General features: G+C 35.2%; 1 protein-coding gene, 1 long non-coding RNA gene and 1 pseudogene across 18 annotated transcripts; 1 reads left to right on the forward strand and 2 right to left on the reverse strand.

Moving 5' to 3' along the window:
• Nucleotides 1–1,669: 1,669 nt before the first annotated feature.
• BLTP1 (bridge-like lipid transfer protein family member 1) lies at nt 1,670–214,905 on the reverse strand. Of its 16 annotated transcripts, none has more exons than XM_072755305.1 (88): nt 214,619–214,905; nt 211,808–211,888; nt 196,738–196,882; nt 191,691–191,807; nt 190,575–190,653; nt 189,378–189,442; nt 178,390–178,576; nt 175,479–175,560; nt 174,675–174,868; nt 172,979–173,058; nt 170,723–170,873; nt 167,320–167,476; nt 166,831–166,909; nt 164,440–164,531; nt 162,961–163,078; nt 156,150–156,305; nt 155,766–155,863; nt 154,295–154,473; nt 154,029–154,135; nt 152,789–152,997; nt 142,078–142,305; nt 141,148–141,285; nt 134,497–134,673; nt 131,848–131,976; nt 128,802–128,921; nt 127,640–127,920; nt 121,893–122,143; nt 119,006–119,264; nt 116,825–117,662; nt 113,469–113,539; nt 111,859–112,032; nt 111,248–111,368; nt 110,101–110,247; nt 109,552–109,679; nt 108,777–108,976; nt 105,738–105,935; nt 104,851–105,062; nt 101,545–101,696; nt 100,943–101,093; nt 100,626–100,778; nt 98,747–98,987; nt 97,303–97,445; nt 87,242–87,461; nt 86,619–86,777; nt 85,001–85,176; nt 81,838–82,013; nt 77,410–78,116; nt 76,751–76,996; nt 76,118–76,211; nt 74,157–74,207; nt 70,882–71,088; nt 69,185–69,423; nt 63,796–64,040; nt 61,504–61,609; nt 52,271–52,368; nt 51,369–51,554; nt 49,912–50,080; nt 47,990–48,201; nt 46,275–46,473; nt 42,576–42,635; nt 40,503–40,729; nt 39,556–39,756; nt 39,231–39,361; nt 37,842–37,965; nt 35,909–36,018; nt 35,159–35,249; nt 34,558–34,620; nt 32,244–32,497; nt 31,462–31,677; nt 29,743–29,923; nt 29,026–29,227; nt 27,167–27,328; nt 25,878–26,017; nt 24,510–24,711; nt 21,032–21,232; nt 20,071–20,250; nt 17,254–17,391; nt 16,157–16,414; nt 15,089–15,239; nt 14,554–14,711; nt 14,260–14,452; nt 13,833–14,050; nt 10,927–11,178; nt 10,060–10,263; nt 8,457–8,651; nt 7,890–8,024; nt 4,768–4,933; nt 1,670–2,392 (listed from the first exon to the last, which is right to left on the reverse strand). In XM_072755305.1, exons 3-88 carry the CDS (start codon nt 196,832–196,834, stop codon nt 2,176–2,178), a joined length of 15,279 nt encoding a protein of 5,092 aa, XP_072611406.1. In that variant the 5' UTR covers nt 196,835–196,882; nt 211,808–211,888; nt 214,619–214,905; the 3' UTR covers nt 1,670–2,175. The 16 variants fall into 16 exon arrangements, with proteins under 16 accessions (XP_072611406.1, XP_072611409.1, XP_072611405.1 ...); XM_072755308.1 differs by having other exon boundaries at nt 29,131–29,227; nt 134,497–134,676; XM_072755304.1 differs by having other exon boundaries at nt 134,497–134,676.
• LOC140598812 (U2 spliceosomal RNA) lies at nt 64,585–64,730 on the forward strand (annotated as a pseudogene).
• Nucleotides 214,906–241,610: 26,705 nt separating the features above from the next.
• Nucleotides 241,611–267,067, reverse strand: LOC140598501 (uncharacterized). 2 transcript variants are annotated; one of them, XR_012000940.1, is made up of 3 exons: nt 255,536–256,710; nt 243,688–243,914; nt 241,611–241,721 (listed from the first exon to the last, which is right to left on the reverse strand). It is a non-coding gene; the product is annotated as an uncharacterized lncRNA (long non-coding RNA). The 2 variants fall into 2 exon arrangements; XR_012000941.1 differs by lacking the exon at nt 241,611–241,721 and adding an exon at nt 266,952–267,067 and having other exon boundaries at nt 255,536–256,589.
• Nucleotides 267,068–288,358: the final 21,291 nt, after the last annotated feature.

The following is a 288,358-nucleotide window of genomic DNA, read 5'->3' on the forward strand; positions in this document are numbered from 1 at the left end:
AAAGAGAGACAGAATGAAAAGGAACAACAAAAAAGTGATAACACATACACAGACTATAAACTTAATCCGAAAAAAGGAAAAATAAAGTGAAAAAACAAGCCTGATTCCCCAAAAAAGAGAAATGGAAATGAAAAAACAAAAACTATAAGCCCAATTCCAAAGGAAAAAAAAGAGTAAGAGAAAAAAACACAGCTTGGTCCTATTCCCACCAGAACTGAAGAGGATGCTGTGAGGCACCGTTTGATTAGTAGACTTGGTGCTTGCGCTGTGCTGCCTCTGTGGCTCTTCTGGGGGGAGAGGTCCGCTGCAGTGGCTCACAGTCAATCCTGCCTTGGTTAAAAAAAACAAAAACAAAAAAACAAAAAACAAAAAACAAAAACAAAACACTTGCCGATCACAAGGGGGCAGGGTTTGAGGTAAGCAGCTCTCACCTCTACTGGGAGCTGCTGTGTTACTGAAGTCCAACTGTGTTGGTAGAAAGGGAATATGTGCCACCCCACTCTCTCATGCAAGGACAAGGGGCTCTCATATCCCCTGCTGTTCAGGAGCCCTCACAGAAAAGCAAGGGCTTCCAGCATGCCTGGCATCACAGCTCTCCTGCATTTTATATTTGGCATGGCTGGGATTCAAAATTCCAAATCTAAGAGCCAGCACCACTCAGATCTGCTTCCTCCTCCAGGTGGTTTTGTGCTCTCTGACTAGTGCCCTTGTCTCACAAAAACAGTCCACAGCTGCATGGTATGTGGAGTCTATGCTGTGGCACCACGAAAAGCAGTGACTGGGTTATCCATCCTGTGCACACATCTTTGTCCCCTGCCAATGAAGAGCCATTTGTTGGTACCTGCAAGGTCTTTTGTCCTTTGAGAGGCAATATACCCTCTTCCAAATGTACTCCAGGAAAGGGAATGATTTTTCTCCCAGTGCAACTCAAAAGATCCTTTTACCACTTTGTGTGTGCTCTGAACCAGAGCCCTCCTCCCTTGGGCACAGGCTACAGCTCCACTCTGTGAAAACTTGAGTTTGAGCTCCACTTGCTGTTTGCAAAAAACTTGCAACACTCAGTTCCCCTGTCTCCCCAGTCTGTGGTGAGAGAGGTTTTTTTCTTGTGCAAAACTGGTGCTGCACTCTCTCAGCATTCCCTGCTCTCTCCAGGAAAGGGTTCCCTCCCTCCACAGCTGGACAGTTTTTCTCTCCCACAGTTTCCATGCATCTTGTACCTGCCATGCTGTCTCCCTCCCAACCATGGAGATTCTACTTCCAATCCTCAGATGGATCTCCTGAATATTCCAAGTGACCTGACTTCAATACAGCTATGTTTCAGGGTAGAAGAAAGCCCAGAGTCCCCCCTTCTCCATCTTAACTCCTCCCCCAAGGATATTATTTATTTATTTCAGGGATAGCTGGGGGTAGGGCGGGGCAGAGGGAGAGGGATGAGTAGATGCTGTGCTGAGCATAAAGCCAGAGGCAGGGCTTGATCTCATGACCCTGAGATTGTGACCTGAGCTGAAATCAGGTCGAGTCCAATGCTTAACTGACTAAGCCACCGAGGCACCATATGATTTAATTTTTTAATATTAATCATCATCTATGAAAACATGCAGTAACAGGATAGGTATTTATTATAAAAATAAGCTACCCAAAGAATAATGACTCAGAGATAACCACAGAGTGAAATCAATCATTGTGACTTTATTACAATAGTTACAAACAATATTTTAGTGGTAATCATATCACATTTACTCAAACTATATACAAATAGGTATTTTACAAGACTATATTTTAAAAAAAGAAAAAGCAATTAATGACCAAAAAAATCACATTATGAACAAGATTTTTCTAAAAGTTATGGCCAATAACAAAAATTCACAGTTACTCTGAAAATATTTTAAAGATGCAGGAATCATATTGCACATAATATAATCATAAACCTTACGGAGTAGATTTATATATTTTAATCTAGGTTTTCACAAAATTTACATTATCATGCAATACTTCACTGTATACAGAATGCTGGAACTAGAATAAACAACTTACAAGTTTTCAATATAATGGCCACAAAATTAGTTATTTTAAGTTATACTGAAAATAATTTTACTATACAAAAAGAAAAAAAAACACTCCAGTGTAATAAAACTAAACGGACACAATCATAATTTGTTCACAGATCAAGTGATTTTAGTGTTCTTCTTTGTCTTTTCCTTTCTTTTCCTTTTCATCCTGTAGTGCAGTACCCAATTTTTTTATAAGAACTGATAGAACCTTGTCAAGTGGATCCATGACTCCTCTTTGAAGCCATTTAGGAATAGTAGTCCTGGCATGATGGAAGCCCAGTTTTTGAAGAATATAATCAACACCTACTGGATCAATCTTTCTTCCAGTCCAAGAGATTAATCTAAAATTACAGATAAAATTACAGATAATAATAATATTAAGCAGTAGGTTCAGGAACATCATAAGCCTCTTTCAGATGTCCGAGGCAGACTCCTCTCAGTAGGTGTGACTGAATGATCTAAGCTGCAATTCCTGGGTTTACAGCATTCAAAAAATGTGATTATAAGTATCCCTGAGAGCCTACACAGCAGTGGAATTAAGTGAATTTCATTCTGATTATTTTAGGCCTCTTAAGTTACAGAGTCATCTTGACATTTAAAGAACATTTGGTTCATTCTAAAAGACATTAATGTAATGGGAGGAATCCTTTTACAACGTGTACATGTATCAAATTATGACACTGTCCACTTAAAATATCTTACATGTTTTGTAAATTATACCTCAATAAAGCTGAGAAAAAAATGAGTTCGGCATATATGTGGCCTAATGGTGGGAGGAAAAAAGGCCAAAATTTCCTAAGTGTTTGCTATGTGTTAAACATGTTTAAAGAAAGAAACATTTTCTCCCAATTCCTAGTATTTCCTTCTATTTAGAGGAACAGCCATTAGTGAAACACTCCTGGCTCCCTGCTCCTGTATTAAGGATTTATCTGACTGGCAAGTTAACAGAGGAACTGGGTCGTGTAGTTCAGTACGGTCTTCCCTGCCTTCTCTTAAGAGCCGCTCATTTTGCTCCATTGCTTGGTCCAAAAGGTTTCTCAAGGACAGGCCTCTAAATAGGTTAGCGGAAGACTGTTAGAGGCTGCTTGTGGCTAGGTGAGTCCATGAGTTCACAGGGCTGCCGACTGCAGAACTCAAGGTGGGGGCGGGCACACAACTCTGGTGTTCTGCATCGTGAAAAGCCTGTAGTTAAGTCCAAACCTGGACTCTGTAGTAGAGGCCACTGTTGCCGGACATCAAACCACATTCACGGTTAAGAGCTTTGTCACTACTAAAACTGTTACTTTCATTCTCAGCTGCCTCTCTCTCACTGTTTTAATTGCTTCTGAACTTGGGTAAGGAAAAGGGAGTATTAAGCGCTGGTCTATTAAGACTCTATAGTTATAAGCATTTTGTGTTAACTCATTTAACCATTGTAACAACCCTACAAGGTAGTAATACTGTTCACCAAATTTTTCTTAGGAGACAAGTGAAGCAGAAATAGGTCCTTTGGCCAAGATCATTTAGTTTACTATGCTATCTATACAACTGGACTTAGAGCCAGAACTCTTCAACATGCTCTCCACCACACCGTATTAACTAGTCTCTTGGTGGTATGCTTAAAAAAAAAAAAAAAAAGGAAGAATGGCAAATTAAACTACTTACACTCATTTTAAATTAAGATACTTAATTTCATCATAGATTTATAAAATCAAAACAAATTTTCTAAGTAGTTTTCTGCATCAGGATCTTTGCAGTATTTTAATTTTCTTCTGAGTATTGACAGTTAATACTTCTATATACTGTTAATACCAAATTTTATTGTATACAAATTAACACAAAGTCACTACTTTCTGCTTATACAAGACTCCTCTGTAAAATGGATATTTTCTTGCTTTAGAATTATTTTGTGGCATAAATGAATAACAGCCTTATCTAAATGAAATCCGTATTGTTCTGTAGAAATGTTGTGCTGGAGTTTGATGGATTTTTTTTGATACTGTTATTCCGTGATTTAGATGATTAAAAGTTGATTAACAAAGCAGAGGAGAGGAAAGGGGAAAATGATAGGAAGGTTATGAGTGGTAACCGTAAACAAGGACATACAAGTACTACTAGTTAGAGCAGCCATTATAAATGTAATTAAAACTAGAAAATATGTTTGAAATGTTAATATGAAAATAAGTTGATGTAACTGGGATCATGATTTTAGTAGAACATGTCTCTAAACAAACCTGAATCTTACAGCATTAAATTCAACATTTCAGGGATAGTTCTATATTGCTTAGCATGCAGACAGTAAGTCATTGTGACACTGTAAGTTCTATTACACTGTCATGACATATGTGAGAAGTTTGTTAGGATATCTTTCCAAACTAAGAAACAAAAAAGTTTACTGCAGGTACCTCAAATACTTGAAAATAACATCCTGGTAAAAAAGATGGTAAAGAAAATAACATCAATAGTGGAGATGGAGTTATTATATTTTAGTGATTAACAGAATGCCACAGAGTGGAGAGTGCTGAGCTAGGTGTGATGTTTGAGCTTCTTTTGTCTTGCAGTAGAAGCACTTAAAAAAGCAGAATGGAGCAGAAACATAGCCAGAAGTTAGAGATGTCGTAAGTAGCTAACGTCTAAAACAGGTTTTTGGTAAGCTGTATTTAACTTCCTACATTTATAACCTTTTACTCATGATAATCTTGTAGGATACAGGTAAATATATACACCCACTACTTACCTAAGAGTGGGTTCTAGATGCCATGTGTTACACATAAAGTCTCTCCAGTCCACAGTAGTATAAGTGATGCTGTCCTCTCTGTCTTTGTCAGAGGAATTGTCATCATGTATAATAATTGGACTTTTCTGTCCTGGTCGAGTAGATAAAATCCGAGGTGGAAAAATGGCTATAATGAAAATGAAAATGGTAGATTAATATTGCAAATATGTATCTTATAAATGTATCTTAAATCACCATATGAACAGTATAATTGGCTCCATTTTACTTATGAACTGGCCAAAGCCTCATTTAATTACATTTCTGAAAAACTAGTATTTTAAAATAAGCCATAAATAACTGCCAATTATTGGTATTTCTTAAAGACAATATAAAAGTTAACATCTCATTATTTTTGAGGAATAGCATATAATTTACACATATTTGTGTGCTTAAAACTAATAGTAAAGAATGCCAAGACTTATTTGACAGCAAGCATAGGGCACTGAAACTGAGGCTTCTTAAAGAATGGCTACAGGTGGACACTTTTTTAACAGCTTTATTGAGATATCATACAGTTCACTCATTTAAAGTGTACCACTTAATAGTTTTAGGATGTTAATGTCTCTCTATATATTTGAACACTGGTAGTAACTTAGGAGCTTTTTATGCAAGCAGCCTTTCACTCTTTATAGTGAAGACTCCAGTGCTTTATGAAAGACAAGTTCTTTTTACACTGGTGATCAAAATATATACAAAATTAAAATCAAATCTGAGACAAAGGTAGCTTTCATATGGCAAACTCTAATATATGTAGTATTAGAATAAAAGTTCAAGACACAAATTGGGCATAAAATAACAGATAAACTGTGTAATATCCAGGGATTATATAACTCTGGTTTTAACTTTGTTGTGAATTAGTAGTAAGGATGACATATTGATTGGGACTGAGCCTAGGATAAAGCTGTATTTACGTTCACACTACAGAAGAGTATAGATGTCTTCAGTTATTGCCTGCTCACAATTGCTCTGCTTTTATTACTGGTAGTGGTTACAGTGCTACAATCTATCTTGATTTTCTAGAAATATGTTGATTCTGGTCTAGCCTTACATGCTGTTAAAAATTAGGCATGCTTATGCCAATTTTGAACAGAACTGCTTTTAGTTTTTAATAACAAAATATAGCTTTTAAAATATTTTTACTTATAATTGAAATTCCCATAGATAATATAACACTTGGTCATTGAAGTCTGATAATCAAGTTCCCATTTCCTTTTTTCCTACTGAAAGAATGTTATACAGGTTTGCTTTTCTACTTCTAATTTAAATATAATTTATACATAATATTAAATTAGTTTCAGGTGTACAACATAGTGATATAGCAATTAATATACATTTTGAAATGCTTGCCAGAAGTGTATTACAGTATTATTGACGATACCCCTTGTGCTGTACTTTTTATTCCCGTGACTTATTTTATAACTAGAGGTTTGTATCTCTTAATCCCCCTTGTCCATTTTGCCCATCTTGCCACTCCTCTCCCCTTTAGCAACCGCTAGTTTGTTCTCAGTCTTTTCTCCCTTTTTTGTTGTACAGCAGTTTGTATTTAATAAGTGGGTTTTTATTTTAATGTGCACAGTTCATGACAGATCAAGACCAACACAGTATTTCATAAAATTACAAAGATTTCACAAATAACTGCGAGAAAGAAATCTGGCAGGTTTTTATATAGACATAGACTAGAAAAGAATTCTGAACTTCGCAGGTTTTCTTAGAGTCTGTTTTTTTCCACGTGAAGTTTAACTATTAAAACAGAGAGAAAAACAAGGGGATTACTAGGGACTGGTGTATGTTGGTGCTATAAGTGAAGACAGGATTTACTTGTATATAATATTTCCTATTATATAGTTTCAGTCATTTAAGTTTCAACTAGTATCTCATAGATTCCTCCAGCCATCATTACTGCTTTTACTCTCAGGATTTTTGGCACATCTAGATGAATACTAATGGAACAGCAATTCAGTCTATGCTATGCTACTTTTGCATTGATTTTTGATAATCTGTTTCTTCACTCAAACATTTATCATGAGGCTATTTTGAAATACCTGCTAGAAAAATTTTATAGTTTTGTTCATTAGGAAAATGAATTATAGGGTGACCTAAACAAATAGCATGTATTCCAAGCAATTAAAAAAAATCACATCTGTCATTTTACTACTATATATTCATATATTTGTGTAATATATATTTACTGGGTGCATAAAGACCATATATTTGGATATCATTCTATATCATTATATTTCAGACTACCCCATTCTTTTAAACAGCCACAGAGTATTCCATTCCATTATACGGACACCATAATATAGTCAACCAGTTCCATACAGATATTAGGGTTACCATTTGTTTCTTAACAGACAAACATGTCAATTTCTAGTGAGTAAGCCAATGTTAGCTAGCTCATAAAAACAAAACACTACCACTGAAGTCTAATTTATTTATTTAAAAAATGTTCTCTGCATTCCAAACAGATTTATCTAACTTAATTCAGTTTTCCTGACAATGTATACAATTCATGCTATTCATTATGTAGTTGTTTCTTTAGCCATTTCACTTTGACTATCAGTATTTCCTTAAAGAGATTTTCTTTCTCATCCTTCTTTGTGAGATTCTCCTACAGGGCCTGATAATGTACATAACATATATGGAAACATTTTGTAAAGTATAAAACACCATCCAGGGACGCCTGGGTGGCTCAGCAGTGAGCACCTGCCTTTGGCTCAGGGTGTGATCCCAGGTCTGGGGATCGAGTCCCGCATCAGGCTCCCTGCGAGGAGCCTGCTTCTCCCTCTATGTCTCTGCCTCTCTCTGTCTCTCATGAATAAATAAATAAAATCTTAAAACACACACACACACCATTTAGTGTGAGTTATGTATAAAAGTGTCATGGACATAGCAGACACTCAGAATGTCTGTCACATAGTTTTACTAACGTATTATTGATATTTATTTCATTGATTGATATTTACAATTTAAAGGAAGGAGACAGAGTACGCATTTTACCATTAGACCATAAAAATCCATATAAATGGTACTGACAACTGCCTTTCCTGAAATGGGAAAGAAAAAAAGAATATGCTACCCACCTTTTTCTTTTTCCTTAAGATAAGCAGACACTAAATCATGAAGGAACATGATGAGCTCAGCATCCATAGTCACACAAATGTGGTCAGTGAACTCTGTCACCACACTACATTCTACCTTTGGCTTCAGGCTGGCATCTGCAATGGCAAAGTTCTATAGTAAAAGATTTCTTAAGTCCCTTTCACTTCCTGTTAATAACAAGCGACATGGGTTCATGTAAATGCATCCATTAAATGCAACTACAAATGCAACTAGAACTGAGTAGTTTCTATATGTTTATTTACAAATGATAATAGTTTACTAAGCACTTTCCAAGTACATGCCATTTATTAAAATGCATAAAAACCCTATGCATGAAATCCTGTTATTTTCCTCCCATGTCACTGAAGAGAAAGAGGCACAAATGGATCAAATTATATGCCAGCAGTCATATAGCTGGTAAGAAAATTTGACTAAACAAATCAATTTCATTAGACTATATTACTCTTACACAGACAACCTACGCAAAACCCGTAATTCAAAGTTCCTTTAGAATTTTCTTAGTAACTTTAGAAACTTTTTCCACATACCCTGTAATGAAGGTTCCTGTGGTTCTTGAACATGAATGGATTTAAATTCAAGCTGCATCCTTGGTAATGCAAAGATAGTTTCTGTTTCATGATTGTAGCTAGAACCTCCTCTGAATCCACTCAACAAACTAGAATTCTTCACTGTAGTGCTATTCTCAGTGTTATTAGCATCAACGTTACGAAGTAGGTTTAGCTCTACATGGACAATAATAAAGACGAGAAGAATCAAATTAAACCAACAGGCAATGATAAACCTATAGCATTCATGACACTATTATACATAGAATTTTTATCATTTTAGAAGTTGGAAAATTTATATAAACATATTTATATAAATATAAATATGCAGTGTTTTACCTATATATATATATGATAGTGATGTATATCACTATTCTCAAGACAAAAGCTTTATAACATAATTTTGGATAAATCTAATACATTTTGGTTTTGTTTCTCAAATTTAAAACTTTAAAATTATTTTTAACTAAATTAATGTCTAAATTTAAGGATTTCATTAAGCTTAGAGTTCTCTAGTTTGTTTTACCCTTACAGAATTTGCAATTAAATATGTTCTTGACCTTGAATTAAGGTAGAAGTCTTGATTTTTCCCAACATAAGTGCTATGGTTTCCTTAGAAAACCTAGCAGTTTTCAGGTATATAGGTAGCAGTGCAGTTTGCTAATACTCCATGGTATCCCAGCCAAAAAGAACTCCCTCCTCCAAAATCTTTCTTTGGAAGGTATAATATTCAATATAGAATAGTTAATACATGCATAATCTTTAATTCACTTCCTTATCATTCTTTGTTCCTAGAACATTTTTAATAGGCCTAATCCCTGGTGCAGCCTATTCCATAATAATTATTTTCAATGGGGCACAAGTCATCTTTCCCATTTTGAAAGATGGTTATTTTTACGTAAAACATTCCAGTCTTAGCAAGTCTCAATCAGTCACCCTTCCAATACAGATGACATAGTTGGTAAAATCAGTACTTGAACCCACAATATAAGAGTTTTCTGGCTACATTATTACAAGATTGCTGATTCTAATCAAATGGGAAAACTCATCATACTCCTTTTAAACTTGTTTCATAGGAATATTATTAAGTTTTATTTTATTCCAACAACCCCAAACCTTAAAGTTTGTGGCTACATTATTACAAGACTGGTGATTCTAATCAAATGGGAAAACTCATCATACTCCTTTTAAACTGGTTTTATAGGAATATTATTAAGTTTCATTTTATTCCAACCAACCCAAACCTTAAAGTTTGTGGAATTCAGTGACTTAATTGTGTAGTAACTTTACCAAACTTGTGATGTTAAGCATCAAAGAAAAAATATTTTTCTAACTATAATAAACTTCATTTATTTAAAACAATTATTTGGAATGTTTTTAGTTACATCTAAAATAATTTTTAGTCTGAGATTTTGCACTATCAGAGTGGTGAATTATGTACTAATATTGTCATTTATGTCATCATGAGTAAAATGCAACTAGTTTAATTAAAAAATGAAAATTTTCCCTCTACTTAAATTCTAAATGGAGGCAACAGAGTCCCAGACACAGAAAACAAATCTCTCCAAAGAAATAGACTTTTAACCTTCATTCCTTGTGGCTGTAACATAATTGAACCATTCTTTTACACTTGCTACTCCATGGGGTGGATTTTCATGGCGACGTCTTGTTATCTTGGTTATTGTTGCCATAGGACTTTCCAAAGCACCACATGGTTTGGTAACCATGGTATTATGGCCCAGATGAAAATCCAATGTTTGTACTATGTATGTAGAATGATCACTAGAGCCTAGAAGGAAAAAAAAGTTTTTAATGTTAACAAACTATGTTTAGATGCAAGAAAATAGTTGTGGGTCTAGAGTAATAGATTTAGTTAACTCATACATAGATAGGGAAGGGTGTAAAATTGAGAAGAAAAAAATCACATATAATTTTTCTTTCTTTTAGTTATAACTGAATTTATCCCTGGTAAGATGATGAGCATCAACCATTCTTTCCTTCATCATTATGGAACCACAGAATAGGAAATGATAGCTAAAAGGTGAGGTTTATCAGTGTAAACAGAGGTAAAAGCACAGCTTTATCCATAAAAGTTTTATAATTTAGTCTTGACTATTTCCTTAAGCTACCACCATGTGTCTTTTATGTTTTTATAATATTTATAATAACTATTATGACTGTGGCCAGCCATAGCAGCAGAAACTTTAATTGCCTAGAGTAAGAAACAGAATAGGATGGCAAGTTCAGAATAAGTCCTTCCTCGTGCTCCAGACTTTATAGATACTGACTCACTGGCAGGGAACTCCTTGACATGTCAAGTACATAAAAACAAATAGACATGGACTTCAGAAATATAACAAAAACATATAAAAGATACGAGAAAGGAAAACTTCTCTGTCATCTATAATCATATCAGAAGATAAGAAAAGGTAAAAGTTATATGTCAGTTTACCATCTTCCCAGATTTTCTGAGCTTCAGTCCAAAAAGCAATATTTGGTTCTTCTAAGTGAAAGAGGGCCCAGGATTTTGAACGGAAATTTGGGCCATGAAAACAAGCTAGTGTCATATGATTTCCATGTAAGCTCATTGATCCTCCGAACTGCATTCCATTTTCTGGTAATGGAATCTGAAATAAGGATATGTGACATCCTGATACCACCTTCAATACTCCAGGCCAATGTCGATGATGAGCTGCATCAAGCACTGCAAGAAAACCAAAAACCACTTATCCTCAAGTGTCTCACAAACACCTTGAAAAGCAGGAAGGAAGGCAGAATTTTCTGTATTTTCTACAGCTGAAGTGATACAGGTAAAGGACGAAAATAATCCAATATGTGGTTAACATCAAGCAGAAGCTAATAAAAGTACAGTCTGGGAAAAGATGCTGCATAAGGATGACTAGAATTAAAGAAAGAAGTAACTTGCTAATAATTACAACTAACACCTCTGTAATGATTCATGATTTATAAAGCACTTGCATGAAATTTGACACAATTCTCACAATAACTGTAAATTAGGTATTTCATTTAGATTCTTTTCAAGTGAAGCAGAAAAGGGGTTAAGTGAACCAGTGACTAGAAAGGCTAGAAATCAAATGGCGATCTCCTAGTTTTTTTTACTTGCTTATACCCCTGTTACTCAAAAGTGAGACCCGAGGACCAGCAGCAGCAGCAGCAGCAGCATCACCCAGGGGCTTGTTAGAAGGAAAAAGAGACTCTTAAGTCCACCCTATACCTACTGTATCAGAATCTGCATTTTAATGAGATCTCCAGGTGTTTTAGATACACATTACAGTTCAAAAAGCACTAGTTGGATGTAAAATTCGTATTTATATTCTTCATTTATGCCAATAATGTTCGTAGGCTGTTTTCCACAACTCTCATTCCAGATCCAATCAAGGATCATTCATTGTATTTAGTTGGCATGTCTCTTTAGTTTCCTTTAATCTAAAATGGTTTCCTAAGCCTGGTTTGTTTTCCAAGACAAGGACTTTTAAGAATCCAGGCCAGTAGTTTTGAGGAATATCTCTCTAACTTGTTTATAACTGACACCAATTCTAGTTTAAAAGAAATACAGGGATTAGAGGAACAAGATAAATGAGAACACAAGAAAACAACTGAAAAAAATGTAAAAGATAGGACATTCTGCAAGACAATTGGCCAAGTAGCTTCAACAAGTGAGGTCAAGGAACATAACCAGACTTCATCTGTGATCTTGAATCTGATATATTGGTTTGGACAAATCAGTTGTAAGAATAATTTTAAGTCAAATGTAGAAGGTGGTCAGAAGGCTAGAGAAGATATATACTTTGCAAAGTGGAAAACAATACTGTTCACCAGAAAAAATTACAAAACAGTATGAACAATATTTTGGTAAAAAGTACACAGGTTTTATAGGTTTATAGAAAATTATCTGAAAAAAAAAAAAAAAAAAGAAAATTATCTGAAAGTATATAGTCTAAATTGTTCAGTGATGATTTCCGGGAGGAATGTGATGTTTCTATTTTTTGCTTGTATGTGTTTTCCAGGCTTTTCCAATGCACATGTACTGCTTCTGTGATTATAAAGAGTTACTTAAAATTATCCTGATTCTGACTACTCTTCACCACTTTTTTTTTTAATTTTTTTTTTTATTTATTTATGATAGTCACAGAGAGAGAGAGAGAGAGAGAGAGAGGCAGAGACACAGGCAGAGGGAGAAGCAGGCTCCATGCACCAGGAGCCTGATGTGGGATTCGATCCCGGGTCTCCAGGATCGCGCCCCGGGCCAAAGGCAGGCGCCAAACCGCTGCGCCACCCAGGGATCCCCTCTTCACCGCTTTTACCTCTCTCTAGTTAAAGCTGTCATCATTTGCTGTCAGGACTCTTCTGAAGGCCTCCTTACTATAACTATGTGTGTAACAACAGTAATGATAATTACTGCAATGATTTCTATTTCCACTCTTAACCACCTGTAGTCTATTCTGCACAGAGCAACCAGAGTGACTCTTTAAAAAGGAATATCTTGAGAAAGAGTAAATCAAGGATCAAATCTGTTCAGAACTCTCCAGTACTACATATCGTATTAAAAACCTTTCTGTGGCCATTCATGTCTGACATTTTCCTGCTTGCTCACTCTTTTCCACCAAAGTAGTCGCCTTAATGATCCTCAAATAAGCCAGGTTTCTTCTACTGTAGGAGCTTTGCCCTTTCCAACAAATCCCTATGCCTAGAACTCTCTTCCCCAGCAGAGATCTTTCTAGCCTAAAACTTTAAAAGGCTTCTCTGACCACCTTTCTAAACTAGCTAGCCTAACACAGTATTATTCTTTATCTCCTTCTCCTGGTTTTTCAGCACATCTTTTTATCTGAAATTATCTTACATATTTAGTAGCAAATTAATTATGGTCTATCTCTCCATTAGAACAAAGCTTTATGTAGGTAATTTTGTCTACTAGTAGACATCCTATGCCTAAAACCGTACTTAAGAACATAATTGATTTGCTGATAGAATTGAGTGAAAATAATAATCTGTCTCATATAACACAGCTAATAAATCCAAAATCAGACATCCTGATTCCATAGCCCATGCTCTAAACCAGAACATGGTATTGTCATTATCAGTATTCAAGAGCATGGAGTTGGTATGGTTATAGGTGAGTTGTGGCAGGGGGAGGAGGTAATAAATAATGACTTCCCAAATGATGGCCTTTAATTCCATTGGTGGGTAGGAAATCAGGTACTTTGCCGAGAGAACAGAATAAGGAGCATATACGGACCACTTTGTAAATATGGTACATAGATATTATTTTAAATTAAGATTGAATACAACATTTAGTGAAAGATAAAGCATATATAAAGGCTTAGTTCTAATTCTTACATTGTTCCTGTGAACTTTTCTCTAAGTTATTTGTCATTGTCTTAGGTGGAAGATATGGAACGGGTCCCCAGGTAGACAAAGCTCGTTTGCTGGTGTCAAACTGTTGTGTAAAAAATTCCTGGAGCTTCATTCCTATTTTTATCAGGTCTGGTGTAGTTGATCGTGATATCATTACTTGGAAAATATCCCACTTCAAATCTCCATGGACAAATATTTCACTAAAGCATAAAACAGAGTTATCATATATCTTATAGAAGATAGCTAAAGAACAACAAGAAAAATTCCCTTCTCCACCCAGATTTTTCATTCATATTAGTTGAATATAAAATCATTTTGTAAGAAAAATGAATTGTTTCTCACTGGATAAGAAAAAACCATATTAAGAGCAGTCATAGGAAATATCTAAAAGTAACATTTTACTAAATACCTTTTATCAGTCATGCTCGAATCCAGTGTATTATACAGGTTTACTTTCCATTCATCCTGAAGCTTGAGATCTGCATTACTGAAGATACCCATGAGGATACTTGAGCCCATGTAATCAACTCGAGCTTCAGTAGAACCCATAGTAATCTGAATTTTGTGACTAGGTTGCTGATTTGGATGTTCAGAAATATGAGCTAAAAGAGAAACAAAATGATTACTTTTCATAAAAACGCATCATGGGGAAAACTTATCAAAATTAATTTTCAAAAACCTGTTTTCAGTTGCTTCAACATACCAACCATCTCCAAAGCATTGACGTCTATGGTCCCTCCAACTACTCCTCCTTTAGAATCCAACTGTGATCTTCCCAGACCAACAGACATGCTTATCTCTCGATCTCGATTACTTCCTACTGACAGACGGCCCTGGCTCTTCAAACCACTTGTTGTCCAACTGGAAAAAAGAAAAAGGTTATTAAGAAGACATATAGTTTTCAATGTCATAAGTTAAAACAGGAATGAGAGGATTTTTTAAAAGTTTAACAAAATATTTCTTACAAAAACTGTGGTAAATGTTTGAATATTGATAATAAAGCTTTCTTCATAGCAAATTACACTGTTTTCCTTATAATTTTCTTTTTAGAATACTATATTCCATGCCACTTTATATTACAGTACCTTTAGAATAAAGCCATTTTCAAAATAAAGAAACTTACAGCTTTTTTCTACTGTCTCAAACATTTCAGTATTAAAAAGGTTTTAAATTGCTTTACTACAACATAAGAAAAATTACAACTAATGACTAATTTTCCTTGTATCTGAATAGCTTACGTTGTATTTCCCATTACATTACTCATATTCATTTGAACATTTAATTGCTTCAAGTTGATGGCAAATACGACCAGTGTTTCCCATGGGGTCCCTTGTTGGCTTGCTGCTTTGTTTGATTTGTTAAAAGGAGTTGAAGTTTTTGAAAGTGAATCTAAAAAAAGAAAAATCAAATGCACATTCATTCACATAGATGCTCAGGCAATTAAAAATTACCATTCTTATCACTATAATCCCCAAAATAAAAATATGGTATTCTTAATTAAAACCTAACAGTTAATGGCTGTCATGTAGCCTCTAAAATACCAGCTACAATTTGACTGAATGTTTAGTAAGGGCAGGCAGTCTTCCTGAAAAGGCTCATAAAGGTCTGTATGATCTTCATTTTATATGAGGAAATTCTGGTATGCATGGGATAATACAGCACAGATCATCACCCTAGGATTTTCTTTACAAAGGAGAAAATCATAAGCTGTTGCTACCAAATAAAAGACTTGAAGGCAGGGACTATTTTGAAATGCAGACACCTACTGAGGCACCAGTCTCCTGGGGTTCCTGTGGGTCAGTGTGTATCCTGAATCCTACATTTACTCATTACACTCTAAGCTTGTGACATGAACTATATCATTTTTATATGTTCAGACACAAGTAGAGTTCTGAGCACATAAAAGAGTTCAAAAAACACTAACTGAATAAAAGAATGGATGAATATCAAAGACTAACTTTTTCATAAATGGGTCTGACATTCAGAAAAAAAATCAACTTTTTCTAAATCAAACATCTTTTACAACATTGTAGGTTTGTTTTTACTTCTAACTGTACCATGTGGAACAAACTAACAATATGCTCATTCCTCTTTTCCTTTCCTTTTTCAAAGCTACTAGCCATCCAGCTCTCTCTTCTGGCAAATACTTTGAAGTGTTTCGTTTTGGGTATTCCCACCCCCCATCTTCCATAAAAATCTGCAAGGATATATTTTCCTACAGTTAAGGCAGGAATCTGGGAGTAACAAATAAGATTTTTATCTTGGGGGCACTGGAAGGATACTGATAACAAAGGGAGCAGTGTTACCTCTTCGGGGAACTGAAGAATCAGACACACTCCTTGATCTTATGGAAGCTGGGGATTTTAGGCTCTGTGCTGCTGTCCCTGGTGACATGGTGCTGTTTGTCATGTGCTCATTGAACACATTAGGTGATTGAGGCATATGCGTGAAGGAGGCTGACTGACTAGGCTGCTCCCAGGTCCTGCAGTAAGCTTTTCTTGATGATTCAGGGGAAAGATGTTGGCTTACTCCTTCAATGGAGTCAGGGGTCCCTGGGCCAGATGCTATTAGAAAAGCAGAAACAAAGTTAGCCAGGGTAAAATCTCCATGTTATAAGAAATTTCATCACTCTACCATTTCTAATTTGAGAACTGGACAGCAATCTATGGTTTGCAAAGTACATTCCAGCATGCTATTTCATTTAATTCTCATGGAAATTCATGAGAAGAGCAATGCAGTTATTCCCTTTTCATTTTACTAATAAGGGAATAGAGGGGTGCCTGGGTGGCTTAGTTGGTTAAGCATCTGACTCTTGATCTCAGTCAGGTCATGATCTCAAGGTCCTGAGATTCAGCCCTGCATTAGGCTTCATGCTGGGCAGGGGGCTTGCTTGGGATCCTCTCTCTTCTCCTTCTACCCCTACTGTGCCCCCAGGTCATGCAAGCCTGCGTGCCTTCTCTTTCAAAAAAACAAATAAGGGATAGACTCAAACTTGGATTTCTAGTATTTTCTGCCGTATCATGCTAACTCTACCTTTCACTTACACAGTATGGTACTACAACAATATCTAAGAGAAAAATGCAGGCAGTGTAGTAGCATATCCCCAACATTTTCCGTTTTCCATGCTTAATTAACCATGATTAACTTGGATGATTAGATGGTATTTCTGCATTTCCAGATTTTACAGATTACAGAATAATCATTATAGAATATAAATCAGCTGAATAATCTCTAAGAGAGTAAGCTTTTTGTGATCCCCAATACTACTGTATTCCCAGTGGTTACCACATTAGAGGCACTCAGCAGACATATGCTGAATGAATGAACTGTGTGGGTTTTTGTTACTACCATAACCAAAACTAAAGGTAACCTAAGTATAATTATAATTACATAACAAGCTTACTTGGCAAGTTTATAGTTTGGTCCCCAAGGAATAGTCGTCTTGCGATACTTCTCCTATACCAGGCTCTTGGAAATGCCAGAATTTCACTGAGTCGACGCATATCATATTTAAAGGAGGCAGACCCTATATCACATACAGCTGATACATATATAAATAAAATCTGTTAGAACAGATTTCAAAACCTTTAATATTGTCACATGGCAGGTATAATATGACACACAACTGAATTATGTTATAATTAGTGAAATATCAAAATAAGTTACATGGTATGATTAGTAAGTGAAAATATTTGTTCCTTCCACAAATGATACAAATAGCACATTTTTACACTACTCTCATTTCATTTTTTATTTTATTTTTTTCTCATTTCATTTTTTGAGGTGAGGGCAACTTGGAATTCTGTTACTATATTATCTTGAAATGCTGAGCGGTTCTAAAGATCAGACTTATTGACAGCTTTCAACTTTAACTGCTTTTCTCAAATATGGAGACTGAATAATCAGGATGGGCAGGAACACAAACTTCCTTAAAAGTAGTTGCAAAAAAAAGTAGTCTGTGGCAAGAACTACTATTTTCCTTTTAGACAAAGCAGTGACTTGTCAGTCTGAAGAATTCTGATGGCCACTTCTTGGGGCTCTACTCTGAGCACTCTTCTGCTTCTGCATTTCCTTCATGCTCTCCTATTCCTCCACCATAGCTTCTAAGGATTTACCCACCAATGTTGCCCACATCAACATTTCTGTTTCAGCCTGAGTCCATATCCAGATAGCCCATCAGCCAATTATCTACTAGATTCTCCCACCTAAATGTCCTATTAAGAACTTTCTTATTTTCTAAGTTAATTATGTTCCATTGTCCCTCCAGTCATCTAAGCTAGAAACTTGTCGCATCCTTGTCTCCTCCACACCTTATACAACTTGTCCTCGAGGTTGTGGATTCTATTTCTCTTAAAACCATTCCTTCTTCTTTTTTATTGTTATAGTTCAGGGCTTCACTCCCTATTGCTTGGTCTAAACAGCCTTTGCAAGCATCTCTCCCATTTTTCATGCTGCCATCGACTCTTTCTAAAACACCAATCTGAAGCATCATCTCATTTCTTTTTTTAAAATGTAAACGTTATTTTATAATCCATATACAATTTCTATGTGTATGGTAAGAACACTTAAAATGAGATCTATCTCCACAGATTTTTCTTTGTCTTCACAGATTTTTAAGTGTACAATACAGTGCTGTTATCTTTAACAGTGCTGTTATCTTTATCTTTTTTTTCTTATTGTGTAACTTATTTTTTTAATGTGGACAGGGGACCCTGAAAAATCACAAAGCTGTTGAAAATGTGTATGTGCTACTATTTGGTATGCTTAAGGAACATGGGAAGAGCTCACAATTGAGATCCCATGGGTTTTTGTTTTGCCTCTTCCCCAAATCTAAAGCTGACTGCTGGGAGAGCATCATTTTCTCATTTCCACTGGAGAACTACCCCTTAGGCCCTGTGAGATGCAGTCACCTCTTTTTATAAAGGGAAACCAGACCAGGCCTAAAAGTGCCCCTAGCTCTCTCATACTTGTAAATTGTGGGAAAGGGAACTAAACTGTATGAATTACCCTTCCTGTTATCCCAGTGAATAGCCATACAGGCTATGGTGAACAACAACAAAAAAGTCAGAAGGACCAATACAGCCCTTTTGTAAGAATTTTGAATGTTTTGTAAATATATTGGTCCAATTGTTGTCATCACATTTCTTGAAAACCTCCTATGGCTTTTCATCACCCAAAGAATCAAAATCCTTATTCTTTAGCCTGGCATACAAGTCTCCCAACAATTTAGTCCTTGTCTGTTTTACCAGCATTACCTCTAGTCAATTCCTCTCTCCCTTGGGACACTGAACTGTACAACCAGTTAAATGTTCAGTTATACCTATGCTTTGTTTGAGTGAACCAAGTTATGATCCTACAGCATACTTTTTGATGCTTCTGTATCATTAAATACCATGTTGCTATAGCCAAGAATTTTTTTTACAGAATTTTGAAGATCTAGCCAAATATTTCTTTTATGAAGCCTTCTCTGATCTCTTGAATAAAACAATTTGTTTCTTTATGTAAACCTCCATTACAGCATTAATCACACTGCACTGTCATTTGTCTACTTGTAAGACCTTTCCTTATTCAGGCCAGTTTCCTGAATCATCTAGCAGAGTTCCATCTAGCAGGGTTCAGTGTATATTTGTTGAATGAATATTAGCTATAAGTGTATTTACTATATTTGTACAATTAATAACTTTAAAAGTTTTCACTCCCATAGTACTCTGAATTCAAAATGTTCCACATGCATTTAATTTTAAATAATCAGATTGCAATATAAAGAAAATAAGCAAATGATTTGCCCATGGGTATTTATAAAGCTAGCAATACACATGTACACAATTTAAGATCTTACAACACCAAGTACAAATTTTTTAACCCTTATCCTTATTAGTGTCTTAAGAATTTATAATCAGAAAACTTAGCTAATGAAAAATCAGAAATTTTACCAATTCATGGTAGAGAAGTAAAGAAAAGAAGCATTTTTCAGTGATTTAACTAGGCATATTTTGGCCTTTGGGTGATATTTCTATGCATTTATCTAGAAATCATATTCTTAACACTGATTACTTGGAATGAGATAGCACATTGGCCTAGACTATTATTCCTCTACTTAAATCATCACTAAAAGCTTAACATTATTAAATGTATTTAATATTTAAACAATTAAAAAAGAGGCTCTTAATTCTGAAAAACAGTATCTTAATTAAGAAACTATAACTATACAATTAAGTACCAGATATATTGATTAGTGTAGTGTCCATTTTGCTTGCAGACTTGCTTACAGACTGATTTTCAAAAAATGAGGCTCCTCCTGAACGCCTTATCCGAGACAAACTCACTTTTACAAATTCAAGATTTATACTGAGTGAGTCTTTTCGACCAGTGACTGAAGTGGGTTCTTCATCCACATTCCCTTTAAAACAAAGACAAAACATGACATACACACACACATATATGTATATATGTATATGCAACTATCTAGTTTCATGAATTATCTAATACACTGGAATATTTCATCAATTAAAATCACTTTAAGTGAGGTAAAAATTTAAGAAGAATGATCTAATGAGCACTAGTATTCTTAACCATAGTTTAATAGTATCAGCCCATAAATAATAGTAATGATTTTCACACTTCTCCAACAAAAACTAGCATTGACATGGAGTATGTTTTTGTTATTTCTCTAAGTAAATCAAGAGACATTCACTAGTATCAACATCTCATAAATTTTTAGTGGTAAATCTGCCTTTAAAATGGCAGTGAAATTTAAGTTGGTTAAATAATGGCAAGAAGGAGAAGAAGCAACAGCAGAAGGTGGTTTCATTTAAAATTGACAGATGTGATGTACATACTTTAAAAACTTATTATTTGTAGAATATAATTTCTTCTACAAATAATGATTTGGTGAAACATTTAAACATTTAAGTAACATAAATTTCCACTTAAATCTAAAGAGTATTGTGCTGCATATGTCACTTACAAAATATTGTTTTAAAATTCTTGTTTAATTAATTCATCTGAATTCTTTATTTCATAGTTCTACTTCTGTAGAGACAGGATCGATACTACTAAGAGGAAAAATAAAGTTTCTGATCTTGTTTTATATCCATTATTAAAGTTATTATGATTTCTGAAAAGATCAAAGCTTGAAAAAGTGCTATAAATTCAAAAAGATGAAAACACTCTAAGTATACCTAGTCCTCCGGATCCAGGCGTGAGCCCAGAAACAGCAGTTTTTTGTTTCCCTGCTCCATATGGATGAAACACGTAAAGGGAAAAGTCAGACATGCATGCAGTGAAGCTCAAACCAGATGAACTGCTGCTAGAACTGGTCAGATCCGATTGACTACTACTATGTCGACTTCTGCCAAGAGGGCTGCCTAGGCCTGATGAACCTATAGTGAACACAAGAAATCCAAAATATTTATAAGCCACAGGAAATTTTAAAAGCCTGTCACTTAATATATTCTTAAGAGACAAACAAGACCTGAAATTAAAATGGCAATATTCAAACATTAATTGATCAATAGATCTAAAACCTTGAAATCAAAATATTTAGATTTACTTTTCAATTAATTTATTCTATTAACCAGGGTTGAATACTTTGCTCATCTTTGAAACAATTATTTAGATATATGATTGGCTAACTCCATGGTTTCCTGTTTCTTTTCTTCTTTGCTCCACTGGAAGTAAGCAGTGGAAGAGGCACAGAATAGTTGGGGCTTAAGTGAAGGGGGAAGAAAACAAACTATAAAACATCCAAATAGTATAACCAGAGTCCACATTTAAGTACCAAGCAGTAGAAACAGAGCAAGGTAGACAAATGCAGAAAGGTAAAGATCTTTCTCTGGGAAGAAGCAAGTGTCCTCATGTTTAAGCCACATGATCTGGCTCTTTCCCATCTCTCTAAATCTTTTTCATACCAATCTACCTTTGTTTGCCACATTCCACTTACACTACTTCTTTGTCTTTGTTTTTTAAACTTGTCAAATTCTTTCTTGCTTCATGGATTTTGTATTCTCTAATTAAAGTGTTCATCATCCTAACTCTCTGCTTGGCTAACTCATACTCACCTACTTCACATTTAAAATATGCTAGTTTGGGGATCCCCGGGTGGTGCAGGGGTTTAGCGCCTGCCTTTGGCCCAGGGCGTGATCCTGGAGACCCAGGATTGAGTCCCACGTCGGGCTCCCGGTGCATGGAGCCTACTTCTCCCTCTGCCTATGTCTCTGCCTCTCTCTCTCTCTGTGTGACTATCATAAATAAATAAACACTAAAAAAAAAAAAAAATGCTAGTTTGCTTATTGTCTGTTTCACCAGATTTCACTTCGGTTCCACATCAGCAGAATTATATCTGCTAGCTAGGTTCACTACCATCTATTCAACCCCCAGCACTGACCTGGAAACCAGTAAAGTTCAATAAAGATCCTTTTAAAGAATGGATATTGTCATAACCTATACTTCTTATACATTTATTCTCATCATAATTCTTCTTGCATGTTTTACAATAATAAAATGAGGGATGCTACTTCATTTTTTTATTTTATAAAGAATCAAAATGTGGACATAAAAATAGTTGCTCATTCCTTTCTCTTTTTTTTAAGATTTATTAATTCATGAGAGACACAGAGAGAGAGGTGGAGACATAGGCAGAGGGAGAAGCAGGCTCCCCACAAGGAGCCCAATGTGGGACTTGATCCCAGGATCTCAGGATCATGACCTGAGCCAAAGGCAGACGCTCAACTACTGAGCCACCCATGCACCCCTAGTTGTTCATTTCATATTCCTTTCACTACATATACTTAGCACGGTACATGTATATACTACTCTAATAAGTGTCAGTAATTTGTGACATTTTGTCATTAAGAAAACAAGTGATTCTCCCAACAGAGAAATGGACAGGGGCATATTTATCTCCCTCTCTCCTTAGCCAATATGGAAATAACACACAAAATAAAACCTCATTTCAGTCCATCACATTAACAATGATTAAAAATAAATTTAAAGCATAATGTTGGGAAGAATACAGTGAGCTTGCAATCTACGCACACTGTGGTGAGAATGCAGACATCTCATATTCACTGGAACAGTAAAACTATCAAACACTTTAAAAATGTTCATTCTTTCTGATTTAGGAATTCCACTTTTAAGAATTTATCCTAAGGATGCTGATTTATATACAAAGATATTCATCTCAATATTATTTACAAAATAGAAAACAAAAAGCCTGGGGAGTCTTAAATGATCAAAATGATGGAGTATCACCCCTATCATTAATTTTTTTAAATTTTTGTAAAGTTATTTTAGAGATGAGTATTTAATAGTTTGGGAAAACCTATACTTTAACTTTTCAAAAGACACATAAAAGAGATCATATTTAAATTTTGCCTGGGAAGAGGACTGTATCTATAAAAATGCTGGAGAGTAGGTAGGAAGTGATACTACTGGTTATCTACAATAAAAGAATATTATTTTCATTTTTAGCACTCTTGTTTTCTTTAACCTCTATAGTGAACAGTGAGTTAATTTTATAATCAAAAAATATTTTCAAAAAAATGACACTACCACTCCAATATTTTATAAACTACAACACAATTCCAACAGCAATATATCTTTTTAAAGATTTTATTTATTTATTCATGAGAGACACAGAGAAAGAGAGAGGGGCAGAGATACTGGCAGAGGGAGAAGCAGGCTCCATGCGGGGAGCCGGGTGTGGTACTCGATCCCAGGACAGGCCCTGAGCCAAAGGCAGAGACTCATCCGCTGAGCCACCCAGGTGTCCCAAACAGCAATATTTTGGAGGTAAGTGTGACAGTAGGCAATCACATTAGCAAAAATTTATTTCTAAAATGTCAACGTTTTGTTTTCATATTTTATGAGGAAGACTTTCAAAGATTCATACAGCAAAGCAAATGTTTTGCTTTAGCCATTTTTCAGTGTCTTCTGACATTGAAATCAAATATCACTTGGGGGCTTTTTACCGCAGTTATGAACCACTGTTTTAAGAGTTCTCTTCTTATCAATTTTCATACATTCCAGTCTCTTTAAGAGTCTTCAGTAAATCTTTATCATTTGCATATGTGATCTCTCTCTGATTTTTAGGGCAGAAATGACACTGAGCTTTAATACAGTGAACAGTGACTATCTTACCAGGAAATCACTGGTTGTATTTTAAAAACAAAACCTTCCATGATATAAACATTTGAGTTAGGCAACAAAATTTATCAATAAACAAACACATATATATATAAAATTATAATTAAATACACAAACACATAAACTACACCTCATACAACTTCAATTTACTGTGATAAATTCTTGCATGATAATATATTTCTTATTTTCCATTTGTAAGACTGATTGCTCTTAAATGTAAAAATAGAGCATAAAATAAAGCATTCAAAGATACTTAAATGTATGATAGTTATTTCATAGTGCTTGTTGTGTGTACATTCAAGCCAATCAAAAAATGCTATCCAACTGCCATTCACTCATACCAAAATATACTAAACTTTGATCTCTATATATTTTTCTATAAATACTCTAATTCTCAAATATTCTCCTTTCCCAAATTTAATTTTTTAGAAATATATACTAATTACTATTAAAATATTTATTTAAAAACAATATTTGGCTTTATAACAGTGGAATAAAAGAGCATTTCTATACCTGGTATTCCAGATTTGCTTGCAGAGGTCTTTGTTCCACTCTGAGTAGCATTACCTCCAGGGGATAAAGTCTCTGTGGGATATGTAGTCCCTAAAGTCTCCAGCTCTCCACGGTTTGAGGAAAACACCAAGTCCAAGGATGGCAGCTTTAGCATGCATTCTACTCTTGATACTGGTAAACAGCTAAACTTGATCTGTGAAGGCTAACAAGTGCAGAAAACCAAAAGAAAAATGTTTTTTACTAGGTATTAGTTAAAAAAATTCACACTGGATTCTAAAAAATACAATTAATTTCCATTTCAGTCCCCATATTGCAAATTATTTGATACTTAAAAAGAATTTTGTGTTTAATGTCCTAGCTTTTTCAGATACATGATATATTAACCAAAATATATTTAAAAATGGTATTTTAAAAAATCTAAAAATTTGAGAAGTCACCTCTGAGTGATACATATTTAGACATTTAGATAATTCAGAACATTAAAGATATCTATATTCACATTATACTTGTTCATAATCAACCTTTTCTTAAAGGAAATAATACCTCCTAAAGTTTTTAAAAAGCTGTTGCATATACAAATGCTATTGTAATAATACAAGTTTTATAAACTCTCAAGACCTCACCCATTACATGATTTCATCATATATTCAAAAGGCTAATGCAAAACTCCAGACTGAAGCCCTTTTGGCCAAACTGCTATTGTAGAAAACAATTTGGACAGATGACCATTAGTGTTGCTTTATTCTTGAGATTATCTAATTTTAGTTGAAAGTAAGCTGAAACCTGAAGTTTGGTTACAAGTAGTTTTCAAATCCTCTTTAATAAATGGACTCAATCAGATGCTAATATACACTACCAAAGGGCTGCTGATAAGACTGCATTTTACAATAAAGTATTAAATAAAAATTCTGTAACTTTTTGTTAGCAAAAATTTAACAAAGGTACTTATGTGTGACTTACATCTCAATTACACTTTATGTTAGCCCAAAAAGGACCATAATGGCAAGAAATACAGGTGCCATAATAAAAAAGGGTATAAAATTCTAAAAAAAAAAAAAAAGAAAGAAAAAAAAAAAGAAAAAAAAAGGTTTTAACTTTAATTTACACATTTTTATTTTTGCCAAAAAGTAAGAGATTTTGAAGGCCCAGATATCTATGAAGCTCCTCAGCAGAAAAGTAAATACATACATAAAATTGTACATATATTTCCCAGAGGTTCTGGCTGTCTCTAAGTCATAATAAGTAATACTAAAGATCCACGAACCCAAGGTTAAAGAAACTTCAAGGGAAATAATGGTGGAAATATTCAAATAAACTTAAGAAAAACATTTTTCTTTAAAATAAAAAGGAATAAATGAAATATATCACCTGAACTCGTACATAAACCACAACATCTACAGGGAAGGAAGAGTAAGCAGATGTTGAAGATGATACTAATGATGTTGTCGATTCTTCCATAGGATCTGGTATTTCAAAATGTCCCATATCTTCATCTTGTGAACTTACAGCTGTTAAAATATTTAGTTCTGTTATTAGGCCATAGACAAAACATTTACTTTTTTAAAGATTTATTTATTTCTTTGAGAGAGTGTGTTAGAGCATGCAAGTGAGCACATTGGGAGGAGCAGAAGGAGAGGGAGAGAGAGAGAATCTTAAGCAGATTCAATGCTCAGTGTGGAGCACAGATGGAAGATTCCATCTCATGACCCTCAGATCATGACCTGAGCCAAAATCAATAGTTGGATGCTTAACTGACTGTGCCACTCAGGCACTCTGGGCAAACTGTTTATTAAAAGATCCTTTCTCTCATGCTAGTACTGATATCAGGGGTATGAACACACCGAAACATACTTCTATAGCCAATCATTCTATATATCTTTCCCTATTCAAACCTCTTGCTCATTTCTCCAAATTCTGACTTCCCTGCTATTATAACAAACACTGTACAAAGAAAATTAAGCCTCAAGAAGTTTCCAGTCAAGAGGGAAGCTAATATAGGAATTAAGGATGTTAATTTTGTCATTAACTAGCTGTGGCCATGGGAAAATCATTTAATCTCACCAGGACTTAATTTCTTTTTTTGTAAACAAGGACTAGATGATTTCTCAAGTTCTTTTTCAGTTCTATAATTCTTTTTTTTTTTAAAGATTTTATTTATTTATTCATGAGAGATACAGAGAGAGAGGCAGAAACACAGGCAGAGAAAGAGGCAGAGAGAGAGAAGCAGGCTCCATGCAGGGAGCCCGATGCGGGACTCGATCCCAGGTCTCCAGGATCACACCCTGGGCCGAAGGCAGGCGCCAAATCATTGAGCCGCCAGGTGTCCCAGTTTTATAATTCTTGATCACTGAATATATTATATAATAATATATAATAGCATTACAAATCCTTCTAAGAAATAGAATTTTGAAAGTATTATGTGATAGAATGGTGCCTGGACGGCTCAGTCGGTTGAGTATCCGACTTAATTTCAGCTCAGGTCATGATCTCAGCATCCTGAGATCAAGGCCCACACTGGGCTCTGTTTGGGGCATGGAGCCTGCTTAAGATTCTCTTTCTCCTCCTCCCTAAGCACCCCCACAAAGCACTCTGTGCTTGTCCTTTCTATAGAAAAAAAAATTGTGATGGGGAAGTAAATATCTAAGGAGGATACTTACTTGTATAATTCCTTTCAATTGGTGTAATTGGGATAGTTTCCAGAGCTTTTTCCAGGAAGTCTAATAGGCAGGGACTAATAACCATTTCTTCTGGCAATGACTGAAGTGCCACCCAAGCATATAATTTGGCTGTTTTTACTCCTCCACTTCCTTTTCCTTTGGCTAGAACATTTACAAATGTGAGGTGAATTTAATAGTTCCCACACAACATATAATAATTTTGTGAGAAATTTTGTGAGAAAACTACATATGACAGTTTAATCAGGTGAAGCACCTTATACCTAAACCATACAAGAATGCAATAAAAATAGCAGATTGATAGAAATATGATATATTAATATAAGAATATAAAGATAATTTATGATGCATATAATACAATAGTTATTCCTACTTGCTCTAGGTCACAAATGTTGCTTCAGTTTTTCAAGTTTATAATTTGTTTAGTATCTCATTTAGCATTATTTTGTCTACTTAAGACATAGAGAAGTATAACAACATCTTGTGGTAAGTGAGGAAAAATTTTTTCAGGCTTTCCTATGTTCCTGCTCTTCTTAGCTTGTAGATCTTTATAGTGCTTCCCTACATGGACTGCCATCCATTTTTCCTTCTATGTAACAAATATTTCTGTGTGAATAGAATGGATATAATAGTTAACCAAGACTTAGCTAACTTTGGCTTAAGTTTCTACCCTCAACATATACTAGTTTTGTAAACCTAGTAAAGTAGTTCAACTTCTATGAACCTATACTTCCCTCCTTTATAAAATGGGGATAATAATATCTGTCCTGCACTTATTGGACATAGATGTGACTTAGAAATTGGAAAGTGATATAAAAATATGCATTATGTTTATTAGCTATTTTAAAGATTTATACATCAAATTCCATCTCTCAAATGAAATATTTTGAACTAATTCTTGCCCAGTCTGATATTCCTCCCCACCCCCCTTTTTTTAAATTCTACTATATATATAAGGTCTTATTCATGTGGTGTGGTAGTCAGATTCCAAAATAGCTTCTAGTGGTCCTTGCCTCCTGATATCCATGCCCTTGTGTAGTTCTCTCCTGCACTGAATAAGGCTGACCTGTATGCTCAGTATGATATTGTGGAAGTGATGGTTTATGACTTCTGAGGCTAAGCCACAAAAGATACTGCAACTTTAAGCCATGTTCTCTTTTGGATCATCCCTTTTGAGGAAAGTTAGCTCCTTTGTTATGAAAACACTCAAGCAGCCCAGTAGAGGAGGAACTAAAGCACCAGTTTGCCCACCATATGAATGGGATGTGCTAGAAGTAGATTTTCCAGACCCTGTTGAGCACTCTGATGACTGCAGCCTTAGCCAACATCTTGACTGCAATGTTATGAAAAACTGTGAAGTTAGATTCACCAGCCAAACTGCTCCTGAATTTCTGATCCACACAAACTGTGTTTGAGGTTATAAGCCACCAGATTTGGGATCATTTATTATGCAATAATAGATGATTAACAAATGTGGTTAAGACCAATGTACTTTGTCTTAAATGTATAAGTCTAATGTTTTCATCTAGCTCCCAAATATGAACTAGATAAAAATTTTTCTACATAAATAGATCTAAAAAGTTAAATAAATAAACTATTTAGTATATTAAGTTTCTTTTAACATTGATATTCTAAGGTAGTATCAGTTTGAAAAATAGCCAAAAGTCGTTGGGCCACTCTTCCATATGTGAACTTTATGGAGTCATTATTGACAAGTTTATGTTATTTTTTTTCTTTAACATGTGAATTTGCAAGAAATTCTCAATAGAGCAAGTAGGAAGTAGGTGATGACTAAAAAGTTGCCAAAAAAATTAAAAATAAAGTATATTTTCCTGAAATACCTGAGGGAATAGGTGGGGGTTGGGGAGGAAGTAAGGTGTTAGTCTTGCTCTGGACAGTGCAAGGTAAAGGAGGAGAAGGAGGAGATGGTGCACTATCTTTCATACCATACAGCTTGGACTCTTTAGAGAGGGTTCTTGGCAAGGAAGATCCTCTGGAGGCATTGGGTGATTCGGTCTTTAGTGTCTTGGAATTGTAATGCAACTGTATTAAGACAAATAAACTTTTAAAATTAAAATAATGAAGGTGAGAAAAACCAACAAATGTACAAAATGTGGAAGAAAGAACATCCAGGAGTCAGAAGACCCAGTTCCAGTTTTTACAAGTCAACACTGTGATACTAGCAAGATTCTTAGTTGTTTTTCATTTAAAATTGAAAAAGTCATCCCAGATAATAAGTTCTTTCTAGCTTAATGTTATAGGATTCTATAATTCTAAAATCTAAAAAAATAGGTGTTTAAAGTTGGACTAGGAAAGGTTTATCAAATGTTAGGAATATCAATGCATAAAAAAGTTAACTTCTTACTGCTAAATTTTAATGGAAAAGCTCTGTAAAAGGGGCAACCTGAAATTGGATCTTCTTATGTTTAGAATATAGCTACATCACAGAAAAATGTTGGAAAGTCTCACTTTAATATAATCAGTAAAGGAAGAACCTGTACAATAGAAAATAAACAGTGCTTAGAATAATTTAATCCTAGACTTTTAGGTTTTTTTACCTTTACATCAACTCCAGGAATGTAAAATACTGTTGTTTCTAAATCACTAGGCTTTGTCTGCAGAGATGATGGCACTTTCTTGCCAGTCATTAAATGGGTGGTAGAAGCATAATTAGTCTGAAACTTCTTCTTTTTTGAAGGAGAATCTTGATCTAAACTCCTGGAACTTCTATCATAACTCCTATAAATAGAAAAATGATTTTTATCTTTTTTAAAAAAGGACATTTATCTCCTTTTGTTTAGAATCCAACTTTTATTTATACAGTAAGTAGGATGTAATCCTTCATTAATAAAGTTGAAGAAGTAAAGCTCATCAGTGTCTGTAGCTAAACTGGTTAACAGCATGCATAGATGATGTTCGTGTTGTATGCTCCATAACCACATAGGGCAGTCGTCACCTTTAGTCTTTCCTGAGGTCCTAGCTGTTTCATATGAACATATTATGTTGAGCCAAAAGAAATTGCCCTTTACATAAGCAAAACCAGCTGAATATCAGCAATTTATTGTACTGAATTAACATGCTTTTTATCATTACTTCTACACATTTGTAGGAATTTAACTGTTCAAGTGCCTTTTTATCTTCGCATTTTATAACACCTTCCTTAGACAAATAGACCATTAAAAAAATTAAATATATATATATATAATCTTTATACCTAACATGGAGCTCAAACTCATGACCCTGAGGATCAAGTTACATGCTCTATGGACCAAGCCAGCCAGGTGTCCCTAAAATCTTTCATTATGAAAAATTTCAAACATGCAAAAAGTAAACAGAATGGTATACTGTGAACTCCTGTGGCTCCATCTCCCCAGCTTCCACAATTGTCAGCATTCTGCCCTTTTTAAAAATCAGCATATCCACTCACTCCCCACCTACCCCCTCAATTATTATTTTCTTTAGCTCTTTTTAACATTAGGAAAGAAAAGCAAAAATTCAAAGAAAAAAATAATCTAATCTTAAGCCTGTTTGTACCACCACTTTTTCAATGATGGAGACAAATGGTAAAGCTGCAGCTATATCCTATATCTCAGTATACTGAGACCTCTTTGTCCTAGTTTCCCAATCTCTATTTCTTTTTGAATTCATCAAAACTCTAAATAATCAGGGTGGCCTCTCCACTGTCCCCAGCTCCTGTGAGGCCTGGGCACCACTGGCACGGCTCTGATTCTGATGACTCCTCACCCTGCTCCTGACTCCTCGCCCTGCTCCTAGAGGCAGCACAGCCTCAAGGGGCCCCCATGACCACCAGGGGACCTGCCCCGGGAGGACACACCTGCCTGGGAAGGCCCCGAGACACTTCTATTTTTCAACTCACTTTATACTTAAATAAACTTATTTTAAGGGGGAAAAAAAACCTCAAGATCTCTTTGAGTACTGCACTGTTCTTTAAAATAGAAATGTCCATAATACAAGAACAGAGACTGAGAAATCCATGCTTGTTTAAAGGATAATTCCAAAGATACAACTCTTTTAATTAAATTGCTAGAATCTAAAGCAGACATGCATTTCTAGTTGCCAGAAAATTTTATATACTTATTTAAAGAAATAATATGTTATACAAAATAACCACTCAAATTTACAACTATGATTAAATCCACTCTTTAAATCTGCATTTTGGGTCATGGATGAAAAAGCTGTTTGTAATTCAGTGATATATATCAATAGTAGTTCTAACAAATGAAGTTACATGTACCCTTTCCTGACTAATTTCTTACCTTCTCAAGCTTATATCATCATGCTCTTGTAGAAGGGTAGTTGGGTGGAGAACACATTTTCCACTATCAATTTCAACCCGTATATCAAGTTCAAAGTCAATATTTCTCTCTGTGGCTGTGCCACTAAGACTTCGGTTGACTGGAGCTGTGGGCCAGCGTTCTGTAAATAGCTGATGAACAGCAGCAAAGCCTGTTGCTTTTTTACGAGATGTATGTCTAGGGAAAGAACAACCAATCATTACATTGTATTAAATTGCAAGAATTTTCAACAAACTATTTCCTAATGTTATGTGACCAAGAGTCTATAAACAAATATACTGTTTTATAAATCCACACTTATTACTCAACTAGCTCATATTATTTGAAGTTTTTTCTGAGTTTGATGGAGTCACATTTTATTCAACAATCATGCACTCAGTAACTATTATGTCCCAGGCAACGTGCTAGGTGCTGAGGACAGAGGCTCAATCACTGCTAGTAAGGGGTCTGAATATCAGTGTATGAACTATGTTCTACATTTTTGAGGAGATTTCATTTTTGCAAATTGTAAAGTGCTATTTTCCTGATTTTATTAAAAGACTGAAGAATAGGGAAAGAAAAAAATAATGCCATATAGAGCTAAACTACATTAGTAAACTATGGCTATGTCTCAGTCTTCCTGTGGCTAGGCACATTAAGATTTTTTTTTTCTATAAAAGTTAACAGTTACACATAAAACCTTAAAGCTCAGTTCTAGACTTTGAAATACTACCCACAGGTCTCAAAACAAAAAGGCCACTTACGAGGGTTTCCTGTAAATATAAAACCTTTCCCTCTCATGGTCTTCGTCCTTTTCATCCTTCTCAGAATCTTCACTAGAAGAAGACAAACTGTCATCCCGTCGGCCCTCTTCAGGTTGGAAAGGAATGCCTGATGAATAGCCTCCTGGAGTTTTGGCAGAACTGAACACGGAATATGATCCTTCACTGTTTGAGGAGTAATGGGATGGACCTTCAATGGTTACTGACAAAAGGTCTAGTTCTGTCTCCTCTGGAAACTGATTGATTATAAAAAGAGAAGACGTGAATCAGGTTTATGTTATACATCTCTTCTTAATTAAAAAAAAGAAAAGAAAAAATATATGTTTAAGCATTTAAAATTCTCTCAGAATTGAATTTCTTCACTCTAAACTGAAAGAAAGCCAGATTTACGAACATTTGAAATGGCACACCAAGGAAGGAAGCAGATCATTCCACAGAAAGTCACACTACTGACATACTAAAATTAGTGTGAAATTGAGTGAAATTTTACTGTATATAAGCCTATATCAACCTGTTAATTAGCACATATTGTATAATTCTTTAAGCAAAGTTAAACATGCTGTGGAGACAAAGCAAATAATGCAATCAACTGTAAATCAGAGGGGCAAGAGAGCAATTAGTGATGACAGAGCATGCAGTGTCTGTACAGAAAGTACTTCATGTTTCTGGCTTTTTATAGGTAGCTTCTAAAAATGAGTTGCTAATTGGTTGAAGAGTGATGCCCCAATCGTTATGTAGTTAAAGATAATCAAACTTAAGAATACTATTTTTAAGGTGAATGGTTTATTATACACACTATGTCGCTGAGAATCATACCAGGAGGCCATTGTATTTAAGTAGATAAAAAAAAACACCAAAACAATAAAATTTTCTATGATCTAATTTATATTCCCAATTTTGAGAGTTGCTTAAATATCCTTTGAAAATGTGATAAGCCTTTGTAAAGTATAATGTGCAAGGTAATGCAATTTATTGATGCTATTAGATACAAGAAAATTAGATACATGAAGACAGAATACTGTAATAAAAATTTCAAACATGCAGAATCCAGCTTTTCCTCACTTTTTATGATATGTTATTTGATAAATAAGTAAAACAGATTTTATCAGAATACCTTCAATTTTTAAAATTGAAGAATTTGTGTGAATATCTGTTTTATATTGATTTTATATTTACCCACGCCCTAATGATCTATTTTATAACTTTTTATTTTTATATGCTTTTTTTTTTTTTACAAATAGCCTATACTATTTAAAAAAAATAGGACTTGAACCAATTCAAATACTGATGCCTTTAAGAATTACTTAATCATTTCAAAATATACTCATAAATCAAATCATTAGTTTTACATCTGAAACTGATATAATGTTATATGTCTCCATAAAAAAAGTTGGATGGGGAAAAGTCAATTAGGAGAGGCCCTTGATTCAGTTCTGTAAATGATTTATTTCCATTTATTTGCATTTTTAGAGAAAAAGGGCATGTTTATCAAGCTCCCTATAATCTCATCGTCTTAAAATTTATTTTGACTAAATTCAGTGTAACTACAGGATATGTACTAAGACTATAGTGTAAGAGGGCAGAGAAACAAGATGTACGTGGAATAAGTACCAGTTTTTAATGAAACTTGACAGAAAATTCCTAGACAAAGATTTATATGCCTAGTATACAGATATATTTTTAAAATTCAACTATCTTGGCATGACTTATATTTAGGGAAAATATATGGTTCATAAAAATGTTTATTCAACTTATAAATGCCTGCGTAGCACATTTTCCACACTGTTTTGAACAGAATAATTTTTAAATGGATTGTTTTTATACATATATGGTTTTTTATATGTATACAGTGACTCCAAAGAAATAACATTCAATGGTTAATTTGTTGTCCTGAGAGAAGTTTGATTCTAGTTTCAATTAGTTAAAAAATTTTTTTAAAGAAAAGATTTATTTTGTGGTTGAATGTAGAGGAAAGAGATTTGCTTAGGGATTAGCAAATAAATAATAAACAGCAGGTTTTGATTTATGATTTGGCTAATTTGGTAAGCTGATTTAGTCTATAATTTTGGAGATTCAATAATTAGTATTATACAAAGAAGTACAGAACTAAAATCTATCCATGCAAGAGCTTATAAAACATATATGATGAAAAAGAATTGAAACAATCTTAAAGCTTTATGTAAAATATTTTTGAGGTCTGAGTTTAGTATAAAATGAGAGAAAGATGTTTTGAAAGCAGATTTTTAGGGCGGTTAATCAGTTTTAAAGCAAAATTTATGTTGTTCTTAATAAGTACCTGAAAATACCCTTCCCCAGGACAGCTGGATTGTGGCGTACTTCCCCATATTGTTTTTTTCAACTTAATTAAAATAATAAGAAAATATATAAAAACTTATGAAAAACAAAAAAACAATGGTTTAAAAGCAAACATTCAAAAAACAAAATAAATGTGTTAACATAAATTTTAACATATATAAAATTAAATATAACTTTTAAGCTGACCTTTTGACTTCTGGTTTCTGCTATTACTTCTATATGAACTAAATACATAAGATAAATACCTAAGTACAAACATTCTACAACTATGCTTGTCTATAAGACCTAATTTAATGTGGATTCATACATGAAAGGAATATTATTCGACAAAGACTTTCTACCTAAGAGCAAGCAGAATGGGATCTTTATTCTAGGTGAAACACTAACATGAGCAGCATGACTCTCAAATGATAACACACAGGGATGCCCTGTTTGGTAATTTATAGACACTTCACCTATCACAATACTCACTTTCATTGTAGGTAGGAATTCATATTTTGAAACTTCATAACTACTATAATTTCATAATTACTAAAATTATTTGGCACCGGTGTCTCTTTAACAAATAATAACTCTCTTACTGTATCTTGAATATTGAAAGTTACTCTGGGTCCAGGAGATGCTGCATCCACACGGATTTCAGGGAGCTCCTCAGTCTCTCCTATTCGAGAACTGGAAGTAAAATATAAAGTCATAAAACAATTTAAGTATTTTTTAAAAAGCCCCTAGACTTTATAAAAAAGCCTAACAAATGACAATAATATTCTAAATATTTACCTTATCTAAGGATTAAATTTTTGGTATCCCATTTCTTAATCTTTAACATCCCATAGGAAAAAAAAAATAAAACACTGAATGTTTTGATTAACATAAGATTTTCTGAAACTAAACCATATAAAAAAATTTATGCTTCTTACTTTAAGTCCTCATTTATTAGTAAGATGGTATTTTTCTTTAATATGTAGAATTTCCATTTTTTATATGCTAAATATGTATGTAGTCATACCTTTTATAAAATGACAAACTTATACCAGCAGCTACTAATCTGCACATATTCATTTCTTTGAATAGTCTGTAAGTTTATACATAAACTTGTCTAAATAGCAAAGCACTATTTTACTAAAAATGATTGCGGTATAAATACAATGCAGGAATTCCTTAAATTGTTTAGTTTGATACTATCCATTATTACCGGTATTTGATTAATAAGGTTCATTTTTGCTCCCTTAATTATGTAATTTCCCCAAATAGAACACAATAAATAAGTAGTGGATTTTCATAAAGGAGTTAGCAATTTTATTACTTGTTTCAGTGGTTGAAATATATATTACCTTGTCCTTTCCATTCGTTTAAGAGGAGGTCTTCCAGAAGCAGAAATGCTTTTTGAACGACTGTAACTTGGTTTGTAACCCAAACCCCACTTATCCTTCAGAGAAGCAGCCTAATAAAATAGGAGAGGGAGAGAGACTTTAGACAGTTGCTTATTGTAATATCTGACTACAGATAAAATATTCTATTCAACAAAACAGTATGTTTCCCCCAGGTCAATAACATGTTACTTTAAATTTTACTTTAAATGTCACTTAGCAGTATAGGTGGATCAAAGCAGAGCAGGACTTAGCTATCTTTAGTCCTAATGTCAATTAGAAGAGCTGTATAATGGAAATATGATTCACCATCTAGCCTGAGAGAGAAAAGAAAAAGATTGGGTACAGAAATAAGGTAGAAAGAAAGGAAACAATTAAAAAGGAAAGAAAGGCAAAATAAAATGAGAATTAAAAGGAAAGATTCTGGGAGAAAGCTAGGTAGTGGGAGGAGGTGAAAGGGAGATCAGAGGAGAGCAGGAAGGAGAGAGGGAGAGGCTCGAGGGAGGGGGGGCATGATCATCTTAAGTACCACTAATGGGCACCCCTGCCATGGCACTCTATATTATAGGAGAGGAAAGGAAGGGGCAAGGTCAACACTCTACTTGTCTCCAAATCCCTCTTTTCCAAATGTGTAGTTAGGGGCTAGATACTGAAAAGATTCTAAGACAATGGAGGTGTGGAATGCAAGAGGACTGAGGGGGAAAAGGGGAAAAAGACAGATGAAATACATGCTAAGAACACAGATAAAACTTAGAGAATTTCCCTAATTCTCTACCTAGTTTTATTGTTAACAATTACCAAGCATAAACTACCTTATAAATAGTACGTAAGCAATATTTTAATTCTATTCTATGATTGTTAGGTACATAGTAGCAAAAATTTTAAAAACAGACTTATGCAATACAGATCATCATTATCCATTTATTATCACCAGAAGCCAGTGACAAATAATTCAAATTGGATTTTATCTTCAATTTAAATAATTTAGAACAGTATTCAAACTAGGGTGTCTGGGAGTTTGTGGTGATCAAGAAAGTTGAAAGTTCAAGCCAATGAACCCTGGATTCCTGCAACCTTTCCCTACTTCCTCTGGTCCCAGCAGCTCTGATTTAATGTTTTTAATGTATCAAGGTGCCATCAAAAAATTGAGGGTTCTGTTGATTTAAAAAAAAAAAGGTTAAGAATCTATCTTTTTTTTTTAAAAAAAGTCTTTCCACTAACAAGACCACTTTGCCCTAAAGCAATCTACTTCTACTTGAATATGTTTTAGAACTATTTTCTAATATATGTTTATAGTACATGTATTTACATTTTTGTTTCACTTGTTCAGCAATTGGACTAAATCCCAAAAAATGCGGTAGGAAATGGGGTCAATGATAAGTAACTTTTTATTTAAGAGACTACAATTCTAGATGGGACAACTAAACGTGCAAAGAAAAGAGAATGAATGAAGTGCTGAGAGTACATAGTGGTAAGGTCAGCTATGGAAAATGGGACAGGAGCACAATGGACATGTCAAAAGACTCATATTTGAGTTAGAGACTAAAAAGAAAACACAGTTTCATGAAAGGAAGACAAAACCCAGTGGCTAAGGACAGACTGTAGAGTCCCACTGCTATATAACCTTGGTCAAATTACTTGACTTCTCTCTGTCTCAGTTTCCTCATTTTTATAATGGGGAACATAATACAAGCTACTTCATTTGGCTACTGTAAAGATTTAATGGGTTGTTAAATGTAAAGGGCTTTAAACAGTGTAGATGTGAGATATACAAATCAAGTGCTATTATCACTAGCAATGGAGAAAGAAAGAGAACTTAAGTACTGTCACAAAGTTTCATAAAGTAAAAAATAAAAGAATGGTCTACTCTAACAAAATTCTTCTTAAATTTACTCACTCGCATACTGGACCTCCGTAATTTCTTACGAACATCTCTTCTAATATCATTCACAGCAACAGATTCTAACTGCTGATAACGCTGAATTTCCTGGTTTATGGTTCCTTCACTTGCACCCAATTTTCTGGATGCAAAACAAATATGGTAATTAGTATAAAGAGGTAACAAAGCAAGATTGATTTTTATTTGCTCCTTTTTAATTCTTTCACTCACCAGAATATCAAAGATTATATTACATTATATATGGATAGGCCAAAATCCTCCATAGAGTTAACAATCATACCTCGTAATTATAAAAAAGCTTTCTAAAGTTTTAGAAAATGGCTTTTTACTTCTGCATTAAGAGGCTCTGACAATCTCATAAAGGATACAGACCAACTGCAGAAGAATGTATGCAAAATTCTACATAAATTTAAGCCTCAGGTAGAATTTTAGGGGAGGAAGTATATTTTGCTTCAAGCCATTGTTAATGCCGAGAGCAAAACTCAAACTGTGATGTAAATCAACAGGAAAATGTGAATCACTGTATTGTAATGAATTTACAGACTAGTTTTTAGGTAATACCTTTCATTATACAAAATGCACATATCTGTCTAAAGTTCTTGAATGCAAAAATCACAGACATAAGTGGTGTATGAAGATTAAAAAGATGAGGAAAACTATCACCTTTTAGGAAAGAAAAAATTTTTCAAAGTTTGACAAGAAGGATATTTAGTCTTCTAGGGCAAGTATTATTTAATCAGTACTATGCAGCAGGCAACAGATAAAGAAAAAAATTACCACTTACTGCCCCCTCTCTACTTACCCTATATCCACCTCAGTTCTAGAGAATTGCTACCACAAGCCAGCAAAAAAAAAAAAAAAAGTGGGAACTTTGAATTTAGACACACCCAAGTTCAAATTCCACTTCTTTAAGGGCTCTGAGCCAGTTTGGATAATGCCATATAACCTCACAGAAATCTTCTGAGGATTATATTGAAATAACATGCCAGATTCACAATAGGTACTTAATAAATGCTAAATTTGTATCCTTTCTTAAAGATTAACATTCCAGAAATACCAATGTCAACAAAAGACTAATACATATATCAACATATACATGGGAAGATATGTGTAAGTGTATATACACATGTAGAGACATGTATATGTAATACCAAGTCATAAGCTACCTAGAAATGGAGAACTGTGATGAGTGCTGGACTACGAATTCATGCGTAACTTTATCACTAATGAATGTATGATCTCAGGCAAGTTATCAAACTCTTCTGGACCTTGGTGATCTCATTTATAAATTAAGTCATACTGCCCCAAATCCAGTTTTCTCCACATTTAAAATTCGATGATTCTATTATTAAAATATTATATCATATTAAAAATCATTACACATACTTAAGATCATCTATTACTTTGGCTTGTTCATTCAGTTCTCTGATATCCACTATACGCTTCATAATTTTTCTTCCTCTAAGTTCTCCTGGCTGGCTACAAGATGTTCCTTGTCTTCGATAATCTACAGCTTCCTGAAAAATCAAAAGCATGTCTGTCAATACCACCCTCAGGTCAACCAGAAAATCTATACTATCACAAAAATAACACCTTAAATCAAAGGAAGCATGCAAGAATCAAAGCCATCTATATCAAGTAGTATGATTGGAATTCTCCAGTGATTCAAATCCCTTCATTTTCACAAGGAATCTATGTAGTTGCTACCTACGTTTCCCCATGAGTGAGCTCTGCATGCTTTCAAATGGGACTGGCTAGACTGAGGGGAGCCCCACATCTCTGAGTCACACAGATACTCTGCAGGAACAGAATAGCGCTGATTTGGGGGCGTCAGGCCTAGCAGGTGATTTACAAGTCGCTGCCCAAAGGTGAGCTTGTGGCCATCTCCACCTACTGAACTTCCATCTGAACTCTAAATGATAAACAGTAACATTAATTTTTAAAAAATTTCTTTCCAAGAACAAGACTATTTGACGAAACAATAGTTAAAGATAATTTAAAAAGTTTTTAAACCCATACCAGAACAAAAACAGAGAGGAGCTTGCTTTTCAACCACCAAATCATTTATACTATAAAATATACAGTATAGATGGAAATACGTCTTTTTAAATGTATACTTTATTTTGTATGCATGCACTTTCCTTTTGAGATTCATTTTTTAGCATCTTTATTGATATAATCCACATGCCACAAAATTCACCCATTTAAAATGTATATAATTTAGTGGTTTTGAGTATATTCACAAAGTTGTACAACTATCACCACAACCTGAATAGAACATTTTTGCCACCCTCCCCCCAAATGAAACCTCATAACCAACAGCAGTCTCTTCTCATTCCCCATCCCTGACTCTGAGGTAGCTCTTGGCAATTACTAATGTACTTTCTGTCTCTACAGGTTTGCTTTCACTTTGCTTTTAACATTAGTACGCTACCTTTAGGTTAAGGCTACTAAGTTTATTGACAGTTCTGAAAACTATTAATTAAAAGACAGTATCATGAAATTAAAAAACATTACAAAGCGAAGACACAGGGAACCACCACTCTCTTCCTCCCTGTACAATGATCAACTACAATAGAATAAATAACATTAAATCAATCTTTTCCCTGTCTCAGGGTAAAGGCCAGTCCAGTAAAGTCTAACAGTGAGTTTACTTACAGTATGGATAGTGGGAGACATAGTGTCAACTTCATCCTCATCTGACAGGTCAGCTATGTTCACTGAATTTAGATCAGCAATGTCATCTATGTCCTCCTCTCCTGTCAGTGTCGTAAGGGTATTGCCTAGTGCATTTAGTCTTTTGCCAATGTTAGGATCCATGTGGACGTCGATCCCACACATTTTCCACAAAACGTTGAGTGTCCATGTTCCAGCACTACTACTTTCTGTTTAAAAAAAGAAGTGGCATTTTTGGTAAGTCTTGAGCACAGAAATTTAAATAATCCCGTATTTAAGGAATAAAATGGATGATAGCCTTTGTAACAACTAATCTCTCTCACAGCTAGGTCTGGGATCGATTGCCCTTTGTGGAGTGTACATCTCTTGCTTCCTCTGTGCAGCACCCTTCTTTCTCCTGTGAACTACAGATTCCCTCTTCTCCCCACTCCTGAGCTGACCTACCCTTCCACAGCTATAGTTGGAACTGCCATGACCCTTACTCATTTGCCAGAATTAGATAAGTAGGCCAGGTGAAAGTCAAAGTTGGAAAACTAAAAACCCTTCCCTGGACTTGAGAAAACCACAGTCCCTCTCTAGCGACTGAGGGTGCGGGAATGAGTCTCCTTGAGCTTTTGGCAGCGATGTCTCCTGACTTGTGGTCAGCAGTATGAAGAAAATGAAGCAGCTAGAGAGGAGGAAAGAGAAGAGCCGGTGGCAGTTGAAATCTTGGATCCGGTAGTTCCTGAGGGCCCCTGAGTTGACCTAGTTCCTTATCCTCATTGAAAGAGCCATTCCTAAGTTTAACTGTGATAGGCATATATCCTTTTAATAAACTCCCCATTTTGGTTAAGCTAGTTTGAGAGAGTTGTCACTTAGTAACTAGAGCCCTGACAAAGACTTTTATGTGACTTTTCTCCAAATATGTATGTTTACCTCAGCCATCACCCTTTCTTCTAACATTATTACTCTTGGATATTTCCTAACCTTTTCAGTTCTCAGTCAATGAGACATTTGGCCTTGCTACTTTCTGAGACAATTTACTTAGGATGAGCACCAAGGCTAGGCTTGGGGAAGATAACAGGAAACAGTAAGAAGAGAAAGGAAATCTACTAACTTTCATCAGCTTCTACTCCCACTGACATTTTAAGAGCCCTTAAATAAATATCTTCCTTTAGCTTACCCTTACTTTATAAGAAGTGAAATCAATAAAAATTTACATTGAGCTATCATCTTAGTCAAGATAGGTTATAACTTCTAGAGTTACCTCCTAAGCAGTTTCCTAAGATTTTTTTTTTTTCTTCTCCAATCCTTGAAAGTGTCTGCTTTCTTGCTCACAAAAACTCAGTGGCTTTCCCACTGTCCACCAAATTAAGTCCAGACTCCTTAATTTGAGATTTAACATTTTTCCCAAATTATTTTTCAGATAACTCTTTTCTGCCCAGTCTGGACAATTCTAACTAGACACTGTTTTCATAACATAACTAATATTCTGTCTGCCTGAATTTTCTGATGCATACTCTCTCAGTTTTTGCTTCAGAAACAATTTTATCTATCAAGTCCCTATTCAAATACTTGTTAAATATTAAGCTTTCTCTGATCCCACTATCCTTCTAGATTTGAAATTTTTCTCTCCCCTCGAGTTTAGCAGCAATTAGAATTTTATATTTTATTGAACTTACCACTTATTACAACTTAGTTATGCTACAGCGCCTTAACAACATTAGCATTTAAATTTATTCAGAGTAGAAAGTATATCTTATTCATCTCTGTCTTTCCCAAAACGTTTTACAGTATATTAGCAAGTGTCTAATTAATAGTTGTTAAATAAAAATATGCTAATATTATTACAAAAATTGTTTTTAAAATCAAGGAACACCAGAATTAATTCAGTTAAAAGACTCCTCTCTTAATGTTAATAAAAATGACACATATATGTGTGAATATATGTATATATATATATATATGTATATATATGTATATATATGTGTGTATATATATATATATATATATATATATAAAAGGCAAAATTCTAACTCATATATGTAAAACAGGTAATACCAATCATGAACTTACCAGCAGCTGCTTGTCCCGTAGTCCTAGAACATACTTCATAGGTGCCATCTGGAACTACACCTGCACAGAAATCATCCCCAAAAGTAGTTTTCAATAAAATTATGCTAGTGATTAAATACTGTACTGTTAATTTTTCGCCCAGAGATTATTATCTAAATATAAATAGAATCACTAGACTTTTTAGGCTTCAGTTTCTAATCTGCAGAATGAAACAGCAACCTTAGATGACTTGTAATATTCCATATCCAACATTTTTATTTTATGCTTTTAAGAATTTAACTGCAGCTTTATCTTACATTCTGCATGTGACAATACCTGGCTGACTCTAAAACTCTAGTTTCAAGATGCTATGACAACATGTGCCACCATATGAATGCCACTTAAAGAATGCAAATAATTTAAAAATAATTTTCTGTTAATAATAACTTCCACATTTAGGTCACAGACATGATTTATCAGCCTTGTCTTTTCCTTTGACATTTTATGAGAAATAAAAATGACTGCCATGATGTCAGTCACATATGATTAATCTCCTAAGGTTATGGACCTATCTCCAGAACGTATCTAACTTTAAATCTGAAATATTTACTACCACTTAGCTTTAACCTGGTAACTTCAACTTCAAAAAAAAAAAAAAAAGAGGTTAACTAAATCAACAGTATAGGAACATACCATCTTTAAAACAATTTTTCAAAAAAGTTGTGCCCAATGACAGAATTAAAACTCTTTCTTAGTAATCCTTCATAAAAATCAAATTTCAATCTAAATCTGGCAGAACAGGGATCCCTGGGTGGCGCAGCAGTTTGGCGCCTGCCTTTGGCCCAGGGCGCGATCCTGGAGACCCCGGATCGAATCCCACATCGGGCTCCTGGTGCATGGAGCCTGCTTCTCCCTCTGCCTGTGTCTCTGCCTCTCTCTCTCTCTCTCTGTGACTATCATAAATAAAAATTTAAAAAAATAATAAATCTGGCAGAACATAAATCTTAAATAAAATGTCCTTTTGCAATTCATTCTGTATCCTCAGTTGGTATTCAAATGTTACTTGAATCTGAGCTGCAGAAATACAACGTATTTTGGGAGAAAGAGTCTATTAAGTGACAATGTCTATTATGTGGGGTTTTTTTTTTAAAGAGAATGCTAATAATTTTAAAATCTGAATTATATTTTTGAAGTATATGGTACCAGTGCTTCATATACAATTTACAGAATATGAGAGAACTAGATCTTGTCTTAGAGTAAAAGATTGCTCAGTTCACCTTTATAGTCATGGTTATAAAGCAGAGCAAAAGAAACTTAGATAACTCTTTCAAATCTAAGAATGCTAGAAAACCCTCTGAAATTATAAGTATCATAATGGAGGCCAAATGAAAGCTAGTAAATAAAAACAAGATAGAAAACTTTTAAGACTTTGAATTCCAAGAAATGTCAGAGAACTTTTAAATATTGTTTAAAGAAATTATATAAATTCATATATTACAGAGCCATTATAAATTAAAAAGAAATATTAAGATTTTTTAGGAGTAGATCCAAATCCTCAACGTGAGAAGAGAATCAACTACACTTTCCCCCATTGTGCCTGTGGTCGCTGAGTCAGAGACATAATGCTGAGTAGGATCAACCATTAGTCTGAATCTCCGATGGCAATTTTCCTGCTCTTTTGACCTAATGTTACCCAGGTACTAACACAGAGCGTGGAGTCTTTCAAACCTCTTCTCTTTTCCCTGATGCTAGCTACATTTTTCGAACTTTTAATGGTTTATATAATTTTTATAAATAAATGTCAGTGGAAAGAGTCTGGTCTTTTCTATCTAGTTATATGGACCTTTGAATTCTTCCTAAAGATTGTCCTTTCTAATTCTAACTGCATTTCCTAGAAAATATTATCACCCTAGAGAGGCAATTCCACTGGGCCACCATTTTTTTGTAGGGCTTGACTTTAAAATGATCTGTAAAAAATAAAATCCTACAGCATAACTCTATGATTCCTTGTTTCTCTACTCTAATCCAATCCTTTTTGTCAAAAAAGATTTAATGTCACTTATATTCTATTTATTATTACTAATAAAAATTAATTTGCCCCTGCTATAATTTGGAATTCTTTTTTTTTTTTTAAGATTTTATTTATTTATTCATGATAGAGAGGGAGAGAGAGAGGCAGAGACACAGGCTGAGGGAGAAGCAGGCTCCATGCAAGGAGCCTGATGTGGGACTTAATCCCAGGACTCCAGGATCCCACCGTGAACCGAAGGCAGACGCTCAACTGCAGACCCACCCAGGCATCCCATAATTTGGAATTCTTATTTCAATAGAAGAACCACTCAACTCCTCTGCTTCCTTGCCAAGACACCAAACAAAAAGCATTTTATAAAAATAAGTCATTTAGTTTCCTACATAACCTAAAATAAACCATGATTATCACAATTATCAGTATGTTAATATTCTACTTAGTTGGTGTAATATACATTGAGGTTTAAATATTTTTACTATGAGCCTTTGATTTTGATTCAGAGGCATATTTATCATGCATTTTCCCATTATAATAAACTGTTAAGGAAATGGTATTCTTCTTTTGCTTCCGAATATATTTATCCATTTTAATGATTATAATAAAGACAAAGATGTCATCTTACTACAAATCAGTAGATTTAAATTTAAGAAAAATAGACAAAAGATTATAATGACTTTATATATGTAACAACTGTATAAAAGATTTGTAATTTCTCATGAAGGCTATTTTTGGTCTTTTGGAAATGAAGCTTAAGTATTTTGATATCAAGTCTTCTTAATAACCTGAAGTATTTCACAGAAATCGCAGCATTTTACCTATGAATTACCTAAATGAGAAGCAGTCAAAACCAGAATTTCACCTATAATTTTATCTAAGTTTTAATCAAAATGGATGCCAAAAACTTCAAGTTTTGATATAAAAATAATGAAAAATTCTCTTTAAAGAAGACCCAGAACTGGACAGAAGATTTCCTTGCAATGGAGTGGAGAAAAAAACTGCATAAACAACGGCATTCCACTCTTTGTAAAGTAAGTATAAATTTTGGTTAACAATCTTTAATTCCTCAAACATAGCTTTTCTTTATTAGAAGATTAATGATGATTTATTAACTCTGCTATAATATTTAGTATATTAAGATAAAAATAAATCCATATTCCTTAAAAACTGTATATAAACACAGCTGTAGTTACTCCCAACCTTGAATATTAATGGAATCGGAGGAATTCACACAAGTTACAAACTGTAACTTACAAATTTAGACACGTGAATTTATTTATATTAATATTATTTTATGGCTGGAGTTCCTGTTTCTAGTTATCTACAACCTGTTCTATGATATACGATAAACTGGATCTTGCACATTTATCACTTTCTTTCAAGATCCCCACAGAGAAAAGATGCTTTTATCTGGTCATGCATAAATCAGTTACAGGAAAAAAATCAGGCAGTAAATGAATCTTCAAATGTTATACTATCAAGAAGACTGCCTAGTTGATTTACTTACCAAAACTACTGAAAGCTACAGTTTTTCACAAATTTGACCTACCTTTAACCAGAAATAGCCCTTATTTCACAAAGTCCAACATTCCGATAGCTAAGCATCCTTTGGTTTTACAAATGAAGACACTGCTTTTTTTTTTTTTTTAATTAAAACAATTCTAAACCTCATACAGAAAATAAAAGACACTCACAGGCATTCATCACTAGATCGCCACGAATTTCTGGTTTCCAGTCATCCCACGACGTCTCAAAGCCATCAGCAAAACGAATACAAAAGTTTTTGAAATGCCCTTTACTAACCAGAGATTCTGAAGAACATGCAGTGATAAGAGTACTTTCAATGGTCAATACTAAGGCAGAACCAATGTCAAGGTCTCCAGTGTGATTAGACTGCAAAATACATTAAAAAAAAAAGACAAAAGATGACAATGTTTTAAATTTGGAAATTCTCACGGGATTCATAGGAACAAAAGTCTAGGAAAAGTCAAGCCTAGAAATTTTCATTAAAAAGCAGCTTAGAAAGATGTCTACTTTTAAAAAATCACATTGTTGAAGTGAATACATTTGCAATGTGGAACTTTTCTTTTTTAACTCACAAAAGGTAGGGGTGCCTGGGTGGCTGAGTCGGTTAAGTGTCTGACTCTTGATTCTGGGGCAGTTCATGATCTCAGGGTTGTGGGATTGAGTCCCTAATGGGACTCTGAGCTCAGTGGGGAGTCTGCTTGAGAGTCCCTTCCTCTGCTTTTGCTTCTCCACCCCACTCACATGTATGTGCTCTCTTGCTCAAATAAATAAATCTTTAAAAAACTCACAAAAAGTTAATTATCTAGATTTTGGGGGTTTTTTTGTTTTGTTTTGTTTTTTCTTTTTCTTTTTTTAGAGAGAGAAAGAGCATGAGCAGCTGAGAGGGAGCATGAGACACCCTTAAGCAGGCTTCATGCCCAGCGTACAGCCTCAGCAGGGCTCCACACAAGGCTCTGTGTGGGGTTTGATCTCAATACTGACATTATGACCTGAGCTGAAATTAACAGACACTTAACCGACTGAGCCACTCAGGTGTCCCTAATTATCTACTTTTCTATCTTAAGCTTCTGTTTTAGTGGTGGGGAACATTCTCATTATGACAACCACTTCTGGTGTATATGGCTTTCCTGAGCTCTGACCATAATGCCATTAAAAAAATTATTTTTCAACTCCTGAGGCATAAATATACTAGATGTTGCCAATCCTCAATCCAGAGTTTTTCTTCACAAGGTCTTGCGAAACAAAATACTAAAAGATAAATTCATTCAACAACTGGTTACAGGTTAAGGTAAATTTTAACAGTAAAAGAGACGTCTATATTTGATGTAATTGTAACTTCCTAGGCCTGATAAGGGTTTATAGCACTTTTTTGTTTCATACACATGTCCATAAATTATGAAAATTCTTGCTTTATCTGGTACATATAAATTGGAAGTTTCATTACCACTAAATATTGCAGCTTAAAGGCATTTTGAAATTCTCTACCCTATTTTAGATGAGGTTACTAAAAATTATTAAACAATATTCTCAAATGTTCTCTTTTATTTATTAAGTATATGCCAAAGACTTATTTGTTAAAAACCAAAACAATAAAAAGACAATGAAAACTCAGCTGTCTATTTTTCAAGGTAAAAATTAAGATTTATCAGATGGGTATCAATCTCATCACAATTTTGCAGCAGAGTGCTTCAGAGCAAAGTCTCATGAGATTCATATTTAATACACTGTGGATGAATAATGGCTGAAGGAATTCAATCTTACTTGCTATTTACTAAACTCGTTACAAACTGTTAATTAGAAAAAATTATTATACTGTATATACATAGAAATGGTTAGTAGAATGTTGTCCTCTTAATCTTGGACTATCGTTTGATTTTTTTACCTGTGCAGTATTTGTGATGGGCAGGCATATTCCCAGATCATTCACAGTGAGTTGGAGGAAGAGAGTCCCAAAGGCCTGAGCTGATGTTTGCTGGATACCTGGTAGCATATCTACTACTTCCTTTGTAGCCATATGAATATCTTTATGTAAAGCCATTCGTTGTTCATTCCAGTTGTCATAGGCAGCCTTATAATTCAGCCAAAACAGCACAGCTTTTTATAATTAAGGCAAGGTGGAAAGAAAATTAAAATCAAAGCTGTAAAGCTATAAGGCAAGTAAAACTCAGGAGCTGCAAAGTCTGGTCAATTAATAAAAATCACTCCCAGCAGAAAATTATAGCATTAGAATTAGAAAGGATCTAAGGGAATATAGTCAATTTGACAAATGAAAGCAGGCGACTGCATAATGGCAGAAAGAAGAAAATAATCCAGGTCCATTTGTTCATTTAATAAATTATTTGTGAAATGACTATTATATGCTATGCACTAGGATGCAATAGAAATGAAATGAAATGAAAACAGAACATGGTTCCTGACCTTGTAGAGCTTACTATTACTACTGTTAAAAAATTCTTGAAGGCGGGCAGCCGGGGTGGCTCAGTGGTTTAGCACCGCCTTCAGCCAGGGCCTGATCCTGGGGACCTGGGGTCAAGTCCCATGTCGGGCTCCCTGCATGGAGCCTGCTTCTACCTCTGCCTCTCTCTCTCTCTCTCTCTCTCTCTCTCTCTCTCTCTCTCTCTCTGTGTGTGTCTCTCATGAATAAATAAATAAAATCTTAAAAAAAAATTCTTGAAGGAGAGGTACATAATAGTAGGAGTATATAGTAAAAAGGTGTGATCCTCAAAGAGAAGTCAAGACATCTGAGTCTGTAACAGGAATGGAACCTTAAGGAAAACCTTCATTTAATACAGAAGGAGAGTCTAAAGATGAGGTAGGGGAAAGATTAAGGGGTAGGGAAGCAGATGGAAAAGCAAACGGTCAGACACAAAGAGTAGAAAGTACTTTAAGGAGCCGTTGAAGGTGATGAGAGGTTTGTAAGATGTGAAATGAAAAAAAGTGCACAGAAGTTAGCATAATAAAATGTTACCCATAACACTGCCAAAAGGATAGTTTTCTAACAGACTTATCACCAGGCAATGCCAATTTCAATCTTAAGTGGCTTTATAAATCAGTTCTTCATTACTTCCACAATACAATTGCTACATATTTGCCCAATATACATTAATTAGACCCCACCTATCTGTTCAGCCTTATTTCCTATTATTTTCTTTTATGAAAGCTGCTGTATGTTTTAGACCTCTGTGTTAATACATATTCATTCATATTCTCTCTCATCTGGTAAATATTTACTTAGTTCTTAACTTTAACCCAGGAACTGTTCTGCTTCAGATACAAAGGTAAGTGAGACTAGCTTCATTTCCTTGTCTCCCAGGTGAACTTTTAACTCCAAGTCAAATCTGAAGAATTAGTTTTCCTTTAAGAAGCACAGGCAAAGTTAGAAGGCTCCCTCAGATACAAGAAAAGGTAACTCTAACTCCTCCCTGTAGTATATTTTGTTCTCTCCCACTGGACTGACAAGTCCTTGAGGACAGGGATCTGTATTCCACTCCTAGACTCCCAGACTGTAAATGAATAAAGATAGTGCAAAAGCAAATGGGTGCATTAGTTTTTGAAACCAAACAGTTAGCATTACAATTAAAATTCTGACACCCTCTATATCCATGTTGAAAGCAAATGACTTTAAAAAGTAAAATAAATTTAAAAACTGAAAAGAATAAGCAAAACACTTTGGATGTTCACATTTCAGGTTAGGAAACATTTAGCTGTCAAGCATCTACAGTGGTAAACAACAAATGATTTTTATCCAACATTACCAAAACATTTCTAAATCTAACAAGATAGTGTTGATGGACTTTATCTTACCTCTATCAAAGGCCACAGGCTGTGCATAAACAATTGGTCTATTCAAGGTAATAAGCACGGCTTCCCTATCTGAAGAACCACTGATTTCTTCTCGGAGGGCATTTCTTAATCCAATCCTGGTTTTAAAATAAGCAACTTGATGAAAATCAGAACCAGCTTCCTCATAAACCTAAATTAAAATGAAAAACTCAATAAAATCAAGTAGTGGAAAATGTTTTGGTAAAAAACTTACAAGTTGGTATTATTCACCAAAAGAACTATCATATATTTTTCTCAACTTTATTTGTCAATGATATATTCCTTATACTCTGTACCAGAAACACCTGAAATTAATATATAACATGTATGGGTAAACAAGAAGTAAATATGAAGTCATACAGAAAGTTTGTAGAAAAGCTAGAATGAGGTCCATATTCTTAATTTCAATACATTAACTGTTTCAAGATAATTACATCCTTTCTCTTCTCAACATGTGTTTCCATTTGGAAAAAAATACTGTTTTTCTAAAGATGGCAAGAAATTTTTCTCCATTTCCCTACATAATCTTTAATACAGCCATTTAATATAGAAAGTATGACTGGTATTAGTTTAATCAGTTCTTTTAAATAAAAGAAGGAAAAAGGTTAAAATCTACATAATATCTATCAAAATAAAAACAATAACAAAACATCCCCCAATAAGGTGTGAAAGTTATATTTTTATAAAATAGAATCTGATTTATTGCTGTGTGTATATATACATAAAACTTTCTATACATATTACATACACAGATATATACACATATATGTAGACATATATACACATACACATATATGTGTAGCATACATACACACATATGTATAAAACCTAGCATATGTAAAACTTGCTATTAACATTATGGTATGCATAAATTCCAATATTAAACAGGGTAGCTAAGAAACTTAGTAACATTTTAAGAACTGACCAGTGTCAGTACAGTGCTGAAATAAAAAATAATTCTAAACAAAACCAAGAGTAATTATAAACAAGTATTTATGAAGATGTTGAATTAAGCTTCCTGTGATTACATTTGCACTAAACTATAGCAATATACCACCCAAAAGACTCAATGAAATGCCAAACTAAAATTGTAAAGGCCTTCTTAAATGAAGTTTCACTCCAATTTACAATTAGAAATTTTAGGAATATTAAATAACTTTTTAAAAGTATAGTAAAAGGGACACCCGGATGGCTCAGTCAGTTAAATGTCTGCCTTTGGCTCAAGTCATGATCCTGGGTCCTGGAATGGAGCCCCACATCGGCTCCCTGCTCAGCATATGGAGTCTGCTGCTTCCTCTCCTTCAGCCCCTACCCCCACTCGTGCCCTCTCTCTCTTTCTCTCAAATAAAATCTTAAAAAAATAATAATATTTACAGTAGTTCAAATTGATATACAAAATTTAAAAGCTAAAATTCTAATATCAGCATATTTGTACTCACTTGATGTTTGACAATTTGTCCTAATGCCAGATTTAAATCCACCTGGCATTTACCAAACAGTTTCAGATAGCTGCTACTCCCTGGTGAAGCTTTGGTTTGAAGTCGGTTCGAAAGTTCCAGCTCTATCAATCCAGTTTCAAATCTCACAGCTCTCATTGATGGAGTAGTGGCTGTTACTTGAATACCCTAGTTAGTAGATTATATGTTAGGAGGAAAAAAGAATCTTAAATCAACAATATACACTCATTCAAATGAAATCTTTCAATATATGATAAAATGCCATGTTTTAAAATACATTTGGGCTGTCTAATGAGCTGATAAACATTCTTTAATTTCTCATATTAGTAGGGAATTTTTTACTTACTGAATTTTATTTTAAATTTTGTACTTAGCATATGAACTATTCATGAGTTAAATACATTAATTATAATTAGTTGGTAATACTTTTAACACTAATATCTTAATAATTGGAAATATTAAGGTTTCTATTAAGGTATTATTGTTAATTGGACAAGTGTACAAAATATTTCTTACAGAGTAACTTATAACTGTAATAATTAGAAAAAAATAAAATATTTACCAGCAGGGGGCAGTTATATGAACTGTTACAACTATATAATAAATAGTACAGCTATTCAGGAAGATAAAGTTAATCTATAATGTTCTGACATTGAAAAGTATTCAAGGTTTTTAAAATGCATAAATATATGCACATGTAAAAATACAAACAGAAAAAAGTCCTAAATGATATTCAATTACTAAAAATTTTCTTGAGTGAATGGGGTTACACTTCATTTTTATTTTCTACTTATCATATTTATGTATCATATGAATTTCCTATAATTAGTATACATTAAATACTTAGAAAAGTACTTTGAAAAGTATAATTCCTTATATGTTACCTTAAACTGCAAGTTCAGAGAATAAAGTAGAATTTTAGGCTTATCTCCATCTGCTGTTCCATCATGTTCATTCCAAAGAGGAATAGGCTGCTCCCCACCTATAGAAGTTAAATAACAGAGGGTCTGGGGCAATCACTTTAAAAGGAAAATAATAATTATTTTATGCATTTAAAAAAACATAAACAGTTATTTTTTCTGATCATGTTCTCAATCTTTAACAGGAAACTTTAGCCATGTCACATTTCACTCACACACACACACACACACACACACACACACACACACATGAATGCTAGGGATAATACTTCATATATAGGCATTTATTAAGACTATTTTATAAGAACTAAAAACATTATACAATTAAATGTAATCATAAAGGGAAACAGGCATTCAGATCCAGGAAATAGAGAGATCCCCCCCTAAAATCAACAAAAACCGTTCAACACCTCGACATTTAATAGTGAAGCTTGCAAATTCCAAAGATAAGGAGAAGATCCTTAAAGCAGCAAGAGAAAAAAAGTCCCTGACTTTTATGGGGAGGAATATTAGGGTAACAGCAGACCTCTCCACAGAGACCTGGCAGGCCAGAAAGGGCTGGCAGGATATATTCAGGGTTCTAAATGAGAAGAACATGCAACCAAGAATACTTTACCCAGCAAGGCTTTCATTCAAAATGGAAGGAGAGATAAAGAGCTTCCAAGACAGGCAGGAACTGAAAGAGTATGTAACCTCCAAACCAGCTCTGCAAGAAATTTTAAGGGGGACTCTTAAAATTCCCCTTTAAGAAGAAGTTCAGTGGAACAATCCACAAAAACAAGGACTGAATAGATATGATGACACTAAACTCATATCTATCAATAGTAACTCTGAACGTGAACGGGCTTAATGACCCCATCAAAAGGCGCAGGGTTTCAGACTGGATAAAAAAGCAGGACCCATCTATTTGCTGTCTACAAGAGACTCATTTTAGACAGAAGGACACCTACAACCTGAAAATAAAAGGTTGGAGAACCATTTACCATTCAAATGGTCCTCAAAAGAAAGCAGGGGTTGCCATCCTTATATCAGATAAGTTAAAATTTACCCCAAAGACTATAGTGAGAGATGAAGAGGGACACTATCTCATACTCAAAGGATCTATCCAACAAGAGGACTTAACAATCCTCAATATATATGCCCCGAATGTGGGAGCTGCCAAATATTTAAACCAATTAATAACCAAACTGAAGAAATACTTTGATAATAATACACTTATACTTGGTGACTTCAATCTAGCTCTCTTCATGCTAGATAGGTCTTCTAAGCACAACATATCCAAAGAAACGAGAGCTTTAAATGATACACTGGACCAGATGGATCTGTGAAAGATACCTACAGAACTTTACATCCAAACTCAACTGAATACACATTCTTCTCAAGTGCACATGGAACTTTCTCCAGAATAGACCACATAGTGGGTCACAAATCGGGTCTGAACCGATACCAAAAGATCGGGATAGTCCCCTGTATATTCTCAGACCATAATGCCTTGAAATTAGAACTTAATCACAACAAGAAGTTTGGAAGGACCACAAACACGTGGAGGTTAAGGACCATCCTGCTAAAAGATGAAAAAGTCAACCAGGAAATTAAGGAAGAATTAAAAAGATTCATGGAAACTAATGAGAATGAAGATACAACCGTTCAAAATCTTTGGGATGCAGCAAAAGCAGTCCTGAGGGGGAAATACATTGCAATACAAGCATCCATTCAAAAACTGGAAAGATCTCAAATTCAAAAGCTCACCTTACACATAAAGGAACTAGAGAAAAAGCAACAAATAGACCCCACCCCCAGCAGAAGAAGACAGTTAATTAAAATTCGAGCAGAACTCAATGATATCGAGACCAAAAGAACTGTGGAACAGATCAACAGAACCAGGAGTTGGTTCTTTGAAAGAATTAATAAGATAGATAAACCATTAGCCAACCTTATTAAAAAGAAGAGAGAGAAGACTCAAATTAATAAAATCATGAATGAGAAAGGAGAGATCACTACCAACACCAAGGAAATACAAACGATTTTAAAAACATATTATGAACAGCTGTACGCCAATAAATTAGGAGATCTAGAAGAAATGGACGCATTCCTGGAAAGCCACAAACTACCAAAACTGGAGCAGGAAGAAATAGAAAACCTGAACAGGCCAATAACCAGGGAGGAAATTGAAGCAGTCATCAAAAACCTCCCAAGACACAAGAGTCCAGGGCCAGATGGCTTCCCAGGGGAATTCTATCAAACGTTCAAAGAAGAAATCATACCTATTCTACTAAAGCTGTTTGGAAAGATAGAAAGAGATGGAGTACTTCCAAATTCGTTCTATGAGGCCAGCATCACCTTAATTCCGAAACCAGACAAAGACCCCACCAAAAAGGAGAATTACAGACCAATATCCCTGATGAACATGGATGCAAAAATTCTCAACAAGATACTAGCCAATAGGATCCAACAACACATTAAGAAAATTATTCACCATGACCAAGTAGGATTTATCCCCAGGACACAAGGCTGGTTCAACACTCGTAAAACCATCAATGTGATTCACCATATCAGCAAGAGAAAAACCAAGAACCATATGATACTCTCATTAGATGCAGAGAAAACATTTGACAAAATACAGCATCCATTCCTAATCAAAACCCTTCAGAGTGTTGGGATAGAGGGAACTTTCCTCGACATCTTAAAAGCCATTTACGAAAAGCCCACGGCAAATATCATTCTCAATGGGGAAGCACTGGGAGCCTTTCCCCTAAGATCAGGAACAAGACAGGGATGTCCACTCTCACCACTGCTGTTCAACATAGTTCTGGAAGTCCTCGCCTCAGCAATCAGACAACAAAAAGACATTAAAGGCATTCAAATTGGCAAAGAAGAAGTCAAACTCTCCCTCTTCGCCGATGACATGATACTGTACATAGAAAACCCAAAAGCCTCCACCCCAAGATTGCTAGAACTCATACAGCAATTTGGTAGCGTGGCAGGATACAAAATCAATGCCCAGAAATCAATGGCATTTCTATACACTAACAATGAGACTGAAGAAAGAAAAATTAAGGAGTCAATCCCATTTACAATTGCACCCAAAAGCATAAGATACCTAGGAATAAACCTAACCAAAGAGGTAAAAGATCTATACCCTAAAAACTATAGAACACTTCTGAAAGAAATTGAGGAAGACACAAAGAGATGGAAAAATATTCCATGCTCATGGATTGGCAGAATTAATATTGTAAAAATGTCAATGTTACCCAGGGCAATTTATACGTTTAATGCAATCCCTATCAAAATACCATGGACTTTCTTCAGAGAGTTAGAACAAATTATTTTAAGATTTGTGTGGAATCAGAAAAGACCCCGAATAGCCAGGGAAATTTTAAAAAAGAAAACCATATCTGGGGGCATCACAATGCCAGATTTCAGGTTGTACTACAAAGCTGTGGTCATCACGACAGTGTGGTACTGGCACAAAAACAGACACATGGATCAATGGAACAGAATAGAGAACCCAGAAGTGGACCCTGAAATGTACGGTCATCTAATATTCGATAAAGGAGGAAAGACTATCCATTGGAAGAAAGACAGTCTCTTCAATAAATGGTGCTGGGAAAATTGGACATCCACATGCAGAAGAATGAAACTGGACCACTCTCTTTCACCATACACAAAGATAAACTCAAAATGGATGAGAGATCTAAATGTGAGACAAGAGTCCATCAAAATCCTAGAGGAGAACACAGGCAACACCCTTTTTGAACTCGGCCACAGTAACTTCTTGCAAGATACATCCACAAAGGCAAAAGAAACAAAAGCAAAAATGAACTATTGGGACTTCATCAAGATAAGAAGCTTTTGCACAGCAAAGGATACAGTCAACAAAACTAAAAGACAACCTACAGAATGGGAGGAGATATTTGCAAATGACATATCAGATAAAGGGCTAGTTTCCAAAATCTATAAAGAACTTATTAAACTCAACACCAAAGAAACAAACAATCCAATCATGAAATGGGCAAAAGACATGAAGAGAAATCTCACAGAGGAAGACATGGACATGGCCAACAAGCACATGAGAAAATGCTCTGCATCACTTGCCATCAGGGAAATACAAATCAAAACCACAATGAGATACCACCTCACACCAGTGAGAATGGGGAAAATTAACAAGGCAGGAAACAACAAATGTTGGAGAGGATGCGGAGAAAAGGGAACCCTCTTACACTGTTGGTGGGAATGTGACCTGGTGCAGCCACTCTGGAAAACTGTGTGGAGGTTCCTCAAAGAGTTAAAAATAGACCTGCCCTACGACCCAGCAATTGCACTGTTGGGGATTTACCCCAAAGATTCAGATGCAATGAAACGTCGGGACACCTGCACCCCGATGTTTCTATCAGCAATGGCCACAATAGCCAAACTGTGGAAGGAGCCTCGGTGTCCATCGAAAGATGAATGGATAAAGAAGATGTGGTCTATGTATACAATGGAATATTACTCAGCCATTAGAAACGACAAATACCCACCATTTGCTTCAACGTGGATGGAACTGGAGGGTATTATGCTGAGTGAAATAAGTCAATCGGAGAAGGACAAACAGTGTATGTTCTCATTCATTTGGGGAATATGAATAATAGTGAAAGGGAATATAAAGGAAGGGAAAAGAAATGTTGGGAAATATCAGGAAGGGAGACAGAACATAAAGACTCCTAACTCGGGGAAACGAACTAGGGGTGGTGGAGGGGGAGGAGGGCTGGTGTTGGAGGGGAATGGGTGACGGGCACTGAGGTGGACACTTGATGGGATGAGCACTGGGTGTTTTTCTGTATGTTGGTAAATTGAACACCAATAAAAATTAATTAAAAAAAAAATTGAGGACTTCCAACTGAAAGAAAAAATAAATGTAATCATATATCTCAAAAATGTATTTGAGGGGAAAAAAGTAAATTGTACTAATGTCTTCAATAAAAAATGTGAACTTTATTGTTTACATTTAAATGTGCTGCAAACAAAAAAGAAATAAAGAAAAAATAAAGGTGCAGAAATTTTAAAAATAAGGTAATGTGTGCTAAGAATATGTGGCAGCAAAAGTTTGTCCTACAAATTAAAGAAAAAATGAGACAGGAGACTCTGGGGTAGAGTTCCTATTAACAGATCATTTGTTGCCCAGGCAATGTGGCATCCACAAAATAATGTTCTAATATTTTAATGTGTAACTTCCCTTTCCACTTTTCATCCCCTTGATGAAAAAATTTTCTGCATATTTATCTTTAAGTTTTCCATCTTAAAATTTTAATCTTTCTATATGTATATTCAGTTTAGTAGCATCATCCCAGAGAGCATATATATCTACATGTGATGGGAAGTTTTCTCCTATTAGCGAATCAAATTAATGTAATCCATCACAATCCTTCTGAAAAATTACATGGTCATATCAACAGAGGCAGAAAAAGGGGTGCCTGGCCAGCTCAGTTGGAAAATCACACAACGCTTGATCTTGGGGTTGTGAGTTCAAGACCCACACTGGGTAGAGATTACTTAAATAAAATATAAACTTAAAAAATAGAGATGCAGAAAAAGCATTTCACAAAATTCAACACTCATTCATGATAAAAACTCTCAGTAGAAAGAAAGAGAGGAAAATTTCTTCAATTTGATAATATCTACAAAACTTTATAGTTAACATCATATGCTCAATAGTGAAAAACCTGAAACTTTCCTATTTAGATAAGATACAAGGCAAGGATGACTCCTCTTACCACTTCTGTTCAACATCACATGGGAAGTCCTAACTAATACAATAATACAAGAAAAGTAAATAAAAGGTATAGAAATTGGGAAGGAGAAAATAAAATTGTCTTTGTTCACAAATGGCAAGAACATTTATGTGGAAAATCTGAAAGAACTGACAAAAAAAACTCCTGGAGCCAATAAGCAATTATTGCAAGGTTGCAGGATACAAAGTTAATACTGACAAAGGTCAATCACTTTCCTATACACCAGCAATGAAGAGAGGAACTTAAAAAACACAATCCCATTTACATTAGCACCACAAAAAAAATTAAATACATAGGTAAAAATTAACAATATATGTGCAAGATCTACATGAAGAAAAATACTAAGTTCTGAGGAAATGTATCAAAAAAGAACTAAATAAATGGAGAGATATTTCACATTCATAAATAGGAAAAATCAATTATTGTCAAGATGTCAGTTCTTAACTACATCTTTCTAAAACCAGGGAGTCCATGGACAATAAAATTATAAGAACTGATTCTTTTATTATTCTTAGAGTATATATTAATCTTATAATTAAGTTATAATAACTGATTCCTCAAAAAAATATTTTCCTAATAAACATGATTGCTGTAAATGAGTATGTCTATACAACAGAAAATGTCCTAGAGCTAAATGTAATATTAAGAAAAAAGTGTAAGGGATCCCTGGGTGGCGCAGCGGTTTGGCGCCTGCCTTTGGCCCAGGGCGCGATCCTGGAGACCCGGGATCGAATCTCACATCGGGCTCCCGGTGCATGGAGCCTGCTTCTTCCTCCGCCTGTGTCTCTGCCTCTCTCTCTCTCTCTGTGACTATCATAAATAAATAAAAAAAGAAAAAAATTAAAAAAAAAAAAAAGAAAAAAGTGTAAGAAGTAGAGAAATAAGGGCAGTAACTATGAAGATCATGGGACAGTAGGGAAGCAATAGAGAGATTAGAATACTAAGAAACTTGGCTACAAGGGTTCAAAGTATTCCCTCTCAGTAAAATGTTGCACTCTCCAGTTTTGTAAAATCTCGCTTCATGAGGTCCTGGGACCAGCTAGATGATAAATGACTTATTTTCAGCCATTTTCCTAGAGTTCCACCATATAGTCAGGAAGGAATGGTTCAGGGATAAGACCTAGACACTAAATGACTTAGTATCAGAATCTTATCTCTGAATTCTTCACAGTGATTAGTAAATCTTCACAGTTAGAATATTAATTTCTAATCTTTTTTATATAAATTTATTTTTTTATTGGTGTTCAATCTGCCAACATATAGAATGACACCCAGTGCTCATCCCATCAAGTGCTCCCCTCAGTGCCCGTCACCCAGTCACCCCCACCCCCTGCCCACCTCCCTTTCTACCACCCCTAGTTCGTTTCCTAGAGTTAGGAGTCTCTTATGTTCTGTGTCCCTTTCTTATATTTCCCACTCATTTTTTCTCCCACTCATTTTTTCTCCCTTCCCCTTTATTCCCCTTCACTATTTTTTATATTCCCCAAAGGAATGAGACCATATAATTTTTGTCCTTCTCCAATTGACTTATTTCACTCATCATAATACCCTCCAGTTCCATCCACGTCAAAGCAAATGGTGGGTATTTGTCATTTCTAATGGCTGAGTAATATTCCATTGTATACATAGACCACATCTTCTTTATCCATTCATCTTTTGATGGACACCGAGGCTCCTTCCACAGTTTGGCTATTGTGGACATTGCTGCTAGAAACATCGGGGTGCAGGTGTCCCGGCATTTCACTGCATCTGTATCTTTGGGGTAAATCCCCAGCAATGCAATTGCTGGGTCATAGGGCAGATCTATTTGTAACTCTTTGAGGAATTTCTAATCTTTTTTTCCAGTTCATTCTTCATAGACCTAGGGATATACTTTTAACTCCTCACCAACTGTAATTCAAACGTTAAGAAAAGCCTTTTTCTTCATCAAAACTACCTGAAGGGCAACTTATAGTGCCAGTCTGATTAGAATTCTACAATGCTAGCTTTTTAAACCATGAAAGATACAAAATTTTGCTAATTGAAATTAAATTAAAAAAAGAAAGATACAAAATTAGTTTAAGTGTCAAATATTTTTTCTTATATTCAGCAATAATAGACTTGAAAATATTCTTTAGAACTCATAAAAATTCACTAGCTTAAAATATTCTTAACTTCCATATCACAATGTTCTAATGTGATTTTAACCATGTAAATGGGCCACATCAAAACTTCGGTATATTCCCCAAATAGAGGCACCTTCAGTGGCAGAAAGGGCTTCACTATTTATTTTTTTTCTTCCTTAACAGTTTGTATTCAACAACTTTCAGAATTCCCAGGCTACCAACTGATCTGATTTTTTACAACTCAACTTGTGAAATTCTATAGTTCTACTGCGCTTCTTCAATATAATCATTTATTAGTTTCCTGACTTCAGATAAAATCAGAACCAGCCCATGAGAATCAGGTAAATCTGTTGCTCACATGGGTACAACATAACTTAATTCCCTACTGCATTGAGTTTTGTCCCCCTTTGGGGCCTTATCAAATACTTGTCCATAAGCCCTGCCTGCATCTTTTGTACCTCTCCTTTCTTGCCAAATAGATTTCATTTATGAGGCTTTGGATAGGACTTCCTCTGTATAGCCTTTTCTGATTTCTTAAACTAGATTAGTTTCTCCTCTGACATAGAGATAGCACCCTGTTCTTGTCATTCACAGAACTCATTAGAATTATAATTGAATACTCAGATACTTAATAAATCTGTTAAATCAATGGACTTATTCACCAACATGGAGGAATCGCCTCTTGTGGCTTCACTATCATTTTAACATGATTATATCTGTACTGGAAATATTTAGCCTCAAGAATTCTTGCGTAGAGTCAACTTATTTTCCATCCTGATACCTCTTAATACTTTAACTGAATTAAAAGTCAGTTAAAATTTTTTAAATCAAACATATATTTCCTGTTAAAATGTAAAACTGTAATTAAGATGCTCATTTGTAATCTACTCTTGAGGCATAGCAAAAATATAATAAGTGTTGCTACAGATGATTTACCATGTAGCAAGTAGAGTCACCATGTGGTTTATAAAGTCAACATCTTATATTGATCTAAATCTTGTTCCCAAATGGATAAGATTAGTTTGGTTAGTAGACATATTAGCTTTTTGGGGGGCTGGGGAAAGGAAGCATAAAGGAGCTTTGTAAAGTTTATGAATCATAAATGTATATACTACATATGATAAAAGTAATAAGCAAAAGAATCTGTAGGTGGAAAAGCCAGAAAAGGAATGCAAAGTTTTTAGGGAATTACTCAATAACTATATCTAAATGATAGGATCAATACTCACTCATACCATACATAGATACATGGAACATCACCTAGCTGATGAAATAAAAATCTGCTATATAATCTATATTACAAGGTACCAGATTATCTTACCAGAAACTTTCTGTATTACTTCATTAACTTCCTTCATGAACACTTTCTGTACAAATACCAAGTGATTTAGAAGATCAGTTGTGAGATTATGTTCAAAGGAACCAACCTGCCAAACAAAATCAGAATAGTAGATTAACATTACTGACTGTATTTGTTGTAAATACATCTTTTGCTCACATAGGTCAACTCAAATTCTGAAGAAAAACAATAAATTATCTACATATTATTTGAAAAAAGGTTAAAAAATATTCAGATTACCCAACACTTACTGGTCTGACATTATTACGAGCCATTCCTTAATTTTTTTTTAATAACAGTAGCCAATAAGGTTTCTTTTTTTGGCAACTTGATAATTTCGAAATTGAAATTTTGTCTAGAGTAGTTATTTACTTTCAATGACTACTGTTGTAGTGTTAGAACCATGGACAAGTATCATTACACATGAAAGTAAATTTATTTATACATTCAAATATTTATTGACCATCTGCATTGTGTACCTCTTTAGATGCTAAGGATATAGCTGTGAATAAAAACAACAAAATCATGGCTCTCATGAGGTTTGCTTTCACATGAAAGAGCAAATCAGATATACTCCATAAGTTTTAATATACGCCCTACAATTAGTAGAAAGCATAAGATTTATATGAAGAATTAATAGATGAAATAGAAAGCAAGCCCTAATTGACGTTCAGTATTATAATAAAGACTGACTGAAACACCCTTATGAGTAAGGTAAATGCCTCAAATTTGCCACTTAGTATTCATATTTTGATCAAAAATTAACAAAGCAAAGTGGATTTAGTAGTCTTTACTTAAAAGTAGTCTTTACTATTTTACTTTAGTAGTCTTTACATAGAGTCTAAGTAGCACTGGACACTTTTTATTTTGTATAGAGTAGTACCCAATGGGCTAAGATGATTTTCATATGTATTTATTTCAAGCCATAGTAAAACAGGCAACTGTCTAAGGAATGCAACTTTAGATTCTTTCAAGTGTTTGTAATTAACTGCATATTTAGCAAATGTGGGATTGTGTTCTTCCCCAACTACATACTTTATACCTTTTCTAATAGCAAATATTAGTAATAAATTATGCAACATGCCGCATCAGATTTATTTTCTATCAAATGAAGCATTAAGAATAGTATTGTTATACCAGAGTTTGAGTACTCATTTTTCAGAACAGAAAGGAAAAATGAAATATGCTTTATAATCTACCTTTTATTTTTATTTTTATTTTATTTTTTTTTATAATCTACCTTTTAAATAAATATCTGACTTCTAGAATCTTGTACACTAATTTTTCACATAAAGAAATCCCATCTTTAGAGAGGTGTTAGGATAAGCAGGGTCTAAAGAAGAAAAATCAGACTTCAATTAAGTATCTCCCATAGCTGTGAAATTTCTAGCAAAGAACTCAAAAAGCATTCTCAGAGATGCTTTACATTTTAGAAAATGAAACTCACAAAAGAAATAGACAACTGTTTTTTTTATAAGATTGCAACCGTTTCTGACAAACTGACAAAGCAAGCTGAGAGCACTGTGTATGAATCCTACATCTCTCATGTGATAGTGGAAAGATATAGGGAAAGTTACTTAATTTCTCTCAGCTTCAATTTCCTACTGTATCGAATTAGTATAATAAAAGATGACTTGTTTACCGCAAATCAAGCAAAAAATATGTATTGTAATGTTTTTTTAAACTTAGGACAGTTGTACCAATATAAAGTGAAAAAACAATGATGAAATCAGGTATACTGATTTTCAGCATCCCTTAGAAAAGAAATTAGTCTGTGAATTTGATTGTATTTTATCTGTATGACCTTTAAATTGCTAACAATTATGAAAAAGAAGACTGTTAGTTAATAATTATGGATACCTGATGAATCATGTAGGCTGTTTTTTCACTTAAAAATTAAAAAAATTTCTGTTTTTTAGGATTAAGTATTATACAAGTCAAAAAAAAAATATTATACAAGTCAATGCATATAAATGCTATTAGCTTTTTTTATAATCAAATGAACCATAAAATATTAAAGAGATGGATATGACACCTAATGTAAGAATATAAATTCAAAGATGACTAACAAAAAAAATCATGTTTAAACGAAACTATAGAGAAAAAGATATATACACATGAGTACATACACATACAAGACTTGGAACAGAATTCTGTAAGAATAAATGATTTAATGATTTGTCTTAAAAGTTTAGATCACTACATATTTTGGTACATCTAAACCTTAAAGACTTCTAAATGACAAAACATAAGAAAATTGAAAAGTAAACTTACTTCTGCCACACAACGTAGATAATTTCCTTGTAAATAGTACCCTTGTTTAGAAGGCAGTTCATCAATACTCCACACCTGATCTGAATAACTATCATGTTCTTCCATTATATATTTTCCTGACATAGTAACAGGAGGAAGGTTGAGACTAGCAGAAGGAGGAATGGTTGACATGTCTGTGGCAGACACTTTGGAAGTAAAACGTAATCTGTGATTTGGCAGCTCAAATGTAAACCTGGTCTGTGCACCTATAAGAAATAAGAAAAGTTATTGTTTGTTCAGGTACTCATTCACTCCCTTGTTTTTTTTTTTGTTGTTGTTGTTTTTTGTTGTTGTTGTTTTTCTATGATAGCCACACACACAGAGAGAGAGAGAGAGAGAGAGAGAGAGAGAGAGAGAGGCAGAGACACAGGCAGAGGGAGAAGCAGGCTCCATGCACTGGGAACCCGACGTGGGATTCGATCCCGGGTCTCCAGGATCGCGCCCTGGGCCAAAGGCAGGCGCTAAACCGCTGCACCACCCAGGGATCCCCCACTCCCTTGTTTTAAAAAAAATGGTTTCTAAAAAAATGCATACACATCACAAGTAAAAGAAATCCTTATATACATGTATGGGTACTACTATGACCCAGTCAGTATTATTAAGCCAGAAAGTACTATTTAATTAAGCCTAGTAGGTGCCAGAGAAACACCTCAAATGTTCTTTATTTCACTGAAAGTAGAACAGAAAGAAACTGCCCTTATCACAGAAGAATTATAACAAGAGGAATTAAGTGTACAAAAATTTCTAATCATTGCTTCTTGGCCTTTTGGCTAAGATCAAGTGTAAAAAATTCCAATCTACATTCATATTTATACTACTTTATTAACAGAGAAATTAGCACCTAACAGCTAGCTTCCTGATCCTGATTCAGTATGGAAGGAAACAGTGAAAATTGTCAAACCATTGTACTCACTGAAAACATTCATCAGCTATAAAATTATGCGAACACATGTATTTTTTACCTTAACAATAATTATTAATGGGACCATATACCAAACAAGGATATGGTATGAGTTTTAGTTTAATAAAACTACTGTTGGTGCTAAACACTTAAATCAACTATATGGCATGCAGCTGTTCAAACAATTATAAATATATAGCCTATACTATTATGCAAGCCATATCTCTCTAGCTTCCAGTTTATGAAGACATTAAGGAGTAGAAGAAACCTTGTTAAAATCGAGATCTATTACTGGCCATTGCATTTACTGTGTAATGTATACATGCATACTCCTTTCCAACCAACAAAATCTTATACTCTTCTATACTTTACCAATTCTCTCCACTCAAACATCATTAAATAGCCTATTTTGCCTACATACATATTATAGTTTAATAAATAATCCTAGTATTCTCAATTGTGCCAGAAATAATTCTTTTTTCAAAATACTAGTAAAAGATCACTCCCATATGTTACATTGGTTATATTCACTATATTCACTCACTATACAATGTTTGTTCTTAGAATGAGTTAGTCATAAACAGAAAAATGCTCTTTCACCTAATGATACATCTGTGAATGGCCAAATAGGTCATGACTGCTTTGATCTTCTCTTACTAACTCCAACCAGGCAGACTCAGTGACCATCACTTGCAGGATGCAAGTGTGGGGGCTATCACAGTAATTACCACTTCTACTACCACCACCATCATTACTAAATAAAAACAACATTAAAGTAATGCTAGGCCTCAGGTCATCTCTTATCACTAATACAGTCATTCTTTTCCTATTTTTGTTCCTTTCCTTCATTTCAAGAACTATGTGTTCTTATCTGTTTAGATATTTGATAGTACATTTAGTGTGCCCCTAAATATTTATATTTTCCTAATTCCAAACTGCCTATTTGGCTTTTGATACTGTCTCTGTTGAGTCTTAGATTTCATGGATGCTCTGAATAAATGGCCAACATGAGTCTAACTTATTGTCTAGCCAATATGTGAAAGCCTAATACTTCTGACTGCCAAATCTGCAAACTCCCTTCAAAGTGCTTCTCTTCCTAGTAACAGAAAAATCTAGATGTTCAGAAAAATTCCTCTCAATAAAGAAAACCTAAAATGCTAGGAGTAGGAATAAAGAAATACATGTAAATATATATCAATACATATGTGCATATATTTATATATGTGCATACATGCACATTTTTAAATTAATAATATAACTTGTTAATGGCATAAAGGAGAAAACAAACTTTAATCTCAACAGATGTAGAAAAAAGCATCTGATAATATTCACCAATTTTTCTTCATAGAAACTCTTAGTATACTAGGAATAGAAATAAATTTTCTTAACCTGATAAAGGGACTCTAGCAAACCCTTGCATCCCACATCGCATTTATTGATGAAATACCAACTCCCTTAAGAAATGAGAGTAAGACAAGGATCCCTGTAATATCCCCTTTTCTGAACATTATAGCAGAAGCACATTAAGAAAAAGAAATAAAAACTCTTAAAGACTAGAAAGGAATAAACAAAAGTATCATTTGCACATGGAACAAGTATCTACTTAGGAAATTCCAAAGAATCTTATTAGCAATAAAAAGAAAAAATTTACCATGGTTGCTGAGTATAAAATTACCATAAAAAACCAAGTGCATTTGTACAAATTCCCCACCAGTTTAGAGAATGCCATTTTACAAAATATCACATTCGTAATTACTAAACAATAACAACAACGTAAGGTATTTATAGGATATATATATTTATAGGATATATATATTACATAAATAAATATAAATGATATATAATCATATCAAATGATAAATATATATGATATTTTTTGTAACAGGCGCAAAACCTTAAATTAAAAAATTTTAAACTTTGTAGAAAAACACTTTCTTTGTAGAAAGACCTAAAGGGACAAAGAAATACATATTCAAGAATAGAAAAGTTAAACATTACATTAATTTTCGGTATCAATCAATATTGCCAATTCTCCCCAAGTGAATCTACAGATTTAATTCCTTTAAGAATTCAAATAGGCTTTTTCAGAGAACTTGACAAACTGATCTCCAAAACATATATGAAGGAGTAATAAAAAATAACCAAGATTACTCCTTAAAAAGGAACTGTCAGGTAGCAATATGAAATTATAAATAGGTGGTTCAAATAGGCCAATGAAGCATAATAAAGAACTCTGAGACAGACCCCACACATATGAACACTTAAGAGTTGACAAAAATGGACTATGTATCACTGAAAAAAAGGACAAATCAATCAATAACTGATGCTGCAATAATTGATAAGATAAATCTACACCAAATTAAAGGAAAAAATAATTCCACATAGATTAAGAACTTAAAAGCAAAATTTAACAGACAATATAAAACATTTAACAGACAATATAAGATAATATCTTCATAATCCTGAGAAGTTAAGGATTTCTTTAACATATAAAAATACACATCATACAAGAAAATATTGGTAAATTCAATTACTTTAAAACTAAGAATATCTATTGGTCAAAAGACAATGTGAAATAAGCCTCTCATAAGATGGTAAATATATACAGATAGACAATGTAAAATAAGCCTCTCATAAGATGGTAAATATATACAAATATATAATATCAATATCACAATATTAAAAGTTTAACATGTAAAACATATAAAGAATTCCTGTGAACAACAACAACAAAAAAATACAAATGACTCATTTGTAAAATGGGCAAAAAACAATAACCATCAAGAGGCACTTCATATAAGAAAATACATAAGGATATTTTAATAACATAAAAAAATTCAGCTTAATTACAGAAATAGAAGTTAACTCCACAGTGAGATACCATTCCACATTTACCAGACAAAGCAGAAATTTAAAAGTCAGAATATACCAAGTGTTGACAAGGATATGGTATAATGGGAATTCTCATCTAATACTGGAAAGACAATAAATACTGGTGAACACAAATACTTTGGGAAACAGTTTTGTACTGTCTAATAAAACTGAAGATGCATTTACCCTATAGTCTAGCTGTACCACTCCTAAGTAAATACCCTTGAGAATCTCATGCACATGTGTACCAAGACATGGGCATGAGAACAAATGTAATAGCAAAAAAATACAAGGAGCCAAATATCCATCAATAGTAGACAAACTGTAATGTAATCACTGAATGGACTCTTACGTTTCAGTGAAAAATGAATGAACCAGCAGATACATGAATGAACAGATGAATCTCAAACAAAATGTACAGCAAAAAGAAAAAAAAAAACCAACATTCCAATTAAAAAATACATTAGTGGAGGGTGCCTGAGTGGCTCAGTTGGTTAAGCATCTGCCTTCATCTCAGGTCATGATCCTAGGGTCCTGCAATAGAGCCCTGTTTTGGGCTGTCTGTTCAGTATGGAGCCTGTTTCTCCTGCTCCCCCTGCTCCTCCTCCCTGCTCATGCTCTCTCTCTCAAACAAATAAAATCTTTAAAAAAATACTTTAGTAAAAAAAAAAAATACTTTAGTGGAAATCCATACAAATAAGTTCAGAACATAAGCCATTTACAAGTATATACATATATACATTACATGTATATACATTACAAGTATATATATGTGGTAAAACTATAAAGAAAAGCAAAGGAATGGGTAACACAAATAAGTTCAGAACATAAGCCATTTACAAGTATATACATATATACATTACATGTATATACATTACATGTATATACATTACAAGTATATATATGTGGTAAAACTATAAAGAAAAGCAAAGGAATGGGTAACACAAAATTCATGTTAGTGGTTATTTCGTGGGCAGTCATGAAGAAAATGAGGTAGTGATAATATTCATTGAATGAGCCTTCACAATACCAGTAATGTTTTCATTTTCAGTTTGTTTAATGGGTTGGTAAGATCACAGTTCTTTATTATACTTGAAACTGTGTAAATAATTTACACATTTTTGTATTACGTTTCAGAATAAAAATACAATAGCAAAAAACTTTTGGAGAGAGTATGTAAGGATCACAAAACCTTATAGAAGTAGCTATTATGAAAAAGCCAAATAACCTCTGATATGAGCTAAATTCACTCAATGTGAAAATAAACGAAGTTATTCAGACTATAAAGAAGCTAACAGGTTTAGAAACATATTCAACTTTAGTTTGATCAGAAATGACCTCAATAGTTGAATAGCTCTGCAGAGTTCAAATAAAAGCAGAGTCCTCAAGGAAGGTGCAACTAGTATTTTTTTACTTGGCTGAAGTACATCATTAATGAAATTTAAAAGTACTCTGATTAAAATTATTTAAATTTGCATACAAGATATACAAAAGCAAGTGTACTTTTTCATGAAAATATTACTTATTTCTCAAACCAATCATATAGTTTAAGGGGCTGAATTCAAAATGTAATGTTACCTGTCATTCCATGACTTCTCATTCTTCCCATTTTGTATTCTGCTTTCAGAGATGGTAAAAGTGCTGCTCCGATGGCTATACCATCTAACATGGCACTGAATTTAAGAACAATGGGCTTCTTTTCTAAACCTTCAGGTAGCTGAGGAAATTCATTTGTTTCAACAGGAGTTTGATTAACACTTGTTGGGGTTTTTTCAGAAGGTAGGGGTGTTGCAATATCTTCCTTCATGGGCTGAGGGCTATAAAGCAAAAAAATAATTTAAAAAACACAATTAGAACAGCGACCATTTTACTGTATGCAATTATTAGAATTCTCAATGAAAAATAGCAAAAATGAACTGTGAACAGAGATTATCTAATTCAAGCCCACTTTAAGACTTCCTAAAAAAAGCCATAGAAAAATGATGATCTAGAAAAGTAAACAAGAAGTAATAACAATACAAATGAATGTTATACTGTGAAAGCCATTCATATTATTGTGAACCTAGAGTTAAAACTCATGTTTGTCTGATTCCAAATTCTGATTTAAGCATTGTACTCTTCTACTGATTGTAATATTGTAATATTACTACTGTTGCTACTATCACTATCACTATTAATAACAATATATACAATAACAATAATTTTTTGAGTGCTTACTATGTGCCAGGTAATATTCTTAGTGTTCTGTGTGTTTCATCATTTATTCATTTATCTCACAAAAACCTTTGAGTAGGTATGATTATCTGCTTCACAAATGAGGAAGCCTAGCTAGAAAATGGTGAAACCAGGATTTTAATTCACTTTGACAAGAGTCTCATTTTTTTAAACTATTACACTCTGTTTCCAACACATTATAATAAAGAAAAGTTCCTTGGCATATTTTTAAACTACGTCTTATGTACCCATTTTGGGTTACATACTCCACTAACAGGAGAAACATAAATTATTACTACTTACTCAACTCGACATGAATATTACATCAGAATTAAAGCTCAATAGAACAATTAGAAATATCACTGCTTTAGGACACTGGAAAAAGACTCACTGATGTTTTTCTACCCTATAGGTTAGGCAAAAGGATCATAATAAGATCATTTTTTTTTACCTTTTACTTATCATATATTTACTAATTATTCATTAGTTATATAGCTTTGAGGATCAGGAATAAATCTTGGCAATGCATTCCCATGAACAAGAGCTATAGAGACAGGGAATAGCAGTCAATGTACAAAGATCCAGTATACCAACCTTTATAATATTTATGTGGCATGATCATATCATGCCTTGAACCATGTACAACAATTTCATATACAGTATACACAAAACCATGCATGGGACATAAATGGCCACTGTAGTTTTTAAATCTATGCAGTCATAAATTACAATGAGTTTCAAGTAAATAAGGATTGATACAGTCCTAGAATTTGTCGATTTGCTTTTTTTTTTTTAGTACCTCTTATGATATCCACAAATCTCTGGGATCTCTTAAGCTTTACTGACACAATACAGAACACGGACAATTGCATTTGTGACAAAGTACTTTATATCCCATAGGATTCTTCCACAAACATATGTGGCTATTTTCCAACTGCACCATAGTTCATACTGGTCAATATTTGGATGAAACCCTCTGTCTTCCTCCAAACTATTGTTAACACACCAAAGATCAATTTAAAGTATCACATGGAACCACAGAACTTGAAGAAATAACTTACGCTGTAGAAGGCTGTCTGATAAGATCTGAGATCTGCTTAGATAGTTGGTGGGAACTTCGAACCATCATGCTATGTAAGGTGGCAGGGTGCTGGGGAATGTTGATGCTGATAGCTCCTACTTTGAACACGGCAGCATTGTTAGTCTTCAACCCTCTCTGGGCACTGTAGAGGGCTTGTGACTTGGCAATACTACACTTCACTACAGTTCTATTAATAAAAAAGGAGGACCATTAAAATATAGCCAAATAAAGATAAATGTTGAAAAGTACTAAGGTGATGCTTTAAAATCATTTAATGAACTAAATGACTTAAGATTTTTCATGCATTTAAATCATGTATTGAGGAAAAGTTTTATAAAAGCATTGAAATGCATTTATCTTACATTGTTGGCACTCAAAATCATTCCATATCTTTAATGGAGTTTACAGAAGAAAACATGTATGCACTCACAAGTAAAAGAATGAACACTGACATATTACATGTGTACAACACACAAAATTCCATTTTAATTTTTCCTCCATTCAGAATTCCTCTTTTTGTCCCCAATTTATTTTAGGGATTTAAAATAAATAATATATAATAAAATACTGCACTTCTTAGAATTTAATCAAAGGAATTTATCAATCATATAATATGTTGGAAGAAATATACGGGAAAGAAGAAATTTAACTTGCGTTTTTCATTTTTAAGATTTTCAACCAGGGTTAAAGGAATGATAGAAGAAAAATTCATAATAAATAACTACTTAGTTAAAAATTAGTAAGCTTTACTAATTAATACAGACATAAAGCAAAGGTACTTCTGATTTCTTGTTCTCTCTTCTAATGCCTACAACAGTACCTTAAGCATGGTAGGCATTCACTGAATTTTGTGAAATTAGTGAGAGGAAAGAAGTACAGCTGAGGAATGACTTCCAACACTATAGCTGTGGAATTCCACAGATAACATGTGATAAGTCATGTATATAGAAGCTATGATAAAGCAGTTTTGACGTATAGAATGGAAAGCTTCACATCAATGAACTGCACCAGTAAAGGCCCAGTTAGTAAATGGACAGCCTCAAACATAAATATTATCTTTCAAATGGGCAAAAGATTCTTGACAATAGATTTAGCAAAACAACACATAAAATGCAAATTTCGTATTAACTACAGGTCAGTTCACATATATTTATCTCGGCTTAGGCTATAAAGGATTTACTAAGAATTCATTTACAGTCTCATGGATCTAAACAATCGATTTATCACATCTAACTTTTATTAAAGTAAACATTGAGAAGCATAACAATGGCTCTATTAGAGGTGCTGATTATTTATAGACAAATGAAATGCAAGTATTATATAAAATTAAAAAATGATTACTGGCGAACTGTATAGCTTTCTTCTACAAAGGCAACTATTTCTCAGAGACTACCACTGACTAGAAAAAAAGTTAAGATATGAAATTGGTCTAGCAAGCATGAGAATAGATTCTGGGATATTGACTACTGAATTTGGAATCTTTTCTTAAATGTTATGATAAAGCTACTTTTATCATTAATGAGATTTCATTTTAAATTCAATTTCAGCATAAGCCAGAACACTCAGATGGTGCTAACATGCAAATGATTTTATACTTGTGAACAGCATCCATCTACTCAATGAAACTAAACATACAAAGAAGTCTGTCTTGTTATCATGACAGTAAAATTCTATACCTATCTCACTGTTTTACCTTTATAATCTATAGACAGAAGTCTGTTTAAATATTACTTTTGATTATATAAGCACATATATAACACTAGAATGAAACTAGTAACACTAGTTACTAACACTAGAATGCAGTAAAACAGAAGTCTGTTTAAATATTACTTTTGATTATATAAGCACATATATAACACTAGAATTTCAGGTATACAGTAAAAGTAAGAATGGAAAGCTAATTGGGCTGACTGCTCTCCTACAAGGACCCTACTATGATATCTCCAATGAAAATTCTGATGTTAAGGACTTCAGGTGCTCTGTGCTGTCCAACTCCAGAGGGCCCCATTCACACTGTAGTCTTTGTAAATGGTGCCTACCACTACAAGGTAAGTGGTTTTCTTCTGAGCTGGACAACATGGTAGATCTATTTTGATCAAATTGAGCCTGAAACTATAGAGGATGTCTAACTCCTGTCAAACTGCACGTGTTAAAGATGTAAGGAGACACAGAATGAAGACTTAGTTTACAAGCTAAGTGAGTTTTCTATTCATAACTTCATTTTAATTCTTGAATAGAGTTGTCACTTAATCTAGATCACACAGTATATAGTATATATAAAACTTTTACACAAGAAAGAAGTAGACAAAATCTCTCTGAAGGCTATAAGAACTTATAGCACCATAGACATGCCGCATATACATAAAAAGTTCATGGCAAGTGACCAATCAATCTTGTTAAAGAATTCACTGACAGTGGTAGTCTACCCTCACAAAGTTCGGATCCACTGTGATCAGCTACAATGACCACAGTGCCTAATGAGGCAAATACTTTTCCCCCATTTTCTTTACTTCCTGAGTCTAGGCTATGGTCTTAAATGCAGGTCCCATCCTTCTTGATCCAACAGGCCGAGTAAATAATTTGAGGATTTACTCCAGGGCTTCATTGTCTCTACTCTATCTCCACCTGCATGTAAGACTCATGTAACAAATACTTAAATTAATAGCACTCAGTAGAGCTTACTGACACAAAATATCAGATATACTTGGGTCAAATCAAGACACTTAAAATATAAAAGCACATATAGTAAAAGCCATACATAAAATCTGTCAACAGAGTAGTAAACTCTCCTCATCTTATTTTCTTTAACTCTCCTCATCTTAAAAACAAAATTATAAAGTTGAGACGTGTCAATGTTTTCATATATTAGTATCTTAGTAATTATTTTTGCAATTACTCTTATTCAAGTAAAACTTTTTAGTTTCTATTATCACATCAAACCTTAAGAAGGATTTACAATAATATAAATTTTAACAGTGAGGTGTCTTAAAGAAGCACAAGCAACACATAACTATAGTGTTAAAATCTTTCAACAACAAAACAAAGCGTGAATTATCAAAAGGTAGCCAGCCCTTACCTCTGCGTGTTCCTTGAATGTCAGTAAGCTTTAATCTATAAAAGGATCTATATTAAAGCTACAAAATAATAGCTAACTATATACATTCACAGCCATGCACATAATCTAAATATTTCTTTAAACCATTCAATTCTATGTTAATCACAAAGCCCATGGGGAAAAAAAGTAATATGACATACAGAAACTCTTGTTTGGCTGTGCTTGTAGGAGATGTAGGAAAATCCTCCAGTCTACAGATGAAGATTCAAGAGAAAGCAGGAAAACAAAAAGGAAGCAAATAAACATTCATATGTAAATTAGTTACAGTATGACCCATCATCTGGAATGCTTTTCTTATTTTCCACTTTTAAAATTTTTCCTCAAAGAAAATTTTCAACTATTTGCTTTTTAGTTTCATTTCTTTTTAATTGAAATCAGAAATGAAAAATCAAAGAATAAATCCAGAAAGTCTTAAAACTACTAGAGCCCAATAGTGAATAATTCGTAACTTTTATTTAAAAAAAAAAAAGGATCTTCGCTTTTTTCCAAAGGCAAGAAACATAACTATATAATACTTCCTAAAAAGTCCATTTTATAAATACTATGTTTTGCAAGTCTAGAAACTATGTGAAGTCCTTAAGAGATAACAGATAATAGAGCTAAAAAATTCAAGAAGATAGAGTAAATAAAATATCTGAGACAACTAAAGAAATTTGTTTTACTTGCTGCATAGGTTAAAGTAACCATGTATTTTAAATTTAGAGCCACCAATGGAATCATGGAACTGAAGGTCTGGAGTAATGTTTAGCAGAAGCACAGATTCAGATAACAATTCTTACTGACTGTAGGATTTAAAGTATTTTAGGCACTTGCTTTTATCTTTCTGAAGCTCAATTTACTTTTCTATAAAGTGGGATAAAACCATCCCAGTTCACAGAATTCAGATTAGGATTAAATAATCTATGTGAGGCTCCTGGCTCACAGTAGGTAGTTGGTAAGATTGCAATTAATATATCATAATACTCCTTCTCCCACACTGAATGATAAAAAAAAAAGTCTTGTCTGTCACAACTACTGTAATTTCCTGGTCTTTCCAGACTGCTTAGGAAATGCGATCTGTACCATGTAGGCAGCTATAAAGAAATATATTATTTGGTTCTAGGCTTACAGATCCAAGCTACCCTAACAGCCTTAACCATCTATTGAAGGAAATGTTCTCCAAGACAGTTATCACATCACTCATGTTTAAAATATGAATAGAACTGTTATTAATCAATATATGATTAATACCTAATTTTTATGCAGCTGAACAAAATCCTCTAGTCAGTATTTAGCATGACAAATTCAATGTAAGATGATAGAACATTAACTAGTTATATTAAGAAAGAGCAAATTCTCAAAATCTGACCTAAATTATCAAAGCATATTTTGTAGTTACAACATAAAGTTGCTCCAATGAAAGGAAATTAGTATATATTCCCAAGCATTTGAACAAAGTCAGTGGTTAAATATACTGATAATAGGTTAATGATCTGAATATATTGTGTATGTAGGTAATCATCATCAGAACAATTCAAAACAGATCTAAGAGTAGTACTTAGAAAGAAAAGGTTAAGAGCAAAGAATCAAAAGAAAAGTAATATGGTATGTATGGTATACTCACTATAAAAAGTTTACCTATATTATTAGAAGAGTCTCATAGGCTTTATTATTAAATTCTTTAAATGAAAAATGGCAAGACAGAGTTTTAAAACCCAGCATGAATTTGAGTAATGATTACTTAACATAAAATCAAGAAACAGTATGTATTTTTTGACTAAAATTCTAACTAGTTGAATTATGTAAGCTTTTGCATGTTGAATGTTTAACTGAAGTTTGCATTGTAAACATTTTTTCTTGTTATATGATCTGACAATGTACCTGGAGTCAGTTTTTTGGAAGGGTAAACCAAATGTAGTAAACCAACTGTAAAAAGGGAGAAAATTATTTTTTCTGAAAACATTTCATTTGGTAAATTCTTAATGACCGGATGATAGTATTTGGTAACATAATGTATACACATCTCAAAGCTCAGCATAAATGGGATTCATCCAATAATTTTAAGTTTCCTATAAAACTAAAATAAACAGTTTAAGAAAATAATAAAAATTTATATACTTACTGTATATTTGGTGTAATTCCTTCAAGCAGCACAATATTAACACCACCAATATGAGCAGTGGCACATGTTTCAGTCATCTTTTGATGTAAAACATCTTAAATGTAAGAAAAAAGAATTATATGAAATCTGGAAATAAAATAATTGTACTTTGTATTAAAGTTGCATTTTATCCATAATGCATTCAATGACAAAATATAATTTAAAAAAATTTTTGTAGTAAAATTTAAATTATTTCAAAACTATTTTTTTAAATTTCTATTTCTATATATTCATACATACACAAAATTAGACTAATGCCAATCCATACAAGTGGACAAGTTCGGGGCAGCCTGGGTGGCGTAGCGGTTTAGTGCCACCTTTGGCCCAGGGCATGATCCTGGGGACCCAGGATCGAGTCCCAGGTAGGGTTCCCTGCACAGGGCCTGCTTCTCCCTCTGCCTGTGTCTCTGCCTCTCTCTCTCTCTCTCTCTCTGTGTCTCTCACGAATAAATAAATAAATAATCTTTAAAAAAATAAATAAAAATAAATGGAAAAGTTCATTTTTTGAAGAAAAACTGCCAAGTAGGAATTTTGGAGACATGGCATTGGCTTTTTTCAGAAAAGTAGAACTGCAGTGTTAGAATGCCGTCATACCTTTCATTTTTTCCTTAAGTGTAAAGCTGCCGTGGATCCTCTTCAGTTCTGATTCCATTGTTAGCCCACCAATGTCTGCCTCCAGGTGTGTGCGGTTCACCATGCCAATCCCAAACACTATTAGAGTAACGTGCTGAGGTTCAGAAGTTACCAAGCTACGCTTTCTCTGTGTCTTAGTCAAACTGTTACTGTCTTGTTCATTCTCAAACACAACTTTACATGTTGGCTCTGTAGGGCTCCGAACTCCTTTATGAGGAAACAAAGAATGTGCATTTAGATACGAAAACTGTGAAACAGAAGGACACTTCCAAACAGCATCTTACCTTTCTTCCCATTTCAAACCAGCCCTCTTCCTCACCAAAATGATTTTTAAAATTCTTCAACATTTTCCCATGATCGTATTGACAGTAAATAAGAGAGCCAGGTATTTAAAAGCAGGTATGTCTGAATCTTTAAGACCGTGCTGTGTGTGGAAGGATGGACAATGGGGTGGCAGATTATCTAACCGCCATTACTTATTTTCGCTCCATGGATGACTGGCAATTTTCTCGGCATTTTAATTATCTAACTCATGACACTAAGAAAATATGATCAGCAACCTCTTTTAGTATTACTGCTGTTCTAAAAAGAAAATTTTCAAATATAAAAATATCCACTACCTGCTGGTCCAAATGTTTCTGAAGATTTTTCCAATATTCCTGTTGGATCAGAGATAAGTGAATAGAAGTTAAGTAATTTATACATATTTTGCCAGCACTCAGCGGATGGCTCACTTTGCTCTGACACTGTGATTGAATCAGAGTCATCCATGTGGATAGTCATATGGTCCACCACATCTTTTGAGCCTTTCCTGGACACTTTTGAAGTTCTTCTTTCAGATCTTCCTAACGAATTTTTGTTTCGAGAGTCCTTTTTGTTATTTTCATTGTTGGTCCGTTTGTTCTTTGCATTGTTTACTCTATTGCCACCATTCAGGCTTCCTCTAGAACTGCGGCTGAAGTCAGAGGAGCGAAAATCCCGGTGTTTTCTGGTTTTGAAGGTAGGTGTTGGGGAAGCCGATCCAGCTGTATATCTGCTAAGTTTAATGTCAGTTTGAGTCGCTTTGATGTCATCTATCATCGTACTAAATTGATGAATAAGGCGAACCAAAGCCATATCTACATGCTGGCTTATTGACTGACAAGAAATAGTGAAGTTACAGTGAAAGGTATTATAATATCGTTTGTTGAGATCGTGGAAAGAAAGAGCGCTGGTAGAGTTCTGAGGAGTGCACACCGACTTTTCCATTACAACAGCACTGATGCTAAAGGTTTCCAACATCAACGCTGGTTTGAACTCCAGTGGAGGAAGATTCACATGACCTTGCCTAAAAATGCAGAAAAAAGAAGAAAGTGACAAGATTTTATTTCCTTTTTTCCAGAGCTGCCCAACCTTTATTAGTTTGTTAGCAAAAAACCTCCAAGGTGAAACATGTTATAAGCCATTTAAATAATTTTAAGCAAGAAATCAAGCAGAAAAGCAAGTATGCTTTTTCACAAGGCCAGCCTTCTCTATGTTGGAAAATAGGCTTTAAATCTTCCTTCTTGATCTTATTCCATAACTAACTAGTTAAAATCAGGTTCATGTTAGTTATTTCAGTGAAGGAATAAAACATTTTTTCTTGCCAGTATGATGGTACACCCAAATGGTAAATGGAATTTAAAGTCAATTATAGGTCAATTAGGGTACCTATCTAAACTATCCTCTCCCCCTCTGTTAATATACTGTTTACATATTTAATTTCATCGCATTTATATAAATTAATTTGCTATTTGAATGAAACCCTGCCAGCTTACTTCGCCAAAATGAAAGGAGTGAGGAAGGCAACTAGAAACAAAAAATGAAAAATGCACACAAAAAAGCTATGAAAATTATTTGGGCAAATCCTCCTGCTTATCTGAAACTTTTCATGTAGGAATGATAGAGTCAATTTTAATATTTAAAAGCCAAAACTGTCTCAGATTTCTGTAAACCAGCTACCGATAACAATGAACCTCAGGTACCAAAGCTGTAATAAAAAGTATTTTCCCCTCTTCTCCTATGTACAATATGAATGTGTAGTCACATAGGTAAAATTTTTCTAGTAGAAAAAAGAAACAGAAGCTGCTTTGATATTCTCAATTTAACTTAAAGAATTTATTATTTTAAGAAAAACCCCACTTTGAGGTATAATCATGAAAATGCACAAGCTCATAGTAAGACTACAATCAATGCTAAGTGTGTCATCAGAGAAGGAAAGATTGGATTTTGAGAAATAGAATGGAAGGACAGAGAAGACTCAAAAGAAATTAAAATAATCCACAACTGCAGAATAAGAATTGAAAACATATAATGGAGGCAAGAAAACCTTAAAGAGAAGATATTCAAGTAAAAGGAAGTAATCACTTAAGACCAAAGTAGCTAGACAGGTAAGGAGTTAGTATGGGCACTATAGAGCCAAAGTTAAAATTAAATTAAAAAATATTAAGTCTCTACTACGTTCAACTATCTTATCTGGAGATAGCAAAGATATGAAGAAATTGTTATTTAAAGAACTTCTACATGTCAGAACCTATGCTAAATCTAATAACTGTTCTAGCTTTACAGGATAGGATATGTATGTTGGTACAAGAAACTATAACCCAAAAATAAAGTACAGTGATTAGCAGAATGAATAATGTGCTATAAAAAAGAAAAAACCCAATTGAAATTAATGACCAGGAAAAGTGTACTGTGGCAAAGATTTCCAAAAAAAATAGAGTTTAAGGAGGAATTATAGGAGATCTGAGAAATAAAAGCTAACCATGGGCCAGTAAAAAGAAGGTGGAGTATTTAGAGCTGATGTGATAGTATAAAAATGTAAAGGAATATTAAGTGCAACTACGCCAAAGACAATTAAGTTCAAAGTCACTTAAAGAACCTCTGTGAACATAAAAAAGTAAGGTCAGATGAAAGTCTAGTCTGTGGCAGTATTATATAGCATTTAGTAAGCCAATAAGTAGGCTATAAACTATAATTATTCAAATACATATACAACCTAATTATATCTATGGATGATACATACACTGTGTGTGTGTATATGGAAGTCAGCTATTGCAAACAGAAATACAAGTTTAACACAGAACTTTTAAATGTAATAAGGGAGTGTAGGTTGGTATTAGTGCTCTGGTGTCTGAATTTGATGATTCCAATGTGAATGGATTTCAGTTGCCATGGTTTGGTTCTATAACACCAGTCCCCTAACAACACCATTTAAATTTTAAACTAAAATTTACTGTGAAAAATTGCAGAGTACAAACTTGCTGCTAGCTTTTCATTCCACAAATCACTACATAAATAACAGATGTACATCATGATCATTAACCAATCACATTATCTAAGTCAGTGATTGGTCAATGTACATTTGTTATTCATTTCATGCACAGACAGTAAAGCATGTAGCTGTGTTGCCTCTTCGTGACAAACCGAAATGACATTTTACGAAAATGGATAGTCAAAAGAGGGAACTGGACAGCAAAGACAAAAATGCAGTAATGAAACAAAAAAATGATAACATTGGTGTTGTAAATTAAAAGTAAATGGAGTTATAGAAGAAATGACTAATTGGAGATTGTGGATACTTCTATTGCTCTAGAAACTACAGATATGCAGCCAGAGGAACTCAGTGAAGGCAAACTTACTGGCATAAAGAGGAAAGTGGTAACAAAAAGGATGGCGATATCCCAGAGGAAGTGATGTTGGCAAAAAACTTCATTGTAAAAGGAACGCATGATGGTATTTCATGACATTACAAGTGCAAGGAAAAAATGTTGGAAACTCATCAATACTTAACAAAAGAGTACAGCATTATGCCAAGGTACAGAAAAGATGCTCTTTCTAAATTGCAAGTTATATGATGATAAGATGGCAAGAGCTATTCAAACAATCCTTTGAGATTTTTATAAAGAAGACACTTTCTCAATGTTTCTAATGTTTTAAATTATAATTTACTAAATATTAGTTTATTATATTTTGCATTTTCCTACACACTTATAATAAGTAGTAAGAGAGCTTTTAATGTTTTAACAAACATTTTTTCCAAGTCACAAAACCAAGATAATTTCCCCCACTAACATTGAATAGAAAAAATGCAATTTCATGTTCCTGCGTCATTAGAAAATCCTCAGATATCTACACCTGAAACAAAATTTGAGAAAGCTATATTTTTCTATTAATAATTGACATCCAAACATTTAAACTGATTTTGTCAAATTATTTAAATTTTTAAATAGAATTATTTCAGATGGAAAACATTTCACTTATCCAACTGTGTGATACACATATGCGATACCTGTGCATTTTACTTTTAATCTACCCCCTTATAAAAACACAACCTGGATGAAACCAAGAATGTTGCAAAACCTCCTAATTGCCACCTATATCCATGTTCTACTATTCCTACATACAAATCAAGACCTATGCAAAGTAAAATTTCATGTTCATTAGTCAAATATTATTAGTGGGCATAATATTTCCTATTCAAGCAGTAAAGAGACCAAAGAACTATCCCTGATAATAATGATAGTAAAAGTTCTTAACTTTTACCATGCTACATTTAGCATTCCTGTGTATTTGTTTCTCATGGCTATACTCTCAATATGACTTCTACCCTATTTCGAATAGAAAATACAAGTCAATTCAGAATGGAGGTTAGGAATAATTATAAGTAAAATATATAAAATTGCAATGCATAAGATCATAAAAATTTAGCTACTACAAGAGTAAACAAATTCTGAGTATATATACAACAAATGTACTTTGGCTGATTCATGTACACTAACATGACACAAAACTATGCCTCAACACAGGTGTCATCATCTATAAAATCAAAAAGTTTTAAAATGAGGTTATTAAAAAAATAAAATAAATAAAAAAGAAAATAAAATGAGGTTACTTTTGATAAATGGAAGTTACCTTCTCATTAAAATATTAAAATTACTTTCTCATTAGCATAAGAGAAAAACAGAGTTAAAAAACAGATATTAGAACCTGTGTATGGCATTTTACACAAAAAGAACAAAAGAACATACCTTCTTGCTCTTTTGCCTTTTCTCTCTTTGGCTGTGTCTGAATCTACAATATCTGCTCTAAGGCAGTCCAAAGTCCCTGAAAATGAAAGGTGTTCTCCAAAGTACATTCGGTAGCAGAGTGGCATTGCATCCTGTGACTGAATTCCTGTATGACTGAGAAGAGGCTTAAAAACAACCTAAAAGACATAACACATTAATTAATTAGCTTCACTAACAATTCATCATTTCCTGTGGCTTTTTTCTTACCCTACTTCAATACATGTATTAATACTGTAGTGTGAAGCAAAAAAAAAAGGACCTGTAATAATAAATATAGCTCTAATTTTAGTTAAAACCTAACAGTATTTTTGAGCATCTATTATGTGCTACTTATCTTTAATCACAAGGACAAAGATTTCTCCATCGTGCCTGAGTGTCTGAAATTACAAGGAAAATAAAATTGTGAACTAATTTCAATCATTCTACTTCATGCTTTTAAAAAAGGCATGACTATATACTGCATTTCCATAAAAATTTGGTATACTAGTTTATCAACTTCCTATGTTAATATTAAAACATTTCATATGTAATATTATGAACGTCTGACTTTTTTTTAAATGGTATCACTTGGTTGTAACAATCATTTAATATTTATTTTCTGACAAAAGACCTTTCTTTATGTATTAAGTACCATACATGCTTATGGAAATAAAACACTCTGGTTAAATCTCTTATTAACTGATTTTGTAGTCGCGAAGAGCTAATGCAAACAGAAGCAACTATATGTGTTTAGTAGTTGATCATTATAATCACTCTGCTTATTCTTTGCTGTCTGGTTCCTTTTCCTCCTTCCACATCCAAAATAAGGTGCTATCCAGTACTTTCCATGGCCCTCGGATAACCCTTTCACTGTACATTCTCCCTTAGTGATCTTTTCCTGGAAGTTAAATAATACCATTAAAATGGACAAGTGCCATTTATGTATTAAGACCTAAGTCTACATGTTCAATTATCTCTCGGTCATCTCATCTGTTTGTGCTTGGGAAGACAGGTTACCCTTGTGAAGTCCTAAAGGCCTAGAATAGAGAATTCAAACAACTGTACACTAGACTAGAATCTTAGGAAGAAATTTTCTCTCCCTTATATACTTACTTGGGATATTCTTTCTTAGGTTTTACTCTTTCATTCTAATGGAAAAACTCTTCCCTCTTCAAGGTTCAAACTACCCTCCATCTTTCCTAATGTTTGTTATTTATCACACCTCCTTCTTGTTAATCCCCATACAAATCAGAAACTGACTCCTGACTTACTTCCTTCTTTTTCTTTTCAATCCTAATTTATCATCTTGAATGACTCCTTTGACCATGCATATTACTCAATCAACACTTCAGTTCCAAAGTTATGTGACTTCTCTCCCCCTCTCCCCCATAATCATGGCTTAAACTCCATTTCAGCAACTTCCTAGGTTGTTTATATCTATCACCCTCATTTTTATTGCTACATCTGCTTTGGATCAATCTTCTTCTGCTCCTATAGCTGAGCTTCTAGCAACAATGAGAGGAAATGATATAATTCCATTCACTGGGGATCCCTGGGTGGCGCAGCGGTTTGGCGCCTGCCTTTGGCCCAGGGCGCGATCCTGGAGACCCGGGATGGAGTCCCACGTCGGGCTCCCAGTGCATGGAGCCTGCTTCTCCCTCTGCCTATGTCTCTGCCTCTCTGTCTCTGTGTGACTATCATGAATAAATAAATAAAATCTTTAAAAAGAAAAAAAAAATTCCATTCACTGGTACCCCAACACTAACCTAAACTCTTAACTAGGTCCTCCACACTATCTGGCAATCCTTTTAGGGCATCTGTGATAAGCTCTCTTTCATATTCACTCTAACCTCTACACATATTTAAATCACCTTACAGAATTTTTTACTGTATTATTTAATATTCATGTTTCTAGATTTTATAGTCTTATATGTAAAACAATAAAATAATCTCTAGAAATATGTATTGAATGCTAACAAATGCAATTAATGTATTCTATAGCCTAAAACAACAACAAAAGTTATTTATTTTCCCACTCTCCTTTAATTTAAAAAAAAAAAAAAAATGAAGTCCCTAAAAACTACTCCAATGTTTTGGAGAAGTCTCAAGAAAATTTAAAAGTGCTTGATATATTTCTTAACATAAATTACCTTCTACTGTAAGAGAAAATTGAAGCTACCAATGTGCAAACTTACTGTATAATTGTGAACTGTCCTTAATGCCCTCTTAGTTTCTCAGAAAAAAAGTAATTTTTTATGTCTAAAACATCTCTCTCTTTGAATGACTCTAAATTCTAACATTCCTCATTCCTCCCTGAATCTTGCTCTATTAGTTTACCCTTTTTTCTTTTTCTTATTGAGATCTTCCTAATTCCTCCTAAGTATGTAACTGACCTTGAGTCTCTCATCCTGAAAAAAACAACATCTCTTAATACCAACGGTCCCACTCGCCCACTTGCCTTGTGATCATTCAAACTAAAATATTCATTTCAAAGGATTTTGCTCTCCACTCCTATATTTAATTGAATAAGGCCTCCACGTTATTTTGCCTTTACCTTATCAAAGTCACAACCATCTAAGCTAAAAGCCTCATTTATCACTTATGTGAACTATTTCAATAACTCATCTTTTCACCTACAGTTTCTCTACTTCAATCCATTTAACACATATAATAACCTATATAATACTTCCACATGTACAGTTCTAGTCACTTTATTCCTCTGCTTTAAAATCTTCAGGGCCTCCCAAATGCTCACTCAGAAAATCTTAACATAGCACTTAACACAGCCTTCTAAAGTACAGGATTAAATTTAGCTTTCTAGTTATGTTATTTAGTGGATCTGTATCTCCACATATCAAAATTGTTACTGTATGGGACAATTAACTATATGCTATTCTTCGGTTTATTGCATATGCTAAATTTGCATTTGCATGCTATTCTTTGGTTTATTGCAGATGCTAAATTTGCATTTGTAATTAACCTCTGTGCTTTTAAAAGGCTCTTCCTTTTTTGCATGAAGACTCAGACAATCACAGAAAAAAAGATTTTCACCAGAATTCCCAGGTGCATATAACTGGACAGTTCCAGCTGCTAAGAACTACCTAATGAGGGGTTACTATAATTACAGAAAAACAGACTGGCTCACCTGTGCATCAGCAAGTTGCACAGCAGGAAACCCTTGGTTGGCTTCTTCTACACCTGCCACATCATCCTGACTAGTACTATGCTGAGAATGTGTTCCATCCAACGTATTCTGGTCACTAGATAAGACAGTGTTGAAATCCGAGGCTGAGGGTATTGTTGGAAGATTGGGTGCAACACCTAACAGAGTAAATGTTCAAGAATAGAATCTGATTATGAGGAAATAACAACATAAAAAGGAACAGCAAAATAAACTCATGAAGCCCGTTATTATAGCAGTATAACCAGACTATTTAAAAAAAACAACCCAGCACTTTTTGGTCATTTTATAGACATGATCCAATAATAAAAATGAAATTAAACTAAAATTTCAGAAAGTATCAGTCATCCTCACACATGAAGTCTGTTTTAGAGCCAGTCAGTTCAAAATACAGAATTTTAAGGCCAGATCTTTGAAAAACATTTGATATCCCCTTAGCTTTGCACTGAGGAACAGTTACAGACAGCAGCAGGGCAAAAGCCACAGATGTCAGAGTCCCACATATAAATTTCTTCCCAATTATGCTTTCCTAAGGCAGAACAAAAATAAAATAGTGCTATTTATTTCCATGTATTCCCTTTATCCTTTAACTCCCCAGGCAAAGGACCCAAGATAAAGACGAAATGTTCTTTTCTGGTTTTCTTAAAATTTAAACCGTGCAGTAGTTAGACTAGTGCTAGAACACTGCTGAGAACTGATCGAAATGTGGTCCGTCTAACTTCTGCAACTAAGAGCCAACGCTAAGAACTAGAATGCAGTCATAATTAGGATCAGATTCCAGATTCAAGAGTGATCCACACACCAGCAAAACAAAGGACTATGTAGTCACTTATCAACCAATCATAATTTCATATTTTCTATCTGAATAAAATTTGCTAGACATGCAAATAGCTATTACATGGATTAATTTCAGCTGCCTTCAGTAACCAGAATCAAAGGCTACTTCACATATTCTTAAAAAAAAATTTTTTTACAAGCATCTAGTAAATGTGGAAAAATATCCCAAAAAAGAAAAACTAGAAAATGAAGGGTGGCACCACTTATGTTTCTGGAGACAGCCACCAACATTTCTTGGTGAATTCCCTGTCAGTCTTGTTGTTTATATGTATTCTTTTAAAATTAATAAATTGTCCTCATTTCTCCTCAAGGGCAAGAATATTATTTTATTCCTCTTAGAACCCTAACTATAAAAGAATGCTAGTTATTGTTTCTCAGAGGAATCTGAAAAAATTAAAAAAATATTTTCTGTACTGTAGGTACATTATATCATATTCTTTGCATTTTTTTTCATTCACCTCCTTTGGTATTTTGAAACTTAAACTAGCTACATGAGCTGGATGTTTTAAACTCTTTAAATTATATACAATCTCATATTTGACATATTTGTCTTTCCACAGAATACCAAGTGACTGCTTACAATTAATTCTCTCAATTCAGTATTAACAAAGGCATTTCATATGGGCAAATTTTAACTAAACAGATTAAACATTTGATATATTTTCATTCTGTGAAAAATAGGATTTTATTAAAATTTACATATGCCCCTTAGACAGGTAAGCAAAGAAACATGATAACTCAATACCTGATGGAAGACTATTGTGTGCGGATTTTGTAACAGGAGATTCTTGCACCACACTTCCACGATTACCCACAGCATTTGACATCCAGTTATAAAAACTCACAGATGATGGCTCAGATAGCAAGGGATGTTCAGATAACATATCAGTGGCCATTGTATTTCCTGAAAATAAAGGCTTATTGAGTACAGTATTACTTACATAATAAGAAGCAGAAAATGTGATTTATGTAAATTATTTTTTAAGTGAGATTAAATTGTTTTTTGCAGATATTTCCAAACTCACTGCATGATGTTGGCATTTGGATGTTAAGGCATTAATAAGTAACTTATTTTTAATATAACAAGAAGAAATTTACTATTGACTGGTTTAGACATCATCCTATATCACAACTAGATTGATAATAATGTCAAATGCTGCAATTTAGAAATCCAAACTAAGGGCATGAAGACACCAACAAGTTACAAACAGAACAATTTCCCCAAATACTTTTTCAAAAATCAGGTATAATACATAGATTAGTTATGCAACCAAAGTATAAATCAAAATGAACTTAAGTCCTGTGGGTTTTTTTTTTTTTAATTCTCACATAGAAATAAACTTGTAATTGTCAAAACTTAGGATATACCCGTCCTTGTTAGAGAGCTGCTTTTTACAGCTGCACTACTTCGTTGAGGAGTCCCTTCTAGGAGGTTGTGCAAGCTTGGGAAGCTTCCAGTCAGGTAGCTGAGTAGGCTCTCCTTCCTTGGACTCTCCTTAACTGGCATCCCGGGACGTCCAACATGCACTGGAGAATCTGTGGCGGTGTCTCCACTGGTATAGCTCAAAGAATGATATGGGTGAATGCCCTACAAAAGGACAACACAGGGCTCTTTCTTATGCATATAAAAATGACTGCTAATTACTACTACTACTATTACTGTTGCTATTACTGATAGTTACTATTCAGTTTATACCAGAACAGATTGTGCCTACTAGGATTGTGGTGAATCTCAAATGTACATAAAAATGTTTTAAAACTGGAATCTCTGGGTGGCGCAGCAGTTTAGCGCCTGCCTTTGGCCCAGGGCACGGATGGATTCTGGAGACCCGGGATCAAATCCCACGTCGGGCTCCCGGAGCATGGAGCCTGCTTCTCCCTCTGCCTGTGTCTCTGCCTCTCTCTCTCTCTCTCTCTGTGACTATCATAAATAAATATTTAAAAAAAATTTTTTAAACTTTACAGGACAATTCAAAGGACAGCTTTTATTATCATTCACTTATTTTAAACAATAAATTATTAACTCCCTTTGAAATCTGAAGAATGTGTCTGGTGGTAAGATTTCTAGCCCCAAATTCTCAATACTGTACTATTCTTGTTGGTACCCTGATAACGAAAATCTTTAAGAGATTTTTGTAGAGTTCTAATAAGTAAAAAACAATTTCCAGCAATTCTCTGAGGAAAATTTAAAAATTACAGAATTGTCCATCTCTATCTGTTCTATCACATCTAAGGTTAGAATTTCAGATCAGTTTAAAATAGTACAAGAAAAGTCTATACAGACAGAAAGATCCTGAAAAGAAGAGATCTGAAACAAAGTGTTGCAATTCAAGTCTTAAGAGGACTTTTATAATCCATAAACAAAGGCATGTTTGTGGGGTTAGGAAAAACTATCAAACAGGAAGAAATCAGACTGATGAAGAGTTCAGAATTTAAAAGTATCCTGGCTTCTAACTATACTATATAGAGAGAGTAAGCCTAATAGTTCAAACTTTTAAAAAATGTATATTAAACTATTACTGAATGTTTTAATTAAAAGAACAATACTTACACAGAATAAAAACTTTAAAAGCACAAAGAAAATTCAATAAATTGTATTCCCTGAGCTCCGGTCTAAAAGATCCCTTCCCCTAGAAGTACTCAAGTGTTTCTTATATCTATCCTCCTTTAAATAATTTATAACTATAAAAGCATATATACATATTTATCCTTTTTTTTTTCTTTAACATACAGATACATATCACCCTATATTCTGTTTTTACTTTAATCCAGGCACTTTGGTGACCATTCCATATTCACTTAAGAGATTTACTTCATCTTTTTGAAGTCTCCATGGTACACATCTGTATCAAGGTACACTAGTTTATTAGTCCTCAACTGGTTAATCATTTATGTTGCTTCCATTATTTTCCTATTATAAACAGTATTGTAAAGAACATTATTACACATGTGTCATAGAGCATTTATGAGCATTCATTTCTTTATTTTTAATTTTTTTAAATATTTTATTTATTCATGAGAGACAAAAGATGTCCCATCAGAGCAGGTCATGCCTGCTTCTCCTAACCCATAGACCTGACAGCCAGATCCTGCTAAAATAAGGTATCTCCCTGGTGTCTGGGGAAGTTTAGGGCCATGTGCTGCTGTTCCATCCCCTAGAAATTTTCTGGTGAAAGTGACCCTAGGTCTGAAGGTTGGAGAATGTTGGAAAGATGCTCATGGTGGGCCTCGCCAGCTGGGGAAGTGGGGAGGCAAAAGAAAAAAAAAAAAGAAGAAGAAAAAAAAATGAATGAATGAATGAATATAAAACGTACTCAATTAGGAAATTACACGTGAAATACAAAGGGAATGCAACTTTTACATATGTAAAATGATTGCTAGCTATGGAAATTTAACAGTCGAATTAATGGAGACATTGTACAATTAAAAAAAAACACCCCAAAACCCTAATATCTTCAAGCCAATTGTCTATAGTAAACCAGGGGAAATTCTAATATGGAATGGTTTGACTCAAAGCAAAAATAAGGCACCTGCTATAAATTTAGAACAGTAACTTTCATTTTTAAAGTTACAATAAAATAGTATTAGTCAACCAAGACACTTGCTTCAAAAAGGGAAACAAGTACAGGGTTGATTTCCTGGGTGAGAAAGGCAGGTAACAATGCAGATAAAAAACCTGCTGGCCCAAGGCTGGCTGACTCCTTCCCTATTCTTGAATAGTTAAGTTCCTAAACATCCTAAACTGCTCCTCTCCCTCATTCTTCCCCTATAGTTAGGGGTATCAGAAGCTCTCTCTGAGGTTCACACTGTGTAAGACTAGGTAGCAGATTTCCCTTCTGTTCCTCTTAAAACAGCTTATTTTAAAAGAGTTATCCTGAGGTGATTAACAAAGCAAATGAGCCATCAGATGAGACATTTATTCATGAGAGACACAGAGAGAGAGAGGCAGAGACACAGGCAGAGGGAGAAGCATGCTCCAAGCAGGGAACCCAATGTGGGACTGGATCCCGGGTTACCCCGGGATCAGGCATTGGGACAAAGGTGGCGCTAAACACTGAGCCACCCAGGCTGCCCCATTCATTTCTTTAGAATGAATTCCTGGACAGGTATATACTGGGTGAAAGAACTTTACCTTTCTAATTTTGATACAAATTTCCAAACTGTTCTTCAAAGAGTTTGTGCCAATTTAAACACCCACCAGTACTATGCGAGAGTCTCTGTTTTCCCTTTTCTTTACCAACATATACTGTTCTAATGTGTTAGTGTTTTTTTTTTTTTTGCATGTGTGTGTTAGTTGTTTTCAATTTGATCAGTGGAAATGGAAATCTCATTTTAATTTACATTTCTTTAATTATAATATAACATTTTCATATTTGTGTATTTATTTCTCTGTGAACTGCCCATTAACCAATTCTTTTCTATTGTGTTCTTTTTCTTTGTGATTAGAAAGATCTTTATATATGAGGAAATCAGCCATTTGACACTTATCTTTCTTTTTTTTTTAATTAATTTTTATTGGTGTTCAATTTACCAACATACAGAAAAACACCCAGTGCTCATCCCGTCAAGTGTCCGCCTCAGTGCCCGTCACCCATTCCCCTCCAACACCCACCCTCCTCCCCTTCCACCACCCCTAGTTCGTTTCCCCGAGTTAGGAGTCTTTATGTTCTGTCTCCCTTCCTGATATTTCCCAACATTTCTTTTCCCTTCCTTTATATTCCCTTTCACTATTATTTATATTCCTCAAAAGAATGAGAACATATTATTTTTGTTCTTCTCTGATTGACTTATTTCACTCAGCATAATACCCTCCAGTTCCATCCACGTTGAAGCAAATGGTGGGTATTTGTCGTTTCTAATGGCTGAGTAATATTCCATTGTATACATAAACCACATCTTCTTTATCCATTCATCTTTCGATGGACACCGAGGCTCCTTCCACAGTTTGGCTATTGTGGACATTGCTGCTAGAAACATCGGGGTGCAGGTGTCCCGACGTTTCATTGCATCTGAATCATTGGGGTAAATCCCCAACAGTGCAATTGCTGGGTCGTAGGGCAGATCTATTTTTAACTCTTTGAGGAACCTCCACACAGTTTTCTAGAGTGGCTGCACCAGTTCACATTCCCACCAACAGTGTAAGAGGGTTCCCTTTTCTCCGCATCTTCTCCAACATTTGTGGTTTCCTGCCTTGTTAATTTTCCCCATTCTCACTGGTGTGAGGTGGGATCTCATTGTGGTTTTGATTTGTATTTCCCTGATGGCAAGTGATGCAGAGCATTTTCTCATGTGCATGTTGGCCATGTCCATGTCTTCCTCTGTGAGATTTCTCTTCATGTCTTTTGCCCATTTCATGATTGGATTGTTTGTTTCTTTGGTGTTGAGTTTAATAAGTTCTTTATAGATTTGGGAAACTAGCCCTTTATCTGATATGTCATTTGCAAATATCTTCTCCCATTCTGTAGGTTGTCTTTTAGTTTTGTTGACTGTATCCTTTGCTGTGCAAAAGCTTCTTATCTTGATGAAGTCCCAATAGTTCATTTTTGCTTTTGTTTCTTTTGCCTTTGTGGATGTATCTTGCAAGAAGTTACTGTGGCCGAGCTCAAAAAGGGTGTTGCCTGTGTTCTCTTCTATGATTTTGATGGACCCTTGTCTCACATTTAGATCTCTCATCCATTTTGAGTTTATCTTTGTGTGTGGTGAAAGAGAGTGGTCCAGTTTCATTCTTCTGCATGTGGATGTCCAATTTTCCCAGCACCATTTATAGAGAGACTGTCTTTCTTCCAATGGATAGTCTTTCCTCCTTTATCGAATATTAGTTGACCATAAAGTTGAGGGTCCACTTCTGGGTTCTCTATTCTGTTCCATTGATCTATGTGTCTGTTTTTGTGCCAGTACCACACTGTCTTGATGACCACAGCTTTGTAGTACAACCTGAAATCTGGCATTGTGATGCCCCCAGCTATGGTTTTCTTTTTTAAAATTCCCCTGGCTATTCGGGGTCTTTTCTGATTCCACACAAATCTTAAAATAATTTGTTCTAACTCTCTGAAGAAAGTCCATGGTATTTTGATAGGGATTGCATTAAACGTGTAAATTGCCCTGGGTAACATTGACATTTTTACAATATTAATTCTGCCAATCCATGAGCATGGAATATTTTTCCATCTCTTTGTGTCTTCCTCAATTTCTTTCAGAAGTGTTCTATAGTTTTTAGGGTATAGATCTTTTACCTCTTTGGTTAGGTTTATTCCTAGGTATCTTATGCTTTTGGGTGCAATTGTAAATGGGATTGACTCCTTAATTTCTCTTTCTTCAGTCTCATTGTGAGTGTATAGAAATGCCATTGATTTCTGGGCATTGATTTTGTATCCTGCCACGCTACCAAATTGCTGTATGAGTTCTATCAATCTTGGGGTGGAGGCTTTTGGGTTTTCTATGTAGAGTATCATGTCATCGGCGAAGAGGGAGAGTTTGACTTCTTCTTTGCCAATTTGAATGCCTTTAATGTCTTTTTGTTGTCTGATTGCTGAGGCGAGGACTTCCAGAACTATGTTGAACAACAGTGGTGAGAGTGGACATCCCTGTCTTGTTCCTGATCTTAGGGGAAAGGCTCCCAGTGCTTCCCCATTGAGAATGATATTTGCCGTGGGCTTTTCGTAAATGGCTTTTAAGATGTCGAGGAAAGTTCCCTCTATCCCAACACTCTGAAGGGTTTTGATCAGGAATGGATGCTGTATTTTGTCAAATGCTCTCTCTGCATCTAATGAGAGTATCATATGGTCCTTGGTTTTTCTCTTGCTGATATGATGAATCACATTGATGGTTTTACGAGTGTTGAAGCAGCCTTGTGTCCTGGGGATAAATCCTACTTGGTCATGGTGAATAATTTTCTTAATGTGTTGTTGGATCTTATTGGCTAGTATCTTGTTGAGAATTTTTGCATCCATGTTCATCAGGGATATTGGTCTGTAATTCTCCTTTTTGGTGGGGTCTTTGTCTGGTTTCGGAATTAAGGTGATGCTGGCCTCATAGAACGAATTTGGAAGTACTCCATCTCTTTCTATCTTTCCAAACAGCTTTAGTAGAATAGGTATGATTTCTTCTTTGAACGTTTGATAGAATTCCCCTGGGAAGCCATCTGGCCCTGGACTCTTGTGTCTTGGGAGGTTTTTGATGACTGCTTCAATTTCCTCCCTGGTTATTGGCCTGTTCAGGTTTTCTATTTCTTCCTGCTCCAGTTTTGGTAGTTTGTGGCTTTCCAGGAATGCGTCCATTTCTTCTAGATCTCCTAATTTATTGGCGTACAGCTGTTCATAATATGTTTTTAAAATCGTTTGTATTTCCTTGGTGTTGGTAGTGATCTCTCCTTTCTCATTCATGATTTTATTAATTTGAGTCTTCTCTCTCTTCTTTTTAATAAGGTTGGCTAATGGTTTGTCTATCTTATTAATTCTTTCAAAGTACCAACTCCTGGCTCTGTTGATCCGTTCCACAGTTCTTTTGGTCTCGATTTCATTTAGTTCTGCTTGAATTTTAATTAACTGTCTTCTTCTGCTGGGGGTGGGGTCCATTTATTGCTTTTTCTCTAGTTCCTTTATGTGTAAGGTGAGCTTTTGAATTTGAGTTCTTTCCAGTTTTTGAATGGATGCTTGTATTGCGATGTATTTCCCCCTCAGGACTGCTTTTGCTGCATCCCAAAGATTTTGAACGGTTGTATCTTCATTCTCATTAGTTTCCATGAATCTTTTTAATTCTTCCTTAATTTCCTGGTTGACCTTTTCATCTTTTAGCAGGATGGTCCTTAACCTCCACGTGTTTGTGGTCCTTCCAAACTTCTTGTTGTGATTAAGTTCTAATTTCAAGGCATTATGGTCTGAGAATATACAGGGGACTATCCCGATCTTTTGGTATCGGTTCAGACCCGATTTGTGACCCACTATGTGGTCTATTCTGGAGAAAGTTCCATGTGCACTTGAGAAGAATGTGTATTCAGTTGAGTTTGGATGTAAAGTTCTGTAGATATCTGTGAAATCCATCTGGTCCAGTGTATCATTTAAAGCTCTCGTTTCTTTGGATATGTTGTGCTTAGAAGACCTATCTAGTATAGAGAGAGCTAGATTGAAGTCACCAAGTATACGTGTATTATTATCAAAGTATTTCTTCAGTTTGGTTATTAATTGGTTTAAATATTTGGCAGCTCCCACATTCGGGGCATATATATTGAGGATTGTTAAGTCCTCTTGTTGGATAGATCCTTTGAGTATGAGATAGTGTCCCTCTTCATCTCTCACTATAGTCTTCGGGGTAAATTTTAATTTATCTGATATAAGGATGCCAACCCCTGCTTTCTTCTGAGGACCATTTGAATGGTAAATGGTTCTCCAACCTTTTATTTTCAGGTTGGAGGTGTCCTTCTGTCTAAAATGAGTCTCTTGTAGACAGCAAATAGATGGGTCCTGCTTTTTTATCCAGTCTGAAACCCTGCGCCTTTTGATGGGGTCATTAAGCCCGTTCACGTTCAGAGTTACTATTGAGAGATATGAGTTTAGTGTCATCATATCTATTCAGTCCTTGTTTTTGTGGATTGTTCCACTGAACTTCTTCTTAAAGGGGAATTTTAAGAGTCCCCCTTAAAATTTCTTGCAGAGCTGGTTTTGAGGTTACATATTCTTTCAGTTCCTGCCTGTCTTGGAAGCTCTTTATCTCTCCTTCCATTTTGAATGAAAGCCTTGCTGGATAAAGTATTCTTGGTTGCATGTTCTTTTCATTTAGGACCCTGAATATATCCTGCCAGCCCTTTCTGGCCTGCCAAGTCTCTGTGGAGAGGTCTGCTGTTACCCTAATATTCCTCCCCATAAAAGTCAGGGACTTTTTTTCTCTTGCTGCTTTAAGGATCTTCTCCTTATCTTTGGAATTTGCAAGCTTCACTATTAAATGTCGAGGTGTTGAACGGTTTTTGTTGATTTTAGGAGGGGATCTCTCTATTTCCTGGATCTGAATGCCTGTTTCCCTTCCCAGATTAGGAAAGTTTTCAGCTAGGATTTGTTCAAATACATATTCTGGCCCTCTGTCCCTTTCCACGCCCTCGGGAACCCCAATTAAACGTAGGTTTTTCTTCCTCAGGCTGTCATTTATTTCCCTTAATCTATCCTCATGGTCTTTTAATTGCCTGTCTCTTTTTTCCTCAGTTTCCCTCTTTGCCATCAACTTGTCTTCTATGTCACTCACTTGTTCTTCCACCTCATTAAGCCTCGTCGTTAGGACTTCTAGGTTGGATTGCATCTCATTTAATTGATTTTTAATTTCTGCCTGATTGGATCTAAATTCTGCAGTCATGAAGTCTCTTGAGTCCTTTATGGTTTTTTCTAGAGCCACCAGTAGCTGTATAATAGTGCTTCTGAATTGGCTTTCTGACATTGAATTGTAATCCAGATTTTGTAACTCTGTGGGAGAGAGGGCTGTTTCTGATTCTTTTTTTTGAGGTGAGGTTTTCCTTCTAGTCATTTTGCTCAGTGCAGAGTGGCCAAAAACAAGTTGTATTGGGAAAAGGAGAGAAAGAGAGAGAAGGAAAGAAAAGAGAAAAAGAAAAAAGAGAAAGAAGAAAAAAAAAGGGAAAAAGAGAAAAAGAGAAAGAAAAAGAAAGAAAGGAGAAAAAAGAAAAAAAGGGGGGGTGGGGTGGGGGAAGCAATCAGAAATCAAGAAGAAAAAAAGAAAAAAAAGCACAAAACAAAACAAAACAAAAAACCAAAAAAAAACAAAAAAAAAAACACGGGGGAGTATCTTCCGATTCTGTATACTTTAAGTCCCTTGACTTCCCTTGGAACTGGTCCGTCTCGCTGGTCTTCTGGGGGAGGGGCCTGCTGTGCTGATTCTCAGGTGTTAGCACTTGGGGGAGCTGCTCTGCCCCTGCCTGGTGCAGGGCTCAGTGTGGGTTGTTCACCCCGTGAGGCCCCGGGAGGAAGCCACAGTGGCCGGGGCAGCTCTGGGACCCTGGAGTCAGCACCCGCAGTAACTCCGGGGCTCTCCGTCTGCAGGGCCTGGGGGCTCCGGGGCGGGGCCGCTGATCTGCTCAGTTCCAGGCAGGAGAGTCCTTGCTGTCCTGGGCCCTCCCGGCCTCTGCCTGTCCCTGGGGGAGGGCGTATCCTGGGCTGTGTCCCGGCGCCCTGTGCTCCGGAGCCTGCGCTGTTGGATTCGCGCTCCCGCCCCGCAGTCCCCTCCGCGGAGCCGCAGCCTGAGCCCCTCCGAGCTGCTCCAGGCCCCACCGTGCGCGTTGCAGCCCTTAGAAGCTCGGCGCATCTCCCGGGGCGCGGTTCCTCTGTTACTGTCCCAGGGTGCCCGAGGGCACCCCCGCCTTTCTGGGGATCCTGCTCCAATTCCCCGGGAGGCCTTTCCACCCGGGAAGGTTGGTGCAGCTCCTGCTCCTCCGGGACGGGGCTCTCCTGTCCTGGGGACACTCACCCCGGTCTCAGCCCGGCTCCTCGCGGGCCCCTCCCCCTCGGAGGCCTTTTGTTTCTTTATTTCTTTTTTCCCGTCTTCCTACCTGGATAGAAGCGCGAACTCTTCTCACTGTAGCATTCCAGCTGGTCTCTCTTTAAATCTCAGGCCGAATTCGTAGATTTTCAGGATAATTGCAAGGTTTTCTAGGTAATTTGTTGAGGACAGGTGACTTGGAGACCCTACTCTTCCGCCGTCTTGCCCCTCCCCCCGACACTTATCTTTCTATTTTGTTTATGTTAACTTTTTCTGTGTAGAAATTTTATATTTTAATATGGCAAAATTGTCAGTCACTTACCTTATGGATTCTGAATATTAATGTAAGTCTATATATCCAGACTTTCAAAGAAAGTTAAAATACTGTCATTTTCATTGCTCATAAAAGGAAACTAACAAAAAATAAAAAACCCATGACAACAACAAATAACTTACATGCTTATTATGTGCCAGGTATTGTTCTAAGCATTTTTCACGTATAAACACAGTTATTTCTTAACATGGATATTCTAGTAAATGTTGCTATTGTTATCTCCATCTTACAGATAAGGAAACTGACACAAAGTACAGTTAAAAGCTTGTTCAGTCACAAAGCAACTAAGTGGCAGAGGCAGAAATGAAACCAAGGCTGTCTGGCTCCCAAGGTGGTAGTCAACTACTTTGTTATACATGTGTCTTATCAAGCACTGGTTAAGTTTCTTAAACAGTGCAATTAAAATAATGAAATAGCTTAACTCAAACTGCATATTAAGTTGCTAATCATGTCCATTTAAACATAAAAATATTTATTATTATTGAATTATTAAACTATTCATTCTTGAGTATAAAATACTATTTGAATGTTTACATTTAAATACCTAATATTTGAATTTGATATAGCAGAAATTTAGGTCTTCTCTGGAAGTCTACTCTAACCAGAAACAGCAATAATGTACCTTGATTTTTAATGCAGAGTCACTATGGGTATGAGTCTTAGAAAGTTTCCTCATAATCTCAGCTCCAGTTACAGGTCCAGAGCTACCAGGTGGAGGACGGTTAGCTGTTCCTTCTAGTAGCATTGTGTGTTCACTGACTGTGGCTGAAACAATTCAAAAAAATTAGTGGGCTAAAGATGATCATTTTCTTGAAACATCAACACCAGTGTTTCTATTGGTGTAACTATACTCAACTTTACATATTCCTTGAGTAAATAGATTAATTAAATTTCCTTGAAATTAACTGTGGAATCTGCCTTAATATTATTTTTTGTCTTTTATTCTCCCAATCCCAATTTTCTCAGTCTCAAGAAAGGAACAAATAGCTCCAGTCTCTCCACAAGCCAGTCTGAAGGGTATAGAGATAAAAAAAAAAAAAAAAAAAAACAACTAAGTTCAAAGTACAATACTTTCAAAAATACTCAGGCATTTGCAGATAGTTAATTAGGAGGGACGTTTTGTTTGTTTTTTTGTATGTGTTTTTAGAGTACACACACTGGTGAGTGAGGGCGGGAGGTGGGGGGCACAGGAAGAGGGAGAAGAGGGAGAGAGAATCTTAAGCAGGTTCCATGCCCAAACAGAATCAACACAGGGCTTGATCTTTGACCCTGAGATCAGGACCTGAGCCTAAATCAAGCGTCAGGATGCTTAACCAACTGAACTACCCAGGAACCTCTCTTCACAGCATATTCGTTTTTCTATAAAGTTTAAAAAAAAAAAAAGCTGGGTAATTGTAACATAATTCATAACATAATCAATATTATGAAAGCTCTAATTTTAAGGCTACTGTCTTTTTCTGTGGTACTTTTAATATTTTTTCCAAAATATCATAATTCATTATTGAATATTACATGCTGTGATAACAAAGGATTATCTTTGAAAAAGCATTAAAATGCTTTTTAATGCACATATATCTCTGAAATGTGTACCCACTGTCTGTGTTCTGGCACAGCCATGATGCTGACAGAATTATAGGCCGAATGAATGACTCTAAACATTATATAAATGCAGAATCAACCTGGTACCATGTAAAATTCAAAGACTCATTTAAAAGACTGTGTTATAGGAAAGATGATGAACAAATATAAATATGAATTTTATTTTTTTAAATATGAATTTTAAAAGGAAGTTAATATGCTTCACTCAAAACATTCTAGCTTTGCAAAGATGTCTGTTATTGTACAGGATAGATTAGGAGAACTCCATCGTATTTCATGAAGTTAAATGTAAAAATCTAAAGTCAGTATAAAGATTCCAACATTATTATCATTTATTTGGACTAATACAAATCATACTTGTATAATTAAGCCATAACATTTTCAAATTTGGGACACAAATGATGAAAATTATCACATTATACTATGTCACCAAGGTATAATATCTAACTAAAATATTTACAAGTCACCTGCATCAAATTCAAATTCCGCTCCGTCAGCACTGGTGTCACTTTGAAGACCACCTCCATTGTCTAGACCAAGTCCATCTTCATGTTCATGGTCCACAGCTGACTGAGGTTTCAGTGGCTGAGCTGGTCTATGTAAGCTAACTCCTTTAAAGGCTGGTGTCACTACAATAAACTTCATCCACTGCCTTGCCAGTGCAACTAAACCTTTCTTTAAAGTTACCAAAGCAGGAAGTCCATCACTCTGTAATAACAATGATATAATAGTAAATTACTACCTAAGTATTTGCATATATTTATTCACTTAAATCTCATAACCCCCATTTAGAAATGAAGAAATTATAATTTATGTGTTATAATTTGTCTAAGGTCACAAAAGAGAGTATTTCAAACTGGCAATAGAACTCAATCTCTAAACGCAACATTGCATCTTTCTGTTATAAACAGTGCAGGTGATGAGGCTAAACATGAGGCGCAAAATGGGGATTCTCCTTAAGAAGCATTCAGTTCACTTTACCTTTTTTTGTTCAGCTAAGGAAATCAACTGTATTTTGAGCTACCAGGAATATTTATCAAACAAAGAGGAAATGAAATTACTCCCTTCAAAGATTAGGTAACCATCACTATTTTAACATTAGAAAAAAATAAATTACTATGGTTCAATGCTGAATGCAGATGGATTTGTAACTGCCTTGAAAGTTAAATGTATTATCAGTAACAATTACATAATTTAGGATATATTTTATTCCGCACAATGATGACTATAAATTTGGCTATTTTTTCCACGTGATAATGACTAAAATTTGGCTATTTTTCTAACTGGAGTCTTAGCCTAAAAGGAAAATATCTAACTCTTCTCCATGTCCTTTCCTATAATTCCTTGTGTTAGACAAATGGCTCTAATTGAAGAGAGCCATTTACTAAACAGCAGAAATCACCTCATTTACTTTCTGAGGAACATCAGATCTCTGAGCCTATCCTTTCATTCTTATACTCAAGTAAGGAGAGCCATCTTGCATTTCTTCCTCTTACCTGCAAAGCTTATCTCAGCAGAACTTCCATCCATGGGAAATGCCTGCCACTCTCTCTGTTTCAGGGTCTCTGCCTATAACTAGATATGCAAATTAGCCTTGCACTGTGTACCTCCAATCCTTAATTCACAGTGTAGGAGTAGAAAGCACTATAATAGTCCCAGGTCTAATTTTTCATATCCATCATTTACTAGAGGTTCTCTCACTGGAGGTTATCAGAGCCTGATTGGCCCTTAATAATACTAATACAATGATCCCTAATTTGGCTAAATTTCTTGTGTATTTTCTATTGACCAAAAGCTTGGAGAGAAGAGAGATCCTCAAGGTCTAAACTCCTAATGATGAGGTGCTATCTTCTACAGTGCTTTTCCATAGGCTGACATATACAGTATTTATTTTATATTATTAAACATTCTCCCTTCAACCATTAATAGCCCTCATATTATTAAACATTTCTGTGAAATTTCATGCTAATTACTTTTTTGCTTGAAATTCTTTATGCCTTCAGCTCCTTAGACATTTTTTCCTGCTTCTCCTACCTCAAACCCTATGGGCCAATGAATGGCTCCTCAAAGAATGAAGGCTTCTTTCTTTTTTTTTAAGATTTATTTATTTGAGGGGGGCAGGCTGAGGGAGGGTTTGGGAGCATGAGCAGGGGGAGGGAGAGAGTGAGAAAGGGAGAAAGAATCCCAAGCAGACTCGAGATGGAGCCCAGTACAGGGCTTGATCTCATGATCCTGGAATTGTGACCTGAGCCAAAATCAAGAGATGGTCGCTTAACTAACTGAACCACCCAGACGCCCCAGGAATAGAGGCTTCTTTAAAGCTAACTTACAGTTTCAGTAACTCACCATTGTAGCATCATCAATGATGGAGTAATTTGCCTGGTGCAGGTAGTGGTGCAGTATATTGCACAGTAAACATGAAGGATTTTCTTGGAGAAAACGGGCAACTTTTGTAAGCCTGTTGTATTTACTCCTTAAGGGAAAATGTACACTTTTATTCTGAAACAAAGCAAAAACAACAGATATAGAGTAATATATCAAAGATACTGCAAATAGAACATATCAAGTAATCAAGAACTTGCAGGTCTGATGTTTTCCAACACCAATGAACAACATGTCCAATAACAAAACTGTAGGATACTCTGTATTGCTAATAGACATACCTCTAATGCTTCTGTCATTATGCATCCCATAACAGCACAAATTCTCAAGGTGCCCTCAGTTTCTAATTTGTTTAAGGATGATTTGAGTTGATCAATGGGAACAAGCCATGCACCAACAGCTGGAGTTGCAGTGCTTAAAAGGTTCAGCTGCCTATGAAAATTTTTTAAAAAATTATAAAAGCAAGTGTCAAGATTTGTATTTCAAACAATCTCCCATACATACTGTACTTAGTGGCTATTTTACTGAGGCAAAATTACTTCTCATTTTGGCTACCAGATAAATTATGAACATATAAATAGAAAATGTGAGGAATAGATAATAGAAAAGAAAGAAAAGTATTAAAACATATTAGAGGTAAGAATAAGAAGTTCATGGCGGGGTGACATATAATAGTAAAACTAAAGCCCTAGGAAAAAAAATGGTCAAACAAGATAAAACCAATGCTGCAGAAAGCATAAAGCAGGAAAGATGGTAAGAAACTGGTACCCCTAATGCTAGATATATCAGAAAAAATAATTCAAAAAATATCTGAAACAAAATTGTATGTTATTTAAAATGAAGAAACATCAAGGAATGGTACTACATGTTTGAGACTTTTTACCTAGAAAATGCATGTGTAGGAGATCTCACATTGGTGGGAGCTGCGAAACTAAACCAAATTTCCTTGATGGTCAACTTCATGCTACATGAATCTGGAGGTGGGGGCATCAGAGGTAGATCTTTTTTCAAATCATCAGATTCGACTCCTTCATCCTACACAAAATCAAAAACCAAAAACCTATTAATGTATAGCTCCTTAAAGCCATTAGTGCAGAGGTTAAATGTTAAATGTGTAAATGTTTTAAGTACAAAATCTTCCCATCAAATCAAGTTCCATAGTGACACTTTTATATAAAACAGGGACGCCTAGGTGGTGCCTGCCTTTGGCTGTGGTGATGCCTGCCTTTGGCTGTGGGCGTGATCCCGGGTCTGGGGATCAAGTCCCGCATCAAGCTCCCTGGGAAGAGCCTGCTTCTCCCTCTGTCTATGCCTCTGCCTCTCTGTCTCTCATGCATAAATAAATAAAATATTAAAAAAAACAGGTAACATAAACCTTACTCAGCCTAATCTTGATTCTGAGAAATACCTATAAATCCTTGAGGCTCCAAGGAACATAGTCTGAAAAACCACTGCATTGTAGTAAGCCATAAACAGAGATCTTAGAACAAGGTTTCTCCTGATCACTTCAAATACATTTGCTTAGGGATGTTTAAGTGTTATTTTTTCCAGATGAAGAAAGAAAAAGAGATTTCGTGACTTGCCAAAGGCCATACAACTGTCAAGAGGAATAAGTGATAGAATCTAAGTCTTCTGCTTCCCGCTGCAATCTATTCTGATCCTTTTAAATAAAATATTCCGAATTTCCAAAAAAAAAAAAAAGGTACTAGGGTGGTCCATGTTCAAATAAATAACATTCTACAATAAAAAATTCTTAGTTATTTTATATGCTAGCAATCTGAATCAGGATTAAGAAACAGGTTTTTTTTTTTTTAAATGTGTTATCACCACTCTTTAGAATGCAGGGTAGTAAGCATAATATTAAAGAAACAAAAATGTCTAATGCCTGTTATGTCTCCTCACAGCTAATTCATTTTTAGCTATTACTGGTCAAGATGAAGAAAGTACTGGCATTTTTTTGTGGGATGATTAAGGAATGAAGAGTATCCACAAAACAGCTTTGAATCCTAAGTGCTACAAAACAATGTGAACTACAGACAATAGTAATTTTAAAGTTAGCAGATGCTAAATATAAGCCCATATTCTTTATCTTCAACTCTAAAACTCAGAACATTCTGAAAGATCTATATATTTTTGTGTAAATGCAGCATCAAAATTTGATCTGAACTTGATGAGAGGCTATTTATCCCACTTGGAATTTTTATGAATGTTGTGCTGCAAAAGCATTTAAATATTTCAAGATGAAGTGCTGTCTCAGACTCCACAGGAGTTTATGTAACATACAAAAACACACACCATATTACCTTTCTGTTAAAGGAAAAAAACCCTGAATTCGCAAATACATCTGACCTGTAGGTTTCAGACAAGGCTGTGAGCTAGACGCTAGGTATACAAAAGACAGAGAAGAGAGTCTTCAAGAACTCAAAGTTTTAAAAGGTTAGTGGGCTTATATATATTAAGCCACTAATTATAATAGATGTGAAGCAAAGGAATAATAAATATTATTTATACTATATTTATATTTATATATTTATATTATATTTATATTATATTATATAAATAATAAATAAAGTGGATTTAGGTTGACTCATTTTTTTGGTACCTATGGCATGTGTAAATGATGAAGGGCACCTCATACAATTCTGATGCTCAGTTGAAAGGTTGGTACTAAAAGCATAACTGATGTTATCACATTATGAAGTAGGACTAGGAAATAAATCTAGGAGTGGACATACAATAACAACAAAAAAATTCAGTAGCCAAGAAAAGAACATGAGGAGAATACCCACATTTGAGGACAAAGAAATGAATGAGAATATGGACCAGAAAAAGTCAGAGAACCCAAAGAAGGCAATGTTACAAAATTTAGGGACATTCAGCATAGAGAGTAGGATCAGAGGGATCAAGGAAGATACCGGAGTTTCTGTCAAGTATTTTAGTGGAACAGAAGGCAAAAGAAAAGAACAGCTTGGCTTCCTACTTCTTTTGTCCAGCGACAAAAAGTATTGTATTTTTTTAATTTCCCTAATTAAAGTGCTAATCCCCAATCACCACTCAAAAACATCCAAAGACCTCACAAGAAAACTATGATTAACTCTTAAACTATGCATCAAATCAAAATAAATGTTTCAAAACTAAATTCCCAGAAACCTGGCGTTCACAAGTGATTATGCCAATTAATGGTGGATACCCATGACATTTCTTAATTAAAAGTTTCTTTCTTCTTCAATTGGTCCAATTTTCTTTCTTTTTTTTTTTTAAAGAACAAGGTTTTATTTTTTTTATTTTTATTTTTTATTTTTTATTTATGATAGTCACAGAGAGAGAGAGAGAGAGGCAGAGACACAGGCAGAGGGAGAAGCAGGCTCCATACGCTGGGAGCCCAACATGGGATTCGATCCCGGGTCTCCAGGATTGCGCCCTGGGCCAAAGGCAGGCGCCAAACCGCTGCGCTACCCAGGGATCCCAATTGGTCCAATTTTCAAATGATCCGAAGTGTATATACATATATGTGTGTTTAAAAAACATTTACCGAGTTCTTACTACATGCTAGACACAGAGTTAGATCTTTCATATGTATTATCTCCTTCAATCTTCACAACTCCAGAAGATCAATATCATTACAATACCATTACAGACAAAGAAATTTCAAAGAGGAAATAACTTGTACTCATCAGTTGGTGGTACAACTCTTCCATAATCTAGAATTTTGAATATTTTTATTATTGCTATTATTAATCATGACATTCTACTATAATAAAAATAATAAATTAGTTCCATATAAGGTATTAAGACTCTAACTGAAATGGATTAGATATTGAAAGTATTTACAACTTACATAAAATACTACCAATAACAAAACAAAGTATTTACATGAATTCTGCTAAAAGCAACGCCTACTTTTCTGAAATTTTATAATTCACTAATTCAACAAATATTATTAAGTGCCCAATATGAGCAGAGCATTAAGCAAGGTATTATATTAGATATAAATATATCTGTGGTATGGTACCTATGCTTCAGAAATTATATTATAGTAGAAGAATTATCACCAAAATACCTGGACTACTATTTAAGCAAAATCCCAAATATGGAAAGAACCAAATATATTCCAGAAATTAACTTTGAATTGTGCATGTAGTTTTCTGTTATCTTTTCAAAGCACTATTATTATTAAAAATTCACCAACTTGTTCATCTGAAACAGAATTTCCATTCAAGTCTGAAGAAGGGCTTATTCGATCACAAGGGAGATTATCATCAGAGACATCAGTATTATAGCCACTGCCAGTTGGAGAATCAGAAGAATTATTAGATGTCAGCACGCCACCTCTTTCTGTAACACTAGCTTTACCCATAATTCCAAAAGTATTATATAATACAGCACCAGACTGTCTTCCTCCTAAACAAATGAAAGAATATATTAAAAACAGTGGCTGTCTCAACACTGTACTCTACAATACCCATAAAGATTCATAAAGATCTTTTTTTCTCATCAAAACTTTGCCTTTACCTATAAAAGTAATGTAAGACTGGATTATCAGGTAAAGAATTATAGTCATATATGATTACTATTATATATGACTAAACCTCAGTCTTATAAACAACTCAGCCTTCCTTTTATATATATATTACTAGTACAATAATGTTAAAAGAAAACTACATATAACTGTAAGTCAGTCTGTCTCGCTGAATAAAGGATTTATATATAGTATTTTCATCTGCAAAGCTCTACTAATCAAAAATCCAGTTTCTAAAGAAACTGCAAACTTTTAAAAACTGGGTAGTTCTATATTTTATTCAAAAAATTTTTTTCTGAACCACAGATTTTGTTTGTTCAGGCAGTTATGTTTTGTATGTCTAGATGCTCCATTAGTTTTGAATCATACATTAAAGGGAAAGCCCACTTATGCAATTGGGATGGGGCATCTACCCTGGTATAAATAATCCCAGGTTTTAACTTTCTGCTTAAATATGATGATTCAGGTTATTCAAAGTTACAATTATTCAAACCATTGTAAGAACATGGGGACAATCTATCCCTCATTTAAGCAGAAATGAGAAAAAAAATGCTTACCTTTTATGGTTAAATTTTCAAGTCCACATTCAAACATTATCCAACCCCATTTTTCTTGGCTGGGACCTATTCGAGTTACATCTGGAACAGCTTGTTGATCAGTTTCATCCACAAAAGTAAACTCATCCAACTCTTCAAGAGTAAATAAAACTTTGGACTTCTCAAAAGGAATAGCAGTGATAGCACAGGTACCAATATCTATTATCAAAGGAGAATACAACCATTTTTAAAGACAGAGAAGTTTGTATTAAAAAAAAAAAAACAGGAAAGTAAACACTTGGCACAGTATCTGTCTTAAAAGATATTTTAATACTCTGTCAAAAAGAAAGGTAAATAGGGCAATCAATTTCTAAAATAATGCCTAATATCCTACAACTTAAAAAGTACCAGAATCACACTGAAATAAAAGGCAGAAAAAAAAAACAATTATATAATTAAGAAATAATTGCTCAGAGGCAGAATGAATTAATGTCTGAAAGATTATAGGGTACTCTAAAAATCTGAAGTAAAAATAGCTTCTGAATAATTCAGCTTCATGGTAAACTATTTTTATTTTTTATTTTATTTTATTTATTTTATTTTTTTAATTTAATTTTATTTATTTATTCATGAAAGACACACACACAGAGAGAGAGAGAGAGAGAGAGAGAGAGAGAGAGAGAGGGGCAGAGACACAGGCAGAGGGAGAAGCAGGCTCCATGCAGGCAGTCTGATGGGACTCAATCCTGGGACTCTTGTATCATGCCCTGAGCCGAAGGCAGGCACTAAACCACCGAGCCACCCAGGGATCCCGGTAAACTATTTTTAAATACGTTTTCATCATCTTACAAAATAAAAAATTATTTTAATTAATTACCCAGCCATAGGAAAAAATTAGAAATTAGTAAAACTATAGCTTTTACTACATGATTACTTTATGCTAATACATTTTATATAATTACAATTCATAACAGACACTGCCATAATTCTACCACTTACAATATGCAATATGAAAACTAACATCCTACATGTCTGGCAAAGGTTTATATTTTATTTATTTTTTTCATTTCTTTCTCTGATTACACTTAATAAACACAGAAAAAAAATGTTTTTTAAAATGTCAATTTACTACCCGGAGATAATTTGTTTATATTCAAATTAAATTTCCTTCTAGCTTTTTAGAAGATTATTTTACAAACAACACAGCTTTGGTTCCCATATTTCAAGTAACAGTAAACCATAATTTCCTGAGGGCATTTAAAATTCTTCAAAGATATTATTTTAATAGTTATATAATACTCCATCATGTGAAAATATTATATTTCACCTTTATGATTAGAAAATCTTCCCAATCAGAGACTAAATATTCACTTACATTTTTCTATGATTTTCTCACTATTTTTTTATATTTGCCTTCAATGAATTTATTCTGATGTATGATATAAGTTTAAATTTGATTTAAAATTTTTGACTAGGTAATACACTGGTATAGATCAAACATCCAAAATGTGTGAAAGGATATATACAAAGAAAACTGACACCACACCCAGGAATCCACTTCCTCTCCTTATAGGTAACAAACATCATTAGATTGAGAATCCTTCCACAGATATCTTATGAACATATAAGCAAAGTCAATTACATTTTTTCCCTGAGTTTTTATACAATGTTTTGTCTTTGATGACTTTTTTTCTGCAATAGTGTGCCTTTCAAAATTCTATTTAGTTACTTAACCCTCTGTACAACATCCAAGTGCAAACTGGTTACCAGTGCAAACTACAGAGCTAAGTCTTTTTATATTCAAGCCACTGCATTTTTAAAAAATATTTTATTTATTCATGAGAGACACAGAGAGACAGAGACAACACAGGCAGAAAGAAAAGCAGGCTCCATGCAGGCAGCCCGATGTGGGACTCGAGCCAGAACTCCAGGATCACGCCCTGGGCTGAAGGGAGGCACTAAACCACTGAGCCACCCAAGTGTCCCAAGCCACTGCATTTTTATACCAGCTTTAGGATGATAGATCTCAGGTAGCTATGAAAAGTCTCTTTATTTGGAATCCTTAGGCCAAATGTTTTGCTCTCACACAAAAGGATGGTGAAATTAACTTTGAGAAATCCACAGCAGTTACACAAACTCAGAATACAGACAAAAATCATGGAACCTGGGGGATTCCTGGGTGACTCGGCAATTTAGCATCTGCCTTCAACCCAGGACGTGATCCTGGAGACCTGGGATCGAGTCCCACATCGGGCTCCCTGCATGGAGCCTGCTTCTCCTTCTGCCTGTGTCTCTGCCTCTCTCCCTCTCTCTCTCTCTGTGTGTCTCTTATGAATAAATAAATAAAATCTTTAAAAAAAAAAAAAAAAGAAGCAGCATAGAACCTTCAGAGCCTATGAAATACAATGAGCAAATTCAAGCTAATCATTTGTTCATTCAGGATTGGTCACATGTCCCACATGTAGATTTTAGCATAGCAATCATCTCATAAGACTAATGAGCTCAATGTTTTCTAGACTGAATTTCTAACAATCTGAGATCATTTAAGCTTCTACATGCAGTTAATTATGTCAAAAATACTAAAAGGATTTGTGACATTTCTAGTTTTCTCTTTCACCTCACTGTAAGAGGCATAGCCAGGTCTATAGTTCTCATTGCTACTATATTTTACAGACTTGACTATCTGCTTTTGATACTGCAATTCATTCTTTTTAATAAGTTGTACCAACAGAATGATTTTAAAAAGAAAGACGATAAAGATCATACTCTATTGTCTATAATGAGCAAGCAGATACCATGAAGAAAACAGGGGACAGAAGCAGTTCCTAATTTCAGGCACACCACTTACTTTCCTACGAAAGTTTACTTGATTCTCATAGAACATGAATAAATAGTTAAATATCATGTGTTCAATAAATGCAGAGATATCTTTCTCTTATAAAATACTCAAATTGTATTAATATTCCAAAAAGAAAAACGTTCCCTTTTGCAAAGGGATTTTGCAAAATCCTCTTACATTTATACATGTCAAAGAAAAAACGATTTGTTATAGAATCCTACCTGTTGTATCGAGACCCCTTAGTTGCCCATGAACTCGATGAATATTTAACTTGGCTGCAATTTCTTTGCCTTTTTCTGCTCCAGCATTTGATCGGAGAGATCCAGATGACTGAGGCTGCATCTTAGTGGCATGGACATACCTATCAAAATTTGATGTTCTACCGGGTTCTGTATTGTTTGAACTCTCCTCAACCACACCTCTTTATGGAAAAAGAAAAAGAAAAAAAAAAAAAAAAGAAAGAAAAAGAAAAAAAAAACCCATGATGGCTAACATTTAAGTAATACAGTTCATTAAACCATTTAATAAGTAGTTTTTAAAAATTCCACTATTTTAATTAAACCAATATTAATAACAAATTCTTCAGTGTTTATTGAAAAATAGTATGAGTAAAAACAGTACAAACTTTTAAAAACCTACTTTGCTAATTTTTTTAAAGATTTTATTTCTTTAATTGACATATATATAGAGAGAGCACAAGCAGGGGGAGTGGCAGGTAGAGGGAGAGGGAGAGGCAGGCTCCCTGCTAACCAAGGAGCCTGATGTGCTGCTTGATCCCAGGACCCTTGGATAATGACCTGAGCTGAAGGCAGATGCTTAACTGACTGAGCCACCCAGGAGCATCCCCTACTTTGCTAATCTATAGTGGTATTTGAAATTCCAATATCAATTTTGAATTTTAACATTAGAATTTTCAGAAATGTATTAAAATGGTTATGGTTTGCTTTTACATCCAATAAGAAAACTATGGTTTCAATTAATACAATCTTTCTTTACCTGTTCATACGAACTTGCGTAGCAATTCTGTCAAAACACAAAGCTACTAGAGAAACATGAGTCACACTTTTACTAGGAGCTGTACTTGGAGATTCTTCCACGGAGGCTTGTAACAAACATAAGTTTACCTAACACACAAAATGTCACAAATTTCAGGGATAAAGTGAAACATTATCACTTAAACATAAGATACTCAAGAAAATTAAAAACTACTGTTAAGAATGGTATATCTAAAAAAAAAAAAAAAAAAAGAATGGTATATCTATGTGTCTGAGAGTAATGAAGATAAAGCATATGAACACAGACTCATAAAGTAATCATAATTCAATTGTTATTGGATGGATGTGGAATATTTTAGTAAATACTCCCCAATATTACACTTAAGTAAACTATATTATATTAATTTTTATATTAGATCATTAAAGAAACAAGATATATTTTTTGATATGATAATCTATGCTATCACCATTCAGTTTAAAACATAAAGGATAAAAACCACCAAAATGTTCTCCTCTTACAGGAAAATATTTTAAAATATTAAATTGTTACCTTTGGTATGCTAACATTAGCCTGCAGACCTTTAATTGTTACATTATCTTGCTTCGTTATAAGATTTGTCTGTGCTTGTCCTTGGTTAGTTGTTCCTATAGTAGCATGCTCAGTTTTTGTTCCTCTAACATCTTGTTTGGAAGATAGCTGAAGAGATTAAAGTAGAATTGTTATTTCACAGAATTTTCATAATTTCTACATCATCCACAATAGCAACTGGCTTATTCACTCTGTTCCTTTATGCACATCTATATGCCAGCTGCAATCCAGTTTAGGCCCCATACTCTTAAAGTCCAAACCCCAAAAAGCTAGGAAAAATACTGGCAGCTTCAGAGCTGAAAGAAATGATATAAAATAAAGTGAAACCAGTCTATAGAGAAACAGACAGAAAAAAAATGGCAATAGGTATTATTTTAGAATCACTAATGTATTTATTTGAGAGCATTTATGGGATTTGATAACTGGCTCCTTGTTGACTGGGAATATTTTCAAATTTCTTTTGATGTGTACTCCTCTACCCTAACTGCCTATATATGTTTTGAATAACTGGATCATTAAAAATAGTCTCACTTAACCTTGCCTCTAAAGGGTCTCTAGCCCAAATATGACCCAGATAAATTTGAAAGTCATATGGACAATCACCAGAAGAGCACCAGGATATGACTGTTAAGAAACTGGCTCCATAGCTAGAAATACAGTATAAGTAGATTATCACACACCAGGAGATGATGACTTGATTCACTGAGGTGAGCAAAAATAATCTCAAAAAATTAAGATATAAATTATCACAGAGAAAAGTCAAAATAACATGCAGTCTTACTTTCTTAGAAAATGAATGTATCAGCCTGAAGAATGCTCATTCACTTAGTTCTTTAGGAAAGGCTTACAATTAAGCTACTTCCAAAATAAAAGAAAAAATAAAGCTACAAATTTAATAAATATTTTATTGCTATTTAATCCATAGTATAGTTATACATAGTAACTCTTAAGGACCCAACAACATATAAAGACTATTTAGAAATGTCCATGTATTCTAATTTAAATGGCTAATAAAATTTTAATACATTCAATTTCCCTCAAGTTCAGATAGCATATACACATGAAGAGTATTCAATTTGCTATACTCATTGAATTAAAAAGTTCTTACATTTTCTGAGAAGGTAGTCTTGCTATTTTGGACAGCCTCCCTGAGGACTTTGGCATGGAGATCATCTACAATTGCAGCTGGATGACGTGTACTAGCACTATGAACCATTGCTTCAATATACCTGAGGCAAGAAAAATAGTAAATGAAAAACTTAAATATCACTTAATACTATGGTCTAGGTTATCTAAACTGTTCCATTATGTTCCATTCTATATTTCATTCCATGGTAGTTTTGTCTCTCTTAATAGACTATAAGCTCCTTGCAGGGGAGAGAAATCTATTACTTCCCCTTTATTTCTTCATTAAGAGATAGCAGTAAGAATGCCAAACATAGTAATTAGTTCCTGGGTGTTCAAACATTTTAAGCTCATCAGCCAATGCAAAAAATGGAAAATATAATGCAATATAACTATTACAATATTGCAATACAATTATTTATGCTGAAAAAGCAACAAATGATAACAGACCTTTCTGAACATATGTTCATCTTTCCTCAACCAAATTTGCCATCAACATTCTTTTTGAATACATATAACATATACTAATCATATCACATATACTTATTTTATAAAATAGTAGTTAAAAATTATATTTTTCAACAAAATTAGTACCTGTCTAAAGCTTCAGCCACCAGAGGAGTCAGAACAATATCAACAGTCCCTTTTACTTCAACTATGGCTGTGGTCCTGGTCTGAGAGACTGGCTGATCCAGGGTCCACTCTTCTGTCAATGTTTCATCATCTGTGTTATCAACACCTTTTTTTTCCAGAGGAGTATATGGTGTACTATACAATTTAATAAGCAAAATACATGTTAAAAAGACCATCAAAAAGAATAGAAGTTAGAGGTTCCTTAAGATGAATGACCACTTAAATGTACATTTATTTAAACTAAAAATTTTGTGGAATTGAACTAGATATTTTATGTCCCAAATGCTTTGCAGAGACAAGTAGGGTACAAAAATGCAAACTGATCAAAGATGGTTAATAGATCAAGTAAGAAAAAAATGTTGATATATTTACCTGATGGGCCTTTTCCAAAATATGAAAACTACAATACTGAATTCTTATTATTTCCTAATTTTGATATGCCAAGTTTGCATAGCTTGCATAGCATGTCTAACAGAAATGCTAGTAACTGCTTATAAATGTTGGCAAGCCATTGTTGATCACCAATCAACAGAGTTGATTTTTTTACAGTAATGAATTTTTAAAAAATGTTCCACAACTAATCTTTTTTTTCTTTCATTTTTCCAAGGCCCTGGACAATTCCTGACCCATCATGGTCAATGAAATGTCATTTGTAAGAATGAATTAATAAAAATGAGAAGCTATAAAAAAAATGAAATAAGATAAAATGCAAGGCCAATTATTTATTGTTTATAAGAAATGCACTTTAGGTATAAATACCACAAATAGTTTGAAAGTAAAAAAATAATAATAATAATGGAAAAAGATACTCCATGAATACATATGTATCACTAAGCCTAAGAAACTGGAGGTGGCTGGATTAATATCAAAGTTGGCTTAAAGAACAGAATTACTACAGGACCTAAGGAAGAAACTGTTGTAATGATAAAAGGATATAAGCAGACATAACAGTGTACAAAATCTACTATGAGTCTCAAAATGCATTAAAAAACTGATTTAAAAGAATATTAAAAAGAACTGAAGGCAGAAATATATAAATCAACAAATAAATTAACAACTTTAGTTAGGCTTAACTACTTTCCCAGCAACCGATAAAAATATGAACAAACCAGTACGTTTATAGAATAAACACCATCCACCAACTCCTCCATGTGTAGAATACTACTCCATCCAACAACCACAGAAAACACTTTTCTTTGTACTGCTTGTTGGAACACTCACCAATACAGACTATAAGCTGGGGTACAAAACAAGTATCAACAAAATGTAAAGATCGAAATCAAAAAGAACATATAATATGATTACAAAATGAAATTAGAAATTAAAAACAAAGTGATATCTTTTGAAATTCTGAAATATGCAGAAATTAACCATTGCGTTTCTAAATAAACCATAGTTTCAAGAATTAAATTATAAGGGAAAATTTTTAAATAAATAAATAAAGTTTATAGTCAAGTAAATAATGGTTATTTCTCAGAATAAACTCTACACATCTAATAACCAAGAAAGACTTAAAAATATTAAACTTAATATTAATAACTTAAACTTCAAAATATGTAATCTCTACTTACTTCGAAGTTGATCCTGAAAGTTGCATTCCTCTGTCTAGTAAAGAATTAGCTGTGAGTCCCTGTTTGATAACCTAAAATAATAAAATATTACTCACATTTTAGAATTTTAATGTTAATTGTTCTCTTATTTTATGCTATCAAATGGTATTTGTGAGTATCCAGATTACCTTGTTAATATGACTTTGTATGTACAATAAAAATATTTAACAGACAGTAGGTACCTGGGTGGCTCAATTGGCTGATCACCAAACTCTTGGTTTCAGCTCAGATCATGATCTCAGGATCGTGAGATCAAGTCAGGCTCTGGACTCAGCATGGAGTCTGCTTGGGATTCTTGCTCTCCCTGTCTGCCCCTCCACCCATTTGCACTCTCTCTCTCTCTCTCTCTAAGAAATAAATCTTTAAAATATACTTAATAGACAAATGAGAAAATCGTATAAAATAGGCATTTCATTGTCTGATTATCCAGACAAATGACGGGGCAGAGCAGGGAGGATTCTACAGTGAAGGTAAAAGACTATTCAACTAAGGCTTAAAAATAAATGCTACAAATGTCTTTCCTCCAGAATTCCTTATCAAACTGAGCTTTTCTTAAACTAATTTTAGAATCGTCTCCTGGCACAATCCACTTTTAAATGGGAAAGAATCCCCCAGAAACATTAAGTTATAGGAAAAACTAACTTGTATATCCATAAAAGATAACAAATCAAATAATGTGTGTGATTATTCATACTAAATAATCCTTTTAGATGCTAGTCAGTTATTCAGATTTAATAGAGAAAAGTAACTTTCTTACCACCTATATTCTATTTTGAAATCATCTAAAGATAGGAATTCCTTCCTTGACTTATTTACCTCAGAAATTTGACTGACTAATCAAACTAGAAAATTTATGGAAAATACTAAAATAGTTCTAACCTCTTAGGTACAATTCTGTATTAGAAGTACTATTGAGTTTTATACTGGAAAATTCATATGCTAGCATATTTTCACATGGAATAGAGAACATTTTGAAATTGTATGGGCACTTTATCTTGGGCAAGAATTGGCACAACCTTAAAACCAAAACTCTGGGGGTACTGAGTGGCTCAGTCAGTTAAGTGTCTGCCTTTGGCTCAGGTCATGATCTTGGGGTCTTGGGATTGAGGCCCGTGTGGGCTACCCCCTTGGCAGGAAGTCTGCTTGTCCCTCTCTCTCTGTCCCTCCCCCTGCTCATGCTCTCTCTGCCTGCCTCTCTCAAATATATAAATAAAATCTTTAAAAAAACCTACCAAACCAAAACTTTGTTACTAATGTTTCTTCATTCAACACACATTGCTCAGTGTGTGTGTGTGTGTGTGTGTATATATATATATATATATATATATATATATACATATATATATATATATACATTCCAACTCCATTTATCACACTTCCAGCCCTATTATCTCTTATACAGATTGATGCAGCAGCTTCCTGAGTAATCATCCCACTTCTTCTGCTTTATGAGAATTCAATTCTATTCAGTAGCCAAAGTACACGAGATCACATTTCCTTAAAGCTCTCACAAGTTTCCTAATGAAATTTCAATGAAATTATAACTACTGATACCATGGTCTATAAGTCCTTAATGATCTGGTCCTTGTTTGAGTCTCTACTCTCAAAATGAGCAGTCTCCCTGCTAACTTACCGTCTTATGTGCAGACTTCTTTCCCACTTTAGAATTTTAGCAAGGCTCATGCCTATGCCTAAGTCTTCCCATCATCAATTCCTTCTCATAATTTAAATTTCAGTTTAAATATTACCTCCTCAGATAGACCTTTCATGTCAATACAATATATATAGCTCCACCTCCCATTATTCTCTATCCCAGCATCTTTGGATTATCTTCTTAAGTAAGACTCTTCTCAACTTGTAATCATATACTTACCTGTTTATCTATTAACTGTCTCCCACATCTAAACTCTAAGTCCTATGTCCATTTTCCTTATTACTGTATAAAAATGCCTGACACACAGTATATAATAAATATCTGAATTAAGAATGAATAAACATTTAGACATTTTACATATGTGTGTGTTTATGTAATATATACCACATAAGATTCCTAAACAGTTAATCAGTTCCATAACATTTTACCTGTTTAATTTTGTTCTTAAAATCATAAAAAATTCTCTCATAAATGTATAATTTCATAAAATAGTTTTCATATTGGCTATTATCCCTCAATTTATTTTGAAGTATTTTTAGTTTTCCTTTAAGAAGCTATTTACAGGGCAGCCTGGGTAGCTCAATGGTTTAGTGCCATCTTTAGCCCAGGGCGTGATCCTGGGGGCCCGGGGTCAAGTCCCATGTTGGGCTTCCTATATGGAGCCTGCTTCTCCCTCTGCCTGTGTCTCTGCCTCTCTCTCTCTCTGTCTCCCATGAATAAATAAATAAAATCTTTTTAAAAAAAGAAGCTATTTACAGAAGTCATTAGAAAAGGACAAACAGGGATCCCCGGGTGGCACAGTGGTTTGGCGCTTGCCTTTGGCCCAGGGCGCGATCCTGGAGACCCGGGATCGAATCCCACATCAGGCTCCCGGTGCATGGAGCCTGCTTCTCCCTCTGCCTATGTCTCTGCCTCTCTCTCTCTCTCTCTGTGACTATCATAAATAAATAAAAATTAAAAAAAATTTAAAAAAAAATAAAAGAAAAGGACAAACATTATATGGTTTCACTCAAACATGGAGTATAAAAAATAGTGAAAGGGATTAAAGGGGAAAGGAGAAAAAATGAGTGAGAAAAATCAGAGAGGGTGACAGAACATGAGAGACTCCTAATTCTGGGAAACGAACAGGGGGTAGTGGAAGGGGAGGTGGGTAGGGGGATGGGGTGACTGGGTGATGGGCATTGAGGAGAGCACTGAACAGGATGAGCACTGGGTGTTATACTATATGTTGGCAAATCGAACTCCAATAAAAAATATACAAAAAAAAGGATAATAATCATTCCTGCTAAATTATAAGATCCCAAGTGTCCAGTGCATGGGATTTGCACAGCAGCAGTTACAGATTAATAGTAGAAAGAATACCAGCTATTAAAATCAGTTCCAAAAATTTCTTAAGACAAAAATTTGAATTCAGACTTGATCCTAATCTTAGCATGATGTAGACAGAGACTATATGTTAATTGATTAACATTGTGACAATCAAGTTGAGAAGCTTAGACTTATAATACTCATCAATAACTCTGAGATTTATTGTCATACTTGAAGCCATGACTTCAGAAGTTCTTTCAGAGAGTAGTTAAAATAACCGATAATGTTGGAAACATCTGAAAAATTGATTTATCTAAGTAAACATATCAGCAGAAACTAATGATTTGGCTTATACCTTAAAAGTTGGAACAGAAAGCTGTTCAAATGATGATGAACTTTCTTCACTGGTTGGAGTATCCAGATCGAGGGGACGATGCAGTGAGGACTTAGAAGTTCTTTTGTTAGTAGGGTGCTTCACTGACCAATTAATTACCTGGAACTGAGTAAGATAAGTCTGATAACAATTCATCACAGGTTGTTGAGAAGTAATCTGTTCACTCTCTACTGTTTTCTCAACCTCTACAACATATGGATGTTCTATAATGTCATCTTCTCCACCTAGTGCAGAAACAAATGAAGCCTGAGAAGGATGAGTTTTGAATGGCAGAGTTCGGGGATCCTGAATGCTTTCTGCATGGCCAGTAAGTGGTCCTTCCACACTGTGATATATGGAACCTCTACTGTAGTCAATCTGTTGTGTTTGCTTTTTCTTCTTTTTTCTACCTGGGTAAGTTCCAGGGCCTTCATCACTGCTAATAGGCTCAAATTCTTCAGCTGCAGAAAAGTAGGCTTCACTATCAGCCATCGACATGCTGGAATCCATTGATCGATATTGATGAAATGAATTGGAGTCTGCTGATGGTGTGTATGGAAATGAACCAAAACTCCTTCTCTGCTTTGGTGAGTCTAGTACATTTTCATCACTTCGGGAGACATCACTACTAAACTGGACTCCAACTGTAACAGGCTGTTTGTCCCCATAAAAAGCAGCAGTAAGGCTTTTAGTACTCCCAAGTCGAGTGGAACATACAGAGGCTTGTCGTTTCAAGGGAGATCTCAGAGGAGACTGACCTACTGATTTTTCCTGAGTATTAGGAGACACGGGGCTGTTTCCTGAAATTTCTGGAGGCATACTAAAATGCAAAGCAAAGCTATTACCATTTACTGTACATCACATAATTTAAGTGTAAATACAAGTACTTATAAAATCTTTTTAGTAATTTTAATCATTTACTTTACAAATAAAGGAAAATCTAAAATTTTACAATGAGATATCCATACAAAGTAGCAAAGCAGCACAATGTGTTCATATCCCATGTAGATCAAAAAAAAACTGAGGCAGCTTACAATATAATAAAAACTTAACCCCAAAGTATAATCTTCTATCCATAATTCATGGACACTAATGCATTTATGACTATTTTTTATATCCTTTAAAAGTGTGTCCAACAAAATATACCAGGTCTTCAATTAAATGAGAGGGATGAAGGAGACGAAGAAGTTATAGTTAACCCCACTATCACTACCTTCAGCAACTGATGCCAGTGCCATTTACTGAGGCAGAACAAGTTGAGCATGAGAGGTACAAGGTCATTTTTTATAGGTTGAGTTTGAGGTTTCCATGAAACATACAAGTAGAAATATCAAAAGGTAGCTGAGCCCACAGGCACAGAAGTTATGGCTGGGGCTTTACATTTAAAAGATGTTGGCTACAGATCATAATTAAAGGCAAACCATTATTGAAATTGTCTAAGGAAGAGTGAGTGGAGATAAAGGTACAGAGCAGAGTCCTTAGCATTCATAAGATTTATGAATCTCCAATCACTCATAGAATGAGTGGAGATAAAGGTACAGAGCAGAGTCCTTAGCATTCATAAGATTTAACAAATGGCGGGCTGTGAAAAGAAGAAAAAGAAGAAATGGAGAGAAAAATGGAAGACATGGAAATATGAAATAAATAACAAGAAATAGGGCAGCCTGGGTGGCTCAGCGGTTTGGCGCCTGCCTTCAGCCTAGGGCCTGATCCTGGAGACCCAGAATCGAGTACCACATCGAGCTCCCTGCATGGAGCCTACTTCTCCCTCTGCCTGTGTCTCTGCCTCTCTCTCTCTCTCTCTCTCTCTCTCTGTGTGTGTCTCTCACGAATAAAATCTTTAAAAAAAAAATAAAAAGGAAATAAGAAATAGCCAAGGAGGATGGAGGAAAATCTGAAATTTTCATATCTGTGGGATGACAAGAAATATTAATTTTCACTATATTTTTCTGCATTTTCCTATTTCTGGAATGAATACATGTATTAATTTTGTAATTAGCAAGACAGCAAACAGACATTTAAAAATATGTTCAGAGGAGAAAAGAATTTTCTATAGTGGTTGAGTTGGGAGGAAAAAAGTTTTTCTTGCCAAAATTTTAAGTAATTATAATTTTATCATAATTTCTAATCTAATCTAGTTTCTAACTCTAATTGAATACTGACCTTACTTGGACGTCATCTCTTTTTGCACTATGCAAGAACTCTTTTTGAACCACATGGTCATCAGCAACAGAAGAGGGACTTTCCTTTTCTCCAGCCAATAAAGGCTGTGCAGCACTAGAACTACTATTCTCTTCTGAGGAAGAGGATGAGCTATGAGATCTTAATGGTACTTGAAGACTAAGGTGCTGAGTTTTTCTTTCTACTTCTATTCCCACTGGTTTGTTTTCCCATTCTTTTCTCTTTATGCCATTAACATTACCTGAATAAATAAACAAAAATGCAGGTTATATGAACATAATAATTTCAAAAGCAATTTATGAAAAATAAGAGCATTTAATCCATTTCCCTGTTTTCATAAATATAACCATTTTTTAAAAGCACAAGTGTCCAATTTCACATAGCAATATACTAAACACTACAGAAAGATATCCACATTAAGTGTGGATCCAGAGTCCATAAACAGTGATTTTTTTCTTATTCTTTTAAACTTTATTTGAAAATTTTCAAACTTAAAGAAAACTTTAAAGAATACAAAATCATCAAATATCTCTTACTCAGAATTACCTATTTTAAACATTTTGCCATATTTGCTCTAATACATATAATATATATATAAAACTTTTCAAACTGAGAGTAATTTGCAGACATAGCAACCTTTTACCCTAGACAGTTTAATGCTTATTTCTGAGGAATAATACATAATCACTATATATAACTACCAACTTGATAAATGTAATATTTATACAATACTGTTATCTAATCTACCATGTGCTTTCCAATTTTCTCAATTGACCCAATGATGTTCCTTAAAGCACCTCTGCCCTTTCCAGGGCAAGATTCAATCTAGGATCATATATTACTGCATTCAGTTGTCATGTATTCTTTAGTGTGGAGCATTTCCTCAGCCTTTTATAAGAGCCCTGTGATGTGTTACATAAATTGGGGGCGGAGGGAATGAAGAGAGAGTCCTAAACTGCTTAGATCAAAAAAAAAAACCAAAAACCTCCTGCCCAGTTTTCTCCAGCCATCCCTGTGTTACCCAAGAAAAAGGAACCTGCTAGTAGAAGAAAACACCTCTCCATGCAGAATACAGTTCTATATGGAATTTAAGGTGTAAGAAGACTTAAGAACTTACAATAAGTAATATTATTCACTTCCACTACCACAAATGAAAAAATCAACAATAAATGTCTAAAGAAAAATGGATTTAATTTACTTCTAAGTGGTAGGAAACTAGTGGTCACTGACCTGCCAAGGAAGTCCAAGTTCTTCCATGTGCCCTCCTTGATTCTATCCTAACACTGCACATCTATACTTGGCTCCTGGGAACCTCAACAATCAGAAATCAGATACTTACATAGGGGTTAATTCTAGAGCAAACTTATAGTGATTTGTGAATTACAGCTAACTCCTGAAAGAATCAACAGGAGATACAACCTCTATTGTACATTATAAGAGTTATAATGAGCTTTGCCTTATTCAGTTAGAGAATTTGCTTTTTTCCCTCTTTAATAAGGGGGAAATTCCCTGTAGATTTTCTTCCTCTCCTTTGTGATGGTTAAACTTTGATCTGCAGATCAGAAAATCAAGCAGTGTTTATAATTAGTGTCAGCTATAGTATGGTAGAAAGAACACTGAAATGGCTTTGATGGCCCTGATTCTAGTTTCTGCTTAGCCATTTGATTTTGTGCAACTCCGTCTCACTGATGAGCCTCACTTTCTTCACTACAAACACAAAAAATACAGAACACATATGGTAGCTTGAAAATTAAAGGAGGAAATGCCTGTGAAAAACTTTAAAAACAATTATTATTCAAACGTAAGAAATTAATATTGTAAGAAAAATGATCAATTTTATTTAGCATTTTTCCTATCTTTAAATGTCAAGAAGTTTTGATGTTTGCAGATTTTATAGGATAATCTACTCTTATTCTAGATAAAACTGCTGAAGTCAAACAACCTTAAATGAGATGTACATACTTATATATTAATATTTAGTGAAAAATCATTAAAGCAAGAATTTGGTATATGTAGTCCAGCTCTTTCTCCTAAGAGCTCCTTATCCATGGCAAATCAATGAACTTTTAAAGTTAAAACTACTACTTTCCTCCCTCTTTGTCTACTGACAAAAGACAGTGCTATTAATGTTTTTTAATAGATCCAGGGAAAAAGGCTTGATATTGGTAAAATATCAAGAGTTTTCTACATTTCACTTCTTGAGAGCATGACAACTTAAGCAGTAAATACCGCACTTAATTGTAGGAACACACAACTAAAAAACCCAAAGGAAAATCCATTTCTGAAGTCTTCAGAGAAAAAACACTAGATAAATCTAAATCTAATAAATTTAAAGCCACCATTTACTGCTCATACCACACTTATGTATTTGCAATGTTATCCTACAGGGTCTAAGGAAAGGCCACATTTCTCTTCTAGACATGTTCCATTTTAGTGAATATCTTGCAAAATAGTTGGTAATATGAGGACCAATAGTATAAACTACTACTGATAAGTTTTCCTATAAAAGAAAACTGGTAAAATAACTGCTACTTTGAAGCACAGCTATTCTTAAGTAAATCTCTAGAAGCTGAGGTCTAGGAGAAAAGGGATATATAAAGAAATACTTGGAATAAGCTTGGCTAGGAAAATCAACAATGTCAACAATAGATCTGAAGGGTAGACCTATTTTTTGCCTTGTGGAACCATAACTCACTAGTCTTCTCTGGCTTTAGATAAATCACCTGCAAAACAAAGGGAGATTATACTGAATCCTACCTACAAGACTGCTCAAAAAATTGAGTTGAACAAAATCACACCAAACTTCTCTAAGAATGGCATAAGGATAAAGATTAAAAAGATTAGCACAAGTAACAAAACAACACATTACCATCTACAATTTTGGGAATTTCTTTAGTAATAATCCATTCTCCAGGCTGTAGCAGAGACTGTCCATAATACATATCAGACTCTGCACTCGTGCTTGAAAATGCAGAACTACTGGAAGGTGTCAACTCTTCAAGTTTGAAGAAATCTAGGCCAGTTACCGTGCCACCAAAGAATCTGCAGCCCCCAAGACAACCACACTTGTTCCTACACCTCTTATTCTTCAGAGTATCATCTGGCCACAAAAACCACAACCTAAATAGAACCCAAAACAAAACAACAACAAAAACTCATTAAGAAATAAACTTTTTGGCAGATAATTAATGAAAAATAAGTTAATTGTTAATATTTTTAAAAGACAAGGTAAATACAAACATAGAATTTTTTTTTTTTTTTTACTGTGGAATGTCTTTTTAAACATTTTGTCTTTCTAAAATAAATAAATAAATAAACTTTTAAAAAGGGGCACCTGGGTGACTCCGTGGTTGAGCATCTGCCTTTGGTGCAGATCATGATCCCAGGGTCCTGGGATCAAGTCCCTTATCAGGCTCCCTATGGGAATTCTGCTTCTCCCTTTGCCTATGTCTCTGCCTCTCTCTGTGTGTCTCTCATGAATGAATGAATGAATAAAAACTATTTTGTCTTAAAAAAAATAGTCTCACCAAGATGAAAGGAAAATAAGTAGGAACAGAGAGAGAGATATACCATATATTAAAAAAAAGAAGTAGAAGAAATATAAAGATCAGACATTTAAATCCAATTTTAAAATAGTAGTAAATATTCTCAAAAGGACTAAAAATTTTAAATATTAATGTAAAAAATGGACAAACCTATCTGATACAGATTATACTAAATAGATAATTTATAATCTTTAGCATTTCAGACCATATTTCACATGGAAAATTCACCAAAATACTATAAATGTGGGGCAAATAAGAAATTATTTCTCAATAAAACCAAAATAATGCATTCTATATTTTAGAGAGAAAGACTAATAGTTTTATAGTAAGAACTCCAACTGAAGTATTAAGACAATAGGAGAAAGTGTGTGTAAAATTCTTTAGGTTCTGTGAGTAATCCATACAAAAGCCTGTCAGTATTGTAACTCTCTTCCTTTCTTAAAAAAATAATATATAATACAAATATGGGAGATATATATTTACTTCTCTTTAAATAATAAAATCACCTCATCCTAACAGTCTACTTTTCTAAGTACTTTCACATGCATTATCTCATTGGATTCTTGGGGCCCTCACAGGAAGACAGAATTGGTATTATCATTTTCATTTTATATTCACTCATTTATATTTCTTGAGCATATTTATCTGTGCCTAGTATTGTGTTAGGTGAAACTGACACGGTCTTATCCAGATGAAGTACAAAGGCAAAGACAAGCCACAAACAAAATATCCAATCATAAATTATACTGAGTGCTATTTGGTAAAGAAAATAAAACAAAGAAACAAAAAACCAAGGTGTTTTGACAAGGAAAAAGGAATCTTTCAAAAAGATTTCAGATGTGAAAGATGAGACAAAATATATCAAGATAGAAGTGGAACATCAGTCTAGAGGACAGAAGGAAAAGTATGTGAGAAAGATTTAGGATTAGCGAGAATTTGACATATTACTTCATCTAAATGTTATCAAATTCAAATCACTTCTCTATTTTAAAGTATTAAGATTCAGTCACTCAGCAAACTATTTTAATCACTATCAAAATAAAAGATCTTACGTATTCTACACACTTTTTTACCTCATTTGTATAGCAAAAAGCTTAGCAAAATGCATGGATTTGCATTCATCTAGACATGGGTTCAAATTCCAGCTGTGCCACTTCATAACAACTCTAGGACCCTGGACAAGTTAGTTAACATTTCTGAGCCTCAGTTTCCTCAACTCTAAAATTATGGTCTGATACACCTAATAAGACTATTTTAAAGACTGAATGATATAACATATGTAAAGCAACTGATATAAAATCTGGAATTGGGCAGCCCCGGTGGCACAGCGGTTTGGCGCCACCTGCAGCCTGGGGTGTGATCCTGGAGACCCGGGATAGAGTCCCACATCAGGCTCCCTGCATGGAGCCTGCTTCCCCCTCTGCCTGTGTCTCTGCTTCTCTCTCTGTCTATGAATAAATAAATAAAATCTTTAAAAAATAATAATAAAATAAAATATGAAATATAGGAATTGCATAACAAATGTAAGCTTCCCTTCCCCATCCTTATTACAATCCAATGCTCTAGTTCTAGCTTGCATTAGAATCACCTGGAAGGCTTATTGTACTATGCAGAGCAGAGCTGCAGCTATCCCCAGAGTGTCTGACTGAGGTCTAGTAAGGCTTGGTCATGAAAATTTCTAAGAAGTTCCAAGGAGACACTTGTGGTGGTGGTTTGGGAACCATACTTTTCAATAACACTAATCTAAAGAAACTAATGACCTGTATGTTCAGTAACTTTTCCAATTACATCAAAAAAGAATATACATAGGCCCCAAAACTCCTGGGAATCCAACATGCACAAAGGCAACCAAAGCTGAAAGTCAATGAGTTACTATGTTAGGAGAAGCAACTCCCAATATGCCCCAAACATCTCTACCTGTTCTTGCTGGCTATGTCAAGAATGCAAAGTCCTGACCAGGCCATTGCTCAGGATTGTGCTGGCAGCAAACAACCTAAAGAGGTAAGGTACTGTCTCACCCTAGAAAAAAGTAGGTTTGCCTCCACTTACGTAGAATCCCTAAGTTCGATATTCCTCTTCTATAATGCATTCCACTATGTGTAGTCATATACCATGGGCCTTTTGTGTCACCTCCAAAGGATTCATTGATGGGGTACCAGATACAGCAAATAAAAATAAATTTTACCTATGCAACATATGAGACAATATGACACACTTATACTAAAAAGTTATTTCTTGTTTATCTGAAATTCAGATTTCATTAGGCATCCTATATTTCATCTGGCAACCCTACTGGGAGGGCACAGGGAACCAATGCAAACACTCAAGACTCTGGTTAGTGCTTTGGTTGTAATAGAGTCCTTTGTGTCTGACCAGGAGTTTTGTGTTTTCTGCCAGCACCCATGAAATTGCGGCAGGCTAACTTGTTAGCTTGCAGGTAGGATAAAATCCCACTCTTCATAATTATTAACCAAGCCAATCTCAATGGTTGGATTTATTTGAACACTTAGAACTTGAAATGTGGTGCCACCTCCTTAGCTTCATCAGCACCTTGTTCTACCATCTGGCCTAATTAGACACAGGTACTTTCTTCATAGTAACTGGCTTCCTGAGCAATAACTAACAAAGAAACTAAAGTTTTAAAAAATATTATTCTCCATTCATGAGCTTCCATACTCAGATTTACAAGATGTCAGGATCTTAAAGTAACTTAAAAAATACATGTAATCTCAATAAAAACCTCAAAAAATTTTAAAACTAGAATAATAGTTCTTTTGGGAAATTAATAGATTAAAATACCTAAACGGTGCAATGGAAAAATAAATGTGTATTATGTATAAATTTTTACCTCTGCATTTGAATACATATTCACAAAAAAACTATTTACACCTGGATTGGAGTAATACAAATATACCATATAAAATCCAGATAGCGGGGCACCTGGGTGGTTCAGTTGGTTAAGCATCCAACTCTTTATTTCAGCTCAGTTCTCATGAACTTAGGGGTCATGAGACTGAGCTCTACTTCAGGCTCTGTACTGAGCCTGCTAAAGATTCTCTCTTTACTTCTGCCCCTGCACGTGTATGCATGCATGTACTCTCTCATTCTTGCTCTCTCTAAAACAAAACAAAACAACCCCCACCCCGAAACAGAGTTTATGTTAATACAACAAAAAGGAATAGAAAAAGAAAAAGAAATAATAGATGCCATGTGATTACTAGCAAAAGAAATATTTTCTCAAATTAGTACAAGAAATCACAAAGGTTAAAAACTGACATGTTTGGATATACAATATTAAAGTTCATATGTAAGATTTAAAAAATTTAAAAATGAAACAAATTGCAAAATATTAGCAACAGGGACTGCTAAAAGGATGGTAATTTATAAAGAACTCTTAAAAATTGGTAAGAAAACATCAATATGCCAATAAGTAAATATACGTAGAATAACAATATGCAGTTCACAAATGAGGAAATAAAAACCAGTAAGTACATGAAAAAAGTCTTAATTTCAGATATAAAGAAGTGCAAAATAAAACAGAGATATCACCTTACAGTTATAATAAAACACAAAAAGCAGCAAAGATGCGGTGAGACAAAAAAAAAAAAAAAAGCCACTGAGAATATAAGTGAAATAATCTTCCTGAGAATTTCAGAATGCCTATCAAAAGGCTCAGTTTTTAGCACAGTCACATTCTCTTCTAAGGAAACTATTTAAAGGGAATTTAAAGAACATGTGGGAAAAGATTTTATGTACAAAAAATGTTCCTCTTACTATTATTTACAATGACAAATTTTGAAACACTAGCTATGTATTTAATATAATGAGGGCAATTGCTAAATAAAGCACAATATATCTTTTTGATGGTATATCTTTTGTTTGAAAGGAAATTTACAAAATTTTTTATCATATGGGGGCAGGTGCTTAGGATACACATAGTTTTTCTTTTGTTTTTTTTTTAGATTTTATTTATTCATGTGAGAGACAGAGAGAGAGGCAGAGACACAAGCAGAGGGAGAAGCAGGCTCCATGCAAGGAGCCCAACACAGGACTCGATCCCAGGTCTCCAGGATCACACCCTGGGCTGAAGGCGGCACTAAACCGCTGAGCCACGTGGGCTGCCCAGGATATACGTTTAACACAAACATGCAGAATTCTAAAATATAAATACAGGATGATTTCAAGTATAAGAAAGATACATTAAGGGGGATCCCTGGGTGGCTCAGCGGTTTAGCGACTGCCTTTGGCCCAGGGTGTGATCCTGGAGTCCCGGGATCGAGTCCCACGTCAGGCTCCCGGCATGGAGCCTGCTTCTCCCTCCTCCTGTGTCTCTGCCTCTCTCTCTCTATGTCTATCATAAATAAATAAATCTTTAAAAAAAAAAAAAAAGAAAGATACATTAAAAATAAGGGGAACAAATATGACAAATTCAGTGTGGTACGGTTATGGTAATTCTTTTCCTGTATTTTATCATTGTTTTCTCTATTTTTAAAATAAATTCATACTAATTTTATATGGGGGAGATGGAGATGGAAAAAGTTATACTGTCTTTTTAAATGGACATGATTCAGTAAGAGGCTCTGGCACTTTTTAAACCGCAGATCTAATTATTTCTTAATGACCCTTTCTTAAAGACTAGATCCTAGATCCCCTTAGTCTCCCTGCAGTTGTAAGAGCCCGCAAAAGGAAGAGTTTTGTAGAGTGCACGGTGATAGCAATGATGTTTTCTAGGAATGATGAATTGGAAGTGCATAACTGTGGTGAGAGAGAAAGGAGGTAGTGCTCTATGAAATGTGGAGAACAAGTAATTTAAACTCATTTCATTGCTAATACACATAGTATAGGCTTAGAAACACATTAAAAAACAATTTCCATCAACCACACCATTACCAGAAATGAGATATACAATGTATTTACTTAAATATCAGGTTCTGATACATTCACTGAGGTGTACCCAGCACAATAATATTTGGTCTTTATGTAAAATGTTCTTATTCTATTCCTAATAGTAGAATTATAAGATAATTTTTGTCTGAACTCGGGACTATTAACTTCCTCAAATTTCACTTACCTCTTAGTTCTGGCATCATGAGTTTCTAAGAAATGTCTTTGAGCCTCATGTTTAGAATGATGGTCAGCAGCTAATGCAATATCAACAGTAATGAGTCCTAAATTGGCTGACCCAGCTTCAAGCCAATAGGCCCTCCGGAGTAATGCAGGCTGAAGTCCAACTCTGGAATTATTTAATTGTTCAATGTACTGCCTCACTTGAAAATCCTGAATTGCAGCACTTATACCTTCCCCAACAGACTGATTGTGGAGATTACAGTTTGCAACTCGAATTGCACCCATCTAAATTGAATGAAGAAAATGAAATAAAACTGTAGTTTCTGTATTCTTAAGAAACTTTGAATAAACTATAGAGTAGATATTTATCTCAAATTGCATGAAAGACAGAAGGAAAAAGAGAAAAAAGGGAAATAGATATGATAAATGCAACAGAATAAAGTGGACATTCAATTAAAAAAATATGATAAAAAGAAAAGAATACAAGTCTAAAGGAAAACGAGAGGAGGAGGAAGGAAACGTCAGTAGTAAATAATAAAACCATAGACTCTTAACAAGATTTAATTTTAAGCAATAACCCATAAAGCAGAAGTGGCAAACAAATGCTTTCCAGAGCCAGGCAGGAGATAAATGTATAAAACCTAAAGGCATTCAAAATTGAATCTTTTAAAAACACTACCAATTTAATCCCTGCCATAAAAGCAACCTCCAAGTTTACATCCTTGCCATAAAGCAAAGTTATAATAATTCAGTCAGAGTAAAACAGTAGTGAAAGTATTAAGAAACAGACTGAAAGAAAATATGGACAAGCCAAAAACAGAAAGCTATCCCTGGAATTCTGTAGTATTTTGTGAGATGGCAAACTATAAATGTGTGTTCTATCTCAAGAAATGGAGGTTTTGAGGTATGTGGGTGCTCAGTCAGTTAAGAGACTGACTCTTGATTTCAGCTCAGGTCATGATCTCAGGGTTGTGAGATAGAGCCCCCATGTTGGGCTACACACTTAGTGAGGAGTCTGCCTCTCTCTCACTGTCCCTCTGCCCAACCCTCAGTTCATGCTCTCTCTCAAATAAATAAATAAATCTTAAAAAAGAAAACAAAATGGAAGTTTGGTTTAATAGAAGGGAAAAAGAACTACACTGACCAAGAAACAGACAAAAGTGTACCTTTAGATTTGTAGCACAGCCATGCTCCACAATATAAATATCTGCTCCATCTACTGCTAAACGAGTCATAGTATATTTCAAATCATCTGAAGTTGGACAAGGTCCAGGAATACAACTCAACTAAAAAGAAAAAGAACTGAATATTTAATTTTTCACCATCACATCACCATTTTGATACTCACATCTATTCATTTAAATAAAATTTTGGTTACACATGTATTTTTAAAAACCAGTCAATTAAACCTCATTTTTTTGTAATGATAAATGAAATCATCAGTAACTAAAGTCTTACTAATTAGAAACTAATCATAAGTAAGTCTGTACCATTTTCATTCAAAAGGGACAAGAATATAACTTGTTACTAAACTCACAAAGAATAGTCAAAGTAAACTGATAGGTGAACAGTGTCACAGGATTGTAAGAACTATGTAGGAGTTTAAAGTTTTAAGATTTTCTTATGCTCTACACTACACACACACACACTTGTTTTTATAAATATATCAGTTGTAAATTTTATTATGACATCTAAGACTATCCACAAAAATGTAATATTGTTTTACTCCTAAGACAGATTTGGACATGGTTAGGTTGGAAGAAAACATACACTCCACCTACTACTTTGATGAACTTCTTGGGGAAATGGTAGCCCTGAGTAAATTACTGGCTCAATAGCTTGCAATTGCTCATGAGTGTCAGAGCCAGGAGTAGAACACAAGTGTCTTGAATTATACTCAGTGTTCTAAAATAATAAGGCATACTTTGGAGATATTGCGGATTCCATTCCAGACTACCGCAATAAAGCAAATATCACAATAAAGCAAGTCAAATGAATTTTTTTGTAGGTAAAATAAAAAACACAAGAAACAAGAAGTGTTCGCATGGATGTGAGGAAAAAAGAACCCTCATATGCTGTTGGTAGAAATGCAAACTGGTGTAGCCACTGTGGAAGACAGTATGGAGGTTGCTGAAAAAATTAAAGGTAGAATTTTACCCTATGATCCAGTAATTGCACTACTGGGTATTTGCCCAAAGAATAAGAAAACACTAATTCAAAAGGCTATATGTACCTGTATGTTTACTGCAGCATTACTTAAAATAACCAAATTATGAAAGCAGCCCAAGTGTCCACCGATAGATGAAAGGATAAAGATGTGGGGTGTGATATATATATATATTACTCAGCCATAAAAAAGAATGAAATCTTGCCATCTACAATAATAAGATGAATGGATCCAGAGTGTGTAATGCTAAGCAAAATAAGTCAAAGAAAGACAAATTGCATATGATTTCATTAATATGTGAAATTTAAGAAACAAATGAACAAAGTAAAAAAAACTCTGAAACAAATTAAAAAAATAGACCCTTAACTATAGAAAGCAAACAAATAGTTATAAGAGGGAAGTGGGCAGGGGGATGGATGAAACAGGTGAAGGGGATTAAGAGTACACTTGATAAAGCACTGAGTAACATATGGAATTGTTGAATCATTACATTGTACATCTGAAATTAATACAATATCTTAACTACTGGAATTAAATAAAAATTAAAAATAAATACTGCTAAAGATGAAAAAAAGAATTTTTTGGTTCCTCAGTGCGAATAAAAATTATGTTTATATTATATACTATAATCTAAGTGTGCAATAGCATATGTGTAGAAAAAATATACATGCCTTTATTGCTAAAAAATCCTAACCATCATCTGAGCTTTCAGCCAGTCATAAATCACTGATCATACATAGATCACTGTAACAAATATAATAATGACAAGGTTTGAAATATTGCAAGAATTACCAAAATGTGACATAAAGACAAGCAGTGAGCAAATGCTGTTGGAAAAAGGTGCTCACAGATTTGCTTGATGCAGGGTTGCCACAAACCTTCAACTTGTAAACAAAACAAAACAAAACAAACCCCATAGGATCTGCAAAGCACAATAAACAAAGTATGTGTATTTCCCCCACACAAAATAAACCTAAAAAACCCTAAACTGAAACGACAGAGGCACATCAACGGTTGCATGGAATAATGAATGGCTGACTACAAAGGGACACAAAGTAATTTCTAAGGTGATAAAAATCTTCATTGGTGGTTATGTTACACCCATGTGTATAAGACATTTGTCAAAACTCCATTTGTAAATTAAAAAGGGTAAATTTACTTATGAAAATTATGCCTTGATAAAGTCGATTTTTAAAAATTTTAAAGCAACATAAAACCTTTGAACCAAAAAAATAAAAAAGGGAAGGAGGAGAGGCCTACAAATATGTGTGAATTATCCATAAGGAATTAATTAGTTGACATATAACTAAAGATTCCCTAAATCCTGGCAATGTATTTATAACAAGAAAAAAATAATTTTATCACCAATTATAGTGATTTCCTACATTGTTGGTAAATAAGTAGAGGTTATAGGTTTTTGGACATAAAATTAAAAGCAGGATGAATTTTTCATGCTAATATTATAGCAAGCACAGTATGTATAACAAAAGAAAAAAGGAAAAGCACATATAGGGAAGAAATTAGAAAAACTAAACTGTTATCAATGATTATCTTTGTGTTACAGAATTAGGGTAAAAATTTTTTTGAAACTCCCATGCTTTCTTGGCAAATGCCAACATTACTAACCACATTACAGAAGAACAGGTAGTTCCGGGGGGGAGGGGGGAAGGGCCACAAACAACATCACTTAAGAAATTTACCCTTCCTCTTGCTTCAGTTTTTAAGTTTTCTACATAAATATATAGCCATATCCGAAAGAATGCAGTAACACAAGAAAACATGAGAGTTAACAGTAAACATGTAAGATAAAATCTTTATAATATTTCCATTTGTTTGTGAATTTATGTTTTAATAATTACCTCATGTTAGATATTTGTAACTAAATAACTGGCTAACAAATCTACAAAATAATTTTATTACTTGAGAAAACAACTATAATGCTAACTTTGTGGCTATGTGTATTTGATTTAAAGTTGGTATCTCAATCTTTCATTTTGAAAAATCCATGAATATTTATAATACCACTAACATATTTATTAACATACCTTGGACTCACAGAACCGACGGTCAAATCCATGCTGACATATTATTACTGATTTAGGTCTTTCCAGTTCATACTCCCGACATACCACATGAAAAACAAATGTCTGTCCCCACTCCAAGAGACAAGCTAGCTATAAGCAGGGACAGGTTGACAACAGTTAGCATTTTAAACACATGTTCAGAGTTCAAAAGCTTATCAAGAATATTAATACAGTTTGAAAGAAGCCAAATGCTGTCTTATACCTGCTGCTACGTAATCCACTTACTAGCCAGAATCACGATTTTTCTATGCATCATTTATAAGCTTATGTTACTTTTCATAGACCTACCTACGACCCAGCAATTGCACTGCTGGGGATTACCCCAAAGATACAGATGCAATGAAACGTCAGGACACCTGCACCCCGATGTTTCTATCAGCAATGGCCACAATAGCCAAACTGTGGAAGGAGCCTCAGTGTCCTTCGAAAGATGAATGGATAAAGAAGATGTGGTTTATGTATACAAAGGAATATTACTCAGCCATTAGAAATGACAAATACCCACCATTTGCTTCAACGTGGATAGAACTGGAGGGTATTATGCTGAGGGAAATAAGTCATTAGAGAAGGACAAACATTATATGGTCTCATTCATTTGGGGAATATAAATAATAGTGAAAGGGAATAGAAGGGAAGGGAGAAGAAATGGGTAGGAAATATCAGAAAGGGAAACAGAACATGAAGACTCCTAACTCTGAGAAACGAACTAGGGGTGGTGGAAGGGGAGGAGGGCGGGGGGTGGGGATGAATGGGTGACGGGCACTGAGGGGGGCACTTGACGGGATGAGCACTGGGTGTTATTCTGTATGTTGGCAAATTGAACACCAATAAAAAATAAATTTATTATTAAAAAAAAAGCTTATGTTACTTTTCATTTGTGAATGACAAAATGCATAACAACTGAAAAATTCAACTTCAGCAACTTATAAATAGTAAGTACTTTCCTTCAAGGTTGTATCTTCCTTCTTATATGACTAACTGGAATCCTCTGCACAGAAAAGACCTAAAATTCTCTACTTAATAATAAACAAAGCTTGGATGTGAAATTATTATCTAATTATAGTGAGCTACAACTTCGGAAAATCAGGTATTTTGAAGATTAAAACACTTCTGTTTATGTAAATAGAAATTTAAGTATACATCAATTCTTCATCAAATCTCTGGTTCAAAAGTCCTTCATTTTATAATTGACTAGAATTGTTAGCAATAAACACACTGAAACTTGGGTATACATGATATTATTCCCTTAAAAAAAGTACAAATTTAAACTGTTGGAAAACAGGAGTTTCACTTTTAAAACATACAAAGAATAGAATAAACATTAAAAGAATGTATAGATTCATGGAACACTCACTGGAAACAGTGATGCCAAGATTCTAGTACAGAAGAAAGAGAAATGTTTCATCTTCTAATAAGGGCAACTTATATAAGATTCTAGCAATTGTTAGATTAAAGGAATTGTGTCCAGTCTTGTACTATTGGCATAGCTTTATTATGCATTTGTTAAGGAACAACTTTTTTTTTTTTAATACGTTTCAGTTTTTACTTGTACATTAGAGCAAGAGATGGTGGATAATAAGGAAAGGATAGTGATCAGGCCAGTGGGCACTGAATATTTCGTTCCATCCACATTTATACATTCTGTTACATATTTTAGCTACTTGTATATAAAATATCCCTTTTCAGTTCCATTTTCCTATTTCTTGAATCTTAATTTTTGCTGCTTTCTAAAAATTTATGGCACATATACAAGGTACCTAGAGTACTACTTTTTGTTGCTATTCCCTACCTATAAATGTTTCATATACATTCTGTAATTTTTTGTTAAAACTGAGTATGTATATTTCACACATTCAAGACCACATTCTAGTCTTCTCAAATGCCAAGATAGGTATGCATATTATCATGAATCAACAGGTGAGATGTTACAGTAACATGACTATTTGGCTAAATTTTAATGATCTGTTTCTAGAACTAAATAATCCTTACGACCTCTAGGTCTTCTAAAGATTAAGGAGGACAAGAGGAAGAAGGGGATTTTATCAAAAAGGATCACAACTAGCATTCTAGACCAGATTTACTTACTAGTAAATTTGTTTTTACTTATTCTTTAATACACATCAATAGCAGATATAAATGATGTTATTTTGCTTTGAGAAATGACAAGAATTAAGCTACCTAATCCTGAACACCATAAGCAATATTTTCAAATCCTACTTTAGAAATACACAAGAAAGCAAAATTCTTAGAACAGAAGAATTTTTCAACAGTGAAGAGACAACTAACATAATTTTAATAATATATACAATTTCCAGAACAGTTCTCATATTGAGTATATCCCAAAGTCTTGATATTGAAAGTGCTATGCAGAACTATGAAACATTACACTCTTCAATTTTATGTGGATCAGAAAAGTGAAACTTGTCTCTGACTCATCTATTGCTAAGAAAATTCTGAATGGCAAGAATGACTCCCATCCAAAAAGCAAAGAGTTGTCTGGCCATCAGAACATAATTAGTGACAATACAATGAACATTCAAACAGGCATACGACTTACTCTTGGTGAAGCAGGTGACCAAAGGAAAAAGAAAATAAGTCAGAGAATCATACCTGTGGTGCTGTAACCTTAGCTGTAAGGCTTCCAGCCTGCACATCAATTAACCATGCATATTCCAAGGAATCACTTCCCAAAGGAAGACCTTCTGCTGAGAACATAGCATGTGCTCTCAGCTGGAGACCTGACAAATTGATGTGACCTTCCCTGAGTACTTCATCCACAGGGGGTCGCTGCTGAAAACAATAAGAAGACAACTGTAGGAAGTACAAGAAAATGGGCATTATAATTTCTAGTTGTTTTTTTCTCCAGAGACTAATAGTAAAAAGATGCTATCTGGAAAATAAGACTTAAGGATCCATGAGATCCTAACACAACCTTGTATAGTAAAAAGTCTCAGTTAAACTTCTTTAGTGACAATATCCATGAGAGCCCAAATCTGGAAGAGCAAAATAGCAGAGTCCTAAAAAGAATGAGATCTCTTTGATACAAATGAATGGCTCAATGAATAAAAAGAAATTAGTACTCTGACTGACAGTGAATATAAGAGACCATTCTTTGGTGGTAAGACAGGAATAATGAGATTTAAAATGCTAAAAAGAAAAAAAGTAACAGGGAAGAACAAAGACTAGTAGGACCATAAAATGAAGAAGTAGGGAAGAAAGCCATCTTTCATATAGATTTTGAGAACTATATAAATATAAAAAGGATAGATTTATCTTACAGAAATTATATACTTACTACTAAAAAGCAGCAAATATTTCAAAGAGAAAAGTTCTAGGACTTACTCGGAAAACTAAAAGTCATGTCCTAAAATAGGGTATTCCATGGAACACTCAAAACAGGTTTGGCAATGCCGTATCCATCAGTTACCAATTTCTGTAGAATCTACCTCCCAATCTCTCAGAAATGTACTGATTTTCTTCTATCTTCACTGCTGTCATTGTGGTTCAAATAACACGACCTCTTGCTAAGATCTTTGCAAAGCCTCCCAGCATTCACTTTTATATCTCTGTCCTTCATACTCTACAAAACAACCACAGAGATCTAAAAGGGCAAATTTTATCGTGTTCTTGTCTCAAGATCATTATTATGCTATTTCCTCAATATTTCTCTTCTCTACCAGGTTTATTAGGGTAAAGACCATTTCTGTCTTGTTCACCTTTTATCCCACTGCACCAAATAGATACTGCTAAGTGACTACACAGATTTCTTCACAAGTCTTTTCAGAGAATTCAATATATTAATCTATATTGAGACAGTTAACAGGTATTTCCCAAACCATTTTACTATAGTAGTCTTTTTAGCATGTGTATGCAGGCCATCTGCACAAGGAACAGTGTTTTAGCATTCCTTGTTTCAACACATTTTAGGAAATGTATCCTCAAAAAAAAAAAATTAAGGATATGAGCTAAATCAAATTTACAAAGAATTCTTAAAAGGAAATTTCAAATTATGACTATAATAATAGATGCATTTTTTCTTTTATTTTCATCTAAACTGTGTGACAATATATAAAATCACCAAAATTTCTTGAGGCATCAGTTCCCTTCTATTTTATCTGAGGAAGCTAGGAAGGGTGATTTGATAATTCTCAGTATAAGATACTTCTGATTGATTTTTTTTTAGCTCAAAAATACATATAAATCTTGGCTTGTCCTAGAGAGAGAACCTATCTAGTATACCAAAAAAGATCATATTCTAGATTTTATTGTGAGTTACATCTTATTGTGTCCCCTAAAAGGACATTTCAAGTCCTAAGCCCAGGCACCTATAATTGTGACTTTACTGTATTTGAAAACAGGGTTTTAGCAGACGTAATCAAGTTAAAATAAGATTACAGCAAATTAGAATAGGCCATAATCCAATGACTGGTGTCCTTATAAGAGGAAAATTGGGACAGAGACACATGGAGACAATGCCGTGAGAAGACAAAGGCAGATATATGCATCTTGTAGATGCAATGCCAAGGACTGCCAGCAACCACCAAAAGCTTAAGATCCTCTCCTACAGCCTTGAGAGAGAGAACAATTCCCTGCCAATACCTTGACTTCAGAATTCTAGGCTCCAGAACTGTAAGAATATATTTCTCTTGTTTTAAGCCACCAGTGTGAGGTATGTTGCTACGGCAACCCTAGGAAACTAATATATATCATAAAATGCTCATAAATTAAAAGGTGATGGTTTCATATGTCAGATACAATAATCCATCCATCACCTGAGATCCTTACCTTGAGGCCCTGCACTAAGACTAATGCTATCAGGAATAAGCAGTTAAATCCTGGGTAACTCACCTGTACCATAAAAGATTTCTAAGGAATAGTCATGCCAGATATACAAAATACAAGCAAGTTAAGTAGATAAGTAAATTCCAAGAGAATATATAGAGAGTAGTCTTGTCTTTAGAATGAATTATGAAATGCTATCCATGTAGGAAACAAAATATCACCAGTACTTCTACTACCACCTTGATATTTCCAATCCATGTACTCCTTTTCTAATCACCAAATAAATCCTATGTTATATGTACAAGTTTGCCAGTAACTCTATAATTAGGATTAATGTGAACTCCCAAAAGATCCATAAAATATTCTCTTTATATCTAATAAAGTCTTTTGAGAATACAGTGATTAAAATAAAAGTCAAAGTGTTACCAGGTACTCATAAGAAAACAGAGATACTTAGCTAAAACTTTCAGAACTTAGACATATAAAGGTTTATTTATCTTTATTAATTTCCTCAATAGATTAAAAAAGAGAGGCTTTCTCTCCACATATTCACCTCCCAGAATAAAAAACAACCAATACTAATGACCTACTAAGTAGAGAGAGGAGGATAAAAGTAATTTTTAATGTTTCTACAGCAAATGAAAATACTAGTGTTATGCAAGTGATCTTTGTGATGATAGAATAGTTCTGTATCTCAATTTCAGTGCAGTTACATGAATCTACACGTGATAAAATGGTAAGAACTATGCACACACATTGTATCAAGTCAATTCTGGTATTGATACTGCACTTACGTAAAAGATCAACATGGGGGAAACTGGGTGAAGGGTACACTGGACCTCTCTGTACTGTCTTTGCAGCTTTTTATGAATCATAATTACAGACATATGTCAGAGAAACTGCAGGTTCAGTTCCAGGCTACCACTATAAAGCAAGTATCACAATAAAGTCAGTCAAATGAAGTTTTTTGTTTCCCATGCATATATAAACTGTTATCTACTAAGGGTACAAGAGTGCTATGTCTAAAAAGAAACAATGTACATATCTTAATTAAAAAATATTTTATGATGGTAACCACCATCTAAGCTTCCAGTAAGTCATAATCTTTTTGCTGGTGCAGGGTCTGGCCTCCAAGCTGATGGCTGATAACTGATCAGGGGGGTGCCTGCTGATGGTTGCAGTGGCTATGGCTGTTTCTTAAAACAAGAAACAAGAAACTGACACATCGGTGGACTCTTCCTTTCACAAATGATTTCTCTGTAGCATGCCATGCTGTTTGACAAACAGTATGGTACCAAAAAATAGAACTTCTTTCAAGTTTGGGATCTATCCTCTCAAACCCGCTGCTGCTTTATCAACTCAGTTTATGTAATACTTTAAATCCTTGTTGTCATTTCAACAATCTTCACAGTATCTCCACCAGGAACAGATTCCTTCTCAAGAAACCACTTTATTTGTTCATCCCAGAGAACTGACTCATCCATTAAAGTTCTGCCATGAGATTACAGCAATGCAGTCATCTCTTCAGGCTTTACTTCCAATTCTAGTTCTCTTGCTATTTTCAACACCTTACTTCCTCCAGTGAGGTCTTAAACCCTTCAAAGTAATTCATGAGAGTTGGAAGCAACTCCTTCCTAACTCCTGTTCATGTTGATATTTCGACATCTTGCTGTGAATCATGAATATACCTAAGGGTATCTAGAATGGTGAATCCTTTCCAAAAGGTTTTCAATTCACCCAGATCCACCAGAGGAATCACTATCTATGCAGCTGTAGTTTTGTAACACCTTTTTCTTAAATAATAAGACATGAAAGTCAAAATGACTCTTTTATCTGTGGGCTGCAAAATGGATGTTGTGAATAGGGCATGAAAACAACATTAATTTCAGGGTACATCTCCATCACAGCTCCTGGGTGATCAGATGCACTGTCAATGTGCAGTCATATTTTGAAAGAGCTCTCTTTTTCTGAGTAGTAGGTCTCAAAAGTGAGCTTAAAATATTTAGTATATCATTTTGTAAAGAGATACACTGTCATCCAGGCTTGGTTACTTCACTAATAGAGCACAGACAAATTAGATTTAGCGCAACTCTTAAGGGCCCTAGAATTTTCAAAATGACAAATGAGCACTGGCTTCAACTTAAAGTCACCATGTCAGTCTATAAGTAGAATGTCATTCTGTCCTTTGAAGTTTTGAAACCAAGCATTGACTTCCCCTCTCAAGCTACAAAAATCCTTGATGGCATCTTCTTCCACTAGAAGGGTATTTAATCTACTTTGAAAATCTGTTCTTTAGTATAGCCACCTTTGTAAATTAACTTGGCAAGATCTTCTGGATGACTTGCTGTACCTTCTGTATCAGCACTTGCTTCACCTTGCACTTTTATGTTAGGGAGACGGCTTCTTTCCTTAAGCCTATGAACCCACTTCTGCTAGCTTCAAATTTTTCTTCTGTAGCTTCCTCACCTCTCAGCCTTCACAATCTGAAAAGAGTGAGAACCTTCCTCTAGATTAGGTTTTGGCTTAACGGAATGCTATGGCTGATCTGATCTTCTATCCAGACCATTAAAACTTTCTCTGAATCAACAAAAGTCTGTTTTGCTTTCTTGTAATTGGTGTGTTTATTGAAGTTCAATTCAATTCTGATTTCCTTCAGGAACTTTTCCTTTGCATTTACAACTTGTCTGTTTGGTAGAAGAGGCCTGGCTTTCAGCTTACCTTGGGTTTTGTCATGCCTTCCTTACTAAGCTTAACTATTTCTACTTTTTGATTTAAAGTGAGAAACGTGCATTTCTTTCATTTGAACACTTAGAGGGCACTGCAGGGTCATTAATTGACCTAATTTCAATACCTTTTTGTCTTAGAGAACAGGGAGGCATAAGAAGGAAAAGAGGGAGAGACAGGGAACAAACCAGTTGGTGAACAGTCAGAACACATGCAGCATTTATAGCTTAAGTTTGCCATCTTATATGGGCACAGCTTGTGGCAAAACAACTACAATAGTAACATCAAGGATCAGTGAACACAAATCACCATAACAAATATGATCATGAAAAAGTTTGAAATACTACGAGAATTACCAAAATGTGACAGGGACATGAAGTGCCCAAATGCTGCTGGAAAAACGGCATTGATCAATTGCTTGATGCAGAGTTGTCACAAACTTTCAATTTGTAAAAAAATGCAATATCTGCAAAGTGCAATAAAGCAATACGTGATAGAATGAGGCATGCCTACTATTTAAAAAGTCTGATAAAAAAAAATAAAAAAATAAAAAGTCTGATAAAGAAAATACATTCTGTGGCAAAATAAGCATATATTAGGTGTCAATTTCAGCTACTAAAATAAGCATATATTAGGTGTTAAGTTTCAGCTCATAGTAGCTGAAACTTTTCATTTTTAATGAAAAAATTAAATTCTATGTAAGAAAATATGGTCAGTTATGGCAAGAGTTGAAGAAGGGATAGGTCAGTTACTACACAGAATCCAAAGTAAGGGGGTGGCCCCGGTGGCGCAGCGGTTTAGCGCCACCTGCAGCCCAGGGCATGATCCTGGAGACCCTGGATTGAGTCCCACGTCAGGCTCTCTGTATGGTGCCTGCTTCTCCCTCTGCCTGTGTCTCTGCCTCTCTCTCTCTCTCTCTCTCTCTCTCGCTCTCTCTCTCTCTCTCTCTGTCTGTCTCTATGAATAAATAAATAAAATCTTAAAAAAAAAAAAAGAATCCAAAGTAAGTTATCATCTGTTGATGATTTGGGGTTATCAGATTCATCCCCCCCATTTATACTTTTACCTTGCCTTATATTAAAATCCATTTATTTTTCTAAAGCTCATAACTTGACTAAAAGTAGGGAAGAGACCTAAAGTAGTGTTAAATGAAAAGTGAAGCCACTGGGCATTAAAAAATAACAACAAAATGATATAACCTACCCAAGAATGTAAATTATTCCCATTTGCTGAATATCATTGGTTCTCTTCCAAAAGAGCCCCAGGAATATCTTGAAGGCATTAACAAAATATCTTTTAAATCGGTTAGGTGAAAAGAATAATTCATGTGGATATGGATGTTTTAAAAATTTATAATACTGGTGAATATGAATATGGAGGTGTGATTTTCAACAGGATTCATCAAAATTTTATACATTTTTCCCTTACCTAAATACATGAAAAAGTTATAAGGGTATTTCTATGTCTAAAAACAAGAGAGAGAGAATATAATTGTATGGGATCACATAAATAGAAAACAGCAGGAAAACAAAAAAAAATGAGATTCTTGGAAAACTTACATATTTACATATATATATACATATATATGTGTGTGTGTATATATAGACACACAAGACTTCTTATTATCATTAAATTAAAAGCCTATAACTTAAAGAGCTATATATTACATGCACAGAAGCTAACACACTGTTTCGATCCCGTAAGCAATAACAATACATCTTTAAGTCTCTACTATATAACTCACTTTCATATTACCTGATAGTTATCACTAACAAACACATTCAGGGGTGACAGGACAAGTTGCAGCATGGTCTCCCGAAATCCTTTTTTCATTTCAAAACATAGTCTTTCCAAGAATGCTGTAGGGCACTCAGGACCATCAGTGGTTCCATGCTAAAGTCAAATATAATACTATAATCAAGATACAGAAAATACAAGACCAAGAAAGTACAGGAAAATAAAAATTACATTTATATAATTAATAGATTTTGAGTCTTTAAAAGGAGAAATAGTGCTTACTGACAAAATTAACTATTCTGTACCCCAGTAAGAATATCAGGTTCACTAAGCACCAGAGATGACTTCTCTGCTATGCAATCCTAGGAGCATGACATGGTGCCAGTAGGCAGCACAATGCTCTAGGGTCTCACTCTCCCTATCTGGCCTCAATCCAATGACTCCAGGTTCTCTGGGCAATGTAATCTCATTCCAAATTAGTGCCAATAGTTCATGGGTCAACCTGAGATTGAAACAGGATTCTGTGCTGGATCCAAACCCTTGAAAATAATTCAACCTGAGGGTCAAGCTGAATCTTGATTTTTAGTAGGCTCCAAAATGGTCTAGAGTTAGATAAAGAAAGGATAATAAAATGTAAATCTTAGAATATCTGTAAGACTACCTATCATAAACCAAGCAACTCAACATCATGACAAAATGTTCTAAAGTTGCAAAGAACTGCAAGAAGGAACTAAAGTGATAGAAGAAAAATAGAAAATTATCAATGATCAAAGTAATCACATTATGAAGAAAATAAATCAGCTTTATAAAGGTAAAAGGATAAATTTTAAAGTTTTCAAATCTGAATTTTTTTATTAGTGTATGCATGTGTGTACACATATCTACAGTTTTCTAAGTTGGGTGAATTTCCAAATATACTCCAGACCATTTTGATACATAAATACTTACAACAGGAAGACGCCCATGAACTTTGTACAAATTAACAAGTACAGTAATATCCCAAGGACGCAAGGTAAGTGGATGAATTGACTTGGCTGAACTTTCATTTTCCTTTTTGTCATTTTCCATTCCAACAGCAGTCCACCCAGAGCTGGATGATGTTGACAGTGACAGAACAGGACTTGAAATAACCTCTTCAAAATCCATATACATGTCATCTTCCCCAAAGTAGTTTTCCTATAAATATTATGAACAAACTGCTATTAAGGAGTTATGTAACAGTAACTTTTCAATTTAGAACCTGAATTTTGAAAATCAAACATCTCACTATTTTATTCAGTTAAAAGTATATGGTCTGTTTCCTAGAAATGAAAAACAAAACAAAGATATGTATGCATAAGACATACTCTTCCTTGGCTACTTAGCAAATAAACATTCTGTAGCAAACTAAAACAACCCTCAGCCCAAAAAAAACTAATAAAAAAATCACATAAGTTATAGTAAAGCTTCATGACAATACCACCTCCAATTATAGCAAAAACTTGCAATTTAGGTCCTAGAAGAAAAATTTAAAGATCTGTAAGGTTCAATTGTTTTCAATCTTTCTCAGAGTTCTGAGGCAATAATATGCAGAGACATCCTTAAAGGAAGAGCTGAAATTCACTGAAAATCAATTCACTGAAATTCAATTTAGCTAAATCCAATTAGCTAGCTATTCCAATTTGGCTAAATCCAATAAATATATTCGGGGTGAAATATTTATCACAAGTGCTTTTAACAACTTAAATAAATTATCAACAGTTACTAAAACTTCCTTTCATGTAATTCATTTGGTTTCTTATGCAAAGTATTTTAACTATTAATATTCTAGTTCTTTCGCATCAGAACTTAAATTTATTTTTATTATTTTCTTTTTTAAAGTTTTTATGATAATCATAGTTAGTTATCATACCATGTAATACTAGTTAGAGGAAGATTTAGTGATTCATCACTATAAACAACACCCAGTGCCCATCACAAGTGCCCTCCTGATCCTCATCTCTTACTTCACCCTTTGCCCCCACTTCCTCCCCTCTGGTAACCATCAGTTTGTTCTCAATAGTTAAGAGTATATTTCTTGGCTTGCCTCTCTCTTTTTTATTCCCCTATGCTTGTTTATTTCTTAAATTCAGCAGATAAGTGAAATCATATGGTATGTGTCTTTCTCTGACTTTTTAATGAAATTTTTTCTTACCATTATTCTGAATTTAAATTTTTTCTATTTGATTTGTCAGCAGTAATCAAAAGCTGTTAAAATATTGCTGTTAACGCAGTTAACTATATTTGTTCAATATTAGAAATCAAATCAGTATTTTGATAAATTCTGCATTTTACTTATTGACACAATTATTTTCTGGTTGTAATTCTAGTCAATTAATCAAGCCAATTAAATACCTTTTCATAGGAAAGAATGTTGAAGGATGTTCATCTGGCTAATTGGTTGTAGGGCTAATATTAAAACCCCAAATCTACAAACTCACAAAACTGATGCTTTTTCCTCTATTCCCTATTGTTTTCTGGCTCTAATAATTTAGGCCCTACTTAGAACCTGCTGGATATCCTGATAACTAAAGATGGACAAATCCAAGCACAAATATAAACGTAAATAAACACTGGTTTTTATCCTAAATTCTAACATTAAATTTCTAAAGCTAATAATAAATTTCTAATTGATTTTGAACATTAAAGATCTAGAAGTATTCAAAGCAGCAGTTCTCAGATCATTTGAGAAGCCTATTCAAAATACACATGCCATGGAAACAAATTCTCCATGGAGACAAGGAGACAAGTTCAATAGGTTTGCAATGGGCATGGATTTCAGTGAGAGGAAAATAAAATAGTTCCTTCAGTGATTTTAAAAATCTGCAAATGGCCTCCAGTCCCAAAAACCTCTACGTCACCCTTCCTCCACACAACTGATCAATAGCATCAGTGAACAATGTTCACATTCATTAGCTTTCAACATACTAAGAGTTATCAACAAATCAATAGAAATGTTATATTTTGATTTTAAATAATCCCACTCCACATATCTATTATTTTCAAAAGATTCCTTAAAAGTCTCTTATAGCCTCTTGCAATTTTTAACCTTAAAAACAAAAGATTCATGTAGATTATTAAAATTAAAAGAAAAATATTCTCTTGGGCCTATTCTTCAATTTGCTACCAAAATAATCTCCGTTTAATTATCTGAAACAGAAATAACTCATAGCAAATTCTTTAGGGAATACTGAATCTCCAATATAGTAGAGAACATTTGCCAATTTTTATTAAATGTGTCAATGACTGTTTTTAAAGAACTATAAACTCTAGGAGTCTTTTATGAGTTCTGATATTTGTACATATTGAATATTATAAACAAAAATACTTTTAAAATTATAACTCCCTTAAAACACTAGTCATATGTTAAATGTTTGGTGTTGAATGTGATTTAAGTTTTGTGTTCATTTTAGTTTAATTTTTTTAGTATGTGAACTCCATCCCTAAGGGTTAATTTCCTAAGGATTCACTTTTAAAAATTACCAAGAGGTTAACCAAAATATAAAGCAAAAAGCTACATATTATGGCAAACTTTTATTGTATTTTAAGATTAATAAATGTACGCAAATATTTACAAATACAAATAAAAGTTCTATTTTCATGTTATGATAGTGTGCAAAATTGAATTATCTCTAAAACAAATTCTAAGCAACCCTAGAAAAAAGCAATGATTTATATAACTGGAAAAATGTATTCTTTTGTCAAGTTTCTGGGATGAATGAATTTAAAAATGATAAAACAAGCTAGGGACACCTGGGTGGCTCAGTGGTTGAGTGTCTGTCTGCCTTTGGCCCAGAGCGTGATCCCTAGATCCGGGATCAAGTCCCACATCAGGCTCCTTGCAGGGAGCCTGCTTCTCCCTCAGCCTACGTCTCTGCCTCTGTCTCTCATTATGTCTTTCATAAATAAATAAAAATCTTAAAAAAAAGCTATATTTTCAATCTACTTAAGAGCCTTATAACATTTTATTTTCCTAGAGATATTTTGAGTGTCAAGTACTATTTCAAGTAATAGGACACTACCATTTTTTCCCCATCCTACTTATGCAATGATACTCATTTCTCAAAAAAGAAGAATACTATAGTTTAAAAAATCTAAGAAATTCAAAGAAGTAGGGGGGAATAAAAACAACATACAGGTACTCTGTTTCCAATACTAAATTTTTTTAATGGAAACTTGATAGCCAGGTTTAAAGACTGCTCAAGACTATTAAAACTTTTTTATTTCCAGTAAGGAAAACGTATAAGCCAAATATACTCACCATTAATCCAGTTACTACTGACTACCACTGATATGCCATCACTATTTAGATTCAGATTTACCATCTTCTATTAAGAAAAAATGTAATAAGACTAAGAGAAGTCAATTCAGAAGACGTAAACATTTCCATAAAATAATCTCACAAATTTTAATGCATGTTAGTATATATTTATCTCAGAGTTCTTGATAATAATAATGGTACCCTTAGTTTCTTTTGTGTATTTTGGAAATCAGTTTTTCATATAAACAGTCAAACAAATATGACTCTTTCTTTTCCCTAGTCTATCCTTCAGAATTTCTTGATGTTTAATTCTGGTAACTAAGGGGGACACCTGGGTGGCTCAGTGGTTGAACGACTGCCTTTGGCTCAGGGCATGATCCCGGGGTCCTGGGATTGAGTCCTACATCAGGCTTCCCGCAAGGAAGCCTGCTTCTCCCTCTGCCTATGTCTCTGTCCCTCTCTTTGTGTCTCTCATGAATAGATAAGTAAAATCTTGAAAAAAAAATTTCTGGTAACTAAGGAAAATATAATCTCAGTCACATGAATTCTCACATTTTCCTTGTTTTACATATACATACATACATTCTAACACTAAATAGAACATAAATTATATATTAAAACAAATGAAAAAAGGTAATTGAAAGAGAGATAATTAAGATAGGATACATCTTGGGCACCTGGGTGGCTCAGCGGCTGAACGTCTGCCTTTGGCTCAGGTCATGATCCCAGGGTCCTGGGATTGAGACCCACATTGGGCTCCCTGCATGGAGTCTGCTTCTCCCTCTGCCTATGTCTCTGCCTCTCTCTATGTGTCTCTCATGAATAAATAAATGAAATCTTTTTAAAAATGAGCAAAATTCAACTTATCTTTAGAAAAAAAAAAAGATAGGATACATCTCCATGTCAGCATGACACTAAACTTTCTGGTAGGCAGAAAGAAAACAAAAGGAAAAAAAAAGACTTAAAGAGTTACTTATATTTCTAATAAAAGGAACTAGAGTTCATTGACCTAGAAAAATTTTTTGCTTGTCATGTTTTGTATACATATTTTTAAAAATATTTCAAAACTTTAAATTTTCAATTTGTTTTAGTAAATACTTCATACAAGTTCTAAGTTAATTTGATGAATGCAAATACTAATACAAACTTTAGTACAATAAACCTTTGACACTACTGAACAACTGTTATAAAACCTTAATTAATAGAAGAGACTGTATGAAAACAAACTATCAGGCAGCCCCCGGGTGGCTCAGTGGTTTAGCGCCTTCTTCAGCCTGGGGCGTGATCCTGGAGACCCGGGATGCAGTCCTATGTCGGGCTCCGAGCATGGAGTCTGCTTCTCCCTCTGCCTGTGTCTCTGCCTCTTTCTCTCTCTCTCTCTCTGTCTCTAATGAATAAATAAATAAATAATCTTAAAAAAAAAAAGAAAAGAAACTATCAAGAGAGGTTGTATTTATGGAGAATTTGTAAAGAAATCTTTTAAAAAAAGGTATTTACTCCTTTCTCATTCTTCTTTACAGTCCTCTTATTTTTGATGAATATGTATTATTATGGAATTTTTAAAAGTAAAAAACCGGGGCACAGTAAACATATAGTAATGCAAAAAAGTATTTCTTAAAATTTTATTTTATTATTTTCTGAAAGCAGGGTTCTCTTATACTTCTTTTGCTGTGTTATATTATAATGTGTTAAAATTTGTCCCTATACATATCTGTCCTACAATATCCTCCAGCTTATCTCCTTGAGAACAGATGCTGTATCATCTCTATCGCCAGCAACTAGCACAATTCCTAGAATATATTAAATGCTAAAAATGCAAAATAAAAACTTAACTGAGAAGTACACCATTTTTAATAAATAAGTTTGTAATTGAGTCTAGCACCACAAGTCTAGCACCACAATCAACATATATAACATACGCTCATCAACCTTAAGCCAACAAACTGGCTATTTCAAATGACCTTAATTTTGATTAGATATTAACTATTTTGTCTATGTTTAAAAATGTGTAAGATGACAGAAACTAAAAGAATTTGTGATGACCAAACCAGCCCCACAAAAAATATTAAAAAGGATCTGTTAAATGAAGAAAGAGCCCAAAAGTAACACAGACCAAGGAAAAGAGACAATATGCAGAAATAGAGACTTTACAAGTAAAACAATGGCACTTAATTCATATCTTTCAATTGTTACACTGAACATGAATGGGCTAAATGCCCCAGTCAAAAGACACATGGTATCAGACTGAATAAAACAGCAAGATCCATCTATATGCCATCTACAAGAGACTCATTTTAGACCTAAAGACACCTTAAGACCAAAAATGAGGGGGAGGGGAACCATTTACCATGCAAATGGACCTCAAAAGAAAGCTGGGGTAGCAATCCTCATATCAGATAAATTATATTTTATTTATTTTTATTTTTTTTTATTTTTTAATTTTTATTTATTTATGATAGTCACAGAGAGAGAGAGAGAGAGAGGCAGAGACACAAGCAGAGGGAGAAACAGGCTCCATGCACCGGGAGCCCAACGTGGGATTCGATCCCGGGTCTCCACGATCGCACCCTGGGCCAAAGGCAGGCGCCAAACTGCTGCGCCACCCAGGGATCCCGATAAATTATATTTTAAACCAAAGACTGTAATAAGAGATGAAGAAGGACACTATATCATAATTAAAGGGTCTATCCAACAAGAAGAGCTAACAACTGTAAATATTTATGCCCCTAAGAGAGAAGCAGAAAATTACATAAGCCAATTAATAACAAAATTAAAGAAACACATTGATAATAATACTATAATAATAGGGGACTTTAACACCCTACTCACAGCAGTGGATAGATAATCTAAGCAGAAGATCAAGAAAGCAAGGGCTTTGAATGACATATTGGATCAGATGAAGTTCACAGATATATTTAGGGCATTCCATCCTAAAGCAACAGAATACACATTCTTCTCAAGTGCACATGGAACAATCTCCAGAACAGATCATATACTGGGTCACAAATCGGGTCTCAACCAGTATCAAAAGACTGGGATCATTCCCTGCATATTTTTGGACCACAATGCTTTGAAAATGGAACTCAATCACAAGAAGCAATTTGGAAGGAATTCAAATACATGGAGGCTAAAGAGTATCCTAGTAAAGAATGAAGAATGAATGGGTCAAGTGGGAATTAAAGAATTTAAAAATTTGTGAAAATGAAAACACAATCATTCAAAACCTTTGGGATGCAGCAAAGGTGGTCCTAAGGGGAAAGTATATAGCAATACAAGCCTTTACTATAAGAAAGGTCTCAAATACGGGCAGCCAGGGTGGCTCAGTGGTTTGGCGCCACCTTCAGCCCAGGGTGTGATCCTGGAGACTGGGAATCAAGTCCCACGTCAGGATCCCTGCATGGAGCCTGCTTCTCCCTCTGCCTGTGTCTCTGCCTCTCTCTCTCTCTCTCTGTTCTCATGAATAAATTTTAAAAAAAACTAAAAAAAAAAAAAAAAAAGGTCTCAAATATACAACCTAACCTTACACCTAAAGGAGCTGAAGAAAAAAACAGCAAATAAAGCCTAAACCCAGCAGGAGAAGATAGTTAAAGATAAACCAGAAATCAATTAAATAGAAACCAAAAGAATACTAGAACAGATCAACAAATTGAGGACCTGGTTCTTTCAAAGAATTAATAAGATCGATAAACCACTGGCCAGACTTATCAAAAAGAAAAGAGAAAGGACCCAAATAAATAAAATTATGAATGAAAGACAAGAGATCATGGCCAACACAAAAAATACAAATTATGAGAACATATATGAGCAACTATATGCCAATAAATTAGGCAATCTAGATGAAATGGATGCATTCCTAGGAATATATATATAAACTTCCAAAATTGAAATAGGAAGAAATAAAAAAAACCTGAAAAGACCCATAAGCAGCAAGGAAATTGAAGCAGTAATCAAAATCTCTCAACAAGTAAGAGTCCAGTGCCAGATGGCTTCCCAGAGGATTACTACCAAACATTTAAAGAAGAATTAATATCTATTCTTCTGAAGCTGTTTTAAAACATAGAAATGGAAGGAGAACTTCCATACTCTTTCTGTGAAGCCAGCATTACCTTGATCCCCAAACCAGATAGACTCCATCAAAAGAGAGAATTACAGACCAATATCTCTGATGAACATGGATGCCAAAATTCTCACCAAAATACTAGCCAATAGGATTCAATAGTACAGTAAAAAAGATTAGTCACTACGACCAAGTGGGATTTATTCCTAGGCTGCAAGGGTGGTTCAATATCGGCAAATCGATCAATGTGTTACACTACATTAATAAAAGAAAGGACAAGAACCATGTGATCCTCTCAATAATGCAAAAATGCATTATTGCATTTTACGCAAAAATGCAAAAAAAAATAGATGCAAAAAGGATTTGACAAAGTAAAGCATCCTTTTTTTAAAAAAATTTTTTTATTTATTTATGATAGTCACACAGAGAGAGAGAGAGAGAGGCAGAGACACAGACAGAGGGAGAAGCAGGCTCCATGCATCGGGAGCCCGACGTGGGATTCAATTCCGGGTCTCCAGGATCGCGCCCTGGGCCAAAGGCAGGCACTAAACCACTGCGCCACCCAGGGATCCCTAAAGCTTCCTTTCTTAATTAAAACTCTTCAGTGTAAAGATAGAGGAAACATACCTCAATATCATAAAAGCCATATACGAAAATCCCACAGTAAACATCGTTCTCAATGGGGAGAAACTGAGAGCATGTCCCCTAAGGTCAGGGACATGACAAGACGTCCACTCTTATCACTGCTATTCAACATAGTACTATAAGTCCTAGCCTCAGCAATCAGACAACAAAAAGAAATAAAAGGCATCCAAATCGACAAAGAAGTCAAGCTCTCACCCTTCACAGATGACATGATACTCTGTATGAAAAATCCAAAAGACTCCATCCCAAAATTGCTAGAACTCATACAGGAATTCAGCAAAGTGGTAGGATATAAAATCAATGCACAAAAATCAGTTGCATTTCTATACACTTAAATGAGACAGAAGAAAGAGAAATTAAGGAGTCAATCCCATTTACAATTACACCCAAAACCATAAGATATCTAGGAATAAACCTAACCAAAGAGGCAAAAGATCTATACTCAGAAAATTATAGAACACTCATGAAAGAAATTGACAAAGACACAAAGAAAGGGAAAAATGTTCCATGCTCATGGAATGGAAGAACAAATATTGTTAAAATATCTATGCCACGTAGAGCTATCTATACATTCAACGCACTTCCTATCAAAATACTATCAACTTACTTCAAAGAGCTGGAACAAACAATTCTAAAATTTGTATGGAACCAGACAATACCCTGAATAGCCAAAGTAATGTTGAAAAAGAAAACCAAAATTGGTGACATCACAATTCTGGACTTCAAGCTGTATCATTAAGCTATGATCATAAAGACCATATGGTACTGGCACAAAAACAGAAATACAGATCAATGGAATAAAATAGAAAACCCAGAAATGGATGCTCAACCCAATGGTCAACTAATCTTCGACAAACCAGGAAAGAACATCCAATGGAAAAAAGACAGTACCTTCAACAAATGGTGTTGGGAAAATTGGACAGCCACATGCACACCATACACAAAAATAGACTCAAGATGGATGAAAGACCTAAGCATGAGACAGGAATCCATCAAAATCTTAAAGTAGAACAGGCTGCAATCTTTGTGACCTTGGCAACAGCAACTTACTAGACATGTCTCCAAAGGCCAGGGAAACAAAGGCAAAAATGAACTATTGGGACTTCATCAAGATAAAAAGCTTTTGTACAGCAAAGGAAACAGTCAACAAAATCAAAAGACAACTGACAGAATGAGAGAAGATACTTGCAAATGACATATAAAAGGCTGGTATCCAAAATCTATAAAAAACTTATTAAACTTAACTCCCAAAGAACAATTAAATCCAGTCAAGAAATGGGCAGAAGACACGAACAGACATTTCTCCAAAGAAGACATACAAATAGCTAACAAACAGACACATGAAAAAGTGCTCAATATCATTTGGTATCAGGGAAATAAAAAACAAAACCATAATAAGATACCACCTCACACTAGTCAGAATTAATGGCTAAAATTAACAAGTCAAGAAATGACAGATGTTGGGAAGGATGTGGGGAAAACTGTTGGTGTCTTACACTGTTGTTAAGAATGCAAGCTGGTGCAGCCAATCTGGAAAATAGTATGGAGGTTCCCCAAAAAGTTGAAAATAGAGCTACCCCATAACCCAGCAATTGCACTACTGAATATTTACTCCAAAGATACAAATGTAGTGATTCAAAGGAGCACCTGCACCCCAATGTTTATAGCAATGTCCACAACAGCCAAACTATGGAAAGAGCCTAAATGTCCATCAATAGATAAATGGATAAAGTAATGGTGTATACACACACACACACACACACACACACACACACACAATGGACTACCACTCAGCCACCAAAAAAAATGAAATCTTGCCATTTGCAATGACATGGATGGAACTAGAGGATATTATGCTAAGTGAAATATGTCATTAGAAAAAGATAATTAGGGATCCCTGGGTGGCGCAGCGGTTTGGCGCCTGCCTTTGGCCCAGGGCGCGATCCTGGAGACCTGGGATCGAGTCCCACGTCGGGTTCCCGGTGCATGGAGCCTGCTTCTCCCTCTGCCTGTGTCTCTGCCTCTCTCCCTCTCTCTCTGTGTGACTATCATAAATAAAGAAAAATTAAAAAAATATATTTAAAAAAAAAGAAAAAGATAATTATCGGGATCCCTGGGTGGCGCAGCGGTTTGGCGCCTGCCTTTGACCCAGGGCGCGATCCTGGAGACCCGGGATCAAATCCCACATTGGGCTCCTGGTGCATGGAGCCTGCTTCTCCCTCTGCCTGTGTCTCTGCCTCTCTCTCTCTCTCTCTCTCTGTCTCTCATGAATAAATAAATAAAATCTTTAAAAAAAAAAAAAAAAAGAAAAAGATAATTATCGTATGATTTCATTTATATGTGGAATTTAAGAAACAAAACGGGATCACAGGAGGAGAGTAGAAAAAAATAAAACAAACGAAATCATGGAGACAAACCATAAGAGACTCATAATCATAGAAACAAACTGAGGGTCGCTGGAGGAGAAGGCAGTGGAGGGGGCAGGGTACCTGGGTGATAGACATTAGGGAGGGCATGTGATATAATGAACATTGGGTATTACATGCACTGATGCATCACTAACTTCTACCTCTAAAACCAATAACACATTATATGTTAATTAATTGAATTTAAATAAAATTTTAAAAAATAGAATGTAACAAATTTTAAAAATGTGTAAGATTTTTTAAAAATCATACCTTTATACATAAGAAGGCATTTAATAGCGGTCCATAGAGAGTTATTTGAGAATCTGGGGAAAGTTCCATTTCTACATGAAGCTTATCAGGTGGAAGTTCTGAGGGATCAATAGGTGGGCGTGAAGAAGTAGAAGGAGAAGAAACAACTCTATCTGATGTTTTCTGGGATGGCCTTAATACAGATAGCATTGTTTCTTCCATTTCTGACACTGGAAAAAATTAAGGAAAAAAAATTTGTGGCAGAGAATTTCTTAGAAGTTCTTTAAGGAACTCTTCACTAAGAAATTCTATTTTGTAATTTTTCATGAAAGTAGCTATCTCTGATATAGTATCTGTAATACATAATGAAAATAGACTTGCAAGTCTAATAATTAAGAATGCGAAATAAAACAGACTTTATTGAAATATGTGTAGAGATACATAAATCAGATGGCATAGAATCAATGAACATTTCCTATTAACATTCTTGAGTCCCTATAATATAAATTCAGGTGACAAATAGGCTTTATCTATACTTGGGCATTAAAGTACAAAGCAGTTTTCACATAAACAGCTATTCAAATACAGTGTGATATTATCAAGCTCTGAACGTAAGAATAATTATGAAAACTATTCTTTAACACTTAACTCACAGGAAAAATACAAAGAAAATATCACTTGACTCTAATTTTATTTTGGATCATGGTAACAGGTACATAAGCTTCAAGGAAGCTATGATATGATAGTTTTGAAAATGCATTAAAAAAATAACATTTCATGAAGCCAAGTGCTTTAAATACAGAGAGAGAGAGAGAGAGAGAGAGAGAGAGAGAGAGAGAGAGAGAAGAAAGAAAGAAAGAAAGAAAGAAAGAAAGAAAGAAAGGAAGGTAGTATATTCACATCTTATTTGATATTCTAGTTTGGCAGAACTTGAAAAAATTATTTACTTTCTCTGAGCATATTTATTCAAATCTACTATAACAATAATAACAATTATCTCAGAGTAGTTGTAAGGATTAAGTGAGATAATGCAAACCAGTAAACAGCTTGGTCTAGTATTTGAAACATAGTAAATGCTCAATGAAAGTTAATTATAATTATGCCAAAAATCCTAAAGGTTTTTAAATGTATACAATTATGTCAAATGAAAATATATATTTCCATATTTAAAATTTTTTCTCTTATATTTTTAATAGTTATCAATCATAAAACCAGATGTTCCAAAGTACAAATTATATAAAAATTATATAAAAACACTTACATGATTGTTTTAGCTGCTCATCTGCTTTTTGTGGATAAATTGGATGCCATGTATAATCAATTGTAAGCATGACACTTGGTACAGTCCAGCATTCAACCCAACCAGATCTTTGAAGAACAAAAAATAAAGTTCTGGTCAGGTATTTTATTCTTTTAATTGTATACAAATACCAGTCACAACTTTTACCACTATTGTTTGAAAGAATCAGAAGAATTTTCTCCACATATAAACACAAAATACTTAAATCACTAATTTTATATACTTACTTTTCTTGTGTAATATTCCGCCATTTTGGTTTAACTGTTTTCTGGCCACTTTGACACTCAGCAGGAATACCAGTATCATGAGTCATTTTATTTGGATGGCAATTCTTTACCAGCATAAATAATGAATATTTACTAGGGTGGCAATCTGGTAGAAATAAATGAAGATCAACATCTTCTCCCTAAAAAAGAATTTATCTTTACCCAAAGTAATAAAACAGGTACATAAATATGTTAGATTTCTACTTATAGCCAAAGTTACGTATAATAATATCGAGAATAAATTCAAAAGAAAATGAACATAAATTTCAAAGGCAGATTTTATGATCAACAGTCAGTTAAATAACTGGAATAATATTTTACATTGACTAAAACTAATTTCTGATTAGAAAATTAGGGGAAAAAATCACGGAAATAAATAGCATAGTCTCCACAAAACAGTAAAAAAATTATCTTCTATGGGATAATACACTGTAGCTCCATCCACTTCCTAGCAAACAGCAAGATTTCATTCTTTTTGAAGGCTGAATAATATTCCATTGTGTGTATATATACCACAACTTCTTTATCCATTTATCAGTTGATGCACATTTGGGCTCTTGCCATAAAATGGTTATTGTTGATAATGCTGCTATACACATTAGGGTGCCGTGATGCCAGATTTCTTAACTAGCAGCATAGAAGAGTGGTTAAGAGAATGAAGGTCTAACCTATGCCACTTGGGTTCAAAGTCCAAGTCAGCCACTCACGGGCCACAAGTTACATAAACTCAGTTTCTGTTTCTGATTTCATAAATGCAGATAACAACTACCTCAAGAAAAATGTTCTGAGAATGAAATGAGTTAAAACACGTAAAGCACTTGGAATAGTGTCTGGCACACAGAAAATGTTTGTTATTAGTTGCTCTTATTTTTTTTAACACCATAACCTCCATCAATACTACAACTATTTCTGATTGCCCATACCCTAAAAATAGGCGTTCCACAAAATTTAATTTTTTTTCCACAAAATTTTAAACTCATTAGAGTTCCCTTTCAGAGAAAAGGAAGAAAGGTATTTTGTGACTAACCCTTGTATTCATGTTTACAATTAGTAATGAAATATAGGAAAGTATAAAATCTAATACATATACTATAAACATGAGAGCTAGAATGGGTTTTCAAAAGAACATGTAAGTTAGCCACCAAGGTTAGAAATGAGCTGTGGTTAAGAAAATAATCAACTCAGGGTATTTTCTTTTTATCGCCTAACTCCTCAAGGGAAGTCAGGGAACTTAGGGGAAGGATAGAACATTACTGTTAACTACAAAAAAAGAAACAGCAATTTCTGTGACACTGAAGCTCATGAACAATGGTGGAAAGCTAAAATACCACAGGATAGCAAAGAGACAGGCAGGGAAAAGTAATTACAAGCTTTGGGAAATCAAACTTACTAATAAACCTGTGGAATAAAGAATGCACACAATTATACATACTCTTAAAGTGAACTTGGTGTTACACGTAGCTGGAACAAAGTCCGTAAAAGGCAAAGAGAAATCAATGTTTAATGTTTCCCCACAGGCTGCCAGATACACTACAAAAAGAGCAGGGAGAAAAAGAGAGAAAATTTACTTTTAACTTCAATAAAGCTTTAAAGAAAAAATGCCTTAAAAACATAACTAAAAAAATGAAAGATAATATGCTTATTATTATTATTATTAGCTAATAAAAACTCTGAAGTAGTTCTCTGAGAGTATTGTAAGACAATGGAAAAAAGACCAATTCTAGTATCTAGTAAAACTACAAAATCGATGTCAATTTCTGTTGTTATTTGTCTTAAGGAATAGAATACTTGACCTTAATTTTTAAGAAGTTCTTACCATTTTCCTGTTGTTTAGTGGAACAGTCAATCCAGTTGTGTTGATTAGCAGCCCAAATCATTTCAAATTGATGAAACATGATTTTAAAATTCCATGTATATGGCACAAATGAAAAAATATCTGGAGCACTATCACTCGACCAGTCTTGAATTAAATCTAAAATTATGTGAGTGGGAGACAGAAAGCAAAATTAATTGCAATCCAGAAAACAAAATATAAATATTCTACCACCAGTCAAAAATAAATTTTTCTTTTGCTACTAAAAGAACTTTTATACTGAAATGCTAAAAGATGATTAAGATATAAGTAAATGATTTAATAGCAAACCAGTGTTTACCTACTAATCACAGTTCCAAGTAAGAGATATTTCATGCATTTTATATACCTATTATGTTTTAAAGAAATTTTAGAAAGGAGAAAAAAAACACCTGAATATCCACTACCCAAATATCCAGCATTATCAATAGTTTTCTAGTTTTTTTATGTAGATTTTTATACTATTCTAGATGTACATATTTTATATATTGCTTTTTCCTTATTGAACTCAAAATTTTTCCATGTTATTTCAATACACATTAACAAAACCTTTAATCCGAGCTCATTAAAGACGTTTGCCAGGACTGATTTACTTAGCCATTTAGTAACTTTGGATATTTAGACTCATTCCGAATTTTTGTGTTATATATTATTTTATGTATATTTTCATGCAAGATATTTTAGATATTCAGGAGTACTTTGTCAGTATAGATTCCAGAAGTGGAATGGCTAGGTCAAAGTTTATAAATTTTTTCAAAACTATTGTAAATTACAGGACTGCTTCCCAAGAATAGTGAAATCATTTATACTTCTACAGGAAATCTATGCTTGACTATCTATCATTGTACTCTCTCCTGCATTATACTTCTTTCCACCTTTCCCTCTTTCCTTCTCTTTTTCTCTGCGGGTAGCGGGAGGTTGTAGCTTGGTAACTAATAGATAATAACTGAAAACTTATTTTAGTTGAATTTCCTAATTACAAGTAGGGTTGAGCATTTTTTCATGTTGATTTACTCATTAAACAAATACCTACAGAGGGTCTACTGTGTGCCAGACTATAATGGTGAACACAAACTTGGCCCTGTTAATATTTACAGTCAATAATCTCTGATTTCTGATTTGCTGTACTGCTGATTTGCATGGTTTTAAGTGCTGCTTTTTAAAACTATTCATTTATTTAGTCTGCTTATCCTTTGTTACCTTTTTATTTTAATCTCAATAGGCAAAAACTCTTTATTATAAAAGCACTAATCTTATAAAAGCATTAACACTAATCTAAAAAGCTTTACTTTTTCTTCAGGCATTCACATCGCTTATGTGCATATACTCCCAGCAATCATTATCTTTCAGTACATGGTCTCCTCCTAAAGGTGTCAAGTTCATCTCTGTATACTCATTGTATATAACACAGTGCTATGCATATAAAATTGAGCTTTGTGTAAATGAGAGAGAGAGAGAGAAACAATTAGAAGCAGTATTATAACACACTTTGACAGCAGACAGTCCGGGTTTAAATTCTGACTTTACCATTTTACTAGCAATGCAATCTTAATTAATGTAAACGCTATCAGTTTTCTCTTTTACAAAATGAGGACAACTTCACAGACTTGCTGTGAGAACTGAGATGGTATGTTTGAAGTTTTAGCAAAGTAACTGCTACAGGGTAAGCACTCTATGGAAGCATTTTATATTAAAGATATTCTAAAGAAAATAGTAGGTAAAAATAATTAAATATTTAAAGTAGTTTATTTGGATTTATTTTTTTAAGATTTTATTTATTTATTCATGAGAGACACAGAAAGAGGCAGAGACGTAGGCAGAGGGGAAGCAGGCTCCCTCTGGGGAGCCTGATATAGGAATCGTTCCCAGAAACCCAGGATCATGACCTGAGCCAAAGGAAGACACTCAACCACTGAGACACCCAGGTATCCCAGTTTCTTTGGATTTTAAATGAGGTCTTTAAACTGAAAAGTACTATATTCAATAATAAAATCAGAAGTCAAATTTATCTTATATAATATCATATGAAATTATGATTTCATTATCATTTAAAATTTAGCTGCAATGTACAGTAGCTTGTGTACATTAAAAATCTCTCTTATAAAAAAATAAAAATAAAAATCTCTCTTATAAAATGGCAAAATAATATATTTAATATCAAATGTCAATAATTTAAATTAATATTAAATTTTAAGTCAACTGAATATGGAAATTAACCTGTTCTATAAAAACTTCACTTGACAATTTTACTTCAAATGTATTTTTATTTCACTAAACAAGTAATCATAGTGGTTTATCATACTATATACTCTGTATGCTTACTTCTGAAGTTTTACTTCTACTTGCCACCCTACCTAACTAACGTGACTCCATCCCAACTTGCTAGCTTTATTCTTTAGCACAATGGCTAGCAATTGAGAGATACCCAAAAGTCATCTCTGGAATGAACAAACTCTACAGTATAAATTTATTTGTCAAGCTGATTTTATCACTTTCATTCTTCGTCAACATTTTTAGTTCTGTACTTTTACTCAAACTATTCATCCCATCTAAAATAATTATACTCTTTGTATCTATCCTCTCTGATAAAGGAAAACTCTAACCATCATTAACAACAAAAGGATACTACAGAGAGAGCAAAGGATCCACAGTCAAAGAAAAAAAGTACTTAAATATCTCTTCCACTTACTAGCCTCACGGAGTCTGCCTAAGTCATTGGATGTTTCCCGCTTCAATTTCCTCACTCAGGGATAGCAATAATAGTTACCTCTTTTCAGAGTCATGAAGGTAATATAAATGAACATGTTTTAGAATTTCTATGAAGACATACTATACAAATAATCAGTTATTATTACTGAGTTCATTTACATATCCCATTTTAGATCTTATGGTCTTTCCCTTACTTTCTCTGATTACCTTCAGGTCACAACGATTTCCTCTGTATTCGTGTCTTACACCCTTTTGTTAGTTTCAGTTCATGCTAGCACTCAACATATATATAATGTTTTGTATTGCTTCATTTATTTAGGTCTAGTACACATGCCAATATACTTGATAAATAATGCAAAACAAAAAATGCCCATAAAGTGACATACCCATAAATTATTTGTGGGCTGAGATCATGGTTTAAATTTCATTATTAAGAGACTTTCAACTTACATTGATTACATTTATCTACTTTACACTTCTAGTTAAAAGATTGAGACATAATTGCTAGTAAAATAAACACAAATTCAAATTATCCATTATCATCTCAGGAAGCTAATATGTTTATAAAGTTATTAGCCAATTATTTTAACAAATCTTATTGTTTTTTTTCTTCCATGAAATTTCAAGATATTCTGCAATATAGTTTCCTTCCCATCTTATACAATATCCTTACTGATAATATTTTAAAATATGGCAAAATATTTTACTAGCCTCAACAACTATATCTAATTGTTTTCTCTTTAAACCAAAAGCTGCTCTCATTAGCAGATGGCCTTATCAAATAATTTAATTTAAAAAAGGAATTATTTTCTTGATGACTGCCTTACTTTTTTAGACAAAAAATTTTTTAAGTTATTAAGTTGTGATGAACACTGGGTATTGTATGTATGTGCTGAATCACTATATTATACACCTGAAACTAATATTACATTGTATGTTAACTAACTGGAACTTAAATAAAAACTTAATAAAGTTATTAAGTTGGTAATCCAAACATTCATCTGGAAAAAAAAAATCATCTACAATTGACTTTACAATTAGGTTGTCAGGCTAATACCCTATAAAATGTCAGTTAATTGTATTGGAGCTTTGCAATGTTGTTAACATTGTCTTCTCCCCTTCATCAGAGTAAATATAAATCAATTTTTGTATTAGCAGAAGAGACTCCATTTCTGCCTTTTTTTTACATCTTTAATTCCTGAGATTCCTTATTATATTTATCATAAAGCTGTCTTTGCCCCACACTAAAATCTCTTAAGAACTTCACGTAATAATTGGCATAAAAATGGCTACTGAGGAATATTATTAGGCATTCCCTCAGATCAAATTAGATCATTTGTTTTCTGCAGAATTCTGTCATTAGAAAAATATAAAACTGAGAAAAGAAAACAGCAATTCAAACACTATAACCAAGTTCGTTCACTCCTAGGCTAAACATATTACTAATAATTATCCTTTTTAAAGAATAAATAAGTTTTTAAAGGATTCTAAGAAGCAATAGAAGAAATATGAATAAAAGTTACAGCTGTAAACTCTAGAATTGAGAACTTTAAGTTTTTTACCTATTTTCTTTAAATTTCTCCAAATAAATTTTAGAAAGATATAACCAAAACAGTGAATTGCAATATGTATAAACTTACAGATTAGAAATAAAGAAAATAATTTAGAAAAAAAAACTTAGGGAAAACATGATTGTAACTTGGGAAACGCTTAGTTGGTTGTTTGAATGTGACTAACACAATGGTCAGCCTAAATGAAAGTGTTACCACAAAATTAAAAATTTAAATCTTGAGGAATTATCTACTCCAACTATTCTTAGCACTCAGACTTATCAAAGTCTAAGAATGTGAAGTCTGGAGTAAAAACAATGTGAAGGATTAAGGCTTGAAAACAGAAACCTATTTTAAAAGGTTAGCAAAGTTAAAACTGCAAAATCTTAAGTGAGAGGAAAACTGCTACTGCTGAAGAAACTATATGTAAACAGATTCTCGAGCCAGATGACTTGGGTTGGAACACTAGCTCGACAGACTTACTAGTTGTGTGACCCTGGACAAACTGCTTGACCACTCTGTAACTTACTTTCCTCATCTGTAAAACAAGGATAACAATAATATCGATCTCAGGAATTATAAGAATTCAACAATTCAATATGTGCAAATTGCTTAGAACAGAGACAAACACATAATACACACTATAAGAATTAGTTTTGTTTTTCTTTTTAAATAAATCTGAATTGAGCAGTACTTATTCAATGTTCAGCTTTACTGACAAAAGTTTAAGTTGCCTTGGGGTTCTGTTATATCCTCTACTACCGGGACCCTGACTTGATCCTTGAAGAATTATATATCTCCAAGAACACAGAAGCTTTCTATCTAGTCCCCATGATAAAGTTCCCAAACAAACCAGGAAAAAAGATAAAAGACTTACAATTGAACATTTTGTAATAATGGCATTATAAAATACCCAAACTCTAACAATAGCAAAATTAGGGTATCAATTATTATCTCTATTTCACAGATAAGGAAACAGAGGCAAAATAATTAGATAATTTGCCCAACATCATATTGCTAGTAAATAATGTGAGGGCACAACTATCTATGAACACCTGACTATTACTATATTCCCAAATATCTAATAGTACTCAGCACAGATCAGAAGCCTATAAATGACTGGTGGACATAGGCACAGATGCATGGATGAATAGATGGATGGATAAATGTAGCAATCTGTAAAGCAAATATTAGGTGCTCTGGGGTAGCCACTGACCCTGGCAAATCAGATCAACTCCATTTAGCTAAACTTTATGGGAAAGTTCTATAGATACAACTTATTTTTGTGTAGTATTATTTATGTTAGAGACCAAGACCACATGTTCCTAAACCCATAAAATATGAGTAGCTATCATAATATGCTTCAAGAAATAAAGGAATTTTTTTCCAATTAATGATAACATCAAATCAATATCCATGCAAATATAAAAGAGTAAGTAGGAGCTCCAAATACAAAAATAACATACCCTTGTACACTGTTGGTGCAAATGTAAGTTGGTACAGACACTGGGGAAAACAGAAATACCGAATGATCCAGTAATTCCACTACTGAGTATTTACCCAAAGAAAATGAAAACACTAATTCAAAAAAAATGTATGCATCCCTATGTTTATTGCAGAATTACTTACAATAGTCAAGATATGGAAGTAAACTAAGTGTCCACAATAGATGAATAAAGAAGATGTGGTGTGTGTGTATGTGTACGTACACATGTACACACACACACAGAGGAATATTAAGCAGCTATAAAAAATAAAATTTTGCCATTTGCAACAACAACATTTCATCTACATCTGGAATCTAACAAACAGAACAAAGAGCACAAACAAAGAAAATAAACTGATGATTACCAGAGGGGAGGAGGGTAAAGAGATGAGGAAAATAGGTAAGAGGAAGTGGAAGGTACAGGCTTCCAGCTATGGAAAGAGTAAGTCACTGGAATAAAAGGCATGGCATAGGAAATATAGTCAATGGTATTGTAATATCATTGTAAGCTGACAGACAGTAGCTAGACTTGTGGTGAGCACAGCATAATAGATAAGAGTTGTTGAATCCCTATGTTGTACAACCAAAACTAATGTAACGTGTCAACTATACTTCAAAAAAGTAAAAAAATAAAATATTTAACTATCTGAATATACTATTTGTGAATGACAATAATTGAAAAAATATAATGAAGCCATGCTGATGCCTAATTCAGGAAAAGAAAGAAATTGGTTCATCCTCCCTAAATTACCCCCACTAGACGGACATAAAGCACCAGTCTAAGATGAGTTCTTTCATTTTTTTGTAAGCCCAATTCTGGGTTGACATTTTCCTTGTTTGTGGTAAAAGAGAACACAAAATATCTGTATTTAAATTTTCTGTTTTATATTCTTAGCCCAAAAAAGAAGTTTAAAAAAATATATTAACTGTATCACCAAATCCCTATGTTAAATCTAAAAGCAAAATTTACTGAACGTAAACAAGTTCACTGTGATAAATCTCACTGTATTTACATTTATTAAAAAATTACCAGTAAAGAAGTTCTTCTGTGCAAAGATGAAGTGGTAGGTAGCCTTATAAACCTCTAATTCACACTGCCAAGTCTGTGGCATGTTCCATATTCGGGGATAACTGGCATTGATGTGGAACTGCAAATGAAATGTTAAGTAAAAATGTTAGAGCTTAAAATGTGACATTATGTGAAGAGCATAGAAATAAATTCACACACACACACACACCAGTGGACTAATTAAAACTTATTTTCCTGCTGAGCTGAACAGAAGGTCCCTTTGAGATTCTAATATTACTGTGGCTAAAGGTCAGTATCCATGGTTACATCCAGCTCTTTGAAATACTAAGCCATGATGTGTCCAGAAAAACTTAAGAACAACAAATCAGGCTATGATTTCGATACTGTAGTCTAGCTAAACTATCGTTACCAGAGTAACAACCAATGTCACAATTCATCCTTAAGCCTAATCTATTACATGAGAAGCTCTGGGTTTGGCCTCCAGTGCTTTCCAGGTGCCCATTTGGCAGTTTGGTAGTAGTGCTTTATCATGTATTTTAGGTGCTTTATTATGTATTTCATCTGCCAAAGTTTCTGCTAAAGGTAAGAGTTGCCTGACCAGGAATAGCATTATTGCACTGCACCATTTATCAGCAATAGCTCAGGAATTCATTCAAATGCTGAATATGCCAGTTTAATATACATTTATAGTATCTAATATATTCTTGGTAATTTCAAATTTTTCCTCTTAATTTACATATATATCATGTATAAATATACTTTTTTTTAGACAATTAAGGATCTAATGACACCAGCTTATAAAAGAATCTTTTCTGAGTATCAGCCATTTTACATAGTGGCTTTTGTTATTATTGTTATTGTTGTCCTCCCTAATAAGGAATAATTTGCCTGATTAATGAAATGTGTCCCCACTGTGCAATTTTAATCATAAGCATTTCTATTTTTTTTTCTAATATGGAGCAATCTGCAGTATCAGTAAGATTTTCTTCTTTTTACTTCATTAAGTAAAAAACAAAATGACTTATTAAGCCATGAGAAAGAATCCAATGGGATCAGAAACATAGTGAAAAATTATCTCTTTTACAACATGGGAGTTAGTCTAGTCATAAAATGAAATTTAAAAATAATACTCACATTTTCAAAGACTAAAAACCACATTAGCATTACCTTCTGCCCATAACCAGAAGTAGAGCAAAAGAGAGATGCCAGAGTCCACAGCACTGGGAATCTACTCTCCTTCACAAAAATAAGGCCAAGAGCACCTGGTAGTTCTTGAATGAGATTAACCACTTAATGACTTCTGGTCATAAAAATTTTATATTAAAAAACTAAAACCAAATTCAGATTTTATGTAAAAAAAAATAATAATAAATAAATAAATATATATATGTGTGTGTGTATATATATATATATATATATATATATATATACACACACACACACACACACACATTATATCATCATTTACTCTAAACTTACTGCTAACATTTCTGCTTCTAAAAGGGTCCGGTATTGCATGCTTGTGGTGGCATCAACATGCAAGAGCTGTCCTTTAATTGCAGGAGTATAACCTAGTAAGTGAAAAAATAAAAATTAAGAACTTTAAAAATATAGGTATGATTAAAAATTTTGTACTGGAAACATCTCCCATCACCACCCAAAGAAGGAATCCCTGAAAAATGGTGATCAGACACTATATAAAAACATCCCAGTAACGGGGAGCTTGGTCATAACAGGTGACCTTTCTCATTTTGGACAGCTCTTTGGACAGACTTCTTGAAGAAAGAAAGTTCCATCTTCATAGAATGTCCTCCTGATTTTGCTTTCCAGTGCAAAACTATAAGTCTACCCGCTAAATGACAGTTTTCAACTATTAAAGAAAGCTCCCATGTCCTTTCGTCTTCCACTACTCAAGGGAACTTATTTTCATCATTTTCAACTGTTCCTTATTAATGAGTTTCTAAGCAACAGCTATTCCTTCTGTAATTAATGACAGTTAGCAAATGACATAGCTACATTCTGAACAAAATCAGAAAAGTGCAGAGTATTTCACTTCTTTTCTTGAAGGGCTGCCCTTCTATGAACACTAATGCTATGGTCACTATTATATGGCTAGTACAACATGCATCCTGCTCTGGGCATTTTTTTCAAACAGCTGAATCTCTGAAAAAAAAGTTTTAAATGTATTTTAATCATATTTTGTTAATGTCTAAGGCCTAAGTCTATTTATCCCCTCAGATAGTTATCTTAAAAGCCACTTAATCTTTACCAAGAACCTGACTGTGGGCTTTCTTCAGACCCATAACTCACTTCCCATTAATTCATAATAAGTATTCTTGAGATACTGATTCCCTCAGCCCTCAGTGGCTTCCTTACTCCAGTGTACCAATAATTGTACCAAAAAAAAAGTGTACAAATGTCTCCCTGTGTGCAATTTCAGTTTTAAAATAGTAGAGGCACTTCCTTAACTGAATCATTCTCAATTTTACACAACCCTCAACTATCTTTTTCCTCCTACTATATATCTGTAATTAAGGTTTCCCTAAAAGATGTTCTTTCCAACTCACTACTCTGCATCAACCAGTCCTAGACAATCTCAAGCATCTGCTTCAATACTCTGATTTACCACTCTTTTAAAACCAGCTAAGGTAAGGTTTAACCTTCATCAAAAGAGCCTCAAAGTTACAGGGAAAAGATACACTATGCCACGCTGTTACTGCCTCACAATGGATTATCTAAGTAGGGAGAACCAATTGCTATTTTTTTATACAAGCTGATGAATGTAGTCAACCTGCCTTCTTCTTATACCAGCAGCAAAAAATGTGACAGAAATAAATAGAGAGCGAAGAGTGATATAAGAATTACCCTAATTATACTTAGCCATAGTTACATTATTGGTTAGTGACAAAAATACGGGTAAGTTGCTATTCTCTGTACTCTCAAGGAAGTGAATAAGTAAAGCAGAATTTCATTTTAATTGCTCTCAATTACAAATATAATAACAGGCTAAGAAGAAGGAATAAAGAAGAAGGCTATATTTTGATAAACTTAACAAAATGTATTTTTTTAAAGATTTTGTTTATTTATTCATGAGAGAGAGAGAGAGAGAGAGAGAGAGAGAGAAAGGCAGAGACACGGGCAGAGGGAGAAGCAGGCTCCATGCAGGGAGCCCAATCTGGGACTCGATCCTGGGTCTCCAGGATCACACCCTGGGCCGAAGGCAGCGCCAAACCGCTGAGCCACCTGGGCTGCCCAATAAAATGTATTTAATCACATTATTGATTAACTTGTGTCAGAGTCCAAATTTTAAATGCATAATGAATTTAGATTAGCTCAGAAGAAGCGATAGCAATCAGAGTATTATTTAATATTTTAAATATAAAATGTTCTGCTTTCTTAAAGTTGTATTTTTCAAAGGATCAGGCTTACTCTGACAAAAATCTATTAACAATATAACCTAAAACAAAACCAGTCAGTCATTCTATCTCATACTGTCCATATACCATACGCCAAGTACTGGGTTCAGTACCAAGTTTACATCAGTTTAAAAAACACACACAGCACCTGCTCTTGCAGAGCTATTGACTACTAGGAAAAATACATTTTAAACAAATTACGCTCAGTCTTATAATAAAAGAAGTATTAGGGTACAATGAAGCATTAGACCTAACTTGATTTAAAAATTTTTCCCTTCTTTCTAGGTGCACAAATAATTAAATTATGTAATATGTACTGTTAAGTAAACATAATAGAAAGCTGAAAAAGAAAACCCCATTAATGTTAGTTTAAGTGGGCTAACAAACTATTTTTTATGTGTCAATTATTCCCCTATTTATCATTTAAAATAGAAAAATACTCATTATAGCTTACCATTTTCCTCAACTGTCATTGGAATATTAATTTCTAAATATGAGCCAGCTCCTACATTAACATGTACAGCATTTGTTTCCTATCAAAAGAAAAAAATTAAACCATATAAAACAATTATTTTCTCACTACTTAATCATACTCCCATCTTTATTTTTCAGTTATCACAGACAAAATAAAATCATCAATGATACTTTTAATAGGTATTAAAAGTTTCTAAGAACAAAAGTTCAAAGTTTTACTAAAAATACATTAAAACAATTTAGCTAGATCTAAAGGAGAAAAAGAACCAGACTATAGAATTAAGGTTTATTATTAACTTTTTCTACTTTTGGCACTTAATGAAAACAACATATGTACATATGTACAATTATTACAGAGGGAGGGTGGTGGGAAGCTCACAGAAATGAATCTAAATCACCAGGAAAATACTCTAGAAGATAATGTTCAAATTTTAAACACTATTTTCTACTATATTAGTTCAATAATCACCCTGTTTTTGGTAAACAGCAAATCAATTGTAGCATCTGCAATAATATTCATTCGTAGTTCAAAAGCAAGGATCTGTCGTGGTCTCCCAGGCTGTGCAATTTCAGAAACTTTCAGAACTTGATAATCAGGTGGGAAGAAAAACTTCCATAAACAATCTCTATATAAGGAGGTAAAAAGAATAACTTGTTATTCAAACAATATTACATCTATACAGGAGCAAAATCAGTATTCTAACTTTGCATTATCACTGCTATCTCATTTAACAATTGGACATGAAATAGAAAAAAAGATTAAGTCACAAAATAACACCTACTCTAATTTCCTTTCAGTAAAACAAGACTCTTTTCTCCAATATTTTATACTTCCAAAGATCAGCAAGTTTTTAGTATCTTTTTAAGATTTGTTTATTTACTTGATAGAAAGCGTGCACAGGCATGTACATACATACATCCCCACAAGGGTGGGGAGGACCAGGGGGAGAGAATTTTCAAGCAGACTCTCTTGCTGAGCATGAAACCCAATGTGGAGCTCAATCTTACAGCCCATGAGATCATGACCTGAGCTAAAACCAAGAGTCCAGAAAGAAAATAACATGAAGGAAAAGCTGAATACCTTAAAGATTCAGAAAAATTACGTAAAAGTGGTAGAATGAAATAAAAATCTACAAGCTAACAAGTCATTCTACATCAGAGATCAAAATCTCTTCACAAAACTGAATTATCCAATAGCAAACAGTTGATATTTCTTCCGAAAAAAAAATTTTTTTTTTACAGATTTTATGTATTTATTCATGAGAGACACAAGGTGGGGGGCAGGCAGAAACACAGACAGAAGGAGAAGCAGGCTCCATGCAGGGAGCCTGATGTGGGACTCGATCCGGGGTCTCCAGGATCAGGCCCTGGGCTGAAGGCGGCACTAAACCACTGAACCACCTGGGCTGCCCCTCTTCCGAAATTTCTTACATCTTAGTGGATGCTAAGAAAATTGACCTTACTATTCATTTCTAGTTATAATTCATATTTGTGTAAACACTCAAAATGGGGAAGAAGAAAAGGAAATGGCTACAAAAGAGGAAATGTATATGTAAGTGAAGAGTGAAGTATTGTTAGTAAATAATCCCATGGGAAAATAAACTTTTCTTTTCTTCCTTTTTTTTTTTTTTTAAATAAATCTGAATGAATGGTTTGGTAAGTCCAGGTTGAGAAAGGTATTGCTGTTTTCTCCTGGCAGTGGCAGGATCTACTGAATACAAAGATCACCTTAGAAGTGAATATGGCTGTAGAGTAAAAGAATTTTAGTTTGGACTTTCATGTAAACATACCCTAATATTTTTTAATGTAACAAAATTAAATACAGTTTAAGAATAATCACACGATTCAAATTTTAGAAATGCAAAAATATTTTATGTGTCTGTGTTAAAGGATTGTTTTAATTTTTTCCTTTTAACTATAATAAGGTATAAATGTAACTTACTGAATGGGATGTAAAACCCCTCATTTTCAACTATTCCACAGTAAATAGAGAATAGTTTACTATAGGAAAACTTTTATCTCAAATGTTATCTAAAAATGAAAATTTAACCAGTAATTTGAAAAGCATTTGTCTCCTAACCTGAAATTTTAAGCTGTTCATTTTCAAGTCTAATAAATAACATAACTAGAACTCAACAAATATTGTATTAGCATATTGCAAGTTTTCAAATAACAAACTTATCATACAATTGCTAAACAGTTACATTTGATGGGGCAGGTATTCCTAAATACTAGAGATACCAAATTTAATAGAACATACTACTTAACAAAGTAGATAATTCTTCAAACAATGCTAGGTAGAAAACATTTTTTAAAACAAGAAATATCAGAAAGGGAGACAGAACATGAAAGACTCCTAACTCTGGGAAACGAACTAGAGGTGGTAGAAGGGGAGGTGGGCGGGAGGGGGGGGGTTGACTGGGTGACAGGCACTGAGGTGGGCACTTGACGGGATGAGTACTGGGTGTTATTCTATATGTTGGCAAATTGAACACCAATAAAAAATAAATTTATAAAAATAAAGATTAAAAAAAAAACAAGAATAAAAAGAGTCATCATATCAAGTCAGTATTAGCACTCTTCATCAATCAACAGCCCAATATGATCTGCTTTGGTGAATGATTTAGTTTGTATTTCTCCATTTAAGCTAGTTTATGAACAGAAAAACTAACTTAGGCAATGTCTATTTACATAAAAATTTAGATGTTCCCTCATAACCAGTGGTAAATGTCCCTGTCTGTGCTTAAATTCTTCAATAAATAGAAATATGGTCAGAATATATTAAAATAAGAATTACTCCAAAATTAATAGAATGACTAAAAAATTTAAAAAACCTTTCAGACACTGTCCATGACCTCCAGGATAAAATGTTTCTTAACTACCTATAAATCTCCTAACAACCTCCATTGTCATCATGAATTTGCAGAACTCTTCCTTTGTCTCAATTATTTGTCCTCCTCTTCTTTTGTTGGCTAACTCCTACTTAGGTTTCAAAATTCAACTCACATGTTACCTCTACTAGAAAGCCTTCCTAAGTCTTCTCTGATGACTTTTACACTTGTTATGGGAAGAACTGTGTCCCCCTAAAAATTCACATATTGAAGTACTAACCTCAAGTATCTGAGAATTTGCTATTTGGAAACAGAATTTTTAGAAAGATAATCAAGTTAAAAAGTGGTTGTTAGGGTGAGTCCTACTCCAAGATGACTGGAGTTCTTCTAAGACAAGGAAACGTGAACACAGAGGCCTACTAGACATACAGAAGGGAAGACCATGGGAAGACTAGTAAGAAGATGGCCATCTCCAAACAAGAGAGAAGCCTTGAACACAACCTACTCTGACAGCCATCAGAAGGGACCAATCCTACCAACAACACCTTGATCTCAGAACTCTAACCTCCAGAACCATGACAAATTTCTGTTGTTTAAGCTACTTAGTTATGACAGTCTTAGCAAACTAGTACATTACCTTTCTAATTTTCATTAAGACTTTTCACTTCCTTTACTACAGCCCTTCACAAAACTCTTCTGTTTCTTTTTCCTCACTAAAACTGAACTGTATGTCTTTTATCTGAATCTTTACAGCCCAATAATCCCTGGCAAATTCATTAATTAAATACAAAAGAAAAAACAAAGGAACCAATAACTATGCTCTTCACTCATCATTTTTCTAACAAATTAGCTCCTCCTTCAGAATGAACTTGCTTATGCCGATTTCTCTACCAACAAGTTATAATTTGAATTAAAATGCTTACCCTGTCATAATAAAATAGCTTATAAAAATATTAAGCTACTTGTTAATAAAATTTATAGCTTATCTTAATACAGTTAAAGACATACTTAAAGACTTAGAAATATAATTTACTCAAGTACCTTTGCCTATCGGCCCATGGCCCATAATTAAAGTCTGTTCCTTTACCACAAACAATATCCAGTCCCCAACATGGAGGCAAATCTTGTAATTTGCAATCCTCACTGCTCATTTCTCCTTCAATATTTTCTTCTGTTTCTTCTGGAACAAGTCCTATATTACAGAATATACAATACAAAGTCAATTACTTATAATTACTGTCTAAAGATTTCTAGATCAGTAGTTCTAAAAATGTTTTGCTCCTGGTAACTCTTTACACTCTGAAAAATTACTGAGGATACACAGTGGGAATTTTTGGTATTATCTCTACCATAATTTACTGTATTCAAAATTGGACCAGCAATTTTTTTAGATTTTATTTTTAAAGTAACGAAGAACTCGTTGCATGTTGACACAATGAAATGTTTAATAATAATGAACTCATTATATTTCATTTAATAAAATTTAATACAAATATGATATGAAAACTATTTTATAAAAATTAAATGAAGTTTTAATTCCATTTGTACTTATTTTTTTTCCAAAGATTTTATTTATTCATGAGAGACACAAAGAGGCAGAGACATAGAGAAAGAGAGAAGCAGGCTCCCCCAGGGAGCCTGATGTGGGACTAGATCCCTGGGCCTCGGGATCATGCCCTGAGCCAAAGCAGATGCTCAACTGCTGAGCTACCCAAGAGTCCCTTAATTCCATTTTTATTTTATTTTTTTTAATTCCATTTTTAATGAAAATACTTCTTAATGAAAAATAACCATATTTATTAAGCAAATTCATTTTAGAAATAAGTATTGGCATTGTTTTCATTTTGGCAAATCTCTTTAATGCTCAGCTTAGTAGAAAAAAAGCAAATTCTCAAAGCTGCTTCTGCATTTAATCTATTGTTCAAGGATCTGAGGAAAACCTAAACTCAAACAAATAGGTATACAGAAAAGGGAGGAGTATCTTAATAGCTTTTTCAGATAATTTTGGATATTCTTCTCTGACACTATACCAAAATTGAACAAGTGGTAGTTTCTTAAAAGTTATTTGCAATGTGGAATCTGAAACCCTATCACTGAATTTTTCATACCCTGATACATTAAAAGTTACTAATCTTCTACTTTGAATATATCTTTTACCCATGGCATAACTTTTAACATCATGCATTTGGAAAATACTGACTCACAGAGACATGCGTATGTTTTCCAAATACTGACAAATTTCATTATTAAACATTTTTAAAATCACATTTGTTAATAACACTGGTCTTATCAGAAAAGTCCTTAAGCTCACACAGTAGCAGACCCAAATTTTCCAAAATTCTGATTTTCATGTGAAAACTCAAAATCATAGTTTGTCTCTAGTTGCTCCTTCAAGTAAAACTGGTGCTTCGTGAAGAGCAAGTAATTCAGGTGGGAACTCAACTATACAAGTGCTTTTCCTCCAAAGATCAGTATACTCTGGAATGTAGCAGAAGTATTATTATATGTACTCGCCATTTTATCACACTGAATATTTAAAAGTTTATTCAAGGGTCATGACTTGACAAAAATAATTTTTACTGCTTAACCAAGGTTTTTTAAAGTAATACTGGTATTTGTTTTACTGTAAATATGTGGCAGTGAACAAGACAGTGATTACTAGTTTGGTTTGGAACTACTGCCTTAATTCATGCTAATACACCAACACTTTCACCCACCATCACTTTTGTACCAGCAGGGCAGATGTCAATATGGTGAAAAAGGCAACTAACATCCTACTTTTACTCTGAAAATACTCTGACCTCATAAACCCCATAAAGGCATAAAAAGTAGGAAAAAAGGGCTAAAAATCCAGGATTTGGCTACTTTTATAAAATTCAAGCCACCTGTAAAGTACTGTAACCAGCTACATTTCAATCCTTAAACTTCAAGTCTCAAATCTAATATACTACGATTTTTTTTTTCTCTCAAGCTAGTATGAACTACCTTAACTGTCATCACATTCTCTAAAGGTTTTCACACGAGGTCACTTGCATTCACAATTTTTGAGGTATACTTCTGAAAATAAGATTGAATAAAAGATTCCTATACTGTTCCTTTGGTCTGAATTTCAATTTTCAATTGAAATTTTTGATAAATGACACAGACATTTTTTAGGTAGGCACTCTTCCATCCATATTTACCATTTATTGATGTTTATTTTATTCTAGCTAGGGAGACTTAAAATATTTTTAAATATAAATATTTCATAGAGGAAACAGAAGCTTAGCTATGAAACATACTTTCATAGATTAATACCTGGCTCATCCATGTAGTAGTAGATGTCAACATCATTTGATTGCATCACCACAAACCCTTCTCCCATTAATCTTGGTGGCCTATAAGGAGGGGGGAAGGCAAACTAAGTATCTCCAGAATACAAAATGTTCTGTATTCTAATTATGGTAGTAATAGTTAAAAACAAAAAGAGAAAAAAAAAAACCTAAAGAGCAATCAAGTGTAGTATATTGAAAAGGGAAAACAAACATCTTTTACACAATTAAGGGAAAACAGACATCTTTTACACAATTAAGTTTTGCATATTTGTATTCTATATTAGACTAAATAATAAAATGGTACTGAAAAATTTTTAGTTAATATATTAGTTTCAAAAAGAAAAAATGAAAAAAGAAAATCTGCTTTACATTTTTCATTTTAAGTTTTAAATGATAGGGATCAATTTAAATCAAACTTTAATTAAATACAATGGAAGAACAATGATCATTGGAATAATTATATTCTGTATTTATAATAAGAACTTTAAACTTAAAATTCAACCATTTTAATATTAATAATACTTTACAGTTGAATAGGAAATATTTTATATATCTGTAAAATGCTGTCATTTTTATTTTTAAGAACTGTATATTATCTTTATCTTATCTGTTCTCAAGAATATCTAGTTGATCAATTTGAAAAATTCTGGAATGAATGTTTCTCTACAATCACTTTCCCACAAACTTTAGTTGCTTTGATTCAACAACTTTTTATCATTCATATACATCTTCCTTCCATATTAAAATTGACTTCTCAATCATTAGATAATATATATAAATTAGCAATCTTCTTCTAAATATGTATTAAATGACAAACATTAATATTTAGTATCATTTAATTTCCATACTTACTTTTGAAGGGTAAAAAATACAATTTCACATTTTTTTACAAAAATTAATAAAACACTTTTTTATCTTACTCCAGTAAATTTCACATAGTCCAGATTTATTCAGTGTTATAACTTTTACCCATAATATACAGAACTGTGTGCACAGCCCACATTCTACAAAATGCTTACCAAAGTTTGTGATTATGAAGAATGAGATGAAGTAAACCCAGTCTCCTGGTACTCAAGTAGGGAAAACTTCTCTATCATTCTAAGCAATCCCCAGGAAATCTAATAAGCAAGGTAGCCAAAAGGTGGAACTAAGAAGGAATAAACCTGCTTCTTATAAACTTTTTACTGCCTGCACACAAAGATAAAAGCTGGGACAGTTCTAAAATTGTATCATGCTAACTTCACCAGTTTTCCAAGAGTAATTTAGACTCAATTTTCAACTTTTCATGAACTCAAAATGGTATTCACTATACTACACTTGTTGAATGTATTAATAACTAATCCCTTCTGGAAATAAAAACATACCTGTAATGTATATTTTCTGAGCTACAAACATCAGAAATAAGTTTCAATTGCCCAAAATAAGTTTCTCAAGTATAGTGAAAAGGAGAAAAGGATAGAAAAATTATAGTTATAATGTTATAGGAAAATATTTAAAATTAGAGTTCATCAATAGATATCCATTTATCTTATAATTATAAAGTAAGACTATACTGTTAACTTATTTAATACAGACATATACCCAATTATTGCCCAACTTAGAGCAAAAGAAAAATATCTATCTATTGATATCTATGTTAGATATAAAGAAATTATGTTATTTTTATAAAACTTTCTTACTCATCATTTTGAAGACCAACGTATCTTGGACTAGGAACTAGCATGACTCGAACATTTTCAAGCTTCCCTTTCACAATATGCATGAATTGGTCAAGATGACTAGAAGGTGGTTTTGTAGTATAAGTTAAGAAAGCATCATCAAAGTTGATACATAGAGTTTGAGGTTGGTAATGATTTCCAAAGGCCAAACGTCCCTAAAAAATAGATAAGAGAAATTATGTCACAATATACAGACCATATATTTTTCCTTAGTTGATCTCATAACAAACATTTTCAAGCAACAACTAAATAATTCCACTTTAGCACTATATACTATTCAAATTATTTCACTGATCAATTTAGACCAGTGTTTAAAGAAATCTAAGGGGATCCCTGGGTGGCGCAGCGGTTTGGCGCCTGCCTTTGGCCCAGGGCACGATCCTGGAGACCCAGGATCGAATCCCACATCGGGCTCCCGGTGCATGGAGCCGGCTTCTCCCCCTGCTTATGTCTCTGCCTCTCTCTCTCTCTCTCTCTGTGACTATAATTAATTAATTAATTAAATAAAATAAAATAAAATAAAATAAATAAAATAAAATAAAATAAAATAAAGAAATCTAAGTACTTGTGAATTAAAAAACCCTTAAGACCTAATAAATTTGTGCTAAGATGGTATTGGTGTTGAATTAATTCTTTCACACTTTCATGAACTTTGGAACCAAAACAACTCTATAAAATTACTTTCTTAAGTGAAAATTTTATTTGCAAATATAGGGGTTTCCATTATTAACCCACCAAATATTAATTGTAACGAAATTTACTTACTGTGCTCACATTGACCTTTATGACTGGAATAAGTGATCTCCATGAAGATGTGGGGTCTTGAGATTCTGTTTTTACTTTAACCCTGAGAAAAAGAAAAAGAAAAATAGATATACATAAGAAAAACCTAAGTAGCTGACTTCTCCACAAAGTTACCAGCTGTAACTTTCCAAATGCATCTAATGATTGCTCCAGTAAACAAAATAAAGACAGCATCTAACAGAATACTAATACCTCTCAATTATCTCTTGGAATGCACTCTGTCATATATCAAAAAAGTATAATAACGAAACTATGTTGTTTGAGTGATAATAAGTTTTAATGACAAAAGTATAAATTACGGTATGTTGTCATTATATCCACCATTATACTCATTACAATGTGATATTTCATAAGACAACCTACACTAATAAAACAACAAATGACCAAGGTACAAGTCGCTTTGATATTTTCTACTGTTCTAAGCACTTTTGACAACTCAGCTGATCCTTTCCCTTCCCTATCTCCATCACTTTGTGACACTTTGTGACAAAATTTCCTCTCAATAAAATGAAAATGATAGGTCAAGAGTAAGAAAAAAGAAATAGGACATACACAAAGTATACAAAATTTAAGATATGAAAATTTCACAGCAAATCAATCACTAAAGATTTCAGATGAGAACTCAAGGTATATATCTTCAATAATCCAGTAACTCCTAAATCACAATTCTGAGGGCATCTCCACTAAGGTAGCCTTCAGTGCTTAAAACTAAATTTGAAACTAACCTATCTCCCTTCTAACCTCTTTCTCTAGATTCCATGAGCATGACCACTAATTAAATTAGAAACTGGATTCATTATTGCCTCATCCTTCTTACTACTTCTCCACACCTAATCTATCACTTCTTATGGATTCATTTGCCTAAATATACCTGTAACCCATCCACTTCTCTCCCTTCTCTTTGTTACCAACCCAATTGATGATCATCTCTTCCTTGGGCTGTCACAACATCTTTCTTCCTTCTCAGTGTGTATAACTTTTATTTCCTTTCGTCTTATTGCAATAGGTAGTACTTCTAGCACAAAGGTGAAAAGGAGGGGGACATTTTTGCTTTGTACCTGATCTTAATGGGAAAGCTTCTAGTTTCTCACCAGTAAGTGTATTGTTAACTGTAGGATTTCTGTAGATATTCTTTATTAAATCAAAGTTCTCCTTTATTCCTAGTTTACTCTGAGATCTTAATCATGAATGAGTGTTGGATTTTGTTACTTTTTCCTGCATCTATTGATACGATCATTTGATTTTTTCATTTTTAGCCTGTGAACTGATTTTTGAATGTTGAGCTAGCCTTGTATACCTAATAGTTTTTCAATCAGATGATGAGGACATTTATCCCCAATTAAATATTTCATGGATATTATGTCCCAGGCACTGAGCTAAGAGACCAGGGATACCGAGACTATGACAACCGTTCTGTTTTGAGGGAATTTATAGTCTAGAATGGGAGTAAGAATAGTTAATAGGCAATTTTAGTGCAAGGAGTGTTATCTCATTCATTTGGGGAATATAAATAATAGTGAAAAGGAATAGAAGGGAAGGGAGAAGAAATGGGTAGGAAATATCAGAAAGGGAGACAGAACATGAAGACTCCTAACTCTGGGAAATGAACTAGGGGTGGTGAAAGGGGAGGAGGGCGGGGGGTGGGGGTGAATGGGTGACGGGCACTGAGGGGGGCACTTGACGGGATGAGCACTGAGTGTTATTCTGTATGTTGGCAAATTGAACACCAATAAAAAATAAATTTATTATTAAAAAAAAAGAAAAAAAATAGAATTCTGTGAGCACACACAGAAGGATCAGGGACACCTGAAGGGTGAATGAGTTAGGCAAAGAAGATGAAGAGTCCTCCATAGAGAAGAAACATCATATACAACAGAGAAGTTGTTTACTGAGGCTGGAGTGGATTGAGGTGGGAAAGGAAGAAATAAGAATTTGTTTGCAGATGACACAATCATCTGTGTAGACAATCTGAAAGAACTAACAAAAAAACTCCTGGAACCAATAAGTGATTATAACAAGGTTGTGGGATTCAAAGTTAATAATATCAAAGTCCATCACTTTCCTATATACCAGCAATGAATAAGTGAAATTTGAAATTAAAACTACAATATCATGTACATAAGCACCACAAAAACTGAAATACTTAAATATAAACTTAACAACATATATATAAGATCTGCATAAGGAAAACTACAAAACTGTGACAAAAGATATCAAATAATCAAATAAATGGAGCTATATTCCACATTCACTGATAGGAAGATTCAATGTGATCAAGACGTTAGTTTTCCTAACTTGCTCTATAGATTCAATATAATCCCAACTGTGATCCCAACAAGTTGTTTTGTGAATATTGACAAATTGACTCTAAAGTCTACGTGGAGAAGCAAAAGACCCAGAATAGCCAACACACCATTGAGGGAAAACAGTAAAGTTAGAGGACTGACACTACTGACTACAAGACTTAACTGTAAAACTACAGTAATCAAGGTAGTGCGGTATTAGTGAAAAAACAGACACATAGATCAATGTAACAGCATAGAGAGCCCAGAAACAAATGAAATAAAATTATATATTTATATATGTACCTTAACTATGCATATATGTTTCTATATTTATGTGAATGCACTGGAAAGGAAAAAAACAGATAACAATAGTTATCAATATGGAGGAAAGGAGGACTAGTAAGCAGAACAAGACTGTTTCTTTTTACATTATTATTTGAATTTTTAAAAGAATTATATAATAATTTATGTGAATGTAAGTTTTAGTCAAACTACAGATTAGGCTGTGTTTAGGTGAGTAGCATTGACGATATTTAAAGTAAATGTTAAAAGTCAGAGATTAATAAAATTCAAGTATGACTATGAACCTTTCAATTTTGGACTGGGTTCTTGTTCTTCCATTTTCTCGTGTTTTATCATCCTCTTTCTTGGGTGGAATTATTGTTGGCTCCAAACCAAACAATTCTTGAAGACGTCCATAAAGATCCGAACGATTATAGACATGAAATTCAAAGTCATTGACTGTGATATATAATCTGGTTTCTGCTTTTGGATCTAAAGATATCAATTACAAAAAAAAAAAAGTTTTTAGTCAACGTTTCAAAAATTTTAGTCACATCTTTCTCACAGCTAAAGTAACTAATATAATTCTATGAAGGAGAATTTCTAAAATTTAAAAATATAATGTATACAATACATATAATTTATAAATATAAAAATACATAAGCACATAAATATGTTTTTAAACTATATAAAATACCAGCAAAAGGAAGAAAAAAGCTGATGTTACTATAGTACTCCAATTTAGCATTCTAAAACAACCTGAATTTCTAAATTCTGGCTGTATAACAACAGAATTTAAAGACTTTATGCTAAGAATAACAAAGTACTATTTACAGACTAAATGTAAAACTTTACCCTAACAATAAATTTATAATAAAATATAAAAACAGCAAAATGTTCAAAGTATGATACATTTATTTTTTTTAAGATTTTATTTATTCATGAGAGACACAGAGAGAGAGAGGCAGAGACACAGGCAGAGGGAGAAGCAGGCTCCATGCAGGGAGCCTGACGTGGGACTCGATCCTGGGACTAGAGGATCAGGCCCTGGGCTGAAGGTGGCGCTAAACTGCTGAGCCACCAGGGCTACCCAGGATGATACATTTAAACATCACATTTAGTTTTTAAATTTTATATCACAAAACAAAGATTTTTCATAAATACTAGTTTATCTTTTAAAACTACACAATATTTAATATCTTTTAAAACTACACAAAACCAAGATTTTATAAAATATAGACTCCAAATAATCTTCTCAAATAAAAGACGTAATTACCTTAAATATAAGTAACAATAGTAATTAATAAACCTAAACTACAAAATGAGATGGGGAACTTGTTTCTACTGAGGAAATAATCTTTTTTTTTTCACTGAGGAAATAATCTAAGATGGTGTGTTACATGTCAACCAAAGAGGGTCAGAAAAAAGGTACCCTAGTCAGTGCTTTCTTTAGTGTGTTCTTTTCTTAATGTTATTTATACATGGGCTTTTTTTTTTTTTTTTTTGAGTTTCTTTTTTAACCTTCATTCATGTTTCTCCCTATCAAATTCAATTGAAGGACAATTAAAATGAGATATGATCAGCTAGAAGGGCTTAATTTTTTTTAATGGTTAAGGAGAACTGTTACTTTCATTTAATATATTTTAAGCTATGGTTTAAATAGAAAGTATACATCTTTCGTAATACACCAAATTATACAAAACTAATTTCTTCTTGAGTTACTAGGGGAAAAAAAGCATATGAAATGTCAAATGCCCTAAATAAAAATAAATTTTAGCTTAAATGAACAAATGAAAAATACTGTCACTCATACTTCAAAAAAAACTATGGAAAAGGTAGCAATAACATTAATTTTTTATGCAGTACTTTTAGTTCTACTCCAATCTAGGCTGTTTCTTCACAACTTTCTAAGATAATTAAGAAAAAAAAAAAAAGAGGGAGAGAGATAACTAATCCTTAAAATAAAACACAGTATTTAGGAGCAGTAATTTTTCTGATATTTTTTAAATAGCTCTTGACCTATGTTCCTTCCTATTTCTTCAGATTTGTTACAGGACTAAAAACTAAGACAATCCCCTAAACTATTATAATCAAGTGTTTTGCCCCCTTTTTCTTGTTATAGGTTAAATTCTTAAAATTAAAAGAATAGGAAGCACTGTTTTTTAATACATTTGAAGCACTCTAAGTCTTGATAATAATAAATATCATTATCCATTTTTAAGTAAGTCACCAAACTCTATGACTCATTAGGTTTAAACCTTTCCTCAGTAATTATCCACAATCTCTTCCCAAAATGCCAGGGTCAAATACCCAAAAGAGTACTCAAATATTTCCAACTGGATACTTTACACAACGGTTATCTCACACTTGGCATATCAAACCAAACATCTGATTTTTCTTACCCAAACTTACTCCACAATATTCTCCATCAATAGTCAATCTTTTCAATTCCTCAAGCCAAAAAAAATGGACTGCTCTCTTTCTTTCCTGTCCCAGATAGTACCAGCAAATTCTGTCAGATTTCTTTTCAATATATATCCAAAATCCAACCACTTCTCACCACCTTGGCCCAAGTCACCATCAACTTACACCTGTCTTAATAGAAGAGGCTTCTAACTAGTCTCCGTGCTTCTATTATTCTCCGTGCTTCTCCTTATTCCCCTTACATGGACACCTTACCTTTTATAGATCTTATAAAAACCTAACTGAAATCATATCACTCTTCTGTCCCCTAACTTTCTGATAGCTTCCCCTCCTACTCAGATTAGTATCAAGGTCTTTTAAGTGACCTATAAAATCCTACAGGATCTATACTCTTCTCTCCTAATTTCTCCAAAAAATTGGCCTCCACTTTGGTAATAATAGGAACAGAACAACCAGGAACTATTCTTCCCCCCAGACATTCACAACTCATTCCCTTACTTGTTTCATGTTTCTGTTTAACTATCCCCAAACAATAAAGCTTTTCCTGACTTCCCTATGTAAATGGCACCCTCCCCACAGTAAACCAGCACTCCTTATTCTACCAAATCTGTTTTTATTTTCCTCAATGCCATATTTTCCTCACTCATTCCTCGAGGTTATATTTATTTGCTAATTACCTAAATCCATCCCAACTTGAATGAAGCAAGATCTGTAAGAGAAGGGGCTTGATTTATTACACGATGCATCCCCTGGTACTTACAATTCTTAGCACATAGAAAGACTCACTTGTATGAAAGAATAACAAAGCATCTTACACAAATTATACTCCTAACAAAAGTATACACAAACAGATCTTAGAATTTTTGAAAACCCTACATGTAGAAGCATAATAACTGCAAAGTAGAATATTTTTTCTATTCCCACATTGACCCATACAAGTAGGAATTATTCAAGGCAATAACTCAATCAAAATTTACCTCAAAACTCATTTAGATCATTTGTTTTCAAATTTACTTACAGAATAGCTTAACATGATCCCTGAATATAAATGCCCTAATTGTTAGGACCATGTTATAAAAGCCAGTGGATGAGCTGCAGAAGCAACAATGGGGAAAATGAAGAGTCTGGACTAGCCCCTAATTGGATCAGCAGTGACGAATAAACAAAAAGTGACTGTATAGGGATCCCTGGGTGGCGCAGCGGTTTGGCGCCTGCCTTTGGCCCAGGGCTCGATCCTCGAGACCCAGGATCGAATCCCACGTCAGGCTCCCAGTGCATGGAGCCTGCTTCTCCCTCTGCCTGTGTCTCTGCCTCTCTCTCTCTCTCTCTCTCTCTCTGTGTGACTATCATAAATAAATAAAAATTAAAAAAAAAGAAAAAGAAAAAGTGACTGTATAAAAATGGAAATAGGATTCCTCTTAATTTCATCACTAACTGCTGGACATGCACAATTGATTCTCTCAGTATAACTGATATGAAATTAATATGGCTACATTAACTTAATAAGGACACTAAGGTACAAAGATAAAACTATTAATCCCTGAAAATATTTTGACAACACTGACAAACACTAAATACTTGATATTAAAATATTGAAAGATTCCCTCAACATACCTACTCTATATCCCCAACTTTTTTTGCATTAATTATTATTTATTGTTGCCTCCCCCACTAGAATGTAAACTCGCATTAGAGAAGGATTTTTCCTGTTGTGTTCACTATTACATCCCCAAAACAATGCCTGCTACCTAGGAGGTGCTCAATAAATATATTAAATCATTAAATAGAAATAATAAGTAGGTTTTTAAAACCAAGACTGAGAATGCCTAGACCACTCTTTTCCTTCCAAAAATCACTTTAGAAAAATAATAGCAAATCCATGAGCATTTTATTTTGTTTTTATTTTTTATTTTTAAAGATTCTATTTATTTATTCATGAAAGACACACAGAGAAAGAGAGGCAGAGACACAGGCAGAGGGAGAAGCAGGCTCCATGCAGGGAGCCCAATGTGGGGACTCGATCCCGGGACTCCAGGATCACACCCTGGGCCAAAGGCAGGCACTAAACCACTGAGCCATCCAGGGATCTCCTCCATGAGCATTTTAAAAGCACCTATTGATTTAGTATTTTAAAAGGGAGAGACACCTGAATTCACAAAGCATTTTTTTATTTGTTCTGCTTTTTTGTTTCACCTATATTTATACTACTACGCAGCCAGAAAGCTATGTGATTAAACAAATAATCAGAACTCCACACCTGGCTTACATGGCTCTACTCTCTTCAGGGCCTTTGTCCAGGATCTTTTCTGTCAATAATCCCAGATTTCTGTGTCCCAAGGAATATTCTATATAGCAATACCCTTTCCATTCTCCTATCCCATCCTAACATATATATAAGTATGTTAGTACAAAAGTAGTAAAAAAGCTAAAGTACTGACAGGCTTAACAGTCCCACCCACACAGAGATAAGTCCTTAAGAGCCCCACATACAGATAGCCCACACACAATGTCCTTGTTGATCTGGAAAAGTATCCACATAAATAAATATCTCTGCTGACAGATGAGCACATTCCGCCAAAGGCAACACCTTTCCAAAGACATGTATCTCCTCTTCCAAAGAATGTGCACAGGTGCACACACATACACACATACACACAGCTTCTTTAATTAAAAAAGAAAAAAGGTCAGAGAGTCCTGCATTGGATTCTCCAGAAACTAGAGAAAAATAGTAAATATATAGTAGAAAGAATATAAGATTGCAACCATGTGACATCATTTACTAATGATGTGACCTAAGGCAAGTACTTTAATCACTTTGAGCCTCATTTTTCTCATCTATAAAATGAGAATATCTCTACTTACCTGTAGGATTGTCATACACAATAAATACTGTTCCCTTGTTTTTGCAGGTCAAATTCCTATTAGTCATATAAATTATGCATTCACTTTTGGCTTATAAGTTCTTTTTTTTAAAGTAATCTTTCATTTCATAATGTGATACAAGGTTCATAATAATAAAAGCAGTTCATCTCTACTGAACACATGCTATGTTCCAAGGACTATTCTAGGAACTCTATTCACCTAATCTCATTTAATCATTACAGCAACCCTGGCAGTTGGAGCCCAAGGTTACACAACTAGAAAGCAGTAGACAAGAATCCAAGGTTCTAAATCCTGGGTCTGAACCACAAAATAAAATTACTTATCAATTATATTCATAAAAGCAATGATAGTTTCAAAAAAGTGTTATTAATCCCTAAAAACAGAAATGTATCAAGAACCTAGTTATTTCTTGATAATTTTATGAAAAATTCATCCATTCAAAGCTTAAATGCAGTATTTAAAACTTAAATTCTCGTAATGCTAGATTTTTCAATGACATTTATTTCTCCTGAGAATTTTAAAAGCAGTTTTTAAGTTTCATTCATTCTGATGACACTGCAAGTCAAAGCAAGAAAGATATAATCAGGTGACTTTTTTTTAAAGTAGGCTCCATGACCAGCTTGGAGCCCAACATGGGGCTTGAACTCAACACCCTGAAATAGAGAGCTGAGCTGAAATCGAGAGTTGGACACTTAACCCACTAAGCCACCAAGGTGCCCTGGTTGACTCTTAAATCTCATCTCTACATTAGCATTTACAACCCTTGAAGGCAAAAATCTTTATCTCATATCCTTATTACCTAATATTTACATAATGGACTCCCCGAAAATATTTGTTAATAAATACTCAACTAGATAGATATAAATTATAAATATAAAAGGCTCTTCACTTAATAAGTAGTTAATTTATGGAGGAAAAAAAGGTAAATGAATGTTGTAGAACTGCTTAAGTCTCCTGAGCAAACAGCTAATTGAGACTTCTTGTTTTCCAAAGGGAAATTAGGAAAAAGGCACTTATTTAATTATGTAATTGGGACACATGCTATTTGTAGTAAAAAAGCTAAAGTGCAAAGTGCTGCCAAGGCCTTGTAATATTTGGAATTAATACTTAGTACAAAGACAAAATAGTCTACTGACCTTTTAAATTGTTAAGAGATTATCTCCTGTATTTAACAAATAAGATTTAGATACTACATATTTAGATTACTAGATTTTATTAGGCTAAAACTTTTAAATGGCAAAATAACAGAAAGGCATACATATTACCATCATCCTTTCATATCTTAGCAATGTAAGAACTTCTTTAGATAAGAAAGATGCATGCCTAGTTATTTAGATCAATATTCATTTAAACATTGTATCATCACATATTAAGAGGTAATTGGTCCTATTTATTTTCCAAAAGAATGGCTTAAAACCAACTGTTCAGAAAACCAAAATAAAAGTGTTTGATGGATATTCTCATTAATTGGTCTTTGGCCAACACCATCTACAACAGATCACCAATTTCATGACTTAAGGAATATTTTATAATAAATTCTATGGTAAACAAATTAGATTTTTTTTAAGGATTTTATTTATTTATTCATGAGAGACACACAAAGAGAGAGAGAGGCAGAGACACGGGCAGAGGGAGAAGCAGGCTCCATGCAGGCTCCATGCAGGGAGCCCGACATGGGACTCGATCCCGGGTCTCTAGGATCACGCCCCGCGCCGAAGGCAGGCGCCAAACCACTGAGCCCCACCCAAGGATCCCTATTCTTTAAAAAAAAAAAAAAAATTGAACTGAAAACTCTAAATCGATTCCTGGATTAAATTATCCCAACCAAGCTCAATGGCACAGAATTTGACTTCTTGGACACTCTCCTTTTCTCCTAATTAAACAGTTTTAAAGCTTTCTCATGAAAATGTTAGCCTTATCCACAGATAGACCTTAGCCTATCTCTCTGGAAGACTAATGGCCATTATCTACTCAAGCACACGTTCTAATTAGGCTTGCAAATTTTCCAACAAAAAATGTCAATCATCTCCACTTCTTTCTTGACTAATTGTCAAAGTACATGTATCTGCCCTTAATCAGTAAGAAATAATATTTATACTGTAAGGTCTCATTAACAAATATAATCCACTATTTTAATATATATTCCATAATACTGTCCAGCTCTTTACCAAAAGCTTACTTTGCAGCCTCCTCGTTCTTCTATGTACTATAAATTCTCTCTCTGAAGTATGCTAGACCAATAACATATTTAGACCAAACTGCTTATTTCTGCATTGCTATTTGGCATTGTGTCTTTACTTTGGAAAAGTGTGACTGTGAGCATCTCAAGAATGTCATCCTCTGTAACAGAGAATTTCTTTTAAATGCACATGGAAGAGAAACTTCTTTGACCCTCATCAAAGCTGTGCTCTTTCTGATGAGACACATAGATTTATATGTTAAAATGTAAGAAAAACTATAAGCAAGTAATTAGAATTATAATTGTGGTAGCTAATAAAGTCTACCAACTTTTAACATCACTGTAAAAGGAGATATGGAATCTTTTCTGTTGCAAGCATTAGCACACAAAAAATAAGACAAAATAATGTAGATATTTTTATATGTTAAGACATAAAATATCCAGAACTTATATTTCTATTCTACATCATAGATAATTACAAAGAAAACTGAGACATAGAAATATGTTAACATTCTACTTCACCTCTGCCTGATAAAATCCTCCCCACCGTCATCAGTGATCAGTAAAGTGAATGCAAAATATCTGTTAAACAAAGATTTTTATTAAAAGCTACCTCTTTCATGAAGGATTTGGGTCAGTTACCCTTGACTTCATCTATGAATTCTGGTGAAAAGCAATGCACTTTAAGGAGATGAAATATTTCATGATAAAATGAAGTAATTATTTTCTTTAAAAAAACGCTATAAACAAAAAAAAATAAATAAAAATAAAAAAATAAAAAATAAAAAATAAAAAAAAGCTATAAACAATTTAGGATGGCATGTCTAAGAAAATTCTAAAGTAGGCAATCCCTTTAGGCTTAGCTTCAAAACTTGAGGTTGCCTCTTGATACTGCAAATTATCACATGCATTCCTCCCATAAGCTGCCATCAGTGTTTATATTATAAAAATTTCCAAGAATCTGGTTGGCCACATTTGACAAGCCTATTTTATAATACAAGGAGAACTAGACTGGAATTAGCAGACCTAGGTTTTCATTCTGGCTTTACCAGTTATAAAAACAATTATTCTTCCATCTGGAAATCCAAATTGATTTGAGAAAATCAGTTGTTTCCTAATTGTGTAAGTCCTTTGAATCTCGGGTAAAGAGCATGGGGTGTGTGGAAGGGGGATGTTAGGTCAAATGGGACTCCTCAACTCATGTCCCTATAGTTTCATTGGTTCACAAGAACATCTTTTTTTTTTTTTTTAAGATTTTATTTGTTTATCCACAATAGACATAGAGAGAGAGAAAGGGGAAGAGACACAGGCAGAGGGAGAAGCAGGCTCCATGCCAGGAGCCCGATGCGGGACTCAATCCCGGGACTCCAGGATCGCGCCCCGGGCCAAAGGCAGGCACCAAACCACCGAGCCGCCCAGGGATCCCCAAGAACATCTTAAAACACCAAAAAATATTTAGAATAAAATTTCTAAAATACACACACACAAATACAAATATATTAAAAGGCATTTTTAAAAATATAAACAAAAAAAAAACACTTTCATTTCAGCTCTGCTGGATTCTCATTAACAATAAAGCTCATATTAACCAAATATGGGGGGGGGGGACTAAACTGAGATTAAGTCAAAAAAGCAATTATCTAAGAATATACTGCAAGATTAACAGAGGCATGACAAGCAGCAAAAAAATATGGTCCTAAAGTAAATCTATCTCTAAGGGATAAACTAGATAGACTTTACAAACTTAATCAGAGGCAGAAATACTGGGCCTGCTCAAAGTTAAATGAATGTGTCAAAACCTGGGACTGAACTCAAAAGAACTTGGATCTTAGGAATGAGTGTTAGCCATCTCTGAAGTACAAGTAGGATATACTTACTTAAATGCCACCTTTAAGGTATATAGTCAAATATCAAAAATAATCAGGAATATTATCTCCACAAAACTTAACGTGGATAATAGTGTAGGAAAGTGACTCAAAAATCTGAATTTATTCATATTTGATAAAAGCCAAAACTTAAAAATTTCCAGTTCACTAACATATTGACTATTTAAAAGAACTTTGTTTCTGTGAAAATGCTTATAGCAGTTGCTTAAAGAAAGGGGTAAAAAGGCAGTTTGAACACTTGGTTTTCTAAAACCATAGACTATAGGCTTAATAACACACAGCTATTCTGAATCACAGAAGACAGACTAGAAAAGTCTATTACAAACTACCAAAAGAATACTTTTATCATATGAAATTACTTAACCTCTGCTCAAAATTATCTAATGAGCAACTCTAATTTTTAGAGAACTTTTTCTAGACATGAAATTTGCCCATTATTCTTTCTAGTCATTCTGATTTCATTAATTCTACAGATACCAAGTTGACATTAATTTATAGCAGTCTTTTCAAGGAAAAGTACATGATGTATGATGTTAAAGGGGGAAAGCTATGTGGGAGCAAGGAAATGACAGTAAAAAAAAAAAAAAGACTAAATAATAGTGAATTCAAAAGTAATTTAGGCTACCTCAATCTTGTAGTAATTTTAAAGACTTTTGGAACTTTAAACCTATTTTCCCATAGAAACTTAGTTTAAATAAAGTTATAAATGACAGCAAGATTCCTAAGTGAATCCATCAAAAAAAAAAAATTTTAATTGGAAAGCTCCAAAGTTCTATAGACCCTGACTACCATTTCAGATTCTTAACACGGGGTGCCAAAAACACAGATGGTCCTAAAAGCTAAGAAAAGGTAGAAGGGTCTCATCATCTTCTGACACTACTCTCCCAGGCCCCAACTAAAATCTTCTAGAACAGTAGTTACCAAAGTATGATCTGGAGAAATTGCAGGAATCTCAAGATCTGTTCCAGGGACTAAGTTACCCCATGGACCCAAAGCTTAATTTTGAATGCAGTACATATCAATATAAATTACATAAATAAAAGCTCTTTGGAGTCCTCAGTAATTTAGAAGAATGTATAGTTCCTGAGATTGAAAGGTTTGAGAATCACTATTCTAGGCAGTAAAGTCAAGGACCACATTCCTTGAAGTCACTAGTATGATTAACGTTGAGTAGGAGGGTTAGGAGCACAGGAGCACTTATAGAGTTGTGAAATAAAGACCTCAGGAGAAAATTCTGAGGTGATAAAATTCTGATGATAAAAGCCGAACTGAAAGAGTCTAGAGCCTTCAGTTCCTCTTTTCTATTCATCCTTAGCATAAGCAAATAAATGAGATTTAGTAGCAGTGTCAGGTGGGACTATGAATAAAGCCACAGAAGCTGAAAAGTAAGAAAATATCTTAGTAGAAAGATTAAAGAGTAACTAGGAAGTCCATTTTAACCACAGAACAGGTTAGATCCACAGATATAATAGGAGGTAAGGCTATGGGGGAAAGGGTTATACTGAGGATAACATTGAATAAATAATATGCTAAAGTAACTAAGCAAGAAGAAAGCTGCTGAAGAATTTTCAGCTAACTGGTGATAAAATCAGATTTATAGGTGCCGCAGTTTTTAAAAAATTTTTTTAAAGATTTTTTTAAAATTTTTATTTATTTATGATAGTCACAGAGAGAGAGAGAGAGGCAGAGACACAGGCAGAGGGAGAAGCAGGCTCCATGCACCGGGAGCCCGACCTGGGATTCAATCCTGGGTCTCCAGGATCGCGCCCTGGGCCAAAGGCAGGCGCCAAACCGCTGCGCCACCCAGGGATCCCAAAATATTTTTATCTATTATAAAAATGTGAAACATTTCAATGTCCATAAATGAAAACATTGATCATATAATTAAATATTTCAAATACATAAAAACAGGAAGACTCACCATGTTGCTTTTGTTTTGGATTATACATTTTCCACCACCGAAAAATTATAAATCCATCTTGAATTCTATGCAAGATAAATTACAAAATTAAGAACTTTAGTAACAATTTACTTAACTCATTTAATTAATAATTGTAAAAAGCAGGCAATTGATAATGAATATGAAAATAGAGAAAATTCTCAGATCACTGGAATACATAAACGTTTCATAGTCTCAAGTTAAGAAAGGAAAGGGGAATTTACATAGCTCTAAAATAGATTATTCTATTAAGGTAAAATTTAATACCAGATCACATTTAATAGGAAAATGAAGTGCTAACAGGAAAACTTTTTTTCTTTTAAAAATGATATTTTTTAAATATGGTGTAAAAACTATATAAACAAAAAGCCAAATCTTGAAAGGGGGATATTACAATGCTAACAGAAGGTTTTAAAAATACTCCTTTAACTCTGTAATCATATATTACCTCACGCCTCAAAAAGATAAACTTATAACCTCTCAACCTTTTCTTCTTACTTTTCTTTTCAAAATAATTTTATACTCACAAAGTTGACTCTACTGTTTTAAATGAGGTATGACTGTTGCCAAACCCTAGCACCTCTCAAATAATTCAAAACTTTCAAGTTAAGTAGCAAATGTTAAGATAAGCTCAAGTTAAGTAGCAAATGTTAAGCACAAAAATAAAGTAAGCTTTTCTTTCAAGGCCTGCAGAACAAAGAACATATCAAACATACTGTCATTTCTTAATATATTCAGATTTGTGTTTCCTCCTTAAAGCAAAATTAGAGTAGCTAATAGATACTAAACAATTCTTAAAACTTATTACCTATAATAAAGAGCTAATGGATGAGTTGTCAGTATCCCTGGACCCTTGTTTTATGTAACAAATGACCACCATGAAGTCTACAAGAAAAATGGTCAGGTTATTTCATGGCTCATGTGTTCATCTAGGAATGAAATGAGATTATTCATTTCTATAACCAGTTATTTGATAAAGCTTGTGCCAGTCTAAAACTTAGCTAAATTAATCTACTGATAAAAATATTTTTAAAGATCCATTCACCAGATAGGATTTACTAAAAAAAACTGATTTATGGTTTTATTTGAAAAGTAAATCATATTAAATAAAATATCATCAGAAAAAATTTTACAATACTTCGTTTGTTTTTCTTTCTTTTTTTTTTTTTTTTTTTTTACCTAATAGACAGGTCTTCTGTAATGTAATAGATTTCACGAACCATGACTTTTCCAGAAAGAACAGAGAAAGAGAAGGACCCTGTTGTAGGAAAAAAAAAAACAAAAACAAAAAACAAAAAACACAACAGTGAGTAATGGAATTGTTTTGATCCAGAGTGAGCACTTCAAACTTAAAATAATCTTAGCATTCAATTGATTCAATAATTATTAAAGGTTCTCTCCTACCTGATTCCCTTACAGCCTTACTAATTTTCTATTGCTCTTTCTTCAAATATGAACAAAAAGTACAATAAGTACCATCACTATGAATTGAACTACTAAATAACCATACAAAGACATTAAATAGCTGCTTCATATGAATAATTCTTTTAATTATGCACAACTTTAAATAAACCTCAAACCAGTGACTAATTTACCACTTTTCTCCATTAATTTATTTGACTCTAGGAACCAGTCATTGCCTCAAATTAGTGGAAGATGACTTAGTTTGAGAGAAATTTTATTTATGTCCTCTAAGAAGTACACTAAGGAAGTCCCAATGGTTCTAGTCAATTACCTCTCACCCCTTTTCCCTTTAGTTGAGGGCTTTCTGAAGCATACTGCTTCCAAATCAATCCTGCAGCCTGCAAACTTCCCACTTAGAAGCAGCTGGAAACTTAAATTAACAATGCAGGCCACAAAAAGAAATGTACAAAATGATTCCAACTTATAGTTACAGATTTTTTAAGTATGGGTTATTGGGAAAAAAAAACAGCGAAAACCTCATTAAGCATTAGAAACTTTCTTTGGATAGTAGAATCCTGAGAAATTTCTATTTCCATAGTTTATGCGTGCCTATATTTTTCAAATTGTTTCAATAAGCATCTTTTATAGCAAGAAAAAAAATCCCAAAAGTTACTACAGAAACACTTTAAGAAATAAGAATGAAGTAAAGAACCTAACCAAGTGATAGTTCATCTTCTGTCGTAGAGTGCTGCATGAGAGAAATTCCAGTTAGGTTAACATTCATGAAACAAAGGTGAATTTCTAAAGCTACTATAACTTATAAAATATAAACTTATAATATACATCTCAAGATTATACATAAGAAAAACATTCAGTGTTATTCGAACTTACCAATATGGATATAGCCATGTTTGTATAATCTATTAAGAACCAATGTTAAAATAAGACCAACGTTTCGAGAATTGTAGTATGTGAGGTAAATAATCCATCCACAGGACAAAATTGTAGCTGTGAAGAAAAAAAGAGCAAAACAATCTCACTGTAAGTTTCCTTCACAATCGCCTTATTATCTCAGTAAAAATCTGTTAGTAAAAGATCATTTATGACATTAAAAAATGATAGGATCTTTTTTTAAATAAATTTTTATTGGTGTTCAATTTACCAACATACAGAATAACACCCAGTGCTCATCCCATCAAGTGTCCCCCTCAGTGCCCGTCACCCATTCACCCCCACCCCCCACCCTCCTCCCCTTCCACCACCCCTAGTTCATTTCCCAGAGTTAGGAGTCTTTATGTTCTGTCTCCCTTTCTGATATTTCCCACACATTTCTTCTCCCTTCCCTTATATTCCCTTTCACTGTTATTTATATTCCCCAAATGAATGAGACTATATAATGTTTGTCCTTCTCCGATTGACTTACTTCACTCAGCATAATACCCTCCAGTTCCATCCAGGTCAAAGCAAATGGTGGGTATTTGTTGTTTCTAATGGCTGAGTAATATTCCATTGTATACATAAACCACATCTTCTTTACCCTTCATCTTTCGATGGACACCGAGGCTCCTTCCACAGTTTGGCTATTGTGGACATTGCTGCTAGAAACATCGGGTGCAGGTGTCCCAGCGTTTCATTGCATCTGAATCTTTGGGGTAAATCCCCAACAGTGCAATTGCTGGGTCGTAGGGCAGGTCTATTTTTAACTCTTTGAGGAACCTCCACACAGTTTTCCAGAGTGGCTGCACCAGTTCACATTCCCACCAACAGTGTAAGAGAGTTCCCTTTTCTCCGCATCCTCTCCAACATTTGTTGTTTCCTGCCTTGTTAATTTTCCCCATTCTCACTGGTGTGAGGTGGTATCTCATTGTGGTTTTGATTTGTATTTCCCTGATGGCAAGTGATGCAGAGCATTTTCTCATGTGCATGTTGGCCATATCTATGTCTTCCTCTGTGAGATTTCTCTTCGTGTCTTTTGCCCATTTCATGATTGGATTGTTTGTTTCTTTGGTGTTGAGTTTAATAAGTTCTTTAAAGATTTTGGAAACTAGCCCTTTATCTGATATGTCATTTGCAAATATCTTCTCCCATTCTGTAGGTTGTCTTTTAGTTTTGTTGACTGTATCCTTTGCTGTGCAAAAGCTTCTTATCTTGATGAAGTCCCAACAGTTCATTTTTGCTTTTGTTTCTTTTGCCTTCGTGGATGTATCTTGCAAGAAGTTACTGTGGCCAAGTTCAAAAAGGGTGTTGCCTGTGTTCTCCTCTAGGATTTTTTTTTTTAATTTATTTATGATAGTCACAGAGAGAGAGAGAGAGAGGCAGAGACACAGGCGGAGGGAGAAGCAGGCTCCATGCACCGGGAGCCTGATGTGGGATTCGATCCCGGGTCTCCAGGATCGCGCCCTGGGCCAAAGGCAGGCGCCAAACCACTGCGCCACCCAGGGATCCTCTAGAATTTTGATGGAATCTTGTCTCACATTTAGATCTTTCATCCATTTTGAGTTTATCTTTGTGTATGGTGAAAGAGAGTGGTCTAGTTTCATTCTTCTGCATGTGGATGTCCAATTTTCCCAGCACCATTTACTGAAGAGACGGTCTTTCTTCCAATGGATAGTCTTTCCTCCTTTATCGAATATTAGTTGACCATAAAGTTCAGGGTCCACTTCTGGGTTCTCTATTCTGTTCCATTGATCTATGTGTCTGTTTTTGTGCCAGTACCACACTGTCGTGATGACCACAGCTTTGTAGTACAACCTGAAATCTGGCATTGTGATGCCCCCAGCTATGGTTTTCTTTTTTAAAATTCCCCTGGCTATTCAGGGTCTTTTCTGATTCCACACAAATCTTAAAATAATTTGTTCTAACTCTCTGAAGAAAGTCCATGGTATTTTGATAGGGATTGCATTAAACGTGTAAATTGCCCTGGGTAACACTGACATTTTCACAATATTAATTCTGCCAAGATAGGATCTACTTCTAAATGGTAATATGTTCTCTTACAATTCAATACTTTACTTTTTTTTTTTTTTATGATAGTCAGAGAGAGAGAGAGAGAGGCAGAGACACAGACAGAGGGAGAAGCAGTCTCCATGCACTGAGACCCTGACGTGGGATTCGATCCCGGGTCTCCAGGATCACGCCCTGGGCCAAAGGCAGGCGTTAAACCGCCGTGCCACCCAGGGATCCCAATACTTTGGATTTTTAATACCAGATGTTGATTCTACCTTATATAACTTTCCTCATTTTTCTTTACTTATTAGCCAGAAAAGCACATATTACAATCAGATCAATTAAAAAAATACTGCCCGGGGTGCCTGGGTGGCTCAGTCAGTGAAGCATCTAACTCTCGATTAGGCTCAGGTTATGATCTCAGGGTCACGAGATCCAGCCCTACATCGGGCTCCATGCTGGACATGGAGCCTGCTTAAGATTCTCTCTCTCCCTCTGCCTCCACCCCCAATTCTCACATGCAAGTGTACTCTCTCTCTTAAAAAAATAAATACTTCCTTTTTTTCTGTTTCCTTTTTCACTGTTTTGTACTTATTATTAAACATGTATAACAATATTCTGGAAAGAGAAAGCCCATATTTCTGCGTATTCTGAAAAATGTCCACCTTTATCAAGCTAAAAGCTCATTCCCAAGCTATTTTCTAAAGGCTACAGACATTTAAAAAAGAAAGAAAACCAATTATTTTTTAAAATCAAAGAAATCATAGTGTTTTTTATTAAATCAATAATTTCTGCTTTTTAAAAAAAAAATGGAAAGAAGTGAGAATTTTACCCTACTTAAAGGCATATCTATACTAAACAGGCCACCTTATACTATTTTGTTATATTTGATAAGGCAACAACCTACTTTTAAAGAATGCCAGTGAATATGCTACAGTAAATGATATTTCAAGTTTGACTCATTTTTCATGAGAAGTATATAGTCACCTATAGGACTCATAATATTCCCAAAAGAACCTAGTTCATGAATATACAAAAACTAAAACATAAGAAAGCATTTTGATAATAAATTTCCTTTTACTTAGCCAGTTTGAAAGAATAACTATTTTCTAAATTAGGACAAAGTAATGTAAAGCAATTTAATATGTACAACCACTTAGCAACACCACATTAAATTCTTAATGGATAAAACAAAGCAGTCACTGAGTCAAAACACATTTTCTCAGGGTAGCTTATATTGACAGTAATAACTCTGATGTAGCAAGTGCTATGATTTGCCCATAAAAATTATTTCTAGAACAATTATTTCTAGAAAACTTGTTTTGATGATATGTTTTTTTTCCTTTGTAAAATAGTGTTTTGGGTTGTTTTTGTTTTTTTTTTTAACTGAAGTATAGTTGACACATAATGTTATATTAGCTTTAGGTATACAACATAGTGATATGAATATGTCATTACATTTTAAGTTTAAAGACATTCTGTGCTAATTTTTACTGTAAATCACTGTGTCAAGAGCAGGTTATGGTGGGCCATTCAGTAAAGCAAGAGGTATTTGCTGGAAAGTATGCTTCTGGTATCATACAACCTGAGAACTGCAGGCTTTTTCATTTTATCATGTTCTTCAACCCCCTTTAATATCAAAAGGCCAGTTAGGAAAACAGCAAGGGTAAATGATCACTCAGTGATTTTCTGGTTGTTACTGTTGTTTTTTTCCTTAAGGAAAGGAGTTGTATATAATAGAAAAAAAAAGAGAAATTCTAGGTGATAAAGTGAACAGAATGATAGGAAATAAGAATTCCACCCTTAATTAAACTAGAAGAGAATTTTCAGTGTGTCTTTTATGAAATTTAATTTCATATTAATGTTTTGCATTTCATTTTACTTTTTTGGCTTTAATTAAGGATAATTTATAATAGTTCACTTTTGTCAATTAGAAGAATTATAACTCAATCCAATAGGATTGGATTGTGTTTAATCCAATCCTACCTACAAATCATGAATCATAATTCCTTTTATACACACTTCACCTCTACTCATTTCCTTACCACATATCCTGTGGTGTCATGAAAGAAGCATAAGGATGCACTCAGAAAAAAACAGCTATGTTACCTATATAAGTTATTTAATCCTTATAGGCCTCAATTCTCCAAGTTAAAGTCTGGTGCCTTCATAAGTCTGCTATGAGCACTAAGTGAGCTAACATATGCAAAAATGACAATGGTATGTGGCACACAGAAGATGTTCAATAAATATCATTACCCTTTCTTTCCCCTTTTACCCTTTCTATTTTCCTCTCTGCCTTCCTAACTATTATACTGAAATTCAAATCAAATACTGTTCTTCCACAAAAACTTCCTGGGCAATAACACCCTACAGTATTTTCTCCCTGGTTATTATTTTGTATTTCCCCTCTTATTAGTTCCTATTCATTCATTCCCTCATATTTGCTCCCTCTCTTTGCCACTGATTTATACACTGTTTTGTATTATTTCTATGAATCTAGAAAACTTCTGGAATATTAGACAAAAAAAAATTTTACTGGTAGAGCCCAATGTCAAGTATATAAGGAGGAAAGAGATGAAATTAATGGGCATGTACACTCTATTTTATATTTAAAAATATATTTACCATGAGAATTTATCACTTTTAAAGTAAAACAAAGAAGTGTATGTGCATGTGCTGAAATGGGAGTGGAGGAGTCGTGGTGAAGGAGTGGACTTGAAATAGGAAAGATAAGCTAAGGGCAATGTTTTTCTTCTTCTCCCACCTCCTCTAAGTCAGACAAGGAAGGAGGCAGCCTAAGAAAAAGAGCCCTCCAAAGCACTTGCCAGAGCAAATTGTCATAGAAATACAGATTAAAATCTTTTTTCCAAAAAATAAACCAATGATATTGTAAGCATTTCAACTTCAGCTAACTACTGCTTAAAATTTGGCAGTTGTTAATTCACACACAAAAAAACCCATAAAGTACATGAAAATATATTCTACTTACCAACAAGGAGCCAAACAACATTAGAGTTGTGTTCTGTAAGAAAATCTTCTAATTGAGTGATACTAGGAACAATACTCTCATTCTTCCTCTGATCCATTACTGAAGTTTTTTCAGACCAGCCTCTAAAGGCCTAAGATTTATTAAGCTGCAAGGGAAATCAAGTAAGGGGAGAAAAAGGTGGATTTAATAAAAGTTCATTAAACCCCATTCCAGTTCATTCAGTAAGAATGAAAAATATACAAGTATTTTGCAGCAAATATATATGCAACAAAGCATGTCCACATTTCTTTTTACTTTTTTTCCTTTGTTTTTTTTTTTTTTTTTTTTGCATGTCCACATTTCTATAGAAAATATAAGACAATGATCGGGCTCCCTGTGAGGAGCCTGCTTCCCCCTCTGCCTATATTTCTGCCTCTCTCTCTGACTGTGTCTCTCATGAATAAATAAATAAATCTTAAAAAAAAAAAAAATATATATATATATATATATATGGCAATGTATCACATTTTTAATGTCCTGATTTCATCATCCTAAGAATGAATAGATTTGGGTTCAGTTACCATCTGGCTCCAAATATGAGGGACATAATTACCAAATCTAATCAAAGATATTTATCTCGGGGATCCCTGGGTGGCGCAGCGGTTTGGTGCCTGCCTTTGGCCCAGGGCGCGATCCTGGAGACCCGGGATCGAATCCCACGTCAGGCTCCCTGCATGGAGCCTGCTTCTCCCTCTGCCTGTGTCTCTGCCTCTCTCTCTCTCTCTCTCTCTCTCTCTCTATGTGACTATCATGAATAAATAAATAAAATCTTTAAAAAAAAATTTATCTCAACAATAAGAAGGTAGTATTAATAATCTATATGAGACAAATTCATCTGCATTTGTCTCAAAAGCTGCCATTAAATGTTGTATTTATAAATTAACTTATATTAATCCTTCTTAACCTCCATCAGCTCTGTTTTTTATTAAATGGGTTGTAATCTATTACAATCTATGTACTTTGGATTCACACTGAGTAGAGTTTGGACAGTAAGCAGATGTCCTCCTATCAGATGCTCAGAATGAATTACAATAAACACATGTCAAATTGTGACTCAACATGTGAAGAATATATGTGTATATACACACATTTCAGCAAGATAACTATGAATATTTAGATGTATTGAGAACGAGTTACATGAATTGACAATGAGTAAAAAGTGAGGAATAAAAGTTCTTATTTTATGATCTGAGAAACAAGAAAACTATCCGCCTGTTAAAAATTATCCCTCATGTTAATACAGTATTAAAATGATTAACCCAACTTACTTATAACAAAATTATCTTATGATAAATCAGAAAATAACAACATTTACAACAACAAAAACAAAAAACTAGCTTTAATCACAAAGTGAGCTACACAGTTAATGATCATTTAAGGCCAAATAGCACAGGTGATTTTATAGAAAACTAGAAAAAGAGATTTCAAAACAAGAAGAATATATGAGAACTTTCTAGCTGAAATTCAGAACAGCTGATTTGTTAACTTCCTAAAAATGTTTTCTATTTACTCACCAGAGTCTTATCTTCAGTGATAATAAAACAACTTTAAAATTGGTTTAGACAACACTGCCAGATTACAATGTTTCATATTTCTAAATTGTTAAAATGTTAGCAATTCAGAGGCAAATTAAACATCTCTTTTAAAAAAAAGGAAAAGCTCAACAGCAAAAGGTTTATTAGTAATAGTGATAGGAAAATCTAAGGCTGAAAGAACTAGAAAAAAAATTTAAATGTTTTCATTTTTCAATTACCTTTTTTCCCTACAGTTTAGAAAATGAGTAAAAAATGTTCTCATAGTGAACAGTCTGGTGGGGCGGGGGCGGGGGGGAGGAATAAGCAAAGGTGGTAAAAAGGTACAAACTTCCAGCTGTAAGATAATAAGTTCTGGAGATACAATGTACATCATGGTGACTGTAAGTTAATAATACTGTATTATATATTTGAAAGTTGCTAAGAGAATAGATCTTAAAAGTTCCCATCACAAGAAAAAAATGTTATAACTATGTGAGACCAGCTTAAGCAGTTGGAGTCTGAGCAGGGAGGTTGCCTGATGCAGGGTGTCAGAACCCAAGAGGAAGGCGTCAGACTCCAGGCATCAAACTCCAAAGAGATAAATAAGGCTTCCATGCAAAAGGGCAACCTGGAGTAGTGTGTTGATGTGGGAGAAGGATAAGGAGGGTACACACCTAGGAAATAGCCCTTGCAGGGTATGGGGGAGAGGATTAATTAAGTAAATATATTAAGGATATTGAAAGCCTGTTTTCTCACTGTTGGAGGATATAGATAAAGAAAATTAGAATTAATTCTGTGGTGTTTGATAAAAACTTAGAAGTATAGTTTTAAATATAAGTATACAAACAAATATGGCTATAAATGTGTATATGTATGTATGTACATATGCTCATTAAAAGGTCTGAAAGCAGCAACACCACAATTAAAATGAGTAGAAAACTTTGCTTCTAAAAACAATTTTCTATCAAAAGGAAACAGGGCTCCTTGAAGAAATGACTAATTCCACAAGTAGGTCAAGGAAACTCAAGATGAGCCTTGTTTTCCAGAAGGTAAAGAAATAACCTGAACAATGATGGGAACTTGTCAAAAGGACACAGAAATCAGCTTGAAGAAGCTTCCACTGGAAAAATATGGGGCAATTTAAGCATCAAAATAAATAATAGTAATAGATTACAACCCATTTAATAAAAAGAACCTATGAATCTGTATCAATATAATCAATTAAATTTTGATAAGTAACAAGATTCTCCTACCTCAAAATAACTCCCATCAAAATTATTAATGAAGGAGGAACTTTGTGAAATTTAGTTAAGTGATCAGACACCATTAATATTAAGATAAATCTGAATTGTGCACTCCTTAAAATTTTTTTGATTACAGTTGACATACAATGTTACATTCATTTCAGGTATACAACACAGTGCTCAACTTCTCCATGCATTATGCTATGCTCACCACAAATGTAGCTACCATCATAATAGAGGAATACAGTCTCACTTCTAAACGCCTGCCAAAGATGCACAATCTGAACCTAATCTATCTTGATTCTCTCTACTAATAGATTATGACCAATAAGAATTGTTTTATTCACCTTTGTATCCACAATACCTGTGATGGTGCCTTTGAACATAGCCATTGTTTTCAAGTATTACATCATTTTAAATGGTATTTTTATCTAGCACATAAGATAATAACACTGATCTACATGTTTCAACACAAGCTCTCTCAGTATTTCCATAATTCATCTATATTCTCTTCATTTTTCCTGAATCCATTATATTCACTTCAAAACTGTCCACATTAGAACAGAAATTTTGATGGTTATTCTTTTTGCGACGTACAAAGAAAAGCATGAAAATGAGAAATAGTTCAAGCAAAAATAGCACAAACCAGAGACTTAAAGTTCCTAATTTAGCACTACCACTACTACACCATTTTAGGAAATACCTTTCCAAAAAATTACTTTTCAAAATGAATTACCTATAAAATCTTTTCAAATACTACGTTCAATTTTATTTCTGTCTCACTAGCATAAAGAAAATAAAATTATCAAACACCTAATACTTGCATTAACACTTACAGAGATAGAATTCCAAAACTTAACTTGGTCCTTCAAAAATGGAGGCCATTCTATAAATCAGAACAAAAAATATAAATAATATGATAGGAAAATTAGCAAAATATATAGTCAATTTACAGAAGAAGATACTATCACTAGCAATTGGAGACAATCCCCATTTGCCACCCAGTAGTCATATTAAGTGAAAATAAGAAAGACTGCAAACAACTATATTGGCAAAAATATGGGAGAATGGGCATTCATACATAGTTGACAGGCATAAACTATCTTTGGGAAAAATAATTTATCAGATACTATAAAAATGTGTACACTTTAAATTGGACATATCAGTTCTAGGACTCTCTTATAAACACCCAGGCACAAGAAGATGTTTTTCAAGAATAATTACTGCAGCATTATATAAGTACACTGGGAAATTTGAAAAGAGGTCGACTAATAAGAAAATAGTTAAATAAATTATGGTATACTTTCCTGGGAAATAAGATGCATGGAACCTTTCTAAAAGACTGAGATAGTTCTCTATATGGGCTGATACAGGGAAATGTCCAGAATATATGCAATGTTAGCAGGGAAAAAGCAAGTTGAGAAACAAAATGTATAGCATTCCATTTATGTTTAAAAGAAAAAAGGCTATCCATTATATGTTACATGTATATACCCTATATATACACATATATGTATATGTGTGCACAAATATAAAGTATGTGTGTGTACACATTTTTTTAAATTTGCATAAACACTAGCAATTCCATGAGTGGTTACCTATAGAGAGAGCAGTGGCAAAGATTTCAGGGGAAGGAAAAGAATCAGTGAAGCAGAATGTTCACTTTTACTCTCGATACTTAGGTATTGCTTAAATGTTTTACAATTGGCATATAATACTTCCATAATTTTTTTTTAATCTTTTATTTTTTTAATATTATTTTTTTCTTTATGATAGTCACAGAAAGAGAGAGAGAGAGAGAGGCAGAGACCCAGGCAGAGGAAGAAGCAGGCTCCATGCACCGGGAGCCCGACGTGGGATTTGATCCTGGGTCTCCAGGATCGCGCCCTGGGCCAAAGGCAGGCGCTAAACCGCTGCACCACCCAGGGAATCCCAATACTTCCATAATTTAAAAAGAAAAAGGGAGCATGGTGGCTGGAAGACAGGAAATAACAGGTTAGAAAGAGGCTTTTCTTAATCAAGCACATATCTCATGGTCTCTCCTTACAAATAGGTCTCCAAACCCAAAAATAACAACTCTGGCATCTGTCATTCTACCATCATGTCTTTCTTCAGTTCTCACTTGTGTCTTTAAAAAATTAAAATGCAAATACTGAGCAATAACAAATTTCATCATGACATCAGAAAGATCAGTTAACACCTTTGCAAGAATTATTTGATTTGATATACCTTGAGGGTAAGATCGGAAGAGAGAACAGCTGTACTGTTCTGGAAAGGGCCAGGAGAAAAGCTGCATCAAGGAAGGAGGTAAAGAACACTATAAGGAAGAGATTGGGCAAGGGACAAGGAGGAGGCAGTTATTAAAGAAAGACAGCATCAAAAGAGCTCTAAAAACGGAGCACCTGAGTAGCTCAATCAGTTAATGTCTCAATCAATCAATCAATGTCTGACTCTTCATTTTGGCTCAGGTCATGATCTCTGGGTCCTGAGACTGAGCCCCATATTGGGCTCTATGCTCAGCAGAGAGTCTGTTTGTCCCTCAACCTCTTCTCCCCCCAACCCCATTCATAAGCTCCCTCTCTCTGTTTCTCCCAAACACATCATAAAATTTTAAAGTCCCCCCCAAAAAAAGTTGCGGGGGGGGCGCCTGGGTGACTCAGTCAATTAAGCATCCAACTCTTGGTCTCAGCTCAGATCTTGATCTCAGGTTCATGAATTTGAGTTCAAGCCCTGCGTTAAGCCTACTTTAAAAAAAAAAATCCTGCTTCAGATGCATTGTTCTGGATTATATGGATTAAGAACACAGATTCTGTACTAACCTATCTAAATTAGAACTAACAGTTCATGGGACGCCTGGGTGGCTCAGTGCTTTAAGCCTGCCTTCGGCGCAGGGTGTGATCCTGGAGTCCTGGGATCAAGTCCCACATCGGACTCCCTGCATGGAGTCTGCTTCTCCCTCTGCCTGTGTCTCTGAATATCTCTCTCTCTCTCTCTCTCTCTCTCTCTCTCTGTGTGTGTGTGTGTGTGTGTGTGTGTCTCATGAATAAATAAAAAATCTTAAAAAAAAAAAAAAAGAACAGTTCTAACACTGTAGATGAGTGACCAGAGGCAAGTTATTTAACCTCTCTGTGCTCTATTCACTCATCTATAAAACAAGAACACTTCGTATACCTTCCACATCACAGAACTGAATAGTGAGAATTGATTAATTTGTACACGTAAAGCATTGAGAATAGCATCTAGCACGTAGAAATAATACACTGTATAAATTTTTGTAATGGCAACCAATGCATTGGTGTCTTATTCATATAGGCATTCACCTCTACACACAAGATTGCTCATTTTGAACACCTATAACATCTTACTGAGGACTGCTTTTTGACTGCAGAAACACCTCAGCTTATAATTAGGACAAGCTAGAAATGCCAGTTAATGTTAATAATGGCTAGGAAAGTGTTGGATATACACCTACAGCTTCCTTGCTCTTAGTTTGGGGTAACCCTGAGACATATTTTATTTGGTCTCCGAGAGAGTGAGCTCCAATGTCCACAGTGGTAACTGCCAGGATAATATCCTTTATTGACTTCAGTCCCTTTCCTTTCTTACTACTTCCCCATCCTGCTACCACTGTTTCCTGTGATCACTTCCCAAATAAACTATCTGTACTTGAAAGCTTACCCAGCTTTTTCTGAGGAAACCCAAACTAAGGCACTATTTTTTTTTATTTGTTATCGGTCCTATAAATGTGAGGACAGTTTTCTATTACATGAAAAAAGATTCTGTACTTTAAAGAGATCATGAGACACGTGGGTAGCTCAGCGGTTGAGCATCTTGCCCTCAGCTCAGGGTGTGATCCCGGAGTCCCGGGACTGAGTCCCACATTGGGCTCTCTGAGGAGCCTACTTCTCTCCCTCTGCCTATGTCTCTGCCTCTCACTCTCTGTCTCTCATGAATAAAATGTTTTTTAAAAATAAAGAGATCATGAAATCATACAATTTAAAGGACACAGTATTAAATACTTAATATTTTTTAAGTTTGCTTTAATTCAAGGCATATATATGCTGGGTTTTGAAACAGGGTTTGACAGAAAGAAACATTTCCTTCATCTGAACAGGAAGAAAGAGAAAGGAAAGACCCACATATGGGGAGATTTGGAGACAGAAAGATGAGAGAATCTGGTGGCTTCTACATATTCTTGAAAAACTCAAATTCATATTTATCTAAAACTTCTATTTCATTCATTTTTTCTTTGATTTTTTTACTACTCCCGTTTTTTGGTTCTAATCCCATTACTTCTATAGTTTCTACTCCTCTTCTATTTTTCTATTTTTCTTAGTCTTTAATTTGTGTTCATAACAGCTGTCAGAAGAATGGCCCGAGTGGTAAGTGAAAGGAAATATGGATGAGAGGGCCTTCATCACCACAGCTTACCCCAAGTCACCCAACTCCACCCTACCTCAGCAACAATTACTTGATTACCTTAGAAAAGAGGAGTGGGGGAAACTGGATGACCTGTGAACCTGCCCACAGGTTCTCAAGAAAACCTCACTGCACTGGTTAACTTTCTTACAGGGCTACATGACTCCTCTGAGAGAGATATCACCCCATAATTTGACATAGGATTTCAGAAAAAAAAAAAAAAAGGTTTTCCTATAACAGGCTTAAACTGCAATATGTCTATATAATATTACCTATGAAGGACACCTGGGTGGCTCAGTGATTGAGTGTCTGCCTTCGGCTCAGGGCATGATCCTGGGGTTCCAGAATCAAGTCCCACATCGGGCTCCCCACAGGGAGCCTGCTTCTCCCTCTGCCTCTCTTTGTGTCTCTCATGAATAAATAAATAAAATCTTTAAAAAATATTATTACCTACGATGTGAGAAGACTTAGTTATAAAGAGCCAGAGTTTTCTCTGGAACGGTCATAGGAAAGTATATATTTGATTCTGATTTTTTGGAGCAACATACTTAAGACAGTTGCATTATAATGTAGGGTTATTTTTTTGTTTGCCCATTCAATAAATATTTATTGAGCTTAAAGATTCTACAAAACAGCTAAGGACTTGAGTATTAAGTTTAAGATTTGGAATATTCATAATAATCTTTAGTAGGATGTCTGGCAATACAGAAAATGCTAAAGAAAGGCTGTTTTAATCACTATCTGTATCTTCCCAGTTATCATATCATAATTATCACTTCAGAAGTCTGTCCCCCCAACTAGACAGCTGTTCTTAAAGATGAGTTTGCCCTACTCATTTAAGTGGCATACCCAACCAAGTTCCTATATACAGCAGTCTCTCAATACTTGTTTCAGAAATGAATGAAATAAATGTATCATTATAAAAAGTGCATAATTATAAACTATTGCCAAAAATGAGTATTCACAATGTATCTAGGGCCAAAGAGATTCCTAAATGATCTTTCCAGTCTCAAGAAAACCTGGTTTTTATTTGCTTGAGTTTAAGAAAAGGATATTCAACTTTTTAATAACCCAATTTCAAATACAACAAAAATGTGAAAAAAGTTTAATCATTCTCAAATATCTCATACAACAATGAAGTCACAAATCTTTGGATAATATGTGTTCACATATCTTCAGATCATTCTATTAAAGTTATTTGGAATTAATTACAGTTCTTTTCTATAAAAGAAATTACATGGGTTTTAAGAGATGGAAAATCAACTTTACAGTTTCCCTTGGAACTTCATCAACAACGATATTCTCTTCATCATCAGGTAAAATTAACCATCTATTAGAACATAGCCATACTCTATACTAGAAATTCTGTGAGTTATGCACCTTACACATTTTTACGTTATCTGCGCTTGGGCCCAATTTTACTAATCTACATTAAGTGTTTCAGAATATATAATTATGTTTTTCAGCTGTTTGGTTTCTGCTTATATGTAACAAAGTTGCCAATTTCAAAGTCATTTACATCCTCCTTGCAGTTAAGAAGCCATGTAATTGACCCAAATGTCTCAGTAAATAAAAACACTAAACAGACTGCTCATCTCTACTATGGCATATTGACATCCCCAAACAAAAGCAAAACATAAACCAGATCACAACATTTTTATTCAAAGTAAGTTTCAAGAATGATTAGAACATTTGAGCTACTCATTTAGAACAATGACCACTCGCCAATCTAAAGGTAAGTGGCCTAAAACAAATGACTTTGTGATGTTCCTTCCAACTCCATGATGCTACACCAGTAAGTACAGAAAATATAGACATACCTACTATAATGAAACATCTCACTTAAAATAAGTATATAGTGATTTGAAAAGCCCCCCTGCCTAAAATATTTTACTCATCAGGATACAAAGGCCTAAAATTTTACCACCCATTTCTTTAAATAGAGTATTAACCAATATTCTCTCTTAAAATGCAAACTAAAGTACCTCAGTAATAGCTACCATTAATTATTACCATGTATTAATAGTGTAAATTAATTTACCGGATGACTTTTCTCACTGACAAGCAGGATCCAGGGATATCATGAAAGGCCCAAGATTCCCAAGGTGGGAGAAATCTTAAAAAGGAGATGGTGGGCAACAAAAGCAAACTTAATTTCCTTAACAATTTTGGCCAGGGCAGTAGCTTTGTACACACCAAGCAAAAATATATAACGTCCTATTCTATTAATTTAAACAAACAAGACAGACAATTATCCTCTTAAGTCAGACCAGGTATATAATCCTCTCTACCTAGAAAGACTTATTCCAGATCCCTTTCAGTCTCAGGATTCTATGTGCAACAAACACAATTCACTAACTCTAAAACCCAACAGAATTAAGTGATAAAATAACATTCCATCAGAAATTACAGAAATCATCTAGTATCCTGGAACTAGACTAGGATTTAAAGCCAGATTTGAAATGGAAAGCTCGGTCCATCCCTTTAATTCCTTCCTTAGCCAGGATATAGCTTGAGCAAGTTACTGCACCTCAGAGCCTGTTTCCACATGGCCATGTCTTCCTTGAAGAGATGCTGAAAGCATTAAAAACACAAAGCAAACATAAAACTCACACTACAGTGCTTGACAAGAAACATTACAACAATGGTAGCTAAGCTATTATTAATGTTCTTAAAAAAAAATCCAACTCAACAAAAAAAGGTGAAAGCTAAGAAAAATAAAATGCATACCAGTAAACAATGACTAAAATGTATTTCTTTCTTCATAATATATGAGAAAAATATATATTTAATAACAGAACTTTAAAACCAAAAAAAAATTAATTGGCATAAATAACAATCAAGAAAGTATTAAGTTAATATAAATAACATAGTTCTACAAATACCAGTGAACACGATTCTTAGAAGCAGATCAAATATCAAAATACACTAGTCACCAGGCAACCATTGCTAAAGAAATATTCAGACATGGTGAGTGACAATTCAAACACTATAAATTAGCAAATTAAACATGCTTTTTAACATCATAAGCTACACTACAATAATGGTTCTTTATATTATAAGCGGAAGAATTTTTAACATCTAAGAAATCATATCATTCAACAATAATGTTGCACTTTTGGGAACCTGATTTCTATAGCCATAATTTTATGCTGGTTTACCTAAATACTTACTAAAAGCAAAAACAAAACAAATATTTTAAAAATCTATAGAAAACATATCTATCAAAAGGGTAAAAAGAACTGACTTCAACTTCTCCAAATCTAGAAGAAACCATGATTTTTAAATACAGCCCGCTTTAAATAGTCCACTAGAACTAATTACTACCTTCAACATATTCCTTGATATGGTCAGTAATACAAAGAGATGAACAGTAACTACTAAGTGAAAGGTTTAATCCTCCCACTTCTACAACCCATATACTGGTTGTGGGGTTCTGTCTTCCCTTATTGTACTAACTAGTGAACACACTCTGTAAGTTTCCTTTAATTCTTTTATTTTTTTTTTCCTTTAATTCTTTTAATTAAGAATTCAATATATCATTTTCATTAAAAATAAACCAGAAGCCATAACACTAAAAAGCACCAGTAAAGTAAAATTCTATAGGATTTTAGTAATAAAACTATTTCCTTTTGCCTATCTGGCCCTTAAGCTTCTCTTTTATCTTCTACCTTATGTCACTTCTGTCAGAAAACTCTACCAAATACATATTCAAACTACTGGCCCAACAAAATAGGGTCTTTGGGTGTGGGAAGAAGGAAAAAGAAACTGGCCACACTCTCATCATACTTACCAACACTCTCATCATATCAAGTTCAAAGAAAATGTTGTTTAACAGTGTATTGCTACCCAAAAAAACCACAATAGCCAATTCTGTGAGCTAAGAATGTTGCTACAACTGAAATTGGAACTTTCATTTAAGTAAAACAACAACCAAAAAAGGCTACTTCAGGGAGTTTTATGAGGATATGACTATATAATACCACTGGTGATATCAGACACAGCATTTTAAATGAGTATGGATAGAAAAAAATGGATAATACCACTGGTGATAGACACAGCATTTTAAATGAGTACGGATAGAAAAAAATGGATATGAATGGAAATATACTTTACATATACATAAAATGTGACAAAGTACAATAAGATCAGTAATCTAAAGTTTAAACTTTAAACATTTTGGTCAATGTTCTCCTCTCTTTGAAATGTTCATTCCATGGTATTAATTCACCATTAAAATGATAAAAATACAGCTACCATAACAATGGCTATAACATTTATTCAATGCTTACTGTGTGTCCTAGGCACTGTTCTAAACATGTTATATGTATTTAATCATCTAATTGTCATAAATAACTGTTCATTTACAATTCCCCACTTTACAGATGAGAAAAATATGGCATTGAGAAGCTAAACACAAACATAATTAAGATATGACCTCAGTAATTATCTCTTCATTCTCAGTTTCTTTATATGAAAAATGAATTCCTTCCTCCAGCTCTACATTTAGAAGTTACTATGAATGCTACCAAAATTAATATTTTGCTATAAAAAACATATTTTTCCCACTATGGCATTTCTTCTCCTGAAAGGATCCTCCATTAAATCAGAGGTCAACACTTTTTTAAATAACCCTAAGTGGTAACACATCAAGTTATAGAGACTGATTAGCAACACAGAAGGCCAAATTATAAAGTGAGCCAAATCTGACTTAACCACCTCCCCACTTTTCTAGAACCTCTCTCTCAACTGGTCATAAAGGCTATATTTCTGTACTTTGAAAAAGCTTATTTGACCCTAAAGAACTTGACAATTGCTAAAAGACATATGGTAGTTTTTAAATATCCAAAAATTCTTTAATATTCCTCCCTTCAAGAGGCGAAACTTAATTAATTCCCCCTTTGAAGTGTGGGCTGGACTTAGTGATACAGTTCTAAAAGAACATGACAGAAGCAATGGTGTGTAAGTCAAAAATGGCACCACATCTTCCTCTTTGCTCTCTTGGATCATCTATTCCAGGGGAAATCAGCTGCCTTGTTAGGACACTTGAAAGGCCTGGAGAGGTTCACATGCTGAGGATTGGAGGCCTCCAGCCAATAGCCATGTGAGTGAACCATGATGGAAGCAAATCCTTTAGCCACAGCTGAGACAACTGAAGTCCCAGCCAAGATTTTGGCTGCAACCTCCTGAGAGACCCTAAGACCAGAGGGAACCAGTTTTTAGACATGCTCAAATTCAGACCCACAGAGACTGAGATACTAAATATTTTAGTCTGCTTTTTTCCCCAAACCCCATGCTCTGAAGAGCATTTATAAATCCCAGTCTTAAACCTTGCACACCTAGTATGGCTGTTAAGATATACATCTGTTTCTTAGCTCATATCAGCTTGGGTTCTATACACACACATATACATATATATACATATATACCTGATGGCAGATTTTTCACAAATACTCCATCTACTGTAAATATTGGTTCCTCTGAGTTTTAGAAACTTAGTGCAATGTATTAAAATCAATCACTAGATTCAGGTATAATGTGTTACTCGGCAATAGATAACTAATACAAAATATGATAAAACTAATTTTGCAAGATAACTGCAAGTTATCTCTACCCTAATGGTTCATACTTGTCATGTTAAGCTAAACTACTGTACTCTACTCTCCTCCAACTTACCAAAAGCTGACGAATCAGTAATAACACACCAAGAAGATTACCAATTATATGAGTGAATCATTTCCTCTCTCTACTCTAACTGGAAGTCTTCTGAATGGACTCTGGAGCAACCTCTACCCTGCCTCCTATAAAAGAAGATCTGTGTCTATAACCATCACCACCTCCTTACCTCCTATCTTAGTAGAAGTCTATCTAAAGTTCCCTTGACCTGAATCCTAATATTCCATCCCTTCCAGCTTAGTCGGTGATTAATTATTTTCCCTCATTCTTCTGTCCTCAAATTTTATTTCTGATGGTTTTTTTTATCCTCAGCAAATAAAGATTATAAGTCATATTATCTATACCTCTAGAAAACAAAAAACTCTCTCTCAAACTCCTATCTCTAGCTATCCTCTATCTATTCCACTTGAAACCAAACTTTCTGAAAGAGTAAATGACATCAGCTATGTCAATTTTCTTATCTCTTACCCAGTGTGAACTGGCTCCACATATATAATTGCTCTTGCTCCGGTCAACAACTTCTTGACATGTTCAGTGGATACTTTTCCTGTCTTCATTTTATTTAATGTCTCAAAGATACTTAATTGTTCCCTTTCTCCAAACTCAGTACTCCCACTAACTTTTGTAATTCTCCTGCTTCCTTATCTACTTATTCATCTCCTTTTTTTTTCATTCATCTCCTTTGAGGTGTGTTTTCCTTCCATCTGATTTATTAGTGTTCCCCATCCTCATTTCTCTTCTTTTACTTTACATTATTTTTTCCTGAGTAATCTCACCCAGTCCCATTGCTTTTAACCAACACCTATAATACGAAACTAAATTTTATGTTTCCAGTTGGATATTCTTAACTAAGATCCATATATACAACTTCCTAATGACATTTCTTGGAAGTCACAGATGCCTCATAACTATAGCCCCAAACTGGTCTTCTCCAACCAGGTTTCCAAATCTATTGTTCTTCCTATACTGCCATAGTAATTGGCCCCACTCGGTTTCCCAAGCCAGATATCATAAAATTCAGTTATCTTTCAAATATTTATTGAACATTAATTATGTGCTTGAACATGACAGTAACTAGAAATTATCCTGACTCTACTCTCCCTCAAGCCTACCAAGTTCTACCCCGTACATGTCCTTTGCCTCTCTCTAATCCATTTCCATCCTTAATTCCAATTTGCATCACTATACTTCTGGTTCTCATTTGCCACCTGGATTATTAAAATAACCTCTAAATGATCACCAACCACTCTGCCAAGTTCATCACTCTCTCAATTCATCCCCAGACTGTTGCTTGACCATGTCACTTCTATATGTTATTTACAAATTGCCTGCAATTTTCTCAAATGAGTTAATTTTCTTAATCTTTCATGAAATTTTTCAAATTCTATCACAATCTTTAACATGAAAAGAGTATGCTAAAATGAAGACTATAAGAATCCTATTTTCCCACGGTACCTTAAAGTACCTTCATTTATGAACTAAAGTTATGAAAGATTTATTATAAATACAAAATTTACCATATGGGTAGTGTTTTCCAAGTCTTTTACATAAACCAAAAATATATTTGCATCTGAAACTCAAAAAAATGTATGGTATTTCACAAAAATATTACCTTGAAAAAATACTCTAGACTTTCCAGGGCCATGATGACTACTACCCTAATACTTAAAAAAACTGAAATAGTGCCTGAAATAAGGTATATGATACTCAATAAATATTAGTGAAATGAATTATTTCCTCATCATGTTTAACCATGTCTTCTATGATTTTCCATAGAACTGATAATAAAAAATATACTTGAGTTCAATCATACCCAGTTTTTTGTAAAGAACAAACCAAACTAATTTTCTTCACTTCTTTGAAAACTCTTTATTTATATGGACAGATAAATGAACAAGCAAAAGAGGGGGAAAAAATGTTGATACTTGATCAAGAATCAAGCCAAAGATTCCCTGGGCTTTCTCCTGCCAATACACAAACTATGCACTTGACTTGTCAGTCAGATACCAACAATTCAAAAGTCATATAAAAGAAATGGCGGTCATATTATACATCCTCCCAACCTCTACTCCTTGACCAATTAAGGAGATTAAAACACAACAGAAGCAGAAAAAGATTTCCTTTATCTCAGCTTTAAATGGAAATCAGATTTTTTTTTAATTTAGCCAAAATATTTACCCAAATTTTTTTCAGAGTCTGTGATGTCGTTTTTCTTCTTCCTTATCTTCAGAAGGTCTACCTGCAGTGTTTCATCTTAACCTGAAAAGAACAACATTTTATCCAATTATACAAGATAGTCTGGCTTAACCACATTTCACCATTTCAGATTACTGGATTATATGTGTGTGAACGCACACACATGTAAAGTTTTTAATATTACTCCAAAATTGCATTTCCTTCTTTAAAATTTCCAAACAAGAAATACTTCTAAATCTAGAATAAGACCACAGTTTCCAAACTACAGCATTCTAAATGTTTCAAAAACCACTATATCCATGGAAAGAGCATGACTGGATAGTCAGAGAGTTGTAGAGGTCAAATCCTACCTTTAAAACATACTCAAGGGGCACCTGGGTGGCTCAGTCCATTAAGCATCTGACTCCGGGGCAGCCCCGGTGGCTCAGCTGTTTAGCGCAGCCTTCAGCCCAGGGTGTGATTCTGGAGTCCCGGGATCGAGTGGAAGAGCCTGCTTCTCCCTCTGCTTCTCTCTCTCTCTCTCCCCCTCTCTAATAAATAAAATCAATTAAAAAAAAAAAAAAAAAAGCATCTCTGTTTGGGATCAGGTCATGATCTCATTATCATGAGATCAGGACCCCTGTCAGACTCTGCACTCAGAATCTGCTTGAGATTTTCTCTCTTCCTCTGCCCCACACCCTGGGCGCGCTCCCTTGTGTGCTCTCAATCAATCAACAAACAAATAAATAAATCTGTAAAAAATATATATGTATACTCAGGGATCGGGGATCCCTGGGTGGCTCAGCGGTTCAGCACCTGCCTTCAGCCCAGGGCATGATCCTGGAGTCCTGGGATCCAGTCCCACATCGGGCTCCCTGCAAGGAGCCTGCTTCTCCCTCTGCCTGTATCTCTGCTTCTCTCTCTCTCTCTCTCTCTCTCTCATAAATAAATAAATAAAATCTTTAAAAAAAATACTTAAACTGTGACCTTAAAAAAGTTGTTCTCTCAGACTGTTGGGTCTTTGCTGGCAAGAATCATGCCTCACGGGGGATCCCTGGGTGGCTCAGTGGTTTAGCGCCTGCCTTTGGCCCAGAGCGCAATCCTGAAGTCCCAGAATCGAGTCCCGGGATCGAGTCCCGCGTCGGGCTCCCTGCATGAGCCTGCTTCTCCCTCCTCCTGTGTCTCTGCCTCCCTCTCTCTTTCTCTATCATAAATAAATAAATCTTTAAAAAAAAAATCATGTCTCAGTTTCCTTCCTATTCCAAGCACATAGCACACTTTTCATCAAATGGAAATCACCTTGCAAACTCTTAAGATACTTGGGAGATGATAAGGCATACTGATTAAGGGACTGTAAACTGGAGTCCGATTATCTGGTTTAAACTTTTTTTTTTTTTTTTAATTTATGATAGAGAGAGAGAGAGAGGCAGAGACATAGGGAAGGAGAAGCAGGCTCCATGCACCGGGAGCCCGACGTGGGATTCGATCCCGGGTCTCCAGGATCGCGCCCTGGGTCAAAGGCAGGCGCCAAACCGCTGCGCCACCCAGGGACCCCCCGATTATCTGGTTTAAATCACATCTCCTGACTTTCAACAAGTTGATTTTTAGGGCTGTATGAAATGATAATAAAAGACCTTATATGACAGGATTGTTATGATGATTAAATAACACGCCTATGAAATATGTACCACTCAACAATTCTGTTTAAGATAAATATTCTGGTTAATTCACCTAATTTTATATTTAATGTTTATGGTTAACTTAGAATAAATCCGCTTCAAGGCCATGCAAAGAGTGAAAGCAGCAACATGAAACCAGTTGAAACTTACACGCTTGTACAATTAAAAGGCTATTTCCTTAGGGCGGAAATTTACCAGAACTCTTTCCATTTAACAAGCGTCCCGGGATCCCTGGGTGGCTCAGCCGTTTAGCACCTGCCTTTGGCCCAGGGCGCGATCCTGGAGTCCCAGGATCAAGTCCCACATCAGGCTCCCTGCATGAAGCCTGCTTCTCCCTCTGCCTGTGTCTCTGCCTCTTTCTCCCCCTATGTCTATCATGAATAAATAAATAAAATCTTGAAAGAAAGAAAGAAAGAAAAGAAAGAAAAGAAAGAAAGAAAGAAAGAAAGAAAGAAAGAAAGAAAGAAAGAAAGAAAGAAAGAAAAGAAAGAAAGAAAAACAAACGTCCCTAACTTTCCAATGTCAAAACTAAGGCCAATGGGATGGGGAGTTAGGTGTGGGAGAGTGGGTGGGAGCCAAAACTCTGCAGACGGAAAACCAACTTCCCTTCACCTTCCTCTGACCAAAAGATAATGTTTCCGATGAAATGTACTCTTCCATAGCGCAGACTCGGCCAGCACCAATTCGGAATACAAAACACTCCACGCCTGGATTGGAAAGGGGGTTCAAAGGCTTCACTGCCCTCGGTCAATAGGCCCTACGTTATCGGGGGCGCGGCAGCTCAGAGCTGCTGGCAAGGCTAAGCCAGAGCCTGCAGGTGCACTGTCCTTCCCGCCCGCCGAGTCCACGCACCAGCCGCGGGCGCCGCCCACCCGCCTTAATCGCCGTCCACAGAGGCCGCTCCTGCGTCCGCGCCCCCAACAATCTAACCGCGACGGCCCTTCCAGGCCTGCCCACTGACCTCCGACACCAGGTCGACAGGTCCCGGGGCCGTACAAGAAACTGAGAAATGAGTCGACACCGCAACACACAGCAGCGATGACGCCAAGCCCCCGAGACTCCGACCCGGCTGAATTCCAGAGATGATGGGAATCCTCTCACCCCGGCCCTGCCCAGGCCGACCCCGTCCCCTCACCTGGGCGAGCGCCGGGGCAGCCTGGAACCGCTCCGGCCTCTCTCCGAGGGACCCCACACGCCTCGGGCAGAGGCAGCAGCGCCGAGCCGGACCCGGGCCGCGAAACTCTGCCCGCGTCACACCCTCCAAGCCCTCCACCCCGGCCGGCAGCCACAGGTGCGGCCCAGGGCCCGGGCCACTGACACGGAGGGGCGGAGAGGGATGGGAGGGGTCCCAGCTGGGGCCAGGCGTCACTGCGGCTGCGCCAACTGGTAGCGTCTTGCGTCATGACGCCGGTACGCCAGCCTGGCCCCGCCCAGGAGTCTGCGGCGCCCGCCCCGCCCCCCGGCCCCTCCCCGCCGGTCCCGGGGCTGAGCGTGGAGTCTGGGCGGTGGGGCGGAGGTCAGGGGCGGGGTCGCGCGGAGCCGGTGTCCACGCCGGGCCTTTCCGACCCCGGAGCCGCGGGGACGCGGCGACCCGCAGAGCGCGAAGCGAGAGGAGAAGCTGACCGGTGCTAGGAAGCGAGATGAACCCTCTCGGAATGGAGGGCAGTGCTCTTCTGACCTTATCAATCCCGGGAGTTTGATTGTCCGGAATGAAAGTACGTTGAATCGACTGATTGTAGGACCGTGCTGATGAAAAGCGGTTTGATGCTCGCCATTTTTATTTTTTTTAATTTTTTTTAAATTTTTATTTATTATTTATGAGAGAGAGAGAGAGAGAGAGAGAGGCAGAGACACAGGCAGAGGGAGAAGCAGGCTCCAAGCACCGGGAGCCCGATGTGGGATTCGATCCCGGGTCTCCAGGATCGCGCCCTGGGCCAAAGGCAGGCGCCAAACCGCTGCGCCACCCAGGGATCCCGATGCTCGCCATTTTTAAAGACCAAGACCCTCCATGTTATTAACCAAGGCAAAAGACTCTCTGGAGTTCGAGAATTCTCTCGGGTATATTGCGCACCTCTGGTGCACGTGGTGCACGAATCGTAGAGGAAAGCAGAAAGCAGCCTTAGGTCGGTGGAGGCTTTGTGATTGCTTGAGACAGATGTGGAATATGCCCGTACGGCCCCTAGAAATGCACCCGGAGAGGCGCCAGCAGTGGCAAGGGGTGGTTCTGAGCACGGTACGTTTATTGATTCGTTGACTCCTCCCCAAACCCTGCGAGGTGAGTGCTACGTCCCTTCTGTTCCCATTTCCCATTAAAAACTAAGGTACGCAGAGGTTAAATAACTCGGAAGGGTGGGATTGAAACCCCAAGCAGGGTGCCTCCAAAGGTCGTGCTCTTAAGCATTACTGGATAGTGTAGCCTGCCTCGAGTTCTAAATGGCCAGAACTCTAGTTGGGGGCAGCCCGGGTGGCTCAGAGGTTTAGCGCCGCCTGCGGCCCAGGGCGTGACCCTAGAGACCTGGGATCGATCGAGTCCCGCGTCGGGCTCCGTGCTTGGGGCCTGCTTCTCCCTCTGCCTGAGTCTCTGCCTCTCTCTCTCTCTCTCTCTCTCTCTCTCTCATGAATAAATAAAATCTTTAAAATAAAATAGGACTCTACGTCTGACTTCCTGAGTTGAACCTACCATATCTCCCGACTTTTTCAAGTGGGAATTTTACTCTTACCCTAAAAGCAATTGATGTGATATCAAAGGTAAAATAAAGCCAGAAAAGGTTAAACATATGACATACCATATTAACCCTTATTGCATATGAAGAAATAGAGGCCCTGGCCGAAGTGTTATGAAAGGACTGGATAAAAGCAACAAAACAAAACAAAACATACACCTATCTTAAATCCTTTCCCTTCTACCAGGACACTCCTATCACCCTCATTTGAATTACCTCTTTAGAGTTTATTTCCTCACTTCTGCAAGAAATCAATTTCAATGGTCTTTTTCAAAATCTGGAAGAATCGCAGTCTTTCTCCGTCTTTGTTCCTTAGTAGGGCACCAGGACCCCACATGAATTCAAGTTTGCCACAGCCAAGCTGCCAACTTGGAAACTGTCCCAGTACAAATACTCCAGAAATCTAGAAATTACCTCAACCCCGGGTCTCCAGGATCACACCGGGGGCTGAAGGCGGCACTAAACCGCTGAGCCACCCGGGCTCCCCGAATTTAACCAAATTTAGCTGTTTTCTATTTACATTGATATTTTCACCATGAAAATGTTTTACAGTAGAATAAAATGAAATATCCTTTAAAAAACTAAACGTATACTAAGAAAATTTTTAAGAATTAAAAGGCACCAGCTAATGCCTAATGTGGATTAGTTCATTTAACTTGAGCAGGCCCATAATGTAAATACCAGTTGTGGTTGAGGAAGTTTAGAAAAATTGAATAACTTGCTCAAGGTCACACAAGTTAGAAAATGGAACCAGAACTTGAACTCAAGTGAGTCTAACTCCAACACCTATTATCTTTCACTACTCCATACTAGATCCAAGTTAAAAAAAAAAAAAAAATTCTCAAATTGCAGAACTACAACACATAAAAAAAGTAAAACCACAACTACTTTACAGATAACTTGAAAACAATGTTAAAATAGCATACTATCTGTATTTTAATGCATAAGGGAATTTACTGCCACCAAATTCAATGTTAAAGTTTTTTGAATGCTTAACTCAGGTTTTTATTTCTCTATCACCTAATAAATTCTTAAAACCTCAATATCTTTATGTATAAACCTGAGTGTTCCTCAAGTTACTATATACTTTTTATAACACCAGGATACCAAGTTTAAAGTCCATTCTCATACCAAATCATCATCATCATCATCAGTAATATTAGTAAGTAAGCCCATACAAACAACAAAAAAATCAATAGATTTCTATATTATTTCACAATATACCTGCCAAATGAAATTATTTTTCTTTTCACTTTCCACTAGCCAATGCAGGCCATAATTCAAACTTCTGTCATGCCATAAATATCATGGCATGTGTATAGGAAAATCACAATTATCCACTTTAAAGCTGATAAAAAGTGAGAACTGAATATGCATTTTGTACATCTTTTGATATACTAGAAAAACCTAGTTTTCTAATAATGATTTTGAACTTTGAAAATAATATATGTCCTACAAACCAACAGTAAAACCACCAACCATGAGCTAAAGATATGAACAGACAGCTCACACAAAAAGAAATACAAATGGGCCTAAAGTAGGACAAAAGATGTTCTTAATTCTCATAAAAAGAGAAAGGCCAGTTAAAGCTGCAGTTGAGCTAACCATTGCTTTTCTTTTCAAAGGACAAAGCTCAAAAAATTTGATAACTCAGTATTAGAAAAGGCTTGGGGAGACAGCCCCCCACTTTTCTGGTGGGCATATGAATTGATTTAGCTTTAAAGGAGAGTAATACAGTAATATCATTTTATAGCTGTCAATGCTCCTATGTTTTGACCCAGCAATTCCACTTCTAGAAATGAATCATACAGATATCTTTACATGTGACTAAAATGTACAAGCTATCCATTGCTACATTGTTCATAAAAATAAAAGAATGTTAACAATCCAATAATGTTCATTTCAAAAGACTAGTTTAAAAATTATGGGACACCCATAGAGCTACAAAAAAAAAAAATGTGGTAGCTATAAAAACACTGATAGAAGATAATCTACAATGTGTATTATAAAAAAGGTGAAGAGCAAAAAATACACATGTACCTGTGAAAAATAATAACAGGCCCAAACCTACAAATTTGGCTTTATAAACACACTGCTCAAAAGACTTAACTGAACAGAAATTAAAATTTCTAGTCAACGGCACATAGTATAAAAACAACATTTATATGCGTGTATATATAATATCACTTTTAGGCATAGGTTATATATGAAAAAATGATGAAGAAAAACTGATATAGACTATCATTGGAAAGGGAAATTAACTAGATATCCTGGCCCAGGATAAGTTTGTAGAAAGATTTCTTTTTTACTGGATATATTGTTTTATAATATCTGAATTTTGTAATGAGTGCATATGTTACCTAGAGTAAAATAAAATATTTCAATGAAATACGACTCTTTTCTTTGGCTCTCCTATGAATTTTTGCTTTCTTCCTTCAAACCCAAGATGAATTTACACTTTATATATTAGTTTGCTAAGGCTGCCATAACAAAATATCACAGAGTGGATGGCTTAACCAACAGAAATTCACCTTCCAATAATTCTGGAGACTGGAAGTCCAAGATCAAGGTGTCAGCAAGTTGAGATCTTCAGAGACCTCTCTCTTCCCTTGGCTTATAGATAGATGCCTTCTTACTGTGTCCTCACATTGTCCTTTCTCTGTGCAAGCATAACCCTTTCGGCTCTCAGAGTGTCAGGGACACCAGTCACATTATATCAGGGTCCAGCCCCATAGCCTCATTTTAACTTAATCACCTCTGTAAAGTGCATATCTCCAAATATATTCACATTCTGAGGTACTGCGGGGTTGTGGGGGAGGTTAGGGCTTCAATACATGAATTTTGAGGGGACATAATTCAGTCCATAACATTTGACAAACATGATCTTTTCCTAGAACTAGTCTCTTTTTCATTCTTCTACAGTTCTTTGAAATATACATTCCACATACCTTACTTTAAAACTCTTGCTGGGTCATCTGGGTGGTTCAGTCCGTTAAGTGTCCGCCTTCAGTTCAGGTCATGATCTCCGGGTCCTGGGATCCAGCCCCACATCAGACTCCCTGCTGAGCGAGGCATCAGCTTGTCCCTCTGCCTCTGCCCCGCCCTGCTTCCCCCTCCCCCAGTTCATGCTGTCTCTCTCTTTCAAATAAGTAAATAAATAAAGTATTTAAGAAAAAAAAACTGCTTTTATTTTATATTTTATCATCTTTTCATTTATTCTTCTAATTTTTAATTATAAAATTTAAAATTTTTTGTAAATTATCGTTTGATCTGGTGTGCGTTCCAGAAAAGACTGAAAGGTGGAGATTCTTTCCTTCATCCCCTACTATTGGTCAATCCCTCTCTTGGCATGTGTGCTGCTAGCCTAAGTGACAAAATCTTTTCTTTCTAATAAACTCTCTTTATTGCCTTTGTAGCTACAGTCTTTCTGCAATTCACTAATCATCTATCACTATATCTTTGTTCATCAGCTCACAATGTGAAAAAATTATTTCAAAGTCTTCTTTATTTTGATTTTTCATGTCTCTATTTTTCTTCTTAAGTCAAATATTTAATATCTATATGTCAGACACTGGACTAAGCCCTAGATATGCATACATAAGCAAGGTGGACATGGCCTCTGCCCTTGAGAAGCTTATAGTCAGTAGTAAAGTTAGAGAATAAGCCAAAAGCTAAATTCTATCACTGTACTCTAATATTTCCTGGTTATATTTTTCTTCCTCTAACACATACTAAGGTTCAAATTCTATTGATTTTTATGTGATAGAAAACTGACATACGTTGGTACGTTGGCCTAAGTAAAGATTATGTACTGGGCCTCATAAGCTTTAGACACCAGAAGTAGATCGACTTCAGGTTAGGCATGAAGTTCCAAACCATATATATCTCCAGGCCAGTCTGACTCTATATCTCAGAGGCCATTCACTATGTTAGCTTCAATCTCATGTTCCCATTGTAGCAAGACAATAGCAGAGGTCCTAGCCCTATACCCTTCCCATTGTTTGATCCAGCAAGAAAGAGCAAGAATCTTTTCTGCAGAAATCTTGGCCAGAATCTCCTTGTGTCTCATTCACTGTTCTTGGGTCCCATGCTTACTTCTAAAGGCAATGGGGACTGGGGTAGTGTTGACCAGCCTTGGTCATATACTCCAGCCCAGAATCAGAGCTACTACCAACTTCAAGCTACCATTACTTGATCAATAAAGATGTATCACAAAACACAGTGAGAAGATCACCAACTATGAATGAGGAAGCAGATCCTCAACAGACACTTTATCTGCCAGTCTAGATCTTGGACTTGTCAGTCTCCAGAACTGTGAGAAATAAATGTTTGTTGTATAAGCCACTTCCAATCCACACAAAAAGACTTTTCACAATGTTCACGATGTTTTCCATTTTTTCTGTTTCTAAATATCTTTTTACCCTACTACTAGATTGTGAATTTCCTCAGGAAATGTCTTCCATAGTTTTATATTCAGGCCAGCATTGTATCTGGCATAAGGTAAAAACATTCGATAAATGGTTGTTAAATAAATGAAGGAAGGAATAAAGATAACAGAAATCTATGTAAAAACCAATATGTCAAAGAATGTTTAAAAATCAGTAAATATCATTCCCCTCATTTGAATGTGAAATACACACCCATTATATCAGAATTTCTATCTTACTGAAAAATAGTTTAAAAATAAAGGTACCATTATCTAGTGTTCCTGGTTGTTGATATTTCTCAATTTGAAATAAGATGCAATGATCCAAAAGCTATCATGTTTGAAGGACCATACATTTTTTACTAACACTACATATTCAAATTTGCTGAGTGATATCATCATCATAGTTGTTATAGTTAATTCATATTGAGCACTTAGCATGTCCCAATATATCTTTCTTAAGCATCTTATACATATTAATTCGTTTGTTCCTCAGAAAAAAAATATATATGGAAATCTACAATCAGGATACAATAGAGATGAAAGCAGATGTCTTTCAAACAAACATGCGACTAAGAGCCAATGTTTCCTTTTAATGCATATTAATTTGTTTGGTCCAAATTAAATCTTTCCAAATCTAAAAAAGTGTAATATAAAAAGCAATACAAAACTAACACCTAAATATGCCTTGCTATTTAGCTATTGAAAATTGGCTGAGTCAAGGAGTTTTCATATGAAGCCTTAAGTAGAAAATGTTGTAGTGATACGGTCAAATTTATTAAGAAATCCAAAGTGCTGACATTGCATCAAAATGTATGAGAATAAAGATGGAATCAAAAATATACATCTTTGCAGAGACATTAGAATCTATTGGTATCCATAAAATTCAAAGCCGGAGGGGCATCTTGGTGGTGCAGCTGGTTAAGCATCCTGCTCTTGGTTTTGGCTCAGGTCATGATCTAAGTTATGCGATCTGGGTTATACGATCAGCCCTGCTCCCAGCATTGTGCTCAGTACGAAGTCTACTTGAGATTCTTTCTCCTTCTCCCTCTGCCCCTCCTGCTTATGCTCTCTCTCTCAAGTAAATAAATAAATCTTGGGGGAAAAAAAAAAACCCTCAAAGCCCAAAAGAAACTCTTTCTAATGCAAACTTGAAGAACTATCACTTTTATTTCCTTGAAATGTTTTTTCTTCCCTATCAGTGTCATTTCCGTCTTGTCTGAACAAAGCAACTTTCTGATACAGTTTCAAAAAGTAGCTGCCTGTATCTGATTTTTATTTTTTTAAACATTTTTTTTAATCTTTATTTATTTATGATATTCACAGAGAGAGAGAGAGAGAGGCAGAGACATAGGCAGAGGGAGAAGCAGGCTCCATGCACCAGGAGCCCGATGTGGGATTCGATCCCGAGTCTCCAGGATCTCGCCCTGGGCCAAAGGCAGGCGCCAAACCGCTACGCCACCCAGGGATCCCTGTATCTGATTTTTAAAAAGCAGAACTGAACATTATCTGCCTGAAAAAATTACTTTAGAGAAGTATGGCATATACTATCTTTACTCTAAAGAACTTTTGCACATATTTAAATCAAATAGCCCAACTAAAAATAATGCTATGGACTGGAGAAAAGAGTTCTCAAAGTATGAATTACTGTATTTCCTGAGTATCTTCTCTTAGACAAGGAAACTGAGGTGATACATTTCCTTCCCACCACTTACCATATAACAATAATAAAATGTGGTCATCAGAAATATTGAATTATATAATTACTTTTTGGGGGCACCTTCAATTGACACATAACATTCTGAATATTTAAAGTGTACAACTTATTGATTATATATATATATATAAATATATATATAAATATATATATAAAATATATAAATATATTTATATATATATAAATATATATATATAAAACATGATTACCACTGTAGCTTTAGCTAACATCTCTATCATGTCACATAATTATCATTTCTTTTTTGTAGTGAGAACATTTAAGATCTAGTCTCAAAGTTATTTGGAAGCATATAATACAATATCATTGACTATAATTACTATGCTGTACATTTGCTCTCCAGAACTTGTTTAACTACCAGTTGCACACAATTAATTGTTACAACATGCCTCTAGTTACCAATATACAAATTAACTGTGATATTTTGATTTGGATCTCTACATACAGCCATTCCTTTATTGAATTAATATTTATTAAGCAATTATTGTAATTTTGTTTCACAATTATAGCACTATTGTAAGTGCTGATTATACAATGCTGCACAAATCATTTGCCTTCAGGGAAATTACATCCTAGACGTGGCGATAGACCACAGCCAAGTAGATAAATAAATTTGTTTGTATACAAACGAACACAATAGTGTATACAATATGTGAGTACAAAGAAAGAAACCAAATAAGGAAATGTGATAGAAAATAGCTGGGTTTAACTTTATTTATTAATTTTTTTAAGATTTTATTTATTTATTTATTTATTTATTTATTTATTTATTTATTTATTTGAAATAGAGCTAGAGACAAAGAGAGCACAAGCAAGAGGAGGTGGGCAGAGGAAGAGGGAGAAGCTGGCTCTTCACTAAGCAGGTAGCCCAGTGAGGGGCTTGATCCCAGGACTCTGGGATCATGACCTGAGCAGAAGGCAGATGCTTAACCAACTGAGCCACCCACGTGCCCTTGATTTAACTTTAAATGAGGTGAGCAGAGAGAAGAGCTAGACAAACAAAAACCTACAGGTTACTGCATCAATATCAATTTTTCTGATTTAAATAGTGCATCATGGTTATGTAAGATGTTGTTAATAGGGAATTTGGGATAAGAGGTACACAGAACTCTCCGTACTGTTTTTGCAATTTCTTTCTGGTCAGATTATTTCAATATAAAAGTTTAAAACTAATAGATAACTTACACATTGTGCTAACATCTACAAAGGAAAGTAAGAAGGGAGAGTGGAGTCCTAGAAACTTTAGGGAGGGTGATCATGAAAGATAGCTCTAAGGAGGTGATTTTGAGCAGGCATTAGAAAGATAAAAATAGTTTGTTGAGAAGGAAAGCAGCAGCATTTCAAGCAGAATTCCTGTAGCCTACAAAGAGGCCCCAAGGCAAGAAAAGCTGGCATGCAAAAAGAATGATAGAAGATACATTTGAGGTGAGGTCAAGCAAACAAGGGAGAGAATGGGACAGGAGAATAAGATTGATGGAACAGGAGAAACACTGGGGTGTTTTGTACTAGCTGGATTTTCTTTCATTTTTAAGCCTCAAATCCACCAGATGGTGTTTTTTTCTGAGCTAAAACAAATATCTTGTCTATCATACATTGTCTAAATTGTTCATTTATGATCATGTATACCAGTGCTCCACATATTTTAACATTCATACAAAGTACCTGGGGATCTTTTTATAACACAGATTCTGATTCAAAGTATAAAGAGTGATCTGAGATTCTACACTTTCAACAAAATGCCACATGGTATTGCTGCTGTTATTTCATGCAACAGATGGGTATCTAGGTTGTAGTATGTGATAAGGAGCTTGGAATTTATGCTAAATTCATAGGAAGCCATTGAAGGATTTTAAAAAGAGACATAATGCAATTTGCTTTGTACTGTACTTCAATCTCTGTAAGGCTCATTATATTGTTGGTTCAGGCATTCTCTCTCTTCCAGCAAATATTAAGTAAGAATGCTGTTTCGAAGTTCTAAGTCACCTTGCAGGTTTTGGGTTTCTTCTACTTATTCTCTTTGGGGCTTAACTCCAGTTAATGAGCTAGGTCCAGGTCAATGGCCTTCAAGTGCTCTTGCTCATGTGTTCCTAAAAGATTTTGTAAGCAATATACCCCTACACACATTAATATCTTAAATTTTTCATAATAAGCTTAGATCATTGCAAAGGATGCAATTTTCTATATTATTACAAGTATTGATTTTATTAAATAAAGCTTTAATAACACTCTTTTAAATTTATTTAATGGGACCTAACTACTATAGTCATTTATATCCACTATCTTTCACTTAAAAATAATGGACAAATTTTTCTTTAATAGTTTAAAATGATATCAAAATTTTTATTTCTGAATTTGCAATTTCATCATATTTCCCTTGCAGAACGTTACCTAATACAACATGTATTTAATGTTTAAAGTCTTTTATGGAAAAAAAATTTTTTTTAAAATAAAGTCTTTTATGGGGACGCTTGGGTAGCTCAGTGGTTGAGCGTCTGCCTTCGGTTCGGGACGTGATCCCGGAATCTCGGGATCGAGTCCCGCACTGGGTTCCTGCATGGAGCCTGCTTCTCCCTCTGTCTATGTCTCTGCCTCTCTCTGTGTCTCTCATGAATAAATAAATAAAATCTTTATTTTAAAAAAAGTCTTTTATGGAGCGCCTCTTTCTTATCTGGAACAAATCAAGTAAATAAATATAAATTTAATCTCTAAAATGTTATGTAACCATACAGTTCTAATAGTTCATTTTCTTCCCTCTTGAATTCCTCCCATTGAATTAAAACTGCCATTATTGGGACGCCTAGGTGGCTCAGTGGTTGAGCGTCTGCCTTCGGCTCAGGGCATGATCCTGGAGTCCAGGAATTGAGTCCCTCATCAGGCTCCCTGTGAGAAGCCTGTTTTTCCCTCTGTCTGTGTCTCTGCCTCTCTCTGTGTGTGTCTCATGAATAAATAAATAAAATCTTTAAAAAAATAAAAATTAAAAATAAAACAGCAATTATTAGTGAAAGCCAATTAACCAAAGTAATTATTTTATAAAATGTGATAAAGATTATTGTGTAATAAGTAAAATGTACTGGAAATGTATCTCTTATTGTGAAAAAGTGTGGCCTTTTTTTTTTTTTTTTTTGCCAATTAATGTATCTGTGGATTAGTCCTGTTTATTGCTTAGAGAAGGCCTAACTATTCCTATTTTTTCATGCCTAGGCACTGAGAATCCTTGCTCATTTAAACAAGGAGATAGGGATGAAAGGAGTTTTATTACATCATTATCACTTAATTCTTTGAAGTCCTTCAGAGTTACATCCTAAAAATCACATTAGGATCTATTATCAAAAATTATTTCTTTGATTAGGTCCCTATAATACTAAGAATTAGAAACCAATCAGGAATCTCTAGAGTTAGGGATCCCTGGGTGGCGCAGCGGTTTGGCGCCTGCCTTTGGCCCAGGGCGCGATCCCGGAGACCCGGGATCGAATCCCGTGTTGGGCTCCTGGTGCATGGAGCCCGCTTCTCCCTCTGCCTGTGTCTCTGCCTCTCTCTCTCTCTCTGTGTGTGTGTGACTATCATAAATAAATAAAAAAAATTTTAAAAAAGGAATCTCTTGAGTTATAAAATGATTTATTACCTAATTATTAGTCATTTATTGCAAAAGAAATTTACCAAAAGTTTTCAAGTGATACTATGTATTTTTCTACTTAAAGCCACCCATTAGAGTCACAAAGAGTTGGGAAAATTAAAGTATACCTTATTTCAGCATATTTTCCATACAATATGTTTGATAAAATGTTTTGTCATGTCATGTGACTTAAATATGCTTCATCAAAATCATAGAGCTGCAGGTTAAACTTGTTTATAGAATATGTCCACTTTGAGCCTAGTTACAAGGTTAGGTTTCATTCTTACTCCAGTTAGCCAAATCAGATTGACTTTCTATTAAAAAAAAAAAAATAGGGGCACCCAGGTGGCACAGCAGTTGAGCGTCTGCCTTCAGCCCAGGGCCTGATCCTGGAGACCCTGGATCAAGTCCCGCGTTGGGCTCCCTGCATGGAGCCTGCTTCTCCCTCTGCCTCTCTCTCTCTCTCTTCGTTTGACAGAGGTCTCATCAATAAATAAATAAATAAAATCTTAAAAAATATATAAAAAATAAAAAGTCTTACATTTTTTAATTGAAATGAAGGTTTTCATATGCATTTTGATGGATTATACCACTGAAAAATAAACCGTAAAGTAGTACTAAAAGTAAAGACATTAAGTTTATAAGATATATTTTTGTTTTCATAATAAACTATAAGCCAAGGAATAAGTTTTATTCATTGCTTAACTTAAAATAATGTAATGCAATTGTTGACCCAAGTTATAAGTTATTTATAAAGCATGGAGTAAAATAAAAAAAGAGAGAGAAACATGTCTATGTCTTACACTGGGTTCCCCAGAAAGCAGAACCAAAGGCAGAAGCTTAAGAGCAAATCTCTTAGAATGACTAAATACAAAATTGCATAGCAGTCAGAACTTCCTAAACTACAGACAGAGAGGAAATTAAGCAAACATTCTTTCAAAAAAATATGCTAAATCTTGAGTAAGAGAACAGTGAGAGGACAGGACATCTGAACCATGATCTGGGTCAGGAAATAAAGGAGAAGGAAAGCAGGGATTGAAATGAAGATGATACAAAAATTGGCTACTATGATCAATTGCTGTAAGAAATGTCCCTTGACCCTGATGTTTATAGCAGCATTATCAACAATAGCCAAATTATGAAAAAAAACAAATGTACATTGATGAACATTGAATAAAGAAGATATATATATATATACCTTCTATACATAGAATCTTCTATACCTATATGTGTATATATATATATAAAATAGTGGAATATTACTCAGCCATAAAGAACAAAATCTTGCCATTTTCAATAATGTGGATAGAGCTGAGAGTATTATGCTAAGTGAAATAAGTGTGTCGGAGAAGGACAAATAACCATATGGTTTCACTTATATGTGGAACTTAAGAAACCAATGAACATGGAGGAAAAGAGAGGAAAATGAAGAAACAGACTCTTAACTATAGAGAACGAACTGGTAGATACCAGAGGGGAGGTGGGTGGGGAAATGGGTGAAATAGGTGATGAGAATTAAGGAGGGTACTTGTTGTGATGAGCACTGGTGTTGTATGTAAGTGTTGAATCACTAAATTCTACACCTGAAACTAATGTAACACTGTATTTTACCTAACGGCAACTTAAATAAAAACTTGAAAAGGAAAAAAAAAAAAAAACAAAGAAATGTGTCTTGGGACCATCCATCTGGAGGAGAAGTGGGGAAGAATTTTTCTTTAGCTCCCGCCAGGTAGTGAGAATTAAGACTTTTGTTGTGGTTCTTCTGATTCCAGTTTGCCACACCAGGTCTCCACTAGTTAAAACAAAACAAAACAAAAACAAAACAACAATGCCTGGGCAGGATTTTCAAAATGATAAAGTAAGGAGTCTTGCAGACCCTCTCTACCCAGACAATGATTTAATTGGTGAATATTATAAAAGTCAATCATTCCAAGTCTGGAAATTGTACTACAGACACAGAAGAAATTAAGCAAACATTCTTTCAGGAAAATATGCCAAATCTTGGGTAAGAGAACAGTGAGAGGATGGGACATATGAACCATGATCTGTCCTATACATACTCCCTCGGTTCCACATTATGGAAGCTCTACCTCTTGGTTGGAATTTGCAACCAAGAATGAGATTCCTCTCCCCCAGCCCCATGCTGGGGCTATGACGACCACCAGCAGGGAAGGCAGGTGGCATCTCATCTTCTCCAGGCCCATGTTACAGGAGTTCTATTACTGAAGGAATATAATAGCTCCAACTTCTGCAGGGGTAGCAGGCAGGGTCTCTCTTCCTAGACACAGCCTCTCCTTAAGACAGAAACCTTACCCTAGGTATGGCAGGCTGAAAATACTAAAGCTCCAGTTTACCCCATCCTCAGTTAGCTGGAAGGGAGGAGGATCCAGGCTGGGAGGAGCAAGCTGAGAACAATAGGACCTGCCCTGACCCCAGTAGGTAGCCACTTGGTAGTGGTGAAGGAGGAGCAGTTTCTTGCCAAATATCTAGTGCAGTGGCACAAGGGCTCTATCCAGAAGGAAAGGCAGGTCATGAGGACAAAGGGCTCCACAGCTCTGCCTAAAGGACCTGCCATTATTTGAAACAGAGAGTGGAGAACTCTATGCTTAAGGATGTTATTGAAAATAACTAAGATCTTGGCGGAGAACGATTAAGAAAAGCCTTCTTATTCTCATACAAAAATTGCATAACGGCCAGAAGTTTAGTGGAAAGAAAGCCTTCTTAAGATCATGGAAAGCTCTGGGGTCAGAAAGATGTGTAAAGGGGATCCCTGGGTAGCTCAGCGGTTAAGCGCCTACCTTCGGCCCAGGGCGTGATCCTGGAGTGTTGGGATTGAGTCCCACATCAGGCTCCTTGCATGGAGCCTGCTTCTCCCTCTGCCTGTGTTTCTACCTCTGTGTGTGTGTGTGTGTGTGTGTGTGTCATGAATAAAAAAATAAAATCTTAAAAAAAAAGAAAGATGTGTATATATACTAGGTTGCACCTACTCAGGAGCAGTCAAAACAAGACATGGGGCAGACTTGAAATCATTCTCCAAGCTGCATACAGGCATGTTATCACAGAGTTGGTACAGATGTTGAAATTATCAGACATGAAGTTTTAAATAACTATAATTAATATCTCAAGGATTCTAATGGAAACAGTAGACAGCATTAAAGAAAATAGGGGAAATGCCTGGGTAGCTCAGTGGTTGGGCGTTTGCCCTTGGCTCAGGGTATGATTCTGGAGTCCCAGGATCAAGTCCTGCATCGGGCTCCCTGCATGGAGCCTGATTCTCCCTCTGCCTATGTCTCTGCCTCTCTCTCTGTGTGTGTCTCTCATAAATAAATAAACTCTTTAAAAAAATATAAAGAAAATAAGGGTAGTATAAAGAGAGGAGTGAGAACTCTAAGAAAGAATCAAAGGGAAACTCTAGAAATCTAAAACACTGTAACAGACATGAAGAATGCCTTTTATGGATTCAGCAGTAAAATGCAGGCAACCAAGGAAAGAATCATTGAGCTTAAAGATATGTAAATACAAACTTCCCAAACTGAAATGCAAAGGCAAAAAATAATAAAAACAAATAGAACAAAACATCCAAGAACTATGGAACAATTATAGGAGCATTGTTTATAATAGCTAAGTGTGTAAAAGCACAAGTGTTCAGCAGTAGATGAATGAATAACAAGATGTGAATTATGGGTTATTATATATATTACTCAGCCATATAAAAGAATGAAACCTTGCCATTGCAATAATATGAACAGACCTAGAGGGTGTTATGCTAAGTGAAATAAATCAGAGAAAGACAAATACCATATGATTTTACTCATATGTGGAATCTAAAAAACAAAACAAAGAAACAGACAAAAAAAAAACAATACAGAAATAGACTCATTTTGGGTGAGTAAATCAGTATTCAAACTAAAATTATAAATCTCCTAAATTTGACTTTTCTATCAGTTCTTGTTAGCAGAATCAAAATTCTGACTTATCAGAAAACTAAGCAAGAGCAAAAGGTACCCAATCCCTTCACTTAAAAGGCATAGAAAAAATGTATTTCAGTTGATGCACATATAGCCAATGTTATTATTCTAGAATTATTTTTTTCTCTGTTCCAATCAAGTTTAAACATTGGACATCCTACAATTAAATTATTGTTTTAAAATTGCTAAAACTTCTCAGCAATCAGTATAATTCTCCATAGCAATTTTTATGGTGCACCTACTAAATAATATCAAGGTCACAAATCAAAGTGTCAGCATTTTCATTAGGACAAATATTGTAATTTATTTACCTATTACTATATATCAAGGATATAATTCTCTAATATACACTTCTATTAAATTTTAATCATATTTTCTCTTCCATAAACTCCCACTTCAATAACATGTAACTGAATTATTCCCTGTTCATACAGCTATTATAAGCAGCCCACTGCTATTTTTTTTCTCCAAACTATAACAGTAATTCTTACAAATACAACCAATTATAGCATGATTCATCTCGATTTATATAAACTAATTGTCTCTCAGGCAATGGACACAAATGTTGGTTGATAACTGAAATAGGTTATATGCTTTCAGATTTAAAAAAAAATGCCTTGAAAGTTCCTCTCTTTTGAGTTAAGAAAGGAATTAGACTTGAGAAAATTTGATTAAAAGAAAACCTTTAAAAGTATGTAAATATGGAGGATATACTAGACTCCATATCATTTTAGTTTTTCTAAAGAGCATGTTTTTAATATTTGGGAAAAGAAAATTAGAGTGATGCTGTCGAGTGGTGTAGAAAGAAGAACAGATTTGGGTATGGGATTTTCTATGGAATGGATACATACAGTGGGATTTTTCTTAAAGGACTTACTTATTTGAGAGAGAGAGCACACAAGCGGGGGTGGGGGAGAGGGAGAAGGAGAATGAGAGAAGCAGGCTCCACACTCAGCTTGGAGCCCTATGTGGGGCTCTATTCCAGGACCCTGAAATCCTGACCTGTGCCGAAATCAAAAGTCAGGTGCTCAACCCACTGAACCACCTAGGTGCCCCTATACACAATGGTTTTAAAGTGTTTTACAAACATGGACTTACTATAAAAATTAGGTTACTTTCAAAAGCAGTGATGTCGATTTTTTAACAATGTGTTAATACTGTTATATACCTTCAGTAACCAATTCCAGCTAGCACTATAACAGAAAATAGGACACCTTTAACAAAACCATCCAGAAGTAGGAATTAACTAAAGAATGTATAAACCTTTATGAATAAAAAATTCAAGTATATAAAAGGTCTGAGTAAGTGGAGAGATAGATAGGCTCATAGTGTTTCAGTTTAGCATAGTATGAATTATATTGAACACATAAATTCAATGCAATCCCTCCCAATAAATTCAATTCAAATATGAGTAACTCAACAAACTCATAAATGTCATATTGATGAATAGAATCCCACAAATACCTGAATCAATTTAAATAAACAAGAGGAAAGCACAGGGGCATGTCTTAATAGATTTTAAGACTAAATCAAAGCTTTACTAGTAAAACCAATGATACTGGAGCAGAAACAAATGAGCCAGTGATACAGAACAGGTAGTGCATCCGTGTGTGTGTGTGTGTGTGTGTGTGTAAATTGAAATATGAAATTCACACTCCAAAACATGGAGAAATGAAAGCACTTATTATCAGGGGTATTAGAATAATTGGTTTAGTAGATAAAGAAATACACAACTGTATCCCTACCATATCCATACAAATAGATAAACTATAAGTAAACAATAACACTAATGGAAGAAAATATAGGAGAATATATCTGTGATATATGGCTGTGAACAAGCTTCCTAAATAAGAACCTAAAGGCAAACAATAAGATTAAAAATAGATGTTGACAACATCAAAATTAAAGAAAAAATTAACAATTTGCTGTTCAGGGTAAGATACCACAGGTAACATTAGTAGACAGGTGACTAAAGTATTTGCAGTATTTGAAACCAATGAATCACTAATATCGAAAACAAAACAAAGGGGTGTAAAAACAAAGTGAAGTTATAATTGAAATGAGTATATAATTGAAAAATGGGCATAGGACATGAATATGCATTCACAGAAGAGGAAGTCCAATGCATTCCCAAAGTCAGTAGTAAGCAGAGACATGGAAATTTTAACTATGTCATGTTAATCTATCATGTTATTTAAGTTATAAAAATGAATGAATCCAAGGTTTTATGAATAATGGTACACTGTTGGTGGGAGTTCCATTCTGGAAACCATATGGGCATACTCAAAATAATTAGATTTAGATCATTAAGTTCCAGTGATCCCATCCTGATATATCCCAGGGAAATCTTTTTAAAAGTCCTTGATGGGGGTGGGGGGCACCTGAGTGGCTCAGTTGAGCAGCTGGCTATCTTTGGCTCTCAGGTCATGATCCTGGGATCCTGAGATGAGTCCCACATGGAGTCTGATGCCCCATGCAGAGCCTGCTTCTTCCTCTGCCTATGTCTCTGCCTGTCTCTGTGTGTGTCTCACATGAACAAATTTTTAAAAAATCTAAAAAAGAAAAATAAAAGTCTTTAATGGGCTACTTTGGCAGATACTCACAGTGGCATTGTCAGTAATCATGGGAAGCTGGAGGCTAGAGGAATGGGTATATAAAATATGATGCATACCTTGTACTAATATATACCAAATAGAAGCTATATATATCTATAGCAACTTGATAAGTATAAAAATAGGAAAAAGAATTAAGGAAAGAATGAGATTTATAGTGCAATGCTTACCACTGCATATAGTACCATATATTTTACAGCAGTAAACATATAGTTAGAAACATTTATCCTGATTGAGCATCTGCCTTCATCTCAGGGCGTGATCCCCAGGGCCAGGATCGAGTCCCACATCGAGCCCCCTGCGAGGAGCCCCCTGCGAGGAGCCTGCTTTTCCCTCTGCCTATGTCTCTGCCTTCTCTTTCGGTGTCTCTCATGAATAAATAAATAAAATCTTTTTTTTTTAAAAAAAAAAAGAACATTTTTTTTTATCCTTGTATTTGTTTTTAACTAGAATGGGAATTTAAGAGAATGAGTAAGGATATGGACAGATACTGATAATGTACTAAAAAGTGAAGAAGAAGACTAACTCAACACTCTGTCCTCTAGACACCTGAAAATGGAAGAAAATTCAATAAATACTACAAATGTATAAGTAGACATAGGAATATTTCATTGTTATGTATACAAGTTACATTGTTCATCTGATAAAAATACTTTCAGGCTGTTCTGTGAGGTTCAGGTCTGTTACAAAAGCCAAGAAAGAAAATTACTTTGTTTTAAAAGTGAAAAGTGGCTTTCTAGTACTGTTTTAATAAATACTATCCTAGGTGATTCTTCTCACATTTAGCTCCATAGTTTTCAAAAGAGAATCGTAATTTTTTTGCTCAAGATATCTGAAAAACAAGCAGCTCTAGTACTTTCTTTGCTGGAGGGATTTTAAATCCAGTTCTTGACCTAGTCGAGGATATTGTGTAAGGGTTACATAAACCAGATAAGGATGGCATTGAATGACCTCCAAGGCTCCTTGTAACTCTAAACATCCTACAGTTTTGCTCTTCCTCCTGTGAGTTTAAACCTGCACTGTATTGCTTTATGCAGTGAGAATTTATTTTTTTTTCTCACTAGAGAAAAATAATAAATTAAGAGAAACAGTTTGATTGGATGTTTTTTTCTGAATAAAACTAAAATGTATTTAAATCAGATATCCTTTAGACAGCAATGAAAGATTTTGCTAAAATAGTAATTAATATACATGTGTGAGACAAAAGTGGTGAATTTTTCAATCCTGGGAACAACTAGAGGCCTTATTTTCAGAATCTGTTCCTGCTCAATTGTGGTATATTCTTTTTAAAGAAAAAAAAATACAACTTTTATCATTCTTGTTTTATTTTAAATACCTTTCCTAGCATTGCAAACTACGATTCCATTTAGAACCATGAGTCTCAGGAAGGATTACATCTAGAACCCTAGTATACAGTATGAAAACATCCTGGAGATGCTGGAGAGGTGAAAGGAGAGGAAGCAGAAACAGTAAAGCAAAAGGAGAAAAAGAGGAAGAGCATATGATGCTACATCCCTGCAGCTCAGCACAGAAAAGAACTGTCAATCTATTTTCTCATTTCAATGAGGAGAAGCCCAGCATCCTTTGTCATCCCAGGTATAAATAGAAACATTAGGAAAAGTATCTCAAGACAGGGTCCCAGCTCAAATTTGAGGGGAAACTCCTCAAGGACAAGGGACACCACACGGAGCTACTGATATTTGCCACATGTATCCCAAAGACTTGATCAATAGATCTTTTTTTCCTCTGCAATGGTGCGGAAAGCTATTATGTACAACACCAAAAGATTACAGTTGGACTTACCAGTGTGTAAATATGTAAAAACATTTCTCTCAAGAAAAGCACAGAAAACTAATGAGATCCTTGCTGGGCTGAGTTTACCATTTTCCTAAAAAGGAGTCATCTCCTTAGTATGGAATACAAGTAGTGGAGTCCACGGCTGTCCCCAGAACAGGCAAACACAGAAGCTTATGTTATTTACTGCACCTTGGTTTGCTGAGAAAGAAATGCTAATAACGAGAAAATGTTTATGCAACAGGAAGAATATAATAGAGATGCTAAAGGTTTCACGCTTTCTTTCCTGTCTGGAGAAAGCTTTACATGTTTCAAAAATTTAATTCCATAGTTACAAGGGCTCAGGAAGTGCTGGTTTTTCAACAATGTGTCTCCAATATCCAATTCATGCACTGCCCCTATCTCAGAGCTTATTTTCAGGGCTCATGAAAAAAAGACCTTGCTACAACTTTATTTTTTTTTAAAAAAAGGTAATTCTAAATCTTCTGATGGCAATACGGTTGGATCTATGACTTACTTAGAGAAAAGCCAAGAGACAAACTGAGGTCTCAAGGTGACCATAGAATCAGGGCTCTTTGCAGGGATGTACAGCAGTTTCGTATGTTTCAAAGTGTCTGTGAATCATTTTTCTGCAAGCACATAAGTAGCAGAGAAGAAAATACTGACAGTGATGATGACATAAAACTTCTTCAGTCTGCCTTTTCCTTCCCTCTGCCCTCCATTACCCCCACTATCCTGCCCTAAACTTCACATTCTGCCTGAGAAGATGGCTTAAGTTTTTAGGGAGAGTCCTGATAAAATTACTTCTACATACTACTTTCCTTCCAGCTGCCCAAAGTTCTATTGCACCACATACAGGGCTTCTCCCTATCTAACTCCCCACATTCACTAGGATAGCCAGAAGCTTTTCCTCCACATCAATCCTGCTTCTCAGCCTTGTCTATACCATGCACTGTTGTCCCTAATTTATTTTTTGTCTTTTAAAACCACTTTGTTGAGGTGCCTGGGTGGTCAGTAGCATAAGCATCTGCCTTCATCTCAGGTCATGACCCCAGGGTCCTGGGATTGAGCCCCATGTCAGCGTCAAGCTCCCTGCTCATCAGGGAGTCTGCATCTCCCTTTTCCTTTGCCCCTCCCTACCCTGCTCCTGCTGTCTCTCTCTTCTCTCACTCTCTCTCAAATAAATAAAATAAAATCTTTTTAAAAAAACAGCTTTATTTTGCGTATCAATAGCACAAGATCCATTTTGCAGTATGTTTGAATATACCATATTACTTTTGAAAAAAATAGACACCCCTCCTCGACAATGGTCTATTTTGAAAACAATTCAAACCTATAGAAAAGTGGAATAGTGAAATTAGTACTCATTTATCTTTCAACCTGATGTACCCATTGTTAACATTTTGCCACATTCCCTTTATCTCACAGGACACCTCATTCCTAAATACTTTGGTAAGTCTCTCCTACGAATAAGTACATTCTGCTACATAATCCTAATACCATCATTATACCCAATAGATATGACACTAACATAATGTTTTTATTCAATACTTAATTTTCTCCAATTTTCCCCAAAATGTGCCTTCTACTTGTTTTTTGTTTTGCTTTGGTTTTGTTTTTGATTCAATGCCCAAAGGTCACATATTGCATTTGATTATCGTTACTCTTCAATTATTTTTAATATAGAAGAGTTCCCCTACCTTTTAGCTTGCTCCCAATGATTGGCATTTTGGAAAGCTTGTTTTATTATAATTTGTTCCATAATCTGGATTTATCTGGATTTATCTGTTTTTCTGTGTTTAGATTCTGGTTAAACATTCTGGCAAAAGCATAACACGGGTAATGTTATGTCTTTCTAAGTACATCACAACTAGAGGCAAAAAAAAATATATATATATATATATATGTATCTGTTGTGTTGTTGATGAGGCCAAGTTTCATCTCTTGGTTATAATGCTGTTTGTCATATCTTTCCATTATAAAACTACATCTTTCTTCTCTCGTTGTAATGAATAACTAATCTGTGTGTGATAACTGAAAACTGGGTGAATATCCTGTTCTCTAATAACTTTTTACCTATAGGTTTTAGTGTTCATTATTGATTTCCACCTATGTCAATTGGTTGCAAATGGTGAGTTTCCTGTTTAGAATTCTACTGCATCCATTAGCTTGTATTCTCTTGTAGATAAGGGATTTCCCTTTCTTCTCTCCCCTCCCTCCTACTTTTTAAAAAAGAACACTATGGGGCACAGGGGTAGCTGAGGGGTTGAGCTTCTGCCTTTGGCTCAGATCATGATCCCTAGGTTCTGGGATAGAGTCCTGCATCAGGCTCACTGCAGGGAGCCTGCTTCTCCCTCTGCCTGTGTCTCTGCCTGTGTGTGTGTGTGTGTGTGTCTCATGAATAAATATATAAAATCTAAAAAAAAAAAAAGAGAGAGAGAGAGAGAGAGAGAGAGAGAGAACACTATGGACTTATAACTGTCTTCTTAGTCAATGTGTCATAAATCATTAACATCATTACTTAATTTGATGCTCACAGAGTTTCCGGTTTGGTGGGAACTCCTTTAAGCTGGATCCTGTAAGCTTTTGAGCACTTTCTTGCTTTGTTAGTAATACAAATATATTCTAGGCTCGCCTTGTACTTTTTCTGTCTCAGATCTGGAATCCATTTCTCCAAGGAACCCTGCTTCCTTTTAATGGAATTTGGTATTTTAAAAACCAAGATCTAGGAATCACATGTACTCATTGCTACTCAAGTATTATTGCTTCTAGGTCATTTCAGTGACTAGTGATAGGAAATAAACAAATCATAAAGACACTTGTCCCTACTGAACCAGTACTTAGGTGGACACTGACAAAAGCTAGTTGACATTAACTGGCCAAATCATTTTGTCTACTTTGTTGTCTCCCATAGTGGGTGCTCTTTAGTGGGCATTAAGATGTGATATAAAAATCTTCACACCTTGTGTGTACTCCCATATGTCCACCCATATGCTTCTACCCCTGACCTCCTTATCACTTATCTTGGCCAAGCCATTGCCCATGAGACCTTTGTCCATTGAGATAAGCTTTTCCTCATCAATGTCAAGGCCACTCCTGAATGAGGCTATTGTGAAGCTGCCTTCCATGTCGGCTTGCACCCACAATATAGAGCTGACTCATCTACAAATCAAGGGCAGACTTTTCCCTCCTCCTTCACCTAAGAGAGGGCACAAATGCAACAGTGGTATGTATCATGAGAGTCTGGGTTACCTGCACATCAGCTTGCTTTGTGCCCTCTGGCCAAACCTGGTTTGTACCACTTCTGTCTTATGAGAGATTGTTGCTAACTATTCAATCTTATAAGTTGAGAGAGTTCTCATGAGAGGCGATTCTAGTTGCATGGTGGCTTGGTTTCCCCACGATTAGGCATTCCATCCTGACAGGACTCAAGTAGTATGTCAGGTACATCATTTTCTGCTATCAGTGGCATAGCTGTGCTCCAGAACATCAAGGATCCTGCTCTGGATTCCTTGGTGGGGCTTGCTACAAACTCCACACAGCATCCTCCTCCTACTGCTATGCTCACACCATCGGTTCTGTGGATCTTGCAGTCCCAACAGCAGAACTGCCTGCAAAGCAGCTTGGACCTCTTGCAGAGCCCTTTTTTGCTCTGGGCTTCATTCAAAGCTGGTAGCTATTCATCACCCAGTATATGAGCCTGAGATGGAAGTTTACCAGCTAATATACTTCCTTTTCTATTGTAGGAATGGTATGCTTCCAAGGAAGTATACTTCCTTTTCCTACCAGGGAAAAGGAAGTATACAAAGCAGTAATTTGTCTTTTACTTTTGAGGGGATATCCCAACACAACCCTGACTACTGAAACTAAATATTTTACAGATGTAGCATGTCCCTGAAACTCTACAGGGTTTATTTTTTACCCTCTGCAACACATGTATCTTACTAAGACCTCCAACACAGCAATCAGTTCTTGTTTAGGTGGCTTTATCAACATGAGATCATCAATGTAACAAATTAATGTGATATTCTGTGGAATGTCTAGATGGTCCGGATGGCTTCAGGCTATATTATGATAAAGGATAAGGAAGCTAACAGAGGTTTTGGACAAACCTTTTCCATGCCATCCTTTTTCCTGACTGGGACAAAAAAAGAACATCTTAACTAAGTCAGTGGCTGCATATCACATATATAAGGTCATATTAATCTGCAAAGATTAATAAAGCAAAGATACCACATCTGACATGGTGGCTGTGATAAGGGCTACTAGTTGGTTGAGCTTGTTTATAGCTATTCTCCAGGATTCATCCAGTTTCTTCAGGGGCCAGACTAGTGAATTAAGTGGATAGAGTCCACCACTACTGCATCCTTTAAATCATAAGATTTAAAGTACACACTCAAGGGTCTCCTGCTTCCTCCTCCCTGTCTCCATTCACCCTCCAGCAGGAGCAGGCTAAGGCATGGAAAGAAGCCAATTTGCTCATACAGCAAATCCTAATGGAGCATCTTCTATCCGCCAGGCTCTGCAAAGTACCAGGGGAGACATCACAGCTTTCTTGGAGCTTATCCTTGGGGAGGTGGGTAGGGGTGAGGGAAAGAGTTAAATAAGTAACCAAATAAATAAGGATGATTTTGAACAGTGAAAAAAAAAGGTATTAATTTCTGCCTTCTTGAGGGGAGGCATTACTGTATTAGGTATCCATTGTCTTGGTGGGGCTGCTGGAGATGTACTTTAGAGGCTTCTATTTGGTTTTGTCTATTGTTACTTTATTGATTAAGAAGCCAATGTAAAGTTTATATTAACTGCCAAGTCTATCAATCTCAATTTAGGGACAGGGGAAATAAACAATGGGTATGAACATGGACTCAGAGAATGCATGTAACCCTGGTCTTGACTCACCTAGACACTGGATCCATCAGTCCTTAAATGTCTGGATATTTCGTTCCCTTGGTGCATAATTACTCATATAAATGGCCATAAGTCTCTTTGGGGAAGGATTAGGAAAATCACCACCTATGTTTTCTTGTCATGGTACTGCAAAATTCTTCCTTCCAAGCCTCGGTATCCATTGAAAGATGAATGGATAAAGAAGATGTGGTTTGTGTATACAATGGAATATTACTCAGCCATTAGAAATGACAAATACCCACCATTTGCTTCAACATGGATGGAACTGGAAGGTATTAAGCTGAGTGAAATAAGTCAATCGGAGAAAGACAAACATTATACGTTCTCATTCATTTGGGGAATATAAATAATAGTGAAAAGGAATATAAGGGAAGGGAGAAGAAATGTGTGGGAAATATCAGAAAGAGAGACAGAACATGAAGACTCCTAACTCTGGGAAATGAACTAGGGTTGGTGGAAGGGGAGGAGGGCGGGGGGTGGGGGTGAATGGGTGACAGGCACTGAGGGAGGCACTTGACGGGATGAGCACTGGGTGTTATTCTGTATGTTGGCAAATTGAACACCAATAAAAAATAAATTTATTATTTAAAAAAAAATTCTTCCTTCCAGGGATCCTGCCTCTTTTTCAGTCAATGAATTTTTCATCTGAAAGCTGGCTCAGGTGCAAAACTGGGCAAGGAACCACACCACTCACCCCTTGGTCATCTATTCTTCATTGTTTCTGCTGATATAAACTAAATAGTTCCCATGTTGTCTGCCAATCCACTTTACCCCTGGGGTAGTTGCATATCACTAATAATTTCTGTAACTTTGTCTGGATCAGATTCCCTTGGCTTCTCCCCTGATCTTGCTGGTCATTACAGCTATTGCTATTCCCTGGCTTCTGGCACTTACATGCCACCCAAGCCTTCTATTACTTTGGGAATCTATCATCCCCATATCTATCAGTAAGCCAACTTCTATGACAGACTCTCCTCCCATCAATCCTGACCCCATTAGAAATTTTTATGGATGCTTGTGTCCCTCTCACCAGTTTGTTCTCACAGCATTTGTAAATGGTATGTCTTCTGGGCCTCCTATGGAACATAATCATCTGTGGAGTCTTCGCATCATAGTAGTTTATCCATTCAAGCATACTCCCTTTCCTGAGCTTTTTAATCCCTTCCTCTACTGTCTATACAGCAACACTGGCATTCCAGTTTTGCTCAGTGTGGGCCATGATGTGGGCATCATGTGGGCAGGCCATTTCCTTGCCTCGAGGAATCATTCTAGGAACAAGGCCACACTATTTTATGGTGTCCATGCAAGGCTAATAAATACTGTATCTTGGTAGAGCGCTGAGAAGTCAATAAATTCTTCCCTGCTCAGAACCTTCAGAATCTAATCAATGCATTATTCCCTCAGCTCCCAATACCTGCAAGCATGCCTTACAGTTGCACCAGGATATGGTTTCTTTCCTCCCTTATCAGGCCCAGCTTATTTCTAGCTGTGTTGTTTTGTCATTTAACCTGAGTCAAAGGCCTAAAGGTGAGAAAAGGGAGGTGGGGGTAAATCTTGAGGTGGGCACTTATTGCCTTGTAAGAAAGAGGCCTCTATGATTATCTTCCAGTGTGGTTGGAGTATTCACTTTTAATAGGGAGGAGTGGGACACTGATAAGGCTCAGAAGGTTCAGGGGAATCTGGGGAGTCAAAACCTTCAGAAGCATTGGCCCAGCATCTCCAGCCCTGAGTCAGTTGCCCAGTTTTCTCCCCCACCATAGTGCTGACCTTGGCATAACTGACCTGACATCATTGCACCTTAACTTGATACTCAACTTCCTCTGCTCTCCAATAAAGGAGATGAACTTATTTGTATAATAACAGAGAGAAAGGCCTTTTGACTTCCAGAAGACTTTAAAAAAATTATTACAGTAAGAGAGAGAGAGAAAGAGAGAGAGAGAGAGAGAGAGAGAGAGAGAGAGGGGCAGAGGGGGAGAATCTCCAGGAAATTATGCACTCAGCACAGGACCCCACGTGGACCTTCATCCCACAACCCATGAGATCATGACCTGGGCCAAAACCAGGAGTCCATTGCCTAACCCACTGAACCACATACGTGCCACAAGAAGCCTTTTTAATTGTCTACTAACTGGCCTTCAGCTGTTTACTATCTTTCTGTAAGGTATCAGTGGAATTTGGCAATACTGCCATTTCCTCTACACTCCTCAGACAGGAGATACAGAGCACCAATTAGTGCATTTCCCATCACTGTATACTCTTCCAACTCATCACCAGTGAACAATTGGACCACCACTTTGTGCCAGGAGCTGCTGTGCTCCACCTGCCACCAGTGAAGGGGTCCTTATTACCAGCCAGGTGATGAGTAATCCAGCTCTTGGCTGCAACTATTGCAGGCTGGGTTCTTCAGAAACACGCCAAGTGGGAGTTTGAGGTGCAAGGTGTTTATTAGAGATCAATATCTGTGAAGAGAAGAAAAACAGGATTTAGGAAAAGGGAGAAGGCAAACTGTGATGCAGGCCAGACAAAGCCTCAGCCAGCCTGGTGGGAGCTCTGGAATATTATCCAGCATTGGGCCTTTATGCCCCTGCTTCACCCAGTCACAGGATGTGGTTGCCCCAGGAAGGGTGTGACTTTGCATGAAGCAGTTCATGTGCAGCTGAGGCAAGCCCTCCAGCAGCTGACAGCTCCAGGCTGACAGCTCTGCACTTATAGCTGGGTGGCTCAGCTTATAGCTGGGTGGCTCCTCTTTTAAGGATCTTGGTAGCAGATTTCAATATCTACCCCCTTTGTCTTAATTTTTTGTTTGGAATTATTTAAAATATTTATATAATATAATGTCAAAGTTATGTGAAAAACCATACCCAAGGAAGTCTCATTCATATCTCTATCTCTTCCACTCCATAGGAAAACAATTTTCTTGTTCCTATTTTTTTTGCCTGCACATTTTTTATTGCAAAAACAAGCAAATATGTGCATGCGTGCATGAGCACGCACACACAAACACACTCTTATTTCCCCTTCCTTCTTACCTAGAAATTAACAATCTGTTTATGTTATTTTCTCTTTGCTTTTCATTTAACAAAATATTCCATAAATCATTCCATTTCAGTACCAAGAAATCTTTCTTTATTGTTAATAGCTGCTTGGAACTCTACTGTGTGCATGTACTTGAATTTACTAACCAGTCTCCAATGGATAAGCATTTAGGTTGCTTCCAGTATTTTGCTATTACAGATAACGCTATAAAGAGGAATTTTTGTGTTTTTCATATTTATGAAGGCACATCTTTAGGGTAAAGTCTTTGAATCGAGACTGTTTGAACAACCACCATAGATATTTGAGAGTGCTTGTTTCCACACAGCCTTACAACAGAATGAATTGTCAATTCTTGGAATATTTGCCCATCTAATAGTTAAGGACCTTAATTTAATTTCTAGATCCATAAAAGTTCAATGTCTTTCCTCATTTAACTTGTTTCTCTTCTCATCTCTCCCATGGATTCTTATTTCATGGAACCTACAAGATCTAAGGTAGCCTGGCCACTCCCTACCTTTCTGTCCTCATCTCATACCACCTTCCACCAACCCATACTCCCCCTCCACTTTTGCTGCGCTCCATAACCCTGGACTTCTTTCTGATCCTCAAGCCCTCTGGGTCAGTCACCATCCCACAGAGTAACAGAACCAATATGACATGTTTCTTGGCAGCAACTATCATAGGTTGAGTTCTTCAGAAGCAGATGTTGAAATGGAGTGTGTGTGTGTGTGTGTGTGTGTGTGTGTGTGTGTGTGTATCTCAGTCCTTGTATATTTTAAGGAATTGGTTCCCATAGTTGTGGAGCTGACAGGTCTAAAATCGACAGGGCAGGCTGAAAACTTAAGCAAGAGTTTGTACTATAGTCTCCAGGCAGAACTTTTTCCTCTTCTCCAAGAAACCTGTTTTCGCTCCTAAGGGCTTCCAACCGATTGGATGAGACCCACCCACATTATCCAGGGTAATCTCCTTTACATAAAGTTAGCTAATTGCAGATGTTGAGTACACGTACCAAGTACCTGCAGAGGAACAGCTGGGCTAGTGTTTGATAAATAACTGGGCATTACAGCCTAGCTGAGCTGCCATGTAACCGAAGTATGACACCTTCTCAATTTCTCCTTGTGTTCCTGTTTCTTCAGCCTCAAATCTTCACTACCTATTCCTAGAATGCACAGCTTCTTCTTATTGTTCAGGTGCATATTTGAAAAGCATTTGTCAAGTGAGTGAAGCAGTGAATCCCCCCCAACTCCTGCATTTTTAGTGCTGTGGAAGACATCAGAACCCTGGTGCCAGCCCTGGCCTCTGCAGACTCCCCGTGGTGGTCTGCAGGCACCCAGCTCATGAGGTCTTTTCTCCCACTTACTCCACCTGCCTCCTCAATCTTCCTTTCACCTTTTAGGAAGAAATCCATCCTTTAGGCTTCACACTACTTCTGGAAGGTGGAGACCGAGTTCAGGGTCTGTGCCTCATCACATCAGGATCTCCTTTCCTAGAACTAATTTGTTCCACGAGGCTCTTTCCCTTTCCATGTCTGCTTGCCGCCGGGTGAATTCTGAGCTGACGTTCAGTGAGAGCTGGGTCTTGTTTGATTGCCGTAGCCCCACAATCCAGAACGGCATCTGTCACATGATTGGAAATTAATATTTAGACTAATTTTTTAAATTCATTTCATTGAATATTAAAGGAAAGAGATTCTGTGATCCTGCTTTGTTTTATCACTTTATCCCTAGATTACCTCTGTAGCAGAAAGTGTTATGTTAAAGTCCTAGTGATAACTAGAATCATTTTTAATACTAAGGCTAAAAATATTTTTAAATTCATTTCATACCAGAAATTAACCCTATTATAGCATATAAGATAATAATTTGCCCGCAATTCTCACAATGTACTGTAGATGTGAGAATAGGCATAGGCATTGGCTTTGGAGTCACACTAACTAATCCCAACTTTACCATCTTTCAGCTTTGTGACTTTAATCATATCACTAATTTCTCTAAGGCTCAGTGTCATGATCTGTACTATGGTGAATGAGAATATTTACTCCTGAGGTTACTAGAATGATGAAATAGTTATGCAAAGTGCTTTGCATAGAGCAGGGGATCCTGACCCTTTTGTGTGCATGTCATGGACTCCTCTGACAGCCTGACCTTATAAACTGCCTCTCAGAATATACTTCAAAAAACATAAAATAAAACAAATAGAAGTTCAAAGGAAATAAAATACATTAAACATACTCCTCAACATTTATTTTATTTAGTGTCCTAAGAACATATTCTTTTATAAAAAATTTATTTTTTAATTTAAATTCAATTTGCCAACATATAGTATAACACCCAGTGCTCATCTCATTATGTGCCCTCCTTAGTGCCTGTCACCCAGTTACCCTATCTCCCCATCCACGTCAACATATATTTTTTTATTTTTATTTTTATTTATTCATGACAGAGAGAAAGAGAGGCAGCAGGAGAAACAGGCTCCACGCAAGGAGCCCGACGTGGGACCCGATCCCCCGAGCCTGGGATCATGGAGGGCAGATGCTCAACCACTGAGCCACCCAGGCGTCCCTCAACATATATTTTAAAAGACAAATTTAGAACATATACACTCCTATATGGACACATCAAATAGCAAGATCTGGTGGCAAGGTCAAATAACTAATTTTATTAAAGTAAAATATACATTGTATTGTAATTTTATTTTTTCTATTATAATTTTGAAGTAGTGATGAGTAAACATTTTGAGCCACCTACAGCAACAATAATATAATGGTAAAATACCTGTGATTTCTATCGGAGACAAATTCTTATGATAGCTGATGCTTTTCTGGCTTGTTGCTTACATTAATAACTAAAGAAATTAATAAATTTGGGATGCCTGGGTGGCTCAGTGGAGCATCTGCTTTGAGCTCAGGCCATGATCCTGGTCCGAGGATAGAGTCCCGTATCAGGTTCCCTGCAGGGAGCTGGCTTCTCTCTCTGCCTGTCTTGTGCCTCTCTCTGTGTGTCTCTCATGAATAGATAAATAAAAATTTTTAAAGAAAGAAATTAATAAATTTTAGTTAGAGATACTAAAATAAGATGTGTTTTTCCCACCAACATCTATGAATCCAGATTAAGAATCCCAGTCTGTAGAAGTGATCATTATTATGAGCTTATGTTTTAGATTTTGGGGTCCTTCACCATCATTATTTTTTTTAAAATCTATGAAGTGCATAACTGTATCTTGTGCTTTGCATGACTGTTTATATGACAGTTACATAGACTTGTTTTCTGATTTCCTGGCATTTAGAACCTAAGATAGTTGAATATGGACATAGAATAAAAGCATTAAACCAATACATGACTCATAAGCCATCAATCCAAAGACAAGTGCCTTTTAAGAGGATGCAGTAAGAGGAGTGTGTGTTAGGTTCATAAGGGGAAGGTTCTCATTCAGATCGGGTAGGGTTAGGGAAGCAGCTGGGGATGAGAATAAGGCAGTCAGGCTTATCTAAGAGCAGAGCAAAGCCCTTCTCTGTCAAAATGAACTGACTTGTCAGACAGGACTGAGGAGAATGCAAAAGCATTAATCACCTACTGTCCTTTTCTTAACACACACCTGGGTATCTAAGATTCTCTTGGATTTGCAGTCTTGCCATTTGAGAAGAGAATGGGACTCCCAGAGTGCTGTCACCTAGATACAATTTTCATAGTTTGAGTGCCCTTCCTCAAGATAGTATCAGAATTCCAGGAATTCTCTTTAGATTTCCCTTCACATGTTTTCTCTGCGCAAGAAGCCACAGTGATTCTTTCATTGAGTGCCTCCTATGTGCCTGGAACTACTCTAGATAATGGGGATTCATCACTGAACACTCAAAAACGCCTTTGGTAATAGGTGGCAAGTAGGCATTAAGGAGTAACAGAATGGTGAAAAATTGTAAACTAGTGAAAACCAAAAAGTTACTGTGCCATTCCGCAGACTAGTGAACATCTGTGATACACAGAGTGTTCATTGCCCATGAGTGTTCATAGCTCCCAAGGCTACGTTCCAAAAAAAGTGCTAAAATCCATGGTGGTGGTCTAAAGCAGATCCAAACTCTGGCAATTCAGATCTGCACTATAGACAGCCATTCCCATCTTGGCCCAGTTGCTAAGTGCTGAGAATCCTGTGACAGAGCTGATACTGATGGGTTTGTACTAGTGCAGTGAAGGATTGTTAAAAAAATATTGAAAATGTTGGTTAAAAAGTTGGTAAATAGCTAGCTAATGTCCTGAGCCTCCTTGTATGCCCCTTACCCTTGCCCTGGCTACCCCAGGAATCCTCAGGATCTCCCCACAGTCTAATGACCAAATGGTTAATGCCCCCACTTCTACAATAGGGCTGGGATCCCTGCTAACTAATCAAGTTGTATGCTGTACTAATTTTCAGATATATTTAATATCACCTCCAACCAAAATTATCTGTCAATGAAGGCTAACAGGGAAAAGGATAGGCTAAAGTCCCAAGATGTGTCGAAGGAATGGCTGCTTCACTGTGAACCTCCTTCTTTTCAGGAGAAAAAGCATCAAGAGGATCTCAGGAGTATTTAGTGGCTCTCATCTTTTCAAAGCTAGAAATTTGGCTTGTAAGTGGCTTACCAGTATGAAATATTAGGTAGTTGGTATACTGAGGGCATAGCATATTTGTAATTACCTAATTGCCTCTTTGTTGTTAATTTCAAGGGACACTTTGGGTAGCCACGGGGAAACTCGTCTCTGAGTGGAGTCTAGCTCATGCCTGATTTCATCCTTGCCCACTACCCCTGCAGGAGTCCTGGTTATTCAGTCCAGAAAGGATTCTCCAGTAGTGCAGAGCAAGTATAACCATTTTGGACTAGTTCCTCTGCTTTCTCTTTATTTCTTTTAAAAAGTTATTTTATTTGGATATAAATAATTTAATTTTTAATGATTTTATTTGCTTATTTGAGAGAGAGAGCACAAGTAGGGAGAGGGGCAAAGGGAAAGGGAGAATCAGACTCCCTTCTGAGAGGGGAATGCTGTTCTGGACTCAATGCCAGGGCCCTGAGATCATGACTTGAGCCAAAGTTAGATGATTAACTGACTGAGCTACCCAGGTGCCCCAATAATTTAATTTTTATTTTAAAAGATTTATAGATACATAGCTTTAAAAGTCAAGTTGCTTTTGGCTTTTTTCAAGACCAAAAGTGGCAAACATCAGCCTTCCTCTCCTTATTCTTGATTTCTTCTCCTTAAGGTACTTGATTTTTTCTGGTGTTTCTGTAGTATCTGGTGTTTCTGTCCCTATTTCTAAATAACACGCATATTCAGCTACTATGAGAGTTTTTATTTTAGATACTGTCCATAGGCTTCCTACTATGAAAGATGAGAATTAGTTCTCTTATATCTCTGCCCCTACCACTATCTTTCTAATATGTATCATCACCTTAAAAAGCATTCTATTATGGGGGATTCCTGAGTGGCTCAGCGGTTCAGCACCTGCCTTTGGCCCAGGGCATGATCCTGGGGTCCCGGGTCCAGGCATGGAGACTGCTTCCCCCTCTGCCTATGTCTCTGCCTCTCTCTCTCTCTCTCTCTCTCTCTCTCTCTCTGTCTATCATGAATAAATAAATAAAGTCTTTTTTAAAAAAACATTCTATTATGGAGATTTTTGAATGTACCCACATAAAGGATATTATATAATGAACCCTGGTGTACCCATTACCCACCCCCAACAACCATTAACCTATTGCTAGTCCTGCCTTATCTGTCCACTACCTACTTTCCCCATCATCTCATACTATTTTGAAGCAAATCTCAGAATCCACTTTTATTACTATTTCTTATTAGATCAATATTCAGTGTTAACAATATTTTATCCATGTTATTTGCGATTGAACTATATAGTAAACTGACTCTATTTCTTACATAATTTTATATCTTATATGGTTAATAATTCACTCATTTTTTCACCTGCTTTGTTTTTTATGTGTCTATCACCAATTTATCCCCCAAATAACTCCATACAGATATCCACATGTATAAATATTTCCCACTTCTTAGAGTCCTCACTCCTAGAATCCTCCATCCTCCTACTCTATCCTCCATGAGCAGATGGCTGTCTAGGTCTGTTGCATAGTTGTGCCCTGGGATCTTCTTTTACCCTCATCCTAGGAATTCCTCCCAGTGCTCTACTACACTAGATACATTGTTTTCTGTTTCCTATGTTTTTCACTTTCTTACTTTATTTTCTTTTTTGGGGGTAGTACATGCCATAGAGTCTTCCTGGAAAAGGTATACAAATGAGATCTCACATTTCTGAAAATTGCTCTTTTAATTTCATAATTACTTTTTTCTATTGACGAGTGTCCCTCAATTTAAAATTTCTCCTACTTTACCTTAACATACATAAGATTTCCAAATGTAAGGATGCTATACTCCATGAGATTCTATGTTATGTTCACATTGTTCATTTAACTGAATGTTTGCTTTCAGTGTTAAAAATTAAAAAAAATAAATCATTTAAGCCAAATCATGTTTTCCTGCTGCAATTCTGATAATCAGCATATATTCCAATACACATAAATTTCATTTTCCCTAACCCATGTTGGCTCACTGATTTTCTAACACCTTCATTCCAATGTCCTGTTTAACTGAGTGAAGTGATCCTATTCCTCAACAGCACCTACCCATGGCCTCTAAGTTTTGTTGTTTTGGATGACTAGCTTCCTAACATCATTCTTATTTAGAAGAATTCAATGGCAGGAGGGAAACATCATGATTTCTTTTCACAAAAACTGATGGAGGAGGGGTAAATATTTCTCTCTTCTTTGACCTGGCACCCAGAACCTGGACAGCTAACCTAAAAGTGTCTAATTGGATGCTTCTGCTTAGAACTTTGGATCTTAAATAATTGACTTGAAGGCACAGGGTCAGTTAAGAGAGCTCCAGGTGGCTGCTGTGTAGTCTGAAAGCCAGTATCTGGTGGAAAGTGCTGAGAGGCAGTGATGTCAGAGGTGAAGTCTCAAGGAGCCATCACTGAGGCTGATCTTGGCTTTGTCTTATCATGTTTAGGACCTGTCCAGTACTGTTATTCAGCATTCTTATCAATACTGTGAATACCTCTTACTCCTTTCAATAATTCTTTTTTACTGTTTAAGTTAATTGGTGTTTATTTCTTTTTTAAAAAGATTTTTATTTATTTTATTTGAGAAAGAGTTAGAGAGAGAGAGAGAGAACACAGCAAGGGACAAGCAGAAGGAGAAGCAGATTCCCTGATGAGCAGGGAGCCTCATGAGGGCCAGATCCTGGGACTCTGGGATCATGACCTGAGCTGAAGGAAGATGCTTCACCAACTAAGCACCCAGGTGCCCCTGGGGTTGATTTCTGATGCAATGAAAAATCTTAACTACATTCTCTAATTTCAGAGCTTCTTTCAATTCCCACAGATATATTGTGGTTCAAAAGCCTAGGAAGAATAATTGAATGCAAGAATATATTCTGACAGGACTATTCTTTTTTTTTTTTTTTTTTTTGACAGGACTATTCTTGACAAGATTTTTATCACATTGGTATAGAAATAATGTAACAAAACTCTTTTCCAAGATGGGCTACAAGTGATACCTGGGACATTCTGCAGTTCATCTGGGTGCAAACTGAGCTGGAATCATAGTAGAAAGGGAATCTTTATTGGGTTAGTGCACAGCAGCTCCCACTTCTGGAGAAAAAGGAAAGTGGAAGTCATAATATTAATGCCAGTTTTTTGTTTTGTTTTGTTTTGTTTCCTAATCATGGTGGTAGTTTGTTAAAATAAAACTTCGGACTGAAATGATTTTTATATATGAAAACATGAGAGATTGTGTTGGATACAGTTGGTTGGGGCAACTATATATATAACCTCTCCCTTCTTCTTTGATTGATATACTTTGGATGTTGTGGCTGATTAACAGTTATCCTACAATAATGCTTATCTCCTTCTTCCAAATGAATAGAATTCATCACTGCCTTTGGCCACCCAGGGTAAAGACTGCATTTCCCAGACTCCCTTGTATGGCCATGAAACTAAGTTCTGGCCAACTAGATATAAACAGAGAGTCCTGAGAAGCTTCCAAGAATGTTCCTTGAGGACAGCTGGCACACTGTTCACCTCATCTTTGTTCCTTTTTCCAATCTGCAACCTGGAATGGGTATGTGGTAGTTGATATCTTGGATCAGGAGGACAAGAATTACACTTTGAAAATAGCATACTAGTCAGGTGAAAGGACCAGAGCCATTGCTGTGGTAGACTGGTCTGTAAAAGTGAACCCAACTATTCTTTTCCTTGAATCCACTATCCTTGCACTGTGACTTTGCAGCTATGCTCATCAAGAAGTGGAATGTATTACCTAAAGGAGTTAGAAAAAGAACAATAAACAAAATAAAAAAATAGCAGAAGAAAGGAAATAATAAATATTAGAACAGAAATTGATGACATATAAACAAAATGAAACAACAGACTAGATCAATGACACAGATGCTGGTTCTTTGACAAGATCAATAAAATTAGGGGTACCTGGATGGCTCAATCAGTTAAGCATCTGACTCTTGATCTCAGCTCTGGTCTTTTTTTTTTTTTTAATTTTTATTTATTTATGATAGTCACAGAGAGAGAGAAGAGGCAGAGACACAGGCGGAGGGAGAAGCAGGCCCCATGCACCGGGAGCCCGACGTGGGACTCGATCCCGGGTCTCCAGGATCGCGCCCTGGGCCAAAGGCACGCGCCAAACCGCTGCGCCACCCAGGGATCCCTCAGCTCTGGTCTTGAACTCAGCATCGTGAGTTCAAGTCCCATGCTGAGCTCCATGCTGGGTGTGGAGCCTACTTAAAAAAAAAAAAAAAAAGGAAAAAAGAAAAAAAATCAATAAAATTGATAAACCTTTAGCCAGACTGATAAAAAGAGAGGACTCATATAAACAAAATCACCAGTGAAAGAGAAGAAACAAACACCACAAAAATATAAACAATTATAAGAAAATATGAAACTCTATTTCAATGAATTAGACAACCTAGAAGAAATGGGTAAATTCCTACAAACATATAACCTCCCAACACTGAAGCAGGAAGAAATAGAAAATTTGAACAAAGCAATTATCAGCAAAGATATTGGATCAGTAATAAAATAAAACTCCCATCAAACAAAATTCCAGGACATGATGGCTTCACAGGTGAATTCTACCAAATGCTTAAAGAGTTAATACCAATTCTACTAAACTATTTCAAAACATAGGTGGAAAACTTCCAAATTCATTCTATGAGGCCAGTATTACCCTGATACCAAAACCAGATAAAAACAACACTGACAAAGAGAACTATAGGCCAATATCTCTGATCAATAGGTGCAAAAATCCTCAACAATATACTAGCAACCAGAATTCAACAATACAGTAAAAAAATCATTCACCACAATCAAGTGGGACTTATTCAGAGGATGCAAGGGTGGTTCAATATTTGCAAATAAGTCAACATGATATACACATCAATAAGAGAAAGAATAAAAGCCGTATTATCATCTCAATAGATGCAAAGTACAACATCCACTCATGATAAAAACCCTCCACAAAGTAGATTTAAAGGGAACATACTTCAACATAATAAAGATCATAAATGAAAAACTCACAGCAAACATCATATTCAATGAGGAAAAACAGCTTTTCCCCTGAGGTCAGGAAGAAGACAAGGATGTCCACTCTCAACACTTTTATTCAACATAGAACTGGAAATCCTAGCTGCAGCAATCAAAACAGGCATCCAGATTGGTAAGAATCAAATATAACTTCCACTATTTGTAGATGACATAATACTATATACAGAAAACCTGAAAGACTCCACCAAACTACTAGAACTGATAAATGAATTCAGTAAAGTCACAGGATACAAAATCAACATGCAGAAGTCTGCTGCATCTCTATACACTAATAATGAAGTATTGGAAAGAGAAATTAAGAAAACAATCCCTTCTAGAATTATACCAAACAGAATAAGACACCTAGGAATAAACCTACCCAAAAAGGTGAAGGACTTATACACTGAAAACTGATGAAAGAAATTGATGAAAGAAAATTGAAGATGACACAAAGAAATACAAAGAATTCCATGTTCATGGGTTGGAAGAACAAATATTGTTAAAATGTCTACACTACCCAAAGCAACCTATAGATTAATACAATCCCTATCAAAATACCGACAGCATTTTTCACAGAACTTAACAAAAAATCCTAAAATTTATATGGAACCACAAAAGACCTCAAATAACCAAATCAATCATGAAAAAGAAAAACCTGAAGGCACCACAATTCCAGACTTTGAGTTATATAAAGCTGTAGTAATCAAAACAGTATAGTACTGGCACAAAAATAGACATATAGATCAATAGAACAGACTGGAAACCCAGAAATAAACACACGATTATATGGTCAATGGGATATGTGTACCCCTATGTTTATAGCAGCATTACTTATAATAGCTAAATTATAGAAGCAGCCCAAGTTTCCATTGATAGGTGTACGCATAAAAATGTGGTGTGTGTGTGTGTGTGTCTGTGTGTATAGTGTATATATATATATATATATATATATATATATATATATGATATATATGATATATAACGGAGTATTACTCAGCCATTGAAAATGAAATCTTGCCATTTGCAATGACATGGATAGAGCTAGAGAGTATATACAATGCTAAATAAAACAAGCTAGTCAGAGAAAGACAAATACCTTATGATTTACTTATGTGGAATTTAAGAAAAAAAGAAACAAACAAAAGACCAAGGGGCAAAAAAAGAGAGTGGTAAACCAAGAAACAGACTCTTGAGAACAAAGAGATGGTTACCAGGAAGGAAAGTGTGTGGGGGGGATGGGTAACATAGGTGATGGGGATTAAGGAGTGCACCTGTGATGAGCACTGGATGAGGTATAGAATTGTTGAATCACTATATTGTGTACCTGAAACTAATGTAATACTGCATGATAACTATACTGGAATTTAAATTTTAGTTAAATTAAAAAAAACAAAAAAGAAGTGGAGTGTATTTTCACACATCTTGTGTCCGAGCTGGTCTTCTGACTAGCTCTAGTCAACAGAATGCAGCAGAAGTAACCATGTGACGGCACCACGCCTAGATCTCAAACATCCTTGCATGCCTCTACTCTCTCCCTTGGACTCCTGCTTCCACCATGCTCACAAAGTCTGGCTAGCCTGCTGGAGGATGAGAGACCATGTGGAGGAGAGCTGAGGGGCCCCAGCTGACAGCCTTCCAAATTTCACAAGCAGAGTTTCCTAGCCATCATACAGCTGCATGTAAAGAGATGAAGGAGCCCAGGTGAGACCAACCTAAATTGTTTGTAGGCTCTTAAACTAAGGAAATGCCTGTTTTAAACCATTATGTTTTGGGAGGTTTATTACGCTATAATAATGATATGCATATTTCTGCTTGCTCTCCTGGACCCTTGCCTGTGCATGGGAACAAGACTGGATTAGTTTACTTCAGGTTGAGAGACAATATGGAACAGATCTGAGGCAGCTTAATTGTTACAGTTGAGGTACCTACCAGACATAGGAGGAAACCCATCCACCAACAATAAATCCTACCTGTGGCTGCATATCCACTGACAGCAGACCCCGAAGTCCAGCTGAGACCAGAGAATAACTAAATTGACCCTCAGAGTCACAGCTAAATGTTTATTGCTTTAAGACATTGGGTTGCAATAGGTGTCCTGTATGTAGTCTAAGATGGCTAGCCTCTCAATTTTTATGGGGGTGATTTTCTTTCTTATTTAAGTCTCAGTTATTTGGGATCTCTGTTACAACCAAACTTACTGTTAACTGATAATAGTTGTTCCTCTTTCCATCATGACCCAGTCTTAAATTATGATTAGTCTAATCATTAGCTTATATTTCTCTTGCCTCTGATTGATTTAATAGTTCTCATGTGACCCATTTCCTGAAGAAAGGAGGCTCCTGGAAAAAGTTTCATCCTCTTAGAAAGAAATGCATGGGAAGAGATGGCCACATTATCCATCAGATTTTGACATACCTACTCATGATTCGTGGGACATGGTAGCCATCTTATAACCATGAGAGGAGGTGGCCTCTAAGCAAAAGCTGATGTTCTGAGAATGGTATAATGAAAACCCTTTGGGTCTTTGATAATATGATTGAGCCACTTTAAAAATTTTTAAAAACAAAATTTTAAAGATTTTGTTTACTTATCTGACAGAGTGGGGGAGCAGCAGAGGGAGAGGGAGAAGCAGGCGCCCTGTTGAGCAGGGAGCCTAATGTGGGACTCAATCCCAGAACTCTAAAATCATGACCTGAGCTGAAGGCAGATGCTTAACCAACTGAGCCACGCAGGTGCCCTGAGCCATGTTTTTTTAAAAGATGTATTTATTTATTTTAGAGAAAAAAAGAGAGAGCATGAGCATAAGAGAGGCAGAGGGAGAGGAACAGAGAGAGAATCTCAAGCAGACTGCCCACTGAGCACAGAGCCTGACATGGGGCTCAATCTCACCACCCTGAGGTCATGACCTGAGCCGAAAGTCGGACTTTTAACCGACTGAGCCACCCAGAAGCCCCATGGTTGAACGACTTAATAACTTCCTTTAATTCTGGACTACCTCTTATATGAGATAATACATATCTCTAATGCTTGAGCAGGTTGAAATGAGTTTTCCTTTAATTCCAGCTGAAAGCATCCTAATGATACAAAAATTCTCTGCTTATTTAATACTATATCAGCTTGAGAAGGTCTTTAAATCACTGAACAAGATGTGTAGTCATTGACCTCTAGGACTTTACAATCTAGACATCCTGATTACAAAACAGATTGAGTGTAATAAATTGCTCATTAGTTATCCAAATAGGAGAAGTTATTCCTTCAATATCAAAGGGGAGTTCTGGGTCACTGTCAATTTGTTAAATATTACTTAAAAATTTTTTCCTCCCAGAGGAATGTGATCCTTATGTAAAATAGTCCCTTTGGGGCATACATAATATTAAGTAATAATTATAGGTTTATATTTTAATTTTCATTCTTTGTTCGATTCAGAGAAATCTTGCCTCGAGGTGCTATGGCAGGTCTATATTTGAAAAATAACATGGTAATGATGTAATAGGATTTATTAATCTCCCAGAGGCATAAAAGTCACAAATTACTCTGAACTTAAAACACTAGTCTAGAAATAAATGTCTTATTTTAGATTGGGGACTGAATCAGGATCACTCACCTTCCTCATCCAGTTTGAGTACTTCAGTGATTTCGGAATGGACTTGGTAACCATCGCCACGTAGTTCTTGGGGATGGACAGAAGCAGCAGGACTTTGGGTTGCATTGGGAGGGATTTGTGAGCACCAGGAGACGGGGCACATTGTGGCCAAACTTATTTCGGGATTCAAACTTTAAACTTGTTTCACAGATTCACTATTTCAACCCCAAAGATTTTTGTGTGGCTGTTGCACTCTCTGCTCATAAGACATCTGAGTTCCCTGAGGTTTTTAAAACTTGTTTCTCACAGACATACTTTTTTCTTCCAGTTTTTTTTTTTTAATAGCCGCCCACATGCTGTGTCCATTGTGTACATCACAACAGGAACTGTTGCTTCCATTCCTCACAGTTTGAAGTATTTTTGTGTTGTTAGTTCCCTGCTGTGATTTGTTTCTAATTCTCAGGAATATCCATTTTCAGGCGCATCTTTGAAGCTCTTGTATTCCAGCAAAGATGGATGAGACACGGGGGCAAGTGAGGACTCAGACCTGTGCACGTCACACAGGAACAGCTCTGCCAACCAGTGTAGGCAGTTTTCATGGAGAAGACTGATCCATAGATTCAAGGAATGTCAGCTTGAGAAGGGGGGTCTTACAGGCTAAATTTGGTTCTGTGCATGCCACAAAGTGAGACCTAACATCGGATGAGATCACAAAAAAGATCAAGAGCACATCACTTTGACATTTAGCACACGCTAAATGCTAGATCTTGATAATGTGGCAGGACAGGATTGTCTTTTCCCTTCTCCTGAGTCCTTATTCCTTATCATCCACTTTTATGTAGTGGGATTGCTTAATGACAGAGCAAAATACAAAGAGGCTCTACTAGCAAAATAATGCATCAAAGTTATGTTCGAGAGAGAGTTATATCAATATTAGGAAGAGGAAGGTTTGTCTCAACGTTGCTTGGCTCTGAAGAACTTAAAGGATCTAAATGTCTCTGTAGTGATTCATAGTTGGAATTTCCTTGGCCTCACTGGGATGGGCTCACAAATGACTTCAGGATGAAGATGAATTCTGGGGAGAGGAGGATGAGAACAGTAAGTGATGTAACTATTAAATATGGAGATTGGCTCTAACACTCTGATTTCATCTGTCTGTCAGATGGTCATGTGTCAGGTCTGGTACAGGATGGATCCTGAGGAAAGGGTAGGATTGGGCGGGGGGGGGGGAGGAAGAGAGGAGAGGGGTGTTAACTTGGTGTTCACATACTTGCCTTCAGCATGTGCAAAGTTCAGTTTGTGTGTACACAAATGAAATGGCTTTATAAATTTTATCATCTAGCTTTAAATTGTCTTCATAAAATGGACAAGTGGCATCAAAAATATTCCCTCAAGGAAATCTCAGATCAAAGGTAGAAACAATACAGCAAGCACTACTAAATGAAAGCAAAATGGCAGAGATAAATCTTCTTTATTCATAGCACAAGCTTTCTTGGGCCACTTTAAGAGGTTAAAATAATAACATCTAATCATACCGACTACTATATACTTAAAAAAATTTTCTTTTATCCATCGGTGCATCCAAAGAAAGGTGATGTTTGAAAACACTGAATGAGAAGATAATTCTTTTCAATGCAAATTTTGGAAACAGATATGAAGAAATGTTGTCATTGTTATATTATCTTTATTACTAAAAATGGTATGACTGTGTCCCCTACTAAAAACCTTATAACTGCCCACTTAAGAAACTTGAAAACAGAATCTTCTAAGTGAAGACTGCATGTTTTCCTAATGAAGAGTTTTATTTTTATTTTTTTTTCTTTATTTATTTATGATAGTCACACACACACAGAGAGAGAGAGAGGCAGGGGGAGAAGCAGGCTCCATGCACCGGGAGCCCAACGTGGGATTCGATCCCAGGTCTCCAGGATCCTGCCCTGGGCCAAAGGCAGGCGCCAAACCACTGCGCCACCCAGGGATCCCCCTAATGAAGAGTTTTAAATGAGTTTTGTACCTACTTGTTAAAAAGATAAAAACCCAAAACCTGGGAAACAATCAGAAGAAGGATTATTAAAACTTAGCTTCTTTGGGGCACCTGACTGGCTCAGTCTGTGGAGCAAGCAACTCTTGATCTTGGAATTGTGAGTTCAAGCCCAACTTTGGGCATAGAGCTTATTTTTCTTTTTCGGTTTCACGTTTTGCTTTTTAAATTTTATTTAAATTCAATTTGCCAGGTACCTGGGTGGCTCAGTGGTTGAGCATCTGCCTTTGGCTCAGGTCATGGTCCTGGGGTCCTGGGTTCCCCCCCGCAGGGAGCCTACCCCTCTCTCTGTGTCTCTTATGAATAAATAAATAAAATCTTCTTAAAAAATTTTCAATTTGCTAACATATAGTATAACACCTGTTGCTCATCTCATCATGTGCCCTCCTTAATGCCTGTCAGGCATAGAGCTTCCTTTAAAACAAAAAACACCAAAATTTGAGCTTCTTTGAACCTAAGCCCCATACAGAATGTGGACAAGCTATAGGGTAGTAGTCTTATTGTTTCTACTTATTTATTACTTGAAAGCTGTTGAGCACATACACATTGCACAATAGAACTCAGTTCAGAGCAGTTAAGTTTAAAAGTTTGACAGTGAATTAGAAAAATAATTGAATTTATTCTAAAATGACATAACCCGTTAGCTAAAAATGGAAGTCCCTTGGCTCTGCCCCCTTGCTCATATCTTGAAGGATGATGACACAGAATTAGAACTAAGATTGTTCTCTTGACCCATGAGATTGCTGCCTGTCACTGAACTCTTTATGTCTTTATGTCTTTTGCATACATTAAGGACAGTTAGTATTAAAATGGGAAGTGCTGTCTTTTTTCAGTCTTGCCATTATTAATGGTCTCATTTAGTCAATCTTGTAATTCCGAAAACTTGGGAATTAACCAAGTCTAATTTTTATTTCCATCTGTGTTGAATCCACCCCAGGGGAAGTTATCTTCATAGGAGTAGTCAAAGGAAGTGCCACTTATTTAAATATTTATTCACAGAATTTTGTTTTTAGATTTTCAATTAGCAACTATGATAGTTAATTTTATGTCAGCTTGAATGAGCTGTGGAGTGCCCAGATATTTGGTTAAACATTATTTCTGTGTGTCTTTGAGGGTGTTTCTGGGTGAGATTAACATTTGAATCAGTAGATTAAGTAAAGCAGATTGCCCTCTCCAATGTGGATAGGCTTCATCCAATTTGTAGAAGGCCTGAACAGAAAACAAAGCTGAATAAGAAAGGATTCTTTCTTTTTACCCATCTTCTTTGAGTGGGACATCCATCTTCTTTTGCTTTTGGTCATGGACTAGAATTTATACCATGAGCTCTCTTTGGTCTCCAGTTTGTTGACTCTAGATCTTTGATTTCTCAGCCTCCATCATCATGTGAGTCATTATCACTCATCATTATCATGTGAGTCAGTTCCTTGCAATAAATCCATTTTATTTATTTCTATCTATTCTATCTATCTATCTATCTATCATCTATCTATCTATCTCTACCTAATTACCTACATCCTATTGGTCCTATTTCTCTGGAGAACCCAGACTAATATAGCAACTTTCAAAGTAAAGGCATCTATTAATCATTATCTGTAATTGAAGCAATAGTATACTTGGAGGTAAGAAAGACACATACTAGAGGTGATAAAATAATGAAAATGACCTGTTGACTTTAGCTGGGACAGCCAGGAGGAAAAGTTCTGACTTCCCAGTCTTCTGGTTTGTCCTCCAGAATGAACTTTGATGTCTCATATAAAATTTCAGTCAACCTGCCTTTATTCATTCAACAAATACTTATAGCACGCCTATGTTCCAGGCAATGTTCTAGGCACTGATATATATCTGGACCAGAATTCTTCAGGAGTACGTGAGAAATTTTTTTGACATCAATCCTAGGTTAAGGATGAGCAAGGCCTATAAAGAACAACAAAGGGGGATGGATGGATTTTGGCTATGACTAATATCCTAGATTATCTCCACCTACCCATGCTGGTTTCTCTACATAGAATTTGCTAATCCTTAACTTTCTGCCAAGATTCCTATAATTATGCTATTTAAAGTTATTAAAAATTCAGATAAAATTCCTTTTATCTATTCTCAGCTGGTCCTGGATGTTCTAACTAATTTTGTTTTATTCCCCTATCAGAAAATGGCTTCTCTCAGTAACATAGAGCACAATCCATGCAAAGTTTGATCAGGGACACATTAAAAATGTGATCTTTGTTTCTTCCTTCAAGCATTTATGCTTGATTCCCTAATGGTTTCTTCCTTAACATCACCCTTAGTCCTGTTAAGTTACCACAACTGTTCAGGTACCTTTGTATGGCTTGCTTCCTTCCTGACTTCTTACCTGACTTCAAATTTGGTGAGGCAAGGTCCTCAGAGTGACCATGGGGTGATCTAGGCTCTATTCCTCTCACTTTGGTTCTGGCAGTTCAAACCCTGCATAACCTCCTAGGTTCAGTTTCCAGCCCTATGTCACAACAGATTAGAGACTGACCGATCTTCTCCCAGGCTAAGGTTTTTTATCTTGGCCCATCTTTGGAGCTTTTGCTGGGAATTCTTTCAGGTGATTCTCTTTCCCTCAGAGAACTGATCTTGAAAAATATGTGTTCATTAAATGCTCACTGTGGCAGCCATGAGTATGTGGCTCTCAAGTGCCCTGTTGCAGAAAAAAAAAAAAAATGAGCTGCTTTCTCTCTGGATTGACCCTAAGACCCACTCCATGCTTTCTGCAGCCTGCTCCCAGTGACTGACCATGGCATACTAAAGCCAGCCCATTCTTGCAAGATGGGAAACTCTCCTAACAGGGTACTTTGCTTGAGGATTTCCCATTGGCTTGGCAAACCTTTAAGAACTGCACTGAAGTTTGACGTCCTTCCTACCTAATCCTCCTTTCTTCCCCTTCTTCACAGAGGTCAGACCTACATCAATCTGAAGCCTCTCCCCATCTTCTTCAACTCCCTCCCTTCTATTCTCCATAGGCCTTTCCCACAAATAAGCCTCTTGCACATTTAATCCTGACTCAACATATGCTTTCGGAAATGCCTACCACACTCACAACATACCCATTCATTTGTTTATTCTGATCTGTAAAGGAGTTGAGGTGTTAACATGCTCAACCGTCATTAACATAGCATTTGCACAATCAGATTCTCCTATATACAATAATGCCACTGCATTCCTCATGGCCATTGTCCAAAATTATTGCTACTCCTCAAAAATCTCTAAATCTTTTTCTTCCCTTCATTCTGGTTACACTGAGAAAATCAGGCTATTTAGCTTGAACGTCAGCTTCCCTTATCAGCCTTCCTTTTCATTTTAAGACTTCTCTATAATTATATCCATTATTCTCTTCTACATTCCAGGTAGGGTAAGACTTCCTGTTTTCCAAAGGTGACCTCTTGCATTCTTGATTCTGCCCTCTTTAATGTACCTTAGACTAAAGCAATGGTCAGGTCCTCCATCCTAAGAAAATCCCCTTTTCCTGCTTCATCCAAGGGATTTGCTTTCTTTTTTACACTGCCAGATGTTCTAAGTATAGACTATAATCACTTGTTGTCCCCTTTTTACCACATCTTACTCACCTGTAAATTGGTTGCTATCCAAACTAATCTCTTGAGATCGTTCTCTTAAAGATGACACTCACTTCCTAATTGTCATTTATGGCCTCATTTCATCCTTCATTTTATTCAATCTCAGAATTTGCCTCCATTTACAACTTCTTGTTTTTTAAAATGCCTTTTATTTAGGTTTCGATGATGGATCAAAAAGCCATCTTTAATATATTTATATTCTATACAGTCTTTCCCTTCCTCTACCACTGACATTTTAATTGTAGGCATTCCCCAAAATTGGCCCACCTCTGTTTTGGCTTTAAACTTCTGCTAAACGAGCTCATTTATTTGTAAAAACTGCAATCTTTGACAATTCTTCAGGCTATTCCTTTACCATTATTTCTTTTCTGAACTCTGGGTCTATTTTTTTTTTCTTAAAAAAAAAATGCCCTACTGAGTAAAAGTACACAACAAATTCCAGGGTGCATGGTTTTCAGGCTACTCCATCACCCCACTAGCAATAGGAATACAGACCACTCAGTCACCACACATTCTACCTCAGGGAAGAAGTGTATCAGTTAACATCTGGTCTGAATGCTGTTAGAGAAAGCAGCAGGAGGAAGGAGTGTCTGGAAATTCCATCCTTTTACACTATCCTTCCTTCCTGGACTGTTCTAGTAGAATCTGATTGTCCCAGGATGCAGAATTCCTGGTTGTGGATAGAGAAATAGTAACAAAATTTCTACATGTCCCTGGAGACTTGAGCTCAATGAGTCTAAATCTAAACTTGTCCTCATTTGCAACCTCACCTCTGCTTCTGTCTATAGTACCACTATCTTCTCATTTACTCAAACCGAAACCTCTGTTCCTTTAGCTCTACACCCAATTTCTAAATCCTAGTGATTCGGCCTCCCCAGGGACATTAAGACCCAGTCTGTCCTTCTCATATCCAAAGCTCTCATTTCCCATCTTTTCTCTACTTCCTGTCTTGTATTTCTAAAGCACTCTTTACAGTGCTGCTAGAATTATCATAAACACAGTTCAGGTGACCTTACCTGCTCACCTCAGAAATTTGCACTGGGGTCCCCACTAGCCAAAACTGGAATAATTTGTGCATCAAAATAAACAATGATGGGGATGACTTATGATTCATGGAATAAAATAAGAGTTCATGTTTATTCTAATATAAATAGAAAAATAAATGTGCAAGAAGGAAAAAGCTCTTACATCCAGTAATAAATGTAGGAGTAGTGAAATTACAAGTTCACCAATTGGCAACTTTCAATGCAATAACTGTTTCAGGAGAGAAATTACCAGTGAAAGTCTGATGAGAAAGAGGGTTCTACACAGTCTCTAGATAAGATATTTATTAACATGGGGAAAATGTGGAAAATTGATAGTGGAAAAAAACAGTAGATACTACCTTATTAAGTGTTCAAGGTTAACATTACACACAATTAAACAAATAGACATCATGGATCTCCTGCTATAATGCACTGAGAAAGGACCAAACATCATTCTGTGGTATTTCTGCCTAAACAACATAGTGCGAATCTAATTATAAGGAAATATCAGAATTTGATGTTCTTCAGAATAAATGGCATGGACTTTTACAAAGTGTCAAGGTCATCAGACTAGAGATTCCAGATTGAGGAGACTAAAGAGAGAAAAAACAAACAATTTGTGCTCCTAGAGTGAATCTTAAATCAGTTTTATTTTTCTTTTCCTATAAAGGATATTTGTAAGACAACTGGTAAGATTTGAATGAGCTCCATAAATCAAAGTTAATTTCCTGACTTAACTGTATCAAAGTTAATTTCCTGATTTTGATGACTGTGCTATGGTTATGTGGAGAATGCCCTTGGTTTTAGGAAACAGACACTGAAGTATTTAGCAATAAAGGAGCATCATGTCTACAACTTACTCTCAATTGGTGCATATCTAACCATTTATCTATATCTATTTAGATAAAAAACAATAAAGCAAATGTAAAACATTAACTTTTGAAGAATCTGGGTGAAAAATATAGGGAAATTTGTTTTTGTAGTATTTTTACAATTTTTTTTGCAAATCTTAAATCATTTCAAATGAAAACTTTAGACCTTCAGTAGTGAGATAAATTACAAAATGCTTTTTTTATAGCACTAGGACAGCTCTATGACCTGATGCAAATTTTAACAAAGGCAAGTTTTTTTTTAAACTATTTTTTAAGGAAGAGGAGTTTTATTTTTTAAAGATTTTATTTTTATATATTTATTTTTATTTATTTATTTATTTATTTATTTATTTATTTATTTATTTATTTATTCATTCATGAGACACACACACACACACACAGAGGCAGAGACACAGGCAGAGGGAGAAGCAGACTCCATGTAGGGAGCCCGATGTGGAACTCGATCCCGGGACTCCAGGATCATGCCCTGAGCCCAAGGCAGGTGCTAAACCATTGAGCCACCCAGGGATCCCCGGATTTTTTTATTTATTCGTGAGAGACACAGAGAGAGGCAGAGACATAGGCAGAGGGAGAAGCAGGCTTCCTATACCTGAGCCCAAGGAAGATGCTCAACCACTGAGCCACCCAGGTGCCCCTCACCTGCATTTTATAAAGGAAATATTTTTAAAAGAACTCTAGATAATGATAAAAAGAGAAAACTGAGGGTGTTAGCATTTTCAATAGTTAATATGAAGAGTTAAGCAGTTGCTAGATGACCCTTAAATTGTATTCTAGAGCTATTGCAGCATTAATTGTGGCTAAGTAAACATGTCATCCCATGATTCTGCCTTTATTCTATGTAAATTTCTACGGGTGAAAAAAACTATACCATAGTAGGCAGCAGACATCTGATCAAGAAGACAGGGAGATAGAAAATGAGATATTAATATTCAAGAGAAAGGGACATGAACCCCAGAAAATAAAACTGTCTCAGCCACAAGCTAGAAAGCTATTAAAAAGCAAAACCAAACTCAGAAATCAATGTGTCATTAGGAGCAAGGAAATTGCAATGAAAGAGCTAGGAAAGCTTTCTTAAGAGAAGGAAAAGGGTTTGAGAGATTTCTTTTCAAGACAACATCTCAAGTATTCTTTTTAACTCTTCTTTATTGCCCTAATTTTTTTTATTTCAAAGTTTGTGGCCTCCAGACTGAATTATAGGGCAAAAAAAAAAAAAAAAAAAAAAAAAAGTCTCATTTGAATTTTCATTACCTAATTTTATCTAATTTCATTAATTAGATAATTTCATTATCTAATTTTCATTAGATTCTCTACCTTTCAGCCAGTTAACTTCTCAGCCAGCTCCCAACCTTTTAGTTATGGGAGCTATTTTTACAAAATAATCAAACTAATGTCCTCCTCTTTTGCTGTGCCTTCCAAGAGTTTTACATCTTGACTGTTTTTGTTGTTGATTTCCTTTATCCATCTTATGTCTTCCATGCTCTGTACTCTTGACACTTCTCAAACATGGAGCTCTCCTGTTTTCTTTCTCCTTCCCCCAATATTTTCCTGTTTTGCCCACTACACAGCTGAGCTACTTATTCCTCTCTTTCTCTTTGTTGATTCCCTATTCTCACAATGGCAGTTGTCTAAAAAGTTCTTTACAGCCTGACACTTTATTTATACATTTGACTGCAAGCAAACTCTACAAGAATTAACTCCACAAGAGCTGAGGCCACGATGTAAACAAGGGCAGCTCGGAGAATATAAGAAATTGAATCCAAATCTTTTATTAGGTTTGAAGGCATCTAGCAAACTATGCTTAAAATATCAAATGCATGCCCTGTCAAGGAGCTGAAAGAGGTGGAAGGTTGAGTGCAATATTTCTGCCATGATCAACATCACTAAACATTCAAGTGGTCTATTAAGCTTAGTCCTTCCCCCAACTCTGTTGACCTTGGACAGGAGGCTGTTTCTCCATGGGCTGCAGGCTTCCCAATCCAGTGATGAGAAGTGGACTCTTGAGAAAAGTAACCAAACATGTTCACAACGCCAATGATCTCAGCATGAGTCTTTTCCCTTGGGTATAACTTTCCAAACAGTTCACATTTTTCTCATGGTTTTAGGAAACAAACAGATTCAATCATGTTTATTTCCTGGGTAATATTCCAGTATCATGGGAAATGGGAAGGAGGAAATGTAAGACTTCACTCAATGTGGCTGTAACTTTCAGGATAGGAAAAAAAAAAAAAAAAAAAACAGTGAGTTCTTCCTAAGACTGTATGCCACTTTGGTAAGACATTCAAGGGATTTTAAACTGGCCTAAGAAGTATTATTTTATACTATATATTGTCAGGTATGTTCTGTGAATAATTTACATTTTGTTTAAAAAAATGTTTTACATGAAAGTTTACAATTCCTCAGTCTGTTGGGAAAAAAATGAACATTCTAATAAATATCTAAAAACCAGTCTCTGCTTTCTTCTCTATTTCTGATTATCTATCAAGGTCAACCTCTGATACAACATTCGTTTCACAGGATGGGGGGAAAATAAAATCAAACAGATTAATTAACATACTTTGTGGAGTTCGTGCATTTTAGCCAATATTAATTCATTCAAACAAAAGACCACTATGAAAAACTCATGACACAGGAGTCCATATCAAGAATGTGGATAATTGTATGAAGAGAAGATTAAGTGGAAAATGAGTTAGTGAGAGAAGAGAGATAATATAAGGGTGAGGCATGCAGATCATTTGAGTCAGTTTTTTATGCTGTTACAACTGAGTCTATGGCAAAATTTTAATTTCTTTTGGTTGGTTGGTATTTCTTAATCCTATCATTTCTTAGAAATGTCAATGTATTTTAGATGTAAGACTCTGAAGGAATATATAGTCTTTCTACTTCATCTCATTAGTATGAGAAAGATATGAGAAAGCAATACTTAAGTTTTTCCAAAATACTTTATCTTCTTTATATGATAGGAAAAGTATGAATGGAGGAATCCAAGTCAGGTGTGTCCTGGGCCAGAGGCAGCTCCTGTATTTTCTCACTTCCCAGCTGGGCTATCTATATAGATAGTGGGATAAAAGAAGACAAGCAGCAAGAAGCCAGCATATTCATTAATGCATGCATAGTCATTCATTTTTTTTCAATAAGAACAGTAGCTGTGACATTGGGACATTTGCAGATGCAGAATGTCTTGAGTGGCAGCTAGAGACCAGTACTCCACCTGCGCAGAGCTATCCCATCCCTGGCACATGACTGCCAATCACACAATCCCATCCTGCTGAGCTTCACTTTGCTTGTAGGTTAACCCCAAACTTGAGGAATCATAAGCCAAACTCAGAAGGTGTTCTCTGATAATAGAAAGCATAAGCCTTTTAAACATAATGAAATAAAGCAGAAAATCCAAAATCCTTATTCTTCATAGCCAAACCACAGGCAGACTTTAAGTTTTGAGCCTTTTCAATACTTGAAATGATGACCTAGTTCTAGGCACGTAGCACGTATCATATCTGCCATCTCATCATCGACAGAATTAGGGCATTTCTGAGATGGACTTGGGTTTCTCCTGAAATGATCTGATCTAATCTCCTCCTTTACAAATTAAGAAGTTACGGTTCGGACTTCAACTGCCAAACCAGCTCTCCCCTTTTTAGAACTCTCTCTCTTGAAATAGAAGATTCATGATGAGAGAGACGGAGAGGAGAACCTGGACCAGCATAACCTCAGGAAACCTCCCCCATCCTCCCCCCACCCAGCACGTGAGTTTCCCAAGTCCTGGAAAATGGGGTTTCTGGCTTTTCCATCAAGGTCTTCCAGAAACCTACTGCGTTACTTCCCTATTGCTGCTTTAACTAACGCTCCTAAATTTATTGACTTAAAACAACACAAACTTATTACCTTATAGTCCTGGAGGTCAGAAGTCTGAAGTACATCTCACTGGGCTAAAATCGAGGTGTCCATAAGACTGCTCCTTCTGGAAGCTGTAGGGGAGAATCCATATCCCTGCCTTTTCTAGCTTCTAGAAGCTACTTGCTTTTCTTGGCTTGTCTTCCTTTGTCTTCAAACCCAGCGACCTCGGGCCAAGTCCCCATGTCACTGGTTTTCTCTCTCCACCATCTCTCCCTAGCCCTACCTCCCCCCTTTTAAGGACCTTTGTGATTACATTGGGATCACCTGGATGATTTGTGGTACTTCTCCTGTTTTAAAGGCCACTTATTAGTAACCATCATTCCCCCTTTCATGCAACCTAACATATTCATAGGTTCTGGGGATTTGGAATGTGGACATCTTTACAGGGGCATTCTACTTACTGCACCTAAGACCATTAATTTTGTGTTCACAATAATTTTTATTACTACAAAATTGGAATTTTAATTTTGGAAAGTTTCACTTTCTCTGGATCCTCTAAGTTCATGTGCAAGCTTCCTGACAATTTTTATTAGTGAATAAAAAGAAAGATACCGAAATGAATTATTAGTTCTTTCTTTTTTTAAAAAAAATATTTCATTTATTTATTTATTCATTAGAGACACACAGAGAGAGGCAGAGGCAGAGGGAGAAGCAGGCTCCTTGCAGGGAGCCGGACATGGGACTCAATCCCAGGACCCCGGGATCACGCTCTGAGCCTAAGGCAGATGCTCAACCACTGAGCCACCCAGGGGCCCCTGAATACCAGTTTTTGACCATAATCCAAACTGTAAAATGACAGTCGTTTGCTTGTAGTAGATCTTGGTGGTTTAGATATCCCTGGGAGGAAATATGATGTTATTCCTACACTTTGGTAAATGACTGCAACACCAACACTTACAAAGTGTGCTAAATAAATCTCTGCGAAGGAATTAAACACTTATTTCTATAAACTTCAGTGTGTATGTGTGTGTATTGAAAATAGTGAGTTTTCTATGATGTACCATTTGTACTGAATTCAAAAGCAATGTTAAAAGTTTAGAATTCAGGCTCCTTCCTTTTTTTTTTTTTTTTTTTTTTTTTTTTTCTCCTTCTCAGCATCCACTGTCTGAGGTAAAACAATAAGGGATTCTTCACCAAGGTAAGTGTGACTGAAGCATCAAGCACTGATGTCTTAATACAGCAGCCTCTTCAGATGGGGCCATTAGTACTAATGTCTTGGCAGGGAGCTTCAGGTCAGCGCATTTAAACTCCAGGAGCTAAGAACTTTCTGGGATGAAAGAGAAAGTACGCAGAAGAGGAGTGACATAAGAGAAACTAAAAAAAAATCAGTTAAAACGTCTGGGTTAATTCAGGCCAAGTCTGAAGACTTGGAGCCCTGTGAATATTTAATTTGTGGTTGTGATTGTTGATAAACTAGCATTCTGTACATTTTGAAATTTGTTACATTTTATGGAGCTTAAAATATATTTTTAAAAAATGATTTAAATCAACTGCTCCTAATAAATAAATAAAAATAAAATAAATAAATAAAATAAAATAAATAAATCAACTGCTCCTTTTGCTCAGATCTGGAATAGACAAAGGATGGGGAGTTTTGTTAGCGGGAGAAGTTCTGTCCAAAGGCAACCACCTGACCTGCCTGAGTCTTAGCCAGCCTAGCCCTCCAATTGCTGCAGAGCCCCTGGGCCTCTCCCTGCAGGATCGCCTGGGGTCTGCCCTGGGTGGGGGGCAAGCAGGACAAGAGAGGGGAGGGTAGAAAGAGTGTTCAGTACCCCAGGCATTTCAGCTGCAAGTCAGACTTGCTGTAGCTGAGCAGTCCAATGCTGAAGCAGGCCCCTCCTTGGACACAGCAAGCCTGCCATGTTCTTAGTCTAAGTTTCCATCCATGTTCTCTGCTAACAATGTTGGAGCCTTGTTTTGGACCTGAGATTTGTCTTGCTTAACCTCCTTTTCACTTTTTTTAAAGATTATATTTATTTATGAAATACCCAGAGAGAGAGAGACAGAGACATAGACAGAGGGAGAAGCAGGCTCCTTGCTGGGAGCCCAATGCAGAACTTGATCCCAGGAGCTTGGGATCACGACCTGAGCCAAAGGTGGACACTCAACCACTGAGCCACCCAGGCATCCCTCCCTTTCACTTTTGTTCTAAATAAGCCCTTGCCGACTCCATCCCTATTCCTAAAACTCTGTCCTAGGACTAGAATAATTCGACTTCTCCCCAGAGCTGCCCTCCACCAACGCCCTTGTTAGGACTCCCCCATCACTTCTGTGATGTTTTAAAACAACATAGGGATCCCTGGGTGGCGCAGCAGTTTGGCGCCTGCCTTTGGCCCAGGGCGTGATCCTGGAGACCCGGGATCGAATCCCACGTCGGGCTCCCGGTGCCTGGAGCCTGCTTCTCCCTCTGCCTGTGTCTCTGCCTCTCTCTGTGTGTGTGACTATCATAAATAAATAAAAATTAAAAAAATAAAAGGGGCAAAAAATACATCTAAATAGCAGAAAAAAAATTAAAAAAACAAAACAAAACAAAAAAATACAACATACAGACAAGTATAGAGAATATTCTTACTTGGTTCTCAAGCTTTAGGGTGCACCGGGGTCACCCAGAGGGCTTACTGAAACACATATTATAGAGTTCCATTTCCAGAGTTTCTGATTCAGTAGGTCTTGGGTGGAGCCTGAGAATTTGCATTTTTAACATGTTTCCAAGTGACATTGATGCTGCTGGTCTGGAGAGCCTACTCTGAGAACCACTGGTTTATTATATACACATGCAACCACCATCCAGATTTTAACAAATATTCTCATTTTGCTGTGTTTGCATTAGATCTCTCTGTGTTTCTCTTTTTTAAAATAAGGAATGAAGTGTTCTGGATTCAGTTGATGGCCTCCCTCTCTTTCTCCCCCATTTCTTCTCTTTCCTGATCATCACTAGTGCTCACCAGGACCATATACTCTGGATACAGTGCTCTGGCACTTGGCTGAATTTCCTGCCATTTGAAGTTGGATCTGCTTCCCTTTTTGCAGCTTGATTTGACTTTTAATTTCCATCTCACAATATCTCTCATTCTATTCCAATCTGCTACTCTTAGTTTTTGTGTCCCTACTGGGTCATAGGATGTAGCAGAATATATATTAAACTATCATTAGGAGAAATTGAATTAGATTTTTACTGTGAAGAAGGCTGAGCTTACCAGGCTGAAGGTGTTCACTCTATTAATTAAGTTTTAGGTGGGGAGAACAAAGATCAGTAATGGGGCACCTGTTGGACTTTTCCTACAGAGACTAAGCAGATGGAACCCAGGTATAATAATTTAGAAGACTGAAAGCCTTGATACTGGGACCCCTGGGTGGTTCAGCGGTTGAGCGGCTGCCTTTGGCTCAGGGCGTGATCCAAATTCAGGGATCAAGTCCCACGTCAGGCTCCCTGCATGGAGCCTGTTTCTCCCTCTGTCTATGTCTCTGCCTCTCTTTGTTTCTCTCATGAATAAATAAATAAAATCTAAAAAAAAAAAAAAAAGAAAGCCTTGATACTTAACAGCAAATTCACCCCAGGTTGTGGTGAATATGTCCACCATTATACTTTGCGCAGACAACAAATATCAATCTTATTAATTAAGGGCTCTCACCTGGGCTAAGATCAGGTTTCACAGGGGCTAAATGCGGAGTTTTCTAATGTGGTTAAGACTACAAATGTTTGTCTATGTGAAAATTTAAAATCATACAAAGTTAAAATTATCTAAATGGTCAAAGGTACTCATAACTTCCCAGGAATTGTTTTCACTCTTTAATCATTTCCACTTTATTTATAGTCTATGGAATCTATATCAATTGATGTGGGTTGATACACATATACTTTGGCACTGGTACAGTTAATGATATCCCTTAAACATAAGTGGAAAGAACACCCTTCTTTGGGTCCTCTTCTCATTGTCCTCTACCCATTCTCTCTTAGTATCTTTGCTGAACTTTCTGGTGAGCATTGTCACCCTTCCTCTGGTCTTCTCTCCCTTTATGTAGGTGATCTGGTGGGGCATGGTCATTGTCAGCTGCTGGGATTGGGTGAGAATTCCCATCCACCATTTTTTCTCCTTTTCTTTATTAAGTAAACAGATTTTAACCTATTTCATCAAACCTCCATCCAGCTTAGCTCTGTCTGGTCTGAGGGGTTGTTCAGTTGGCTTACTTACCAGTGAAGTTCCCCACCTTTCCTGTGCCTCTCGAAATTATGCAGTCTGATACAACCTGGATGGACATCTAAATGCCATAGGAGGGGTGCCTGGGTAGTTCAGTCGTTTAAGCATCTACCTTTGGCTCAGGTCGTGATCTCGGGGTCCTGGGATCAAGCCCACAGTTAGGCTCCCTGCTCAGTGGGAAGCCTGCTTCTCCTTCTCCCTCTGCCCTTCCCCTTGTTCAGGCTCTCTCTCTCTCTCTCAAATAAACAAATAAAATCTTTTAAAAATGCCATAGAAATTTAAATGAGGGAAAAGTTAATTTTGATCTAACATTAAGTTATTTTAATTAGTGCAAAATCTAATACAAGCAGTATGTTTATTTAGTCATCCAAGTTATTCACATTTAACTATTCTTGTGAGATTAGCATAATGTTTAGGGTCCAATTCTACAAACAGTTCTATCATTACCCTGTCAGAAGCATCAAAGCTGCAGATGAAAAAAACAACATCAAAAACTCAAAATTAATCTAAACACTCACACACACACACACACATGCACGCACTCTCTCTCTCTTAAAAATAACAAAATACTCATAAGAACAACTGCCATGGAAAAGGTTAGAGTTAATTATTTGAAATTGAACCTTTAGATTCTTCCTTTATTATTATTGGTGCTAACATTATTTTCCCATGATAAAACGTTGCATTTGTCAATTTGTTAATGTAAGAGGTTGAACCTTTGGGAAGAAAAAGAAGAAAGTATAGAATTTTCTACTTAAAGCAGGGATTTTAAAGCTTCTTTAAAATGATGAAAATATTTTAGACCAGTTTGAAGAAAGAAATGCCAGAAATTCAGTCTTTAAAACTACCATACATGAGAGTTTTTCTCTCTTTTTTTTTTTTTTTTAAATCTAGGGTCTGAGCTATAAAGAGAGGTAGGAATTAAAAACTCAGTAACAAGAAAGGAATGCCAATATATGGGGGGTTTTTTTAGCCTTTATTTATTTTTTGTTTCTATTCAATGACAAATGGACGAAATCTCAAAAAAATATTATAAGACATATCAGTATTACTGTGTTGGACATTTTACCATCACAGGGCTCATACACAGAAAAACTTTTGTACATGTCTGTAGTTTATTTAATGCACTGCTTTTTTTTTTAAGAATTAAAAACTAGAATAAATTAAAAATAATAAACAACTAGATGATGATTGTTCTGTATATCTCTATATTACAGATTATTGTCAAAATATAAATTGTCGTGACCCCAAAGGTAGTATTATTAAAAATTGTTATCATAATGATTAATCATTTGTTTTCTATTATTTGATATGATACTACATAGGTCAGCCAAAACACAATTTTTGATCATTAAAATTTTTCTGTCCAACATTTTACAAAGATATTTTTCTTGATGTCTAACTTGTGAAATTCATATTAGTTTCAGATGAACAATGCACTGATTCAACCATTCTATACATTACTCAGGGTTCACCATGACAAATGAAGTCACTATTACCATACAGTTACTACAATATTACTGACAATATTCTCTATGCTATATTTTTATTCTCCATGACTTATTTATTTTGTAGCTTAAAGTTTGTATCTCTTACCAAAAAAAAAAGGAATGCCAATATATGTTTATGATGACACTGTTCTCTGCATTGAATCAGGTTATTAATATCAGTGTTTTTTCTGAGATATCTTACCAAGTGACCATCCATCCTAAGTGAGTCATCATAAATAAAACATAGATGTGAATGATTGCTATAAAGACAGACACCTATAAAATATCCAGCGCTGGGGAAATGCAAAATGCTCGAGTGGTTAGACTAGCAAATCTTTTGATGTAAGGATCTCAAGCCATAGGCCAATGGAATTTAATTTAATATACTTTATTGCCATGCAGTTAGACATATATTGCTACAATCAATAAACTGTATCACTTTGCCTGGGGGACAGATTTGAAATTCTGTCTTCATATTATGTTACATTCACTAATGAGATACAGCTTTGTTGCCATCACAACTAAGATCATCTCTTTCTCTCTTCTTTACTCCCCAGAGTGAATTAAGGGCATTTTCTCAAATTTTAATCAAACATTTCTTGCAGTTTGAGAAATATATTTATGTTTTAAATCCTTGTTTATAAAATAGGAAATCTCTAATTCAGTTAATCATTTGGCACTAAGTCATTTAAGTATTCCACAAGCTGCAGATCGCTCTCTCCTCCTTCCTCTACTCACCTCTCTATCCTCCTCAATTCCTAATTTCAACTGATTTATTAAGATATATGATCTTCATTTGTTTAGTATATTGGTTTTCTTTAGTTTGCTTTAAAGATTTTATTTATCTATTTGAGAGAGAGAATATGAGTGGGGGGAAGGGTAGAGAGAGATGGAGAGGGAGAAGCAGACTCTTCCCTGAGTGTAGAGCCTGACTTGGGCCTTGATCCCACAACCCTGAGATCATGACCTGAGCCGAAGTCAGATGTTTAACTGACTGAACCACTCAGGCACCCCTCTTTGGTATATTGTAAATGTAGTATTTGATAACCTGATACCTTGAAAGAATGTGTATTAGTGTTTCCATTTTTTTTTTCTTTTTGTTGCTCTTCTATACTCTAACAAAAACATACTTTATCAAAGTCAGTATCTGGAGTTAACCAGCACATATCACTGTAAAACCTGTCCTTGGATATTCAACAAGAAGAATGAATGTCCATATCAAACTGGAAACTGGTGTGTGTACAGAGGTAGATCACTGCTGCCTAGAGAGGCATTACTAACTCTTGAAAGTAGCTGAGAGAAAGGGAAGCAGGAATGGGGAAACATTCCAGGAGAGGTAGTACTACCATGAACAAAGGCTTCTGACATTAGATCTATGGGAAGATGATAGGCAGCCAGAATGACTGGACCTTTAGGCCAAGTCACAAGAGGGGTGGACAGCGTCTGCCCAGACACTTTGGGGCCAGATCACAGAGTTCTGAGCAGGTGAGACTTGAGTTGGTAACAATGAGAAACCATGGGAGTTTGGCAAAGGCCAGTAACACAAAGTGGTGCTTAAGAAGATTAACCGGGTGGCAGATTGTTTCAGGACCTCATTCTGAGATTTAATAACGGACAAGAAATTTTGTTAGAATTAACCTATCCTTCTTTTTCCTCACATCCGGTCCTTAGTGGAGGTGATGAGCAGTTGGTTAATACCTTCTGAAAATAACTCCTTCCCAGGCTTGAAGAGGAAGTCTCATTTAAAATTACAGAATATGAATTGAGGCATAAAGGTGCCTTGACACAATTTAGCCAACCCCTCCAGAGAGGAAGTGAGTACTTGCCCATCAAATCAGTGGTGGTCCCAGAAATCCTGGTGCCTAACCATTTGTTCTTTACTTTGTGACTTAGTGGCCCAAACTACCTCCTCTCAGAGCCTCTCACAGGTCCATTTTTTCTCCACTCTCTCTCCCTGGATCAACGGCCTTGGCTTTTAGCTGGAGCCCTTTTGAATTATCTAAGCTGGAGTGTCACTCTTCTCTAAGATTCTTCCTGCCTTGCTTTCTTCTGGAAAAACCTTTCTTCTGGGTTAAACTGTACCTACTCCAGAGAACTTCCCTGGATAAGCCAAATTAAATATGATTATTCCTGTACTTTGTGTCCTCTTAGCTCTTAGTAATGAAAGCATTTTCACTTTTCTGGCTTTTGGAGGGAATGATCTATTCTACATAAAGAACAATTTTGAAGACATGAAGAAACTTAAAAATAAGTTTAAAGAACTTATTTCTTTAACTGCTAATGATTAGTCACCTAAACTATTTTTTTCCAAATTGTTTTTCAGAGGTGAATTTTCTATAGTGATATATCACCTATTTGTTCTGCCCCTTATTACCAATTCTGTTGAATATAAGTTAACTTGTTGTTGATGCCAAGGCACCATCATTAAAAAGTATTAATCTGTCTAAACTGCTCCTCACATAGTGTTTCCCCATTTCATTTATTGGCAACCCCATACTTAGAGTTGCCCAAGAAACATGGAGTCATCCTTGACTCCTCCCTGCCTCTCACATACCACATCCATCCTAATAGTAAGTTCTGTTGGCCCTACCTCCAACATATATCCAGAATTTGAATTATTCTTACTGACTCTACTCTTTTTATCTAGGTCCAAGCCCCCGTCATCTCTCACCTGGATGGTTGCAATAACCTCCTAACTAGTCTCCATGCTTCTACCCTAGACCCCTCCCTGAGGCCCACTGTCAGGTCTCAACGTGGCAGACAAAGTGATTCTGTCAAAGGGAGTTAGTTCATTGTCAGAGGGTAGCTGTACTTACTGTGGTGATTGCTCCATAATGTATATAAATGTTGATTCACTCCGTTGTGCATCTGAGAGTAACCTAATACTGTATGTTGACTACACTTCAATTTAAAAACAAGGAACAGGGATGCCTGGGTGGCTCAGTGGTTGAGCGTCTACCTTTGGCTCGGGTCGTGATCCCAGGATCCCAGGATCAAGTCCCACATCAAGCTCCCCACAGGGAACCTGCTTCTCCTTCTGCTTATGTTTCTGCCTTTCTCTGTGTGTCTCTCATGAATAAATAAATAAAATATTTAAAAAATAAAATAAAAACAAGGAACAAAGAAAGTTGGTTCATCTCACTCTGCTCAAAACCCTGTAATACCTTCCTCACTCTCAAGAATAAAAGCCAAAATCCTGATAGTATTCTGAACTGTGGCTACATAAGATGGTTCTGGTGAAGTGCACTCATTTTCTAACTTGTGTTTTTATTACTCAGAAACTATTTTGCATATTCAGGATTTAAGGCTGTGTTCCAGAGTTGAGATAGATAAATAAATGATGGCTTGATAAGGCATAACTGTGTATTAATTTGCACTTGATGTATTGTTTTGTAGAAATGCTTGTCGTTTTGTTTTTCACTTTCTCCCTTTGCAGCTGGACTACTCTGCTTGGAATCCCTTACCTCCCTCCTATACTGCTCTTCACACAGTGAATGCTTACCTCATACTTTGGAAAAGTAAAAATGAACATCAGAATCAATGATTCAGTGGACTGTATCATGCCTGTTAATGATCAGTTTTATCCACTTGAAAAGCTGTTTACCCTTTTCCTTTTCCATTCATGTTAAGTCACCCAGACCAGAACTTGAGAACTGTTTGCATTGACACCACAGCTTACCTCCTCATTTCCAGGACCAGGACCTTGATTGGCAAGTGCTCACAGCTGTACAGATGTGGAAGGATCACTCCTGTACAAATTGCAAATGATTTCCCACTACTTAACACCACAAAACAATCTCCAGCCTAAAAACCATATTGTGGCAAAGTTTTACAAATGTAAAATCCATACACACTATTAGTCTAGTGTATTCTTCCAGAAAAAAAGAGCTAAATTGTGTAACAACAACAATAATAGTAACAACAAAACCCCAAAACACCAAACATTTGAGGGCATGTGTGTGTGTGTGTGTGTGTGTGTGCGTGTGAGAGAGAAAGAGAGAAGAAAGAAAGATGAGGGAGAGCGAGAGAAGAGTCCCATGGTACAATGGAAAAAGCATAATACTGGAAGTGAGAAATTCTAGTTTTTTATTTTTATTTATTTATTTTTATTTATGATAGTCACAGAGAGAGAGGCAGAGACACAGGCAGAGGGAGAAGCAGGCTCCATGCACCAGGAGCCCGATGTGGGATTCGATCCCGAGTCTCCAGGATCTCGCCCTGGGCCAAAGGCAGGCGCCAAACCGCTGCGCCACCCAGGGATCCCTGGAAGTGAGAAATTCTAGTTTTTAATCTTGACTTTGATATTAACTTGCCGTATCATCTATAGATATCCCAGTTTCTTTGCCCTCATTTCCTCAACTATAAAGATCAATGAATTGAACCAAATCAGTGATAGGAAGTATGTGTGTACTCACATTCATGCCCATAATAAGTATACTTTACCTGCTAAACAAAGATTTGTCATTTTAATCATTGTTAACCTAACACTCCATAAGTTACTACCAAGCAATTAAAGAAGGAATATGAGAGTACAGAAATATAGAATATAGAAATGATTTGCCTTTAATAATCTTTAAGGCCTCTGACTCTATTATTCTCTATTGTAATAGGAATGACAGTTATCCATGTTAGTTACCAAGGCTTATTTAAGATAAATAAATTACTTCAAAATGTATTGCCTACCAAATACATGATAATATAAATAATAAATGCCCCCTATTGAGTATTTATTATGTGTCAATTCATAGATTTTTAGTGCACCCATAAATCTATCCGTTATGTATATTTGGTCATCAGAACAATCTTTTAAGATGGGCATTTTTATCTTAACTAGGAAATCAAAACTCAGAGTCACTCAGTAACCTACCCATGATTATACTTCCAAATTAAAGTATTTTTAAGTTTATCATTTCTTACAAGATTGGTAACTTGACAACATACTGTATTGGCCAGCAGTGCGGAAAAAAATGAATTTTTTCTTCACTGCTGGTGGGAACATGAAATGTTATAACCCCTAGGAAGGAAAAATTGGCAAAATCTAACAAAACTATGTAGGTATTTGTTTTCAGGCCCAGAAATTTCACTCCTTGGAATTTATCCTTAATATACCTCTACCAATTCAAAACAACATATACACGAGTTTATTCACTGCAGCATTATTTGTAGTAGCAAAATATTGTGACAACCTAAATGTTATTCCATAAAAGACTGATTCAATAAACAATAGAGTGGTAGCAGCTATAAAAGGAGTGAGAAAAATCTCTATAAAGTGATGTGGAATCATTTCCAGGATGTAACGTTAAGTGAAAAAAGCAAAAGAAAAAAATGTGGATAACATGCTACCTTTTGTGCAAAAAGGTGATCTAAGAATATACATGAATATCTATCAGTTATCTATCTATCATCTATCTATCTATCTATCTATCTATCTATCTATCTATCTATATCATCTATCTATCTATCATCAACTATATACCTAACTATGGTGGGAACAAAGTAGAAGGTAGAGAGTAAAAATGAGTATACCTTTTTATATAGTTTTGACTTGTGAATCATGTCAATGTTACATATTTTCAAAAAATACAACTAAATAAGCAAGTGTGAAAAACCAAGCACAAATGAAATACGAATAGAAACAAATGATTTTAGTAGTATGAGAAATTAATAACATATCCATAGAGAAAAGATTAATTCAACTAATTTAAAGCATACTCTCTAGTTATATACCTTCTGTAGGATGTATAAAGACACTGCAAATGATTTTATAATTTTAATTACTAAGTTTGTTATTGGTGATAGTGTTGGTGTTATAACTCTGAAACTATTGAAACTATTTTGTGTTTATGTTGGATACAAATAATGAGTAAATATTTTGACAGTGGTGGAAACATCAGTTGATTTTCACAGGGAGCAGGGTATCCAAAAAGGGAAAAGGAAAAAAAACATATTGTTTGGATTTCAATTGTATACATTAGTATGAACTCATGATTTTAAGATGCATTATATATATAATGGTATATATATAGATAGATGCACACATTAAAGATTTTTAAAAAATTTTTACTTACTTATGATAGGCACACAGTGAGAGAGAGAATGGCAGAGACACAGGCAGAGGGAGAAGCAGGCTCCATGTACCGGGAGCCCGATGTGGGATTCGATCCCGGGTCTCCAGGATCACGCCCCGGGCCAAAGGCAGGCGCTAAACCGCTGCGCCACCCAGGGATCCCAGATGCACACATTAAAATACACACACACACACACACACACACACACACACACATACATACATACATATATATTCAGGGAACAGGCTTAGAAAAAATAACATCCCCATTGTACCAAGAATCTAGATCTTGATTTCTAAACTATTTCTCATTAAAAGGAACCAGGGTTCCCTGGAGAAATGGATGATTCCAGGTGTAAGGCAAGAAAAGTTCAAGTGCAAGGTAAGCCTGGAATATCTTGTGCCAGAAAGCAACAAAGTGCTCAGAGATCAGCGGGGCCATGTCAAAAGGACCCGGGAGCTAGCAAGAAGAGCCGCCCACTGACCAAATTTGTGACAATTTCAGCATCAAAAAGAAAAATGAAAAAAAAAAAAAAAAAGAAAAATGATAGTAATGGATTATAACATACCTAATTAAAAAAAGAAATCACAAATTTATGTGATTTGAGAAGAGAGACGGGGAATAAAGAAAGGGATAGCTTTTCTTACAGCAGATGACAGCTAATAAATATAAAAGGGATTATAAGATTAGAAAATCACCTTTTTATAACACACAATATAATAGCTTATTTGGGCATGAATTATTAATAAATAGTTAAGCCTTGAGGTACAGATTTATTGTGGCACAGAGTATTTACATGAGCTCAAATGATTGTGTGTGTGTGTGTGTGTGTGTAGAATGACACTGGCAGTGAATCTAGATGAGGAATATATGAGGGTTTTTTTGTTCCATTCTTTCAACTTTTCTGTGGGTTTGAAAATTTTCAAAATAAAACCTACATATTTAAAAAATCATACTGCTAGTAAGTATGTCAAATGTTGGTTTGAATTCAAGTCATACTGTAGTGAAAAGCCTTGCTCTTTCCTTTCAGCCTCACAGTGTCTATTTGCATTAACTAGTTCAAATACAAATAAGATCCTTTTTTTTCGAGTTAATGATTATTGGACTTTCTAAATATGAGCCCTAGGAAACTCAAGCCTTTAAAATATGATGGTTAGGAAATAAACACTTTTTGCCACCTAAAGATACATTTCCTAATTTTATATTCAATAGTCACTTTTAAACAGCACTAAATGCTCTTTGGGGCTCTGCTATTCATGTATGCACTGAAAATGCAACTGCTGCAATTCTGTCTTTCTTATTAATGCCTCTAGAAAACGCCCATTGGTCTACCTGTTCTAGCTAAACATGCATAGATTTGTTTATTAGTTGATGGATAGGAATTTTATTTTATTTTTATTTTTTTAATATAAATTTATTTTTTATTGGTGTTCAATTTGCCAACATACAGAATAACACCCAGTGCTCATCCCGTCAAGTGCCCCCCTCAGTGCCCGTCACTCATTCACCCCCACCCCCCACCCTCCTCCCCTTCACCACCCCTAGTTCATTTCCCAGAGTTAGAGGAGTCTTCATGTTCTGTCTCCCTTTCTGATATTTCCTACCCATTTCTTCTCCCTTCCGTTCTATTCCCTTTCAATATTATTTATATTCCCCAAATGAATGAGACTATATAATGTTTGTCCTTCTCCGATGGACTTACTTCACTCAGCATAATACCCTCCAGTTCCATCCACGTTGAAGCAAATGGTATTTGTCATTTCTAGTGGCTGAGTAATATGATGGATAGGAATTTTAAATTAATGTTTAATTAATTTATTGTTGGCTTTTGATAGCTAAATATTATCAAGCTATGGGTTTTTCCTATTTTTTTTGACATGGGGTTCTATCCCAGGACCCTGGGATCATTACCTGAGCCGAAGGCAGAGACTTAATTGACTGAGCCACACAGGTGCCCCATTTCCTATTTTTATGAGTTTATTTCATAAATGGGCATTGAATTTAATCAAAAGCTTTTCTGCCTTCTTTAATCTCTTCCAAAATGAGTTATATTGGTTCAAATCTTGTCTTACATTGAACCTCACTAGCATTCCTAAGAAAACTCTACTTGTCCTATTTTTAAGACATTATCCTCCTTTTTGCACTTTGTATGATTTAGTTTACTAATATTTTTAACACATTTTTGTATTTATATCAATACAAGATATTTGCTTCTTGTTTCTTTGAAGGTGGGCTATTTATTTGTTTTTTTAAACCAAGGCTTTACCTCATAAAATGAGTTATGTGGCTTCTCACATTTTCCTATGGTCTAAGACAGTTGAATAAGAATAGAACTATCTTGTTCCTTAGGGGCCTTATAGGGGTGACCTACAAAATTGCCTGGGCCTGGAGCTATCGTTGGAAGGGCAGGGAGAGGGAAACTATCATTTTGATTTCTATCATTCAGATTCATCTTACTTTTTGCATGTATTTGTGTGTTGAGGTGAAAGCTTAGTTCATTTATTTTATATGTTACTTTTTATATTTTGAGTTTTTAGTTTTGTTCTGTTCTGAATCATTTGAATTTTTCATTTTGATTTCCTATTTTCAGCTCTTATTTAGAAATATCAGATGTGGATTTTCTGAGTGTACTTTGTTACTGATTTTTAATTTTATTGCATTGTGGTCAGTAAATGTAGTTTGTGTAGTATAAACCTTGGGATTTGTGGTATTTCCTTTGTTAGTAAAGGAGCAATTTGAGGGTATGCTTCAAGAGTACTTGAAAAGAATGTGTATTCTTTTTTGATGGGTGCAATGTTTTCCCCACACATACCTATTGGAGTAATTTTGGTAATTGGTCCATCCAAATTCTCTATATTCTTATTTATATTTTGTTTACTTCATCTGTTCTTTTCTGAGAAAGATATGTGAGAGTCTCATGGACAACTGTGGATTTGTGGCTTTGTCAGCTTTTCCCTAAGATATTTTGAAGCCATGTTGTTAGAGAAACAAAAAATTCATGACTATTTTATAATTGGTTAATTTACCTTTTGCCAATTTAAAATATCCTTTTTTCCCCTTCTAAGGCTTTTTACATTGCATCCTATTATGTATGACACAAATATACCACAATAGCTGTCTTTTAGTTAGCATTTGCCTTTGTCATGGAAAATTAAGATTCTGGATTGTATTTTGAAGCTAGTATATTACAGTGCAGAGTGGTGTGCATGTTAGAAAGAGAAAAAATAAGAATATATACTAGAATTAGCTTTAAAAAAATACTAGGAGCATAAACAAGAAACTAAGGATGTACTTACCACATACATATTTTGGCTACATGTTAAATGGCTGAATTTAACACCTTAAATGGACTAATGGCTATTTTCTTAATGCCCTAACATGACTAAGCTCAAGGGCTGAAGACAAATATCACTATCACAAAATGACCTTTGGGAATATAAGTATATGAAAATATATTTGAATTTCTGTTGTGATTAAAGTTTTATTATTAAAATTTATCTTACGAGTTTGACATTATAGTGCAGAGACAGTAATTCTTTTTCAGCTGTCATAATATGGAAAATTATACTAGACATTTTTAATAATAGGCATTTTTAATATTTTAGAATAGTTTTGGTTATAGTTAATATATATTGTTAATATATATAATATATAGTTAATATATATTGTATATAGTTAATATATATACAATATATATTACACTTATATAATATATAAGTAATATATAGTAATATATAGTTTAGTCTAGAATAGTTTCATTCTTCCAACTAAAATTAGCATAGGAGCAAGAGACTTTTTGGCCAGCTCTGCCAATATAAGGTCCTGCTAATGGTGCTATTGGCACTGTACAATTGATTTTGTCTTCCTTAACAGTAACTAAAATGAAGATATCTTCTCTTCAACTCCTGGACCTGGAGATTTGGTCAGTGGTAATGGTGTGCCCTCAACAAAGCAGTCCCACGAAGTCTATATACAGACTTCAGATTGTCCCTTTCTTACAATTTTTATTCTTAATATACTCACCTGAGAAAAAAAATTGTCATTAAATGTTGAACCTAGAAATGTAGCATTAGCACAACAAAATTGGCTTTCAAGATCATAAAACTGCCTCTGAGGTTTTTTTTTAAAGACTTTATTTATTTATTCATGAGAAACAGAGAGAAAGAGAGAGAGAGAGAGAGGCAGAGACACAGGAGAGGGAGAAGCAGGCTCCACACATGGAGCCTGACGTGGGACTTGATCCTGGGTCTCCAGGATCACGTCCTGGGCTGAAGGCAGCACCAAACTGCTGAGCTACCCAGGCTGCCCAAGCCTCTGAGCTTTCACCTCATCTGTTTTACTTTATGCACATCAATTTCAGAAACCTCCCTGAGGTAGAATAATAAATGGTATTGAAATAGGTATCTGGTTACTCTGCCTCTACAATACTGAGGCCCAAGCAAAAGCCAAAAGGCAAATATTGGTCAAATACTGAGGCCCAAGCTAAACCCTGGTACATCCTCATATAAAACTAATATAAGTGAAACTTTGCATATGCATTACCTGTAAATTGTTTTTAAATTAAGAAAATATTTTAAAAAGTTAACCTGAGTCACTTATTTTACTTGTAAAAATAGCTTTTACTTGTTTTTTTAAAAGTGACTTACTTTACCTGTAAAAAAAAAAAAAAAGTATTGCCTTTAATCTATATTCTCAACCCTGAAAATATCTGCACAGTGTTTATAATAATGATTGAGTTAGCTCTAATAGCAACAATGACATACCAGTAGTAGGCTATTTATCACAGATTAGTAACTAAAATCTATTCCTAAACCATAGTTTATAGTATTAGTGTTACAGTATTACATAAGCAAGCATTGTTTTCTATGACAAACATTCTAACAAGTCTGTTCCTATAGCAAACTACACTGGTTCTCATGGTCTCTAGGTCAAGGCTCAACCATCTCTGGGATGGTTAAAACAAACTGTTCAATATTATCAGAAAGTTCCCTGACCCTTAATGTAAATAGATTTAAACAGAAACTCAGTTTTATGTTCACAAGATATACAGTAAGCATAAATCTGACAAAAAAGGATCCTCACCTTAACTTGACTAATGTTTATTTTCTTAATGCCCTTAAGGTAAATGTTTTGAAATTATTTTCAATTTTTATATTTATTCATATTACAGGAGGTAATGGCCAGTTCAGCAATTTGCATTCATTTTCATAGCATCTCCTTTACTTTCAAGATTCTTCACTAAATTGCCATTTAATCAAGAATGAAATAAAAATAAATGATAATTACCATTTTCTATTTCCACAGCTTGTGATATCTATTTTATACCTTTATTTTCAAACTTCCTGAATTATTTTTATCTCTCTTATAAACAATTTGTATTTGGATTTATTTCACACAGTCTTAGAGACCCTTTCTTTTAATAAATTAGTTACATTTATATTGTGATTGGTTGATTATCTTAAGAGATATTTTGCCCGGTTTTTTTCCATGCTTTCCCCTTACCACGATTTGTAGTTCATTCTTTCCCACTTGCCCCACCTTCTTGCTTCTTATTGCATTGATTTAGTTTCCTCTGATTCAAGTTTTTTTCCAAAAAAAGTGTTTGAAATTGTCAAAATGATCTGAGACTATATCATACTCAGAAATAGGGATCACATATTTTTAAAGCCTGATTATTAATCAGAAAAGAATAGATGCCTTGTGTATCAGAATAAATATAACTAAAGAATGAATTAATGAGAATTAATTCATAATGAGTTAATGATCAAGACAAAAAAAATGCTCCCAGAATGCAGCAAAAGGCTAAGAAGATGGTAAATCTGAACAAAAAGAAAAAGTTAAGATCTATTCTGATACTTTTATATATTAGCTATATATTAGTACAGAGAAGGTTATATATATTATAACAGAGAAGAATGCCTTGTTTATTATAGTCAAGATCAAAATATTCCAACTTTTCATCCAATTGGCATTCCAGGACAGAAGAGGGAGGCAATAGTCAAAGAATCAGCAGGAGAGAATTTCCGGTTCTTCTGCTAAAAGATCCCATCAAGTGCCAAGTAGAATTTTTTTAATTCCAAAAATAACACAAAACACCACCCACCACCACCACAAAATCTTTATATCAGGACATGCTATCTTGAAGTTTTAGATCATCAATAAAATCCTAACAACTTTGAGAAGACATCTTAAAGAGGGAGTAGAAGAAGACTGGTATTAGATTTCCCATCAGCAACATTAAATGGAATATAACAATGAAACATTTTGTGAGACTATTATAATCTTGATACAAAAACCAGACAAAAACAGCATGAAAAAAACAAAGGCCAATTACATTTATGAACACAGATGCAAAAACTTGCAAGCAAAATATACCCAAACCAACTCAAAATAGTATATCACACCCAAGTTGAATTTATTCCAGGAATGCAAGAATTATTTGACATTCAAAAAATCAAATGTAATTCAACAGAGTAGTAAAGGAAAAGCTTTATTTAATTATTTTAATAGATACAAAACATTTTTAACATATTAAATGTAATTTATGTTCAAAATTGTTAGCAAACTAGGAATAAAAGGGAACTTCTTCAATCAGAAAAAAGTATAAAACAATAAGATGCCAGAAACATTGATCTAAATTATAAAATGTTAGGCATATCCTTTCTAAAATGAGAAATAGGACAAACATGAGCACCTTCACTGCTTCTTCTCAACACTGTATTTTAGGTCAGAAGGGCAGAAAAAAAGAAAAAAAGTGGAAGATATTAGAAAGGTGTAAAAATGGGGGAAAATTTATGTCTAAAAATTAATAATAGAGTTTAAAAAGGCAACTGAGTGTAAGATCAAATATACAAAAATTAGATTTCTATATACCAGCAACACAGAGAAAATATAATAATAAATAATTTTAAAAGCACATAATACATAATAGCAGCAAAAAATAAAGTATTTAAAAATATATATAAGAATAGATATGCAGGCAGCCCCGGTGGCTCAGCGGTTTAGCGTCACCTTCAGCCCAGGGCCTGATCCTGGAGTCCCGGAATCGAGTCCCACGTCGGGCTCCCTGCATGGAGCCTGCTTCTCCCTCTGCCTGTGTCTCTGCCCTCCTCTCTCTCTCTCTCTCTCTCTCGAATAAATAAATAAATAAATAAAATCTTTTTTTAAAAAAAGAATAGATATGCAAGTTCTTTTATAGAGAAAAATCTTTAACTTTGTTAAAAAATATTAAGGAAGAATTTGGAAAGGAAACTTAATATTTAAAAATTCTTAATTGATTACAATTGAATCCATACATACAATGATATTTCATTCAAGACCCCAGGATGTTTGTTAGAGCTTGGGTTCTTTGGGGGGTGGGTGAGAAAGGACATAAATGTCAATGTTAATTCCATGTGTGTTGAAAATTTAAGGTGGAAAATACAATGAATAGAACAGGATCAACAACTTTTTAAGCCACTAGAGGAAAAAAAAAAAAAAATCAAAGGACACTCAGTATAACAAAAGGCAGGAATGGAAAACTCACACTGGCTTACTTACAGTGACCTTTTTCTAAGAGCTCACAAACTGGACAGATGTGTCCAGAATTTTGCCCCTGGAGAAAAATAATAACACTAATAATAATGTTATTGATGAAAATAATAGTTATTTACTGAATATACATTGTTGTAAGACATTGTTATTAAGTATGGGCATGTAGTCATTTTTTTTTTTTTTACTTAATCCTTCCAATAACTCTGTGGGCTAGATTATATTAGTATTACAATTTCACAGATGAGAAACCAGAGCACTGTGTTCAAATTATTTGCTGAAGTTCTCACAGCTAGGAAGAGATAGACAAGGGTTCTGATCCTGGACTGTTTGACTCCCAAGCTTGGATTCTTAACCTTTTCTTTACTACGTGTCATTTTAACTTCCACGTGAAGATCAGCCATTATGTGTTCTAACCTCGTCCCTTCTTCTGAAATACCATCAATTCATAACTCATACTTGTATTTTGCACCGTTTTTTCTGTTGCTTTTCCAGTCTCTAGTGTTTCTTCTTTATAAGGCACCTGCTATATCTGTTAGTCTTCCTAAGAATATTATGGCACCTCTCAAAATTTTGCACCAAGGCAGCCTGCTTTTCAAAAGCCTTCAAAAACTACAACCACGCCCATTATTGACACTCTTATCCAGTAGTTATCTCTCTACATCAGCCTCCTCATTCTTCCCAAGCACTTGTTCTCTGTGTTGGTTATTTCTGACCAGTTTCATCCCATCTTTCACCCCTCCCACACCTCCCCTGTGACTTTGAGTCTTTTCCCTGCACCTCTACAGCTCATGCTATTTTTCCCTTCTCTAAATCCTACTGCATTTGTAAACCACTCTGTTCACCATTTGTTGTGGTCTAAAGTGACAGGCTGAAGGCACAGAGTGGGATCTTAAAGATCATTCCATGTAATCCCCTCCTGATTTTACAGATGAGGACATGAAAACATCAGTGACTTCCCGGAGTCTCAACGAGTTGGTGGTAAACAGACCTGATTTGCCATCTAGTGCTCTTTTCTTTACAGATATGACTGACTGGTGATGGAGTTAAGTACTGGATTGATGAGAATTATTATTATTATCTTAAAAATTATTTGACTATAGCTAATTCACTGTTACATTACTTACAGGTGTACAACCTAGTGATTTGACAAGTTTATACATCATGCTGTGTTCACCACAAGTGTAGGAATGATTGGAGTTATTATTATTCTGTATTAGATTTTGTCGGTTTTCCGAACAACAGCCATTTCTTCCTTCCTTTATGTTGACAGAACTTTTTTTCTGGTGATGTCTTTCCCAGGTGGTTTGAGTAAATAATACTCACTGATTAAGCCAATTATCATGGGTCCTACTCCTTTGCCAATGATTGGCTTAGGGTTTGCCAATTCTGGCAAATGAAATGTCAGAATAATCTAATGGGGATTCCTTCTTCTTCTTCTTTTTTTTTTTTTAAAGATTTTTTATTTATCTATTCATGACACAGAGAGAGAGAGGCAGAGGGAGAAGCAGGCTCCATGTCGGAAGCCCGACATGGGTCTCGATCCTGAGTCTTCAGGACCACACCCTGGGCGGAAGGCGGCGCTAAACCGCTGAGCCACCTGGGCCGCCCATGGGGATTCCTTCTGGGAAAGGCTTCTTTACTGATAGACTTCATAGGGATGAAGAAGGCTTTTTTTTTTTTTTTTTTTTTTTTTGGTAATGAATATTCTAATTGTCTAAGCACTTTTAAAAATTAGTGTCAAAGGTAGAATTAGGTGATTCATCAATTGTATATAACACTCTATGTTCATTCCATCAAGTGCCCTCCTTAATGCCCTCACCCAGTTGTCCCTTCCCTCCACTCACCTCCCCTCCAGCAACCCTCAGTTTGTTTCCTAGAGTTCAGTGTCTCTTATGATTTGCCTCCCTCTCAATTTTCATCTTATTTTGTTTTTCTTTCCCTTCCCCTATGTTCATCTGTTTTGTTTCTTAAATTCTACTTATGAAAAAAATCTTACATATGAGTGAAATCATATGGTATTTGTCTTTCTCGGGCTATATGGCCTAGCATAATACTCTCTAGTTCTATTCACGTCATTGCGAATGGCAAGATTTCATTCTTTTTAA

The sequence above is a fragment of the Vulpes vulpes genome, chromosome 4 (genome assembly GCF_048418805.1).
Source record: "Vulpes vulpes isolate BD-2025 chromosome 4, VulVul3, whole genome shotgun sequence".
Lineage (NCBI taxonomy): Eukaryota > Metazoa > Chordata > Mammalia > Carnivora > Canidae > Vulpes > Vulpes vulpes.

Coding starts and splice junctions, on each gene's coding strand:
- BLTP1 (XM_072755304.1), bottom strand. CDS start 196,834: ATGGATCAGAGGAAGAATGAGAGTATTGTTCCTAGTATCACTCAATTA. Junction 117,663..119,005: donor AGAGATGACGTCCAAGTAAG/GTCAGTATTCAA, acceptor TTTGCATTTTAG/TATGCCTCCAGAAATTTCAG. Junction 10,264..10,926: donor TCAGAAAATCTGGGAAGATG/GTAAACTGACAT, acceptor TTTTCCTTCTAG/GCTCTAGTGATCATTCTACA.